At 42.8% G+C, this 288358-nt stretch overlaps 1 protein-coding gene across 9 annotated transcripts; it reads left to right on the top strand.

Annotated features, from left to right (window-relative positions):
• Positions 1-70120: 70120 nt before the first annotated feature.
• On the top strand, positions 70121-278836 carry MAP9 (microtubule associated protein 9). 9 transcript variants are annotated; one of them, XM_033941233.1, is made up of 15 exons: positions 70344-70625; positions 73289-73497; positions 83266-83380; positions 105500-105817; positions 128789-129003; positions 141817-141937; positions 153547-153818; positions 168864-168976; positions 210749-210911; positions 212081-212170; positions 221616-221777; positions 232315-232460; positions 254082-254214; positions 275754-275835; positions 276790-276926. In XM_033941233.1, the coding sequence occupies exons 2-14, from the start codon at positions 73423-73425 to the stop codon at positions 275820-275822; spliced, it is 1992 nt and encodes a 663-aa protein (XP_033797124.1). In that variant the 5' UTR covers positions 70344-70625; positions 73289-73422; the 3' UTR covers positions 275823-275835; positions 276790-276926. The 9 variants fall into 9 exon arrangements, with proteins under 9 accessions (XP_033797104.1, XP_033797094.1, XP_033797124.1 ...); XM_033941213.1 differs by lacking the exons at positions 70344-70625; positions 275754-275835 and adding an exon at positions 70121-70185 and having other exon boundaries at positions 276790-278836; XM_033941203.1 differs by lacking the exons at positions 70344-70625; positions 275754-275835 and adding an exon at positions 70179-70313 and having other exon boundaries at positions 276790-278836.
• Positions 278837-288358: the final 9522 nt, after the last annotated feature.

The raw sequence follows: 288358 nt of genomic DNA, 5'->3' as shown, positions 1-288358 counted from the left end.
TGGACCTCCGTCCAGCTTAACCATAGCTCTTCCAGCTGCTTGTGAGGACATACTGAGGATCGAGTCGGTTCAGCGAATGGCCACCAGGATGGTCTTGGGGCTCAAGGATCTTACGTATGAAGAAAGACTGGAAAAATTGCGGCTGTACTCACTGGAGGAACGAAGAGAGAGGGGAGACATGATTGAAACGTTTAAGTACATCACGGGACGTATCGAGTCGGAAGATGATATCTTCTGTCTCATGGGACCCTCGACCACCAGAGGGCATCCGCTGAAAATCAGGGGAGGGAAGTTTCATAGCGACTCCAGAAAGTACTTATTCACCGAAAGAATGGTGGATCATTGGAACAAACTCCCACTGCAGGTGATTGAGGCCAGCAGCGTGATAGATTTTAAGAGAAAATGGGATATTCACGTGGGATCGCTAAGGGAGTGAATTCAGGGGGACGGATACTTGAAATGGGCAGACTTGGTGGGCTATAGCCCTTTTCTGCCGTCATTTTCTATGTTTCTATGGGTTCTTCACCAGTTCCTCTGCCTGTCAGCCAGCCTGGACTCCAGACACTATCAGGCCCTCCAGCTACTTTGTCATCCAGACCCTTCTCTGCCGGTGTATAAGTCTCCATGGACCCTCTCACCACTGAGCTTCATTCCTACAGGGCCAGATCTCTCTGCTGCACCAGTCCCCCCTGTCAGGACTGGTCAGCCTGGCTACTCTACTCTGCTTCACCTGGTCCCCTGTCAGTGCCAGTGAGCAGTGGTCTTCAGGGCTTACCAGGAGTTAGGCTAGAAGCCAGCATTCCTCCTCCTGAGAGTTGCCCAGCTAAAAAAGCTTCTTGCTTCTGAGCTTTTTGTGCCAGGAGCTGTTCTTTTCAACACCATAATCTACTCACGGTGAGTGGACAGCTCCCAGCAGCATTTTCAGCTCTTATGGGAGTGGCCTAAGGGATATGGCCAATCGGAATCTTAGGCCACTCCCAGTGCATCCCAGTATGCACTGCAAATGGAACCTATGATTCTGGTTGGCCCTGGTGCCTATGGCCCCTCCTATGGGAGGGGCCTTTAGCACCTGGGCCAATTAGGGCCTAAGGCCCCTCCCTGGTGCATCCCATGATGCAATAGGGAGAGGTCAATTATTTGCAAGATCGCGGGCCAGCCAGCTGGAGGCAGGAAGGATGCCTCTGGCTGGCCAATGATTTCAGGTAGGGGTGTCCGTGGGACTGGAGGGGGGTCCAGCAGGGATGATGCCCGTGATATACAGGGGGTGGAGGGTTCTGGCAGGAGGGACTGGGCATCCCTTCTGCTGGTGAAGAACGGGGGGAGGGGGGTTTCTGGCAGGAGGGATTGGGCATCCCTCCTGCCTCACGAAGTTCAGGCGGTTCCAGCAGGAAGAACTGGGCATCCCTCCTGCCGTGCAATGTTCATGGGGGTGTGGCAGGAGGGACTGGGCAGGGGGTGTGGCAGGGGGTTCTGGCAGGAGGGACTGGGCATCTATCCTGCTGCGCGATGTTCAGGAAAGGGGGTTCTGGTAGGAAGGACTGGGCATTCCTCCTGCCAGCGATGTACAGGGGGAATTGGCAGCCATGGCCACTAAACTTATTGTAGCAGGGAGATCCCTTGCTGTAATATGCTCAGCGGCCGTGTCTGCATACATTGTACGCATCTACCGCAGGCCTAGGGCCTGCCCAAGGCTACTTCCAGGCCAAGGCATGCCCATGCCTAGCCTCAGATGAGCTTAGATGGACTTATGCATCTACCTAGGCTCCCGGAGGTACCTACAATGTTGGTGGCCTGCATTGGGAGGGGTTTTTAAAAAAAAATTTTAAACGTGCGTTCCGATTGACTCGTTAGGCAGCAGTTGGCTACCTACAAATGGGATGCCATTTATAGAATTTGGCCCGTGGGGTCCAATGGATAGAGTCTAGTAAGATACCAAGCACCTTGGAAATCTTTTCAACTTTTAGTGATGCACCAGAGGGTAAGGTCAGGCTTGCAGGGACAAATTATGTGACACAGTGGAACCAGACAAGTTTGTTTTTTGTGGTGTTTAATTTTAATTTATTAGAGAGTGCCCAAGAATAGATTATTTTCCAGTGTTTACGGAGACACTTTTGAAGAGATCATTATCATAGCGTATAGAGCGGAATCAAAAGAAAGATGTTATCTGCATAGGAAGGTAGACATTCATCATTGGGGAATATGAGGTTGCCCAGGAGCCCTTAAATATGTTGAAGAGAACAGGCAGGAGCGGGGACCATTGATACTCCACATACTACTTTCTAATTCCTTACGCAATATTCTCTGTTCATGAGGAACTTTTTAAACCAGTTAAAGACAGTTCCAGTCATACCTAATTCATTAACCCCCCTTTTTACTAAACTGTGATAGCAGTTATTAGTGCAGGGAGACGCAGTGAATGCTACGCACTGCTCCAGATGCTCATGGAGTTCCTATGAGCATCGGGAGCAGCGCGGAGCATTCAGTGTGGCTCCCTGCACTAATAACCGCAATCGCGGTTTAGTAAAAGAGGTGTAGGGGGGGGGGGGTAAGTTTATTCAGTAGGAGCTTGTGATCAACTGAGTCAAATGCAGTTGAAATATCAAACTGCAAGAGGATTGACTGCAGTCCTTTACTGAGCATCTGCTTAATTTTGGTGGCTAGAGTGAGTAACAACTCAGTGCTATGCTGGGTCTGAAACCATATTGAGAAGGGTGTATGCAGGAATATTTTTCCAGGTAGGCTATGAGTTTTTTTACATATTAGTGTTTCCAAGTTTGGTAAGTAAAGGTATTCCAGCTATGGGCCTATAATTGGTTGGTGAGGATGTGTCAGCCCCATGACTTTTAGGGACAGGCATAAGGGCAATACGACCCATTTGAGCAAGCAGCTGGCTTTCTTGTAGTAAGTTATTTAACAATGTAGTTAGTCACGGAATGAGGACATTTGGGATGTGGGCATAAAGATATGATGGGCTTTTGGTGGCCAGTTTGTTTAATAGGGGGGTGTAACTCATCTTGGGCGAAGGGTTCAAAAGTGCTCCAGATTTGATCAACAATGTAGGGTTCAGTGGCAATGAGGGTAAATCAGACGTTCGGATTTATAGAGGCTGACATATTACTAATTTTCTGCTTGCACATTCTTAATTTTGTCTTGAAAGTAATTTGCTAGTTCTTGGGCATTAGGTTGGGTGTTAATGGTCGCTAAGCCTGGTCTTAGGAGAGTAGTCATTGTGTGCATTATTTGGAACAACTTCTTGATATCAAAAGTTTGATTGTCTATTATTGAAACAAAGTGATTTTTTTTTTTTTGGCTTTAGCTACATGGTGTTTATAGGATTTCATTGCTGATTTCCACACCTGCTTACAATTGTCAGTTGGTTTTTAGCCATTGTCTTTCTAGGTGATGGCAGGTTTGCTTTTCAGCCTTTAGGGCAGTGGTTCTCAACCCTGTCCTGAGGACCCCCCAGCCAGTCGGGTTTTCAAGATATCCCTAATGAATATGCATGAGAAAGATTTGCTTATAATGGAAGTGAGAGGTATGCAAATCTCTCTCATGCATATTCATTAGGGATATCTTGAAAACCCGACTGGCTGGGGGGTCCCCAGGACAGGGTTGAGAACCACTGCTTTAGGGTGTCATTAAATTATGGGAACTACTTGGCAGTCCTAACATTGCGGGGGGCAAAGAGGTGCAAGTGAATCTAATTTGTGAAGAATAGCTTTGTTCCAGCTGCATAGCTTTATTGTGTTGATGGTCGCTGACTTAAATAGATGGTACGATACTTTGGACCAAAATTGACAGAGGTCTATTTTACCTCTGCTTAATAATTTCTCATTTGCAGGTTTGTTAGTAGTGCTGTCCATATAGAGCACAGGTGTCAAAGTCGGTCCTCGAGGGCCAGAATCCAGTCGGGTTTTCAGGATTTCCCCAATGAATCTGCATGAGATCTATTTGCATGCACTGCTTTCAATGCATATTCATTGGGGAAATCCAGAAAACCTGACTGGATTCCGGCCCTCGAGGAGGGACTTTGACACCCCTGATATAGAGCAAGGCTGCCCAAGTCCGGTCCTCGAGATCTAGTGGCAGGCCAGGTTTTCAGGATATCCACAATGAATATGCATGAGAGAGATTTGCATACCAAGAAGGCAGTACAGGCACATCTCTCTCATGCATATTCATTGTGGATATCCTGAAAACCTGGCCTGCCAGTAGATCTCGAGGACTGGACTTGGGCAGCCCTGATATAGAGGGACAATGTATAGGAAAGTAGTGAGTGATCAGACCAAGGAACAGCAGACCAGGCTAGGTCTCTGACTGGGAGAGTGGAACTAGTTGCTAAGAAGTCAATGGTATGACCTTTAATATACGTAGAGCCAGAGGGAATCAATTTTAGGAGGGTGTTTGATAAGAAAGTTTTGAAATCCTGGGCTGCTGAGTTATCTTGGGATTCTAAGGATATACTGATGTCTCCAAGAATGAGAGTTCTTGTGAATTGGCAAATGATGCTTGAGATGATTTCCTGCAGCTTGTGGTATGTTTGTCTGTCTTTTTTTTTTTAAGGTTCATTTTGTCAGTGTAAGGGATAGAGGTGGGTTACCATAAATGCACCTTGATAGTAAACCACTTGTATTGAAACCCACTTGTATCCCATGTACTGATAAAATATATCTTTACTGTAACCCACTTGTATCCCATGTACTGACAAAATGAATCTTTAATGTAAACCACTTGCATCCCATGTACTGACTAAACGTATCTTTATTGTAAACCGTTTCTATCCCATGTACTGTCAAATGTATCTTTATTGTAAACCGCTTCGAACTTCACGGTATAGCGGTATATAAGAAATAAATTATTATTATTTTTTTTTTTTCAATCATTACAAGTTACAATACTCGTTCTAGTAATACAGAGTAAATTCCAAAATAAAATTATAAGAATAAAAAAGAAAATTGTTAAACTAAGAAATAACAAATAAATCTCCTCCTTCGACCACTATCCCCATATGAGAGAGAAACAGATAACTTAGGGGAGAATTTTCACAATTTTAAATTTCAGGAAAAGGCTTAAACGGTCTGTCCCTTTACTATTTTATACATTTCTCATCCGGAACCACCGGTCAGCTTCTTAAAGTCCAAAAAAGATCTTAGACGTTTCGGGAGGAAAAACACATATCTTACACTCAAATATTTAACAACACATTTGCAGGGATATAAGCAAGCAAGAAGGTAGCATCCAATCCTCTTGTTTTGTCTAACATTACAAGAAATTCTCTCCGTCTCTCTTGCGTAGATTCATTACATCTGGATATATCCATATTCTTTGTCCACAAAAGGGGATTACTCGCTTCTTAAAGAAGATTCTCACCACAGATGCAAGATCTTGTTCAAATGCAAAGTTCACTAATAAAGTACCACGCTCTTTAACTTCAGATAAGGAGTCTTCCAAAATCCCTGTTAAATCTTGCAATAGACCTTCATTTCCTTGCATTGTTAGAGCATGTTAGGCTTTGCTGGAGGAGTCGGGTCTGACGACACCCCAATGAAGTTTTATTTACAGTGGTGCCTCACACAACGAACTTAATTCGTTCCAGGAGCAAGTTTGTTATGCGAAAAGTTCGTTATGTGAAACGCGTTTTCCCATAACAATACATGTTAAAAAAAATAATTCGTTCTGCAGCATAAAATATGCTAAGATGACATAAAAAAAGATAAATTTGTCAAAATGGTGAAAATGGTGGTCTTGCCGAGGCCAAACTCTTTGACGAGGTCACACTGTTTTACCCCACATTCACTCCTTCTAATTATTTCCCGTTTCATTTCAACAGAAATCACCTTCCTGCTTTTTTTAGAAGCCATGATATATAAAAAATATTGAGTTTATCTTAAAAGGACGACTGTATACAGTGAGAGAGGGCAGTTAAGCGCAGTGACTAACGACTGCCTGCAGTGCCTGCGCGGAAGGATGCAATACATCGGCAGCTCGGGCGACTTCGTTGTGTGAAACGAAGTTCGTTGTGTGAAACGAAGTTCGTTGTGTGAAGTTCGTTGTGTGAATCAAGACATGAAGTTCGTTGTGTGCAGCGTTCGTTGTGTGAGGCGTTCGTTATGTGAGGCACCACTGTATATGGTGCTGTTAACTGTTCGAAAAACTATTCTACAGCACTGGACGACTGATGAGGCCAAACCACAAGAGAGTTGGCTTCATCAAATGTCTGAGGTAGCCTGTTTTGAACTCTGTTACTACAAAAATACTACAAATCCTGAAGTCCTGACCAATGTTCCTTCTAAGCTGAGCGCATGAGCGATCGCGCACTATTTTTATTGGCGTCGCTCATAATTTTTCTCGTGTCGCTCACTAAAATACTGCAGTGGAAAACTGAGGACTGCATAGTAAGATCCCCGACGCACTTCCGACGCAGGTGGGGATTGTGAGAGAAGCCGCTGCCACGTCTTCAGGGGCGTACCAGGGAGGGGGGCGGACCGCCCTGGGTGCAGCCTTAGGGGGGTGCACAGCCGGCCAGGTCTGGATCTGGCCGGCTGTGCACCCCCCTAAGCTGCTGTCGGAGAGGAAGTTCGGGCCAGCCAATCGCTGCCTGGCTGGGCGGAACTTCCTCTCTGACGGCAGAATTGACGTCGGGGGGAATGCTGTTCGGCCCGACGGTGGGAAGCAGAGAGAGCTTGGGGCAGCTGCGGCGATGGCTTTGGAGCCTGTTTCCCCCAATGGTGGCAGCAGTGGTTTTGTGGAGGGTAGGGAGAAAGAAAGGGGGCAGGCAGGGAGACAGAAGGGAAACAGAAAAAAAGAAAGGGAGCATCAAGAGAGAAAAAAGAAAGAAAGGGCAGGGAGAGAGGAAGAAAAAGTTAGGGGAGGGAATAAGGTCTGGAGGAGAGGAAGCATACAGGCTGAAAGAAGGGAAGAAAGATTGGATGCACAGTCAGAAGATGAAAGTGCAACCAGAGACTGATGAAATCACCAGACAAGGTAGGAAAAATGATTTTATTTTCAATTAAGTGATCAAAATGTGTCTGAATTTATATATGCTGTCTATATTTTGCACTATGGCCCCCTTTTACTAAACCGCAATAGTGTTTTTTTAGCGCAGGGAGCCTATGAGCTTCGAGAGCAGCGCTGGGCATTTAGCGCAGTTCCCTGCGCTAAAAACTGCTATTGTGGTTTAATAAAAAGGAAGGGGGGTCTATTTTTGTATGGTTGTTACTGAGGTGACAATGCATAGAGTCATCTGCCTTGACCTCTTTGAAAGAAACCCAGAATAGGAATGATAATTAACATTTTCTCAGCGTATAGTGTGCTTTGTGTTTTTTTATTTTATTGTTGGTAGATCATTTTGACTTGGTCATTTTAAAGTAGCTCGCAAGCCCAAAAAGTTTGGGCACCCCTGAGCTAGAGCATTGAAGCTGTGTATTTCTATTTTATCCCCCCTTTTACAAAACTGTGGAGCATTTTTTAGCGCCAGCCGTGGTGATAGCAGTTCTGATACTCAGAATTCTATGAGCGTCAGAGCTGTTGCCACCATGGCTAAAATCCACACTACAGTTTTGTAAAAGGGGGAGGGGTTCGTTTGTGATGACATATTCCATACTAGGCGAAGGTGTTTTCTGTGTTCTGTGTGTTCGAAAGACATGGTTTTCTGTTAGGCTTGACGGTGTAGGATTGATCTGTGCTGGTCTGGCTTGTTTAGTTTTACAATGGGTGTATTGATGTACTGCGCACTGCAATATGTAAGATGCTGCCTTTTCCTAGGTACACATGTGTGACGTGTGGCTTGTTACTAAAAATCATGTTTTTCGTACAGATTGGGGGGGGGGGGCAAAAAATGATGGGCCCCGGGTGTTACATATGCTAGGTATGCCACTGTATGTAAAGATACCAGAAAGCTGGCGAAGCAAAAACTTTAAGTAAATTGTTATTCTTCTTAAGTTTTGAGTATTTAACCCTCCCACAATCTTACGGGCACTCGTCCTCCGCGCCCGCTCATAAATTTGTGGAGTATGTAAGTTGTCGCTCATGCATATTTTTTTTTGCACACACCTCATCAATCCTTAGAGGGAACATTGGTCCTGACCTACCTAGCTCTGTGGAAAGGGTATTTAGGTCTTCCTCTAGTCTCTCGCATGGGGGGGGGAGGGGACTGAGTGGGGAGGGTGCATGTGTCAGACTGGTAGTTGGGTGAATGTTGTGTTGAGTAGTTATTGTTCTCCTTGGTGGTGGGTTGCTAAGGGGAGTTCTGGGTCTGGGAGAGTGGGGCTTGTGTTTCCAGGGGCTCTGGTTTGTCTTATGGTACCATGACCATTTGGAGCTGTAGACCATTGGGCACTATCTAAAGTTAAAAGGGGATAGATTCTGTACAAACGTAAGGACGTTCTTCACCCAGAGAGTGGTGGAAAACTGGAACGCTCTTCCAGAGGCTGTTATAGGGGAAAACACCTTCCAGGGATTCAAGCCAAAGTTAGACAAGTTCATGCTGAACCAGAACGTACGCAGGTAAGGCTAGTCTCAGTTAGGGCCCTGATCTTTGACCAGAGGGCCGCCGTGTGAGCGGACTGCTGGGCACGATGGACCACTGGTCTGACCCAGCAGCAGCAATTCTTATGTTCTTATGTTCCCAGCCTGGTTGAAGTTCTTCCCTGCCAGTACTTCTCCTTCGGATGAGCCTCCAGCCAAATCGAGCTCCGGGGTTACCTCCACTTCACATCTGGGGCTCGACTCCACACTCCTCGTCTCAGCTGGGCAAGAAGGCGTGGCCAGAATTGGGGGCAAGAGTAACATCTGATCCTGTGAGTTGAGTGCTCCCATGATCGACTCCGCTGCAGATTCTGCCTGCTGATTTTCGAGCCGAGGTCCGACGGCTGACGCTCCAAAACTGAAGCAAAATAGGCTGAATTGGAGTGGATGAGAGCACCGGCGACATTTCAGCTCTCACCACTCCCTTTCTTTTAGAATGTGGCATTCCGAAATAGGGGAAAACAAGCTAGAAGAAACTTGCAGGTACAATCACGGAGCACTGAGAACACCATCAGTGTCTGTCCGCCATCTTGTTTCTCTGTCTTGATTAGATTGTAAGCTCTATCGAGCAGGGACTGCCTCTAGCATGTTTATATACAGCACTCCATACATCTAGTAGCACTATAGAAATAGTATGTAGTAGTAGTAGTAATGTGTTAAAGAAACAGTTTGTGAGCTCTACAATTGAATAGGGAAATACCGCGAATACCCGGCTCTGACCCACCCCTGCCTCCCTCCTGCCTTCCCCCTTCATCCCGGCCTTACCTGGTGGTCTAGTGGGCTTTTGGGGCAGGAGCGATCTTCCTATGCTCCTGCCCCGTGCAGATCGCCAATAGGAAATGACTGCCGTGAGTTCCCGTAGTCTCTCGAGACTATGGCGGGAGCTCACGGCAGCTATTTCCTACTGGCGATCTACACGGGGCAGGAGTGTAGGAAGATCGCTCCTGCCCCGAAAGTCCGCTAGACCACCAGGTAAGGCCGGAATGCAGGGGGGAAGGCAAAAATATGGGGTGTTTTTTTTCCTCCTCCCCCCCAAAAAAATCCCGATTATGTGAAATTGCGAGTGCGGAAACCACGAATGGGAAGAGGGAAGTGTACAAACTGTTTCATCAGGCCTAGCTTTAATTGTAGTAGTGGCAGTATGATTCTATCTCGTGCTACCAAAGGTCCATTGATTACATTTTGTCATCCAACCACCATATATTCCCTCGGAGGCCAATCTTTTTTTGCCCAATGTTTGTTTGGCTCTACTATTCCAAAGGCTTAAAGAGCATGAATACTTACTGCCTCTTTTACAATGCTGCGCTAGCGGCTGCCGCCCGGCAACAACCCCGAAGCCCTTTAAATCTCTATGGGCTTCGGGGCCATTAGCGCAGCTTTGTAAAAGAGGCCATTAGTGTAGTCACTTTGTTGACCAAGAAGAAAAATAACCATCTTCAAGTCTACACAAATCACCCATTGATGTTTTTGGTAATTTATCTTTTTCAAGACTATAGAAATGGCCTTGTACTTTTCTTTCATCCTGGTGGAGTGACCGACTGGAATACAACCATATTTGTTGGCAATATTTAAAAGAACACATTTCAAACCATATCTAAGAAACTAGAGCTGATGCGGTCTATCCAATGCAATTTTCTGAATCAGCGCCCCCAAATAACCCCAGAAACAGGTCGCTTTTTTGTTGGTTTTTGTTATAGTTTGCAGTATTATCAGACTGAGACAATGACAGAAACGAAAAACACAAAATAACCCTTCTCTTAGTTGCATTTGATAAATGTTCTCTGCTGAAAACATAAATATATGACTCTCACATGATTTAAAGTTGCTTGCAGCGATGAGAAGTATAATATTATAAGGTGCTAGTTTCATAAATCATTAAGTTAACTAATGGACTGGTTCCAAGTATCTGGATAATAGCAACCAGTGTTCCTAGAAAATACTATTTAGCGGCAGTTAGCTTCTATTGAAAATAGAATAGTAGTGTAAAATGGACACATTGCAAGATCTTTCAGGGTAGTATGAACCAAGCGTATGGTCTCCACTTAAAAATAAACTTTGCTTAAAGAGATGAAATTTGGCTTAAGTATGACTTCAAATAACATTAGAGAATTAAGTACCGGTATGCTTGGATCTTCTCAGCTGTTAAATGGCTTTGTAAAGCCACACCTTTGAAGCTGTGCCAAAAGGGAACTGGGATGTTTATTTAATCTTTAAATTTAGCATTGGGTCAAGGTCCCACGAGCCTCTTTCACATTTTCCCCCCTTATTTATTTATTTATGTAAGTATTTATATACCACTTATAGTCTAAGTGGTTTACATTCAGGTACTCAAGCATTTTCCCTGTCTGTCCCAGTGGGTTCACACCACTAATGTACCTGGGGCAATGGGGGGGGGGGGGGGGTGGATTAAGTGACTTGCCCAGGGTCACAGGGAGCAATGTGGGATTTAAACCCACAATGTCAGGGTGCTGAGGCTGTAGCTCTAACCACTGCACCACACACTCCTTAGCAGTGAAGTTAAAGGTTAGTGCAAATGGATACTTTTACAAACTATGCAACTGAGTCGATTCTCAAGGGCTTTTTTCCCTCTAATTTATCTCAGTCCTTAAACTACAGTCTTTCTAATGTACCTGGGGCAGTGGATTTATTTATTTATTTATTCAATTTTCCAAACTGTTCTCCAAGGGGAGCTCAGAATGGTTACATGAATTTATTCAGGTATTCAAACATTTTCCCCTCTCTGTCCCAGTGAGTTCACAATCTATCTAATATACCTGGGGCAATGGGGGGGATTAAGTGACTTGCCCAGGATCAGAAGGAGCAGCGAGGGTTTGAACCCACAACCTCAGGGTACTGAGGCTGTAGCTTTAACCACTGCACCACTCTGGAAATCAAAATGCAGTAGAAGTGAGCCAAATATAGGACAATAAAGCCATTGTGACATCACTGATGAGGTTGACTCTTAGGCATAGGTGGAATGAGGCATTATGATGTCACAATACCAGCTCTGGTTATCAGAGGCTGAAACTTTTCACACTATTTATTTATTCAATTTTCTATACTGTCCTTCCAGGGGAGCTCAGAACAATTTACATGAATTTACTGTATTCAAGTATTTATCCCTGTCTGACCCAGCAGGCTCACAATCTATCTAATGTACCTGGGGCAATGGGGGGGGGGGGGATTAAGTGACTTGTCCAGGGTCAGAAGGAGCAGCGTGGGTTTGAACCCACAATCCCAGGGTGCTGAGGCTGTTGCTTTAACCACTGCACCACACTTTCCCTGGAGGATTAAGTAACTTGCCCAGGGTCACAAGGCACAGCATGGGGGTTAAACTGTGGGGTTTGAATCCACAACCTCAGGGTGCTGAGGTTGTCGCTGTAACCACTACACCACACTCTCCTCTCTCTCCACCACTCACACACACACACTGCATGCACAGCCCCTTCTCTTCCCTGGCACGAGCAGCATCTCCAACGTACTGCCCATGCCAGCTCTCCTGACATCACTAGTTGCGGGATCCGGAAGTAACGTCAGAGGGTTGCGCTGAGGCTGGCCTGAGCAACAGGTTGGAGCTGCTGCTCTTGCCAGCGAAGATCTAGAGGTACGGTGGGGAGAGGGGGAGTGAAAGCGGTGGGGGAGGAGTGGGAATGAACGGGGGCTGGAGAGGAGGAGAGGTGCCGGTATCCCCACCATGACGGTGCCCGGGGCAGTCCACTCTTTTGCACCCTCCCCCCCCCTATCTTCGCCACTATCTACGCCACTGGCGCCTGGACGTTGACGGGTAGGTAAATTTCACTAGCCATCAGTACTTTTTCATTGTGGCAAGTCAGGTGGTGTCCATGAAAGGGACTTTTGGTTCTGTGATCGCTTGCGGTGTTTACATATATTTAATGATGTTAACTGCAAGCTAAGATGAAAGGAGACACTGTGGGTTTTTTAGATGCACCCAAGTGGGAGACCTCTGAATCTCAGGACAAAAACACGACCGTGGGGGGGGGGGGGGTACTATAATCAAATCTCTTTCACAGATGTCAAATAGCTATAAAAGCCTTTTCCAGTTGTTCATTTGAAATGCAACCCCTGAGACGAACTAAGTGGAAAAATATGTCTCCTGCCAAAGTCAAGATACAGTTGTGCTAATGTCAAGTGTAAGCCGTGACCTGCATTTTAACTGAATTATTAATAAAGTCAATCCATGTTTGGGCCTTATTCTAATGTCTCTGCACCTCACTTAGGTGCAGAAACATTAGGAGTTTTCTTTGCTACAAAGCAACTGACTGTAGTATGTGTATCGCTGTAAGAATGTAACACTCCCTATCTTTCAGAAGTCCATTTTGCCAATGGAATTAAGAGGGAGATGTGGGAGCTGAAGAGGACAGAAAACAGCAAGGCATCAAAAGCTGTAACCCGTAGCAACAGCATTGAAGATAGCCGTAAAATTAGCAGCAGCAACTTCCTTGGCCGAGAGAGAAACCATGTGTTTTTAAAGAGGGTCATATATTTTTGAATCAGTGATACTTTATTTATTTAGTTAAAAACATTTATAACCCGCCCATCCACAGATCTGGGTGAGGTACAGATGCAACATACATAACATCAACAGATAATACACACAGAAAACATACAACACATCTAAAAAAAACCATCATTAAAACATAGCACAAACCCACAACGCTAACCAACCCCTAAAACAACAACAACAAAAGAAAACAAATTATTTTCTTAATTTCGCATTGCTCTGTACAACATGTGATTTTCCCCTCAGGTTTTCATTGAACTCACACCAAAAAAGCGCTCAAAACAGCACAGTTTTCAACCCTTTTCTGAACTGCCCCGGCCGCCACTCACCCTCACGACACCACTGTATACTCCCAATCTACACGTGATAGTGCTCAGCGCAAGTTAGAGCACAACTAAGCACATTGGATCTGGATCTGCTCTGTTGTGGAGCTGTTCTTTGTTGGCAGCTATAAAATTTCCCCTTTACTCAATTGAAAAATAAATTAGAATATATTTTAGAGGAAAAAAAAGCTAATATAGTGATAGACTACAACATTTTTTAGCTCACAGTTGGGGTCAGAACAGAATTATTAGGGCCTGCTCAAGGCATGAGCCAGGTGAGGCACTTCCTCAGGTATCCAAAGCTGAAGGGTGCACAAAAGCTTGCCTCACCAGCTCAGCCACCACAGAGGTGAGAAGGTTTTTTACGCTCACTTCTATGCTGTAAGGCCACACCGTGCAGAGATTTCAAGGGTCCGTGGTTTATGTGGGAGCAAAATCCATATGTACTGTATTTTCCTGATTTTTAAAAGAGAATGCATGTGTATGAGACACAATTTCCATGTTGAGGCTTCACATCAAATCAGAGGTGTGTGTAGGTTTCTTAAAAAGTGCTTGTTTCAGCCAGGGCTCTTTACATAAGGGATTAATGGAGTCATTTTGCTTAAACCCTGTTGTTTATGCCCACTTCCAAAATGAATGCAAGTTAAAATTGCAGCCTCACTGATTAATTGGTGGCACTCACATGTGGGCATGTTACCACTTATACGTGGAAGTGATGAAAATACTACTTCCACGTGTGAATGGCCAACATCTCCAAGTGGAAGTGGCTATGGGCTCCTTTTACTAAGATGTGCTAGCGTTTTTAGCACGCGCAACATTGCCGCGTGTGCTGACCCCGCGCTACGCGCCAAGAACTAAAGCCAGCTCAATGCTGGTGTTAGCGTCTAGCATGCACGCTAAAACCGCTAGCGCAGCTTAGTAAAAGGAGTCCTATGTTTGTGGCATTCATTTTGCAACATTTATACAGTAGAATCTCAGTTATCCAGCATCCATGGGGGAATCTTTTTCTGGTTGATTGAGAGTATGTTACAAACCTTGTCTAACACAGATCTCAGTTCTCCCCTCCCCCCAAAACACCAGTGCGGCAACAGTCCTGAACGGCAAAGCCCCCCTCTCACCCTCAAGCCCCAAAGCAGCAGAAGCAGGCAGTAGTCCTGAGCCACGAACCCCTTGCTCCCTCCCTCCCCTGAAGCGGCATCCGGTCAGCACTCAAACCAGGCTGCTCATGGCCATCCCCGGCAGGGCCTTTCCTCTGACGCGACTCGGGACCACTGCCAAGATGGTGCTTCAGGGTGGGAAGGAAGGGGACTCACGTCTCAGCTGCTTCGAGGCTTGAGGGAGGGAGGGAGGGGGATTTGCGGCTCAGGACCACTGCCACGCTGGTGCTTCAGGTCAGGAGGGAGGTGGGGGTTCACAGCTCAGGACTGCTGCAACTTCGGGGCTTGAGGGAGTGAGGGGTGTTTGCGGCTCAGGACTGCTGCCACTGGTGCTTCAGGGGACTTTTTTCACCGGTGATTTTTTTGCCGGTTGGGTGGGTGACAAGACTAAATCGCGCGAGACAACGGCGCGCAGACAACTGAGCGCAAGGTTGATGGCGCGCCGAAGAAAAGCACTATTTTAAAGGGCTCCGACGGGGGGTGTGGGGGGGGAACTCCCCCACTTTACTTAACAGACATTGCGCTGGTGTTGTTGGGAGTTTGGGGGGTGTAACCCCCCACATTATACTTAAAACTGAACTTTTTCCCTAAAAAACAGGCAAAAAGTTCGGTTTCAAGTATAATGAGGGGGGTTACAACCCCCCAAACCCCCCCCAACGCCAGCGCAATGTCTGTTAAGTAAAATAGGGGGGTTCCCCACCAACATCCCCCGTCGGAACCCTTTAAAATAGTGCTTTCTTCGGCGCGCCGTCAACCTTGCGCTCAGTTGTCTGTGCTCAGTTGTCGGCACGCCGTTGTCTCATAAGAACATAAGAACATAAGCAATGCCTCCGCTGGGTCAGACCTGAGGTCCATCATGCCCAGCAGTCCGCTCACGCGGCGGCCCAACAGGTCCAGGACCTGTGCAGTAATCCTCTATTTATACCCCTCTATCCCCTTTTCCAGCAGGAAATTGTCCAATCCTTTCTTAAACCCCTGTACTGTACTCTACCCTATTACGCCCTTTGGAAGCACATTCTAGAGGGCGTAATAGGGATTTTGTCTATGAACCGGTTGGGTGAGAGTGCCGGTTAACCGAGTGCCAGTTAATTGAGATTCTACTGTATTTGTAAAATGGCTGCTTCTGTGACACATACACTCCTGCAGGTATTTTAGAAAATGATCTGTATCAATAGAATAGATCCTTTTCTAAAATAGTGTCATAAGTGAGAAAGACCCAACTGGGCTGTCTCAGCCCTAATTTCTATGTTCTGTGTAACGCAGAGCTCTTAATTTTGTCATGGTGAAAGCTAATTTATCCAATGGTCCTAAAAGAAATCATTTACAATAAGGTGCACAGAGTGGAAAAAGCACCAGATGTGCTCAAAGCACCCTTCAATTATTATTAATTTATACTGGAATCATTCCTTGCAATAATTACATGGACAGGCCGTGAGATGAAAGCGTGCCTCAGTTTCCCTACTGAGCTTTCTAAGTATGAACTGTTTCATGGAGATGTACTGAATATGCAGAAAAACCATTTTCTTGAAATTGCTTTTAGAAGCAAGACAAAAAGCTAGGCACTACATAAAGAATGAAAAATACCAACAGGTAAAAATCTTACCTTAATTCAAAGCTCTAACATTTTGGCCCGGATTCTGTATTGGACGCCCAGTCTCAGAAGCCACCTAAGTGGCTTTTGAGATTCGCACACGGGCGTTCTATAGAAAATCGTGCCTAAGCCCGCCTAAGAACCCGATTCTCTAACCGACGTCCATGTCACAGGTGCCGGTTAGAGAATTGGGTTGTCGCTGAGCTTATCACAGCAAGGGATCTCCCTGCTTAGATAAGGTTAGTGGCAACCCATCCCCAACCCCTGCGAAGACTACTGGCAGGAGGGATGCCCAGTCCCTCCTGCGGCCACCCCCACCGAACATAGCAGGCATACCCCCCCCGCCGGACCCCCTCTGGAGGCATGATTCACACCAAAGGTAGACCCTGGAAATGTAGACCTTGAAAATCTTGGCTTACATTTCTGGTGCCTACATTTATTGGAGGTGTGATTCTCTAAACAGCACCGTTGTGCGATTGACACATGATCGCTAGCCACTGATAATGAGCCATTTAGAGAATTAGAGCCTTAGTGAATGCCCCTGATGTGCCTATGCCCCTCCCATGGCCATGCCCCTTTTCAGTTGTGTGCTAAAAGATTTGCATGCTTATCCTTATAGAAAAGCATGAGGCAAGATGCAAGCACACATCCAAATTGTTGCCAATTAATGCTGATAATTGATTGGCAGCACCCAATTACTGGTGCTAATTGGCCCATTATTCAGTTAAATTGCATGCACAACTGTGGGTACCATATATAGAATCTGGAGGTTAATGTGCACTGTTACAGAGCAGTGCTTAGAACTGCTGGCACTTTTACAGATGCCTGTAAATGTACACTTACATAAATGCTAGTATTCTGTCCATTTACATATACAAGGGGCATGTAGCAAATGCAGGTGCCTAATTATGGAACTGCCCTTCACATGTCCATCCATAAGCCACAGCTGGAGTACAAGTATATAAAACTTTTGATTTGTTCTTACACTTACCAGCTTATTTATTTATTTTAAAATTTTCTTTCCCATCTTAACACCTAGGTGGGTTACAACCATTAAAACATAGAAACATGATGGCAGATAAAGGCTAAATGGCCCATCTAGTCCGCCCATCAACACAAACAAAAAAAATCCTAACAAGAGAAAAACAGTATCACATATCATCCTATTTATTTATTTTAATAAATTCCTATTTGTTGCTGGGTTGTTTTTTTTCATTTGCCAATAGGCAAAGGGGGATAGGATTTATACTGCACAAAAGGCCCAGCAATCTACTTCTGTATTCTGCCACGAAAACTTTGGCACTCAGTTAAAAATAAGGCATGAAATCTGTGAAGAGGTGCATGCTAGTTATTTTCAGTTACTCATGATCAGTAAACCTATAGCACATTTGACACATCTATTTTAAGTTCTTGTAAACCGTGTCGAGCTCCATTCTCATGGAGATGATGCGGTATATAAATTTAAGGTTTAGATTAGATTAGATTAGACCTAATCTAGTATTAGTGATACAGGCAACCATTACCAGTTGATTAGACTACTGTAATTCTTTATATTTAAGCATATCAAAGTCTGCTAGTAAGAGCCCTCGGCTGACCTAAAATACAGCTGTTTATTTACTCCTGTGCTTATGATTTGCATTGGTCGCTGATAAAAGCAAGATCTAAATTTAAAATTTTGAATATTTAAGTTACATAAATATATCCCAAGGTGCTCACTATGATCACATGTAAACTAATCTAATCTAATCTAATCCTTAGGTTTGTATACCGCATCATCTCCACGTTCGCAGAGCTCGACGCGGTTTACAGTAGGAGAAATAGGAAGGAACTACAACAGAGTGTTAGAGGTAGAAGTAGATAGCATTTCTGGGATGAAAAAGGCTGAACTGCTTCATTAGATTGATTCATCTAGGATTCTGGCACATAATTCCCTCTTTCTAAGTAAAGGATACCCATTGACAGAAAAGACTGAATGAAAAAAACTATGTGAAACATGATTTGCATCTGTGAAGAAAACTATTAATAGACATTTTGATTGGTAAATAAAAAATTATTTTAAAATCTGATTCTGTCCCTATGTACTTCCCCTCCCCCTTTTATAAAACCATAGCACAGTTTTTAGTGTCGGCCGTCGTGGTAACAGCTCCGAAACTCATAGGAATTCTATGAGCTTCGGAGCTGTTACCACTGCAACCGGCGCTAAAAACCACACTATGGTTTTGTATAACATTGGAAGAGACGATGAAAGTAAATGAAAAATCTTTATTGCTGAAGTTTACAGAAATGTGTGAGCAATGGATCCCTTTGCATCTGTCTTGGCGGGGGGAGAGTTCAAACAGTTAAAATGATGATTTTGCCTGTGGTTTGCTACCAAATGGGTATGTTGCCAGTGTTTTTTCAGGGGTCCTTTTACAAGAAATTAAATAGTATTCTTTCAAAATTTATTTGGCTGGGTAAAACTGTGAGAATTGCTTTAGTATCTTTACAAAAACCAATTGCAGCGGGGGGGAGGGGTAAATTTTCCCAATTTTTATAGTTACCATCAAGCCTATATGAGTAAATAAATTTATTGATTTTCAAATCAAAACAACCAAGAATAACTTGTACAGAAAGCAAAATTAGTGATCTACATAAAGCAAGAAAATAATTCAGTTAACATTGGAATAATTTATAACTAATATGCTCAAGTCCTCTAGATAGGATCCAAGATTTTCTTAGCGAGAATAAAAGAAATGGAATTAAACAAAATGTACATTCTTATACATAGAAATGGCTATAGGGCTGATTGCGGGGATTAATCTATAATCTTAGGGCTTATGATTTCCTGCCTCCAAACGGGAGAGCTCTAGAAAAGAAGTCAACTGACTAGGCTCAAAGAAAACATATTTAATTGAGCAGTGATGCACTATACACTTACAAGGATGTCGCAAGTAAAAAGTAGCATCTAAAGATATAACACCTGGTTTCAACATAAGAAATTCATGGTGACGCTTCTGAGTCTCCCGTGACAAATTAGGAAATATCTGTATTTTAAAGCCCATAAATTCTTTCTGTCTGTTTTTAAAGAATAATTTTAACAACCAAACTTTATCAATAAAAAGAGCTACTGTTATAATCAAGGTACTTGGTTCTACTGTCTCTTTATCTGATTTCTCCAATAACTCTGATACATTCAGTAAACCTTGGTCCGAAGACCTTTTTAACGATTGATTCTTATTAGGTAAGTAATAAACTTGTGATAAAGGAGGTATCGAATCTTCCGAGGCCCCCAAAACTTCAAGGAAATATCTCTTAAACATTTCTCTAGATGATACCAACGTTAACCTAGGAAAGTTAATTAACCTTAAGTTATTGTAGCTAGAGTTATTTTCCAGGTTTTCCATCTTTCTCCTAAGACTGATGTTATCTTTCATTAAAATTTCCTATAGTTGTCTAGATGATTTTATTTCCTGTTCAAGTTCCTGAACAGTGGAATTAGAGGCAGTCCATCAAGCTTATATAATGCGTCAGGGTATGTATTGGATCCTCCCCGAGCTCATGGAAAATCTCCCAGACTGGTTATGGTTGGAATGGCAACTCCTGTCTCCATTGAGATTGGGTCACATTTTGAGTATTAAGTTACCCAGGTTATATAAGGACAATAGAATTTTATTAGACACTTGGCAGACATTAAAATTTGCTAATAATTTAACACCTATTCCGATTCATAAATCTACGTGTCAGTCCCTTTGGCTGAACTCCAAGATTCAAATTGGTGGGTTTAAGGTCATCTGGAAGCATTGCATGAAGGTGGACATACGTACTCTGGATGAGGTAGTATCAGAGGGAAAGCTGCTTGACTTTTCACGACTGCAACAAACATTTGGTATTTCTAAGTCTCAATTCTATAAGTGGTTGCAGTTGAAGCAAGCCTGATTGGCAAAATCTTAAAAATCAGTATGTTTGCCGGTCCTATGCTTCCAGACAGATTTCCTAGGGCATCAGGCTGCCCAGTGGTACAAATTAATATCTGAATTTTTGAATAAGAAACCAAACACTGGTCTTTGTGACATTTGGAGCATTGAGATAAAGCAGCAGATTTCTGCATCTCAATGGCCACGAATTTGGACTTAGAGGATGAGATGTACAGCGTCTGCATCTATGAGACAAACATGTTTAGTTTTTTTTTTGTTACATAAATCTTTTTGGACCCCTGTTCGTTTACAGAAATTGGATAGTTCTAAGTCTAATAGATGCTGGCATTGTCATCTCGATGTAGGGACATTGGATCATCTACTGTTCTATTGCCCCTTGATACTTAAATTTTGGAGATCCATTTGGGATCAAGTGAATGAAGTATTGGAAAATCCTGTGGCATTGATGTATGATACTGTGATATTTGGCATGTTAATGAGGGCTAAAAGTCAAATATCTTCCCGTAATAATAAACTACTCTTTATTATGACAGGGGTTGCCAGCCCTAACGACAAAATCAAAGACTCTTCGATCTCCTTGAATGGTCAGAACTTCCCTATTGACCACTCCATTAAAATCCTGGGAGTCACCCTGGACTGCCCCCTCACTCTAAATACTCACACAGACATACTAGTTAAAAAATGCTTTTCGGTTCTATGGAAACTCAGAACCATCAGAAAATACTTTGATGCTCCATCCATCCGCTTACTGGTTCAATCTTCCATCCTGAGCTTGCTCGATTATTGCAACATTATTTACTTGGGTTCCTTCAATAAAAAACATTCTAAGACTAAGAGTCATTCAAAATTCGGCAGTTCGACTGATCTTTAGGCTGAAAAAATGGGAACACATAAGCCCCTACTATCAAAGACTCCATTGGCTGCCCCTAGAGGCGCAAATCCTTTTTAAGTTCGCTTGTCTTTGTTATAAATCAATATTTGGTCTGGCCCCCACCTTCTTGGTTTCCCTCTTCAATTTGGCAAGTTATCTTAGGCCCACATGAAGAATACATCTGTTCACCTATCCGACAATAAAAGCCTGCCACTACAAAAGATTCTTGGACAGAACTCTTGACTTCCAGGCAGGCAAATGGAACGACTGGCTTAGTAAGGTTTTCGCGCTCTCTTCATCCTACTTCAATTTCTGAAAACTATTAAAAACGAGTCTATTCAATCGATTTGTTAACTAAGAATCTACTCAGCACTGCTTATTCAATCCAGTAACCCTAAGAACTTTATAGCTTTCACATTCTTTATTATATAAGATTGTTTTGCTGTTTTTGATTGTAACCTCTTTGCTGATTGTCCAGCGCCTCTTGCTGTAAACCGCCTTGAACTTATATGGCTTTGGCGGTATATAAGAATAAAATTATTATTATTATTATTATACAACTTATTTTGAGGAACTGGAAAAACTGGGATCGGTTAAATTATACTTTTTGGTGGGAATCTCTATGCCATATTTTTAAAATGCAATGTATGATGGCCATACAACAGGGATATTATAGGAAATTTATGGATGTTTGGGAGCCAATGACAAAATTCTGTAAGGAGTGATTGTTGATTTTGTCCTTGGATCATCCACGTCCTGGGTGGGTGGGGAGATAATTTTATTGGAGTGCAATTGTTGGATATGTAGAAAGGGGGGATGATATATGTTTTTGTCATAAAATATAATTTGATAGAATTTAAGTGCTGTTAAAGTGTAAAATGTCTGTATAATATGTTGCACTTATTTTTGGCTTTAAAATGAATAAAGGTATTTTAAAAAATGAGGGGGAGAGGGAGGGTGTTACCTGAATTGTTCTGAAGTTTTACATTGTCTTTAGAAACCAGGTAATAACAAAAAACCTGTTTTATTCTATGCATCGTGGAGGCGACATGCTTGGGCTCCAGATGAAAGCGAAAGCAGTAGTGGTCATCCATGCTGCAGGATAAATGTTCTGAGGGGACAGTAATGAAGGGGAAAATATCCTCTCTAGTCTTTAGTTGTCAAGAAGAGATCAAAGTTGCTTCTGGGTAAATGTGGTTAAAAACGAGGATACAATATAGAGATTCTGGCGAAGGACATAAGAAGACTTGAAGCAGTCCTGGGGAGGGTGATGAAAATGGTAGGAGGTTTGCGCCAAAAGACATATGAGGAGAGACTGGAAGCCCTGAATATGTATAACCTAGAGGAAAAGAGGGACAGGGGAGATATGATTCAAACGTTCAAGTACTTGAAAGGTATCAACGTATAACAAAATCTTTTCAAGAGAAAGGAGAATGGCATAATTTGAGGCTGAGGGGTGGGAGACTCAAGAGCAATGCAAGGAAATTCTTCTTTGCGGAGAGGGTGGTGGATGCCTGGAATGCGCTCCCAAGAGAGGTGATGGAGAGGATCTAGAATCAGAAAATAATTGGAAATATTGGAAAACTAAGGCCAGTACTGGGCAGACTTGCACGGTCTGTGTCTGTGTCGTGTGTGTGTGTTTGGTTGAGATTGGGCCGAGGAGGGCTTCAATGGCTAGGATGGTATAGATGGGCTGGAGTGAGCTTCGACGGAGACTTCAGTAGTTGGAACCTAAGCACAGTACCAGGCAGAGCTTTGGATTCTTGCCCAGAAATAGCTAAGAAGATGGAAAAAAAATTTAAATTGAATCAGGTTGGGCAGACTGGATGGACCATTTGGGTCTTTATCTGCCGTCATCTACTATGTTACTATGTGCTTATTACAATAGTGGTTCATGGGTGCTATTTATTTCATAGTAGCAGCTTAATAGAAAATATTTATTAAAGTTGTTGATTACATTCAGGGCTATGGAAATTATGCATGTGGCTCCCTCAAAATGAGTCAGCTGGCAACAAAAGAGCCATTTAACATCAATACCGAGATAATTTGCTGTGGATAAGATTGTGGTGACATTTTTGACCCTTCTATTCAGCTGAACTATATAACGTAGGGCAGATCAGCCCCAGATACAAATTCATCACTGCAAAGCCATTTCTCGTGTAATAGCATTTTAATATGATTAACAATGAATAAAAGGAAAACCAATCCCCTTTTGTTATGACATTGACTAAGTACCATACAGAACAAATAAATATAGTTTAAACACATGCAAATGTTTTATCATTCATCAGAGAGCCAAGGACAATATATCAAATTAAAAGTTTACAAAATGTACCAGGACAACAGTACAGAAATGTCATGGCAGTCATTTCTTTTCTTTTTTTGTTCGATCTTTATTAAAATTTTTAACATCTTACAAATAGTGCAATTCACAAATAAATCATATCATATGGACACATACATTAGGAAGATCTTTGCAAAATCACAACAAACAATATCTTATCTACCCCTCCCTCCCTCACCCAAATCCCCCACCCTACCACCCTCCCATTTGTCTGGCAGGTCATTCATATAATTACACGCACTGCCTAACAAAACCCTCTAAAGCAGGGGTGTCAAAGTCCCTCCTCGAGGGCCGCAATCCAGTCGGGTTTTCAGGATTTCCCCAATGAATATGCATGAGATCTATTAGCATACAATGAAAGCAGTGCAAGCAAATAGATCTCATGCATATTCATTGGGGAAATCCTGAAAACCCGACTGGATTGCGGCCCTCGAGGAGGGACTGTGACACCCCTGCTCTAAAGGGCTCCACACCTCTACAAAGGAGGCCATATTCCCAGATCTTTCAGCTAGATTAGCTTCATATCAATAATAGAGGCATTCAGTTTCCCACTAAAAATGGAAGTTCAAAAGAGTGAAGTCTTTCCAGTTTTTGACTATTAACTGTAATGCCACTCCAGACAATATCAGGAACAACTTATTTTTGTGTATCGTCAATAAGGTTACTGAAGTAACGCGAGTTCCAAATATCACCGTAAAAACCCACAAAAAACAGGGAGGAATGGAGGAAAGTATAATACAAAAATCCGAAAATATCACTACAAGACAATAGCACCCACAAGCCAAGAAAGCTAGCTTATTACTTAAGCGAAAGAAAAGCCTCAAATGGAGAGGTGTACCCACGCTCTTCCACCCAAGCATCATAGGCAAAAAAACTTTCGCACAAGTTTAAAGTTAGCAGGTGGGAGCAAAAAAATAGCCGAGAATGATTAATGGTAAAAACCAGTGAACACAAACAGGCCAGGCCAACGATCGTTTCGTGGCCGGTAACCACTGCTTCAGGGCCTTAGTAAATTGAAAGCAGCAGTTAGGATCTGCGTACTGACAGCCTGGATTTGGAGCTAAATTATTATCAGTGAACATAAACCACAAAATGTTGGGTTTTCTTTCTGCTTGTTTTCATTGGTGTCAGGTCAAAAGTGCGCCGGGACAAAGGTGCGCCCAGACAATTGAGCGCAGCGCGGGGGTGCGCGCCGCAGAAAATTACTGTTTTTAGGGCTCCAACGGGGGGCGTGGGGGTGAACCCTCCCCCACTTTACTTAATAGAGATCGCGCCGCGTTGTGGGGTGTTGTGGGGGTTTGGGGGGTTGTAACCCCCCACATTTTACTGAAAACTTCATTTTTTCCCTGTTTTTAGGGAAAAAGTTAAGTTTACAGTAAAATGTAGATGGTTACAACCCCCCAAACCCCCCTAACGCTGGTGCGATATCTATTAAGTAAACTAGGGGGGCTCCCCAACAAAACCCCCCGTCGGATCCCCTAAAAACTGTAATTTTCTTCGGCGCGCGCCTCCGTCTTGCGCTCAGTTGTCAGCGCGCACCTTTGTCTTTCACGGGGTTGTCTATGAACCATTTTCATTTGTTAATCACATGGTGCATTTCCCATTTTGTTGCAAATGACAACCCGTTCATATTGCCACTCCAGGTATGAAGTGGCAAAAAAAATCGAGGGAACCATTACAATGGTCAGGAGAGGCTCCTGGCTGTTTAAATCACTTGTCCAGGTCTCCCCAAGAATATTCAGCAGCCTCTTACAGCAACAAAGATGATAAGGGGCATGGAAGGCCTCTCATATGCTGAGAGGCTGGAGAAACTGGGGCTCTTTTCTCTGGAAAAACGGAGACTTAGAGGGGACATGATAGAAACTTACAAGATCATAAAGGGTATAGAGAAGGTGGAGAGGGGCAGAGTCTTCAGACTGGCGGGGGAAACAAAAACAAGAGGGCACGCAAGAAAATTGAAGGGAGACAGATTCAGAACAAATGCTAGGAAGTTTTTCTTCAGCCAGCGGGTGGTGGATACCTGGAATGCGCTTCCAGAGGAGGTGGTAGAGCAGAGTACGATTTTGGGTTTAAAAAAGGGGTTGGACATGTTCCTAAAGGAAAAGGGGATTGAGGGGTATAGCTAGAGGGGTACTATAAAGGATAAAATGTCTTAAGTGAAAGAACACTACACCTGGGGGGCCGCCGCGAGTGCGGACTGCTGAGCACGATGGACCTATGGTCTGACTCGGCAGAGGCGATGCTTATGTTCTTATGTTCTTATGGCTAGGTTCTGGGAGGAGCGGAGGCAGAGTTAGTGCAGCGCAGAAAGCTAGCTGGGTAGCAGAGATTTTCAGCCTCTAACCAGCCGGGCAACCACGTAAGGCAACCTTTTACTAAGCTGCGCTAGCGGTTTTAGCTCGCGCTAGACGCTAACTCTTCCACAGAGCTGGTGCTAGTTTTTCCGCGTGGCACGGGGGTTAGCGCGCGCGCTAATCACGCTAACGCAGCTTAGTAAAAAGGAGCCCATAATGTTAGGATAGAAAAAAAAGGCTATCCTAACTATGCAGCAAAGTCAAACAGGTTCTGGTCTGAATATCGTTAGTGCCTGGTTAACTTTCAGGGCATGGCATTAGTTTCTGCCATCTTCCTCCAGAAGCAGGGCATGAACTCTAAATTATGGGAGAGACCCTCCCATCAAATGTCTCCTCCACCTTACCAGAACCAAGGTGCGACTCCATCACCAAGTACCAAAGGCTGCCACTCTAGGTCTTTTTAGGGTAGCCTTTTTAGGGTGCCTAGCGCAAAATGAGCAGGAGTGACTGGATATTGTTCCTGCCCATTTTTCCACTGGACCACCAGGAAAAAGGCAGGGGAGAGGGGGCTTGCTGTTTCAGGGATAGGGGTGAGGTGATTGACGGTTGGGAGAACTGAGGGACACAAATTGCTCTATAATGGTCCAGAATGAAGGGGCCCATCTGGGGAACGCACTTCCTTATGAGATCAGAAGTATAAGCACAGTCCTACAGTTTAGGAAGAAACAAGGGTTTATTATTTGCGCAATTTATGCTCTCGGATCATACATTTTATATTCAATTGTATTGTTTTATGTATATTGGACTTGTTTTGATTATGCTTTAAAACAGGACTAGACAAAACTCAAACACCAGGTTGCCATGGTGACTAAAAATTCAGACTTGGCACCTGAGGTTTGCAGGCCATGACGCTTGCTGATTTTTTTCCCATCATTCGAAGCATTCTCCCTTCCTCCACCCCGAGTGTGAGTCAGCAGCATTCCTTATTTCCCCCTGCAGGTCTGACCACCCCTCAGTCCAGCAGCTCTCCCTCTTTCCTCCCAGCCCCAAAGTACTTCAACTTCTCCTTAATTTGTCAGTGATCAACAAGCCCAAACAATTCTGCTTCCTCCCATGCCTTGGTGCTTCAGACCTGTCACCTTGCTGCAGCAGCGATCAACACATGCTGTCTGCCACCTGCGCTGGAGTCTTTCCTCTGCACATTCTGACTTCTACTGATGCAATTTCCTGGTTATGATCACTGCTACATTAAGGAGACAGGTTGAAGCTGAATTATTCCCTCATATTCAATGCCAGGCAATGTACAGCTTCCTGCACTGAATATCTGGTATGTGTGGCAATGTTCCCTCTAAGGACCGAGCTGATATAAGCAAAAACTTTTCTTTAGGAGCAAAGGACTGAAATGATGTGAGCAAAAATGTTCTATTACATTACACTGAGAGCACTTCTTACAGATAAAACATAGACGTGCACAATGGTTATTCCAACTCATAAGAAATTACGTTTATAGACTGAGATCTAGTACTTTCCAATGTGTGGGACATGCTGAGCGGAACAGGCGGCCAGAATAATAATAATTTATTCTTATACTAGTCTTTAAGCCCGTTACATTAACGGGTGCTAGAATATATGTCTGTCTGTCTTTCTTTCTTTCTGTCTCTCTCTCTCCCGCTGTCTCTCTCTCTCTATCCTTGGCCCCCTTTCTCTGTCTGTCTTTCTGTCCTTCTCCCTGCCCCTGTGTCTTTCTTCCTTTCTGTCTGTCTCCCTCCCTCCTGCTGTCTGTCTGTCATTCTTTCCCTCCATTTCCCTGTGCAGCAGCATTTCCACCCCACTTCCCTGTGGAGCAGCAGCGGTATTTGCCTTCCCTTCCAGGTCCATGTGCAGCAGTAGCAGCATTTCCCTTTCCTTACCATGATCTGGCCTGCTCTGTTCGGCCCCTCCCCCGCGTTCTGGCCTGCTGTGATCTGGCTGCTCCGTTTGGCTCCTCCCCCTTCCCTTCCCGCGGTCTAGCCTGCTCCATGCCCCCCCTTCCCTTATAGCGTTCTCTGCAGGCAGGCAGGCCCAGCTTCTTCCTTTCGGCTCGCGGCTGGGGTCCTCTTCGTCGACCCCCCCCTTCCCTTCCCTTCCTGCGGACTTGTCTGCTCGTACCAAATTTTTTTAAAATAAAGTTTACAGGTACCACAGCGGCTCCTCTCACGATCTCTGACAGCGTGGGACTCTTCTCCGACGCTGGTGCGGCTCATGAGAGGAGGCGACGCCGCAGCATTGGCACAGCAATTGGCAATTGGCACAGCACAGGTGCAGAAAACAGTCCTGGAGACTCGTGCATACGCACTCTGCCGACCACAAACCTACAAATGAGGGCTCATGGAACACGCCGGTAAGAGTGCGCATGCGCGCTTAGCATTTTATTATAGTAGATACCGCCAAACCATTAGTTCAAGGCGGTTTACAGCAAGAAAGAATTGCACAAACAGTGAATTACTTACATAAGCATATCAAAATTTCTCAAAAAATACAAAATGGCAATTAAGTCACATATTTATCAAACAGATAAGTTTTAAGAATTTTTCTAAATAAATAATAAGACTGAGCTTGGGGAATAAGCATACTCCAACATGAATTCATTGCACTGGCCTGAAATACAAAAGTTTTTCCTATGATGATGGAAACGTAAACTAGTAAGTTTTTTGTGCATTCTTATTTGAATTAAAAAATTCAAAGTGGCAAGAGAGGTAGGTTGGAGTCAATCCAAATAAAACTTTATAACGGATATAACCAAATTTAAACAAAACTCTAGCCTCAAATGGCAACCAATGGTGCTTTAAATAATAAGGGCTTACATGATCATGTTTTTTAAGATCAAAAATCAGGTGAACTGCTGTATTCTGTATTATTCTGAATCTATTAAGAATTTTTTTTATGAGATCCCAGATAAACAATATTACAGTAGTCCAATACGGACAAAATTGATGACTGAACCAGTTACCTAAAAGGCATTGAATCAAAATATTTTTAATAGTATAAAGTTTCCATAGTGCTGAAAAGCATTTTTAATCAGCAGATCAGTATGGTTGTTAAAAGATAACGACCGATTTAACGTAATGCCTAAAATTTTGATCGTAGTAGCTATTGAGTAGTTTTGACCGTAAAAATGAAGTACATTTTCATTGATTTTATCATTAGGACTAACAAAAATACATCAAGCATGACGTTTGTTTTATTTTATTAGTTAATTGTGTATGTTTAGCTGTAATCCACCTTGTGTGAAGGCGGAAAATGGAATATAAATAAAAAACTATAAACACATAAACAGAAAAGTTGAAAGGGGACAGATTCAAAACGAATGCTAGGAAGTTCTTCTTTACCCAATATAGAAACATAGAAACATAGAAGATGACGGCAGAAAAGGGCTACAGCCCATCAAGTCTGCCCACTCTGCTTACCCACCCCCTGTCTATGCCCTAATGACCCAATTTCCTTATCTTGACCCTCGTAGGGATCCCACATGGGTATCCCATTTATTGTGGTGGACACCTGGAATGCGCTTCCAGAGAGCGTAATAGGGCAGAGTACGGTACTGGGGTTCAAGAAATGATTGGACATTTTCCTGCTGGAAAAGGGGATAGAGGGGTATAGAGAGAGGATTACTGCACAGGTCCTGGACCTGCTGGGCCGCTGTGTGAGCGGACTGCTGAGCACGATGGACCTCAGGTCTGACCCAGCAGAGGCATTGCTTATGTTCTAACACAGGGTGGCTGGATAGAATTCCATTAGCCTTGCCCTTATGTTTTCCCTATTTATTCAAGGGAAATTTAATTACCCCCTCCCCCTCTTACAAAACGGTACAGTGTTTTTTTAGTGCCAGCCGCAGCGGTAACAGCTCCGATGCTGTAGGAATTCTGTGTCGGAGCTGTTATTGCCGCGGCTGGTGCTAAAAACCGTGCTATAGTTTTGTAAAAAGGAGGGGGAATACATTTACTCAGCTACTGGACACTTATTAAGGTGCGCTAACCAATTAGTGTGCGCTAAACGCTAACACATCCATAGACTAACATGCACGCGTTAGCATTTAGCGCGCACTAAGGGCTCCTTTTACTAAGGCGCACTAGCATTTTTAGCGTGGACTATATTGCCGCACGTGCTAACCCCGTGCTACGCGCCAAGAACTAACGCCAGCTCAATGCTGGCGTTAGCATCTAGCGCGCACTAAAACCACTAGCGCAGCTTAGTAAAAGGAGCCCTAAATCAATTAGCGCGCACTAATTGGTTATCGCACCGTAGTAAAAGAGGGCCTTAGAACAGCCTATCATTTATTATCATTTATTAAAACTTGATATACCATCTCAGTTGAGAGTTGAGTCGGTTCAACGAATGGCCACCAGGATGGTCTCGGGGCTCAGGGATCTCCCGTATGAGGAAAGGCTGAATAAATTGCAGCTGTACTCACTCGAAGAACGTAGAGAGAGAGGAGATATGATTGAGATGTTTAAATATATCGCGGGCCGTATCAAGGTGGAAGATGATATCTTCTTTCTTAAAGGAACCTCGGCCATAAAAGGGCATCCGCTAAAAATCAGGGGCGGGAAATTTCATGGCGACAGCAGGAAGTATTTCTTCACCGAAAGGGTGGTTGATCATTGGAATGAAGTTCCACTGCAGGTGATTGAGGCTAGCAGCGTGCCAGATTTTAAAAGTAAATGGGACACGCATATGGGATCTCTAGGGGTGTAAAGTTGAGGGGGGTGGGTCATTAGAGTGGGGAGACTTGATGGGCTGTGGCCCTTTTCTGCCGTCATTTTTCTATGTTTCTATGTTTCAGTTGCAACACAATTCAAAAATAGAAATAGAACGCAATTAGTTATAGGACAGGATCAGTCATTCATACCAAAGAGCAAAAAGATACAACAATGCAAAATAACATAACATAACATGTGCTCACCATTACTTTTGCTTCAAATCTACCCTTTTTTTTTTTGGGGGGGGGTGTTTCCTTTTCTTTTTTCTCTCTAACAAAAGGCTCTCTCAAAAAGGAATGTGTTCGAAAACATTTGAAATTTAGCATAGGATTGCTCTAAATGTAAATATGAAGGTAATGAATTTCATAACAATGGAGCAATCGAAAAAATGCCGTATTCCTAGTTCTTTCCCATTTTACCTTTGATGGGTTACAGAACGAAAAGTCCGGGTTGGCGAGTAAGGAATAATTACATTTGCCAAATAGTCTAGAACACCCGTATGCAATGCTTTATAAGTGAAGGTAAGAATTTTAAATTGTATGCGATAATAAACTGGTAGCCAATGTAGTTGTTTTAGCAATGGCATTACATGATCAAATTTACTTGCATTATTCAAAATCCTAATTGCAGTGCTTTGTAATGTTTGAAGACGTTTTAGTTGAGATTTAGTTAAGCCTTCATAAACTACATAACAAAAATCCAATTTCAAGTTTATAAAGGCATAGAAGAGTTGAAGTACCATATATACTCGAATATAAGTCGATCCAAATATAAGTTGAGACCCCCCATTTTCCCCCAAAAAGGAGGGGAAAAAAAAAAAAAAAAAAAAAATGGTTGACCCGAATATAAGTCGGGGGCTTAATATTCAACTGCCATGACCTGCCAGGATCTGCACCCAGTGTCCCCTCTGTCACGCCTTCCCCTGCAAATTTCTGCACTCAGCCCCCCTCCCTGCCAAGTTCTGCACCCAGCCCCCTTCCCTCCCTGCCCCGCACTCAGTCCCATTCCCTACCAGGCTATGAACCGAGCCCCCTTCCCTGCCAGGCTCTGAATATTGTCCCCTCTCCCTGCCAGGCTCTGAACACTGTCCCACTTTCCTTCCCTGTACCCTCTGCCCCCTAAAAAGAGCCAACCTTATCAGTAATGTCACAATGGCTTGATTGTCCCATACTCCCCTCTGCCTTCTAACCCAGGCAGTAGATTTACTGGTCTCCTTAACTTTAGGCGGGGATAGGAGGGATCCCTCCTGTCTCCTGCCACGGCTGACACTAACAATTACCACTCTCCCTCCTTCCCTCCCTCGCATACCTGTTGGTTTCCTGGTGGTCCAGCGTGTACCCCGCGCTAAAATCCTCATGAAGATTGTAAACATAAGTAGCCAGCGGTGCACCCAGGCCGGCATGCAGCAGTGAGCTTTTCGTGTTGCAGGCTGGCCCTGCACCGCTCTTTGATAGGCTGCCGCAAGTTCTCACGGGATTCGCTGTTTTCCAAAAAAAAAAAAAAAAAATTAGATGTATTTTTCAAGAATGGACATTTTCCCACTGCCAACTTTGGGCATCTAGCACCATACGAACAAATTTGACTTAGACATTTGTTTTGATTATGCCCCTCCATGTGTATAAACCAGTGCCCCAAATTCAATAAAATCTTTTAACCCACAGCAATCTCATGTAAAATCTTGTGAATGGAAAATCCTCTGTATTGGGTGTTAGTCATAGTCCCCCAAATCCAATGAATCTGATGAAGGGGTAAAAGGGGAGGATAGTGAACTCCAGAGAAATAATGATGCATGTCCTCCTATATACTGTGCAAAAAATGAAAATAAGATGATATTTTATTGAATGAGCTTAAAATATTTTTCAATTACGGTAGTTCTCTGAGGCCAACACATCTACCCTCAGGACAAAACATAATAGCCTTACTGGGTCAGACCAATGGTCCTTCTAGCCCAATATCCTGTATCCTGTATTTGTGGAGGCCAATCCAAGTCACAAGTACCTGGCAAAAACCCAAATAGTAGCAGCATTCCTTGATATCATCCCATGTCTGTCTCAACAGCAGACTATGGACTTTTCCTGCAGGAATTTGTCAAAACCTTTTAAAAAGAATATGGCTTGCCATTAGCTCAAACTTCCCTAGCTGTACTTAAATTCATCACACTCCTATGCATCACTCAGGATCTCCTAACAGAGAGAAAATAAGACTTCAAGTGCTCACAGGTGTTGGATGTTAGAACAATCTTATCCAGACATCCAATAATGAGCTATCATTAGTCTTTAAAAAAGCTCCCTAAGAGTCTTGAAAGTCAAATCTTTTTAAAAACCAGCTACATTAACTGCTCTTACCACATCCTCTGGCAACGTGTTCCAGAGCTTAACTATTTTCTGAGTGAAAAAATATTTCCTCCTATTGTTTTTAAAAAGTATTACTCTGTAACTTCATCAGGTGTCCCCCCTAGCCTTTGTAAATCATGATGCAGTAAAAGATTGATCCACTTATACCGGTTCTACTCCACTCAGGATTTTGTAGAGTTCAATCATATCTCCTCTTAGCCGTCTCTTTTCCAAGCTGAAAAGCCCTAACCTTTTTAGTCTTTCCTCATACGAGGAGTTCCATCCCCTTTATCATCTTGGTCGCTCTTCTTTGAACTTTTTCTTGTGCCGCTATATCTTTTTTGAGAAACTAAAGTGCTGCTACAATATCTTATCCTGACCTGAGAAAGGAGATTTTGGTCTTTGACAGTCAAGAATGTATTAAAATTAGTCCAATGAAAACATTATATCTTAATTCTACAATTTAATACGATTCTCATATTTTCTATTTATATTTATTAACCTTTATAAATACAGTACCATACTACTTTATACTGAATTAAAAATGAATTTTTTTTTTACCTTATGTTTTCTGGCCATTTACTTCTCTGGTTTCTGCTTTCCTCCATCTTAAGTTTCATGTCAGGATTTCATGTCCATTTGGCAGTTTCTATCCTTTTCTTTTTGGATTTCTTCCCTTCTTCCCAATCGTTCACTAACTGCCCTCTTTCTCTCCCCTTCTATAGTGTTTGCCCCCTGTATCTCCCTTTTCTTTCCTCTTCCATCATTATCTCCCTCCTTTCTATCTCTCCCTCCAAACATCTGCTTATTTCTCCCCCTCTTCCATCCAGCATCTGCCCCCTTCTAAGAAGCATCTGCCTTCTCTCTCCCCCTTTCCATCCAGGGTCTCCATTCTCTCCCCTTCCATTAGTATCGTCTTCCTCTGTCTCTTCCCCTACTTCTATATGGTCTGTCCCCTCTCTCGTCCTTTCTATTCATCTCCCTTTTCACTTCCCCCTTCCATCATCTCCCTCATGTCTCTCCAGTCTTCCATCCAGGCCTCTACCTCCCTCCTTCTATACAGCTTATTTCCCCTTCCATCAATATTTCTCTTCTCTTTGTATCTCTCCCCTACCATGTGTCTGCCCTCTCTCTGCCTCTCATCTTTCCATCCAACATCTCCCCTTTCCCTTCTCCACTTCCATCTTCTCTATCCTTTCTGTACCCTCTCATCTGCTCTCTTTCTGCCCTGGAAAGAGAGACTGATCTATCTATCTATCTTCCTACTGTTGTACCTTCCACACCTTTCATCAGTATTTTCCTCCTCTGTCTCCCCTTCCATCCAACGTTGGCAACCTGTCTTTCTCCCCCTTCCATACAGCATCCGCACTATCTCTCCTTTCCATCCAGTATCTCCCCTTTTGCTTCTTTCTCTCCCCTCTTCCATCAATATGTCCTTGTGTCTCCCCCTTTCCATTCAGCGTCTGCCCCCTCTCTCATTCCATTCAGTGTCTTCCTTTCTCTCTCCAACTCTTCCCCTTCCTCACCTCTTCCTCCTGTCTTTTCTGCTGCTACTGCACACCAAGAGCAGAGCTTCCCTACCTCCTTCCCACCACCACCCTGGCCACTGCTGCTACTTCTATAAACGAGCAGCAACAGAGGCAAAACATTGTCGTGTGGGGATGCTCTGCTGAGTTCCTCTTCCAATTCCAGGGCAGAGCTGGAAGCTAAGCAGAGGCTATAAGTGCAGCCCCACGTGAGAAGAAGGCAGGCAATTTTGCACTGGTGCTGCTCATTTGGAAAAGTAGCAGCAGTGCCTAGGGTGGCAGCAGGAGGGAGGTGGGAGAGTACTGATCTTGATGTGTAGCAGTCCAGAACTGCTGCACAGGGTTCTGATAAGAGGTGCGTAGTCACGCAACCATGCATCTTAGAGAAAACATTGATGTGTGTTTAGTTTACTCAGATGTTAACCAAGTGCTGACCAATATTAAGACTGATGCCTGGTTAGCTCGGGGGATAAAGTTAGGATAGCTTTTTTGCTGTTCTAACTTCATCTGCTTACTTAGTTGGATTGTGGTCTGAAGGCCTGATGCTCAAAGCAATCTAGGCTTGCAATGTTTCATTTAGACTGGTTTTAGACAGACTAGATGAATCTATTTTTGTGGCTAATGTATGGAGGCTTTTGGTCACTGCTTTAGTGTGCATGGAAGCAGTGTCCAAAAGTCCTATGCTAATGAGTTCATTTGTATTAAAGTGAGCTCATTAGTGACTCTGTGCAATGCTCAGAACAATGGCATACTTCCCCAACCACTAAAACCTACCAACAGCTCTGGAGATGTGAGTAGGTTTTAGTAGTTAGGGCAGAGCACAGGGCAGGAGGAAGCATGGCTGCATGGCATACCTCCCTACACAATTTCAGCAGCCAGAATGTGCTCCAAGGGTTCCTTCATCTTCTTTCCACCCCCCCCCCCCCCCCCCCCCAGTTCACTGGAGATGCATACAAGAGCTGCGCCTACTGCAAAGCTCTTGTTGACATACATCAGGAACATTCTGAGCCCTTTACTGACCAATGCTCAATACTAATAGTGTGCATGTAATTTACATGCTATTAATATTGAGCATTGGTTGCTAAAAAAAATAAATAAATTGGTGCTCGACCCAGTGTTTTCCAAACAGTGCCAGAATTCTGTGTATCTCCCTTTGAGTATCACTGCTAACTGGTTAAGTTCCAGCTCTGCCCAGGCTCTATGTCCGAACTGCCCCAGCACTAACTGGACAGTACTTGGGCAGTCAATTTTCAGCAGGTTTTAACTGGGTAGGAGCCTCTCTTACCTGTATAAACCCTTCTGAACATCAGATCCTACCTTCTTAACAACCTGTAAGGGCTGAACATCTAGGGCAACCACTTGTCACTAGGTGCTTCTTGCCTGAGGACAGTGATATTGAACACCATGCCACCATGCTTAAATGGTGAACAAATTGTTAACCTCTATTGCTCAAAACAAAATAAAGAGTCACTAGAGTGGGCAGACTTGATGGGCTTTGGCCCTTTTCTGCCGTCATTTTTCTATGTTTCTATGTTTCTAAGATAAACCATATATTCCATCAATTCGTTCAATTCCACCTGCTATTCAACTTTTGCAACTATTAGTTGAACTTCAGTTGGATCTTCAGAATGCCAGCAAAGTAGTGTGACTTCAGCTGGCTGAAATCGTCATTGATCCGACTGCTGGAGTGAGCAAGATATTTACCTTTTAAATTTTCTTTTTTGCATATCCTTGTGTTTAATATCACGACAAAATCATTACGCATAAACAATCTTAACTACCCCATCCAGCCAACAATGAAGGTACTGGGGGTAATACTAGACCAAGGTCTAACTATGAAAGACCATGTGGACTCCCTAGTCAAAAAAGGGTTCTTCACTCTCTGGAAACTTAGGTCCATAAGAGCCTACTTCGACGCTTCAGCATTCAGAATACTGGTACAATCCCTAATATTAAGCCACCTTGATTATTGTAACATCACCCACCTGGCAATTTCCCAGAAGCAAATGCAGAGACTACAACTGATACAAAATGCAGCAGTCAGGCTGATTTTCGGGCTGAAGAAGTCCGATCATATAACCCCTTCCTACCGACTCCTGCACTGGCTACCAATGGAGGCACGCACGAAGTTCAAGCTGGGATGTCTATGCTTCAAAGTACTATCAGGTCTAGCCCCTAAATACATAACAGACCTCTTCTCATACCCAACCAACAGACATGAGAGAAGATTACACCTGAAATTCGTCTCCCCACCAGCCAAAGGATGCAAATATAAGAGATACCATCAACAACTTCTATCCTATCAAGCAGCCTTATGGGGCAAAGACTTAGATAAACTAATTACACACACAAACAACTATGGAGAATTCAGGAAACACCTGAAAACATACCTGTTCACAAAATATCTAGGCAACGAACAAGGACAATAACCCCCCTCGTAATCACTCCCCAAATCTGTTCTTGTAAACTGTTAACCCCAATCACTAACTTCCAACCCTGTGCAAACCGCAAGGTACTTCACGACCCTGCAATACATAACTGTTGTTATTATCATTAATGCTGTTACTATCAGATGTACATTGCAATATTCTTTGCTGTAAACCGCCTAGAAGTCGCAAGATTGTTGGCGGTATATAAGAATAAAGTTATTATTAAAGTTATTATTATTTAAATTTTGCTTCACTTTATATATTATGAATCATGTCATAGTGAGTTATAGTGGTACTTAGCTTAACGATTGCAACGACACCTCATCTGAAGAACATTCGTTCCAGTCGTCTTCTTCAGGGATGAGGTGAGTCTTAGAACATAATGCACATGTGGCGCTGCTCCGTCCATCTGTCTGTTGCAAAATTGCTCTCATTTTGCAACAGACAGACGGACAGAGCAGCGCCAGAAACGCGCTATGTTCTAAGACTCACCTCAGCCCTGAAGAAGAAGATTGAAACAAATGTTCGTCAGATGAGGTGTTGTTGCAATCATTAAGCTAAGTACCACTATAAATCACTATGGCATGATTCATAATATATAATACGAAGCAAAATTTAAACACGAGGGTGTGCAAAAAAGAAAATTAAAAAAATATCTTGCTCACTCCAGCGTTCGGATCAATGACGATTCCAGGCAGCTGAAGTTACACTACTTTGCTGGCATTCTGAAGATCCAGCTGAAGTTGAACTAATAGTTGCAAAAGTTGAATAGCAGGTGGAATTGAATGAATTGATGGAATATATGGTTTATCTTTACTATGCTTAAATGGGCATCTGATCTCTTCACTGGGATTTCTTTCTAGGGTTTGTTTGTTTTTTAAAGCCTTTTTGCTGCTTCTATTTATAGGACAGGATGGAGTCACTAACCTTCTATCTGGACCCTCTCTTAAATATAGCTGATGAAGGCACTTCTGTATATGATAATAATAATAATAACACCTTTATTTATATCCCGTCATACCTTTTCAGTTCAAGGCGGTATACATTAAGAGATGCTGTAAGGACAGCGAGGTTACATCAGTTAGAGTCCAAAACGAAACTACTTTGGCTCGGCCCTAAACTAGACCAACTACCCACCTCCATCCCATTGTCCTCAGGCTCCTCATTACAGTTGGAGTTCTCTAGCAAAGTTCTGGGCATCACCATTGACTCCTCACTATCCTTCAATGACCACCTCAATTCCTTGATAAAAAAATGCTTTTGTAGCCTTCATATGCTGAGGAAAGTGAGGTCCTGCTTCCATCAAAAACACTTTGATGTCCTCGTACAATACATCATCCTCTCCAGATTGGATTATTGCAATTCTATTTACTTAAGCTTAACAAAGAAAAGCCTCCATAGACTCCAACTAGTCCAGAACACCGCAGCTAAGCTTATCTTCTCAAAAAGTAAATTTGACCATGTCTCACCACTCCTGTCCACTCACTGGCTTCCTGTTATCTCCAGGGTCCACTTTAAATGTGCATGCCTAACCTTCAAGATCCTTCACGGCATCCTTCCTCCTCTTATTCCTCTATCCTGGAATTCCTCAAATCCAGTTTCCACCAGATCCACGCAAAAACTAAAATTATCCTTCCCCTCCTTAAAAGGCATCTCCCATGTTGGTAAACTAGGGTCCTCCCTCCCCTTCAGAATCACTCAGCTCTGGAATAGTCTCACTTCCCCTCTTCGTAACTTGAGTTCCCTTCAACTATTCCGTAAGCATCTGAAAACTTGGCTCTTCTCCAAAATGTAACCTCTCCCCCTCTCTGGTACTCTAAGCCCTAACCTCTCTTCATACTTATTTCTATAATTCCATTGGAGTTCCGTTCTATCCCAACCCCTGTAAACCGTGCCGAGCTCCACATTGTGGAGATGATGCGGTATATAAACCCAAGATTTAGTTTAGTTTAGTTTAGATTTGGGAAGGTGTGGAAGACAGTTGAGTGAACGGGGTGTGAGGGAAGGAAGAAGGAGCGCATAAGAAGACCTAAGGATCAGATAAATGCAGAATGCTACTCTTTATAAGACAGTCTATTAGCTTTCTTCCAACAGTACATTCATGCTGAATAAAGCTGACCTACAAGCATTTTAAAATGCCTCGGCTCTACTGGACTTTCTTTCTGTTTTCTTGAAGGCTGCAGTTGCTGCCACTGAGGCTGAGGACGGACAGGATGGAAGGTAAAGGGCTTCCATTACACTCCACTAACTGCTCTAGCTCTTGGCTCTGCCAGTGTCACTTCCCACCTCCTCACCAGGACTTAACATGCTAACAATTAGATTTCTCAGCTCCTCCTTAATTTTAAAGCTTTCCATATTTGAGGCTTCTGGAAATTTCCCACTTGATGATTCATTATATTCTGTTTCTGCCAAAACCTGCTGTATACATTTATCAGCATGGAATAGGATATACCTCCTACTGTGCTCTGTTGGCAGTGGCTCTACCTGCTGCTGGCTTTCTATCCCTTCCCGCCCCATACTGCCTTTGCATTCTTTTACAGACAATTACTCTTTCACATTTTCACTTGGAACTGTAACTAAATCTTTCTTTAGCTTAGTTGGTAGATTACAAGGGATCTGAGAATGTTCATTCTGCTGCTCTCCACACATCTCTCAGAAACATTAATCTTTCCTCCTCTGCATTTACCATTTCTACACCCAGCTTGTCCAAGTATTGTTTTAACATAACATAAGAATTTATTTCTAGACCGCCATTACCGTGAAGTTCAATGCGGTTTACAAAAGACTAGCTACGCTACATAATTCAAAATGAAAAATATGTTAGTATTAAGAGCTAAGAAATTTAATAAACAAGAAAGTCTTGAGTTGTTTCCTGTAATGAAGGTAAGAAATGGATGATGATGAGTGCCGCTTCAAATCTTTGTCCCATAAAGCAATTTGAAAACAGAGGGTTTTATCTTTTGTACCGACAGCCCTTGGATGGTAGAAAAACAAAAAAAAAGGCTTTGGTAATACAGTACTCTCTTGAAATTTGCAGGGGTTCCGTTCTAGGAACCCCCACAAATTTTGAAAAACCGCAAATGTGGTTTTTCGCCTGTCAAAAGGCAGGGGAGGCAGGAGAGGGCAGCTGGAGCGCCGGCGGGTGAAGAAAATCACTCGCGGTCTGCTCCGACTGCCTCTTCCTGTAGTAAAGTTGGGCTACACCAATCAGGAGCTTCTTTGACATGCAGCTCTTGATTGGTGTAGCCCGACTTTACTACAGGAAGAGGTGGTCGGAGCAGACCACAAATGAGCGAGTCTGTGATTCACAAACCGCGAATTCATGGGGGAACACTGTATGTGAGTGATGCGTAGAAGAATAACAAAACAACTCTATTAGGTAGGTAGGAACCAAACCCATTAATACCTTATAATAAAGGCATCCCAATTTTAAAAGAATTTGTGCCTCCACGGGTAGCCAATGCAATTTACAATAGCAATATGCAATGTGATTATATTTCCTCAGTCCATAAATAAGCCTAACTGCAGTATTCTGGATTATTCGCATCTTAAGTAGATTTTTCTTAGTGATTGCCAAATAAATGATATTGCAATAATCCAAATGTCCGAGAAACAATGACTGTACCAGAATCTTAAAAGCAGAACTGTCTCTCTTATATGTGTTTGTACATTGATGTCTGATAGCATATCTGATAGCATGTTAGAAATAGGAAAAAAACTGTAGAAGATTACTTTCAACCTATTTGTCATGCCTCTACAGTTTGGCTTCCTTTTCTGTCTTACTTCAGAGCCACCATGGATCTCCATTGTATATTAAGGAATTAATTACTTTAAATGAACAGACTCTGTCGTTGTCTTCATTTGTCCCTCTTTTGAAGCCTTGGGGATGTTATGCCAGTGCTCTGTCGTACCCTCTTCTTGATGCCTTCTGATTCTTTGTTTCCATTACTGTGATAATTACTGGCTATTGTTGTTATCTGCTATTTGATCTTTGATGGAATATACTCCATTTTAGGTTGCGTTCCCATATAACGTAATTATGAGTCATGGGTCATAGCCTAACATCATTCAAAGTACAAGCTGCAGTCTGAAGGACCTGGGCCTAGGAGCAACATTGAAGATGCTGTCTTTTGTATGCCAAATTGCCTACACCTATCAGAGAAGACGGGGAATTCATAGGGAACCCGATTCCTTGGGCTATTACAACAGAGTCTAAAATTATTTATGGTTTTTTAAAAGACCAATCCAACACATGCTCCTTGGGCTTGCTTCCTGGGGCGAGCTTCGGTGGGTGCTTTACCAGCAAGTTAAGTTTGTGGTTCCCTATGCCTGGTTTTTCTTTTCTGGTCTATTTATTTTTGAGCCTGTCACTCTTAGAAATGTTTTTTCTATCAATGTCCGAATATCCCCTCGTCTTAGCTTGCCGTATCACTAGCCATCCAGGGGAAATCTACGTGTTTTAAGTTCCGTCCATCATCCTCCTTCACAGCAATTTACTACAGGCTATCCAGTGAATAATTCCAAAGTGATCAATCTGAATCTTTTGAACTGTTGCTCTGTTAAGAATAAGAAACCTATCTTAAGCGATTTATTTTCCCGTCATTGCTCGGATATTACTTGTTTGGTAAAAAACTGGTTAAAAGACAGCAACGAGTCTTTTTTAGTAGAAACTGTTCCAAATACGCATGGGGTGTTTCACTCAGCCGGACAAAGTAGAAGAGGAAGCATCGCGCTTATTCTTCCTAAAACATATATGGTCGTTGAAATCAACCGTTATAATTGTTGGTTTTGAGAGTTTTATCATCTTTCTCGCTGACTATAGTTTGCTGCTACTTTCCTCCATGTGCTGGTCAGTTGGCTTGGGATAATCTTTTACAAACTGTGGTTGATGTTACTACACGTTACTGAGATTTACTAATCTTGGGTGTTTTAAATACTCATGTTGATGATTTATCGAACAACCATACTTGTGGCTTATTATCTTTTTTGAATGATTTAGAACTGCAACAAATAGTTGCAGACCTCACTCATTCTGTTAGTCATACCCTTGATCTGATCATATTGTCTGTTGCCTCTACTTTTAAAGTCTCGCATGCTCAGTCCTCACCCTGCCATGGACTGATCATTTCTCGATTAGAGCATCTCTTGAGCTGATCAGCATTTCTAATTCTCCATCAAATCAGGTTACTAGCCAGGCTAAGAAAAAGCGGTTTACATATGTGGATCCCAATGCCCATGTACTTTTTTCTCCAAAGATTACCTGGAGAGACAGCATCAGCTTGGAACACAACTCTGTCTAACATTTTTACTAGTCCAACATATGAGCATTCTGTGGAGAGAACAAAGCGCAAAAACCCCTGGTATTATAATGGCTTATTTCTTGTAAGGACACAGATGCGAAGAGCTGGGCATCTCTGGCAGCCCTAACTGCGTATGTTCTAGTTCCACAGGAACTTGTCTAACTTTGTCTTGAATTCCTGGATGGTGTTTTCCCCTACGACAGCTTCCGGAAGAGCGTTCAGGTTTTCCACCACTGTTTGGGTGAAAAAGAACTTCCTTACGTTTGTACGGAATCTATCCCCTTTTAACTTTAGAGAGTGCCCTCTCATTCTTCCTACCTTGGAGAGGGTGAACAACCTGTCTTTATCTACTAAATCTATTCCCTTCATTATCTTGAAGGTTTTGATCATGTCCCCTCTCAGTCTCCTCTTTTCAAGGGAGAAGAGGCCCAGTTTCTCTAATCTCTCACTATACGACAACTCCTCCAGCCCCTTTACCAATTTAGTCGCTCTTCTCTGGAACCTTTCGAGTAGTACTGTGTCCTTCTTCAAGTACGGTGACCAGTGCTGGACGCAGTATTCCAAGTGGGGGCGTACGATGGCCCAATACAGCGGCATGATAACTTTCTCCGATCTGTTTGTGATCCCCTTCTTAATCATTCCAAGCATTCTATTTGCACTTTTCGCCGCTTCTGCGCATTGCACGGATGGCTTCATTGACTTGTCGAACAGTACTCCCAAGTCTCTTTCCTGAGTTGTCTCTCCGAGTACTGCACCAGACATCCTGTATTCGTGTACAAGATTTTTGTTACCAACATGCATCACCTTACACTTGTCCACATTAAACTTCATTTGCCATGTCTCCGCCCATTTCTCGAGCGTGTTTATGTCCTGTTGCAGGTCTTCGCAGTCCTCCTGCATCTTTACTACTCTGAATAACTTTGTATCATCTGCAAATTTAATCACCTCGCTCGTCATTCCAATTTCAAGGTTATTTATAAATATGTTGAAGAGCACAGGCCCAAGCACCGAACCCTGCGGCACTCCGCTGGTGATGCTTTTCCAGTCCGAGTATTGTCCATTTACCCCCATTATTTGCTTTCTATCTGCCAACCAGTTTTTGATCCACATGTGTATTTCACCTTCAATCCCATGGCTCGCAATATTTGAAGTAGTCGTTCATGCGGGACCTTGTCAAACGCCTTCTGAAAATCCAGATATACAATGTCGACCGGGTCACCTTTGTCTATCTGCCTGTTCTCCCTCAAAAAAACTGCAGCAAGTTCGTCAAGCAAGATCTTCCTTTGCTGAAGCCGTGCTGGCTGGTTCTCATCAGATTGTGTCCATCAAGGTGGTCAAAGTTGCGATCCTTTAACAGAGCCTCTATCATCTTTCCCGGTACCGAGGTCAGACTCACCGGCCTGTAGTTTCCCGGATCTCCCCTCAAACCTTTCTTGAAGATTGGCGTAACATTCGCCACTTTCCAGTCTTCCGGAATCCTGCCCGATTTGATCGACAGATTGGCTATTAGTTGAAGCAGTTCAGCTATAACCCCTTTCAGATCCTTGATTACCCCAGGATGGATGCCATCCAGTCCCGGGGATTTATCGCACTTGAGCCTATCAATCTGCCTGTATACCTCTTCTAGACTGATCATCAACCCAGTCAATTTCCCGTCTTCGTTTCCTAGGTATAGCCTGTCCGTCTCCGGTAAGTTGCATATATCCTTTTCTGTAAATACAGATGCAAAAAACGTGTTCAGTTTGTCAGCTATGGCTTTGTCCTCCTTTAGCACTCCCTTTATTCCATGGTCATCCAATGGCCCCACCGCTTCCTTCGCAGGTCGTTTCCCCTTAATTTAATGAAAGAACGGCTTGAAGTTTTTCGCATCATTGGCAATTTTTTCCTCGTAGTCCCTTTTGGCCCCTCTTACTGCCTTATGGCACTTGCATTGATGTTGTTTGCGCTTGATCCATTTTTCATCCGTTTTTGACCTTTTCCATTCCTTAAACAAAGTTTTCTTGTCTCTGATTGCTTCTTTCACTGGTACAGTGAGCCAAGCTGATTCCTTGTTCTTTTTCTTCTTGGATCCCTTGTTGATACGTGGTGTATAAAGATTTTGTGCCTCGGTGACTGTGTCCTTGAAAAGGGACCATGCTTGCTCTAGCGTTTTTACAGCCCCTATCCTTTTCTTAATCTTCTTCCCCACAATGAGTCTCATCCCTTCGTAATTCCCTTTTCGGAAGTTCAGCGCTGTGGCCGTCGTTCTGGATCATTGTTTCATCCCCGTGTCCAGGTTGAAGCAGATCATATTATGATCACTGCTTCCCAGCATCCCTTCTACTTCTACATCTTGTGCCGGTCCTCGTAGTCCATTTAGAAGTAAGTCCAGAATTGCACTTCTTCTCATGTTTTCCTTGACAAGTTGTTCCAGGAAGCAATCGCCCACTACATCCAGGAACTTGGTTTCCCTACTGCAGCTGGAGGTGCCTAGGTTCCAATCTATCCCATGATAACTGCATTTCCTCCCTTGCAGTTGTGTTTAATCTCAGCCATCATTTCTTCATCAATTTCTTCGGACTGCCCTGGGGGTCGATAGTAGATGCCGATCTTCATTTCCGTTCCATTTGTTCACGGAATTTTGACCCATAGAGATTCTAACTTATTCTTTGTTTCTGGCATGTTCTCTCCGGCAGACTCTATTCCCTCTTTGACGTACAGGGCAATGCCCCCACCTTTTCGACCCACTCTGTCTCTGTGGTATACCTTGTATCCCGGTAGCACAGTCTCTCAGATGTTTTCCTCATTCCACCATGTTTCCATGATGCCGATGATATCAAGATTCTCTTTTTGTGCCATAGTTTCTAATTCACCCAACTTGTTCTTTAGACTCCTTGCATTCGTGTATATACATTTGAATTTTCAGCATGTTACTTTCTTGCACTTTCTTCTCTCTTGCGTCCCATTTGATCCATCCGAATTTCTGTCCTGTCCATGATCCGCTGAGTTTTCCCCACTAACTTCTTGCACAGTATCCTCTGGGTATTTTGGTTCCCGAACCAGTGACTTTCGGTCGACTGTCGGCTTTCCCCTTCTTCCTAGTTTAAAAACTTCTCAATCTCTCTCCTGATGTTGCTTGCAAGAAGCCTCGTTCCGTATCCATTGAGGTGGAGTCCATCCTTCCTGAATAGCTTGTTCTTCCCCCAGAACGTCGTCCAGTTGCACACGAAGTGAAATCCTTCTTCCTCACATCAGTGTTGCATCCACATGTTGACTGCCTCTGCCTCTTCTCATCGGCCCTGGGTACTGGCAGGATCTCTGAGAATACTATCCTTTGCGTTCTGGTCTTCAGCTTCTTTCCTAGCATCCGGAACTGGTCCTTCAGTACTTCCCTGCTGTAATTCCTGTTGCTCACATTGTTAGTTCCCACATGGATCACCACCGCCATCTTCCTCTCCCACGCTATTGATTATCCTATCGATGCAGTTCACTATGTTCACTATTCAAACACTTGTGACATAGCAAAGCTTTTCCAAAGAATAAAGTCTGAATTGGGCATTTTAACTATGCATATTTCAGCAAAAGGAGTTATTTTATGAGCAAACTAGTTGTCTGAACCTTGACCAGCCACGAGTATATACTTTAGATATAGTGGCGCTAGAAAAGGTTCATAGAAGAGCGCCCAAGATGATAAAAGGGATGGAACTCCTCTCATATGAGGAAAGACTAAAAAGGTTAGGGCTCTTCAGCTTGGAAAAGAGAAGGCTGAGGGGAGATAAAGTCTACAAAATCCTGAGTGGTATTGAAAGGGTACAAGTGGATTGAATTTTTTACTCCATCAAAAATTGCAAAGATTAGGGGGACACTTGATGAAGTTACAGGGAAATACTTTTAAAACCAATAGGAGGAAATATGTTTTCACTCAGAGAATAGCTAAGACTGTGGTAAAAGTTTATAGTGTACCTGGTTTTAAGAAAGGTTTGGACATATTCCTGGAGGAAAAGTCCATAGTCTGTTATTAAGACATGAGGGAAGTCTCTGCTTGTCCTGGATCGGTAGCATAGAATGTTGCTACTCTTTGGGTTTTGGCCAGGTACTAGTGACCTGGATTGGCCGTCATGAGAACAGGCTACTGGGTTTGATTGACCATTGAACTAGTAAGGCTATTCTTATGTTCTTATAAATAACTAGAGCTTACAATTGAATCACAATACTTGGACAAGCTAGGTGCAGAAATGGTAGAAATGTCTTTCTATTTTGAAAGTTAAATCCCACAGGATGTTCTCATGTTCTGTGCTCTGTCTACCACAAATCTTGAACATCTCATGGCTGTCAGAGTAATGTTTACAAATCTATTTATAAAACTATCTCCTGAGGAAGCTGCCTTTTCCTCAAGTGTTGCTTTGTTAAAAGTGTTTTTCCAGCATTAAATATTATTAAACAATATAACTTGCCAACCAGAACATTTCAAATTAGACACAGATGCTATTTTTAGAATCCTTAAAAAGAATGACTGCCAAAATTTTCATATATGTTCTTTAACAACAGAACCCATTAAAATTATTGATGGCTAAGAGCGATCAGTGCTACAATGTGTATGCATAATCACTGGAACCCTGTGCCAACACAGACCAATTATACAACTTCTCTATTTAATATTTATACTTTTCATTCATTTTAATGTATGTAAAACCCAGAAGTCTCAACCATCCTCCTTTTTCTGGAGCTATATGGCATCCTTATTCGATATTTTTGGGAACTGTGATGTGTGTTACAAAACTACAGGTTCAGGGTTTATACTTTAAACTATTTCTGGATTTCTGACAATAATAATAATAATAACAGTTTATATACCGCAGTACCGTGAAGTTCAATGCGGTTTACAAAAGGTTCAACGAAGGATACAAATTGATTGAACTTAAAAGATGTGAAAGATGGTGGTTAATAGGTCAAGAGAACCGTTATTGAGGAGAAGGAGATGTACCCTGTAGTGATGCATTAATGGACCTGTAGCATGGTTTTCAGTGAATCAGGAACTATAACTCCTACACTGCTTTGGGGTATAAGTTCAAAACCAGGATTGGCCATCTCTTCCTCTGGGATCTAGGTAACTTGGCATGTCTGGATTCTGGTCTATCTTGTATGGAATCCAGGTTTCACTCCCATATAGTTAATTTGTGAAATAATGCTATCATTTTCAATGGGTAATTTTATGGGTGGCTGAAACTAGCAGGCGGGATTTGTTATGGGATCTTATAGGTGGCAATTCTATAAACTGGTGCCAAGATTCTATTATAGAATACTAGCATAAATTGGCATTAGTGCATCTACAGTTAGATGCCAACTTTTACACCAAGTCAATGGCAACTGTAACTGTTGGTGCATAATTGTGCCCTGAAGTGCGTGTAATGTATAGTATTCTATAAGTTGTGTGTGTAGCTTAGAAACAAGACCATGACCCATCCATATTCTGCACATTTACATGCTAAATGATTTTGATGTATAAAACATAATATAACAGAAAATTTTATTTCTATACTGCAATACACCGTGAAGATCAATGCGATTAACAGGAATTTAGAAGACTGTACAAGAGAGGTCAGGATACAAGTTCAAATAACAAAGAATCATGACAAGGTCAGAGTTAAATACAATTATGGTATGGTAATACGAGAAGAACTCAAGTAGTTGAACAGCTTTCGAATACTGGTACAGATAGATACAGAGACCCAAAAGAAGGTGGCGAGAGAGGTGAGGGGGTGGGGGCAGGTAGTACGAGTTGAATGAGTCTTTGCATAGAGCTTTTTCCATCGTCTTGAGGAGCGTGTAAGCCCCACAAAGATGACACAGGGTTTTAAGCATTAGAATTTGTTGAACAAGTATGTTTTCAATCCTCGCCTGGAAAGCATGTATGACGAAGAAGACCCTTTAATGGGGAGTAGTTCCCGACTGAGATGAGTTGCTTGATAGGATAGTGGTATATGTTACACTGTAGAATAGCACGCAGCAGTTCGGCGCCACTAATTGCCAATTATGCAAATGTCAAACATATAAATACTGTAATACTATTCTATAACTTAAGCATACAACTGACACCTGCCTTTAGGTCCCAAGTTATAGAATTGCCCATATTGTGTATTTTATAGCTTATTTAAAAGTGTAAGGAATAAATATGATATAAGTGAATGTCACTTTGGCTTGCCTCCATGGTGCTACCCCAAATATTTCTGTCTAGAGATGCCACTGCTTTTGGGAAATACAAACTTCCCCTCAAATCACAAGTCAGGAACTTGGAATACAGCTAGTTTTGACACTTATTCTGAACCCCAAATCCAAGCAACTTTAAGCTGCTTCTATTATTGCGACAACTATGCTGCCTCACTCCTTATACTGAGAAAGCAAGTCTTGTCTCAGTTGTACATGCCATGATAACTTCAAGACTAGATTACTGTAATGCACTCTTATACTGGACTGACTACAAAGAGTCTGCTGCAGCATGATTAATAGACGGTTGTAAGCAACATGACCACATCACATCATTTATTCAAAAACTTCATTAGTTACCAGCACAATACAGGGCTAAATTTAAAACTCTATATCTGATCTTCAAGGCCCTCAAAGAAAATGTCCCAGAGTACTTGAAGACAACAAACAAAGAATCTCAGTACGCCACTGAATAAAGGATAAACCAACAAAATACAGGTAAACCAAGAAACCAGCAGCAGTGGAGATGATGAACTGGAAACACATAGGCTTATTTATAACATAAAATGAAATATAAAAACAGCTAGTAGTATTGTCAAATAGTCCCAGGCTAATGCAAATAATACCTCTTTGGCATATATAATGGCAATTTGCCAAAAGTCTGGTGTTGCAAATCAGCTGGCAGACAGTGAACTCCATATAAATCAAAGGGACACAGCTGGCAGGTGGTGAAGCATATGAGGAACCAATTGGATGGAGAAGACCCTATATGGTCCGTGTTTGGCATATGGAAATGCCTTCATCAGGGGTCCCATGTATCACGCTCCTAGCCCTGCCTACCCTGGGGCGACATTCGAGGGGAGGAATGCTGGCATAGTGCCTAACCCTTGGTAAACCCACAACCTGTTTTGAGTGTCCAAGCTCAGACTAGATCGAGGTCGCTGAAAAGACATTTGGCCTACACCCTCAGTAGGCAGTGAAAGGACAGTCGACCTACATCCTCGGTAGGTGTTGAATGGACACTCAGCCTACAGCCTTGGGTAGGTGGTGAAAGGTCACTGGCCTGCAGCCTTGGGTAGGCGGTTGAGATAGATGACAGGAGCCTATGGGAGACTTTTACAGGTAATGAGACCTATTCCTACATTTTGCTGAAGTTGTTAGTCATGAGCTTGTGCAAACTGGTTTCAGTTCAGAGCTGAGATGCTAATGTGTGGCATGTGAGTGTGTAGATTTCTTGCTCAAGGACACCAACCAGTGCTGGAAAGAAAATGAACAGTGCTGAAGAAAAAATGCAAGTCAGCAGAACACTCCTGATAAAGTGATGCCAGGCTAATGCGCTCAGGAACTGATATTTATGTACCCATGTGAAGAATGGAAACTTAAAGAAGAAAGTTCTAGAAACTATGCCTGTCCAGGGCCCCCCAGGGAAGAATGGAGGCGTGGACTAGGAGAGGGTTTGATAGGGATTTGGTTTATCCAACAGGGTGGTACATAATAGCCAGGGGAAGGTCTTACTAGAAAAGGAAACTTTCTGTATAAAACCCCCATGCTCTGGCAGAGTTTCTTTAGAGAGACTGCGCCATGCTTACAGATGCCGGAACTGTTCGTATGAGGATTTTTTCTCTCCATTATATATGTCCAAACTGATTTATTTCTGATTTGACAAATGCTGCTATAATACTTATTTTTGGTTTTTTTTTTAATTATTATCACTTCGGGCCTCCGGGGAGATAAAGTAGCAGCCTTTCACTTCACAGTGAATGGTCATTGGCCTACAGCCTTTGGTAGGTGGGGCCAAAAGCATGACACACAGAGGATGTCAGAGGAGGGGCGGGACCATGGCAGAGGGACGACAACTCAGGAGGCTTAGGCAACCTGCAAGGATCGCTGAAGTACCCACAATCCTTTCTGCAGGTTGCTTTCTGCAGGAATCGGGTAAAGGGAGGCACGGGAGGCAAGAGGGGAACACACAGGCCTTCCCGGGGGGGACAGTCCTTCAGGGGGAGGGGGGAGGTACAGGCCTTCAGGGGGGTGCAGGTCTTCAGGGGTTCAGGGGGGAACAAGCCTTCAGGGGGGACAGGCCTTCAGGTGGGGGTGCAGGCCTTCGGGGGGACAGACCTTTGGGGGGGAGTACAGGCCTTCAGGGGGTGCAGGCCTTCAGGGGTTCAGGGGGACAGGCCTTCAGGGGGGACAGAACTTTGGGGGGATAGGCCCTTCAGCTGGAGGTGCAGGCCTTCAGGGATGGGGTATAGGCCTTCAGGGGGGTGCAGGCCTTCAGGGGGGTGCAGGCCTTTGGGGGAGGTACAGTCCTTCTGGGGGTGCAGACCTTCAGGGGTGGGGTGTAGGCCTTCAGGGGGGACAGACCTCCAGGGGAGGGGTTCCTGGTGTAGAAGTACACGGAGGGAGGGAGGGAAGGGGGGGTTCAAAGATACGTGCATATGTCAGACTTTGGGGGGAAGAAATAATGGGTCTAAAAACAGAGGAGTGGGAGAAAGATGGTGGATAATGGGATTTAGGGAGGGAAGGAACAGAAAGGGAGAGAAGTTGAACACAAGGGATGGTGTGGAGGGGGGATAGAGATACTGGAGAGGAGGATAGTTGGGAAGAGAAAGTGAGAGATGGTGGACCCTGGGGTGTGGTGGGGAAGGAGGGAGAGATGCTGGATGAAAGGGTAGTTGAGAAAAGGTAAATCTGTGGATAGAAACGAAAAAAAAGGAAAGATGCCAGACCTCTGGGGGAGGGAAGGGAAACGGAAGTGGAGGACAGAGATGGCAGATGGATTGTTAGCACGGAGAAAGAAGAAAGAAGGAGACCATGGCAAGCAAGACAACCAGAGCCTGGGACCAGGATTTGAATATTGACCAGACAACAAAAGGTAGAAAAAATAATTTTATTTTCTGTTTTGTGATAACAATATGTCAGATTTGAAAAGTATATCCTGCCAGAGCTGGTGTTAGACCGCAAACATGAGCTAGGAGGATTTAACAGAGAGAGGAAAAGTCCTTTTTGTTTCTTTATTTTGTTTACAGCACTGGTTCCCAGCCTTGTCCTGGAGGACCAACAGGCCAATCGGGTTTTCAGGCTAGCCCTAATGAATATGCATGAGAGAGATTTGCATATAATGGAAGTGAGAGGCATGCAAATCTGATCCATGCATATTCATTAGGGCTATCCTGAAAACCTGATTGGCCTCCCTGTCCTCCAGGACAGGGTTGGGAACCACCGGTTTACACCACAGCGCCACTGTGGTTAGGAGAAGCCAAAGGGGGTGAAAAAGCTATAAAATAAACCCTCCAGGATGTTTAAAAAAAAACACCCAATTGGGCAGGAAAATCGAATCGAATTGAAAAACCAATTCAATAGGCTGAATCGAATCAAATTTTTTTTCCTGAATCAGGGAGCACTAGTTTGCGCTACTGTCTTAGACTTTAGTATCTGGGAAAGGGGAGAGATGGCATCCTCAGTACTTTATAATGCAAGTGAAACGAGAATTTGGTCAGACTTTTGAAGGGTCTGCAGAAGAAAAATATTGTATAGGCCAGGGACATGAGACAGCAGGAAATGGGAACTTTTCTTCCTTCTGTTTTTGTGAATGGAAAGGCTGAGGATGTCAGAGAGTTCAGTTAAAATATGTGCTTAATAAGAAAATATAATAATGTGTTTTATAAAGTTTATAAGCATTTCTGGCCTACCCGGTGAGGTGTTCCTAGTGGTGGTGGTGGTGGCAGCGTGTCAATGTGTTGAGAGGAAGAGGTGGTCTGGGAAATTCTGCTGAGCAAACTCCCCAGTTAGTCCACTCCACTCAACTGGTTCACACAATGAGTGGGTCTTTGGGTGTTGTGCCTGGGTAGTTGTTTTGGGATCTTTTCCAGTGGTTTGTCAGTTATCTCCTTGTGGTCCAAGGAAGGAAACTTTGTTAACCTTAGCAGTGACCTTCAGAATATGTTTGTAACAGCGCTGCTTGTGTGGCATCAGGCTATGTAGTGATCGAAAGAAAAAACCAGACCTTTGCACATTTTTGCACTATATGGTGGGTGTATGAGGAGATTCACATTTCCTGCACAGCTAAGTCCTTGTGAAGTTACCTTGTTCTTTCTGTATTTGACATCTAGCAAGGTCTCTGTTTGGAAGGAAAGATTTAAGTTATGGTAAAAGCAGATAGCGTTGCTGGTTTTAAAAAGGTTTGGACAAATTCCTGGAGGAAAAGTCCATAATCTGTTATTAAGATATGAGGGAAGTGTCTGCTTGCCCTGGATCGGTAGCATGGAATGTTGCTACTCTTTGGGTTTTGACCAGGTACTAGTGTCCTGGATTGGCTACCATGAGAATGGGCTACTGGGCATGATGGACCATTGGTCTGACCCAGTTAGGCTATTCTTATGTTATGTTCTCATCTGTAGGGGCCTTTGTTTTCACTTCTTATTTTAATGTATTTTTTCTGGGAACTTATCAGTGTTTTTTTATAATGGGAAGAAAATTAATGTGTGTGGAATGGGGGGGGGGGGTAACTAATTTCTTCAGCTAAATAAGTTTACTTTGGTGTTCAGAAGCTAGGCCATTAAAAATGGATATACTAACTAGAATAGAGGTTCTCAAACTTTTTAATGTCTCCTTTTTTTTAACCTATCTTCCTCTTTCTTTCACCCCTCCCAGTATCCACTTTCCTCACATGTTCTTAAGATAAGCCATGCTATGTCAAGCCAAGTTCCTTGGGCAGTCTGCATCACAAGTAGCTGGCAAATACTCTCTCTCTTGTTTGTTCTCCTCTGCTTGGGCTATCGGTCCCAATCCTAACTCTTTAAACTCTTACCCCACTGGTTCAAATTGCCACCTTTCCAATCTTATTCCTATTCCTCCTCTCTTTCTTATGTACCTTGTGAAAAGTCTTTTGTCTCCAACAAGTTTGCCTACATTCATCTTTCTCTCTCATACTTACCAACTCCCAGAGCAATGAACTACTCCTGCTAAAAAGACAATGCACATTACTAGAAAGAAAATGGAGGAAAACTAGTCAAGATTCCACAACCGTGATAAAACAACTACAAACAATACAAAACATAGCCCTAAGACTGATCTACTCACTGAAGAAATTCGACTACATCACAGAGGCATACCACGACTCACATTGGCTCCCAATACAAGCGAGAATACACTTCAAATTTTCCTGCCTACTATTTAAAGCAATAAACGGAGACAGCCCAGCCTATTGGAATGATCGACTAGTTCAATCCACCTCAACCAGACATAGGAGGACCCACACACCATTCACACACCCTCCAACCAAAAACGTCAAAAGAAAAAAACTGTACGACAACCTCCTAGCCACTCGAGCTGCAACACTCGACCCCCCAACTCTACAACCTATTGACCTCGACCACAGACTACAAAATTTTCAAAAAAGAAATAAAAACCCTTCTATTCAAAAAACACAAAAAACTGAACTAACACAATCAGAAATGTCCTAAGCATCACTTGCAACTACACCATATGTACTTCTAATGTCATGACAATTCAGATACAGTATAATTTATGTTATATTATGTTTGGAATAATGGTTACATATATGAGGTTCAATAAAAGAAAATTTTAACTGCCTGTTTCTATTCTGACCATTTATTCAGTTTCATGGTTATTACAAAAAATAGTTTTTACATGGGGGGAGGGGTTCAAAAAATGATGGGCCCCGGGTGCCACATACCCTAGGCACACCACTGCCTCTTCTTTAGATTATCTAACTGTGAAGGTCAGTTCTTGCAAGGCCGACCAGATGGAATTCAAAGTAACCAATGGGTGTGCAGACACTGTTGCAGATCTCCAAACCCATTATCACAGCGGAACATTTCTGGAGCATCACCAGCAGAGGAAGCAGCTGGGCTCACTGGCATCCGGAAACAACGGTAGGCAGCTTCTCCATGGGGGAGGCTATGGGGGTGTGAGCGATCCTTCGGGTGGGGGTGCGAGCGGTCCTTCGGAAAGGAGAGTCGGGGCGGGCGAAAGGAGAGTCGGGGCAGCGAGAGGAGAGTCGGTGCGGCGAACGGAGAGTCGTAGCGGTGAGAGGAGAGTCGGGGCGGTGAGAGGAGAGTCGGGGCGGCATGCGCGGTATACGCGTGTGCGCGCTATAGTAAAATTTTTTTACATAAATTTCTGTTCCCCGCGCGCTATACCCATGTGCGCGTTTTACACGGGTGCGCGGTATATGGGTGAAAATACGGTAATCTCTCTAGAACATTGTGCTCTAGTCATCAAAATCTTTTTACTGTCCCTTATTTACGACACTACTCGTAAATCTATTTTCTCTGTAACAGCTCCTACTTTATGGAATGCCATGCCTTCGTATATTCATCAAGAATCCTCCATGGATAGGTTTAAATCAAACCTCAAAACTTTACTATTTAAGGATGCTTACAACGTATGAGAAAAAAGAGGCTTTTTTCACCACTCTAAAATTTATTTTTACTAAATAAGAACGTAATTATTTTTAACTCAAACTTAAACGAAGACCAGACAATTTTAAATATATTCCCTTTCTCTTTATGTTCTATCTTGGTATCCTTGTCTTTTAAACCATTGTATTTCGGCCCCTCTTTCCTTATGTATCTAGTCATTTGTTTGTTTGGGGTTCTTTAATTTATTTTTTGTATTCCCTATATTTGTATTTTAATTTCTTTCTATTTACTTTTATTGTAAACCGCTCAGACATCTGATGAGCGGTATATCAAGATTTGAATAAACCTGAAACTTGAACAGGCTTCGTGACCCCATTTTACTTTGAATTGTAAATTTGCATTGCATTGTATTTTCGCTGTATAAACACCTATGCTGAATATGTACAGTCCCCTGCATTGTAAACTGCTCTCAACTGCATAGTACATTCCCTTACATTGTATCTTCGCTGTATATGTACAGTCTCTTGCATTGTAAACCGCTCTGAACTGTTTGTGGTACTGCGGTATCTAATATAATAAAATGGTAAGCCGCGCATGCGCACTTCCTATGCGTGCGCCGGTTTTCCGTGAGCTGTAGCGACCCGCAGGTAGGACTGCGCATGAGCGGCTTACGGTTCAGTTTTTCAGTCTGCCCTGCTCCCTGCTGCTCCTTGCCGTATTGTATTTTTTAGTTGAAAGACGCAGCGGTGGCTCCTCTCACGATCCCCGTCATCAGAGACGCGCCAGAGGAAATTAGGCCAGTAGAAGACCCGAAGCAGCGTTTAGTGTGCCTGGGACGCTGCTGCTCCTGCCGGGTTTGTCAGCCCTGTAGCGGTGGGAGGGTCAACGGGGGTTTCAGTTGTGCCGGGTAGGGTCGGCGGGGGGGGGGGGGGGAGAGGAGTCGGGGGGGGAGTCAGGCAGGCATCGGAGGGGGGAGGTTCAGTGGAAGGGGAATGGGAAGAAGGCTGGCATCGGAGGAGGGGTGGGAGGGTTCAATGGAAGGCAGACAGGCAGGATGGCATGGGGGGGTTCCATGAAAACATGCTGCTCAGGGGGATGGGAGGCAAGCAATCAGGCAGGCATGGGGGGGGTTCAGTGGAAGGGGAATGGGAGGCAGGCAGGCTGGCATCGGAAGGGGGGTGGGGGGCTCAATGGAAGGTAGACAGCCAGGATGGCATCGGGGGTGGGTTCCAAGGAAACATGCTACTCAGGGGGATGGGAGGCAGGCAGGCAGACTGGCATGGGGGGTGTGGTGGGTTCAATGGAAGGCAGGCACGCAGAATGGCATCGGGGGGGGGAGGTTCCATGGAAATATGCTGCTCAGGGGGATGGGAGGCAGGCAGGCTGGCATGGGGGGTTTCAATGGAAGGGGGATGGGAGGCAACGGAGGGGGTGGAGGGGTTTTCAATGGAAGGCAGGCTGGCATCGGAGGGGGGGGGAGGAAGGAGGCACTGGGGGCACTAAGGACATAGAAAGGGGCACTATGGACAGAGGAAGGAGCACTAAGGACATAGGAAGGAGGCACAGGGACATTCACAGACAGAAAAAATGACAGACAGGCAGCATGCAAGGAGAGAGAGACAAATTAAAAAAAATACCCAGACAGACAGACATGAAGGGAAGGGGGCCGACAAAGAAGAGGACTCGAACCGCAAGGAAGAAGCTGGGCCTGCCTGCCTGTGGGGAAAGCTATAAGGGAAGGGGGGCCATGGAGCAGGCTAGACCACGGGAAGGGAAGGAGAGGAGCCGAACAGAGCAGCCAGATCGCAGCAGGCCACAACGCGGGGGAGGGGCCTAATGGAGCAGGCCAGATCGCGGTAAGAGAAGGGAAGGGGTGGGGAAATGCTGCAACTGCTACACAGGGACCTGGAAGGGAAGCCAAATACTGCTGCTGCTGCACCGGGAAGTCGGGGGGGGAGGGGGAGGGAAATGCTGTTGCTGCTCCACAGGGAAGTGGGATGGAAATGCTGCTGCACAGGGAAATGGAGGCAAAGAATGACTGACAGACAGCAGGAGGGAGGGACACAGACAGAAAGGAAGAAAGACACAGGGGCAGGGAGAGGGACAGAAAGACAGACAGAAAAAGGGAGCCAAGGAGAGAGAGAGAGAGAGAGAGAGAGACAGCGGGAGAGAGAGAGAGACAGAAAGAAAGAAAGACAGACAGACATATATTCTAGCACATGTTAATGTAACGGGCTTAAAAACTAGTACAAAAATAAAGTTATTATTTTTATTATTTTGCTTTGTGTGAGGCATAACTTTACAAGAGGAAAAAGGAATCAAAGCAACAAAGAGAAAGCCACCAGATCTCATAAGGTATGTGCCATCATCTTGGCTATTCCCCTCTACCCACTAAAATTCTTAAAATAACAAGGGAAGAGATATTGGATTTAGCTCTGCTTTGTTTCAGCTGTAGCCCAAGCAAAATTACATTGAGGTGTAGTACCAGAATCCAGGGAGGACTTATAGTCTAAGGCAGGGGTGGGCAACTCTGGTCCTCGAGGGCCAGAATCCAGTCGAGTTTTCAGGATTTCCCCAATGAATATGCATTGAAAGCAGTGCATGCAAATAGATCTCATGCATATTCATTGGGGAAATCCTGAAAACCCGACTGGAGCCCTTTAACATGTGTGACGGGGCAAATAGCACAGGGGGGGGGGCGCTATAAAAGGAAAAGCAAGTTATTTTTTTCCAGCATCTCATTGATTTTGTTCCTGTTCATTTGTACTTCCACCTCAGAATCCTACAAGCCTTTATTTGTAACTGTATATGGATTTTTTCCCATTTTATACCTCCCCTCCCCCTTAGCCTCAAGACTGGTACTCTGATCACTATGGCAACGGTCCCAGGTAGCAACCATTCACTAGAGCTCCCCAGAATCTTGCAATCATGCAATCTGAGACTGGCCACCAGACGCCACTCACATATGATGACTATGACCTTCCCTTCCACCTTTACCCCTCCAAGGGGCTGTGATTACTGTCTTTGCAGTATCCCTAATCCCAGCCAGTGTAGATAGCAGAAGACCCAACTTGGACATAGAACTGGGAACCCACTACATGGCAGCACAGCATCTGCCAGCTGAGCCAGTAGACCTATCCATAAAGATAACGCTGTTTTCAAAGTGCTCTCTAGAGCTTGACTGTCTCTAAGATGTAACATCATGATGCAAAATAAATAAACAAAACATTGCATTATCATATATAAATAATGGATATGCTGCTAAAAAAATAGATTGAATAAATCATAGCAAATAGGACCCTGAATTTAGCATGTAGTCCAGGAAGATAAACTGATTTGTCCAGAATTAAATGGAAAGCTGGAGCCTGAACTTATTAGGATTCTTTAATTGTAGACGACTTCTAACACAAATAAACTAAGGTCTCATAAACTGGTTATATTTAATTCCCAGTTCAGTTTTATTTGGAGTACAAAAATGAATGTAACCATTTCTTAATTCATAACATTGACCTTTCCTAGCTGATGTTCCAACTCCTAAGAAATAAGATTATTATATAATCAATAGTAGACTGTACAACACTATCATGTTAGAAGGAAATGTATATTTTAAACCTAGCAATTTCCTTCTGCTCCTCTGGGTTTCCAGCTCAGTTATAACCAGGGCTTTCATTTGCAATTATCAAGTGATTTTTTTCACCTATTTTACATTCTTTTCTTTAATTTAGTTCAGTTGTTGGCTAGAGACCATAGGTCAAGATATTTTTTGGGACCCTGCAATTATGGAACCTACATGTGGCCATGAGGTATGATGACTGACTCCAGTGATGCTAAGTCTCACTCATTAAATATATCAAAATCCAAATATACTAGAACATCCACAACAAATGGAGAAAAAAGTCCTAGGGTGTCAATGTAGAACAGAGTGTGAGGAGCAGCAACATGAATATAATAAATAAGAATGAAGAATTAATAACGATTATGTCTGAGGACCTCACTCATTAGGCATATGTCATACTCATTTAAAGCTTTTCTCAGACTCCTAGCCTTTGAACCCCTTCACGCAACCTCTATAGGAACCTCTATAGGAACCCCTTCATGCAGTCTATAGGAAAAACTGCGAGCATTTTATTTTACAAGAAAGGTGCTTTTCCTGAACCATTACTTATAGGCTTCTAGGGAACTGCCCTGCCATCAGGATTCACGCTTTAGAATGCAATTTGGCTTCTGCCAATTAATAAATTCCCCTAATATGTAGTCCATATTGCTATGTGAGCAGTCCTTTAATAATTTACCAGAAAGTGATCTGGGCCATCTTCCGGGGTCATTTTAGACAATACAGATTCAGGAATATTTGCATAGGATGCTAGGTTCTGTACTGTTACACTTCTCCTTCTGTATTCGTGGTTTTAGTACTCACGGTTTTGATTATTCATAGTATTTTGGCCCAGGACCACCCCTAGTGAATCGTTCCATCCCCAACCTCCCCAGACCTTACCAGGTGGGCGATCTTCCTCCATTCCTGCCCCATGCACAGCTGTCATCAAAAATGGCTGCTGTGAGTTCCCATGGTCTCATGAGACTACAATGGGAACTCACAGCAGCCATTTTTGATGACGGCTCTGCACGGGGCAGGAGTGTTTGAAGATCGCTCCTGTCCCGTGTCACCGCAAGACCACCAGGTAAGGTCCAGGATGCAGGAAGGAGGTGGGTCAGAGTCAGTCCAAAAAGATATTTGTGAATTTTCCATATTCGCCGGCCGGCCGGCTCTGCCCCTAACCCCCGCAAATATGGAGGGAGGAGTGTACATAGAAACATTATGGCAGATAAAAACCAAATGACCCATCTAGTCTGCCCATCCGCAGTAATCATTACCTCTTCCTCTCTCTAAGAAATCCATCATGCCTATCTCACACCTTCTTGAAGTCAGACACAGTCTCTGTTTCCACCACCTCTTCCAGGAGACTGTTCCATGCATCTACCACCCTTTCTGTAAAAAAGTATTTCCTTAGATTACTCCTGAGCCTATCATCTCTTAACTTCATCCTATGCCCTCTCATTCCAGAGCTTCCTTTCAAATGAAAGAGTCTTGACTCATGCGCATTTACGCCACATAGGTATTTAAACATCTCTATCATATCTCCCGCCTTTTATCCAAAGTATACAGATTGAGATTTTTAAGTCTGTTCCCATATGCCTTATGACGAAGACCACCAACCATTTTAGAAGGTGCGGCCTCCAGAATTGTACACAATATTCTAAATAAGGTCTCACTAGTCTTATATAGGGGCATCAATACCCCCTTTTTCCTACTGGCCATACCTCTCCCTATGCAACCTAGCATCCTTCTAGCTTTTGCCGTCATCTATTCAATCTGTTTGGCCACCTTAAGATCATCACATACAATTACACCCAAGTCCCGCTCTTCTGTCATGCACATAAGTTCTTCACCCCCTAAACTGTACCGTTCTCTCAGGTTTTTGCAGCCCAAATGCATGACCTTGCATTTCTTAGCATTAAATTTTAGCTGCCAAATTTCAGACCATTCTTCAAGCTTCACCAGATCTTTCTTCTTGCTATTCACCCCATTCTAGGTGAGGGGAGATATGATAGAAGTTTAAAATACCTATGTGATGTAAATGCGCATGAGTCGCGTCTCTTTCATTTGAAAGGAAGCTCTGGAATGAGAGAGCATAGGATGAAGTTAAGAGGTGATAGGCCAAAAACATTTGTGGAGCTGGTAGTATAGGTCAGGGAATAGGGAATCCATGGTGGCCAGTTGGACCACAGACATTTGTGGGGTATGGGGCGTAGAGTGAGGGGTTAGCATGTGGAAGGTTTCCTTCAGGGATATTTGGGGTGATCTGAAGTTAGGTGCGTCTTTAGGCCAGCTTGAGCAACTGTAAAGATTCAGCATTATAAAATGTTTTTTGTGAAGTTTTAAAACCAGGAGCAATTTGCTATGTAGTAGTGTGCATGTCTTTTGCATAGTCACTGCAATACTCTTTAGCACTCTTTAGTTGTTTTGCGCTGATTTTTCTAGGCTAATATTTCTTCCAGTATTCGGAGTAAGACTAGCACAAGAAAATCATGAGTAATCATTGTGCCCATGTTTTCTGCAACTTACTACATTGGCCTCATGTTAATAATTGATCCCTTCCCTTCGTCTTTTCCTGGTTTTGACTGGAATAGCTGTTCAATTGATCACAAAAAATTGGAAAAGCCATGATAGATTAAACTACACATTTTGGTGGACAAATGTATGTAATACATACAAATATGAGAGAATGAATGCAGAATGTTTGGGGTCAAGTGTTTCATTTAACAAAGTATGGAGTCTATTGGCTTTATTTGCTGCTTTACATTAATGGTTTATGTATTCTTCTTTAAGTTTTTCCTTACACATCCGGGGTGGGGGGGGTGGGGGAGGGAGAGGTAATTGAGAAATTGATATTAATTCTTCATATCAATGTAATAAATAAAGTTGTCTTGTATTATTAATAATTGATAGATGGGTGGGTGGGTAAAGTTATACTAATTGTATAAAATGGTATAATCTCTGTAATATTTTTCTGTATTCAGTCAAATGTACTACATTGTTGTAGTTTTTAAAATAATAAAATAAAATAAAAAATAATAATAATTGACCCCTTCCCCTCAAATATACTTCACACACTAAAACTATGCATTAAGTATTATAAAAACAGACATCAATTATCTAAGCCTTGTGTTATCAGATAAATAAATGTTATCCATGGCAATTCATTTTTTCTTTCTTAAGCTGAAATATCTCATGATTATTTTTTAAAGAGTAAAGTATACCCACTGGGCCTTCTATCCAACGGGCCTGGCTAGTGTTTAAAGTTAAGTGCTGAGATCAGTGCTTAACTTTATTCACGTATTCAGTAGCACTAAGGCCCAGATTCTATAAATGATGATTAAACTTAGGTGCCTAGATTGGCACGTCTTGGTGCCTAACTTAATTTTCTTGTCTTAATCCGCAATGAAAACTGAAAGCACCATTAAAAAACAATTTAAAAACATTAATTAGCTAGTAGGCGCCTAACTCAGTAGGCACCTACCACTTCAAGGTAGGCATCTATACCAAGGCATCTACCACAAGTAGGCATGGTTAGGGGTAGATTTGGGGCAGACGTTGGACATAGTTTAACTTAGGTGCACTCATTTAGGCCTAGAAATCCCTGGCCTAAATGGCAGTGCGCCTAAGACCACTTAGACATCGCAATGTGCAATTCTATAAACAGCACCTAGTAGATAATTGACAATTATGCTCAAGGTGCCATTTATAGAATCAGGGCCTAACTGTTTAGCAAGCACCTCTGAATATACGTCTAGTGGCCAAAAGCTTGGGCCCTTTTACAAAGCTGTTGTAAGTGCTACTGTAGGCTCACCAAAACTTAGAATGGTGTCCTGCAAGACATGCTCAGGCATCCTGCAGTAACTGAGAGAAGCAAAACCAGGAAGACCCAATGTTCCACAGAAAAAGGAGCAATCCAGCAACAAAACTGTGGATGAAACACAATGTTCTTGACTTTCCTTTATTTCTTCAATCAATGGTAAGAAAATATCCACATCAACCGTATTAAAAACTAACGTACCCGACATGGGCCGTGTTTCAGCTAACAAAGCCTTTCTCATGGGTCTGGTCATTAAATAATACGCTGGTATGGTGGAGTAGATATCCAAATAACCTCCAGGAGGTTTCTGTACACCAGGAATCAGCTCTGCTTCGTCTTCCACATCGGAATTTGTTATTTGGATATCTACTCCACCATACCAGCGTATTATCTAATTGTATAAGTGTAGGCTCCACCTGCCTCATTGCTGGTCCCTGTTTCTATAGATACAATGCAAATATTTAGCAAATTAAATGGCTTGATTTTAAAAGAAGTGTTGAAAATAGATGTATAGGTGAGCCACATAATTTGGAAAATCTATAATTTGCTTTGAATATCAGGCCTAATATGCTCTAGACCAGTGGTTCTCAACCCTGTCCTGGGGGACCTCCCAGCCAGTTGGGTTTTCAAGATATCCCTAATGAATATGCATGAGAGAGATTTGCATATCTGTCATTTCCATTATATGCAAATCTCTCTCATGCATATTCATTAGTGATATCTTGAAAACCCGACTGGCTGGGGGTCCCCCAGGACAGGGTTGAGAACCACTGCTCTAGACAACATACCCTTCTATGTCAATAAGATGGAAAAAAAATACCTCAAAAATAACATAATTCCTATTTCAGCAAAGCAGTACTCTTTTTCTATTAAAAACCTTTAGCACCATCTCCTGGTGCTTGGGAATATTACTGCATTGAGTATGAAGATTTTTATTTGTATCAAAAATATAAGCATGAGGATAGAAAAACAAACTAAGGGCACCTTTTACGAAGCCGCGTTAGCGGTTTAAAACTTGTAATAGTGTGCGCTAATTTTCCAGCCGTGCTAGCCGGCTTGAGCAGGCGGTAGTTTTTCGGCTAGCGTGGGGGTTAGCGCGCACTAAAAAGGTGCTAACGCGGCTTCGTAAAAGGAGCCCTAACAGTTGAAGTACAAAATAAACTATTATAGCCTTGTATAAACTTTTAAAATGTTATCATATTTATGTATGCAAAGATGGTATCATAATGGAGTTCTGCTCTCTCCACAAATATGGCTGAAATAGTGGAAAACTAATCATTTACCCCAATATTGGTGTATAAAAATTGTGTGCACTTAACTAAAAAACTTGTAAACCAAGTGCTGACATCAGCATTTCGGCATGCAAAATGCCTGTTTCAAGGGAACTTATGGCTGAAGTTATATTCAATATTTTCACATTTTTCATATTCTAACTAGAACACACACAAATTCCAATTCAGAAAACAAATAATTAAAAATGTTAGTAATCCCACAAGTATTACTTTCTGCTCACTTGCAAAAAAGGCTGCTTGCCTATTCGAAATGACATGCCCCAACACTACAGCATGCGTTCTGTAACCTTAAATTATATATCCATAGGCACTACTAAAATGAAATACTGCAACTATACAACATTAGCAAATATCCACTCTACTTCACCATTCAAACCAAAACAATAAAGCATTTAAATCTCCTCTTCACTGGCCAAAATCTTTTTTTCAATTTCAAGACCTTTTTCTTAATATCAGAGATTAAGGCAACAGCCATGGGGATCATCATGGCTCCCAATATAGCTAAAAAAAGAAAAAGGAATTGGCTCACAATAAGAATTCTCCCAAAAGGAAAAGATTGAAAGGAAAAAGTATGATTGAAAATAGATCTAATTTAATAATATTATTATTAAACAGGCCTTTTGGGAGAATTCTTTGGGAGAATTCTTATTGTGAGCCAATTCCTTTTTCTTTTCTGTCATTTAGGTTGGACTTTATTGGCTACTGAGTCCTTAGGGTTTTTGCGGTTAATCCCATAGCTAACATCTATGAGGAATTTTTTGAAAGGAGTTGTTTTCTTACTAAATTCTATTTATAAAGGCAGTATAATAGCTTTAAAGAAATGATATTTAGACAATGGGGCCAATATTCCGATTGCAGAAGACAGTTGGCTATCTCTCGGGGTTGGCAGCAAAGCCAAAAATTCAATGCCAGTGCCATTTCTGGTGACCGACAATGAATTTCTGGGTTACTTTTGGCCAGCTGAGACATAGCTGGCTAAGCGGATATTTACTGGCTGGCCAGCTAAGTCCTAGAAGCCACAGGCATACCTGCTTTTTAGGCAGGTCTATCTGGCTGCTGAACTTAACCAGCCAGCCACTGAATGAGTGCAATATAGAACCAAATCTAGAACCACACCTTTTCCAGAGAAGAAAAAAATGGTAAAACTAGAGGGCATAATTTGAGGTTACAGGGAGGAAGACTTAGGAGCAATGTTAGAAAATTCTTCTTCACAGAGAGGGTGGTAGTTGCCTGGAATGTCCTCTAAAGGAAAGTGGTGGAGAGGAAAATGGTGATAGAATTCAAAAAAACATGGGATAAACATAGAGGATCTCTAATTATAAGAACATAAGAATAGCCTTACTGGGTCAGACCAATGGTCCATCAAGCCCAGTAGCCTGTTTTCACAGTGGCAAATCCAGGTCACTAGTAACTGGCCAAAACCCAAGGAGTAGCAATATTCCATGCTACTGATCATGGGCAAGCAGTGGCTTGCCCCATGTCTTTCTCAATAACAGACTATGGACTTTTCCTCCAGGAACTTGTCCAAACCTTTCTTAGAACCAGCTACACTATCTGCTCTTACCACAACCTCTGGGAATGCGTTCCAGGGCTTAACTATTCTCCGAGTGAAAAAATATTTCCTCCTATTGGTTTTTAAAGTATTTCTTGTAACTTCATCGAGTGTCCTCTAGTCTTTGAAATTTTTGATGGAGTAAAAAGTCGATCCACTTGTACCCGTTCTACTCCACTCAGGATTTTGTAGACTTCAATCATATCTCCCCTCAGCTGTCTCTTTTCCAAGCTGAAGAGCCCTAACCTTTTTAGTCTTTCCTCATACAAGAAGAGTTCCATCCCCTTTATCATCTTGGTCACTCTTCTTTGAATCTTTTCTAGCGTCGCTATATCTTTCTTGAGATAAGGATACTGTCTTTTCTGCTTTGTATAGTGCCACTATATCTTTCTTGAGATAAGGAGACCAGAATTGAATGCAATAGTCCAGATGAGGTCACACCATGGAGCGATATAGGAGCATTATAGCATTCTTAGCCTTGTTAACCACCCCTTTTTAAAATAATTCCTAGCATCCTGTTTGCTTTTTTGGCTGCTTCCGCACATTGGGCGGAAGTTTCATTATATTGTCTACGATGACACCCAGATCCTTTTCTTGGGCGCTAACCCCAAGGTGGACCCTAACATCCGGTAACTGTGATTCAAGTTATTCTTCCCACTGTGTATCACTTTGCATTTGTCCACATTAAATTTCACCTGCCACTTGGATGCCCAGTCTTCCAATTTCCTAAGGTCCGCCTGCAATTTTTCACAATCCGCATGCGTTTTAACAACTTTAAACAGTTTAGTGTCAACTGCAAATTTAATCACCTCACTCATCGTTCCAATTTCCAGATAATTTATAAATAAGTTAAATAGCACCAGTCCTAATACAGACCCCTGTGGCACTTCACTGTTTACTCTCCTCCATTGAAAAAAAATGACCATTTAACCCTACCCTCTGTTTTCTATCTGATAACCAATTCTTAATCCACAACTGAACTTTGCCACCTATCCCATGACACTTAATTTTCTCAGGAGCCTCTCATGAGGAACTTTATCAAAAGGTTTTTTGAAAATCTAGATACACTATATCAACCGGCTCACCTTTATCCACGTTTATTCACACCTTCAAAGAAGTCAAGCAAATTTGTGTCTGTATACAAATGCTAGAAGCCTAAAAAATAAAATAGGAGAGTTAGAGTATATAGCACTGAATGATGAGATAGATATAATAGACATCTCGGAGACCTGGTGGAAGGAGGACAATCAATGGGAAACTTTGTTACCTGGGTACAAATTATATCGCAAGGATAGAGTAGATCAAATTGGAGGGGAGGGGGGTTGCGCTATATGTTAAAGAGGGAATTGAATCAAATAAAATAAACATTCTGCATGACATAGCTATCAGTGTGGAATCCTTATGGATAGAAATTCCATGTGTGAAGGGAAGGAATTTAAAGGTAGGGTTATACTACTGTTCCCTGGGATAAAATGAGCAGATAGATGAAGAAATGTTTTCAGAGATTAGGAAAGCTGGACAAATGGGCAACTGTATAATAATGGGTGATTTTAATTATTATATCAAGAATGAGAAGCATAGATTGTCAATCATATATAGAGCAAAAAATTATATGCTAGACACTCAATTCAGGCAAGCTCGATTATATAGAACCCTAATTGAACAAAATCAAGGAGCACCAATATAAAAATTGGAGAAAAAAGGAACCTCAGTTAAAGGGCTCCATGGGTCCTCAAAAAAACTCCAATTTGGTTTACAACCCCAAAATAGCTTTAATTTTGATCGATTACAGTCCAGTAATTAAAGTTTCAATAAGGGTCAAATCCTAGCAGACTGAAATACGGTAGTTCACAAAAATGTGCTGACAGTCCAAACACATCCAAGTACCAGCACTGCTCGTTTCAAGACAAAAAAGAGGTACTTAGCTTGGCACTTGGGCTCAAGCGATATTCCTGTTTAGCTGTTAATCTCTTCTAATTCCGTGCGGCTAGTCCCCAACATTGACTGGTTAAATGTTACATGGTGAGTACCAAGTTGATAAAATTCCTAGATGTCAAATTAGAAAACAAAGGATGTAATTTTTTTTATTTATTTAAAATGATTTATAACCTGCCTATCCACAAATCTAAGCGAGGAACAGAATAACATACAAAATATGCTAAAAACACACACAAAAACAGCATTACATACAAATATAAAACAAAAGAATCTAAACATTCTTAGAGATGGAACCAAAAAACACTCATACAATAAAGTCTTCAATCCTTTTCTAACATGCAAAAGCACAGTAGGTTTGCGCAGGGACAAAGGAAGGGCATTCGAAAGCATTGGGCCCTGGACTGAAAGCATTGACTTGTGATTACTCGAAAGTCGCACCACCGCTAATGATGGAACATCCAAACAAGTTTTGTCAGCGGACTGCAACTCACTTGAAAGACAATACCACTGCAACAGAGTGAACACTCATTGAACAGTTAAACTGAAGCAGTTTGAAGATCAAGCTTAGAACTTTAAACTCAATCCACATATCGATTGGCAACCAATGAAGTTCATGAAGTATCGGTGTGATATGATCATATTTGGAGGCATGAGCAACAAGACATGCTGCCGCATTTAGGTAAACCGAGATAAATGGAGTTACAATAATCAAGCAAAGGGGTTATCAACAAAGTGACAACTGTGTGGAGAGATAATCACGCAGCCTCCGTAAAGAACTAAGACTGGTATTGGAAGATCTGCATGGTCTGTGTCCCATATATGGTGATTCGGTGTAGGATGGGCTGAGGTTGGCATCAATGTGAACTCCACTAATATGGAACATGAGGATGTTACTGATCAGACTTTACGGTAGATATCCTGCAAACAATGGGATGGTTGGATAGGCTGGATTGATCTTTACATATTGTGCAAAAAGATAGCCCTTAACTGCCCTATTAAAAACATGATATTTAATATCTCAAATTTTACGTAACTTTCCATAAATCAGGACCACTTCCTATTAAAGATCTCCTTCTAGAAGCAGTTTTTTGACAAATTAATACAGAAGGTACATTTAATCTGATTTTCTGCATTAGACCTCAACTCCCTTGGAGCTAGATATAAAGAAATCATGTTCTGAAAGTATGTTGGAGCCCGACCATAGAGAATCTTAAAAACAACAATTTAAAACATATCCTCACCCTCACTGGCAGCCAATGCAACTTAACCAAAAAAAGGACTAGCAAAGTCAGTGGAACTATCTCCTAGTAATAGCTTTGCTGTTGCATTCTAAATTGCATAATTGTTATTTTGTTAGATATGTGTATGATGATTTTATTGGGTTATTGTATGTATATATTTTTATGTGTGTTACTTTGGAAACTGCCGAGATTCCTGGCGGTATATAATTTTTTTAAATAAATAAATGTCTAGACTCACCAAATTTGTGTATCTGGCAAGACTAATAAGGCAATATTGCAGTACTGTAATCAGTTTGATTTAAAACCATGAATTGTAGAATCATTCTAAACTCAGGAGGATCTAATAATGGCCTAAAGCAGTGAAGCAATTTCAGTTTAAAGAACGCCTTCTTCACAATCTCATTTATTTGCTTTTCCATATCCAATGCAGAATCTACAAACACCCCTAAGATTTTTATACATATTTGTAGTGGAACTTCAGATGTTGTTAATTAAGAACATAAGAATTGCCGCTGCTGGGTCAGACCAGTGGTCCATCGTGCCCAGCAGTCCGCTCACGCAGCGGCCCCCAGGTCAAAGACCAGTGCACTAAATGAGTCCAGCCTCAACCTGCGTATGTTCCAGTTTAGCAGGAACTTGTCTAGCTTAGTCTTGAAACCCTGGAGAGTATTTTCCCCTACAACAGACTCCAGAAGAGTGTTCCAGCTCTCCATCACTCTTGGGTGAAGAAGAACTTCCTTATGTTTGTACGGAATCTATCCCCTTTCAACTTTAGAGAGTGCCCTCTCGTTCTCCCTACCTTGGAGAGTATGAACAGTCTGTCTTTATCTACTAAGTCTATTCCCTTCAGTATTTTGAATGTTTCAATCATGTCTCCTCTCAGTCTCCTCTTTTCAAGGAAGAAGAGACTCAGTTTCTCCAATTTTTTTCATGTGGAACTGGTACATCTATACCTGCCATCCAAAGAATGTTTTACTAGGATTCAGTTTTTTAATCCTTTCAAAATCATCCATTGAAATAAAACCTCAATAATGAAATATCAGCATAGGAGAAGTAAATTATATCCAAGGATCTAAGAATGTTCTGCAATTCATTCAAATATACATTAAACCGAATAGGGGAACTGAGGAACCATGTGGTACACCATAAACCATTTTCCAAGGTTTTGACAGTGATGTATTCCATATAACTTTTGAATATTTCTCTGTTTTAAAAATTCAGAAATACCAATCTTTATTAATCACCCCAATTGCATGACCATTGTTGGAACACCCCTATCCAAGTTCAATCTCAAAGCTGTGATCAGTGCGAACAGAACAGTTTCTGTTCTATGGTTAGGTTAGAATCTTGATTTTGAGGTGTTCAATAGCTGATGCTGAGTAAGATAATCTTGCAATTGTAACCTTGTCACAGCCTCCAGCACCTTGGCCAGAATGGACTATTGGCCACCAGTCTATAATTAGAGCAGAGGCCAGGGTTCATGTCTGAACCCTTCAGAAAAGATGTTAGTAGAATATGCCCCAATTGCTCTGGCATGTTCCCTTCCAATAGCAATTAATTAATCAAATTGACAAAGTACTGTGTAAGCAAACAATTAGAAGGCATAGTTTTTAAGTTTAGCTGAACAAGGATCTAGCTGACATTACCCCTTGGCAAACTTCCTAAGTAGTCTGCTCACTAGATCCACATCTACCACAGAAAAGAAACCTAGTGGAATGGATGACAATTTGATTGCTAAACTTAAAAATGCAAATAAGTGTTGGGTCATACATTTGAGCTGCAACCAACCAACGAAGCAATATTGTATAGGGAGTGAAAGACTAGCAGGATCTAGGACTAATCATATCTGATGACCATAAGATAGCTAAATAGGTAGAAAAGGCAGCAACAAAAAAAAAACAGAAAGATGCTTGGGTGCCTAAGGAGAGGAATGGCTGAATGGCCAATACAAAAGAAAACCTGATTTTGAGTACTTTGTGCTGTTCTGGAGAGAGTATTTTCAAAAAGAAATAAACTGAATGGAATCTGTCCAGAACTTGTAAACCCCTTAAAGTAATCTAAAGTTAAGCACAATTTGTTTATTTAAATCTCTAGAATACAGCTGCGTGCAGAGAAGAAAAGAAAGCTGGATCTCTTGAATCCTATGCTTCTTTTAAAACCACTAGAGCTGCAATGCAGAGGATTCAGCTTCCTTTCTTTCTTCTTCTTTTTTTTGTCCATTCTCCATTTAACCTTGGTGACCTTTTTCCTGAGGCAGAGGTAGAAAAAGGGTTGTGGTACACACGTGAATAACCAAGACTGCAGAAAGGGTAAACGAACTGTAAAGAAAAGGAAGCCAGATCCTATGCTTTCAACTTTTTAAAAGCTGTCATAGCTGCAACCTGGAGGAATTGGCACAGCACTGGCTGCTTTTAAGGGGGAAAGCAAATAGTTGGAGGTATGCTTTTATCTTAGGGGGGGGGGGGTGCTTTTACTAAGCTGTGGTAAGCGCCCCACTGGCCTCTACTCAACCACTCTCCTCCCGCTCTCTAGTGACGGGACGGCGCTGTCTGTTGCGTCATTTCCGCCACAGGGCCGGTCGCCTGGTAACCGGCAATGGCGTCGCAAATGTGAGCTTGTGAGCAGCGCCGGCGGAAAAAAAGCGCTAACAACCGACTGCTGCGGGGCCTGGGGGAGCGGCGGGACCGGTTCCTCCTGCAGGCCGGCCTTTCCTGTTTGGAGCAAGAGAGAGCGGAGTGGCGTCCTGCAGGTTAGGGGGGTCGATAAGCTGATTCTGGGATCGAAGCAGCAGCTTCGGCGGGTTGCTTTAGCTTGAAAGAGGCAGAGCCCTAAGAATTTGAACGTGAGCTCTGGGCCGCTCTTTCTTTCTCGTTTCCAGATTCCTTGCAGCGAAAGGGCTTCGGGGGCCTAGTCAGTTTTGTTATTAGTATAACGCTACCAGATGCATGCGGAGGTGTGCACTTGTCAGACTTACAGTTGACAGTGTCTCGGGACACTGAAGGGCAATTGAGAGGCAATGGTTCCACTGGTTTATCTCATTCAGCTGCCTATCCTTGCTTATTGCAACTTAGCATCTAACAAAAACAGACAAGTAACGCAGGCAAAAAACATGAATAAGGGGGAGGGGGTTGCGTCGGCGAAGTACAATATATTTAAAACTGGCGGGTTGCAAGGAAGTTATTGAAAAGAATCGAATAAATGAACTTGTTGAAAAACCACTTTTACAAAGCCGCGGTAAAAGCATCAAAGCCCATTCAGTTCCTATGGGCTTCGGTGTGTTTACTGCCGCGGCTTAGTAAAAGATCCCCTAAACTAGGCGTAAAATCATGTCATAAAATACACATTTTATTGTTGGATAAACGTAGTTAGAAAATTGAGCACCCTCTGCTGAAATAATAAGAAAGTCCCAAATAGGCAACAATTACATTTCTGTTGTATACCATATCTTATAGCTCAGTCCTATTTAAAGTTAGACTGTTTTTATCATGTAGCTATGGTTCTATATTAAAAAAAAGGGGGGGGGTAAGGAATTGGGATTGCTTACCGCTTTTTGTAGTTAAACACACAAGAAGTACTATTTTAGAACAAAAATGTGAGAGAAAACCAGGGTAAGCTGAAAAATCTAGTCAATGCTGATATATTTATTATTTAGTTAAACAGATTTTGTAAGCAGCTGAAAGGTATTTCCAAGAGGTAACCTGTTTCTTCTGTATAATATGGCAGAAGTCTGATGGCAAAGAACTCAGCCATAAGGGAAAAGGTTAGATATGGTAGGTACACTGAGTACCTTAATTAGTTTTACACATATTAAAACGTGAAAATAGAACACCTGAAAACTTGGCTCTTTTCAAAAATCTAACACCTCCCGCTCTTTGGTACCCTGTCCCTCTTTATCTTCCTAACTCCTTTCCTATAACCCTTCATTGTAGCTCCTTTTCAACCTAACCCTGTAAACCGTGCCGAGCTCTACGCTTGTGGAGATGGCGTGGTATACAAACCTAAGATTTAGTTTAGTTTAGGTTGTAATCCTATGAACTATAGAGGGCAATAGCTGCATAACTATTAAACTAAACCCTCTTTCTGGTTTTCAAGATTTTGTTGCACTAGAAGACAATTTCCAAAGCTGTATTACATGGCATTTTGAAAGTTGATTCTCTTCTCAGTGCAGTGGGAGCACTGTGAAATAGATTGAGATATCAAGAGTAATAGCATAAACAAAAACTTTTAGCCATGGTAAAAAGAGAGTTAGGATATATTGAGGGGAAGAAACGTGTGCATTTCTAAAGTGTACTTTGCAAACTTCATAATAGAGTAACTCTGGAAATGGTCTCTTTAATGTATACATGACATGTTTGCAGTGTATACCAGCTCAATAAAATCCATTCCTGTATGTCCATGGTTAAAATAAGAGAAACACAAGCACAGTTGAAAATGAATTACTCTCTTTTCAGAGGCTAATGGTGAAATGAAACATCTGCCATTATAATCTGACTAATACTCTTCAACAAAATGGTTTTACGAGATCTCTGCAATCAGATTAAGTAAAGAAACTTAGAAGGGAAGTTATCAAGGTGGACTAATGTTAAGATGGGATAGTTACTAAGTAAGGTTATTAGTAACTAAGGTCCGGTTATATGGTTTTATTGCCAAATGCTGATCGCATGTCAATCATGCAATGGCGCTGTAGAGAGAATCACGCTGCCAGGACAGATAGGAGTCAAATGTAGGCTAGAGTTTTCTGGGCCTATATTTCTGGTGCCTATCTGTGCTGTGAATCACACCTATGTAGACGTTTTACAGTGTCTAATGCCACTTCCAGTGTTAGCCATGCCCATAGTGGCGTTAAGCACCGTAAAGTACCTATGTAGGCATGATTCCAGTGCCTTTTATTTAGACACTGGTAGATGCTTTATTTTTTTACAGTTTTTTTGCTGTTATAAACGGTGTTTCTCATTTAACTTGGGTGCCTAAGTTTCGACACTGTTTATAGAATATCCGCCTAAGTCTCATTGCATAAAATGGAACTTGCGCCAAAATAGCATGACTTGTAGTAAAATAACCCATCCTAATAGCAGCCCATTTTGATAATTTCCCTTCTTAAGTCTAAGCAGGTCTGTTTTTAAATGATCAAAATCATATGTTGCATACATTTCTTAAAGCATAGCTTAGTAAAAGGGCCCCATAATTATTTCCATGCCAATAGTGGCATTTTAACATTCATTTTTTTGTGTTAATATGATTTGTTGTGTTAATTTTAAATGAGCTGATTAGCATAATCTTGTATATTAATCAACTCATTTAAGTTTTAATGGAATAATTCACATACTTGAATCCATTTAAATTAGTCTTGAACTCTGGATTGCTGCTATCAGTAGGAAAACACTTAGGATACTACGTGTTCTGTTTTCACAGATAATCATAGATGATCCCAGGAATCCTAAATTGAACAGTGATAACAGGAAATCAGGAAATAATTCTGTGAGCTGTAAATCAGTGGGCTTGTGAGCTTCACTTTACCGGATTGATTCATTGCTGTCTTAAACATTATGTCTGATGATGATTTCAGCTCTATATTGGCCTACACCAAGAGCCCAAGGACCTCCAAAAGAACAACTTTTCAGGTAAATTACTTTACTTTTGTTACCATGGAAGGGAAAAGACTTGCTTAGCTAGCAAGCTAATATATATATATATATTTTACATCTGGCTGTGTGGATTGCCTCTGTCTGCTTGTTGATTTTAGCTGCAGTCGTTCCTCTTGTTCCTTTTCCTACCATTGGCATTCCTACTTACTTCACATTCTGATATTATGAGTAAGAGCATCTCACGGGCCGCATTGAGGTGGAAGAAGATATCTTCTTTTTCAAGGGTTCCGCGGCAACAAGGGGGCATCCGTGGAAAATCAGGGGCGGGAAACTGCACGGGGACACCAGGAAATTCTTTTTCACTGAAAAGGTGGTTGATCGCTGGAATAGTCTTCCACTTCAGGTTATTGAGGCCAGCAGTGTGCCTGATTTTAAGACCAAATGGGATAGACACGTGGGCTCTATTCACAGACAAAGGTAGGGGAGGGTCATTGGGGTGGGCAGACTAGATGGGCTGTGGCCCTTATCTGCCGTCTATTTCTATGTTTCTATGTTTCTATGAATGATAATAGAATTGTGAGGGCTGTGCTCCTATAAAGGGAAAAAGGGTCAATGTCTGGAAAGTAGTATATACTGATGCTCAAAATATGTGAAACAAGATCTAGAGGCTGATTTGGATTTAGTGGCGATCATGGAAACATGGTTCATGGAGAGCCATGACTGGGATATAATTATACCAGGCTATCTCCCCTCTTTTACAAAAGCACGGAAGAGGTTTTTTAGTGCTGGCCAGTGTGCTGAATGCTCTGTGCTGCTCTGATGGTCATAGAGTTCCTATGAGCATCGGAGCAGCGCAGAGTATTCAGCACACCGGCAGGTGCTAAAAACCTCTTCCACGCTTTTGTAAAAAGGGAGTATAAAATCTCTTCAGGAAAAACAGGGTAGGAAGAAAAGGAGGAGTGGCACTATATGTTAAAGATCATATTAAACCCACATAATTGTAGGATCTACAGGGTAAGGAAGAGGTAATGTGGGTCAATCTGGACAAAGGGAACAGAAAATGTATTTACATTGGTAGACAGATTTAATAGAAGACATTCAAAATATAGCGACAAAAGAGGATTTTAATATGCTAAATGTTAATATGTTCCAGCAGATGGTAACGAAACCCACGCGGGATGAGGCCATACTGGACTTGGTGCTTACAAATGGGGAAAGTGTTTCTGGTGTTATAGTGGGTGATCTGGCATCCAGTGATCACTGCATGGTGTGGTTTAATATTAAGACAGCTGTAGAGAGGGCTCATTCAAAAGTGTTTGAATTCAAGAAGGTGTGGGATAGTCACATTGCATTTCTTAGAGAGATAATGGTTACTGCGGATAGGCAGACTAGATGGGCCATTTGGCCTTTATCTACCATCATGCTTCTATGTTACTTAAAAAAAACTAACTGTTTAAATGGGGGATTACGTCAAGAAATTGTTCTCTGGATGGGAACATCTGGAAGAAGTAGGAAAGCATTGGGCAAAAATGAAAGGAGTTATTGTAAGAGCAATAAACCATTTTATAAGGAAAGTATATAAAAGTAAGAGGAAAAGAAGGCTGCTTTGATTCTCAAAAGTAGTAGCTGAAGAGGTAAGGAAAAAGAGGTTAACTTTCATAAACTACAAAAGATTTCAGAAAGAGGAAAACAAGCTGAAATATCTGTAAAAATTAAGAGAAGCTGGTCGACGAATCAGGAAAGCAAAGAACATAAGAATAGCCTTACTGGGTCAGACCAATGGTCTATCAAGCCCAGTAGCTCATTCTCACGGTGACCAATCCAGGTCACTAGTTCCTGGCCAATCCTAGTCTTTGTAATTTTTGACAGAGTGAAAAATCAATCCACTTGTACCCGTTCTAGTCCACTCAGGATTTTGTAGACTTCAATCATATCTCCCCTCAGCCGTCTCTTTTCCAAGCTGAAGAGCCCTAACCATTTTAGTCTTTCCTCATACAAGAGGAGTTCCATCCCCTTTACCATCTTGGTCACTCTTCTTTGAACATTTTCTAGTGCCACTATATCTTTCTTGAAATAAGCAGACCAGAATTGAACACAATACTCCAGATGAGGTCGAACTATGGAAATAGTGGAAATAGAAAAAAAAAATAGCCAACACGGTAAAATGGAGGGACTAGACATTTTTTACGTATATTAGTGACAGATAGGAAGCAGTGTAAAAGTGGCATTGTGAGACTCGAAGGTGAAGTTGATAAAGATAAGGCTGAATTGCTGGTGACGGGATAATCGCGCGCCAGACACCAGCGCGCCGACAATCCAGCGCTGACAATTCAGCGCAAGAAAGAAGCGTGCCGCAAAAAAACTTATTTTTAAAGAGCTCCACTTTATTGCATAGTGTTTGCGCTGCCATTGGGGAGGTGCAACCCCCCACATTATAGAGAAAACTGAACTTTCCTGAAAAAAATCAGAAAAAGTTCCGTTTTCTCTATAATGGAGGGTTCCAAACCCCACCCTCCCCATAGCAGCGCGAGCACTATGCAGTAAATCCCCCCACACACACACCCGTTGGAGCTTTTTAAAAATAAGGTTTTTTGCTGTGCGTTTTTCTTGCGCTGAATTGTCAGCGCTGGATTATCGGCACGCTGGTGTCTCGCACGCTACTGACTGTGAACCGAATTGCTTAACAAATATTTCTGTTCTGTATTCACAGCTGAAGCACAGGGAGCAGGGCCACAGAAGACAAACGCAAATAGTGATAGAGATGTGGTAGACCCTGATCAATTTCAGAGAATTGTGTTCGTCAGGAGCTAGTTAACTGTAGGTGGGCAAAGCAAAGGGGCCATGTGATGTATATCTGAGGGTACTGAAGGAACTTAGGAAAATTCTTGTGGCTCCACTGGCTGACTTTTTCAATGATTCTTTAGGCTTGGGAGTGGTACCAGAGGACTGGAGAAGGGTGGATGTGGTTCCTCTCCACAAAAGTGGAAGTAAGGAACTAAAGACCAGTGAGTCTGACTTCTGTTGTAAGTAAATTAATGGAAATGAAGAGAATAGTGTGTTTTTGGAATCCAGTAGATTACAGGACCTGAGTCAACATAGATTCACTAAAGGCAGATCTTGTCAGACAAATCTTTGACTGGGTGACCAGAGAGTTGGATAGAGGAAGTACGCTAGACGTGGTGTATTTAGATTTTAGCAAAACTTTTGACAGTGTTTCACACAGACGTCTAATAAATAAACTGGGTTCCCTTGGGATGGGCTCCAGAGTGACAGACTGGCTCAGAAACTGATTGAATGGAAGGCAACAGAGGACAATGGTCAATGGAGATCTCTCTGAGGAAAGGATAGTACCAGTGGTGCATCTCAATGTTCCGTTCTTGAGTCTGTTTTTTTTAACGTTTTTGTAAGCAATATTGCTGAAGGGCTGTCGGGTAAGATTTGCCTCTTTGCGGATGATTCTAAAATCTGCAATAGAGTAGACATTCCTGATGATATGAATCAATGGATTTATTTAATTAATTCATTTTCTATACTGTTCTCCCAGGGGAGCTCGGAATGGTTTATATTAATTTATTCATGTACTCAAAGCATCTTTCCCTGTCTGTCCCAGCAGGCTCACAATCTGTCTAAAGTGCTTGGGGCAATGGGTCATGAGGAGCAGCATGGGCTTGAACCCACAACCTCAGGGTGCCGAGGTTGCAGCTCTAAACACTGTGCCACACTTTCAGACATGGTATGATAAAAGATTGCATACTAAACATTGTCTGACAGATATGACAAAACATGGTATGTTGAGACATAGCACGGTAAACATAATATTACAAAACATGGCTAATATAGTATGACACGATTTGGCAAAAATGGTAAGGCAAGCGAGCATGATGAAACAAAGCATAGAAGTCTAGGCATGGCAAACACTGTGTGGCAAACATGACATGAGATCATATGGACATAGTATGGCAAACATAGTGTAAATAAGGCATACTAGTGATTTAGCCCGTTACATTAACGGGTGCTAGAATATATGTCTGTCTGTCTTTATTTCTGTCTCTCTCTTTCTCTCCCGCTGTCTTTCTTTCTGTCTGTCTCTCTCCCTGGCCCCCTTTGTCTGTCTGTCTTTCTGTGTCTCTCCCTGCCCCTGTGTCTTTCTTCTTTTCTTTCTGTCTCCCTTTCTCCCGCTGTCTGCCTTTCTTTCTATCTATCTTTCTCTCTCCCTGCCTTCTATGCAGCAGCATTTCTCTCCCCATTCTTCCCTGTGCAACAGCCACAGCAGTATTCCCTCCCCCTCCATTTCCCTGTGCAGCAGCCACAGCAGCAGCATTTCCCCTACCTCCTCTTTCTCTTTCCGCAGTCTGGCCGGCTCCCTTACTGCCCCACACCTTCCCTTCCCGTGGTCCCGACAAACCTGCCGATTCTAGCAGCGTGTGCAGCACTGTACACACGCTGCTTTGGGGCCTTCTACTGCCCTGATTTACTCTGGCACATCCCTGATGACATCATCAGAGACGCGACAGAGCAAATCAGGGCAGTAGAAGGCCCCGAAGCAGCGTGTGTAGAGTGCTGCACATGCTGCTCGAATCGGCAGGTTTGAAGTCGGGACCGCAGGAAGGGAAGAGGGGGGCAGTTGGGCAGTAAGGGAGCCGGTCAGACATAAGCTTGACTCTTACGACTGAATTTTGGCAACTTTGTTTTTAGACTACCCTTAGGCTAACGGCTCCCTTAAATTACTTTGAGAAGTTTATTTTTGTTTTAAAAGCCGCCTTCGCGGCTCCTCTCTAGATCCCCGCCTGCATCGGAAGCCTTCTCCGACGCTGGTGCGGCTCGAGAGAGGAGCCTCCACCGCGGCTTTGTCTGTTGAAAATCATCCGTTCTGCCAAAAAACAAAAATGTGCAGCCACCCCTAGCATGGCTTACCCCCTCCCCCATTGCCAAAGTCGCTGTTAATATTCAGATGCTATCTCTCTGTCTCGCAGTGAGCTTGCCGGTTCTGGCCAGACAAAGTTCGTTTTTTAGTTCAAAGCCGACGCTGCGTCCCCTCTCTCGATCCCCGCCAGAGTCGGAAGTCTTCTCCGACTCTGGTGAGGTTCGATAGAGGAGACGCGGCGGGGGCTTTGAACAAAAAAATGAACTTTGGCCGGAGCCGGCAAGCTCACTGCGAGACAGAGAGATGCGTGGTAAGCGCGCATGCGCACTCTGCCAGCCACGGAACTACAGATCAGGCAACACGGCGTTAAGAGTTCGCATGCGCGCTTAGCGTTTTATTATTATAGATAGTATAGTGTGGTAGGACAAGGATGACGAATAGTATGATGGAGTTTGGTAGAATATTGCATGGCAAAACATGGCATGGTCAGATATAGGAAGAAGCACATCAGCGTTTGTGATTTGAGACAATGGAAGGTCAGGGCCGTTTGTCAAGCGGTCCGAGGAATTTGGATCTGCACACTCTCAGAGGGTCATGGGAAGAGATGAGTTTTTATTGTGAAGTTTGAAGACTGGTCTGAAATTTGACAGCTAAGATTTAATGAAGTTTGAAGACTGCGAAGACTGGTCTATAAATATTACTAAGTTTGAAGACTGGTCTGATATTTGGCAGCTAAGATTTAATGCTAAGAAATGTAAGGTCCTGCAAAAACTCAAGGGAATAGTATGGTTTAGGGGGTGAAGATCTTTTGTGCACATAGAAGTGGGACTTGGGGGTAATAGTATGTGATGATCTAAAGGTGGCTGAACATGTTGGAAAGGTGACAGTAAAAGCTAGAAGGATGCTAGGGTGCATAGAGAGAGGAATGGCAAGTAAGAAAAAGAAGGTATTGATGCCCCTGTATAGTACTCTGGCGAGACTTCATCTAGAATATTGTGTACAGTTCTGGAGATCGCACATTCAAAAGATATAAACAAGATGGAGTCGGTCCAGAGGAAGGCTACTAAAATGGTCAGTGATCTTTAGGAACGGGAAAATATTTGCCCGGTTTACCGTAGGAATGGGAACAAAGCCTTTTACCTCCTCACAGGAGCGATAAAAAGCCTTGCTCCCGTGGTTTAAAAAAACTTGCGCCTGGGTCGGCATTTCTGTGCCTTCCTCTCCAACTCTCCTCTGCCCCTTGCTTATTTTACCTCAAGCAGCCTCAGCCATTTCACGTAAAAGTAGAATCTGATGCCTGCGCCGGTGCCTTCTTCTGAGCCATTCATCCCTCCCCTTTCCCACTGCATCCAAGACACACAGACTGAAAAAGTGGTGCCTTTTATGCACCCTTTTCACAGGAACTTTTATGCCTTGAGATTTTTTCACACCCAGTGGCTAATTCTCCTTTTGGTTAGAATGCTATTCCTAATGTTTGCAGAATCCTGGTCCCCAGCTGAAGACCCTCTTTTGGGTGTTGCCTTGTCTTGGTGAAATGTAACAACAAAATCGACTTTTCCCAATGTTCATGAGCAATTCTTCTCTACGTCCCTGTCTCTTCCATTGTCTAGCTTGTCTCCTCTCTCGTCCCTTTCTCTCATAACCCCCATTCCAAGGGCCAGCATCTCTCTCCAACTTCCTGCTGCCCCTGCCCTCCCTCTCCTCTCACAGTCCAGCAATGATTTTATGAACCTGTATCTTCTTTTAGTCATCTCTTCTTCAAGTTCTTCACTGCTGATCTGCTCCAGTCCCCTCAAACAGTTTGGTTGCCCTCCTTTTTTCTGTTTTTTTGTTGTTGGGGTGGGTTTTTTTTTGTGTATTTCCACTGTATCTCTGTTTTGAAATGGGAGAAAATATATGCAAACTATTTGAATTTGTTGTAAGGGACTTTGCAGAAGGAAGGCACTGGAGAAGGCCTCTGACTTTTCTTCTCCGTTGCATGGCTGAGGCTGCTCGAGGTAAAATAGGTGCAGGGGAGTTGGGAGGGAAGGTACAGAGATGCTGATCCATATGGGGAGGGGACTGCTGGACTCGTGGGTTGAGGTAGATTCTGCTACTGTTACTTCTATGACCCATGGAGGGATGCTGGCTGGCTGGCTGGCTGCAGAGCTGAAGGGGAGGTATTGGAGAGAGGTATTGGATCCGTGGTGGGGAGGAGCTTGAGCTGAAGGGAATGGAGAGAGATGCTGGACCCATGTGAGGGGAGGGGGAGCTTGAGGGAAGCGAGAAAGGTATTGGACCCATGTCAGGGGAAGGTGACTGGAGCTGGAGGAAAGGGAGGAGATGTTGTGGACCTGCAGAGAGGAGGAGTGAGAAGGGAAATGAAAGAGAGATGCTGAACCAAGGTGATGAAGGAAGTAGAAGTGAAATGCAGAACACAGCGAAGGGAGAGAGGAAAGAGTAGGGTGTGAGACACATTGGTGTAAGGGAGTAAGAGAGGGGAGAAGTTGGACACAGGGAGATATACAAAAGAAGGGGAGATGGTGGGCATGGATGGGAGCTTAGGGACAAGGACAAAAAGGGGAATGCTGAATGGAGGTGGTAAATGGACACAGGGACAATGCCAGACATGGGAGGGGACGGGGAGAAAAAGGTTTTGTTTATCCTTGTTCCAAGTTTATTACAATTTTGATATTCTGCCTATCAAAATATGTCTAGGCGGCTTACAATTAAAAATAAGATAAAATAAAAACTGTGGCAAGACTTAACATGACTGTGAGGGAAGTAGAGAAAGGAATTTGTTTTGTATTTGTGATTTTTAAAATGACAATTGTGCTAGAACCTGCAGCCATGGCTTTGCGGAAAGAAGTGCCACTAGGAGGAGAGAGCCATCCAAAAGAGGTAAACACCCGTGGGAGGCACGAAGGGGCTGCCAGGTTAGCCACAAGCCACGGCTTTGCAAAGAGAACTGTGATGGGAGGAGGGGGAGGTAAATACCCGCGGGAGGCACAATTTTGGGACGCAGAACGGAGGGAAAGATGACGAGGGACGCATTGGGACAGGGAAGGGAGGAGGAGGGTCATGTTTGGACATGAAGGGAGGAAGAAGAGATGCATTGACAGAGGAAGGGCGAGGCAGGACCCTAGTTTGTAAGTACAAGTTTGACATGGTGGTTGTTCTTAAACCAGGGACTGCCTGTAAATGTTATATACAGTCAAACCTCGGCTTGCGAGTGTTTTGCAAGACAAGCAAATCACTCGAGAAAATCGTGCCTCGCAAACTGAGCGTTGACTCGATTTGTGAGCCCTTCCCCCCCTCCCCCCCCGAGAACCGGCATCGCCCCCATCCACGCCTGTGAACGCCCCCTGAGAACCGGTATACCCCGATCTGGCACCGGCACGCAGCACCCACCTACAGGACGTGCTGATGCCTGAAGATCCTGCCTCTTGCTTGAGCAGGGCCTTGAGCATCTGCACATGCTCAAGGCCTTCTCCGCCCTCTCCGAGATTCTCCAAGATTCTTGGAGAGAGCGGGAACCAGAAGGCCTTGAGCATGTGTAGATGCTCAAGGCCCAGCCCAGTCAAAAGGCACGATCTTCGGGCACTGGCATGTCCTGTGGGCTGGTGCTGTGTGCCAGTGCCAGATCGGGGTAAGGGCTTGTGATTAGGCGGGCAGGGGATGCCGGTTCGCATGGGGGAGTGGGGCGTTCGCGAGCAGGGGGGGCGATTCCAGTTCTCTGAGAGGGGTGGTGGAAGTGCGCCAGTGGCCTCGGGGGTGGGGTATGAGGTGGAGCAGCGCTGGTGACCTCGGGGGGGGGGGGGGGAATGAATCAAGCGAGTTTCCCTTACTTCCTTTGGGGAAACTCGCTTTGATATACGATCAATTTGTTTTATGAGCATGCTTCTGGAACGAATTATGTTCGTAAACCAAGTTTCCACTGTATATGTACATCCATACAATAGACTCCCTTGGAGTAAAGGAGTAGCCTAACGATTAGTGGGTTCGATTTCTACTGCAGCAGCTTGTGATTCTGGGAGAGTCACTTAACCCTGTACTGCACCAGATAAAAAATAACAACAACCCAAAAACTTAGATTGTGAACCTACTAGGAACAGAAAAATGTACTGTATGTACTGAGGGTGGATTCATAAGTTAGGGTAACTATTTTTTTTCTATTGGAAAAGTGCCAACACTGGAAATCTAATATATGCATTTGAAAGTGTGTGACATGTACTTTTTAATGTTGCCACCAGATGAGAGATGAGTGCAGTGGTCTCTAGTAGGGGAGAAGCAAAAAAATTTACATTTGAAATCATTGTTTTATTATGGCATACAATGTACAACATGAGCATCAAAGTACAAGTACAAACTGTTTAAGTGGTCTCCCAAGTTGTCTTGTGTGTCATCCAGTTCATGAGGGACACACTGTGAATGCACAGTATTACAAGTCATTTCTGTAGTACCATCTGCATTGTGCAGTACAGGAGAAACAGCCAGAACTGTTGCACGATGCATAATCCTACATGACAACGCTACAGCTCACACAGTAAACAGTTACTTATAGTGCTGGGAATGGGAGACTACTTTGAAGGATGTTAAAAGTTTGTACTTGTACTTTGTTGTTGTTCATATTGTACACTGTATGCTATAATAAAATGATTATTTCAGAGGTCATGTTTTTTGCTTGTCCCCTATGAGAGTTTCTGTGCTCATCTCTCATCTGGTGGTAGCATTAAGAAGTACATGTCTCACACTTTCAAAACATATATATTAGATTTCCAGTGTTGACAGATTTTCAAGAGAAAAAAAATAGTTGCCATGACTTATGAATCAGTCCTTGTATAATACAGTATGTAAACTACTTTGATTGTACCATTTTATCTCTCTGCCCCCCTGTATAAAGACCACATTGTTCTGCTTCAGATGAAAACCTTATTGTTTCTGTATGTATGTTATATTAGGATGAACTAAAAAAAGTAATCACTGCCCGTGTAGCAAGACAGCAGGCTACTGAAGAACCAGAAATCCCTGAATATTTTGAGTATTCTGATGAATTTGAAGAGAGTGACGATGATGGTATGTATTATTGGCTTTGGTTTTACATTCACAAATATAGGAGAATATTAGAAAAATTAAAATGCCTAGCATATTTTTGGGAGAATATTACATGAATTTGAGTTAGACTTTCACTAAAAAGATTTCATAGATTGTTCCAGAATTAAGTTCTATTCTATTTTTCAAGATTTTATATTATTAAGGACCCTATCTACTAAGCTTCGTTTGGGGGTCCTTTTACTAAGCTACAGTAAGCAACAAAAATGCCTTACTGCAGGACACACTTGGGCATCTTGTAGTAATTTTTACATGTGTACACACTATCCATGTGATAAAAATAAAATTTATTTTTTGTGTTGGGGGCTGAGAATGGGTTTGTTTGTGCTAAATCAGCACATCTACATTGCCACGTGCTAACCAATTAGCACGTGAGACAGAGCATCAGCTCTTACCACCTACATAATGGGTACACGCTAATGCCACTTTTTACCAAAGGGCCCCTTGGTGTTTCACAGGTGTTTAAAATAATAAGATTTCTGTAGCATCAGAGAAGGAGGGACATGGCAGAGGAAAGGGTGCCTGTGCTGACTGAAGACGGCATGCCTTTGATGCTAGCGACTACACTGGGAAAGTTTGCAATCCGTGGGGGTGTTGACACATGCTTTACTAGCTCACATAAAGAATTAAAAGTAGTGATAGGCAGTGTGGGGTTGGAGAGCAGCCATCTGCCAATGCATGAGAATAAGAAATACGGTACAAAAAAAGGGGAATGAATCATGGAATGGAATTTATATTTGCTCTCTCATTGAGCATATCTGTCACTGTCCCCCAACCTAGTACCTTGATCATGCAGCAGTCAATCAGGAAGGTTGAAAATTCAGGAGGTGGAATGACAGAATTAAAATATTTGCTCTGTAAAATTAGTATACCCAGGTGAAAAACATGGCCAGAGACACTAACATTCCCCCTCCCCAGAAACCTGACAAAGTTGACAATCGGTGTTAGCCCAGCATGAAGCAGATAAGTAAAGACACATGCATTTGGCATATGACACAGCATTTGGGTCATTACTCCAGCTCACACGCATAACAGCCCCTTTTTATACTTGTTTTGACATTTTTCTAACCATTTAGATAACAAAATAATATGCAGTATGGGGGCAAATCTGTAAAATAGGTGCTAATGTTTACTTGCCCATTACACACATAGATAATTAGAATGCTAACATGTATCAATATTTCACCTAAGCTCTGTTCTGTAAATATGCACCTATCTTGTATTCCATGTACAGTGTTCTCCCCAGAAATTTTTTTCCAGCCGGGTGGCATGAAAAAGTAGCCGGGTGGGGCGGGATGGGGAAAATTAACCCCCTCTTTTACTAAGGTGCGCTAGCATTATTAGCACGCGCAAACCCCTGCGCTACGTGGGAAAACTAGCGCCAACTCAATGCTGGCGTTAGCATCTAGCGCGCATGGCAATTCCACCGCGCGCTAAGCGCATACTAAAACCACTATCGGAACTTAGTAAAAGGAGCCCTAAATGTATACTATTTTTATTAGTTAATTATTATTATTTTCCAATGCTCAATATGACTTCCTTTTTTAAGGTTTGACACTTGTGCCAAAATATTTTTACTAAATTTAAGAAGTATTTGCCCTCTTTCAAATGGTATAGAGGTCTAAAAAAGGGAAAGGCATTAATGAAGTCATTAGGTTCAATCTAGCCATTTATTTCTGCATGAATTTAAACAACTAAAAAAAAAGATAAATATAGCTCATCCAGTCATACAAGAAATGACTGTACAGCAGGGGTGCCCACACTTTTTGGGCTTGCAAGCTACTTTTAAAATGACCAAGTCAAAATGATCTACCAACAATAAAATAAAAAAAAAAAAACACAAAGCACACTGTACGCAGAGACAATGTTAATTATCATTTATATTCCGCGGGTTTTCAAAGAGGTCAAGGCAGACGATTCTATGCAATGTCACCTCAAGAACAACTATACAAAAATAGACAAATATACCCCCTCCCTTTTTACTAAATTGTAATACTGGTTTTTAGAGCAGGGAGATGCACTGAATGCCCTGCGCTGCTCTCGATGCTCATAGGCTCCCTGCGCAAAAAATTGCTATTGCGGTTTAGTAAAAGGGGGCCATAGTGCAAAATATAGACAGCAGATATAAATTCTTAAAACAGACATATTTTGATCACTAAACTGAAAATGAAATCATTTTTCCTACCTTTTTGTCTGGTGATTTCATGAGTCTCTGTTTGCACTTCCTTTTTCTGACTATAAATCCAATATTTTTTTCTTTCTGCCCCTCCTCTTTTATTTCTGTCTCTCTTTCTTTCTCTCACCCCCTGCCCCCCCCAAGCCATCGCACCAATTTCTCCACTTCCCCGATTCTTTCCCTACCCCCTAAGCCACCATGCCGATTTCTCCCTGCTTCCACGAGCCAGACTAGGAATGTACAAGCGCCGGACTCATAAGACTTCACCTCTGATGTCAATTCTTACGTCGGAGAGGAAGTTCCAGGCCAGCCAGGCAGCGATTGGCTGGCTCAGAACTTCCTCTCTGACGTCAGAGGTGAAGTCTTATGAGTCCGGCGCTTGTACGCGCCTGGCCTGGCTCGGCTCAGGGAGGCAGGAAGAAAAAGATTGCCAAGGCAACGCGATCGACTCACATTGCCTTTGTGATCTACTGGTCGATCGCGCTCGACCATTTGGGCACCCCTGCTGTTATGGTATGGTATCCTGTCCTGACCTGAGGAAAGGGGTTTAGTCCCCAAAAAACTGCCTTATTTCCATTTCCTATTTATAAACTTTAATCAATAGATACAATACTACTTGATTCTACCTAAAGCAACAAAAAAATTTTTTTTTACCTTTTGTCGTTTCTGCTTTAATCATCTCTTCACTCTTCTTTCTAGCCAGCATCTGTCCGCTTTGTCTTCCATGCAGCATCAGCCCCTTCCATCCACTGTCCGCCCTCTCCCCGTTCCATATGGCATCTTCCCTCTTTTTATGCTCCTTCAATAAACTGTCTATCCTGTGCCCCTTCTCTTCTCCTTTGTACATGATTGATTTCAGCTCTGCCACCTCTCCATTTTTCTCTCTCTGTCAACACCCCATCCCCTATGCTCTGGCAACTCTCTCTTCTCCTTTCTTTCCTTCGCACCCCACAGTCTGGTATCTTCCCTTCCCTGATTCTCTGGCATCTCACTTCTTTCCTTTTCTTCCATCTCTCCCTCTCCCTCCATGTTCTGACATCTTCTTCCTTTCCCCCTTCCTTTTCCCTTGGTTTGGCATACTTTCCTCCTTCCCTCCAATTCCTGGCATCTCGTTTCATTCCCTCCCTCATCTTCTTTCTCCCTCCAGTTGGGTGCAGCAAGTCTCTCCCCCTCTGCTCCCTTTCGTCCTTCTGTCACCCAAGGCCTGGCGTCATGAACTTCTTCAGGCAGCAGCATTCACAATTCGCTGCTGTTGCCAGCTTCGGGCCTTCTTCTCTGTCGGGTCCTGCCTTCATAGAAACAGAAGTAGGCAGGACCCGGCAGAGAGGAAGGCCTGAAGCTGGCAACAGCAGTGAATTGTAAATGCTGTTGCTAGCCGAAGAAGTTCATGATGCCAGGCTGAGTACCCGGGGAAGACTGCTACTCTCCCCCCCCACGACCTTCCTATCTCTTCCTCCCTCCCATCACGAAACTCTAAATAGCACTGCTCTACTCTAAGCAGGCTGCTTCAGGGTTTTCTCCTGCCGTGATTCCCTCTGGCACGTCACTGATGAGGGAAGGAGGGAGAGATAGGAGGGTCAGATCGGGTTGGGGGGGGGGTGCCCGGGATGATGATGAGGCTGCTGCTGCTGCCAGCGAATCCAGCAAGGGTGAGGCCCCAAAGCACAGCACTGGCGGGACCCCCCTGACCATTTCAGGCCCTAGGCCTGTGCCTACTGGGCCTATCCTTTAATCCGGCCCTGCTTCCCCTTCCCCCCCCATATGCCCTGACATCTCTCTCTTCCATTCCATGGTATGGTATCTCCTTTCCCTCCCTCCCATGGTCTTTGCATCTCTTTCCCCAGTAGAAGTAGAATCTTTTACTCAGCATTTCTCTCCAGTAGAAGCACATGACTCTCAGCCGCTTAGCCAACCAGGAACGCTGGGCACAAGACCCAGGGTCAAATCTCCGGGCCCCTGCGCTAATGTCCAACCCTTTTCCTGATCTTTCTTCTCCCTCCTTCCCTCTCTCCCCAATTGGGTGCAGCAGCATTTCTCTTCCCCTCCCCCATTAGGTACAGCAGTATCATCAGCATTTCTCTTTCCTCCCCCCAATTTGTTACAGCAGAAGCAGCATTTCTCTTCACCCTCCCCCCTAATTGTGTGCAACAGCATGACTCTTCCCCCTCCCCCTATTGGGTACAGCAGCAGCATCATCAGCATTTCTCTTAAACTCCCCCCTCCACAATTGGGTACAGCAGAAGCACCAGCATTTCTCTTCCCCCTCCCCCTCCAATTGGGTACAGCAGCATTTCTCCTCCCATTCACACACACACACACACACACACACACACACACACACACACACCCCGTCTCACACACCCAGCAGATTCGCTACAGACAAAGGCAAGTTGCAAGTTTCCCTTCGTCGCTGACCTATCTCCCAAAGGTCAGTGACAGAGGGAAGCTTAAAACTTGCTGCTCTAGCTTACTTCGGGCCTTTCTCGTTGCTGGGTCCTGCCTTCGCGGAAACAGAAAGTAGGCAGGACCCGGCAGCGAGAAAGGCCTGAAGTAAGCAAGAGCAAGTAAGCTTCCCTCCGTGGCAGGCCTATCTCCCGCATGCTCCGGTGCTCTAATGGTCCATGCCAGCTTCTCTTCTCTACCCCCCCCTCCCCCCGACGTAACTTCCGGTTTCGGAGGGAAGCCAGGTTCGAGTCGGCTTGCTGGCTTTTGTTTATTTTAAAGTCCGGCGGGAGTCTTTCGGCGGCTCTTCAGGCTGCGCGTTAAGCAGTGGTGGCAGCAGGATTCGGCAGATGACAGCCAGGCGGTAATCTAAATTTGCTGGGCGGAGCGCCCGGCTGAAAAGCGCTGGGGAGAACACTGCATGTATATGTAAGAGGATATATGAGTCATTCCAAACCAACTGTACAAATTTTCAGAATGATCCCCCATCTTACCATCTCCAGTTTCAATGAAGATGCTCTGGCTTGAAAAACTAAGCCCTATAAAACACATGAAACACATGAAATTCATGTAGCAAGAGGTGCCTAAGCAGAGGCCCTAAAATTTTTGTGCCTGTCGCATAAAACAAATGGACAACTTCAAGGACCTCCTATACACAGAGTATTGTTAACATCAGGCTGAAATGTAATCTGCAACTTATTCTACTTAAGAAGCTTTTAGTGTTTCAAAAGTCTAGGCTAAGTGCTCTTCTAATGCCTCAATGCCAAAGTTGGCCAAAATCTCAATTCGCTAATTTTTGCCTTCATCTTTGGGGTGCCATTGATTTGTAACAAATTTAAATGGTTTCTGCTCGCTTGGTACACCTGCTCAACTACTGATTGTGAAAAATTTCAAGGCCTGCTTTCATTTATTTGCAAAGATATTGCAAGTCAAGCAGAACAGCAAAAATATTAATAACAAATTTTACCCATTTTTGAAGCCTTGTATTTCAGTTTTGACATCAGCAATCACTTTGGTTCAAAAAAGCATTGGATAGAGCAACTTTTTCTCTACCAGATATCAAATTTTCAGTAGGGTGTTTTTTTGTTTGGAAAGAAATTTGTAATTGAATTCAGATAGTCTCAGCAGCGTAACTAACTATTTAAAAGTATTAATTGTATTTGTCATTGGAGGGTTCTTCAAATATTCAAGTTGAACTATGTAAGAACTTTACACCACACATAATTTACTGTTTATTGTTTGCTTTTAAAACTTAATTGTGGCACAGGGCTAAAAATTGCCAGGCACTAAGAATGTTGGCTAGTAGTAAAGGAATTGTGTTAAGCATACTATATATGTATTTAATAGTTATTAAAATATTTTCAAAATTTGTGTTGGTCCATGGTGTTTTAACCACTGCCAGTTTATTCAAACTGACAACTCCATCGCCAAGAGGTCACGCCCGATTGTCAGGCAAATCCAGTCACGGTTGGGTGGGTTTCTTAGCCAAGGTTCCCAAGCCTTAAGTGGGTTTCTTTATGGTACCCAAGCCATAATCACACTTTATTTATTGCATAATGTTATGAAATTTTTCCTTAGCAACAGCAGCAGATGAATCCATAGACCAATGGCATAGCACACATCTATCAGCAGGCGGAGATAGAGAAACTGATTAACAGGTAGTCCTATTGGCTGGCACTCAACCTGTATCTTCAGTATGCTCTATCTCCCAGCAGGTGATGATCGCTATTCAACTAGCTCCTGAATTCTGGCTGTGACTGGAAAATTATTTTCTCCTGTTGAGGTTTCTTTTCAGTGAGACAGGGGTGTCCGGCTGAACGGTGCCGGCTTTAGGGGTTACACCTGGGCTCCCCCAGGAACCTGCCTCACCCTCCTTCCATTGCTAGAGGGTCTGACTGGGACTCAATTTTTTCTTCTTTCCCTTCTCTGTTTAAAAAAAAAAAAAAAAAAAAGGAGACCACAGTTGCTACATTCTGCCCTGTTAGTGCTGCACAACCAGCTCTTATGGCGTCAACCGGCCCTAACAACAAGCTTGTAAGTATGTATGTGTTTTTTACTGTTTAAACTTCAGGTTCTGTTTGGGAGTCTTAGTACTGTGGGTTTGGTCAATGTACATTTAAGGAATGGATATTTTATTGAGGCTAAGTTTTATGACTAGAAATCCATTGAGGGAGCCATGACTTTCCTGCCCTTTGCATGCATGCGCTTGGTTTCCTTGTTGATTACAGCGTGGCAGTAGCGGTGCGATTTCATGCTCACACTTGTTCTCCTCGTTGGGTTTCAGTGCAGCAGTAGTAGTCCTGTTTATTCCGAGGCTCTCTTTTGTCTGTGTTTGTCAAGGCCATGTGCAGCTGATTGTGCAGGTTCCGGTTTATAGCAGCGCGCATGAGATGGGACATTTTTTCCGAGTCTGATTATCTTTCTATGCAGGCTGCGGCAGGGTAAATTTTGCGGGCTTGAATCCGACTATGTTTCTAGGAGCGTTGATGCAGCGGCCACCTGTCGGCGAGAATCAGGCTTGATTCGGACGTCTTCCAGTCGGGCCATTTAACTGACACGAAAAGGGTGATTTCTTTTCCTCAGTTCTTTGGACGTGAATCTTTGAATTTGCACAGCGCTCTTTTCTCCTGTACTATTTATAGGGGAGATGTTTTTATTCATATAGGAGAGAAATGTGTTACTTCCCAGAAACTAGGGCGATGGGTCACAGTCTCAGGTTTGCATTCGTCTTCGGTCACCATGACCAAGAGTATGGGATTCTGTACAGGTTCTAGGATCCATGTTGCTGACTCCACTGGGAACTTCGGCTTGCTTTCCCATTATAACGCTACAGCAGTCGCTTTTGTTCCGGTGGTTCCCGGTATCTCAGGGCTCCAATTATTTGGTAGGCTCCTCAAGCATCGCTTTGTATGATTTGGTGGCTCAGCGAGATTTTTCTTTTCAAAGGCATGCCTCGGTCTTTGCTGGACTAGCTCATGGTCACCAAACATCCCGGGCTGTCAGGTTGGAGGGCTCGATGCCTTCCATCCTCAGGTCCAGGAGTCTGGCCTTAAGAGGTGACTCAGTACTTGTTCATTCTTCTACTCTGGAGCATGGTCAGGCTACCTTTCTGGAGCTTCAGACCATTCTTCCGGAATAACGCTGAAGGTCTTTTCAGTCAGTATTATGATGGGGGTATTCTCTACAGCCTGGGCAGTAGGTGATGTACTCATTTGGTGGGTAAAGTTGTGGTTCTACTTCAATGGGTGGACCCTCATCTTCCTCTTTAGTTGGTAGATCATTTTATGGGTCAGGAAAAGAGTTTGGATAGACTTTCTCTCTGCAAAATCTGAGCATGGCCCATTTATTGTATGTTACAGTGTACAGCGCTGTGTACGCTCTAGAAAGTGTAAATGTTAGTAATAGTGAAATCTTCTACATCCTGGATATTGAAAATTTTGGCTCAGGCGTTCCAGCTCTTTTTATGGAAGTGAGATCTCCTGGAACTAGACCTCATGGCCCCGTGTCGAATTTCTAAGCTTCCTATCTTCTTCGACGGGCACAGGGAGTGAGAGTCAGAGGGGGTACCAGCGTAGCTTCTTTCTCGCCTCTGGTTTCTCTTTTTTCAGTGTTTTCCCCTGGCTGATGATGGCTTGGATTTGCCATCTCAAGCTCGCTTTCAGGGCACAGTATTTGTAGAATCTCTGGATTGGCTGCGCCATCCTTGCTATGCGGATCTGATGAGTCTTTCGACTTTTTTTTTTTTTAATGTAGTGACTCCTCATTCTCCCCTTATAGCCACACCCAAACCTCCGAGCCATTTAGAATGAAAACAAGATAGTGCAAAACGTTTTGTGGGGAAGTCTGGAGAGAGGAAAAAGGATTGTCCTAAAGACGAAAAGCTTGGAAAAAGGGAAATGCCTTTTTTCAAAGGCTAGAAATCAAGAAAGAGAGAGGGAAATTCTGTAATTAAAGGAAAGATATCTGGGAAAAGGAAAAATACTTGGAGAGAAGAAAAACGTCTAAACCAAAAGACAGAAATCTGGAGAGAAGGAAACAATCTGAAGCCAAAGTCTAGAAATCTAGACAGAAGAAAAAAGTCTGTCTTCACAGGGTAGAAATCTGGAGAAAAGGAAAATGTATCTAGCAAAAGAGAGAAGTATGAAGAGACAGAATAGATTTGTCTAAAGGCTTGAATTCTAAAGAGAGGGAACTAATCTGTCAATAAAGCTAGAATTATGAAAAAAAAAAGTTGGCACAAAAGGATATATATCTGTGGAGTTGAAAACAAGTCTCAGAAAGGTAGGACATCATGAGAGAAGAAATTATCCCGAAAGGCTTAAAGTCTAGAGAGAGGTAAAAAGCCTGTCTTTAAAGTTTAGAAGACTGAACACCCAAAAATCTAGAGATAGAGAAATAGTCTATCATAAGGGCAAAATGTCTGGAGAAAACTAAAATGTCTGTCCTAAAAGTGTATTCTGTATTATTGCCTTTTGAGATTTGTTATGTGAAAGAAGTTTTTTACATGCTATGCCTATTGATGGTTACGGATGCTTGGGCAAGGAGCTATACTGAAGATACAGGAGGAGTGCCAGCCAATAGGACCACTTGTTAATCAGTTTCTCTATCTCCGCCTGCTGGTAGATGTGTGCTATCCCATTGGTCTCTGGATTCATCTGCTACGTCTAAAGGAAAGAAAATTAACAGGTAAGAACATAATTTTTCCATCTTCAATGAGTTGAATTGTTGATTCTGTAAATGTGTATTGTTGAGAAGAAACCAAAAAGAACACTGTGGAGTGACGAAATTCCTGAAATGGACTTTATTATGTCAAAGTTCCAAAAGTACAATAAAGAAATCCACATAAAAATAAAATGATCCACATAAGAAAACCTAAAGGGCCTAGTCAGCTGAAAGTGTAGGACCCAACACAGTCCGCGTTTCGATAAGATAGTCTTCTTCAGGGGTCCTAAATATGATAAGGCATATTGGAATGATGTGTAATCAATGTGAAACAATGTCTGTGATATCAGATCGAAGAATGTGAGAGACATCATACACTAAAATAGTGTAGTGCAAAGAGTGGGCTTAGTGAAGTGAAAAAATAAGACTATAATGAGTTGGTGAAAGTAAGTGCCATATGTGAATAAATGTCACTGGTGAGAAGATGAAGGAAAGCTCCAAAGAGCTCTCAATACGTGTGAGCAGTAAAGATATAATCAATGCCAAAATGCAGAGTTAGGTGGAGAAAAGGGTGAGGTGAAAATGGTGACCATAATATAATATACTAGTCTTATAGCCCGTTACATTAATGGGTGCTAGAATATATGTGTGTGTGTCTGTCTTTATTTCTTTCTCTCTCTTCTTAGCCGCTTTCTGTATTTCTGTCTTTCTTTTTTTTCTATCTTTCTTTTTCCTTGGCTGTCTACCACCACCCCTTGCCTGCTCCCCCTGTCCGTTCTCCCTTCCTTTTACCTCCCCTGTGTCCACCACCACCCCTTCACTGCTCTCCTTATCCAGCAGCAGCTCTTCTCCCTTTGTTTTACCTCCCCCATCAGCACCTCTTTCCTTCTCCCCCTGTCCAGCAGCACCTCTTTCCTTCTCCCCCTGTCCAGCAGTATGCCTCCCTTCATTTTTCTTCCCCCCCTGTCTAGTAGCACCTCTTTCCTGCTCACCCTGTCCAGCAGTATGCCTCCCTTCCTTTTTCTTCCCCCCCTGTCCAGCAGCACCTCTTTCCTGCTCACCCTGTCCAGCAGTATGCCTCCCTTCCTTTTTCTTCCCCCCGTCCATCAGCACCTTTTCCCCTGTGCAGCAGCACCTCTTTCCTGCTCCCCCTGTCCAGCAGTACGCCTCCCTTCCTTTTTCTTTCCCCCTGTCCATCAGCACCTTTTTCCTGCTCCCCCTGTCCAGCAGTAGGCCTCCCTTCCTTTTTCTGCCTCCCCTGTCCATCAGCACCTCTTCCCCTGTCCAGCAGCTCCCCTTACCTCCGTTCATGTTTGCCCTCCGCCGACAGCCGCCGCGCGTGCCTGAAACTGACAGCCACATCGGTAATGTTTCTGCCATCCCTTCCACCACCGCTGCTTGAGAGGCCCGTGGAACCGAAGGCGTCCTAGTGTCGCGCATGCACACTCTTGCCAGCCACAGCCCGAGGGATCAGGGAACACGGCGGTAAGAGTGCGCATGCACGCTTAGCATTTTATTATATAGGATATACAATAACTATGGGCTCCTTTTACGAAGGCGCACTAGGGCCTTAACGCGCTATAATGCCGCACACGCTAGCCGCTACCGCCTCCTCTTGAGCAGGCGGTAGTTTTTTGGCTAGCGCATGCTAATCTGGTGCGTGCGCTAAAAATGCTAGTGCATCTTCGTAAAAGGAGCCCTATATTGTTAAATAAATTTAGTTTAAAAGAAACACAAAGAAAAATGCAGTTAGGTGAAAAAACTCTCTTAAGGTGCAAATAGTGACAATAATATAAAGAAATAAAATTGAAAGAACACAAGAATTAAAAAAAGGAAAAAGAAGAAAAGACATTAAGCGGGATAACATACATACCCTGAAAAGCAGGGCTGTGGAGTCGGTAGATAAATGTTCCGACTCCGACTCCTCAGTTTTTTGTACTTCAGACTCCGACTCCGACTCCAGGTACCCGAAATTTCCTCTGAATCCGACTCCGACTCTACAGTACTGGTTAATTTTCACATCGTTAAAATGGAATGTCAAGTTGAGAGAAATGAGCATTTTCGACACCACCTTCTTTTTGCTTTTAATCAAGGTTCTAAGGCCGCAGAAGCTGCTCGCAACATTTGTGCTGTGTATATAGTGGGTGCTATAGCTGAAAGAATCGCTCGTGATTGGTATGCCAAGTTAAAAAATGGAGTCGGTAGATAAATGTTCCGACTCCTCAGTTTTTTGTACTTCTGACTCCGACTCCAGGTACCCTAAATTTCCTCTGACTCCTTGACTCCGACTCCACAGCCCTGCTGAAAAGTCCTATGGTGGTAAACGCGTGGAAAAACTAATTGGTCCAAGGAAAATAAAGGTTAAAAGTTAAAATATAAATGATTAAAAATATATATAAAACATCCACATTTCAAAAGTGAATAGGTTTTGGTTAAAAGTTCATTTATTGTGATCTTATCTAAAAGAAAAGGGGTTAAAAACACAAATCTTTCCTGGATAGTCCAGAAATTGAGAGAGTAATACAGTAGATTTAAGTCCATATATCTAAGAATTATAACAAAACTATTTAAAGGAAGATAAGAAGTATGGTCACAAGAGCAGGAAAGGAGAGCATGAATAAAAAAGTAAAATATGAATTCATATTGAGGCTGACCGTACTATAGAACAATTGAGGCTAGTGAAAAGGGGTAGGGAAGGATTAAAAAGGCGAGTCGACACAAAACTATAGACAGGCAAAATAAAAAGTTAAAAAACGTGCTTAATAAGTAAAAAATAAAAATAATATGGCTATAGTAAGTGGCATGAATAAAACTCAAACAGGTGAATGCAGGAAGAGACTTCTGGCATGAAAAAATTAATTAAAACACAAGGGAAATAAAATGTATGTGGTCAGAAGAGCAGTAGAGGAGAGCATGAATAAAGATGTGAGACATAATTACATATTAAGGCTAACCGTGCTATGAAGTCAGCCAGCCAGCGATTGGCTGGCCCGGAAGTTCCTCTCCGACGTCAGAATTGATGTTGGGTGAGGAAGGCTGGTTGGCCCGGCGCTTCAGCGTCCTTTTTGCGGTGTTGGGAAGCAGGTAGAACGCAAAGGCAATGCGAGTCTATCATTGAGCTTGGGATGGGCTCCACGATCAACTCGCGTTGCCTTTGTGATCTGGTCGATCGTGATCGACTTTTGGGGCACTCTTGTTTTAGCAGTTCCACCAAAGAAATTCCACTCAGCATGAATACCAAAGACAGAATAATGATAGCAAAGATTAACAAAGTTTTTAAAGTTTTTGTATTGTGCAGCAGAGTCATCACTGAAATATCTTATGAACTTACATTGGCAGAAAGTAAGCTTTTTATGTGATCAATCAACTTAAAAAAAACAAAATCAAAACGTGCACTGCCACTGTATCATGCCTTAAGCTGTCACTAATGATACAAACACTCATGCATTGAATTTCACTATTAAGGTGGAAATAGACAACAAAAGGGTGTAAACTTGGCTATTTTCCCAATAAATCCGGAACAGCATCTTGAACAACAAAGGAATAATTTTCAGCAAAATCCATTAGAATAACAAGTTCATCAGAATTTAAATTTTCTTTGACTATTTTCAAGTAATGTGCTTGATGTTTCAAAATGTTATGATGTATTGAAAGATCTGTAATCTTGTCAGCAAGCACAGCTATAAAATGTTTGACTGCCATTTGTTTCACATCTAAAGTTGCACGATCTGTTTGGATCCACTGCTTGAATTCAATCATTTCTACAGGATTAATATCCTTGTATTCATTGAAAAGGTAGGCTTCAAGAGCATCGTTACCAGGACAGTCATGCACAAACTGAGTGCATTCCAGATAAACCAACAGTGACACACCATTTTGGTCTTAATTTACAGAATTTTGAGGAACTCAACTCTGGGCCAATCTCTTCCAGATTGCTTAAAAGCAACATCTTTTGCTTTTTAATTTTTTCCCCATCTTTGATTGAAATATAGTCCTTTTTTTCCAGGACACAGCCTATTATACTCATAAAAGTTGGACACCTTTTTTGACACATCATATGAAAGTGATTTTACTTGGCATTGCTAGTATGCCACGTTCTATTTTAAGCTGTCTTGCTTGTCTAACCATTCTTGTTGAAATGTTGAATTCAGAAGACGTTTTTTCAATAGATCAGCTCTTTGGAGCTAGTGTAAGGATTTGTAATTTTTCTGCACAACTTGAAGTCAATGTAACCCAGGCAATTTCCAGTTACTCAGGAAATAGCCAAAGCTGCACAAAAAATTTATTTCACTCAAATATTTCAAATAAAATAAATTTTATATGCATTTAAAATTAATAATATATTACAGTTACCACAACTGTAGCTCAGGAGAACTTTTTTTTCTTAATGTTCAATCACACACCGGTCCAGGACAGATGACTTCAGACAAACAGGTGTTTGTTTTTCTCTTCTTTGTTCAATTCAATTGTTGTAAGTTTTCATTCTTTCAATTATTTGTCTTTTTTAACTTCTTTTAAAATTTTTTATCAAATTCTTATGCATTAGTCCATTCAACTGAAAAAAGTGACTAGTCCATTACTTATCTTATCTTATTTTTTTCAGTTGAATGGAGTAGTGCATAAGAATTTGATAAAAAGTTATAAAAGAAGTTAAAAAAGACAAATAATTGAAAGAATAAGAACTTACAATAATTGAATTGATCTTAAAAATAGTTAGAAATAAGATAAAATTATCTATGGTAAAGTAAGACATGAGTAAATAGGTTTTTGGCCAATGACTGGAGCAAGAAGCATTAAAACTACGCTGATCAACCCAATCTATGACTTCATGACTGTGCGTAGGCTCCATTTCTGAGGCCTTTTTCTGTAGAAAAGTGATTATATTACTGCACAAATAATTGATATATGTTGAATGCACTTCTCTGATGAGTGGAATATAAATATATAGTTTGTGATTTTTACCCCAAAGATGAAGCCAAAAATTAGCGAATTGAGTTTTTGGTCAACTTTGGCATTGAGGCATCAGAAGAGCACTTAACCTAGACTTTAAAAACTCTAAAAGCTTAAGTACAAAAATTTAAGTCCGATGTTAGCAATACTCTTTGTACTGGAAGCCCTTGAAGTTGGCCATTTGTTTCGTACGGCACCCACAAAAATTTTAGGGCTTCTACTTAAGGCACGTCTTACTACATGAATTTCAGGTTTTAGTGGTTGAAACTTTGCATGGCTTAGTGCCATAAGTTAGGGTACCTACATGTCAAGTTTCATTAAAATTGAAGATGATAAGGTGGGGACCACTTGTACAGTTGACATGGACTGGTGGGGCATGAGTGGGATACACACTTAAGCATGCATTTTCAGCTTTAGGTGTCTGCAATTACACTAGCTCTAGAGCTGGTTTTAAATGCTCATGCCTAATTTCTAAATGCTTTTATGCCCAGTTAGGCTACTATTCTATAAAAAAAAGTGGGTGTCTATAGAATAGGCTCTTAGCAGGCACCCTATTACTCTTTCTATGAAATAACAGTCCAGGCTTTGATGGATTGCATGGTTTTCCAGACTTTGGCAACATGAGTATTCCTGTTGGATTTATTATACTTGGGCACTTTGGTTTGTTAAATCCCAATGGAATTTTTGCGCAGTAAAATAAAATATTTATGTACTGTTTTACTGTATGATAATAAACAGCGTTCCAAACCTTTTCCCCATGCACTAGAATAGTCATACGTAAGTATCTACCAGAGCAAGTCATGTGATTCTATGGAAAAGTTCAAATTGCTACTATGTGCTTTCTGCAGGTTAAAATGGCACACTGTAGGGCTTGCTTAAGCGTCCTGCAATAATTGCTAAATTGGCATGCTACCCATTTGCTAAAAAATGTTTTATTTTTTGATTGAGAGGGTGTTCCTGTGCTAATCAGTTAGTGCAGATACATTACTGCATACCAACTGGCTAGGTCAGGATTAGCACAAGAGCCTTTATCACCTACAAAATGGGTGCCAATAAGTGCAACTTGCAAATTTTTTTTTTTTTTAATGGCTATGTGCTAATGGCAAAATTAGTGCATAGCCATTAACACAGAAAATGAGAGAGGCCATTTGCAGTGCAATAGGTGACACATTCTAGACAGATGGGTAATATCCTGGAGAAGCATGCTGCAGAACGAATCCACTCCGGATTTTTCTTCTTGCCTCTGCAGTACTTCACTGGGCTTTTTAGTTCCACCTACAGTTCTTTCTTTGTGGCTCTGGGAGAGAACGTGAAGCAGTCAGGTGCACAGGTGGTATTCTCGTCCATCCTCCCTGTCAAGAGTAAAGGCCAGGGCAGAGAAGCTCACATCCTGGAGATGAATGCATGGCTACGTGGATGGTGTCATTGAGAGCATTTTGGCTTCCTGGACTATGGGATGATTTTCCAAGGGCTTTTGAGCAGGGATGGTGTGCATCTATCAAAGAAAGGTTGGCTAATCTACTGAAGAGGGCTTTAAGCTAGAAGTGATGGGGCAGGGTGATCAAAGTTCCTGGGTGAGTATAAATAAGCCTTCGGGTAAGTAAATCACTTAATACCTCTATACGAATGGGAAAGGGGGCAAAGTCTGGAAAGTGTGTGGTACAGTGGTTAAAGCTACAACCTCAGCACCCTGGGGTTGTAGGTTCAAACCCATACTGATCCTTGTGACCCTGGGCAAGTCACTTAATCCCCCCATTGCCCCAGGTACATTAGATAGATTGTGAGGCCACTAGGACAGACAGGGAAAATGCTTGAGTACCTGAATAAACTCATGTAAATTGTTCTGAGTTCTCCTGGGAGAACGGTATAGAAAATGGAATAAATAAATAAAATAAATAAATAATGCTCGAAGTATGGGAAACAAGATTTTGGATCTACAAGTTGTGGTGGAAGAAGAGGAGTTGGATATAGTGGTGATCACAGAGACATGGTTCACAGAGAACCATGAATGGGATGTAGTTATACTGGACTATAATCTGTTCAGGAAAGACAGGATAGGAAGAAAAGGAGGGGGGAGTAGTGTTGTATGTTAAAGATCATATTAAAGCCACACAATTTCAGGATCTGCAGGGCAAGGAAGAGGTACTGTGGATCAATTTGGAAAGAGGAAATGGTGAATATATTTACATTGGTGTGATATTCAGGCCTCCTTCACAGACGGAAGAAGTAGATAGAGATTTAATAGAAGACATTCAGAATATATCTAAAAAAGAGGAAGTTTTGGTGAGACCTCATTTAGAATATTGTGTACATTAGATCTCTAGATGACGTTATTTCAGAAGGTAAACTGCTGGATTTTTCACAATTGCAACATAGATTTGGTCTTAGTAAAACACAAAGTTTTAAATGGTTGCAATTGAAGCAGGCCATTCAGGTTGGGTTCCCTGAATGGAAAACATTGAATAATCAATATAGTTTAAAGTTCTTATGTTTTCAAGCAGACTTCCTAGGACATCAAGCCGCATTGTGGTATAAATTAATATCTGGATATTTGAATAAAAAACCAAAAAATGGTCTAAGAGATATTTGGAGCATTGAGATTAAGCATCAAATTAATGCATCTCAATGGCCACTAATTTGGTCTTGGAGAATGAGATGTACAGTGTCAGCATCTATGAGACAAACTTGGTTCTTTTTATTACATAGAGCTTTTTGGACCCCTACACGTTTGCAAAAATTAGACAGTTCTAAGTCCAATAAATGCTGGCACTGTAATCTGGAACCAGGGACATTAGATCACTTACTGTATCATTGTCCCTACATTAAAAGTTTTTGGAATTCAATTTGGCCACAAATTAATAAATTGATGGAAAATCATATAGCAATATCATATGATACAATATTATTTGGAATGATGATGAGAAAAAAAAGTCAAATTTCACCAGAAAATAACAAGCTTTTATTAATTATGACAGGGGTTGCCATTCAGCATATAACCAATAATTGGAAGAATTATAATAACCTAAATTATACATTTTGGTGGAATACAATATGTCATATATTTAAAATGGAAAGAACAATAGCAATACAAAGAGGGACATATACTAAATTTATAAAAATATGGGGGCCATTGACAAAATACTGCAATGAATAAATAGTAGGATTTTTCTTCTTCTTCTCTTCTTTTAAATATCTTCTTTGTGACACACATAGAGGGGGGGCAGTGAAAATAAATTTTACATAATAGGCTATAATATGATATACAATATGTAATGTATGATTAAAAAGTAATAGAAGGGTGGGGGGAGGGAGAGGGGGAAAAATATATTTAGAATATGATGTATTAGATATAAAAGTGATATTGTGTATTTATCAATTGTATTTTAATATTTTGTACACTTTATGTAAAACTTGAAAATAAAAAATAATAAGGAAAAAAAAAGAATATTGTGTACAATTCTGGAAGCTGCACTTTCAAAAAGAAAAAGGATGGAGTTGGGCCAGAGGAAGACTACTAAAATGATGTGTGGTCTTCGTGATAAGGCATATGGGGACAGACTCAATCTGTGTACTTTGGAGGAAAGGCGGGAGAGGGGAGGTGTGATAGTCATTTAAATACCTACATTATATAAATATGCATGAGTCAAGTCTCTTTCATTTGAAAGGAAACTGCAATGAGAGGGCGTAGAATGAAGTTAAGAGGTGATAGGCTCCGGAGTAATCTGAGGAAATAGTTTTTTTTACGGAAAGGGTGGTAGATGCGTGTAACAGTCTCCTTGAAGAGGTGGTGGAAACAGATTGTGTCTGAATTCAAGAGGGCCTGGGATAGGCACATGAGATCTCTCAGAGAGAGAAAGAGATAATGATTTACCATGGATGGGCAGACTAGATGGGCCATTTTGGCCTTTATCTGCCATCATGTTTCTATGTTCTTTCCTTCTGCATGTGTGCCTGTAGGAGTGTCTAATCTAATCAAATCTAATCCTTAGGTTTGTATACTGCATCATCTCCACGTTCGTAGAGTTCGGCGTGGTTTACAGTAGATGAAATAGAAAGGAACTACAACAAAGGGTTAGAGGTAGAAGAGTGAAGAATATTTAGAGGACTTGGGATGCCTGATATAAGAGTTTTTGATACCTAAGTTGGAGAGAGGCTTACATTTTTGAGAAAAGCCAGGTTTTCAGATGTTTGTGGAAAACTTGGAGAGAGCTCAAGTTCTGAAGAGGGGAGGTAATTTTGTTCCAGAGCTCAATGATTTTGAAGGGGAGGGAGGTCCCTAGCTTTCCTATGTGGGAGATGCCTTTTAGCGAGGGGAAGGATAGTTTTAATTTGTGGGAGGATCTGGTGGTATTAGGATTTGAGGAATTCCAAGAAAGAGAGATGAAGGGAGGGAGGATACCGTGTAGGATTTTGAAAGCTAAACAGGCGCATTTATAGTGGACCCTGGCGATTATCAGAAGCCAGTGAAGCTTGGCCAGGAGCGGGGAAACATGGTCAAATTTACTTTTAGCGAAGATGAGCTTGGCCGCGGCATTCTGAATCCGCTGAAGTCTGTGGAGGTTTTTCTTAGTTAGGCTTAAGTAGATAGAGTTGTAATAGTCCAATCTGGAAAGGATGATGGATTGGACAAGGAGGGAAAAATGTTTTTGATGGAAACAGGATCTAACTTTCCTCAGCATGTGAAGGCTGAAAAAGCATTTTTTTACCAAGGATTGGAGGTGGTCATTGAAGGACAATGTGGTATCAATGATGACGCCCAAGACATTGCTCGAGAACTCAAGCTGCAGAGAGGAGCCTGATGGTAATGGGATGGAGGTGAGTAGGTGGTCTAGTTTTGGGCCGAGCCAAAGAAGTCTTGTTTTGGACTCATTCAATTTCATTTGCACAGTGTGGGCCCAGGATTGTAGGTTCATTATACAAGAGGATATGTTCTTAGACAGGTTGGTGAGGTTCGAATCGGTCTCGAGGAGGACGAGGATGTCGTCGGCATAAGTGTAAATTGTTTCAAGGGGGGATAGGTGGAGGAGTTTTAGGGAGGACATATAGATGTTGAAAAGGATAGGAGATAGGGGAGAGCCTTGCGGGACTCCACAATTCGGTTTCCAGGGGGAGGATGAGGTGCCATTCATGTTGACAATGTAAGAGCGAGAGCGGAGGAATTTAGAGAACCAGTCTAGGACTATGGAGTTGATGCCTATCTCAGAGAGTTCGTAAACAAGAATATCATGGTGGACAACGTCGAAAGCAGCGGAAAGGTCAAATTGTAGGAGGACGGCAAACTTGTTTCGAGAGTGAAGTTGTTGAACCCTTGAGATCAGGGAGGACAGTAGGGATTTGGTGCTGAAGTTAGGACGAAAGCCATATTGATAGGGTAGAAGAATAGAGAATCTCTTTAAGTATGATGAGAGTTGGGTAGAAATGATGGACTCTAGCATCTTGGTTAGGAGAGGGATATTTGCAATTGGGCAATAACTGGATGGTATGGAAGGGTCAAGGTCAGATTTTTTCAGTAGTGGGGTCAAGGCAATATGACTCATTTCTGGGGAGAGAGTGTCTATTCTGCTCTCCCAGTTTTATTTTATTCAGTGTATATTTGTCCATTTTTCGGGAATTCTGGTGCTTGGAACAATTTTACAGCTCTACCTGCTTAATAACACACAGACTTCTGTCTGTAGCTGACAGGCCAATCCCGCTGGGTACCTGTTAGCTAGCCTGCATAGTTTTCTTTGGAGCTCAGGGATATGTAGGGCTGGAGATCTGATAAGTTCTGATCCAGGGCATCAGAACACAGGCAAGGTCAGTACACAGGCAGTTCTGAACCAGGCCAGGTCAACACACGGATCTAGGCCCTGTGTACGGATCTAGGCCCTTTGTAAGGATCTAGGCCTTGTGTTTGGATCCGAGGCCTTGTGAAGGAAGTATGAATCCTTTCTCATTCCCTGCCATGTTGACATTCTATTAGCAAGGAAAATGCTAGCACCTTGTGACAGAATGCTGAGGCAGTCCTCCCGCCCCTTTTGTCACAAGACCAAGACTCTCTTCACATGTTAACCTGACACATGTTTATCCTTATCTTATTCCTTTTCTTGTTTAGTATTCCTTATATGGGCAGCATGCCTACGTGCCAAAGCAGGCACCGAGTTTAAGGCTAATCAAGAGAGCTTAAGGAGCATGCATTATAACCTTTGGACTGTCACATGCTTATCCTATTTGAGCTTATGTATGATGTTATTATATTGTATGCTGTGTACCTATTGTATAAACCGCTATGAACTGCTTTCAACTACTAACTCCCACTCACTGCTGTACCCACTATAATTTCCCCAACCCTGAAATGTCCTGTCTAAATTAGATTGTAAGCTCTTCTGAGCAGGGACTGTCTATTGTGTGTTAGAATGTGCAGCGCTGCGTATTCCTTTCAGGGCTATAGAAAATAATAAGTAGTAGTAGATATGACAAAAGGTGTTAATGGTATTTTTTAAGTTTACAACCTTTAACAGGCAGAAAAACGAAATTCAAATACGAGCTTCTCCTGTGTTTATTAGTCGCAAAGATAAAAAGGTCAACTTGATATTTGGGAGTAAGACCAAATAGAACCTTAAAACAGAAACAACCAAATTTAAACTTCACACGGGTTTCCATCGGCAACCAATGCCGCTTCTGATAAGACAATATTATATGGTCATATTTCTTCAGCCCAAAAATCAATCTAACTGCCACATTTTGAACCATCCGCGGTTGCTGCATATTTCTCTGAGATATTCCTAAATAGGCAATATAACAGTAATCAAGCTGACTAAGCATGAGAGATTGTACCAAAATTCTAAATGACGATACATCAAAATATGTCCTAATGGATCACAGCTTCCATAGGGTGAAAAAACCCTTTCTAACCAAAGAATCCACCTGGTTTTTCATAGTCAAACCCTGATCCAGTATTACACCCAAGATCTTAATGGTTGTTTGAACAGGGTAGCTGTGATTATTTAAAATCAAAGATGTGTCAATATTATTTGGGCGTGGAGAAGCCACAAAAAACTTAGTTTTTCCTGAACTGAGCTTTAATTTAAATTCAATCATCCACTGTTCCATTTCTCCTAGTGCTTCTGTTGCCATGGGAACTATTTTCGAAAGAGATTTAGCAAATGGGATGATGATTGTAAAATCATCCACATAGCTAAACAGTTTTATCCCAAGTGAGATAGTCGGTCATCCAGAGAGGACATATAAACATTGAAAGGCTGTGGAGACAGCAGAACAGTTTGTTTTTTTAAGCCTTTTGCTACAGGTGCCTCTACTTTATGTGTATTGGGTAGCTCTTAGTGCTTGGTTCTAACCTCTGGAGCTAAAGAGCCCAGTGAAGTACAGCAGAGGCAAGAGGAAAAATCCAGAGTGGATGCCTTCTGCAGCATGCGATGTAGGGATATTACCCATCTGTCTAAAATGTCTCACCTTTGTACTGGAAAAGAGCTTACTAAACTAAACTAATTCTTAAGTTTATATACCGCATCATCTCCACGGAGTGGAGCTCGACACGGTTTACAAAGCTTAAAAATACAAGAAGAGAGGGGAGAAAGAATTTACAAGAGCATATGAAAAGAGGGGAAGTAAACAGGAGAAGAGATGTTATATATTAGAGAAAAGCCAGTACATAATATTTTTATTTAATGCTGTTGTAAAAATGACCATAGTGCACGGGAAAACCTACATAAGAGTGCATTAAGGCCACTTTTTACTGCAGCTTTATAAAAGTGCCCTTTAGTAAATTACTGTTTGAAACTGTAATGTCATTGTTGGAATATATTGATTTACTTTACTAAATGCATATACTCTGCTTTCAAATTTCCTAAAAGAGATTTTAAAGGATATAAGAACTGGAAGAGCAGTTTACAATAATTTTCATTTATCAGAGGATGAAGAAGAGAAGCCTCGTAAAGAATCTTTCATGAAAAGTAAAAGCTCAAGTGATAGCAAGGGTAACAGTGGGTTGGAATACTTAACAGAGAAAAAACATTCAGTAAACCATTGTCAAGCTGCAGATGGACGATTGAATTCACCATCCAGTCTTGAACAACAGAAAGAATGGAAAACAATAACACAGGAAGAAGTGATTGTCAGACCACAGCCATTACCAAGGCTCAGGGAATTTCGAGCTAGAAGCACGCCTCCAGGTACCATATATTTTTTTAAGTTCAAATGTTTTTAGTTTTTGCACAAAAAAACCAAAACATATAACAGTGGATCAGACACACCTACAAATGAAAAATCACCCCTAACTGTTACCAATGACTGTTTTATCATTCTCTCTGTGAGAAATTTCCTAACTCCTGTTTGTCCTATTTGCCTGTTTTGATTAGATTGTAAGCTGTATTGTTTAATGTACATCGCTGCATACATTTGGCAGCACTATAGCACTATAGCAATAAATAGTAGTAGTAGATCCTATGCACTCATCCAGTCTTCTATTCTCTTAGGGGCTCATAATAGAAAGAGAAAAACGTCCAAAAACCAGCCTAAGTTGGCACTTGGATGAACATTTCTCAAAAACGTCCAAGCACCAATAATAAAATCGGGTTTCGGACATATTTCTAAACTGCCTAGGCCTTCATAGAGCCGCTCAACGTCCAAAGCTAAATGGGGCATTTCGGGAGGCGTGTCTAGGACGGGACGTGGGCTGGCTTTAGACTTAGTCGTACAGCATGTAGAACCGAAAGTTTAACAATGGAGCCTAGACGGAACTTGGACGTTGTGACTTAGACCATGTAAAACATGGTCTAAGTCACAAAAATCCACCTAAACTCACCAGATAAGCACTGCAAACATATAACACAGACCCCCACACACTACCCCTGTGATCACCAACCCCCCCCCCCCATAAAAATTTTATTCACAACTTTAAATTTCAGCCTCCAGACCATCATCACCTGGCCTCCTGGCATAGGTATGCCTAGTCGTCCAGTTCAGAGGCAGCTTAAGTTGTCTTGGGGGTGGGTTAGGGACCCATAGAGAGGAGGACCCATGCCCATAAGCCCCTGTAATCACTGCATTGATACTGAAACATGTGCACTGCCCTATACACCCCCAAAACCCTTTTTTACTGGCATATAAGTGGCTCCTGCAGCCCTAAGGGCTATTGGGGTGGTAGATAAGTGGGTCTAGGGGATTCTGGAGGTAGTTTGGGGGGCTCACCGTCACCTATAAGGGAGCTGTAGTGAGGAGAAGCCATGGCACCCTTTTTGTGAAGTTCACAGCAGTGCCCTGAAAGGTATCCCACTATTTAGGTGGCATGTCTGGGTGTGCAGTCCATCACTTTGCAGACCCCTCCCACGTCCAATAGGGCTTGTTCTAGGCTTTTTGGACTTGGACGGAAGGTTGGATGGAAATGTGGTATAAAGATAGACGATTTAGTGGCTTGGACGATCAGATCTGCAGGACGTATAATTAGACGATTTTCGAAAGTAAAAAAAAGTTGGACGTATCTTCGAAAATGTGTCTTAAGCTCTTTTTAACTTTGGACGACTTGCGAGATGGACATAAACGAACTTAGACATCCCTTTCGATTATGCCCCTCCATGCCTTTTCTAAACTATCTACCTACCTATCTATGATGGCATGTTCCTTTTTCTCATTAAGCACACCTTGTTCCAACAGGAGTTATATCCAGAGATGAGCTTTCTTTCCATTTGGGTTTTTTTTTCAGTTTTAATGCCACTGACAAACAAGTCCAACAAGTAGGAGTCAACTGGGGATCAGGCACTCCTTGGTTATTAACAACCTTTATTTATTTATTTTTTAAAAAATTTCTATTCCGCTTAACAACCTAAGCGGATTACAATTTATATACAAAGCAGAAAAGACAGTATCCTTATCTCAAGAAAGATATAGCGGCGCTAGAAAAGATTCAAAGAAGAGTGACCAAGATGATAAAGGGGATGGAACTCCTCTCGTATGAGGAAAGACTAAAAAGGTTAGGGCTTTTCAGCTTGGAAAAGAGACGGCTAAGGGGGAGATATGATTGAAGTCTACAGAATCCTGAGTGGAATAGAACAGGTACATGTTGATCGATTTTTCACTTCATTAAAAATTACAAAGACTAGGGAAGTACTTTTAAAAGCAATAGGAGGAAATATTTTTTCACTCAGAGAATGGAATGGATTGTCAGAGGTTGTGGTAAGAGCGGATAGCATAGCTGGTTTTAAGAAAGGTTTGAACAATTTCCTGGAGTATAAGTCCATAGTCTTTTAGTGAGAAAGACATGGGGGAAGCCACTGCTTGCTCTGGATTGGTAGCATGGAATGTTGCTACTCCTTGGGTTTTGGCTCAGGAAAAATAGTTATTGTGATGTGGTACAAGAGAGTAATATGCATAGTCCCCTAGCTCAGAACAGTTTTGAAGATCTGATGAAAATCCCTCAGTGTCTTTCCCTACTTTTTCTGTACCAAAGAAAGTCACTGAAACTCTTGAATTGCCATTCTTTAAACCAATGACCTCAAAACACCAAGGGGGAATTTTATAATTTGGTGCCAACAAGTAGATGTCACTTAGTGCCAATTCTATAATGACACTTAAGTGCATCAAAAGTTAGGTGTTGCTACTATTTGGGATTTTACTATGATAGTAAAATTGCTAACTCTAACCATCAAAGTAGTACCTTATTTAGACTGGCGTACATTAACCAGTTATGACCATACTTGTTCTCAGTCTTCACTACCCACTTGCTTCTTTTTTTGAAGATAAAATTGTTACTATTAGGAATTCTTTTCTGCAGTGAACCTTAGCCTCTCTTTAAGGGATTCTAAGGGTTCCTTTTACGAAGCTGCGTTAGCAGTTTAACGTACGTAATAGCGTGCGCTAATTTGCCGGCCGCGCTAGCCGCTACCGCCTCCTCTTGAGCAGGTGGTAGTTTTTCGGCTAGCATAGGGGTTAGCGTGCGCTAAAAATGTGCATGCAATAAAGCCACTAACGCGGCTTCGTAAAAGGAGCCCTAAGTGTAGTCCAATGCTGACACCAGCTGATCGCTTTTGGTCTTCATTTGACTCAGTATCTGAGTCTCAAGTTTCAAAATGTTGTACAAAATTGATGAGATGTAAATGCATTCATAGTAACATAGTAGATGATGGCAGATAAAGACCCGAATGGTCCATCCAGTCTGCCCAACCTGATTCAATTAAAAAAAATTTTATTTTATTTTTCTTCTTAGCTATTTCTGGGCAAGAATCCAAAGCTTTACCCGGTACTGTGCTTGGGTTCCAACTGCCAAAATCTCTGTTAAGACTTACTCCAGCCCATCTACACCCTCCCAGCCATTGAAGCCCTCCCCTGCCCATCCTTCACCAAACGGCCATACACCGACACAGACCGTGCAAGTCTGCCCAGTAACTGGCCTAGTTCAATATTTAATATTATTTTCTGATTCTAAATCTTCTGTGTTCATCCCAAGCTTCTTTGAACTCAGTCACAGTTTTACTCTCCACCACCTCTCTCGGGAGCGCATTCCAGGCATCCACTACCCTCTCCGTAAAGTAGAATTTCCTAACATTGCCTCTGAATCTACCACCCCTCAACCTCAAATTATGTCCTCTGGTTTTACCATTTTCCTTTCTCTGGAAAAGATTTTGTTCTACGTTAATACCCTTCAAGTATTTGAACGTCTGAATCATATCTCCCCTGTCTCTCCTTTCCTCTAGGGTATACATATTCAGGGCTTCCAGTCTCTCCTCATACGTCTTCTGGCGCAAGCCTCCTATCATTTTCGTCACCCTCCTCTGGACCGCCTCATAGAAACATAGAAACATAGAAGATGATGGCAGAAAAGGGCTACAGCCCATCAAGTCTGCCCACTCTGCTTACCCACCCCCTGTCTATGCCCTAATGACCCAATTTCCTTATCTTGACCCTCGTAGGGATCCCACATGGGTATCCCATTTATTCTTAAAGTCTGGCACGCTGTCTGCCTCGATCACCTGCACTGGAAGCTTGTTCCAATGATCAACCACTCTCTCTGTGAAGAAATACTTTCTGGTGTCGCCATGAAATTTTCCGCCCCTGAGTTTGAGCGGGTGCCCTCTTGTGGCTGAGGGTCCCTTGAGAAAGAAAATATCATCTTCCACTTCGACACGTCCCGTGAGGTACTTAAATGTTTCAAACATGTCTCCCCTCTCCCTACGTTCCTCGAGAGTGTAGAGCTGCAATTTGTTCAGTCTCTCTTCATACGAGAGACCCTTGAGCCCCGAGATCATCCTGGTGGCCGTCCGCTGAACCGATTCAATTCTGCGCACATCTTTACTGTAATGTGGCCTCCAGAATTGCACACAGTACTCCAGATGAGGTCTCACTATGGCCCTGTACAATGGCATTATGACTTTAGGCTTTCGGCTGATGAAACTTCTATTGATACAACCCAATATCTGCCTTGCCTTAGATGAAGCCTTCTCCACTTGATTGGCAGTTTTCATGTCTGCACTGATGATTACTCCTAAATCTCGTTCTGCTGAAGTCCTAGTTAAAGTTTCTCCGTTCAAGAAGTACGTCCTGCATGGTTTTCCGCTTCCGAGGTGCATGACCTTACATTTCTTAGTATTGAAGCCTAGCTGCCAGGTTGAGGACCAACTTTCCAATGTAAGCAGGTCCTGCGCCATATAATTCTGTAAACTGCATTCACTTACTATATTACATAGTTTGGCGTCATCGGCGAATAGTGTTATTTTACCTTGAAGCCCTTGAGTCAGATCCCCTGTGAATATGTTGAAAAGGAGTGGACCCAGGACCGAGCCCTGCGGCACTCCACTGGTCACCTCCGATGTTTTAGAGAGGGTACCATTAACCACCACCCTCTGAAGTCTGCCACTCAGCCAATCATTGACCCATGCAGTTAGTGTCTCTCCTAACCCCATCGATTCCATCTTGCTTAGCAGCCTGCGGTGTGGGACACTGTCAAAAGCTTTACTGAAATCTAGGTACACGACGTCCAAAGACTCTCCCAAGTCCAACTTTCTTGTTACCCAGAAGCTGATGAGATTGGATTGGCAGGACCTACCCTTGGTGAATCCATGCTGACTGGGATCCCGAAGATTCCCTTCATTCAAGATCGTGTCCAATTTGCTTTTAATTAGTGTTTCCATGAGTTTGCACACTATTGATGTGAGACTCACCGGTCTATAATTCGCAGCCTCTGCAACCCTCAAGTCTTCTTACGTCTTTCGCCAGATACGGTCTCCAAAACTGAACACAATACTCTAAGTGGGGCCTCACCAATGACCTGTACAGGGGCATCAACACCTTCTTCCTTCTACTGACTACGCCTCTCTTTATACAGCCCAGCATCCTTCTGGCAGCAGCCACTGCCTTGTCACACTGTTTTTTCGCCTTTAGATCTTCGGACACTATCACCCCAAGGTCCCTCTCCCCGTCCGTGCATATCAGCTTCTCTCCTCCCAGCATATATGGTTCCTTCCTATTATTAATCCCCAAATGCATTACTCTGCATTTCTTTGCATTGAATTTTAGTTGCCAGGCATTAGACCATTCCTCTAACTTTTGCAGATCCTTTTTCATATTTTCCACTCCCTCTTCGGTGTCTACTCTGTTACAAATCTTGGTATCATCTGCAAAAAGGCACACTTTTCCTTCTAACCCTTCAGCAATGTCACTCACATACATATTGAACAGGATTGGCCCCAGCACCGAACCCTGAGGGACTCCACTAGTCACCTTTCCTTCCTTCGAGCGACTTCCATTAACCACCACCCTCTGGCATCTGTCCGACAGCCAGTTTCTGACCCAGTTCACCACTTTGGGTCCTAACTTCAGCCCTTCAAGTTTGTTCAACAGCCTCCTATGAGGAACTGTATCAAAGGCTTTGCTGAAATCCAAGTAAATTACATCTAGCATATGTCCTCGATCCAGCTCTCTGGTCACCCAATCAAAAAATTCAATCAGGTTCGTTTGGCACGATTTACCTTTTGTAAAGCCATGTTGCCTCGGATCTTGTAACCCATTAGATTCAAGGAAGTACACTATCCTTTCTTTCAGCAACACTTCCATTATTTTTCCAACAACTGAAGTGAGGCTCACCGGCTTGTAGTTTCCTGCTTCATCCCTGTGACCACTTTTATGAATAGGGACCACATCCGCTCTCCTCCAATCCCCAGGAATCACTCCCGTCTCCAGAGATTTGTTGAACAAGTCTTTAATAGGACTCGCCAGAACCTCTCTGAGCTCCCTTAGTATCCTGGGATGGATCCCGTCTGGTCCCATCGCTTTGTCCACCTTCAGTTTTTCAAGTTGCTCATAAACACCCTCCTCCGTGAACGGCGCAGAATCTACTCCATTTTCTCATGTAACTTTGCCAGACAATCTCGGTCCTTCTCCAGGATTTTCTTCTGTGAACACAGAACAGAAGTATTTGTTTAGCACATTTTCTTTCTCCTCATCACTCTCCACATATTTGTTCCCAGCATCTTTTAGCCTAGCAATTCCATTTTTTAATCTTCCTCCTTTCACTAATATATCTGAAAAAAATTTTATCTCCCTTTTTTACATTTTTAGCCATTTGTTCTTCCGCCTGTGCCTTCGCCAAACGTATCTCTCTCTTGGCTTCTTTCAGTTTCACCCTGTAGTCCTTTCTTGTTCATTTTCCCTCTTATCTTTTTGCCAATATTCTTCCTCAGGCGATCAATTGGTTGACTATATTATTAAATTACGCTTTGGAAACAGGATTTTTCTCGCATGATATGGGTATAAGTCTTACTCCTCTTCTGAAAAAATCAAGATCTTGATCCAACTGTCACCAATTTCTAACATACCTCTCTTATCTAAACTTATGGAATCAATTGTTGCTACCCAACTCTCAAGTTATCTGGAGAAATTTTCTGTTCTCCTCTTGCCTTTCCGGCATGGGTTTTGCCTGAACTTCAGTACAGAAACTCTTGTGGTTTCTCTCCTTTCTAAGATCCAACAGTTAAAGTCCAGTAAGAAACACGCTATCTTACTTCAGTTTGATCTCTCTAAAGCTTTTGATGTAGTTAATCATAATATTCTGCATTATCTGCTTTCAGAAATCAGCCTTGACCAAACTGTCTTGGACTGGTTCGATAAATTTTTATCTTCCCATTCTTATTCAGTTAATATGGAAGGTTCCAACTCAAAATCGTTGAGGGCCCTTTGTGGTATCCCCCCAGGGCTCTCCATTGTCTCCAATTTTATTTAACATTTACATGAGCACATTGAAATATTACGATTTGAATTCCTGAGAAACTTTACTAACATATGCTGATGATATTTTTATATTACTTGAGGTTGACCCAAAGCTCGATGATCTGATATCCAATATTAACCATTGTATCACCAAACTTTGGTCCTGGGCGACGATGGCTCAGATGGAATTAAATGCTGCCAAAACTAAGCTTTTTTGGCTTGGCCCAAAGTTAGACTCTCTCCCTTCTTCTGTGATCTTAGACACAGGAGAATCTTTGAAAATTGAGTTTTCCTTGCTAATGGGTATTGTCATCAATTCATCACTTACATTCAAGGAACAATTAAGTTTGCTTGTTAAAAAATGTTTTTATCCCAGGACAAGCAGGCAGCATATTATTAACGTATGGGTGACGTCACCGACGGAGCCCCGGTACGGACCTTTTTAACTAGAAAGTTCTAGTTGGCCGCACCGCGCATGCGCGAGTGCCTTCCCGCCCGACGGAGGAGTGCATGGTCCCCAGTTTCTTCGTTTCCGCGGAGCGAAGAAGACGCGTGTGCTTTCAATGGCTGTTGAAAACTATCTTTTTGCCTTCCCGCTCGCAAATTTTTTGATCTTTTTTCTCTTTTTCCCTTTCGGATTCTTTTTTCTGTTAAAAAAAAAGATTTTCTCTAATTTTTTCTTTGTTTTTTCAACCGGCCCCGGCGGGGCCTGTTGTAATCATACAGACCTCCGGGTTTGATTTCGCGGAGGCCGTGTTTCCCTTCATGCCCCCCCAACCGGGCTTCAAGAAGTGCCAGCGGTGTGCACGCCCGATCTCCCTAACGGACCCACACAATTGGTGCCTGCAGTGTTTGGGTCCAGAGCATCGGGCTGACACTTGCACCCGCTGTGCTACTCTCAAGACACGCACACTTAAAAACCGGCAAATCCAGCAGAATCTCCTCTTCGGCACCGGTTCTGCCATGGATCCGGCCCCGACGTCGACGGCACCGCCTAAATCGGCACCGACCACATCGACACCACCTGACCCTTCTTCGGGGTCGATAGCGCCAGGTAAGCCGGCTAAGAAGCCTTCCACTTCCCTTGAGCGCCCTCCAGCCACAGCGGCGACACCGGTCCTTCCGACGTCCCGCAGAACCCGTAAACGCTCCGCTCCGATCTCGGTGAGTGCCTCGTCATCGGCCTCCTCATCGCCGGAGCGTCGAGCAGCACCTGTGGTACCGAAGAAAACTAAAACGGTACCGGTGCCCCCATTGGAGGACCGCATCTCGGCCATCCTCCAGGACAAGTTGCAGGAGCAACTACAGCAGCAACTCCAACAACTACTTCCGACCCTGCTGGCACCGCTCCTTCCGGTGCCGGACCGGCCCGAGCTTCGCACCATCCCACCGGTGTCCACCCCCTCGGTACCGCTGAACACCTCCATGCCGGTCTTATCTGCCCAGCCTGAGCTCCAGACTTGTACTGCGGAGGACCCCTCCCGGTCCCAAAATCGACTCCGATCTTCCCGGGACCGTGTTCGGCACCATTCCTCTCGAGACAGGGATTGACACCGGTCTTCATCTCCCGGTACCGTCTCCATGCGCTCTGGCAAATCTCTTTCCAAAACACGCCATACTGAGCCTGCCGTTAGGGACCTGGACTTATGGGAACAATCCCACTCGGTACCGACGAGGATGCCTCTTCCACAGATGAGGAACCCTCTATGGCTGATACCACTTTAAAGCCTGAGCAATCCTCCTTTACGAAATTCCTTCGGGAGATGTCAGCGGCTCTTTCAATCCCATTAGAGTCCGACTCTAAAAAGTCCCAGGCTTTTTTAGATGCCTTGGACTTCGACCATCCTCCCAAGGAATTTCTTAAACTGCCCGTACATGATATCTTACGGGAAACATTTTATAAAAATTTGGAAAACCCCCTTACTGTCCCGGGTGCCCCCAGAAAACTGGACAGTTTATACCGAGTCATCCCTATCCCGGGATTTGATAAACCTCAATTGCCCCATGAGAGTCTCCTTGTAGAGTCCACATTGAAAAAATCCCAGGGCTCCAGTGTTTATGCCTCCACCCCTCCTGGCAGAGAGGGTAAGACAATGGACAAATTTGGAAAGCGCCTGTATCAAAATGCCATGCTGGCTAACAGGGCAAACAACTATACTTTCCACTTCTCCTTTTATATGAAACACCTGGTCCAGCAACTTTCCGCCCTGCAAAAATACGTTCCTGAGCGTAAGGTCCCGTTTTTCCAACAACAAATCTCCAGCCTCCTTCAGCTCAGAAAATTCATGGTGCGCTCGATTTATGATTCCTTCGAACTCACTTCCCGAGCCTCCGCACTGGCTGTAGCCATGAGACGCCTAGCCTGGCTGAGGGTGTCTGATCTTGACATAAACCACCAAGACCGCCTCGCCAACGCGCCCTGCCTTGGTGATGAACTCTTTGGAGAGTCTCTTGATTCCACCACACAAAAACTTTCGGCTCATGAGACCAGATGGGACACGCTGATTAAGCCTAAAAAGAAGACTCCGCCTGCACGACCTTACAGGCCTCAGTCCTCTTATCAACGCAGATTCTCTGCCAGACCGCTTAATCCTCCTCAGCAGCAATCTCGCCGTCCTCACCAGCAACAGCACGCTCAGGCACGCCCTCAATCCCACCAGCCGACCAAGCCTCCGCCTCAATCTAAACCTTCACAGCCCTTTTGACTCCTTTCTCCAGGGCATAGCCAGTCTCCAACCCTCGGCGCCTCTTCCTCAACCAATCGGAGGCCGCCTCACCATTTTTCTCCATCGCTGGGAGGTCATTACATCAGACCAGTGGGTACTCAACATCATTCGCCACGGATACTCACTTCATTTCCAGACTCTTCCATCCGACAATCCTCCCGTAGAGTCTGCTTCTCACTCCTCCCAAACTCCACTCCTCCTAAAGGAGGTCCAATCCCTCCTCCTTCTCAATGCCATCGAAGAAGTTCCCCCAGACCAACGGGGTCAGGGATTCTACTCCCGCTACTTCCTGGTACCCAAGAAGACAGGAGACCTTCATCCCATCCTCGATCTCAGGGACCTCAACAAGTGTTTGGTCAAGGAAAAGTTCAGAATGCTCTCCCTTGCCACCCTCTTCTCTCTCCACACGACTGGCTATGTTCCCTAGACCTCAAGGAGGCCTACACACACATTCCCATCCATCCGACTTCACGTTGCTACCTTCGATTCCAGATACAGCAGCACCACTATCAGTACAAAGTGCTGCCCTTTGGTCTCGCATCATCGCCCAGGGTGTTCACCAAATGCCTTATTGTGGTAGCGGCCTTTCTCAGGTCTCACAACCTACAAGTGTTCCCGCTTCTTGGACGATTGGCTAGTGAAAGCAACTACATCTCCACTTGTGCTTCAAGCCACTCATCAAACCATCTCTTTCCTCCATCTCTTGGGGTTCGAGATCAATTACCCCAAGTCACATCTGCTTCCAACGCAGCGCCTTCAGTTCATCGGAGCAGTTCTCGACACCAATCTGATGAGGGCGTTCCTTCCTTCCGACCGCCACCAAACCCTGCTCCACCTCTGTCGGCAGGTGCTCCTTCATCAATTCATACCTGCTCGACAGATGATGGTCCTCCTGGGCCACATGGCATCGACGGTCCACGTTCTTCCCCTGGCACGCCTCCACCTCGGAACTCCCCAGTGGACTCTAGCCAACCAATGGTCACAAACCACAGATCCTCTTTCACATCCCATCTCTGTGACATCGTCTCTTCAGCTCTCTCTTCAATGGTGGTTGAACTCCTCCAATCTTTCCAGGGGTCTCTTTTTTCATCCACCCCCTCACTCCATGATCATTACCACGGATGCCTCCCCTTATGCATGGGGAGCTCACCTGGGAGATCTTCGCACCCAGGGACTCTGGACCCCTCAGGAGCGTCGACATCACATCAATTTTCTGGAGCTCCGAGCCATGTTCAATGCGCTCAAGGCCTTCCAGCACCTTCTCTGCCCTCAGGTTCTTCTCCTGTGCACAGACAATCAAGTCGCCATGTACTACATAAACAAGCAAGGCGGCACGGGATCTCGCCTCCTTTGTCAGGAGGCTCTCCGCATCTGGACCTGGGCCACGGCTCGCAATCTCTTCCTCAAGGCTGTCTATATCCAGGGCGAACTCCCTGGCCGACAATCTCAGCTGCATCCTTCAACCTCACGAGTGGACTCTGCATCCCCCCACGCTCCACTCCATCTTTGTTCGCTGGGGCACTCCACAAGTGGACCTCTTTGCAACTCCTCACAACCATCAGCTGCCCCAGTTCTGCTCCAGACTCTACTCTCCTCATCGTCTGGCCCCAGATGCATTCCTGCTCGACTGGACGGATCGGTTCCTCTATGCCTTTCCTCCACTGCCTCTAATGTTGCGGACGTTATTCAAACTCCGCAGGGACAGAGCCACCATGATTCTCATCGCCCCTCGGTGGCCCCGCCAACACTGGTTCTCCCTCCTGCTCCAGCTCAGCTCCAGGGAGCCCATTCCTCTTCCTGTGTTTCCTACTCTACTTTCACAGCAGAATCGGTCTCTACTACATCCCAACCTGTCTTCACTCCACCTGACAGCTTGGTTTCTCTCGGGCTGACCTCTCCAGAGAATCTGTCTCAGCCTGTCCGTCGCATTTTGGATGCATCCAGGAAACCGGCCACCCTCCAATGTTACCATCAGAAGTGGACCAGGTTCTCCTCTTGGTGTCTACTGCATCATCACGATCCCACCTCATTAGCGGTGGAAACTGTTCTGGACTATTTGCTCTCTCTGTCCGACGCTGGCCTCAAGTCTACCTCTATCAGAGTCCATCTCAGTGCCATCACGGCGTTCCATGAGCCTATCCTCGGAAAACCTCTCACGGCTCATCCACTGATTTCCCGGTTCATGAGAGGCCTCTTCAATGTCAAACCACCTCTGCAGCCTCCTCCGGTGGTCTGGGACCTGAATGTGGTTTTATCCGCCCTCATGAAACCTCCATTTGAGCCTCTTGCAACAACTTCACTCAAATTCCTCACATGGAAGGTGCTTTTCCTCATTGCCATCACCTCTGCCAGTAGGGTTAGTGAGCTGCATGCACTGGTTGCAGACCCACTTTTCACGGTTTTTCAGCATGAAAAGGTGGTTCTGCATACCCATCCTAAATTCCTTCCCAAGGTGGTCTCGGCTTTTCACCTCAACCAGTCCATCGTGTTGCCTGTCTTTTTCCCTAAACCCCATTCTCATCCTGGGGAACAGGCTTTGCACACGCTGGACTGTAAGCGTGCCCTGGCTTACTACCTTGACCGTACCAGGGCTCACCGCTCGTCTCCTCAGCTCTTTCTGACCTTCGATCCTAACCGTCTTGGTCGTCCTGTCTCTAAACGGACGCTTTCCAATTGGCTCACTGCCTGCATTGCGTTCTGTTATGCTCGGGCCGGTCTCTCACTTGAAGGTGCTGTCACGGCCCACAGGGTCAGAGCTATGGCTGCTTCTGTAGCTTTCCTCCGTTCCACACCCATTGAGGAAATCTGCAGGGCTGCCACTTGGTCCTCAGTTCACACGTTCACTACTCACCACTGTCTGGATGCCTTCTCCAGATGGGATGGACACTTCGGCCAATCTGTGCTGCAAAATTTATTTTCCTAATGGCCAACCATCCCTCCTCACTCTCTGTTAGCTTGGAGGTCACCCATACGTTAAGAATATGATGCCTGCTTGTCCTGGGATAAAGCACAGTTACTTACCGTAACAGGTGTTATCCAGGGACAGCAGGCAGATATTCTTACGACCCACCCTCCTCCCCGGGTTGGCTTCTTAGCTGGCTTACTTTAACTGGGGACCACGCACTCCTCCGTCGGGCGGGAAGGCACTCGCGCATGCGCGGTGCGGCCAACTAGAACTTTCTAGTTAAAAAGGTCCGTACCGGGGCTCCGTCGGTGATGTCACCCATACGTTAAGAATATCTGCCTGCTGTCCCTGGATAACACCTGTTACGGTAAGTAACTGTGCTTTTCAGCCTCCCTGTTCTGAGAAGAGTGAGAGCACTCTTTCATTAGCAACATTTTTCAGTATGGGTTCAATCAATCATTTTGTCAAGGTTGGATTATTGTAATTCATGTATTTGGGGCTTTCAAAGATTAGTCTGCAGAGACTTCAATTAATACAGAATACTGCAGCTAAGCTTATTTTCGGTAAGACTAAGTTTGATCACTTAACCCCTCTGCTCAAGGAATTACACTGGCTCCCAGTGTATCTCAGAATTCAATTTAAGTGCATTTGTATTGCATTTAAAATCTTATTGGCATTTTCACCATTTTGATTCCTTTAGACTGGAATGTGCATAGGTCTCATCTTGCCAGAAGTTCTCAAAAATTGAAACTTACATTTCCCTTTCTCAGTGGTAAAAACAGAACCTTCAGGAGATTTTGTCATTCTTTTGCTTTTAAATTAACCAAATTTTGGAATGCTTTACCGCTTACATTAAGAAGTTTAGGTCCTTTTACTTTATTCCGGAAAACTCTGAAAACCTTTTTGTTTGCTAAATATTTTGGAAACTAACTACTTTAGTCTACTTTTCCTTGTCCAAGTTTATGCATTACATTAATGTTAATCAAGTCAAGCTCCTTTTAGTTGATGACCAAGTCTATAAAATTAAGTTTAGTTTAGTTTAGAACTGTTTTCTGCTCTGCTTATTTTTCTTATTTTCAACATAAGTTCGACCCTTTCTGTGGCTTTGGTGCCATGAGACCCCTTATTCAGGGGTTCTCTGCTTGGGAAAGGAAGGAGTTTCTGTGGAGCTGGGCTGCAACTTCACAGGGAAAGCTTTGCGTGGATCTTTGTAGCCAGCCTGCTGTGCGCTACCTCAGAGCTCAGGGTCTGTCCTGTTTGGGAGCATGCTTGCCTTCTGAACTTTTCAGAGGCTTAAGCGCAGGCTGGATGTGCCCTGAGTAAGAGCCCTTAGAGTATCAGGGTGTAGGCTGCATTTTTCCTGCCCCCATTCACACATCAAGGTTTCAAGGGATTGGAGAGTTTAATTAGGGGTCCGTCTGACTGGCAGCCCAAAGATTCTAAAGATTGGACTGTTTGGTGAAACTCTGAGTTAGAAATTCCTTTCCCTTCATTACATTACATTACATTACATTAGTGATTTCTATTCCGCTTGTACCTTGCGGTTCAAAGCGGATTACATAAGAAGAAGCTGGACATTTCCAGGGGGTACGTGACATTTAGGGTAAGACATAGTTACAGAATGAGTATAGATTTGGTAACATTGGATGAAGCAGTTATATTACATTACATATCAAATCTTTTTCCAGGCGTTGGTAGGTAATATGAATCGATAGGATGAATTAGGTTTTTTGTTTTTTTTTTGGTCGGTTGAGGATATGGTGTCAGGGAGTGGGTAACCTGGTCGGTGTATGTGGAAGAGGAGATTAGGTGTTTTGAATATGCTTTTTGAAAAGTAGCGTTTTGAGTTCTTTGCGGAATGCTTTGAAGTCAGATGTTGAGGTTAACAATCTGGTTATGGAGGGTTCGAGTTTTGCTGCATGCGTTGCTATGAGGTTATCGTAAAGCTTTTTACGATGAGTGCCATTGAGTGGTGGGTATGAGAATGGTGTCAGTGTTCTTCTTATTCTGGGTGGAAGGTTACGGTGTAGGCGATCGATTAGATAGGCAGGTGCTGTACCGTTGAGTACTTTGAAGATTAGACAGTATAGTTTGAATTGGATTCTGGCTCTAATCGGTAGCCAATGTGAGTCTAGGTAGGCGTTAGTTATGTGGTCATATTTTCCGAGGGAATAGATTAGTCTGAGAGCCGTGTTCTGAATGGTCTGTAGTTTTTTGATTATTTTTGTAGGACATGGTAGATATAGGATATTGCAGTAGTCCACAAGTCCTAGTACCAGGGATTGAACAATGATCCTGTTGTGTTCTTTGTCGAAGAATTTCCTTATTTTTCGTAAGTTGCGCATTGTGAAGAATGCTTTTTGGGTAGTTTTGTTGATTTGAGTCTGCATAGTGCAGCATCTATCTATCAGCACTCCCAGGATTTTGAGGGAGGTCTGGATTGGGTATTTGGTAGTTTTGATTTCCAGGTCTGTTATGGATGGGATTTTGTCCGTTTCAAGCATTAAGAATTTGGTTTTGTCCGAGTTTAGTTTTAATTTGTGGTTTGTCATCCATTTTTCTACTTCGTCCAGTATTGTTTCCAAGTGTCTAGTAGCGGTGTTGTCTTGGGTTTCGAAGGGGAGGAGGATAGTTATGTCGTCTGCGTAACTGAAGGATGTTACATTTATTTTGTCTAGAGTGGTACCAAGGGAAGAGATGTAGAGGTTGAATAGAATGGGTGAAAGTGGAGAACCCTGAGGGACTCCACATGGATTAGACCATGTGTTGGATTTCGTATCGTTTATCTTAATTCTGTAAGTTCTTGTTTTAAGGTATCCTTGGAACCAGTTGTACACCACCCCTGAGATCCCTATTGCATCAAGTATCTGGAGTAGTATGGTATGATCAACTAGATCAAAGGCTGCGGAAAGGTCTAGTTGGATAATTAGGATCCTGTGACCTTTACTGAGGTGTTGTCGGGCTATGTCCAGTAGTGTTGCTAGTAGAGTTTCCGTGCTGTGGTAAGATCTAAATCCTGATTGGGATGAGTGAAGTATATTGTGGTCTGCTAGGTAGTTAGAGAGGTATTGAGCCACAAGTCCTTCAATCAGCTTGACATAGAGTGGGATCGAAGCGATCGGTCTGTAGTTGGTAGGTGTGTCTACAGGACCTTTTTGGTCTTTCAGTATGGGTGTGATTATGATCTCTCCTAGATCTTGTGGGAATTGACCTTCTATGAGAGTGCTTTGTATCCACTGCATGAGGCTGGTTTTGAATTTAGGGGAGGCATTTGTGAGTAGATACGATGGGCAGTTGTTCAAGTCGCATGAGGTGTGGCTGTATTTTTTATATAGTCGGTTCAGTTCAGGCCATTGTAGAGTTGGGAAGGTGGTCCATGTTCTGTCTGCTGTTATGGCTTCTTCTGTTGTGGGGGTAGTTATTAACTCGTTGAGTATGGTAGTTGAGTTGTTGAAGGTGGTTCTGATTTTGATGATCTTGAGTTTGAAATGGTCAGCTAGTTGGGAAGCTGTTGGAGTTTTGTTGCCTTGAGTGGCAAGGTATGGGTTTGTGTCTGTAAGTTTTTTTACTAAGTTGAAGAGTGTTTTTGTGTCGGGGTTGTTTGTGCCAATTAGTTTAGTGTAGTATGTTTTGCGCTTTTCCTTAAGTTTGTTGTTATATAGTTTGATTTGGGTTCTCCAAGCGGATTTGGTTTGGTCATTTCTCTTTTTTCTCCAAGATCTTTCAAGTTGTCTGCAATGCCTTTTTAGTAGGTGGAGTTTTGAGTCGAACCACTTGTCTGATGGTCTGCAGGTTCTGTGTTTGGTTTTTTCTGGGGCTAGCTCATTCAAGGTTGTTTCGCTTAGGGAGCGCCAGTGTTTTGCGAAGTCTGAAGGGTCTATGGGGTCAAGTGCTGGGTCCACTTTGTCCCAGAATGTGGCTGGTTCAATTTTCTGTCTAGCTGCAGAGAGAGTGCTGACAGGTAGACACTGTAGAGACTTTGAGTACAGCCCCATTATTTCTTATGTAAAAATTGGTGAGGAGGGGGGGGTCTAAAAAAGTCATTTTTAAAGTTTCTGGGGGTAAGGTTCATGTCTCCCACCTCCAAAATCCTTATTTCAGCATTTTTTATTTTCCCAATTAGTTTCCATGGACCGTTTTTGGTGCGTTTTTCCTGGCCGCAGACATCTTTGATTTTACTTGATCTTATTTTCAACTTCTTTTTTATGCCTCAAAACCCCTCAATTTGTAAAAAATCGATGAGATCAGCATCTGATCTCCTGATTCTTGTGTTTGTACCAGATTTCCAGCGGAGGAGCATCTATGTGCCTTGTGGCACAGCACACATGAGGAGGGGATGGGAGCTTTGGGCTTTGCCCCCTCTAGGTCCTCTAGGGCTGAGGAACTGATGTGGATCCAGGAATTGGGCAGATAATCCCACCCGATACCTATTTTTGGCAATAGCTCAAAGCGCACATGCATAGAGTCCAGGGACCCTTCGAAAGCCTTGTCCGGGGTCCATCAGGGATCATCTTCGGCTCCTGTTTGTGGATTTTCCCCAGAATTTGTCCAGTTCATGTGGAGAACCTATCTTATGGACCTGTCTCACGTAGTGCAGCCAGTGGGCACGCCACAAGACTACAAGCCAGTGCCTTCTTTAGCGGAAGTCAAGTCCCCAGCACACCGATACCATGCTTCTCTTGCTGCCAGACACTTGCTTCCACCCTGGATGATATTGATTCCATTTGTGGAACAGATAAGCAGGATGTCTAAGGGAGCCCTGATCTGGGTGATGACCCCCCTCCATACATCAACTGTTTAAGTTGGTCTCGGTCCACCATTTCATTATGGACACCATGAAAAAACTGAAATCGGAAGGTCAGCCCTCCATTTTTCAGTGTACAGTCATGATCCACTCTTATGCTCTGACATTCTTTTTTCCTGTGCATCCAGATCTCACGGCTCTGGTCACAGAGCAGTGGGAGACTCCAGAGAGCTCTTTCAGAGTGACTAAAGCTATGTCTAAACTTTATCCTATAGCACCGGAATTTCAACAGCTGTTTGAGAAGCCAAATGTGGACTTGGCAGTGGCTCTGGCCACCAAGTTTCACAGCCCTCCCTAGGGAAGAAGGAGTGATGCTTCAAGATTCTCAGGATCGCAGGGTGGACAAGGTGTTAAGGAAGCTTTTTGAGGTGACTTCTTTGGGCATCAAAGCGGCAGCCTCATTTTCTGCACGTGCCTGTCACATGAGCCTAAATGCCTGGTGCCATATAATTTACCCCTTTGTGTATAATTTCTTCTATTACCACCTTTGGAAAGTAGTTTTTATGAGTATGCAAAATTTTTAGAACTATTCATGAAATTACACAAAGGAGGGATTTCTATAAAAGGTGCTCAAAATTTGGCAGCATAAAAATTGATCCTAAGACTGATTCTATATTGGACACGTGGCGGGGCATAATGCAAAAGAAACGTTTAAGTCCGTTTTGGGCTTAAGTCGCAAGTCGCCCAAAGTCAGACACGGGAAAAGGTCCATTTTCAAAAAATACATCCAACGTATTTTTTTTCCAAAAATCGTACAACTGTATGTCCATAGAAACATAGAAGATGACGGCAGATAAGGGCCATAGCCCATCAGGTCTGCCCACTCTACTGACCCCACCCCCAAGTCTACTATTGTAGGGGTCCCACTCCTGGTGACAGGTTCCCTTGGCTTAACCCTCTAAGTCCAGCTGTCTGATCACCCAGACTGCTAAGTCATCCATCTTTATACCCCATTTTTGTCCAAAAAAATTGTCCAAGCAACAGATGCCTAGAAAAAGACCTTTTGGGCATGGGAGGGACCAGAAAAGTGATGGACTGGACACCCAGATATGGCACCAGAGTAGTGGGGTACCTTACAGAGCACTGCTGTGAACTTCACAAAAAGGGTGCCACTTAAACATCTCACTATAGCTCCCTTATAGGTCATGGTGAGCCCCCCCCCAAAACAAAACACCCCCAGAATCTACTAGACCCACCTATCTACCACCCCAATAGCCCTTATGGCTGCAGGAGCCACTTATATGGCAGTATAAAAGGGTTAGGGTTTTTTTTTGGGAGGGGTGCACATTTTTCATCATGAATGTTGTGATTAGAGTGGCTTATGGGCCTGGGTCCTCCTCTCCGTGGGTCACTAACCCACCCCCAAGACCACTTAAGCCACCTCTGTGCAGCTCTACTAGGCTTTCCTATGCTAGGCTGCCTGATGTTCTGGAGACAAATATGTAAAGTTGTTATTATGATTTTTATGGGGGTGGGGTCATTGATCACTGGGGCAGTGTGTGGGGGGACTGTACTTTGTGTCTGCAGTGCTTATCTGGTCACTTTGGATACCTTCTTGTGACTTAGATTTGGTTTTAGATGGCCTAAGTCACAACATCCAGGTTCCGTCTAGGCAGTGTTGTAAAACTTTCGGTTATACAAGCAGTACGACAAAGTCTTTGATGTTCTGGTGGCCATTAGGTTGTCATATAGTTTTCTTCGTTTGACATTTTTGGTTGGCTGGTGTGTGAATAGTGAGTGGGTTCTCCTGTGTCTGGTTGAGGTGGATTGAGTTAGTCGGTCGTTCCAGTAGGTTGGGCTGTCTCAGTTTATAGCTTTGAAGTGTACTCTTGCTTGTATTGGGAGCCAGTGTGAGTCGTGGTATGCCTCTGTGATGTGGTCATATTTTTTCAGTGAATAGATGAGTCTTAGGGCTGTATTATGTATACGTAAGTTAATTGAACCGATTGTTGCAGCCTGGAACCATGTTATTATCCATGATAATATCAAGCTGGTTCACTCAAGTGTCAACACAGTGATCCACCAAATACTGAGCAATAACTAACATACAAAATGACCTTTTTCAAGACTGCCTACATGAATGTAAAGGATAGATGATGCTTGAAAGTACCGTATTTTCACGCATATAATGCACGCGTTATACGTGTTTTTACAAACCGTGCATAACCTTGCGCGGTATACGCGTGAGCACACTATATAAAAATTTTTTTACATAGTTCCCCCCCGACGTCCGATTCACCCCCCTCCGCAGGACCGCTCGCACGCCCTCCCACCCACACCCCCACCCTGAAGGAACGCTCACACCCCCACAGCCTCCCGACCCCCCCCCCCCCCCATCATGTAGAAGCTCCTACCGGTGTCCTGCTGCTTCCTCTTGGCGGTCCCGGCCCTTCTTTGAGCCCTGCGCCTGCTGCTTCCTCTTCCGGCGGTTCGCCCTTTCTCTAACGTCAAGCCCTCTTGCCCCGCCGACTCCCCGACACGATCGGGGCAAGAGGGAGCTCAAGCTCTCTTGCCCCAGCCAACCGCGGCACCCCCGACACGATCGGGGCAAGAGGGAGCTCAAGCCCTCTTGCCCCAGCCAACGACGGCACCCCCGACATGATCGGGGCAAGAGGGAGCTCAAGCCCTCTTGCCCCCCCGACACGATCGGGGCAAAAGGGAGCCCAAGCCCTCTTGCCCCGCCGACTCCCCAACTCCCCGACAATATCGGGCCAGGAAGGAGCCCAAACCCTCCTGGCCACGGCGACCCCCTACCCCCACCCCGCACTACATTACGGGCAGGAGGGATCCCAGGCCCTCCTGCCCTCGACGCAAACCCCCCTCCCCCCAACGACCGCCCCCCCCCCAAAGAACCTCCGACCGACCCCAGCCGACCCGCGACCCCCCCTGGCCGACCCCCACAACATCCCCACCCCCCTTCCCCGTACCTTTGTGTAGTTGGCCGGACAGACGGGAGCCAAACCCGCCTGTCCGGCAGGCAGCCAACGACGGAATGAGGCCGGATTGGCCCATCCGTTCCAAAGCTCCGCCTACTGGTGGGACCTAAGGCGCCTGGGCCAATCAGAATAGGCCCGGGAGCCTTTTGTCCCTCCTCGGGGCGGGGCCTGAGGCACATGGGCCCAACCCGACCATGTGCCCAAGGCCCCGCCCCCAGGAGGGACCTAAGGCTCCCGGGCCTATTCTGATTGGCCCAGGCGCCTTAGGCCCCACCAGTAGGCGGAGCTTTGGGACGGATGGGCCAATCCGGCCTCATTCCATCGTTGGCTGCCTGCCGGACAGGGGGGTTTGGCTCCCGTCTGTCCGGCCAACTACACAAAGGTACGGGGAAGGGGGGTGGGGGTGTCGTGAGGGTCGGCCAGGGGGGTCGCGGGTTGGCTGGGGGGGCGGTCGGAGGTTCTTGGGGGGGGCGGTTGTTGGCGGGAGGGGGGTTTGCGTCGGGGCAGGAGGGCCTGGGATCCCTCCTGCCCGTAATGTAGTGCGGCGTGGGGTAGGGGGTCGCCGTGGCCAGGAGGGTTTGGGCTCCCTCCTGGCCCGATATTGTCGGGGAGTTGGGGAGTCGGCGGGGCAAGAGGGCTTGGGCTCCCTTTTGCTCCGATCGTGTCGGGGGGGGGCAAGAGGGCTTGAGCTCCCTCTTGCCCCGATCGTGTCGGGGAGTCGGCGGGGCAAGAGGGATTGACGTTAGAGAAAGGGCGAACCGCTGGAAGAGGAAGCATCGCAGGCGCAGGGCTCACGGAAGGGCCGGGACCGCCAAGAGAAAGCAGCAGGATACCGGTAGGAGCTTCTACATGATGGGGGGGTCGGGAGGCTGTGGGGGTGCGAGCGGTCCTTCAGGGTGGGGGTGCGGGTTCGGGTGGGAGTGCGTGCGAGCGGTCCTTCGGGGTGGGGATCGAGCGGTCCTGCGGGGGGGGTGAATCGGACGTGGGGGGGGGGCATCAGGCTTTCAGGGTGGGGACAGGACTTCAAGGGGGAGAGGAAAGTCGGGGCGGGCGAAAGGAGAGTCGGGGTGGCCAGATGAGAGTCGGGCGGCGACGGGAGAGTCGGGCAGCATGCGCGGTAAACGGGTGTGCGCGGTATATAAAAATTTCTGAACATAAATTTGTGTTTTCCGCACGCTATACCCGTGTGTGCGTTTTACACGGGTGCGCGTTATCTAAGTGAAAATACGGTACTTTTTTTGGCCACTGAAATACATTACTTGATTTATGCAGAAAAATTATGACAAGGCAATTTTAACAAACAAACTCAGAAATCTAAGGCCAAGCTAGAATAAAAAGTTGATTCTAATAGCCAAATGTATCCCTTATAATGTGGTACACAGAGAAATCTATTGGGTCAACAAAAAAAATTAAAATAAAAAGTCAGAAAATTGAAAGAATGAAAAATTTACAAGTGGTTCTAGACTTTTGCACAGTACTGTATTACTAGTTAATTATCAACACCAATTGGTTTGTTAATTGAGTTGCATGTGCAATTTATCTGTACAGCCAAATTTGCACATGCAGCTTTAGCGGCCATATATAGAATCTGGAAGTAAAGTCAACAACCCCCCCCCCCAAAAAAAAAAAAGATTCAGCCATTCCTCTGCATTTCTCTAGATAAAACAAATAAATGCTTGCACAAATGGCAAATGTTACAGTTTATGTCTTGCTTTACAGGTAAGTGCAGCAGACTGGGGTAATGCTTGTATTTTCAGCAGCATTATCTGGATTCATATTTGGGTAATGCTGCTCAATATCACCATTATCCAAATAATTGTGACTCTGCCATACTGATATTTAGATAGTGGTTGATATGGAATATTCAGGTATAACTTCAAATACCATAGATAACATTTGAATGAGGAGTCAACTACAGAATTCAAATGGAGAATCCATTTCAAGGTTTTGTTGTTCATCTTTAAGACCATTAATAATAGTGCACCAGTAGTAGTGACTTATGTATGTATGCCTATCAGGCCATTAAGATTAGCAGCAAAATATCTTCTGGATGTCCTTTTCTTTTCCTTTCTGTAAAACTAGAGGAATATAGAAATATGCTACAGGACCAAAATTATGGGACAACACACCATCAGTCTAGAAGCAGTCAAAAGACAGTTTCATTTCAGCAAGCTTTTAATGATATCTAAAATTGAGCAGGCATGCAAACAATGAAAACAGCTATATTTTTGGGGTTATTTACACATCTGTTTATTAACCTCTTTATTTATTTGTATTCTATTATATATGCTTAATTGTACCCCACCTAGTATCATAGAGCAGGTTTTAATTTTTTTTTTAATAAAATTTAATACAAGAATTTATATACTCATCTACTCAAAATAGAAGAGAACCAAAGGGGAAGATAAAATTTGACTTTGAAAAGGAGCAACATCATATAAGAAGCAGTCAAGCATGTATGGCTTAGATATATAACAAGATATGCTTAATGTGCCAATTAGTCTTTATGTACCTTCATCATCATCTATTAAATCTTTCGGTATACTGCTTGTAACATATATACGCTTTGTTTTCAGTTGAAGGAACTGTTTTTTCCACTCTGGATGAACCGTATAAGCCAACACCTTACCAACGAACAATAATAGGAAAAACCAATCCTAAAGAAGAAAAAGATGTGATAAAAAAGGAAGATAAAGTTTACAATGTTTATTCCTCTTCTGTCTCAGCACCTTCATCCCTGACTAGGCTGAATGATAAAATCTCTGCATCTGAGAAGAGTTGCAGCACAGAGGTAATATCGATATTACAAATCAACTATAATATATTTGCCATCGATTTCCTTTGCTGGTTGTTTCTTCCTTTGATTTATTCAGAAAGATGCTATTAAATAAAATGTTCATGCTCACATGAAGGATGTGATGAGGACAGAGAGGAGAATAAACAGTGGTCTTCAATTAATAATGCTAGGTGCCCATAAATGAAAGTAGGTCAGTGGAAGTTGAACATAATAACATAGTAAATAATGGCAGATGTGGACCATAGAAATCTGCCTCAGGATACAAACTGTAAAAGTCTGTATGGCATGTTACAAATTACTGGAGTTTGTAAAACCTTCTCCATCCTTAACCAAATTGCCATAAATGGAACACGGACCATTAAAGTACTGGCCTTAGTTCTACTTGGCTGAAGTATTCAGCACCACTTAATGCACACCTGTAACTGTTAAGCTTTGTTTTTCTTTTATACCATTCATTTTCTAATTAGAGATCCTCTGTGTTTATCCCATGCATTTTTTTAATTCCGTCACTGTTTTCCTCTCCATCACCTCCCTCAGTAGGTCATTCCAGGCATCAGCCACCCTCTCCATGAAAAAGAATTTCCTGGTATTACTCTTAAGTCTACCACACAACCTCAATTCATATCCTCTAGTTTTACCATTTTACTTTCTCTGAAAAAGATTTGTTTCTATATTAATAACTTTCAAGTATTTAAACATCTGTATCATATTTCCCCTGACCCTCCTCTCCTCTATAACATTTATTTATTGGAATGTATTAACCACCTTTTTGAAGAGATTTCATCCAAGGCAATGTACAGCATACATATTCAGGTCTTCAAAACTCTTCTTGTAGGTCTTAGCACAAGCCCATACCATTTTCGTCACCTACCTCTGGACCGCTTCAAGACTTTTTACATCCTTAGCCAGATACAGCTTCTAAAACTAAACACAATACTCTAAATGAGTCTCACTAACAACTTATATAGGGGCATGCATCAACACCTCCTTTCTTCTGCTGGTTATACCTCTCTCTATAATGTGACTATATATAGTATATTATATATAAACTAGTCTTATAGCCCGTTACATTAACGGGTGCTAGAATATATGTGTGTGTCTCTCTTTATTTCTTTCTCTCTCTCTCTCTCTCCCCTTAGCTGCTTTCTTTCTTTCTGTCTTTCTTTTTCCTTGGCTGTCCATCACCACCCCTTGCCTGCTTCCCCTGTTCATTCTCCCTTCTTTTACCTCCCCTGTGTCCACCACCACCCCTTCACAGCTCTCCTTATGCAGCAGCAGCCCTTCTCCCTTTGTTTTACCTCCCCCCTGTCCAGCAGCACCTTCCTTCTCCCCCTGTCCAACATTAGGCCTCCATTCCTTTTTCTTCACCCCCCCCTGTCCATCAGCACCTCTTTCCTTCTCCCCCTGTCCAGCAGTAGGCGTCCCTTCCTTTTTCTCCCCCCTCCTCCTTCTTATCCCTATGATACACTTACCTTGCTCTGCCCCTGATCAGAGGCTCCCGACAGCCGCCCAGTTGCACCCATTGGAAAAGTTACCTCTGCGGCACCCCGCACCCCTCATGATGCGACTCCCGCTGTCTTTCTTTCTGTCTGTCTCTGTCCCTGGCCCCCTTTGTCTGTTTGTCTGTCTTTCTGTTTATCTCCCTGCCTCTGTGTCTGTCTTCTTTTCTTTCTGTCTCCCTTCCTCCCTCTGTCTGTCTGTCCGAAGCAGCATTCCCTCCCCCTCCATTTCCCTCCCCCCACACCAGTTCCCTGTGCACCTGCCTCTGTGTCTTTCTTCTTGTCTTTCTGTCTCCCTTCCTCCCTCTGTCTGTCTGTCCGAAGCAGCATCCCCTCCCCCTCCATTCCCCCCCCACACCAGTTCCCTGTGCACCTGCCCCTGTGTCTTTCTTCTTGTCTTTCTGTCTTCCTTCCTCCCTCTGTCTGTCGGTCCAAAGCAGCATTCTCTCCCCCTCCATTTCCCTCCCCTCACACCAGTTCCCTGTGCACCTGCCCCTGTGTCTTTCTTCTTGTCTTTCTGTCTCCCTTCCTCCCTCTCTCTGTCTGTGCAAAGCAGCATTCCCTCCCCCTTCCTTTTCCCTCCCCCCACACCAGTTCCCTGTGCAGCAGCATTAGCGTTTCCTCTACCCCCTTTCCCTTCCCACAGTCGTGACTACAAACGCGGGCCCGAGTCCTTTGCCGCCCCCCCCTTCCCTTCCCGCGAGTCTTCACACACTGCTTCGGGTCCTTCTACTGCCCTGATTTACTCTGGCACGTCCGGAGCAAATCAGGGCAGTAGAAGGGCCCGAAGCAGCGTCTGTAAACTGCTGCACATGCTGCTTAAATCGCCAGTCGGACCCGCGGTAAGGGAAGAGGGGGGGCAGCAAATGACTCGGGTCCCGGGCAGCGGAAAGTTGCTGGGCTCCTCGGTGGGGGCGCTGAGTGGCCGCGATCCCTCTCCTCCCAGACCCCCCCCCCCCCCCCGGAGGAACGGAGATCAAGTTTCCGCCATTTTGAAGATCGTTCTGCCCTGCTCCTTGCCTTAGTATATTTTTAAGTTGAAAGACACGGTGGCGGCGGCTCCTCTCAAGATCCCCGACTGCATTGGACTTCCGACGCAGGTGGGGATCCTGAGAGGAGCCGCTGCCTCATCTTTCAACTTAAAAATATAGTAAGGCAAGGAGCAGGGCAGACCGAAGAACAACACTGGCCGACAGCCGCCGTGTCCGACATCCGTCTTGGGGGAGCAGAGAGAGTGTTTCGGGCGCATGCGCACTCCTATCTGAGATGCTCTACATCTCACAGAAAACGGACGCACGCAATGGGAGTGCGCATGCGCGGCCTAGCGTTTTATTATATTAGATTGATTGCTGTTAATTTGGGAAATAGCTCTACTTGCAGTGTATAATATTTAAGGAAATATACTTAGAACATTAAGGAACATTTATTATCAGGTACAAAGGAAGTTTACAATATTGTACAAGTAATTCAGTAACTTTAGCGCTTGATTTAGGGATCTTACATAAGGGAAACGTGCCACAAGACAAATATTGTTAGAAAATCTGAATGAATAATTATGCTGGATTAGGAGATTAGAGGGAGAGTACTAGATGTAGTGTATTTAGATTTTAGCAAAGTCTTTGACGGTGTTCCAGATAAGCGTCTAATAAATAAACTGAGCGCCTTTGGTATGGGCCCCAAAGTGATGGACTGGGTAAAGAACTGGTTGATTGGAAGGCGATAGAGCAGTGTATCCCAAACTGTGTGTCGAGGCACACTAGTGTTCTTCCTGAGATTCCAAGTGTGCTGCTGCACACTTAGGAGGAAGAGAGGCGCCTGCCAGATGAGAGAGCGCTGCCCAATTCGCCAAAGGCCTGCATGTTTCCTCCTTCTCTCTAGTGTCCTCCAGCTTCCCCCCTGGCCTTCTGGTCTCACCTCTAAAGCTAATTACAGCAGCCTGCAGAGGATCGCCAGTAGGTAGAATGATTTTATTTTCAATATAGTGATTGAAATGTGTCAGGTTTGAGAATTTATATCTGCTATGTATATTGTGTGTATATAAAAAATGAATGGAAAAAATTGCATTACAATTAGTAAAGGGGATGGGATCTGAGGCAGAGCTTGGGTGGGCATAGGGAGGTCTGTGGTTGGGTTACTCTGTTGATATTTTTTAGACTTAGGCAGTACTTAGCTTGAAGTAGTTGAGAAAAACTGCTGTAGGCAATCAGCTGGAGCCAGTGCCTCTCCTTCTCTCCAGCCCTCTTCCCTGCTGGCACCCCCTACTGGTGTCTCAGAGCCCATCTGGAGGGCCTCTGCACATGCGCGGATGTCGGCGTGATGATGTCATGCATATGTGTGATGTCATCACAACAACGTCTAAGCACTTCTGGGTGCCTCAAGCCATAGCCACTACCTTTAGTGCGACCCACCTCGAGAAAGTTTGAGAGACAATGTAAGAGGGTAGTGGTCAGTGGAGATTGCTCTGAGGAAAGGGATGTTCTTGGGCCTGTTCTTTTTAACATTTTTGTAAGCAATATTGCTGAAGGGCTGTCAGATAGAATTTGCCTCTTTACAGATGATACTAAAACCTACAATGGTATGATAAATATGAGGAAGAACCTAGCGAAACTTGATGTATGGTCAGAAATTGGGCAGCTAAAATTTAATGCTAAGAAATGCAAGGTCATGCATTCAAGCCATTTGGTCTAGAAGGTCAGGTGGTCCAAGTCTTCTCAGACAATGCTACTGTGGTGGTCTATGTCAATTGCTACGGAGGCACCAAGAGTGCCCAGGTGGGTCTGGAAGCCTGCCTACTGTTCAAATGGTACGAGTGAGATGATTAAATTTGCAGACGATACGAAGTTATTCAGAGTAGTGAAGACGCAGGAGGCTTGTGAAGACCTGCAATGTGACATAAACATGCTTGAGAAATGGGCCGCGACATGGCAAATGAGGTTTAACGTGGATAAGTGTAAGGTGATGCATGTTGGTAACAAAAATCTTATACACTAATACAGGATGTCTGGTGCGGTACTCGGAGAGATCCCCCAGGAAAGAGACTTGGGAGAACTGGTTGACAAGTTAATGAAGCTATCCGCGCCATGTGCGGCGGGGGCAGAAAGGGCAAACAGAATGCTAGGAATGATTAAGAAGAGGATCACGAACAGATCAGAGAAGGTTATCATGCTGCTGTACGGGCCATGGTACGCCCCCACCTGGAATACTGCATCCAGCACTGGTAACCGTACATGAAGAAGGACACAGTACTACTTGAGAGGGTCCAGAGAAGAGCGACTAAAATGATTAAGGGGCTGGAGGAGTTGCCGTACAGTGAGAGATTAGAGAAACTGGGCCTCTTCCCCCTTGAAAAGAGGAGACTGAGAGGGGACATAATAGAAACATTCAAGATAATGAAGGGAATAGACTTAGTAGATAAAGAACAAGAGGGCACTCTCTAAAATTAAAAGGGGATAGATTCAGTACAAACAAAAGGAAGTTCTTCACTCAGAGAGTGGTAGAAAACTGGAACGCTCTTCCGGAGGCTGTTATAAAGGAAAACACCCTCCAGGGATTCAAGACAAAGTTAGACAAGTTCCTGCTGAACAAGAAGGTGTGCTGTTAGGGCTAGGCTCGGTTAGGGTGCTGGTCTTTGACCAGAGGGCCGCCACGTGAGCAGACTGCTGGGCATGATGGACCACTGGTCTGACCCAGCAGTGGCAATTCATATGTTCTTAAGTTGGAAGCTTCCCTCCCTGCCCTATCTCCCGCCTTATCCTGTAGTGAATCTATTTCTCAGACTGGTTTTAGAAAATATCACAGCACAGAATACTCATTGATCGGGCTTACAACAAATATAAACTATCACCTAGATCACCATAATTCTGTTATTCTTTTTTCCTTGGATCTATCGGCTGCATTCGATACGATAGACCATGCTGTGCTCTTAGATAGACTAAAATCTATTGGTGTTTGCGATCAGGTCTTACAATGGTTCGTTTCTTTTATGGCAAACAGACAATCTACAGTCCATTTCGACATTACAAGTTCAAAATCTTACTCCCTTAGCTATGGAATCCCTCAAGGATCTATACTATCTCCTTTACTGTTTAACATTTTTCTTTCACCATTACTAAGTTTATGCCAATCTATCGGCTTTTCTTCATACACTTATGCAGATGACATTCAGCTGTTTCACCCTTTAAATCCTGAACATAAAGAAGAAATCTCCCAGATCAGGGGTCTGCAACCTTTAAGACATATAGAGCCACTTGGACCCGTTTTCGAAAAGAAAAAAAAACTTGGAGCCGCAAAACCATTATAAAACAAATCTAACACTGCATATATTGTTTCTTATCTTAATGCTATATACAGGATCATGCAGTTAGCTGTCAATCTGAAGAAAAAAAGGACTTTTTCACTTAACAATGTAAAATATATTTTTGCACATTGTGCTAGGAGTCATAGTCCCCCCTATAATGTGCCAGAGTCCAGGCCCCCATACCAGAGTCCAGGCCCCCCATATAATTAGCCACAATAGTAGGTTTTAGCACAGGGAGTTACGCTGAATGCCTCGCGCTGCTCTCAATGCTCATAGGCTCCCTGCGCTAAAAAACGATATTGCGGTTTAGTAAAAGGGAGCCATAGTGCAAAATATAGACAGCAGATATAAATTCTCAAAACAGATACATTTTGATCACTAAATTGAAAATAAAATCATTTTTCCTACCTTTGCTGTTTGGTGATTTCATGAGTCTCTGGTTGCACTTTCTTCTTCTGACTGTGCATCCAATCTTTCTTTCTTCCTTTCTTTCAGCCTCCTGTATGTTTCCTCCTCCAGACCTCATTCTCTCCCCCAACTTTTTCTTTCTGTCTCCCTGTTCCCCCTTCTTTCTGTCTCTGTCTGCCCCCTTTCTTTCTTTCTCCGTGCCCTCCCCCAAGCCACTCGGTTTGCTGCCACCGCCATCGGGGAATAGCCCCCAAGCCACCACCGTCCCAAGCTTTCCCTGCAGAAGCGTCGCGCTGACCAGCATTCCGCTCCCTGATGTCAATTCTGACGTAGGAGAGGAAGTTCCGGGCCAACAAGGCATTTCTCCTCATTCCATCCAGCCTGAGCCCCATCTCTCCTTGATCCAGCATTTCCCTTCTGTGTTTGTCAGAATTACCATTCCACCTATTTTCCAGCATCACCCTTCTTTGTGTCCATCTCACTATATCTTCCTTTCTTTCAGCCTCCTGTATGTTTCCTCTCCTCCAGACCTCATTCTCTCCCCCAACTTTTTCTTTCTGTCTCCCTGTTCCCCCTGACCCACGGGACTCCCACGGGGACGCCCCCTGGCCCACAGGACTCCCACGGGGATGAAAACAGCCTACCTAAATTCTGGCGATGCAGGCATGCAGCTTACAAGTCCGGCGTCGCGGCGGGAAATAGCCATGCTGAGCAGTGAGCTCAGCACGTACACAGATGAAAGCCTTGCTTGCTGATTGGTCCGGCGGCCCCTATCACACGTCATCCTCCGCGCCTCCCATTCTTCAGGAGCGCGCCGCAGCCACTGAAAGACTCCGGCCCGCGTGACACACTACTGGAGCCGCGGCAAAGGTGAAAAAGAGCCGCATGCGGCTCTGGAGCCGCGGGTTGCCGACCCCCGTCCCAGATCAATAAAAAACTTGATACTATTAAAAATTGGCTTGCGGAAAATAGATTAGCATTAAATATCCTTAAAACAAAAGCAATACTTTTTACATGGAAACAAGGAACAAAGCTAGCTACTCCTTTTATCGTCAATAATATTCATATAGATTTAGTTTCTTCATTAAAAATACTTGGGGTTGTGATTGATGAAAATTTTTCCTATCATGAACATATTAGCAACACTGTCAAATCTTGCCTCTATAGATTGTGAATGATCCGTTCAATTTCTAAATTTCTTGAACCTAAATCTTTAAATATTCTATTATATTCACTGATTATAACAAAGCTTGATTATTGTAATGCATTATTAATTAATATTACATAAAAAGAAAAAAAATGTTTACAAATAATTCAAAATATTGCAGTTAAACTTTTATACAATGGTAAAAAGTATGACCATGTAACTCCTTATATGATCGAGTCGCATTGGCTCCCTATTACTCATCGCATTACATATAAAATTTTGTTGCTAACATTTAAAATTCTATCCACAAATGAACCATCATTTATAAATCGGATGCTTATCCCACACAATTTATCACGTTCTCTTCGTTCTTTAGCACAAGGATTACTGACAGTCCCTTCTTTAAAAGTGGTAGGTACCAGACATCATGATATGTTTTCAATTGTGGCCCCCCAGACTTGGAACTCTTTGCCACAATACATAAGAAATGAAAAGGAACTCAGTCTTTTTAAAAATAAATTAAAAGCTTTCCTTTTTAAAGATGCTTTTAATCTTTAAAATAAATACTTTTATTACATTAGTTAAGTCATCCCTCCTTTTTAAAGATGTTTTAATCTTTAAAATAAATACTTTTATTACATTAGTTAAGTCATCCCTCCTTATGTTTTTCCTTTTTTCTTCTCGAAACATCTATTATGTAACTTTTCCCCTTTTATCATTATGTGTCTTGGTGTTTTGTCTGTTTATGAGTCTGTTTTTTTACTTTTTATTTGATATTATTAATATGTTTTTTAAAATGCTTATGTATCTTACTGTAAATCGCTTAGTAAATTATGGATAAGCGATTCATCAAATGAATAAATAAACATAAACATAAACCTGCTTTATTCCTCTTAGGCACTGTCTCCCTCCTTTTCCGTATGCCAGCAGCAGTTACTGAAGCAAGCAGCTGCAAGCTTCCGCCTCTCCTCTTTTTGATTGGTTCTCCTGCACAAAGCGAAACCAATGTCCAGCCTGTCTTGCGGGATAAGCGGCAGAACAAAAGCAAATACAATAACACCCTGTTCGCTTTTGTTCTGCCGCTTATACTGCAAGACAGGCTGGACATTTTTCTCCTGCACAAAGCGAAACAAATCAGAAAGAGGTGCACTCGGTTATAATGAGCCTGCAGCTCCTGCATCAAACTGCGACCATAAAAACTGACCAGTAGTAGGAAATTTTTTTAAAAAAAAGTAAAGCTGAAAACCCGCTTGGTGGCACTTTAAAAAAAAAAAAAAAAAAAAGTCAGGCTGAGGCGAATTTGCGATTGAGATGACAGCCAGGCACTCACCTAAATTAGCAGGGTGGAGTGCTCGGCTAAAAGGCGCTAGGGAGAATACTGATAATAATATCATAAGTTGTAGATCTACAAAAAATTTATCAAATGAATAAATTTAAACCTAAAGGACTAACTCTATTCAATTCAAAGACATCCCTTTGTTCAGCCTGGAGGAGTAAGAGATTTAAATCACCTCCTCCGTGGTTTAAATGTTTTAAATACAAAAAAATTAAAATCTTTGATACTGTGCTCTAAATCAATCCAGTGGTTGACTAAGGGTGCTGACCTCGCATTTCTCAATATACAGCTTTGATGTTCAATATTACGTATCCATATCTTCCTTTTAGTTTTGCCAATATGGAGCAATTTGCAGGGGCAAACAATAATGTAGACCACAAAGTATGTGTTACAAGTGCTCGAGAAATTAAGTTTATAATTTTTGACTATCCTTGGATGTGTGAAAGAAGAAATTTACAAAGAATGATTGCAAACCAAACATGACCCACAGATGAGATATGGCTGGGCAGAGTTGTAAAGATAAACTTGTACCATAGGTGCTTCCAATTATCATGTAGATTTTTACCATGGGAAAATGCTACAGTGGGCTTACTATCTTTGGCAACTTTTTGGATCTACATAAGTGTGTTAAAGTTTTTGAATGATTTTGCGAATGTCCTGTGACAAATGTGAATGCTTTAAAGTACTTTCGACATGATATCACATTTTGCCATTGAACATTTATCATGTCGGGAGATCCTGTTTTAACCGACAAAAAAATAAGATGAGTACTTTGAGTAATTAATTAACCCTTTTTTTTACTAAGGCGCGCTAACCGATTTAGCACGCGCTAAACACTAACGTATTCTTAGAATATAATGGAAGCTTTAGCGTTTAGCGCATTCACTGATATTTAGTGCTCATTAAATCGACTAGTTCACCTTAGTAAAAAGACCCCTACATGACTAATCATGGAAACTATGACAATTTAATGATATGTTAAAATAAGTAAAACTTTTATAAAGACTGATGAAGAGTTTGGCTAAATGTTTCCTCATGGTTATGAATTATTTACCTGAGGTTAGCCACTGAAGTCCACTGGCTTAAAAACAATTGTTTTTTGGCGAGGCACTGTTTGGATTAGATTAATCAATATCTTGCATCATATTGATTGGAAAAATTATTGCCTGATTGTTTGTTTTTTGAACATTTTATAAAATGTTTTTTGGGGTTTTTTTTAAACATTTTATACAAAGGTGCCGGGGGGCTGGGCCAGAATTTAAAGGTGCCGGGGAGTATGTTGCTGTGATGATTGATTGGGGGTGGGGCTCGGACGGAATGTAAAGGTGCTGGGGAGTATGTTGCAGTGATGATTGATTGGGGGTGGGGCTGTGATGGAATTTAAAGGTGCCAGAGGGTATGTAAAAGTGATGATTGATTGGGGGGGGGCTGGGACGGAATTTAAAGATGCCAGGTATATATTAGTATACAATTTGGTTCAGAATGGGGTTTTTTTTCTTGTTTTCCTCTTCTAAATTTAGGGTGTGTCTTATGGTCAGGTGCGTCTTATAGTGTGAAAAATACGGTACCTGACGATTTGAAAATGTCTGTTATCACTCTAATAAAAAAAAAAAAAAGTAAAAAGGCAAAGGATGGCTACTTTAGCTTTTTCCCTGTTTCAAATTTGCCATTGATATCTAACATTTTGGAAAAAGAAATATTAGGAAAGCTGAGTGATTTTAATTGAGAGGAAACAGGTTCAGCATAAGTGTCAGTCTGGTTACAGACCTAATCACAGCACTGAAACTATTGGGAGCTATAATAAATGATGTGCTAGCAAAAGCTGACCAAGGTTTTGATGCATTATGGGTACAGTTTGATCTCAATGCTTAGGGTTATCAGATTTTCCCAGACATGTGTGGGGAGGACATGTGTGGGGAAATCCAGAGGTCTGGTAACCCTACCAATGCTGCTTTTTAATACAATTCCTCATTCAAAGTTGCTCAGTCAGCTTCCTAACATTGGACTTTGCTGCATTGTATTAAATTGGTTTGTTTCTTATCTGTCAAATTGCAAGAATATGGTAAATTCAAATAAATAAATCTCTTACCAAAAAATCTATCAAGAGGAGTCTCTCAGGGATCTTGTCACTCATCTCTCCCATCTGGTTTTTAATATATATCTGGCACCACTAACCAAATTGCTGGAGAGTATGAATGTGAAGTTCTACTTTACTGATGATATTAAGTTGATAATTTTTGTGAAAGAAAATCTATATGAGGTATTTTCTGAGCTTAATCATAAACTTGATAGGTTGTAAATGTGGCTTCAAGGTAATGAATTAACTCTTAGGGGTCCTTTTACTAAGGCACGCTAGTGCATCTTAGCGCGTGCTACATGCTAATGCATGCCAACACGTCCATAGGATATAATGGACGCGTTAGCATTTAGCGCATGATAAGACGCACTAACGCACGCCTTAGTAAAAGGACCCCTTAATGTAGAAAAATCTTTGGCAATGTGGTTGTCATGAAAATCAAATCCTCTTATTTGTGAAGCCTTGCATTCAAGGGCAAGAACTCCCCCTTGAAGATAATAGTTTCTCTGGGATTTCATTTGGATAATAAGTTAAAATTCAATGTGCATGTCAATAAGGTAGTCAAGTCTTGGTTATTTTTTCCATATATGCATGATTCAACAATTGAAACCACTTTAAATAAATCAAATTTGGTTAAAATTGTGCATGCCCTCATTACCAATAGACTTGATTATTGTAACATGTTTTTTTTAGGGTACAATGTTAATTAATATGAAAAAAAATTACAGCTAATTTAAAACACAGTAGAAAATTTGATCACTGGTAAAAAGAAAGCTCATCATATTACTCTAATATTGTTTGAATTCCATTGGACATCTGTTAGTGAAGATTGCTCTTAAAATGGTATGCCTTGTGTTCAAAACTGGTCACCACATCTCAAAAAAGATATAGCAGAATTAGAAAAGGTACAGAGAAGGGCAACGGAAATGATAGAGAGGATGGGATGACTTCTCTATGAGGAAAGGCTAAAGTGGCTAAGGCTTATCATCTTGGAGAAGAGACGGCTCAGGGGAACTATGACAGAGGTCTATAAAATACTGAGTGATTGGGTAGATATGAATACTAGGACTAGAGAGCATGCAGTGAAGCTGCTTGGTAGTAAATTTAAAACAAACTAGAAAAAAATATTTCTTCAGTTAATGTATATTTAAACTCTGGAATTCATTACCAGAGAATATGGTGAAAGCAGTCAGCTCAGCATGATTTAAAAAAAGGTTTGGATAATTTCCTAAAAAAAAAGTTCATAAGCCACTGTTAAGGTGGACTTGGGAAAATCTACTGCTTGTTTCCGGGATATGCAACATAAAATCTGTTTGTCTTTTGGGATTTTGCCAGGTACTTGTGACCTGGATTGGCTACTGTTAGAAACAGGATGCTGGGCTTCATAGATCTTCTGTCTGTCCCAATATGAAAGCTGTCATGTTCTAATGCTCTTATGTTGTTTTTTGGTCTATGAGCAGTTTAAAAATTATTTAGAAGTAGGCCTTTTTGGAAAAAATGTTACATTTTATTAAACTGCTACACATAAACACTTACCGGTATATACCTTCCCTGTCAAGATACCCTGTTATATAAAGTTCCCCATCCAGATGTGTAATATGTGTCATGTATTTTGGGAAATAACCACACGGAATGAGGGAACACACTTCAACCTAGCAATTATATAAAACAACTAGTGTGTATTTTATTTATTTATTCTTTTCCTTTCCTGCTGAGGGTGTAACATATATTTATAACAATATAGAAAAACTGCCTCAAAGACTCAACAAGCATAAAGAGCAGGAGAACCATGCTTTTCTGGAGCACAGAAAACTATCACTGGCTGGTGCTGCCAGAAAAAAAATACTCACTAGTTGTTTTATATAATTGTCATGTATTTTTGGTTCATGTATCACTTGTTTTTAGATTTCACTTAATCGGGAAAGAGTTAGTTCAAATCATTAGTGCTTTCTGAGATAATTAAATGTTTGGACGGTATTATTTTAATTCATAAACGCAGAAAACTAAATGATAATATATTTTAATTTTAATTTGTTTTTAAAGGGTCTTTGGCCACCAAGTCCTTCTTCAATAGTTCTAAATAGTAAAGAGATCATTGCATCGACTGATGACATGTCTGGAGACTCTGTTTTAACAGCATGTATTGAAGAGTCTTTTACAAAAGGTAAATGGATAAAGATAATCATATTCAATGAATTTCTCCACTATATAGATAATTTTTGACCCTGGCCCTGGAAAACTTGTAATCTTGGTCCTTTTTATTTGTATATTGCAATTTTTGAACATATATTGACTTAAACCACCATAAGTTATCTGATCAAAGTGTCAAGAACTTGAAATCAAAGGACTTAGAAATGTAACACCAAAAGCTACATAGATAAGTCTGCCTGATAGTTTTATATGAGGTGCTTGTAAGGAAATAATTTGGGCCTGACATTGAAACTGCAGTGGTTTACGGCGATCCCAGATATTTAATGCCAGGGCCATATCCAGCCATTGGCATTAAATATTCGGGTCAAAGTTTGGCGCCTCACATTTAACTGGCCAAGTAGATTTTTATTGTCTGACCAGCTGGTTAAGGATAACAGCCAAAGATAGACCTCCAGGTCTATCTGGCCGTGTGCCTTAACTGGACAGCTGATGAAAATTGGTGGTGACTAACTGTGTCGTGTGACATAGCTGGTCACAGCTGACAAATCCGGATATTCAGCGGGAAATAGCCAGCTCTCTCCTGCTGAATATTGGTGAATAGTTGGCAAAATGGGACTTAGTTGTGTGGCTAAGTCCTGCTGAATATTTGGGGGGAGGGGTGGGTTGTGTTTTTCTTCTTCATAACACTGCAATTAAAGTTTTGTCATGTTGATTAGTTGGGATGTACTGATTTAGCAGAGGCTAATTTAAAATTCACTACAGAATTAAATGAAACATGCAGGGCATTTTCAACTAAAAGCTAATTTGTCACTGGTGGAAGAGGTCAGAAGTGTTCTTGTGCTGGAAGGTGTTGAAAATATCAAGTCAGTGTTATATTCTAGTTTGAGATAGAAGTGACTTCTTAAAGAAACCCAAAGAAGTTGGAAATTTTACTATTTTGTTGCTATACTTGCCCATATTTTACCAAGCATATGCAGGATATGCTTGGCACAAATGGTTGACATCATCAAATGGAGCTGTAAAGAGAGAGAGAGAGAGAGAGAGAGATAAACTAAGCTCACAGACTTTATAGTACTTTCCAGAGTGACCCACTAGCTGACAATATGTTGGGCAATCTTGGCTTCTCTTTTTTCATAGAGCCTAGAAGGCACGTTTTCTTGCTGTTTTCCATTGAGAGCAACTTTTGAACAGATTTTTCTGATTTTTGTTAGGTTGTCACCTCAAAATCTTCCTCTTTTTTTCTTCTGGATAACCTCTAGTTAGATGTTTTATTTCATTTTTTATTTTGACCTACACTTATTTCAGCTCATTGAGTAGTGTTTAACCATCAAATGTTTTTTTCAATTGATATCCCAATGAAGGGCCACTCTCAGTGGCTTTAGAAAATGCAAATGGTGTCATACCCATAATTTGAAAGATCTAGGCCCTGACCACAAGATTATGCACAATCTATCCAAAAATGATTTCGAGGTCTCTAAATCTTGCTCAAGTGCATTGGCATTGTAAGTATCAATTCTGAAGAACCATGGAGCTGTACTAGATGCTGGGATGCAGTGATCTCAGAAATGCATGTCACCTTGGAAGTTGAGTATCAATAGAAGCCAATGGGAGTAATGAACTTTGAAATCCTGTCTGCATTCCAGTGTTGCAGTATCAGCATCCAAGAACGCAAATATCAATTGTCATTCAAAAAAAGTGAAATCTATTCTCATGAGAACATTATGCCAAAAATGGAGTAAAACAGTTATCATCTGTTCCTTTGAAACACTCTCAATGAAATGACCACTCATCCTCCTTGGCATCTGGGAGTTGTCTACAGCAGTTTCCCAATGCCTGGGATCCAACCATCAACCTACAGCTTCAGCACTCTGAGGGTGTGAGTTCAAATCCCACACTACTCCTTGTGACCCTGGTCAAGTTACTCAATCCTCTATTGCCCTAGCTACTTTAGATAGATTGTGAGCCCACTAGGACAGATAGGGGAAATGCCTGAGTATCTGATTATATACCGCCTATCAAAGTTATCTAAGCGGTTTACAAATATCTAATAAAATAAATAAATAAATAAACCTGAAGTGATGCATAAGGATATGACCCCCTCTACTTGCTGCCCAGTAACATTAACATCAGCAAATTTATTGGAGAACCTAGATGCATCAGTACTTTACATATATTCTGGCCATATTGACAAACATAAGTCAAACCAATCCTAAAGACTGTGCAGCTACTAAGAGGCACAGTACTAATGGATAGACAGAGTCCATGTAACACCATAGGCTTATTTCTATATAAGGAACCAAAAGATAAAAAATAAACGTCAGTCAAAGCCATGCTCCTGCTGCTTCTTGCTTCAGGAGTCTTTTTTTAAAAACTCACATACAAGTTAATAAAACCTACAGGGATAAAGGCAGTCATATCAGCACTATTCCCAAGGGGCACTCCTTCCATAAGTACATATATTTTGTGGGACAGGATCCCACTTATGCCTAGCTGCCAACGTGAATCCCTGTCCTGGGATAAGAGTGGTGTTGATGCCAAGGTAGGCGGAGTTGCAATAGTTCAGTTGAGGTAAGACCATCTGAACGATCAGAGCAAAGTGGAACAAACACTTTATTGGTGAACACAAACCATTGGTCAGAATGGCAAAAAGCAGTAAAGTAACCTATCACAGAATAGTCACTTCTTATTGCAAATAAAGTTTTCAGGTCTCTATCTCTATGGTTCTGGGTGTCACTTCCACCCTCAACTCCACTAAGGTCAGACTAAGCAGCCTGTAATTCCAACCTCCTCCTTACTTTCACTCTTCTGCAGAGGGATCACATCTGCCCTTCTCCAGTCCTGGGATCACACCAGACTTTAAGGAAGCATTGAAAAGATGAGACAAATGGAGCTGCCAGAACCTCTCTGAGTTCCTTGAGTACCCTTGGATGTTTCCCATCGGCCCCATCATTTTGTCTATTTTTAAGTTAGCTTGCTCCTCACAAACACTGTTTTCTGAGAATCTCTTCCAGTCTACCACAAATCCATTCCCATTTGCATTTATTTTCTGCGGTCCTTTGCCCAGTCTTTCATCTGTAAACACAACAGAAATAATTGCTAAACAGTTCAGCCTTATCCTTATCAGTTTCTGCATATTTTTCCCCTTCACCCTTGAGCCTCACTATGCCATTTTGACACTTCTTCCTTTCACTAACATGTGTGTAAAAAAAAAAAAAGTTTTGTCCCCCAATTTTACCATATGAACTATCTTCTCTTCTATTTGCATCTTTGCTTTTCTGACAGCTTTTCCCACTTCTTATAACGTTTACACATATTTTTGGCTATCTTGCTCTTTCTGCGACGTCTTGTAATTTATGAAGGCTAACCTTTTTTCTATCACCTTTTCAGCTATTACATTTGAGAACCAAAGCAGACTTCTTTTACTTTTACCTTTAATATACTTTCCTAACATAAAGGTTTGTTGCCTTTAGAATAGTTCCTTGCAGTTTCACCCACTACTGTTCTTCTTCGTTAAGCTCCTCCTTGATGTATTCCCTTATCTTAACAAAGTTAGCTATTTTGAAGTCTAGAACCTTCAAACTTGAGTATGTCCTCTTCTCTTGCATTTTAATATTGAACCTTACCATTTGGTGATCACAAGGTGCCAAATGATCACCCACTGCAACCTCAGAAACACTTTCCTTGTTTGTAAGCATCAAGTCCAGAATAGTTCTATCCCACTTGGGTTCTGTTACTACCGTAATTGCTGGAACAATTCTTTCTGTAGCTTCTAGATGACCCTGCAGCAGGAATGGTCCAATCAACTTCTGGCATATTAAAATCATCTATCAGTAGTACTTCCCTTTTCCTAGCTATCTTGTGAATGTTTTCAATTAGATCTTTGTCCGTTTCTTCCATCTGTGAAGGAAGCCTGTATATCACAATACATTTTCTGTTCTGTCTTTCCAGATTAACTCACAGTGCTTTTTTTTTTACTCCCTATGCCCCGTAATTCTGTCACTTTAATATTATTCTTAACATATAACACCACTCCTTTATCCCAGGACAAGCAGGCAGGTATTCTCACTAGTGGGTGATGTCATCCGACAGAGCCCCGATACGGACATCTTGCAAGCATGTCTTGCTTGAAGAAACTCAGAAGTTTCGAGATGCCCGCACCGTGCATGCGCCAGTGCCTTCCCGCCCGATGCTCCGGGCGTGTCTCCTCAGTTCTTTTTCTTCCGCGGAGCTGAGAAGTCTATCTTCAATTTGCGCCCATTGAAAATCTTTTTTGCCTTCTTTTTGCCGCGGGTTGAGTTCTTTTGGGCTCTCCTGTGCGTTTATTTCTTTCTTTGATTTCTTTTTTCAAAAAAAAAAATTTTTCCCTCCGACTCCGGGTCGGCTGCGTGGCTGAGGCCCCGCGCCTTCGACCTTGCGGCGGAGCTTTTCCGGCCTATGTCCCGGCCGATTACCGGTTTCAAAAAGTGTAGCAAGTGCCAGCGCGCGATTTCGCTCACGGACCCTCATCGACGCTGCTTACAGTGTCTGGGACCGGATCACTTTCCGAAATTGTGCCGGCCATGCTCCACTCTGACAGCGAGAGCGTTTAAGCGCCGCTGTCTGCTCTGGGAGTCCATATTCAAGATGGATGCTTCGTCAGCGCCTGCAGCTTCGACATCGACATCGACGGGGGCTTCGACTTCTTCAGCGAAGCCCGCTGCCTCCCCAGCTGCTTTGGGCCTCCTGAAACCGGCATCATTCACCCGGTTTCGGCCCAGGCTTCGGCGCCGGTGCCTTCCTCCGTTCCTTCGGAGCAGGTCTCGACCCCAAAAGTTCCACCAGTGGTGCTCAAGGTGCCGAAAGCTGGCAAGCAGAAGCACACTGCACCTAAAGAGCGCGGAGACCGTGCGGAAGGGCCCCCTTTTGGTGCGGATCCCTCCATATCGGCTTCGCTGCGGTCCATTCTGGAGGCTCAGTTCATTGAGCTCATGCAAACCATGGGGCCTCATCTGATTGCCACCATCCAGGATGACCTCCCAGCTTCGGCTTCGAGGGGCGGACCGCCCCCTCCTCCTCCTCCCCGCCGCATGACCTCGTTGCTCGGCGAGGAGGAGCGGCGAGTGGTGTCCGGGTCCTCGAGGAGGTCCTCCGAGAATGCTATGCCTCCTTTAGAACCGATTCCCTCGAGGAGGGCTTCTCTTAATGAGATGCCTCCTCTGGAGCCCATTCCCTCGAAGAAACCCTCGTTTAGTGACCTGCCTCCCTTGGAACCGATTACTCCGCCCCGTGATTCAGTGTGGCGTCCACCTTCGGGGCCATCTAGCCCGGGGCATAGCAGGAAGCAGGACGAGTTCTTCCGAACTCCCTATCAAGCCTGGGCGACGTCCAGAGAAGCACCGACTCTCCCACCTTTGCGATCGACCGCATCGAGTCCGATCTGCTCCTTGGAAGCGTCTGATAAAGTCTCGCACAGAAGGACTCGATCCCCTTCCAGGCATCGAGAGGGGCATCGGTCCAGGCACTCTTCGAAGCATTACTCTCGACACTCAACCGTCTCGCCTCAGAAGAAATTGCCTCGGTTGGGGTATGCTGCTTCGACTGGGTCTCCTCCTCCGGGCCCGGAGTTCGAGGACCCCGAAGTTTTCTACTCGTCCTGTTGCTCACAGGCCTCTTTGGAGCCTGAGGCTTCGTCTTCTTCTAGTCCGTCTCGAGGACTGGCGACGGCGGACCAGCTGTCCTTTTCGTCGTTCCTCAGACAGATGGCGGATGACTTGGACATTACTCTGGATGCGGGGTCTCGATATTCCAAAGAGTATCTCGATACCATGCACTTACCTCGGCCTCCGGCGGAGTCCTTGCGGCTCCCCCTGCATAAGCTCCTCGACCAGACCTTCATGCGCTGCTTCGAGTCTCCTTACTCTATCCCTGCGGTCCCTGGCAAATTGGACTCACGGTACCGCACGGTACATCATAAAGGCTTCGAGGGACCTCAGCTTTTGCACCAGTCCCTCCTGGTCGAATCCTCGCTCAAGCGGTCTCATCCTGGCCAGGTCTACGCTTCCGTACCTCCGGGCTGCGAAAGCAGAACCATGGATAAGTTTGGGCGACGCATCTATCAGAATTCGATGATGGCGTCTAGAGTCCTGAATTACAACTTCCACTTTGCAACCTACTTGGAATTTTTTCTACCTGTGCTTCGAAAGTTCACTCCATACATCGAATCCCAGGCCAGGTTTGAGTTTGAGGAAGTGGTTGCTTCGTTGTCCCAACTCCGACTTCAGTTGATGCAATCTGCCTATGATGCGTTTGAGCTCTCTGCCTGGGCAGCGGCTTGCTCGGTGGCGATGCGCCGGTTGGCCTGGTTGCGGACCATTGATATGGACCCGAATCTTCAGGACCGCCTGGCGAACGTCCCGTGTGCTGGGGCGGATCTTTTTGACGAATCCATCGAGACCGTCACGAAGAAGTTGTCTGACCACGAAAAGTCCTTCCAATCTATCCTTCGGCCAAAGCCTCGACCTTCTCGTCCACCATTGATTTATCAGCGGCGTTATCAGCCGAGACAAACTCCTCCTGCGAGGCAACCGGCGAAGCGACAGCCTCTTCAGAAGGGTCAGCCTAAGTCTCAGTCGCCTGCTGTCCCTAAGACCACGCAGCCTTTTTGACTGTCTCGTCGAGGGCATAACCAACCTCGTTCTGCCTCCCCCTGTTTTTCCCATCGGAGGGCGCCTCCATCATTTTTATCATCGATGGGAGGCCATAACATCCGACCTCTGGGTCCTTGCTATCATCAGGGAGGGATACTCTCTTCATTTCCATCAGGTCCCTCCGGACCACCCTCCAAGAGAGTATCCTTCCAACTTGACTCAGACCGCCCTTCTTCTTCAGGAGGCTCAGGCTTTGCTCCGGCTTCGTGCCGTGGAGCCGGTTCCTACGGACCAACTGAACCAGGGGTTTTATTCCCGGTACTTCCTTGTCCCGAAGAAGACGGGCGACCTGCGACCCATTTTGGACCTCAGGGTCCTCAACAAATTCCTGGTCAAAGAGAGGTTTCGCATGCTGACACTTGTTTCTCTCTACCCCCTCCTCGAGCAGAACGACTGGTTATGCTCTCTGGATCTCAAGGAGGCCTACACTCATATCCCCATTCATCCGGCCTCTCGCAAGTTCCTCAGATTCCGGGTGGGACATCTCCATCTGCAGTACCGAGTGCTTCCATTCGGCCTGTCTTCGTCTCCCAGAGTCTTCACGAAGTGTCTGGTGGTCGTGGCCGCAACACTCAGGAACCAGGGTCTTCAGGTATTCCCCTACCTCGACGACTGGCTGATCAAGGCTCCCTCGGCCTCGGGGGTTCTCTCGGCGACCCTGGCCACGATTCTGCTGCTGCAGAGTTTGGGATTCGAGATCAACTTTCCCAAGTCTCATCTACAGCCGACCCAGTCTCTGCCCTTCATCGGGGCTGTCCTGGATACCATTCGTCTCAGAGCATTCCTTCCTTCTCAGCGCATGGATGCTCTTCTTCATCTCTGCCAGTCTGTGTCTTCTCGCCAGACCATCTCGGCGAGACACATGATGGTCCTCCTGGGCCACATGGCCTCTACAGTTCATGTGACGCCGTTTGCCAGACTCCACCTCAGAATTCCTCAGTGGACCCTGGCATCTCAGTGGACTCAGGTGTCGGATCCGTTGTCTCGACACATCACGGTCACTCCTGCTCTTCGGCAATCTCTGCTCTGGTGGATGACCTCTTCGAATCTATCCAGAGGTTTGCTGTTTCATTCTCCTCCCCACCAGAAGGTTCTCACGACCGATTCCTCGACCTATGCCTGGGGAGCACATCTGGATGGGCTTCGCACTCAGGGATTCTGGACCTGTGCAGATCGACTCCATCAAATCAATCTTCTGGAGCTCAGAGCCATCTTCAATGCTCTTCAAACTTTTCAGCATCTGCTGCACGACATGGTGGTCCTCATTCGCACCGACAATCAGGTCGCCATGTATTATGTCAACAAGCAAGGGGGCACGGGCTTGGCCTCCCTCTGCCAGGAAGCTCTCAGGGTCTGGGATTGGGCGGTTCACCACAACTCCTTCCTCAAAGCTGTCTACATTCAGGGGAAGGACAATGTCTTGGCGGACAAGCTGAGTCGGCTTCTCCAGCCTCACGAATGGACCCTCCATTCCAGGCCCCTTCATCAGATCTTTGCTCAGTGGGGAACGCCTCAGATAGACCTCTTTGCGGCTCCCCACAACTTCAAACTGCCTCTGTTTTGCTCCAGGATCTACACTCCTCATCGTCTCGAGGCAGATGCCTTTCTACTAGATTGGGGGAATCGCTTCCTCTATGCGTTCCCCCCATTTCCTCTCATTCAGAAGACTCTGGTCAAGTTGAGATCGGACCATGCCACCATGATTCTGATTGCTCCTCGGTGGCCCAGACAACTTTGGTTCTCCCTTCTACTTCAACTCAGCAGCAGGGAGCCGGTCCTTCTTCCAGTGTTTCCTTCACTGCTTACTCAGCATCAAGGTTCACTGCTTCATCCCAACCTGCAGTCTCTCCACCTGACAACTTGGTTCCTCTCAACGTAACCCCTCACCAGTTTTCCCAGGCGGTGAGAGAGGTCTTGGAAGCTTCTAGGAAGCCTGCTACTCGTCAATGCTACTCCCAGAAGTGGTCTAGATTTTCTTCTTGGTGTGTTTCCAATTCTAAGGAGCCTCAACGAGCCTCTCTTTCCTCTGTATTGGACTATCTTCTACACCTGTCTCAGTCTGGTCTCAAGTCAACATCTATACGAGTCCACCTGAGTGCTATTGCGGCTTTCCATCAGCCTCTACAAGGGAAACCTCTTTCTTCTCATCCTGTGGTTTCCAGATTTATGAAAGGACTTTTTCATGTTAATCCTCCTCTCAAACCGCCTCCAGTGGTTTGGGATCTAAATGTTGTCCTTTCTCAGATTATGAAACCTCCTTTTGAGCCTCTGAGCAAGGCTCCCCGAAAGTTTCTCACTTGGAAGGTGGTTTTTTTGGTGGCCCTCACATCTGCTCGCAGGGTCAGTGAGTTTCAGGCCTTGGGGGCGGACCCACCTTTCACAGTTTTCCATCATGACAAGGTGGTCCTCCGCACTCATCCGAAATTCCTACCTAAGGTGGTCTCTGAATTTCATCTCAACCAATCCATCGTGCTTCCAGTGTTTTTTCCAAAGCCTCATTCTCATCCTGGAGAATCAGCTCTGCACACTCTGGACTGTAAACGTGCTTTGGCTTTCTACTTGGATCGCACCAAACCACACAGAACTGCTCCTCAACTTTTTGTCTCCTTTGATCCAAACAAGTTGGGACGACCTGTATCGAAGCGCACCATCTCCAATTGGATGGCGGCTTGTATCTCTTTCTGCTATGCCCAGGCTGGATTACCCCTTCCCTGTAAGGTCACAGCCCATAGGGTCAGAGCAATGGCGGCCTCTGTAGCCTTCCTCAGATCGACACCGATTGAGGAGATTTGTAAGGCTGCCACTTGGTCCTCGGTTCATACCTTCACCTCTCATTATTGTCTGGATACTTTCTCCAGACGGGATGGACAGTTTGGCCAAACTGTGTTACAAAATTTGTTCTCCTAAGTTGCCAACTCTCCCTCCATCCCATTGAGGTTAGCTTGGAGGTCACCCACTAGTGAGAATACCTGCCTGCTTGTCCTGGGATAAAGCAATGTTGCTTACCGTAACAGTTGTTATCCAGGGACAGCAGGCAGCTATTCTCACGTCCCACCCACCTCCCCTGGGTTGGCTTCTCTGCTAGCTACCTGAACTGAGGAGACACGCCCGGAGCATCGGGCGGGAAGGCACTGGCGCATGCGCGGTGCGGGCATCTCAAAACTTCTGAGTTTCTTCAAGCAAGACATGCTTGCAAGATGTCCGTATCGGGGCTCTGTCGGATGACATCACCCACTAGTGAGAATAGCTGCCTGCTGTCCCTGGATAACAACTGTTACGGTAAGTAACATTGCTTTTTTACCTATCCTATCTTCCTGAATAGATTATAGCCACTGAGTCCAATTCAGTTTCTACCATTAGAGCCTCTAGATCTAGAATTTTGTTTCCCATGCTACAGGTATTGAAATATTTATTTATTCAATTTTCTCTACCGTTCTTCCAGGGCTTATATGCATTTATTAGGTACTCAAGCAGTTTTACCTCTCTGTCCCGGTGAGCTCACAATCTATCTAACGTACCTGGGGCATTGGGGGGGATTAAGTAACTTGCCCAGGGTCAAAAGGAGCAGCATGGGTTTGAACCCACAACCTCAGGGTGCGGAGGTTGTAGCTTTAACCACTGCGCCACACTCTCCACTACAAAGTTTTTTAGCCCAGACATAGCCCACATTGAATATTCAGGGCATCAGCATTTAAAAACACGTTGGATTGTTGCTAGAAAATAAAAGTGAATCATAGATTACATTGCAGTAGTAGCAGATGGTCCAAGAAAGTGACTGATGTGGTAGTGATAGGAAGGTGAAAGACAAAAAGATTATGTCTGGTAGTGACCTAAAAAATCAGTCTCTTTTTTTAATCCTACTGGATGAAATTTCTAATGTCTTTAGGTAGTTAGATTTGTAGACATTTTCACCTGCAGACTTTGAAGAAATTCATAAAGAGAAAATATATACCTCTGAAAATTGCTTAAGGAGAGAAAAATTTGCATGCTTTATTATCTGTGGATACTGTTTCCCTGCAAAACAATTTGCATAGTTTTGAAATAGGAAAATTGCATTTGTTCTTACCTTCCTGATCTAATATTGCTTCTGAGTGTGCTTATTTTTCTTTTGGTTCAAAGCATGTGTAATTTTTTAGAAAACCAGTATATGCTGTTAAATCTTGGGCTTTAATAGGTAATGCCTTTTGAAAATTGCTCTTTTTATTTTAATATTGAAGTATTTGGCCATTTTAACTTCAAATTTCTTATACTCCTTGATTGTTCTAAATTTCCATTTTGCCATTGGTGCAGTGGTGTGATCGTGAAAAATGCTCCTAATAAAATAATTCTGTTCTCTTTCTTGTAATGTGTAATTTTGTATCTGTGTAAGTTTATTATTTATCGTCTGGCCTGATTGCCAGTGTAGCATAATTCTTCACACTTTCTGCACTGAACTATTTTGCAGCATTAGAGGAGGAGCACAAATAGCATCCCTTATACTGAATATTTTTCCATAGTGAATGAGTATGTTTTCAAGTGGACACACAGGGCAACCACAATACTTTTTTATGACTGTGAAGCCTTTTTCTTAAACAGATAGATGATTTACTTTTATTGAGCAAAATTAAAATTATTATCCCCCCTCTTTTACGAAATTGTGCTAGCAGTTTTTAGCGCAGTGAGCCATGCTGAATGGCCCACACTGCTCCCGGCGCTCATAGAGTTCCTATGAGCGTTTGGAGCGGTGCGGGCCATTTAGCGCGGCTCTCTGCGCTACACACTGCTAGCGCAGTTTAATAGAAGAGGGGATATATGTACAATTCTTGTAGTCTTAAGATTTTTCAGGATCTATCTTATCATTGGAGGGGTTTTTCATTTGGAATCTTTGTTAAAAGGTCCTTAGTAAGAAAGTGCATTTCTTAATAACAGATTGTATTCTATACTTTTGTTCTTTTAGACCTAGAATGGCAAGAAAATGAAGCTCACATTGATCAAACAAAAGCCAGCCGAAATAGATCCCCCTCTGTTTTAGAGCTAATGATGAGCACAGTGTATGAGAAATCAAAGTTGCAGGAAAAATGCCTTGATGACCTTGATGGTGGAAGCAGTGAATCTTTGGAATATGTGACATCCAAACTAAGGCAAAGTATGCAGCAATTTACTGATTTTCCTGTAGAGGAAGTCTCTCAAGATGCACAGAATTATGAGCTCAACTATGAGCAGAATAAGGTAGGAGTGCAGTTTTTGTTTGTTTGTTTACATTTGGTAATTTCATACCTTCTTGCATAATATATTTGACTGTAAATGGGAAAAATTAGATTCCAGCAGAATTTGATTTGTTGTGAGGGCTTGCCCCTCCTCCCGTGCTTTTTGGTGGGGAACTTGACTCATTGAGGGACATTCACCTTCTCAGCAGTTATCGGACAAAGAAACGAAATCCAACAAATCTGCAGTGAATCAAAGACAAAAAAGAAAACTGCAGACCACTGTACAAGAGGCAGGCAATGTTTATTTTAAATAAACAATTTGTTGCATACAGATAGACCACATTATTACCGACATGGTCCATATTTTGATCAACACGTCTGCATCAGGGGTCCTATAGAATGAAGAGGTTGGTATGTCAGTGAAACAGCCTACCAGCAGTTTTCCATCTATGTGCTCTCCTAAAAGATCTGAACCATAATACTAATAAGTGCTCTTTGATCTTATTCTTAATTTTTAAACTCCTGGATATAGGCTTTGCTGCCTGATATCTATTCTCTAAACTTTAATTATTTAAACTATGCTGACTCTATATCTGTATTGTGATGTATTGCTCTGTTTTCTAGCCTAGACCTCTCCCTCCTCAAAAAACAAGCTAAAAGCCAACAAAAAAGCTTTTATCTCCCTTTCTGGCTAGCTCTGATATTAGAGGGGGATAGCCTTTTCAAACTGACTCTAATCTTTCATGCTGCTGATTTTTCTAAACTTTCCTAACTTGGTTTTTTGAAGAGTAGACTAGCTCTTTAAGGTTTCTCTTCCATTTGCCGGTCCTAGGATAGATAAAAGCTTTAGTCTTGCATCTGGATTATTGTGCAGAATCTTGCTATATTTACATTTATTGGGGATATTTGGCTGTAAAGGAGAAAAATTAAATTCCAGTAGAATTTGATTGTGTTGTGAGGGCTTGCCCCTTCTCCAGTGCTGTTTAGTGGGGAACTTGGCCGACTCATTATAATTTATAACCCCACCCACCCTCCTCAAGGTTTGCTACACATATACTGTATAGACAACCCAATAATCAAGAATACTCCTCAATTAATATTCATTCCAAACAATTAAGATAACTTTTATTCATTGTTTCAAGGCATACCATCTGGAGGCTTAAAGCGTGCCCCATCTGCCTTCAGCTTGCTAATATTAAATTGAAGCTCAATAAACTTAAGCAGGAATTGAATGTTGTGTGACACAAAAACACCCACTCACAATTGTTGCCTCTGAAGAATTCCTTTGCTCTATTAGAGCATTATGATGCTCTAAAACACACATGTCAAACACAAGGCCCGTGAGCCGAATCTGGCCCGCCTGACAGTTTTATAGGTCTTGCGGTGACTGTGCACCTGACACTACACTGTAGTGAAACCCTCTCCAGGAACCTCCTTGAGTCCCGACTCCCCCACCTACCATCTCCCCGCTGCTGAAATTTAAGATCTTCGGGCAGCTGATGGCGCAAATAAGCCATCCTCCCGCCATCAGCCTGCCCAGAAGTGTTCTTACTCCAATGTCCTGTCTACGCGGGAAGGGGAAGTGCTACAGAAAGAACACTTCCAGGGCAGGCTGATAGCAGAGGCTGGCTTTATTATGCCATTGGCTGCACAAAGATTTTTAATTTCAATGGTGGGGAGGTGGTAAGTGGGGAAGTCAAGAATTGGGGACAGATTGTACTGTAGGATCCAGCTGAGAGGGAAGGTCTGGGGCTGGGAATGAGGAAAGGACATGCTGCACAGGTTGCATGGGGAGGGGAGTTGGGAAAGCAAGAAAGAAAGAGGCTGCATGGGCTGGGGGTTAGGAAGGGAGGGAAAGAGAGATGCTGCTGGTGGGTGAAGGAAGAAAAAAAGAAAATTCTTGGACACAGGTGTGTGGATTGGGAGGGAAAGAGATGGTATACATGGGGAAAGGCAGAAAGAGGGATAATTATTGGACGTGATAGTGTTGGAGAGGAAGGAGAGAGAAATATTACACTGGGAGGGAGGAGAGATGACTCAAAGAAGGGAGAGATGTCAGATTCCGAAGAAGGGTGATGGAAGAAGGGAAGAGAGAGATGTCAGACCACTGGAATGGGAAGGAGAGAGAGATAGAGATGGCAGACTACGGAATGAAAGGGAAGGAGGGGAGCGAGAGATGCCAGAGTGCAGGAAGGAAAGATGCCAGACTGCAGAAAGAAGAGGAGATAAGGAGAGAGATGTTAGACCTTGAGAAGAGGGAGGGAAGGAGAGAGAGATACCAGACCATGGGAAAGGAGAAAGATTCCAGGCTATGTGAAGGAGAGAAGAAAGATGCCAGACTATATGAGGTGGAAAAGGGGAAGAGAGAGATGTCTGACCATGGGAGAGGGATGAGATGATGCACAGGGATGGAAGGGAAGGGGAGACAGAGGGAGGAGATGATGCACAGCAATGGATGTGGCAGGGAAGTGATAAGAAGAAATGCTTCTTATGGATAGATGTGGAGAAGAAAGAGGGAGGAGATGGTACACATGGATAGATGGGAAGGGAAGACATGGAAAAATAGATAGATTTTGAGAAGAAAGCAGAAAAATAGAAGAAAATTAAAAATTAATGCTAAAGATGAATGTAGGGCAGAAAGTGAAGGAGAGAAAACCAGGAAATGTGTAGTTTTAATTTTCTGAACAATGCCATGACTGTCAAAAAAAAAACCTGTTAACATCACTTTGACATTCGACCGAACTTGCTGAGATTTTTTCAATCTTAGCAATGTTTTGGTTCTCCATTGAGACGATTGAGCTATGGTTTCCACGTCATAACAGTAGACCCATGTCTCATCACTAGTTATCACTTTATCAAGAAATGTTTTGTCTTCATTTGTCTGCTCAAGAAGATTCTGATTATCGGTCATCGACCGTGGAACAAACTGCCGCAAAGCGAGACATCCCCAACTTCTGTTAGAATGTTTTAGCATGAACTAATGGAGATGTTGCATTCCTCTGCCAATTCTCTAACAGTTAATCGTCGATTAGCGTGCACAAGAACCCTCATTGTTACTGTGGATAGGCAGACTAGATGGGCCATTTGGCCTTTATCTGCCTAATTGTTTCTGTGTTTCTAACATTATCATCATCAGTTGAAGTTGATGGTCTTCCAGTTCACGAATCGTCTTCCACTGATTCACAACCACTTTTGAAGTGTGAATACCATTTAAAACATCTTCCACGACTCAAGATATGTTCCCCAAAAGCCACTTTCAACATTTCATAAGTTTTTGTAGTAGTCTTACCCAATTTAAAAAACATAACATCACATTGTAGCGCTGCTCATTGAGGTTGCACATGATGAAAAATAACCGATCACGAAAACACACTTCCACAAAAACTGCTGTAGCTTAGAGATGAAAACAGATATCAACAAATGGAAAAAAGGAGATTACTCATGAGGTTTTAAGCTTCTCAACACCTTCTAGTGCATCTCAAAAGAACTTCTCGTTGATGTGCAAGTCAAACTGTCCTGAAACATTTTGAACAGGCCTCGTAGATTTGCTGCCACTGGAGTCCAGTCTCTGCATTTTGCAGCTATGCTCAGTAGAAGCCTTTCATCTGAAGGATGAGGATAATTCTATAACAGTGCTCTTATTTTTTGGCACCATCAATTATTGGCATATACTTAAGAAATAATGCATAGTTAGAAACTACTTATTTGTATACAGATGTGTTCATATAAACATACACTTATTGCCCAAATCTATGTGATTCCTTCTCTAGAGTCAGAAGTGGTATTAGTGGACTGGGGAAGGGTAGATGTGGTTCCTGTCCACAAAAGTGATTGCAAGGAAGAGATAGGGCCCATAAATCTGACTTCTGTGGTAAGTAAATTAATGGAAACGCTTTTAAAATATAGGCCATTGAAGTTTCTGGAATCCAGTGAATTTCGGGACCTGGGATAACATGTTTCACTAGAAGTCTTGTCAAAGAAATCTGATCAATTTCTTTAACTGGATGATCAGAGAGTTTGATAGAAGTGGTATATTTAGATTTTAGACAACAGCAGAGAAGCAGGAGGCAAACAGAGGGGGACAGCAGGAGGAACCCAGAGGAGGAGGGGAGAGCAGGAGAGAAGGAGAAGGAGGCAGGGGCAGCGATGAGTTAGCTCCGCCCACCCCAACGTCATTCATCAAACCTCCCCCTTAAAAGGGGAGGGGCCAATGTCACTCAGCCATTCGGCTCTGCAGGTAGCAGAGAAGCAGGAGGAGAGCAGAGGGGGACAGCAGGAGGAACCCAGAGGAGGAGGGGAGAGCAGGAGAGAAGGAGAAGGGAGGTAGGATCAGCATGAGCAGTGGCGAGGGTTAGCTCCGCCCACCCAACATCATACATCAAAGCTCCCCCTTAAAAGGGGAAGAGCCAACGGCGCTCAGCCGTTTGGTGCACGTCGAGACGAGCATCAAAGGCGCTCGCCTTAGCGAAAGACCTTGAGAAAAGACGAACCACAACTAAAGAAGAGCAGAGGGAGACCACAGTAGACTCGGAGGACATTCAGCCAGGCAGTCCTAACAGGTATAGGGACACGCAACCAGACAGACACAGCAGGTACAGAGACACGTAACCAGGCAGACACAGCAGGTACAGAGGACACAACATGTGCAGAGGACAGCCACAGCAGGTGCTGAGGACACACAGCCAGGCAGATACAGAAGACAAAGCAGGCACAAAGGACACACAACCAGGCGGACACTAAGGACATAACCAGTCGAACGCAACTCTTCCGCAAACATCTGAAAACCTGGCTGTTCTCAAAAATGTAATATTTACTCTTTCTCTGGCATCCTAAGCCCTCCAAATATTCTTCTCACTATATTCTTTAACCTTCATTGGAGTTCCTTTCTCTCCCAACTCTTGTAAACGGTGCCGAGCTCTACGATTGTGGAGAGGATGCGGTATACAAACCTAAGGTTTAGTTTATTTAGAAGACACAGCAGACAGCAAGCGGGCAGAAATGGAAGCAGCAGACAGAAGCAGGATGTTGAGCTACCCAGTTTTCTGCACCATCTGACATATGTATGACTACTTCCCTTCTGGGAGGCGGTCTTATGTATTCGATTGATGTGGAGAACTGGAAAGCCTGAAGAAGCAAGTCAGACTCCTGGAGGGCAGAATACTGGAACTAGAGGCACTTCAAGCAGTGGAGGAGGAAGACAGAGATGCAGAGATCATCAAGAAGGAGGACACCTTTGAGGAAGAAGTCCGGGAGCTGGAGAACTTCATAGAAGAGGCATACAGGGAGGCCATGGAAAAACACCAGCTAAAGTGAAACTGCCGAGATATGCCTACAGAGAGTGTGGACCACCAGACAGATAGCCACCAGGAGGAAATGGAAGACACAGCAGAAAGATATGGAAACAGCGAAGAACCCACAAGAAGACGAACGCCAGGATGAGAGGAAATGGATAGGAATGAAGGACACGGACCTACGGCTGGAGAGAAGGGCGTACACCAGGGACACAGACCTGCGGCTGGAGAATCAAGAGAAGATAGAGAGAACAGCAATAGTCGTGAGGGACACTCTATCATCAGACAAGTTGACAGCCACATAACGGGAGGAAGACTGGATCGACTGGTGACCTGCCTAGCGGGAGCCAAGGTAGAAGACATAGTGAGCCGCATCGACAGGATCATCGACAGTGTGGAAGAAGAAGATACGGCAGTGGTGATCCATGTGAGGACGAACAACGTGAGCAACAGGAACTGCAACAGAGAAGTGCTGAAGGACCAGTTCCGGATGCTAGGAAGGAAGCTGAAGACCAGAACACAGAGGATAGCATTCTCCGAGATCCTGCAGGTACCCAGGGCAGATGAGAAGAGACAGATGGAGCTGCAAGCAGTCAATGCGTGGATGCGGCGCTGGTGTGAAGAAGGATTCCACTTCGTGCGCAACTGAACGACGTTCTGGGAGAAGAGCAAGCTATTCAGGAAGGACGGACTCCACTTCAGCAGAGAAGGAACGAGGCTTCTTGCAAGCAACATCAAGAGGGAAGTTGATAAGTTTTTAAACTAGGAAGAAGGGGAAAGCTGACAGTCAACCATGAGAGAGAGTCAATAATTCGGGAACCAGTATACCCGGAAGATACCGTGCAGGAAGATGGAGGGGAAGATTCACCAGATCGCAAACAAGACAGACCGAAAGGGACACAAAAGGGAAGTACACGCAAGAAAGGAACAGGCTGAGAACGCAAGGAGCCTTGGAAATAAGATGGGTGAATTAGAAACTGTGGCACAAAAGGATAACATTGACATCACGGAAACATGGTGGATTGAGGAAAATGTCTGGGACACGGTGCTACTGGGATACAAACTATACCACAGAGACAGAGTAACTCAAAAAGGAGGAGGTATTGCCATATACATCAAAGAGGGAATTGAATCTACTGGAGAGAACATGGCACAACAGACGGATAAGTTAGAGTCTCTAAGGGTCAAAATTCCGGGAACAAATGGACCGGAAACGAGGATAGGCATCTACTACCGACCCCCAGGGCAGTCCGAAGAAATTGATGGAGAAATGATAGATGAGATTAAATGCAACTTCAAGGGAGGCAACGCAGTTATCATGGGCGACTTCAACTATCCGGGGATAGAATGGAACCTAGGTACCACCGGCTGTGCTAGAAAGACCAAGCTCCTGGAAATGGTAGGTGATTGCTTCCTGGAACAACTTGTCAAGGAAAACACGAGAGGAAACGCAATTCTGGACTTAATTCTAAATGGACTGCGAGGACCGGCACAGGATGTAGAAGTAGAAGAGATGCTGGGAAACAGCAATCACAATATGATCCGCTTCAACCTGGAAATAGGGGCGAAACATCAGTTCGGAGCGATTGCCACAGCGCTAACCTTCTGAAAAGGAATTACGAAGGGATGAGATGCATGGTGGGGAAGAAGATTAAGAAGAGGATAAACACTGTAAAGACGCTAGAGCAAGCTTGGTCTCTTTTTAAGGATACGGTCACCAAGGCGCAAAATGTATATATACTGCGTATCAACAAGGGATCAAAGAGGAAAAAGAATAAAGAACCGGCATGGCTCAATGTTCTTTGACAAGGTTCTACAGCTAATAAATAAACTGAGTGTCCAGTGACAGACTGGGTTAGGAACTGGTTGAGTGGAAGACAACAAAGGGTAGTGGTAAAAGGAGCTCATTCTGATAAAAGGGATATGACTAGTGGTGTGCCACAATGTTCAGTTCTTGGGCCTGCTCTCTTTAACATTTTTGTAAACGATATTACTGAAGGACTATCTGGCAAAGTTTGCCTCTTAGTAGATGAAACCAAAATCTACAGTAGGGTAGATATCCTTTACAATGTAGATAACAAGAGGAAGGACCTAGTGAAGCTTGAAAAATTTAGCAGGAAAGATTTAATGCTAAGAAATGAAGTGTCATTCATTTGGACTTCAATAACCCGAGGGAACAAAAATTTTTGTGCACAAAAGAGGAATGGGACTTGGGTGTGATTGTATATGATGATCTTAAGGTAGCCAAACAGATAGAAAAGGTGACAGCAAAAGCTAATAGGATGCTCTGGTGTATAGGGAGAAGAATGGCTAGTAGGAAAAAGGAGGTAATGATGCCACTGTATAAGACTCTGCTCTGGTGAGACCTCATTTAGTATAATGTATACAATTCTGGAGACTGCACCTTCAAAAAGATATAATAAACAGGATGGAGTTGGTCCAGAGAATGGCTACTAAAATGGTCAGTGTTCCTTGTCATAAAGCATGGAGACAGACTTCAAAATCTTAATATGTATATTTTGGAGGAAAAGAGGGAGATACCATAAAGATGTTTAAGTACCTATGTAGCATAAATGCACAAAAGATTTAATTAATTGAAAGGAAACTGGAATGATCCAAGATGGCTGCTCCCTGCATTACCTGAGTAACACGCCCTGGGAGTTAGTGAAGATTCTTAAAACTTTTTACGGTACAGAGGGAAGTTTCGCCCTCCTACTGGATATGCCTAAGCGATGCGGCCGAAGCGCTGCTGCTGCCTCACGCCGCTCCAGAGGTGTCCCGCTGGGTTCAATTGAGGATATCCTATGGCGTATGCAAAATGCTCCAGTCGCATCAATGAGCCGTCCGCAGGAGAAGCCGCGATTGAGCGAGACCGCTGCAATCCTCCAAGGACCCGATACCACTCTAAGCCCCGATGTTCGAGCTCCACCCCCGCAGCCCCGGACAATAAGCTCTTCAAGGGGTGAGGAAACCCCGGAGATAGGGCAGTTTCCTTTCCCTGAGGCAAGTTCACCAGCTTTGGAGGGCTTAGTAGAAGGGGTGCTCCATTTGGAAAGCCCAGCCAAGGAACCAGAGGCGATATTATCAGCTGCTGAGGGGAACTTCCAGCCAGAGGAGAGGAAAGAGATTTCTACATTGGGTGAGAACTTTTTCACTGGCCAGCAATTCATTGTTCCTATTAAACCCTCTGAAGTTACACTAGAGGCACTTAGGGATTTAGTGGCTAATTTTGGAAAAGCTATTAACCCCCATTTTCAGTATTTTGAAGGGAAACTGATTGAACATACAAAAGAATTGAAAGAAGTTAAAGAGGAATTGAGTGATTCTAAATCCAGTATTCAGAAAGTGGAACAGGATTTAATTTCCTCCAAAAAGATTCAAGAGACAATAATTAAAGATAACATTAGCCTTAGGAGGAAAATTGAAATGTTGGAGAACACTGTACGAAGTAATAATTTGAGATTGATTAATTTTCCCAAAGACAATTTGGTGACACCAAGGGAAATGATCAAAAGATATTTTCAGGAAATTCTTGGGAATTTCAGATAAGCTTTTACCTCCATTGTCTCAGGTATATTATTTGCCTGCAGGTGGTCAAAATCAACATCAGAGGTCTGCACCTCAAGAGGTAATGGATGTCTCAGTGTTACTGGAGACGTCAGATAAAGAAATTGCGACCCCAGCAACTTTAATAATATCTGTTGCTCTTCAACGAGATAAGACATGGATTTTGAGTTTATTCTTTAAGAATAAACAGAAAGAATTTCTTGGACATAAAATACAGATGTTTCCCGATGTATCACGTGGAACGCAGAAGCGTAGGTGTGAATTTCTTTTACTTAAGCCAGGAGTGTTAGCTTTAGGGGATACTTTCTACTTGCAACACTCAAATGAATTCATCACCAAATGAATAAATATGTTTATTCATCACCAAATGAATAAATATGTTTCCTTTGAACCTTGTCAATTAACTACTTTCTTGTCTATATCTCAGTTGGATAAAGGAAAATCTTAAGCTCATTAGAAAGTTATGCATTTTGTGCTCTGTTTAAGACAGTGATTCTTAAAGTTTAAGTTTACTTCTATTTCACTCACTATGTAAGTTTTGGATCCAATTTGAGGACTTGAATTAAGTTAAGCCATTGTAACTTTTATGTGTATTAGTAATCTACTTGTCTAACAATCTTATTTTTGGATTGTTGTAGATTGTATTTTGCTTAATTTCTTTTCTGTACAAGTTTAATGCTTGATATTATATTTCAAATTCATAAATAAATAAAAAGAAAGGAAACTGGAATGAGGGGGCATAGGATGAAGGTGAAAGAGGATAGACTCAGGAGTAACCTCAGAAAATACTTTTTCATGGAAAAGGTGGTGAATGCATGGAACGGCCTCCTGGTGGAGGTATTAGACAAAAATGGTATTTGAATTTAAGAAAGCTTGGGAGAAGTTAATTGGATCTCTAAGAGAGCAAAAGGGATAGTAGATGGCGTAGATAGGCAGACTAGAAAGACCTTTATCTGCTTTCATTTTTTTCTGTTTTCTATGTTTACCGAAACCTCTCATCGGGAAAACTCTACTCAAACTTCACCAAGATTGAGGCACCATAATACTCCTAGCACACTTTTGGCCACATCAGGTTTGGTTTAGGTAGGAATTTGGTTTTCGCTTCTCCTAGAGCTCTCCATCAAGAAACCGTGCAAGTTGCAGCCGTTCCCAACACTACTGGCACAGAACAAGAGCTCCTTCACCCCATCACCCGTTCCTTATCACTAACAGCATGTTTCTATCACTGAGCAAGTAAATGTTGCCTTCCTCTTGGCTACAGTATCTGTGATCATTGAAGCATCTAGAAAACTTTCTACTAAGTGCTGTTACCACTTCAAATGGATAAGATATTCTTTCTCGTGTACTATGCATTCTTTGGAACCTGTCACCTGTCCATTGCTATCCATATTGTACTTCACCTTTCTAACTCTGGTCTAAAAACCAAATTGGTTCACATACATCTCAGTGCTCTCGGTGCTTTTCATTCTCCCTTGGCCAAAATCATCTCTCTGTTCACTCCTTGGTTACCTTTTTCATGAAAGACCTATTCCACATTAAACTATCTATCAAGCCTCCACTTGTTGCTTGGGATCTTAATATTGTACTGTCTGCTTTCATGAAGTCTCCCTTTGAGCTACTTATATCTTGCTCTCTTAAACTTCTCACTTGGAAAGTCATTTTCCTCATTTCCCTTACCTCTGCATGCCATGTGAGTGAACTTCAAATTCTTGTATCGGATCCTCCCTACACAAGATTCTACCACCACAGAGTAGTGCTTTGAACTCATCCAAAATTCCTACCTAAAGTTGTCTCAGAATTTCACCTCAGCCAATCCCTAGTTCTGTCTGTTTTCTTTCCAAAACTGAATAAGCATCCTGGAGAGGCAGCTTTTCACACCTTGGACCGTAAATGTGCTCTAGCATACTACCGGACTAAACCTCATAGGGGATCCTCCTAGCTTTTTGTGGCTTTTGAACCCTAACAGACTTGGAGTTCCTGTTACCAAGAGAACCACCTCCACTTGGCAAGTGGACTGTCTCTCCTTCACATATATTCACACTGGGCTGACCCTTCAGGGCTGTGTTTACTTCCTGAGCGCCAACTCTCCCTTCAACCCTCTTCTGTTTTGCCAGGATTATGTTTATATATCCATTACCCTTCTCCAGAGTCATGATCCTGGCAGCTTGGCAGTCCCACATGTGAGAATATTGTACTCGGAGAAAGCAAAGATAAATACCTGTAGCAGGTGTTCTCCAAGGACTACAGGCATGTATTCTCACAACCCACCCACCTCCCCTGGTTGGCTGATGATCCCACGAGCCAACATCAGGCAGGAAGGCAGTGGCATGTGCTCTGTATGTGCACTGCCTAAAGATTTAGTCACAATGCACTTGGTAGTGTCCATACTGGGTTCCCCACATGTGAGAATATATACCTGCTGTTCTCGGAGAACACTGGCAAGTATCTTTGCTTTATATTTACCAGTACTTTAGATCAAAAACAACAAAAATGGTAAGCCTACTATCAGTAGGAGTCAGAATCAGAGTTGGTCAGTAGAAAAATAGAAGAGTCGGAGTTGGTGTACTGACTCCACAGCCCGGACTGAAACTATAAACTATAACACATCACCACCACCACATTAACAATTAAAAGTTGTACTGGTGGAAGTGGGTGGGTAGCAAAAAGTAGAATACTGGTGATATTGAAGAAATTTGGGAGCGGGAGGCACAAAAAAAGAGTAGAGGATTTGAGAGAGACTGGAGATTCAGAGTTGGCTGTGTTTTTGTTAAAGATAGAAACTGCCAACATGGGGCAAGGGGGGAAAGAGAAAGAGAGACTGGGGATATAATGCCATTGGCACAAACTTTGCATGAGAAGATATTTGTTGGCTCTCAGCTACTTTGGAGACAGCAATCAGCTGTTGACATTTTTTAAAATAACACCTGTAGGGAACAAGCAATTGAGGATTATTCTTTCTTTTTCCTGGTCAAAGTTTACTGGAACTTTGAGCAATATTTTAATGGGGAACAGAGGGGCCCACCCACAAGCTTAAGAAGGAGTATTTTTTTAAGGGTGTGGGGACTCAAAAGTACTTTAATACTTGGGTTGTTTTTTAAGCAGTTTAGGCCAGTGGAGCTTGGAGGGGCTCCCAGAGCTCACTAGCCCACATAGATTTCATACCATTTTGGTGAGTGCTGTGACCAGGTCAGTTTAAAAAAAAAGTATCAGGCATTCAAGGAGGACTTATTTGCACTATTGAAATAGGTGTTCTTTATCTGCTTTGAATTCTGCATGTTGTTTTTCTACCTTTTCTGTTTAGATAACTGTTCAGCTGCAAGTGTACATATCTAACTATAACACTCGCCCTCTGAAAACATTAATAACTCTTATTGTACCCTTCAAGAACTCCTAATTAGCTGGAAAATAAACATTAAAATTATTGATTTATTTAAATGATATTTCTTTTTCACAGTGCTCTAAGATTTTCTGATTCTTTTCCTCCCTAGTCAGGGTTGCCAGATGGCAAAAAAATTTGCAGCCCAACTCATGGCAAAAAGTAGCCCAACTTTTGTGTTGGAATAGCCCAAAAAGTAGCCCAAACAATTGCCACTGGAAAAACCTAATTTATTAAACAAATATGTCATACAAAAACAGACTGTTTATTTATACACTGTACATATTCCAAATGGTGTACAAAAGACCAAAACTCAAATACAAAATATTTAGGAAAAACACAATAAAAACAAGCACTTAACGTAAAAGTACTTCCCCAAATTAAAAACTCTTCAAACTTCTGGACACAACGGGCTGGATTCGCACACTGGCGTCCTGTATAGAATCGTGTCTGTCCTCACGGACAGATGCCTAAGTTTGCCTAACCACCATGATTCTCTAACCGGCGTCCATGTCACGGGCACCGGTTAGTGAATCGGGTTGCTGTTGAGCTGATCGGACCAAGGGAATCTCCCTGCCGCGATCAGTTTAGCAGCTGCGGCAAGGAACCCATCCTCTCCCCCCCATCCCCGGCAAAGACGATTAGCAGGAGGGAAGCCCAGTCCATCCTGCTGGAACCCCTAAAACCCCCACCCTCGAATGTCTGCTTCCATCGTCCCTCTGTCAAAATCACCCTTTTTCAAGCAATGTCCCTGTGTCTAGCTGTCCTTTTATGCCGTCTCAATTCTCTCCCCATCAAGTATTCTTCTCCATGTCTGTCCCAGCATTACTTCAGTGTCCCTCTATTTACACTCAGTCCCCATCTTGAATCTCTTCTGTGTTATGTTCTTCTTGGTGTGTTGGATCTTCCACTCCGGAGCCAAAATCTCTCCTTTACCTCATCATCTGCATCTCTCACTCATCCCTCTCTCTCATGCCTGTTCTCCCTCCCAGTCATCATCTCTCTCATCCCTGGACCTCCTCAGCCAGCATCTCTCTCATCCCTGGACCACCAGCCTTCTGTATACCCACAGTCAGCATCTCATCCCTGTACCCCACAGCCCCAGCCAGCATCTCTCCATCACTGTACCCCCCAGCCAACTGTAAACCCTCCATTAAGCATCTTATCCCTGTACCCCCACCCCCAGCCAGCATCTCTCTCTTCCCTGTCTCCTTCCAGCTAACATTTCTTACACTCTTTCCTATCCCCCCTGAGCCAGCATTTATCATCCCATGACTCCCCAGCCAGCTTCTCCTACCATCTCTCTATGAAGCAATGCCAGTTTCACTGGCAACCTGCTACCGGCTCTGCCGCTTTCCCTCCAGCCCATGCTGCAGCTAAATACATTACTCACTCAAAGAAGTGGGTGGCAATACCAGAGTGGGGCTTGGTTGTTCCCGCTGGACTAGTCTCGAGATTGACAAATTTTCATTGGTTCATCTGGAGCACAATGGACCAATCACAACCTCAGAGTTCCTAAGGTTATTTGTGATTGGCCCATTATGCTGCAGCAGAACCAATTAAAAAAAAAAACAACCTGTTACCCGCCCAAAATAGCCAGTTACGGAAAAAAATAGCCCAAAAACCCGCCTCCCGCCCAAGTCCTTTATTTCCTGCCGTCAGGCTTAAAAACTAGCCCAATTAGGCGGGAAAACCACCCAACTGGCAACACTGTCCCTAGTGTACAGTGATCCTTTCTAAAAAAAAAAAAAAAAAAAAAAAAATCCCTATGTTCTCACATTCTGACTCCTGTAGAAGTGATTTGATCAGCAACAACCATAATTTTTCTATCAGGTATTTTACTGATCATATGTGAAATATTGCATAAATTATACTTATTTATTTGTAGATTTCATGGTTTCAAGGTTGAAGTCAATTTTCATTATAAAATAAAGCATTTACAAGATTTTTTTTTATCTGACTAGTGTTTAAGCCCGTTACATTAACGGGTGCTAGAATATATGTCTGTCTGTCTTTCTTTCTGTGTCTCTCCCTCATGCTGTCTGTCTTTCTTTCTGTGTCTCTCCCTCATGCTGTCTGTCTTTCTTTCTGTCTGTCTCCCTGGCCCCTTTGTCTGTCTGTCTGTCTCTCTGTCTGTCTTTCTTTCTGTCTCTCTCCCTGCCCACTGTCTTTCTGTGTATCTGTCTTTCATTCTCGTGCGTTGTCTGCCTGTCTTTCTGTCTCTCTCCATGGCCCCCTTTCCCTCTCCCCCCCCCACTTCCCTGTGCAGCAGCAGCATTCCCCCCCCTTCCCTGTGCAGCAGCAGCATTCCCCCTTCCCTGTGCAGCAGCAGCAGTATTTCCCCCCTTCCCTGTGCAGCAGCAGCATTGGGCCCCCCTTCCCTATGCAGCAGCAGCATTCCCCCTTCCCTTTGCACCCACCCCTTGCCTGCTCCCCCTGTCCTGCAGTAGCCCTTTTCCCTTCCTTTTCCCTCCCCCCGTACAGCAGCACCCCTTCCCTGCTCCCCCTGTACTGTAGTAGGCCAGCCATCAGTAGCGTTTCTCATCCCCCCCTCCTCCCGGGTCTCACACATCCGTTGGCAAGAAGCGACGTCGGCAATGAGTAAAATCAGCGCTGCAGGCTCCTCTTACATGCCGCAAATCAAACCGCCACAGATTCCAGCGCCGCGCACGCGCCACACATAGAACACGGCAACGGAAGCAGAAATCACAGCGGAAGGGATCACGCTACTTAAACTACGCATGCGCGGGTAAGGGTTTTATTATTTTAGATACATTTTCTTTGGCTGTTTGATCTATAGTTACTTTTCTGATCTGTAGTTTCTTTTCTTTAGATTGACCAAAACACAATTAAAGATGAGAATGTCAGTAGCATGGAAACAGTAGAAATTAACAATATGAAAAACAAAGAAGATATTTCAGAAATGGAGATTTCTTCTTCAACCAGGTAGAACAATTCTTGTTTAGTGCAAAAAAGTTTATTGTAGGCAGTAAGATCTTGATAGACATATGTACCATGATAGGTAATTTGTGACATAATCAGGTTAATTGTATAAAGACTTGAATGTATAAGCCAACATTTTCTCTGAGGGACAAGCAGATCTGTATAATCTTTATCTATGGGTGACCCCCACCAAGGGATCCCAGTGCAGCATCTTTTTTTCCAAAAGCTTTTTAATAGACTCACCTTGCATTCACACGTGTTCCCACCTTCCACCATAATATGGCATCTCCATCACAGTTTTTTGGTTTTGCTGTTCAGTTTGTAAGTCCTGTTGCTATCCAAGTGAGTTTTCAAGAAGTACCCAAAAGTTTTTTAGTCTGTATTTTTGGTTTTCAAGTTTCTTTTTTCTTGTAAGCTTGGTCCGAGTCATTTTTAAGAACAAGAATAGTCATACTGGGTCAAACCAAAGGTCCGTCTAGCCCAGTTTCCTGTCTCCACAGTGGCCAATCTAGGTCACAAGTACCTAGCAGAAACCCAGATAGTAGCAACATTCTAAGCTACCAATCCAGGGCAAGCAGTGGCTTGCCCCATGTCTGTCACAATAATAGACTATGGACCTTTCCTTCAGGAACTTGTCCAAAACTTTTTAAACCCATCTACATTAATCACATCCTCTGGCAACAAGTTCAGAGATTATTCTTTAAGTGAAAAAAATATTTATTCCTATTAGGTGGCATAGTAAGGGGAGGTGGTCCACCCCAGGTGCTGTCTTGGTGAGTGCACAGGTACCCATCCTCCTCTCTGCCTCCCCCCTCACTCCTTCCCCCCCCCTTCACTGTCATGCACTTTCCTTCCCCTGTACCTCTGTAACGTTCCTGGCATGAGCAACAATCCCCAAGCTGCTGTTGCACCAGTGTCAGTTCTTTCTCTGATGTCACTTCCTGGACCTGCGCCTAGAAAATGACATCAGAGGAAGAGCAGGTGCGACAACAGCTTGGGGGTTGCTGCTCACGCCAGAAACATCACAGAGGTACAGGGAAAGGGAAGTAGCACGTGGCAGGAGAGGGCAGGGAGGGAGTGTGTGGAGGTGGGGGAGGGGCACCTCTCAACTTTGCTACACCACTGCTCCTATTGGTTTAAAAGTATTTCCCTGTAACTTCATTGAGTGTCCCCTAGTCTTTGTAACTTTTGATGTAACTTGTACCTGTTCTATACCACTCAGGATTTTATAGACTTCAAACTTATTTCCCCTCAGCGGTCTCTTTTCCAAGCTGAAGAGTTCCTCTTTAGTTCCATTCCCTTTATCATCATGGTCAGATTCGCTGGTCTTTAGTTTCTTGACCCCAGGCTCCCTGCTCAGGTATTTTTGGAGCCATTGGGTCATTTGATTTTGCTGTGACTATTTTCCTTGATGATATGTTTCAAAAGAAAACCCCCGATGGCTTCAATAGATATTCCTGGTGTAAAAAGATCATATTCATTAAAGTGATTGCTCTCATTGTATTCTTGGTTTACAGTTGTCAAAGGAGAGATTCATAGTAGGGAAAAGCAGAGAGAGAAAATTTTTGTTGTTAAGTTCATCAGCTTTTGCATCAGAAATGTTAGTGTCCTTGGGTCCAGAAGCTTCACTGGATACTGTAGATCTGTTGACATTCTGAGAATGTTGCAGTCACTCCCATTATCGATTCCCTTCTGAATAAGAGGAAGGGTTCAACCTCTTCTTTATCAGTACTTAGGGAGCATGATGCAAGATATTGGATGGAAAGACAGAAGTGAGAGAATCAAGATGGCGACAGGAGCGGACGCCTGAGAGGGAGGTTCCGTCATTCTAGGTTTGCCGGCGTCTTTTAACAGCACTCTTGTTACCTAGTTATGGGGAAGAGGAAGGGAGCTCTCCGCGGCAACCCTTCAGTGGTGATAGTGGCACCACAACAACTTGTGCAGACTACCATAGTGGGAGCCTTTTTCCAACCGGGTGAATCTGTAGTCTGTACTTTGGAAGAGAGCCCAAATTCATAAGGCAAACTCAGCTCACAGGCTCGGAGCAAAGGCAGGCTCCACCTCAACCCGGAAGCAAGCCAGTGGTGGGAGTGTCTTGAGGAGCCGATGCCCAGAGGGGAGATTTCGGACCTCAGCAATGGAGGGCCGTCTATCCCAACTTCGTTGGGAACTGGAGCAGCTGGAGAACAACATCAGTTACCCAACACCAGGGCAGAAGTGAGAGGTGCTTCTGGTGGGACTAAAATCAGATTTGGGGGTGTTGGAGAAGCCTGAAAATATAGGCATAGAGGCCTTATGGCAGGCGATATCAGTTATGGACGCAAACCTTAAACTGCCCTTTTCCACTTTAAGTTCTGATTATGGGACTATCTATTCCAAAGTGAAGCAACAGGGTTTGACCCTTAAAGATATAAATGAAAAGTTGGTGAAACAGGAGGAAAAAATTTGTGAAATGAAAGCTTTAAATTCTGAATTGGTCAAGGAAAGAATTTTATTTCAAGGAAAACGGAAAGCTTTGAAAATCAACTAAGGAAAAACAACTTGAGACTCCTCAATTTTCCTAAATGTCCCTTTATTTCACCTACGGAGAGGGCAAGGAAGTATTTTAAGGAAATTTTGGCTATTCCACCAGAAAATTTGCCTCCTATTTTAAGAGCTAACTATCTTCAAATAAAGAAACCTGTGGAGGTGTCAACTCCTAACAAGACTCAAGGGGAAAATGTACTTGGATATTAATCTAACAACTTTTCTGGATAATTCTTTAGAGGTTATAACAGAAAGGAAAACCTTGTTAATAACTCTGGCTTTGGAAAGTGATAGGGAATATATATTACATATGTACTTTTGTCATATAAATGATCAGTTATTAGGCTCTAATATTCGCATATTTCCAGATATGTCTCAAAGATCTCAGAGACGTAGAAAGAAATTTTTGGCATTAAGGCCAAGGATCCTTGTCCTGGGAGAGATATTTTTGTTAAAATTTCCTGTGAAATGTTTTGTTACATTTCAGAATAAGAATTATCTGTTTTTTGAACCTAAGCAACTGTTAGGATTTATAGAATCAAAAGAGCAAGTAGTGTCCATAGCTGAGAATGTATAGCTTGCCATAAACCAGCTATAGGATTTGCAGAGAATTGCCGCTTTTTAATTTGAATACAATTGTTTCCACTGATAATTTTCCTTTGATCTCCCTCAATATGGTGGACTAAATAATAGATAATCTTTTTCTTTTTGTATCTTTTCCTTCTTTTTCCTTGACTTTATGGATCTATTTCAAGTTATAGTTTACTTGAATGTAATATAAGAAAAATGATATTAAAAAAAAAATAAAAAAGATATTGGATGAAGGCTAAGCTATCTTGGTATCATTTCCCATTGAGAGCACCAAGGCACTGAGGTCAACAGTGTCCTCAAAGCACCCTTGACAAAAGACCACTCATCTGTGAGCAAAAAGAGAGGCAAGAATTACCAGAGAAGTCAAGAAGTAGGAACACACTGAAAAGAGTATAGCAAAGCAGCATTTATTAATCAAAAAAGACTTGACAGGGCCGGTTGCTTTTCACTAACCTCTGCACTGGCAACCTGAGTTGTTGATCATTTATTTTTAAGACAGAGAACTAGTTTATTCATCTAACATGTTAAGTCTTTTCTGTGGGCAAAGGTGAAATTATACCCCTGATGTAGGCAATTGCCAGAATGTGACTGCTTCAGGTCTTTTGTTGATTAATAAAACCTATTTTGCTATTCTGCTATTTTCAGTATGTTCCTACTTAGTGACTGCTCTGGTAATTTTTGCCCCTCCTTTTGCTCATAAGGAATGATAAAGCTGATATCCCTAAACCCTTTCAAGGCCTACTGGCCTCTTTTTCCAGGAGGTGCCAAAGCGGAGGGCTAAAATCGTTTGAAATACCCGAAGACTGAAGGGTAGCCAGTGTTTTGCAAATTTTTAAAAAGGGTTCCAGAAGAGATCTGGGAAATTACAGACAAGTAAGTTTGACTTCAGTGCCGGGCAAAACAGTGGAACACATAGACATGATTTAATGGGACAAAGTCAGCATGGGTTCAGCCAAGGACGATCTTGCCTCACCAAATTGCTTGACTTCTTTGAAGATATGAATAAATATTTGGATAAAGGAGAGCCGGTTGATGTAGTATATCTAGATTTTCAGAAGGCTTTTGACTAGGAATTGGTTATTGGATAGAAAACATAGGGTAAGGTTAAATGGCCATTTTTCTCAATGGAGGAGGGTAAATAGAGTGCTTCAGGGATCTGTACTGGGACCAGTGCTATTTAATTTATTTATAAATGATCTGAAAATTGGAACAACAAGTGAAGTGATTAAATTTTCAGATGATACTAATTGCAGGTAGTCCTTAGGAAATTGGAAGACTGGGCATCCAAATGACAGATGAAATTTAATGTGGACAAATGGAAAGTGATGCACATTGGGAAGAATAATCCAAATCATAGTTACCAGATGCTAGGGTCCACCTTGGGGGTCAGCGCCCAAGAAAAAGATTGGGGTGTCATTGTAGACAGTGTGCTGGAACCTTCCACCCAATATGTGGCAACATCCAAACAAGCAAATAAGATGATAGTAATTATTTAAGAAAGGGATGGTTAAGACTAAGAATGTTATAATACCACTGTATCACTCCATGGTGTGATCTCATTCTCACCTTGAGTATTGCATTCAATTCTGATCGCCTTATCTCAAAAAAGATATAGCGGAATTAGAAAAGGCTCAAAGAAGAGTGACCAAGATGAGAAAGGGGATGGGGCTCCTCTATATGAGGAAAGACTAAAGAGTTTAGAGCTATTCAGCTTGGAAAAGAGACATCTGAGGGGAAATATGATTGAAGTCTACGCAATCCTGAGTGGTGTAGAACAGGTACAAATGGATCAATTTTTTTACTCTGTCAAAAATTACAAAGACTAGGGAACACTCAAAATTACAGGGAAATACTTTTAAAACCAATAGGAGGAAATATTTTTTTCACTCAGAGAATGGTTGTTCTCTGGAATGCATTGTCACAGTTGTGGTAAGCATAGAAAGGTTTGGATAATTTCTTGGAGGAAAAGTCCATAGCCTATTATTGAGACAGACATTGGGGAAGCCACTGCTTGCCCTTGATCGGTAACATTGAAGGTTGCTACTATTTGGGTTTTTGCCAGGCACTTTTGACCTTTATTGAGTACCGTGAATATGGGCAGGTACATTCTCAAAATAGTCTGGATATGAAACCATCTTCATTTGGCAGGCCAGCCACCAAATTTCCCCTAAGAGTATCACCATTAAGCTCTCAGCATCAGAAAATACATACAAAGAAGCACTCTTCCTTCTTACATGCCAGTGTCTTTGAACCCGTTCTACCAAGGGAAAGAGGGCAGGGATTTTATTCCAAATATTTTCTGATTATATTGGGAAGATTCTGTCTAGTCCTAGACCTGAGCGATCTGAACAAGTATCTGACCAGGCAGAAGTTCAGAATAGTTTCCTTAGGCTCCCTTATACTGCTACTTCAAGGAGGGAGCTCGCTTTGTTCTCTGGATCTAAAGGACTTTTTATATTAACATTCAGATACATCCTGGCCACAGGATGTATCTGCAGTTCATAGAGGGAAAGACCACTACCAGTACTGCATTCTGCTGTTTGGCCTCATAGTGCTTTGAGTGTTTAAAAAAAAAAAATGATGTGGTAGACGATACAGATCGATCTGACCAACATGTCATCTAATATATCATTGAAGAATTTGTAGGTTTTTTCCTATGTGTTTTGATATTGTTTTTAAGAGAGATTTGTATTATTTGTTTTTGCTTTATGTATATCTACATGGAAACCACTGCGACTCCAGACGATATACAAGGTTTTTTTAAATAAATAAATAAATAAAGCGTTTTATTCCAAACTAGTCTTATAGCCCGTTACATTAACGGGTTCTAGAATATATGTGTGTGTGTCTCTCTTTATTTCTTACTCTCTCTCTCCTTAGCCGCTTTCTTTCTTTCTGTCTTTCTTTTTCCTTGGCTGTCCATCACCACCCCTTGCCTGCTCCCCCTGTCCATTCTCCCTTCCTTTTACCTCCCCTGTGTCCACCACTACCCCTTCACTGCTCTCCTTATTCAGCAGCAGCCCTTCTCCCTTTGTTTTACCTCCCCCCCTGTCCAGCAGCACCTCTTTCCTTCTCCCCCCTGTCCAACATTAGGCCTCTGTTCCTTTTTATTCACATACACCCTGTCCATCAGCACCTCTTTCCTTTTCCCCCTGTCCAGCAGTAGGCGTCCCTTCCTTTTTCTCCCTCCCTCTTTCTTCTTATCCCTATGATACACTTACCTTGCTCTGCCCCTGATCAGAGGTTCCCGACAGCCGGCCAGTTGCACCCATTGGAAAAATTCCCTCTGCCGCATCCCGCACCCCTCCTGACGCGACTTCCGCTGTCTTTTTTTCTGTCTGTCTCTGTCCCTGGCCCCCTTTGTCTGTCTGTCTTTCTGTGTATCTCCCTGCCCCTGTGTCTTTCTTCTTTTCTTTCTGTCTCCCTTCCTCCCTCTGTCTGTCTGTCTGAAGCAGCATTCCCTCCCCCTCCATTTCCCTCCCCCCCACACCAGTTCCCTGTGCACCTGCCCCTGTGTCTTCTTTGCTTTCTGTCTCCCTTCCTCCCGTTGTCTGTCTGTCCAAAGCAGCATTCCCTCCACCTCCATTTCCCTCCCCCCACACCAGTTCTCTGTGCACCTGCCCCTGTGTCTTTCTTCTTTTCTTTCTGTCTCCCTTCCTCCCTCTGTCTGTCTGTCCAAAGCAGCATTCCCTCCCCCTCCATTTCCCTCCCCCCCACCAGTTCCCTGTGCACCTGCCCCTGTGTCGTCTTTTCTTTCTGTCTCCCTTCCTCCCTCTGTCTGTCCAAAGCAGCATTCCCTCCCCCTTCCATTTCCCTCCCCCCACACCAGTTCCCTGTGCAGCAGCATTAGCGTTTCCTCTACACCCCCTTTCCCTTCCCACAGGCCCGACTACACATGGCGATTCAAGCAGCGTGTGCAGCAGTCTTCACACGCTGCTTCGGGTCCTTCTACTGCCCTGATTTCCTCTGGCACGTCCCTGATGACATCATAAGAGACGCGGCAGAGCAAATCAGGGCAGTAGAAGGGCCCGAAGCAACGTGTGAAGACTGCTGTACACGCTGCTTAAATCGCCAATCGGGCCCACGGAAGGGAAGGGGGACGGCGGCAAATGACTCGGGTCCCGGGCAGTGGAAAGTTGCTGGGCTCCTCGGTGGGGGCGCTGAGCGGCCGCGATCCCTCTCCTCCCAGACACCCCCCCACCCCCCCCCCACCCCCGCTGGAGGAACAGATATCGGCGGTTACAGCCGCTGGCTTCGGCGTCTTCTATCCACTGCGGCCAACCCTAGCGGGAACAGGAAGTAGTCAGAGAGGGCGGTCCGCAGTGGACAGAAGACTGCAAAGCCAGCGTTAGCGCGGTGCAGCGCTTTTCTCTCCATTTAAAGGCGGGTGATCCGGCGAGAAGGAGGAGGTGGTGGTTTTGGCTGTGAGTGAGGGTAGGTGGGGGGAGTCGCCGGCTGTTCTGTGCTTTCCCGATCTGGCTGCCGCATATGCACTGTGACCACAGACATACGGATCACAGATCAGGGATTACAGATCACGCAGGTCTGAGTGCGCATGCGCGGCTAGCGTTTTATTATATAGGATTCCTCCAAGTCAAGCAACTCTAATGGCAAATGTGTACAAGCTCAGCTGAAGTGCTCAGTTAGATGGGCTTTGTGCCCAGACTGTGTGGTTTAGTCAGGAAAAATGTCATCAAATGTGTTTCTTAGAGCCAAGAGCAATATGGTATGCTCTAAAGCAGGGGTGCCCAAAAGGTCGATTATGATCGACCAATAGATCACAAAGGCAACGCGAGTCTATCGCGGAGCCCATTCAGGGCTCCATGATAGACTCACGTTGCCTTCACGATCTACTGGGCCGATCAGGCTTCCTCTCCCCGACGTCAATTCGGACGTTGGAGAAGAAGTTTTGGGCCAGCCAGGCAGCGATTGGCAGGCCCAGAACTTCTTCTGCAACGTCCGAATTGACGTCGGGGAGAGGAATGTTGGTTGAACTGACGCTTCTGGGTTGGGAAGCAGGGAGAACTTGGGGCGGCGGTAACTTGGGAGCTTATTCCCCGATGGCGGCGGCAGTGGCTTGGGGGAGGGCAGGGAGACAGAAAGAAAGAAACAAAGGGGGAACAGGGAGATAGAAAGAAAGAAGGGGGCAAGGAGAAAGAAAGAAAGGGAAGGGGCAGGGAAACAGGAAGAAAAAGTTGGGGGAGGGAATGAGGTCTGGAGGAGAGGAAGCATAGAGTAGGCTGAAAGAAGGGAAGAAATATTGGATTCACAGTCAGAAGAAGAAAGTGCAACCAGAGACTCATGAAATCACCAGACAACAAAGGTAGAAAGATGATTTTATTTTCAATTTAGTGATCAAAATGTGTCTGTTTTGAGAATTTATATCTGCTGTCTATATTTTGCACTATGGCCCCCTTTTACTAAACCGCAATAGCGTTTTTTAGCGCAGAGAGCCTATGAGCGTCGAGAGCAGCACGGGGCATTCAGCGCAGCTCCCTGCGCTAAAAACTGCTATCGCGGTTTAGTAAAAAGGAAGGGGGGTATATTTGTCTATTTTTGTATAGTTGTTACTGAGGTGACATTGCATAGAGTCATTTGCCTTGACCTCTTTGAATAAACCCCGGAATATAAATGATAATTAACATTTTCTCTGCGTACAGTGTGCTTTGTGTTTGTTTTTTAAAATTTTATTGTTGGTAGATCATTTTAACTTGGTCATTTTAAAAGTAACTTGCAAGCCCCAAAAGTGTGGGCACCACTACTCTAAAGGGTTTCAGGGATTGTTTAGCCAAAAAGATCATTCTAGTTCACATAGATAATCAAGTGACTATATATTACATAAACAAGCAATGTTAGGAGTCTGTCAGAACATGGAACAGGGGCATTTCTAACAGAATATTTCTCATAGCCATAAAATCTAGCAGGCAAGGACAATGTCCTGGCAGATAAACTGAGCCAAAACTTGTGACACCAGGAGTGGACACTGTCTGATAAAGTTGTCTGCAAGATCTTTTGGGGTGGGCACCTCCGCGATAGATCTCTTTGCCGCATCACTTAATAAGAAAATATCTCAGTAGCACAGTACTCTAGACTTGGATGCCTACATACATCCTCCATATAGCGAAGACCATTCTCAAGCAAGATTGTGAAACCATGATTCTCGTACTACCTTTTTGGCAAGTTTAGTTCCCATTTCTAGTGCAATAGGTGTGTCATTCTAGACTATAGGGCATTCTCCTCATGCTCACGAGCTGTGCGGAAAGAATCCACTCTAGCTTTTCAGCTCTTCCTCTTCACCTTCAGTTTTTCCTTTTGCACACAAGCCAAAATGAGTCTTTCTGATCTGCTCTGTTTATTTCTTTTTTATTATTATCATTTTTTGTGTGTGGTTTTTGGTGGCTTTCAGTGCTTAGAGCTCACCTGATTGGGGGGAAAGCTCTGCCTACAAGGAAAAAAAGCAGACAGGTCTGCAGCTCACAGGCCAATCCCTCTGTGGTACCTGTTAGCCAGCCTGAAGAAACTTTTGTGGCACTTAGGGTTCATTCCCCTAAAAGCTTTGTTTCCCTACTAGGTTGCAGGTATTTGAATGCAGGCTGTTTGGTAAACGCAGGGGGTTCAGCGGTGATCTTAAGGGTGCCAGCTACATTTTACCTTTCACGTGCACGAGTCTGCGGAGGTTGAAGATCAGTCAGACTGGCAGCACGAAGATTTCAGCGTTGGAGGACAGTTCCATTGAGGCAGTGATTTCTTCCAGATCCAGCTACTTTTAGAGCTGAGGCAGGCTGCAGCACTTCCAAATCACAGGTCAGAGTGAATAAGGCTATTATAGCCTATGAGAAAAATCAGGGGAGTGGAGTCTGAAAAAGATGGTCTAAAAGATTTCTTCCCCTTCCTTTAGGGTTTCCTACTTCTAAAATCCCTTTTTTTGAGATTTTTGTTTTTAGTTAAGCTGTTTTTGAGCCTTTTTTGGCATCAAAACACTAGTGTGACGGCCATCTTGGGTGGGAGTTACAGCTGGACTCCCAGCATGCCCTGTCCGCTCCATGCTCCATTCTGAGCGGAGTAAGAGCCCAGTCCTCTTCTTTTCCCTGGCAACCTGATATGACTGTTTTAATAATAATAATAATAATATCTTTATTTATATCCCGTCATAACTTTTCAGTTCATTGGGATGCTCCTAAAGGATCATTTAAAGTAGCCAAGAGAGTGGCTCGGCACAGGAGTGTCAACAGATGTTCGCTCAGCCTAAGGTAGATTCCTTGGACAAATTCAGCATCACATTTATCAAAATGCCATGATGTCCTCTAAAGTCCTTAATTACCATTTCCATTTTATCACTTATTTGAGTTTCTCATTGCTCTTTTGCCTAAATTTCTCAGTTATTTAGATACTCAAAAACACTTTGAATTTCAAGAAGTCATAGCTTCTCTATCACTCAGATTACATCTACTTCAGTCTTTTTCCGATGCCTTTGAGTTGTCTGCCAGGGCGGCTGCTTGTTCTGTAGCAATGCGCCGCCTTGCCTGGCTTCGTACCATTGACATGGACCCTAATCTTCAGGACCACTTGGCTAATATTCTTTGTGCGGGCAATGACCTCTTTGATGAATCTATTGAGGCAGCCACCAAGAAATTGAGCATGAAAAATCCTTTGCTTCTATTGTCAGACCTAAGCCAAAGCCGGCTCCTACCAAGCCTACACACCCGTCTCCTATTTTCCAGAGGCGTTTTGCTCCGAGAGCAGCTCTTTACACTCGCCCTCCTCACAAGAAACAGCAGAATCAGAAGCAACAGAAATCTCAACCTTCTGCTGCACCTAAGGCTACGCAGCCCTTTTGATTGTTTAAAACAGAGCATAACCTCCACTGTTCTGTCTCTAAACTATCTTTCCCCTATTGGAGGTCGTCTCCATCATTTTTATCACCGATAGGAGACAATCACATCCAACCTCTGGGTGCTGTCAATCATCAGGGAAGGATACTCTCGTCATTTCATTCAGGTTCCACTAGAGCTTCTTCCAAGAGAGTATCCTTCCAGTCCATCCCAGACAGTCCTTCTTCTTCAGGAAGCTCAAGCTCTGCTTCATCTCCGTGCCATCAAGGAAGTTCCTTTGGAACAGCGGAGCAGGGGGGTTTTACTGTCGTTACTTCCTAGTTCCAAAGAAGACAGGTGATCTGCGACCCATTCTGGATCTCAGGGCTCTCAACAAATTTTTAGTCAAAGAAAATTTTGCATGCTGTTCCTGGCATTTCTTTACCCCCTTCTAGATCAGAACGATTGGTTATGTTCTCTAGATCTCAAGGAGGCTTATACTCACATTTTCATTCATCCGGGGTCCCGTCAATACCTCAGATTTCAGGTGGGCAATCTGTATTATCGTACAGGGTGCTACAGTTTCATCTCCCAGAGTATTCACCAAGTGCCTGGTAGTGGTAGCTGCAGCTCTCAGAAACCATGGTCTTCAGGTTTTTCCCTACCTGGATGACTTGCTCATCAAAGATTCAACATCTCAAGGGGTTATTGTAGCGACCTGTACTCATCCTAAATTCCTACCTAAAGTGGTTTCAGAATTTCAACTCAACCAATCCCTTGTTCTTCCAGTGTTTTTCCCATGGCCTTATTCTCACCCTGGAGAATCAGCCCTTCAGACTCTGGACTGTAAACATGCTTTGGCCTTCTATTTGGAACACACCAAGCCACACAGAACTGTTCCTCAACTTTTTGTCTCCTTCGATCCAAATAAGTTGGGACATCCTATCTCTAAGCATACCATCTCCAACTGGATGGCTGCTTGTATCTCCTTCTGCTATGCCCAAGCTGGATTACCCCTACAGAGTAGAGTCTCAGCCCATAAGGTCAGAGCAATGGTAGCTTCAGTAGCTTTCCTCAGATCTACGCCTATTGAGGAAATTTGCAAGGCTGCTACTCGGTTCATACTTTCACTTCTCACTATTGTCTGGATGTTTTCTCCAGACGGGATGGCCATTTTGGCCAGACAGTATTATAAAATTTATTCTCCTAAGTTGCCAACACCCACCATCCCATTCTGATCAGCTTGGAAGTCACTCATATGTGAGAATAGGCTGCCTGCTTGTCCTGGGATAAAGCACAGTTACTTACCATAACAGGTGTTATCCAGGGACAGCAGGCAGCTATTCTCACAATCCACCCACCTCCCCTGGTTGGCTTCTCTGCTAGCTATCGGAACTGAGGAAACGTGCCCTGTGCTGGGCGGGAAGGCACTCGCGCATACGTGGTGCGGCTGACTCGAAACTTCTAGTTTTTACAAGCAAGTCTGCTTGCGAGGCTTCTGCATCGGGGCTCCATCGGTAATGTCACCCATATGTGAGAATAGCTGCCTGCTGTCCCTGGATAACACCTGTTACGGTAAGTAACTGTGCTATATCAAAATGGTTTACAAAATAATAATAATATAATAACTTTATTTTTCTATACCGCCATAATCTTATGACTTCTAGGCGGTTCACAGTGAAGATTAGCTGTACAGTCAGCGAATTACAGTGTACAGATAAAGAAGAGATTACAGCGAATTACAGTGTACAAATAAAGAAGAGATCACTGGGCAGTCAGTGATTACATGTTGCAAATTGGCAAGGGGAAAGATATACATAGGCTACTATATTTATTTATTTATACATATATATATATTTTTTTTTGACAACTTACTTTGAAATGGTTGAAAAAAAAGCCAGTGAATAGCTGAATACAATTTGTGAAGAGAACATTAAACTGACAGTGAGTACAGGGTGTCATTAATGAGGAAAAGTGGATTCAGTAAAATAAGCGGTAGCTTTGAAAAGGGGTGAGGAAGTCTAGCTAGGAAATGAATTTATTGAATAGAGTGGTCTTTATTTCTTTCCGAAAGGCGCCTTATGTCAACTTGGCGCCATCAATGAGGTAGCCTAGCCAAATTTGCTGCCTACCAGCTTGAAACTTGAATGTTCTATCCAGAAAGGTTCGGTATCTGCAACCTGCGATTTTCGGGAAGGCAAAGAGGCTGTGGTTTCTGGTTGTCCTTGCGGGGGAGTAGAATTCAAAGTGAGACAGTAAATAGTTGGGGGCCAATCCCCACACCAGTTTATAGCAGAAGCAAGAGAATTTGAATAGGATACGTGCCTCTATTGGCAACCAGTGCAGCAGTCTGTAGGAGGGACTAATGTGGTCACTTTTCTTTAGTCCAAATATTAAGCAGACAGCAGTGTTTTAAACTATTCTTAATTTTCTCACGTTTTTTTTAGGTATACCCATATAAATGATGTTGAGAAGCACTTTTTAGTTACCGAATTTGTGTGTTTGATCAGAGTCAAGTGGGTATCTAAGGTGACTCCTATAATTTTTATCGATTTAGATAGTGGGAGGTCGTGACCGTTTAGATGTATTATTGTTCTAGTGATTTTGTCCTTTGGGCTTGCCAAGAATATTTTCGTCTTTTCTGAATTCAGTTTCAGTTTGAAATTGATAGTCCATTGTTCAGTTTCAGTCATAATATGGGAGATGTGATTTACGGTGGCATTGGTCACAGGAATTAGAATAGAGATGTCATCTGCATATATGTAGTATGTTAGGTTTAGCTTTTGTAGTAGGTGACCTAAAGAAGAGATATAGATGTTAAACAAGGTGGGAGATAGAGGGGAACCCTGAGGAACTCCCAAAGGGCTTTTCCAAGAGTTAGATTAGTTCCCGTCGTAGACCACTTGATAAGATCGTTTGGTTAAAAAGCCTTGAAACCAGTTTCAAACTCTTCCCGAGAGACCCATTGCTTCTAGGCAATTTAGCATTATTTGATGATCCACTAGGTCAAAAGCACTACTAAAGTCTAACTGCAGGATCAGGGCGCTGGTACCTTTACTGAAGAGATCGTATAGGTGGTTGAGGATAGAGCCTAGGACTGTCTCTGCTGTATCCTTTTCTGAAACCAGATTGATGTTTCTTTAGGAGATTGAATTTATCTAGGTGGTTTACTAATTCCAGATTGACCAGTCCTTCCAACAGAACAAGGGGATACTTGCTATGGGTCTGTAATTGGACGTCAGGGTGATAGAGTTTTTCTGGTCTTTGGGGATGGGTGTGATTAGTATATGTCCCATATACTCGTGGTATGTCCCATTTTTAAGAGAGGATGTTGCCCAGTTGAATAGATCCCTTTTAAATTCAGGTATTGCAACTTGCATGATCTTGGATGGGCATTCATCTAATAGGCAATTTGATTTGGCCTATTTATTGAATAGGGTGAGGAATTGGTTCCAATTGGGAGGGCTCGAATTGATTCCAGATCATATCAACACTGGGCTCCCTTTCCTGCAGGCTAAAGTGGAATTTGAGGTCAGGTGAGGGAGCAGGTATAGTGGCTCTTAGGTCTGTGACTTTTTTGCTGAAGTAGGTGGCGAGGGTGTTAACCGGAGGTATCTGTTAATTGTGATTTTTTAGGATCTGTGTAGTGTCTGTTAGTCTGTTCACTAGTTTGAACAATTCTCTGCTGTTTGTTTTGACTGCTCCTATTTTCTGAGCATAGTGTTTGTAACGCTTTTCTTTTATCAGATTTTTGTAATTTTTCATTTTTTGTTTCCAGTTTCTTTTATCTAATATAATAAAACGCTAGAAGCGCATGCGCACTCAGACCTGTGTTATCTGAAATTCCTGAGATGTATGTCCGTGGCTTTGCAGGAGTGCGCATGCGCGAGTCCCCAGCCTTACTGCTTCCTTGCCGCATTGCTTTCCAGCCGCCCTGCCTTGGACTCCCTGCTCTCCAGATCGCGGTGTACAGACCGGTAGGGCACTGGGAGCTAGGGAGAAAGCAAGGGCTCAGTTTGTCTTTGTCGTCGTCTTCACCCCTCCCCCCTAATCCCCGTTGAGCCTCCCACCCGATTTTCTCTTCTCGCGGTCTGGCCGGCTACCTTAGTCCCTTGGCGCCACCGCCACCCTCTTCCCTTCCCTTCCCGCGGTCGACAAACCTCTTGGCTCCAGCAGCGGCCGCAGCACTGTAAACACGCTGCTTCGCCACCTTTACTGCCTTGATTTGCTCTTCCGTGTCTCTGATGACGTCATCAGGGATACGGAAGAGCAAATCGGGGCAGTAGAGGCCGCGAAGCAGCGTGTTTACAGTGCTGCGGCCGCTGCTGGAGCCAAGAGGTTTGTCGACCGTGGGAAGGGAAGGGGGTGGCGGCGGCGGCAAGGGACTAGAGGAGCTGGCCAGACCGCGAGTAGAGAAAATCGGGTGGGCCACAAAGAGACAGGGAGGAACTGGAGCGGAAGAGGGAAAGGGGCCTGCTTTGGGGGAGGAGTGTGCTTGGAGGCACACAGCTTTGCTTGGGGGGGAGACAGAAGGGGGGCCACGGAGAGACAGGGAGGAACTGGAGCAGGAGAGGGAAAGGGGCCTGCTTTGGGGGAGGAGTGTGCTTGGAGGCAGACAGCTTTGCTTGGGGGGGAGACAGAAGGGGGGCCACGGAGACATAGTCAGGGAGGAACTGGAGGGGCAGAGGGAAAGGGGTCTGCTTTGGGGGGGAGGGATGTGCTGGGAGGCAGACAGCTTTGCTTGGGAGGGGAGACAGAAGGGGGGCCACGGAGACACTGTCAGGGAGGAATTGGAGGAGTAGAGGGAAAGGGGGCTGCTTCGGGGTGAGGGATGTGCTGGGAGGCAGATGGTTTTGCTTATTGGGGGAAGACAGAAGGGGGGCCACGGAGAGACAGTTAGGGAGGAACTGGAGGGGGAGAGGGAAAGGGGGCTGCTTTCTAGCACCCGTTAATGTAGGGCTTAAAGACTAGTCCTACATAAAATATTAAAACAAATCAGGACAAGTAGAAACAGAATTAATTCTTAAAACAATAAAAATCAATATTAAAAGAAATGCATCAACAAATAGTAGTGTTTTTGATAGTTTTCTGAATGAATTCCTATCGCTGCATTTCCAAATTTCACCAACAAGGGTATTCCACAATTTTACTCCTGCACCTGAAAAGGTTTCCACATATTTTGGATTGACATTTGTTTCAACAATGCAAAATTTTCCGAACACAGTGATCTTGTTGGTTGATAACCAGACATCTTGCTCTTAAAGAATTATGGGATTGTGCCATATAAAAACTGGTGACAGATCATAATTGCTTTGTATTGGATTCTAAATACAACTGGCAATAACCAAAACCAGGTGCAGGGCATTTGGTTTTGGTTATTCCCAGTGCAGGACATTGCAGTAGTCTAGCCGCGACAAGATTATTGCCTGTACAATGGCACAAAAATCAAAGATGAAAGCATTAGTTTCACACGATACAATAAATGTATCTGTGTGAAACATATTTGTATTGTCTTTGCCACTTGGCAATTCATTGTAAGCCCAGTATCCAATCTTACTCCCAGAATTATCATTGACTCCCTCACTTGCAATACCTTATCAATCACTTTTAATTTTTTTGGCCATCTAATCAGTTTTCCCCACAAACATTACCTCCGTCTTCTCTACATTCAGTCTATTCACCCAGTAATTTCACTCATATAATTACTCATCATTTTCTGTAAATAATCTCCCCATACACACACTGGGAAGAAAAAAATAATATCGTCCGCATATATTCGATATTCAACCCATAATGATTGAAACAACTGCCCTATTGTAGCCATATACTCCACAGAATTGCAAACTATATGAGGAAAGTCATTCTCATGGCATCAGATTGACCACGTAGGCCATGGTATATGGATCTAGTGCATCTGCAGAGGGGCAACAAGTCTCAGACTGCAGGTACAGTTGGACTTTCTTTCTCAGAGGCCAGTGATTATAGAAGATCCAGATCACTTTGCTTTTATGGCTTGGCTCTTGAGCACATATTAGCATGCAAAGGATACTCGGAGGTAGTTCTCGGTACTCTCCTCAGAGCCAAAACGCCTATGATGCTAAGGCATGGGAGACATAGTTATTTATTTATTTCGATTTCTATCCCGTTCTCCCAGAAGCTCAGAACGGGTTACAAGTAAACATTCATAATCGCTTGAAGACAGACTAGTCATGACAACAAATAGGTTACAGTAGACAATAACAGAGCTTATTCTAGAGACCAGATTGGTCATAGCGAAGAGTACTAGGAGAAGTATATTGAGGAGGCAGTTTTTAATGGCCCGATTGGCGGAAGAGGAAGGTCTTTACAGCTCTGCGGAAGGTCATTAGTGAGTCTAGCGACCTGATCTGTGTGGGTAGTCGGTTTTTCAGTGCTGGTTCATTAAGCAATACTCCAATCTCGGTGGTGTTAGCTTTCCTCCAAGCTGGCCTTAATGAGGTTCTTGCAGTGGCATTGCTCAGAGTCCAAGTGGCTTGACTCCCTTGTTTTAGGGCCCAAGAACATAAAGCTTCTTGGTGTCTCATCTGGACATAGCCAGATTTCTGAAAGGGGCGCTAAGTCTCAGACCACCGGTAAAACCTTTTCCATCATGGAATCTTAACATGGTATTGCTCAGCCTCAGTCAGGCTCCATATGAGCCTCTTAACCCTTTCAGGACCAAGGGACATATTTGTCCCATAACTTTAAAATCCTATAAATTTTGATTGGGATAGTCTACAGTTCTAAATTTGATATGTACGGATTCCATATGATACTGCCTTTATGTAAACAAACTGGTTCCGACATTCATTCATTAGCGTCGTTGCTAGATTGACGAGAAGATTCACTTGCCACACTGTCCATAAGCCAGAAGTGTGATTTTTTTAAATAAAAATAATGATATTTCACAAAAAAAATCAATTTTTTGGCATCTGCAAGCCCTTTTTACCATAAAAATGTCGTCAAAACCACAAAAATTGGCCTACGATCCTTATGGTCCTGAAAGGGTTAAGGAAGCATCCTTGATGGATCATACAGTCAAGATGGCATTTCTTATGGCCATTACATCAGCAAGAAGAGTTTGGGAACTGTAATGCGGTTAGCCCTTCCTCAAGATCATGGAGATGGGAGTTTCTATGTTCACAGTTCCATCCTTTTTGCCAAAGGTTGTTTCGGCCTCCCATGTCAATAAAGCAGTAAAATTGCCGGCATTCCAGCCCACAGGATCAAAGAAGGAGGACCGGATTCTGAAAATGTTGGATATGAGGAGAGTCCTTCTATGATACTTAGAGGTTACTAATAAGTTCTGACTGTCTGACCATCTCTTTGTGCTTACCAGTCAGGCTCAATGCAGCAGACTAGCATCCAAGGCCACCATTTCCAGATGGATCCACATAGCCATTTCATCAGCATATATTGCCTGTGGAAAGCAGTCACTAGTTTCTGAGAAGGTGCATTCTTAGAAGTGTGGCTTCTTCGTGGGTGAAAGCTTAGGCGATTTTGCCTGAGATTTGTAGGAGAGTGGCCTGGTCCACCCTACATACATTTTCAAAGTTTTACAGAGTGGATGGAGATGGTGGTAAGGGAGGACACTGTTTTTGGGTCCTTGGTGTTACAAGCAGGCACAGAGAACCCACCCTAGATTTCTGGGACTGCTTTTGTACATCACTATAGTCAAGAATGACACACCTATTGTACTAATAAAAGAGACTAGGTTCTTACCTTGCTAATAGATTTTCTAGTAGATAGGGCGGAGCTCCAGAATGGCACACCTATCAGTTATTTCTTATGCCTGCCCTAATGTCTCAAACAGAAAGTTCAAGTCCAAATTGAAATTTTGGATGTTAGTCAGACCTCTAGGGTATGAAGATTAGTCTGTTTTAAAATATTGGAGAATATTTGAGCTTCATAAAGGTTTCTGGTTAGGATATGTTTTTCCGATGTTTTGATTGTTAATGTTCCAGTGCAGAACAGAACTGTATTTTGTGGAGTCTGCCCGTACCCCTCCGTCTCATGTGTTTCCATATAGGGCTTTTGCCTGCTTTGGTACAAACTGAAAGGGGTGAGCAGAGCCCTCTGGTGAAGGAGGAGTTGAAAAGCCGAAGTGGATTTCTTCTGCATGGCTCGCGAGCATGGGGAGAATTCCCTACAGTCCAAAATGGCAAACCAAAGACCTCTACTCTCCTCATCCTTCTCAATCTGTCTGCCGCCTTTGATACTGTTGATCACTTCCAACTCCTTGATTAGGCTGTCCTTGTTGGGATTTCAGGGTTCTGCCCTCTCTTGGTTTTCTTCCTATCTCTCCTATCGCACCTTCATTGTATGCAATGGTTCCTCCTCCTCAGTCTTTCCGCTATCGATTGGTGTACCTCAAGGCTTTGTCCTGTAACCACTCTTTTTCTCACACTTGCTCACTTAGAGCGCTGATCTCCTCCCACGGCATCCAATATCACCTGTAAGGAGGGATGTCCCATTAGTCAGGACTCCTGTCCCTCCTGCATTGGTTTTTACCTCGGTAATCTTTCCTATAAGGAGGGACAGAAGCCCTGATATCTGCCCTGCCAGATGTTGCATTAGCCTGTTGCCTGTCTCAGACAGGGATGTGTGTCTCCAAATGCTTGCCTTAGGGCAGCCAAGTGAGTATCAATATGATTGTTTTCACCTGTCAAACAAGTACCATACATGATGTGATAGTTCACTATGGCAGAGTCTACATCAGCTGTATAAATGTTAATGCTAGTTACACTTAGGTAGGGTTCTGTCCTCTCCTGGTTTTCTTCCTATCTCTCCCATCGCACCTTCAGAGTCCGCAATGGAGGTTCCTCCTCCACAGCCTTCCCACTTTCAATTGGTGTACCTCAAAGCTTTGTCCTGGGACCACTCCTTTTCTCAATCTACACTGCTCACTTGGAGCGCTGATCTTCTCCCAAGGCTTCCAGTATCATCTCTATGCTGATGACTCCCAGATCTACTTCTCTGTGCCAAATATTTCTACTGAAACCCAGACCAGTATCTCAGCCTGCCTGTCCGACATTGCCGCCTGGATGTCTCGCCGCCATCTAAAATTGAATATGGCTTGAACAGAGCTGCTCATCTTCCAGCCTAAACCCACCTCTCCGTTTCCCTCATTCTTCACCCCTGTGGACAACACTCTCATCCTTCTTGTTTTGTCTACTCATAATCTCAGGGTCATCTTTGACTCCTCTCTTTCCATCACTGCACTGATATAACATATCGTTAAAACCTGTCACTTCTTCCTCTATAATATTACCAAAATCCGAACCTTCCTCTCTGAGCACACTACCAAAACACTTTTCCACACCCTCATCACCTCGCACTTAGATTACTGCAACTCGTTACTCTCAGGCCTTCCACTTAGCCGTCTCACTCCCCTCCAATCCATCCAGAATTTGGCTGCATGACTTCTATTCCGGGAGAGCCGCTTTACTCACATTACCCCTCTTCTAAAGTCACTTCATTGGCTTCCCTTCCATTTCCAAATACAATTCAAGCTCCTCTTGCTGATCTACAAATGCACACACTCAGCTGCCCATCACTATCTCTCTTCACTTATCTCCCCCTATGATCCTCCCTCCCCCTGAGAGCTTCGCTCAGCTAGTAAGTCCCTCCTATCTGTGCCCTTCTCTTCAACTGCCAACTCCAGACTCCGTCCCTTTTGCCTTGCTGTGCCATATGCTTGAAACAAGCTGCCCAAATCCCTACGGCGGGCTCAGTCTCTGACTGTGTTCAAGGCCCAGTTAAAAGTTCACCTCTTTGAAAGTGCTTTTGATTCCTAACTCCTCTTGCCTTGGGTTCTGCATCCCCAACCCTATATGTCATGTCTGTCTGTCCAAGTTAGATTGTAAGCTCTTCCGAGCAGGGACCATCTATAAATGTCAAAATGTACAGTGCTGTGTGCACCTTTCAGCGCTATATAAATGATAAGTAGTAGTAGTAGGTGTCATTATTGAATGTTAGGAATTATCAGGAAAGGAATGGAAAACACAGATGAAAATGTTAAATGTCCTTGTATCACTCTGTAGTATGGCTGTACCTCGAATAGTGTGTGTAGTTCTCAAAAAAGATATAGCGAAATTAGAAAAGGTACAAAGAAGGACAACAAAATAGACAAAAAGGATGGTACAACTTCTCATGAGGAAAGGGTAAAGTGGCTAAGGCTCTTCAGCTTGGAAAAAAGCGACTCAGGGGTGATATAAGTCTGCAGGCTTGCCCATTTCTACTCCCTTGAGTCCATGCTAATAAGCAAGCATGGAAGGAGCAAAGACTTCATCTTTCTGTAGCATGTGTTGGTTTCATTTATGTTAGAGGAGACAGAACCAGCACAAGAGACAGTTGTGGCGTGCACAGATTGCATGCTGTGGACACAAGCAGCTCAAGCCCCTGCGATGACACAACTGGTACCAGCCTATCCCAAACATTGACCTGTACGAGTCTTGAGGACCAGATCTCGCACTCCCCATCGACATCGGTTGAGATCGAAGAGGACAACATCTAGACTTCATAGCACTTCCTCTTCAACATCAGATCATTGCCGGAAAAAATTTAGAAGTACTTTTCGACACTGTCGGTACACATCCTTGACTCGACGTCATTCTTGACACCGTCCGTCTCAATTCTCTATATCCCCACAGGGCATCAAGGAATATGACTCAGACTTGTCTAACCACTCTTCAAATGCAATAGTTGAGACATTCTAGACTATAGAGGCTCTTCTACAGTCTAAGAATAAGTCTAGGGGGTCGGCGTAAGCTATGGCCTGGAAGGCCTTCCAATGTTGGTGCATCCAAGTCCAATTGGATCCATAGTCAGCTCCAATCTCGCTGATTCTTGCCTTTCTTCCCACTGGAAAGATACAGGTCTTACGGTGGCTTCTCTGCGAGTCCCAGTAGCTGGGCTCTCGTACTTAGAGCCCGAGATAGTTGGTCCTCTGTGGCGGCTCATCCTGATGTCGCTCCATTTTTGCAGGGGGTCCGTTGTGTCCTCAGACCTTGTCCTGGTGCTGTCTAGCTTTATCTAGGCTCCCTTTGGCCTTCTTTCAGATGCTTCTCTGTTGGTTTGATGCTCTAGGCCGTTTCAGCTTTTCATGTTCATTAGGCAGTGTGTTTGCCTACCTTTCTGCTGACAGGTTGCTCGACTCATGACCACCTGTTGGAGAACTGGTTGTATACATGGTTCGCCTGCCATTATTTGGAGGTCACTAATGAGTTTTGCCTCTCTGACCATCTGTTTTGTACTGTCTCATTCAATTAAGCAAGGTGCTCCTGCTTCTGAGGCCACAATTTCCAGATGGATCCATAGGGCCATTTTGTCAGCTTACATTCTTTCTGGGAAACAGTCCTCTGTTTCCGTCAAGGCACTTACTACCAGGAGTGTGTCTTTTTCATGGTCTTAAGCTAAATCTGTCTCTCCTGAAGAGGTTTGCGGGCTTGCCATGCGGTCTTCTCTTCCCACATTGGTCACGTTTTCCAGAGTGGATGTTGATGCAAGGCAGGACTCAGCCTTTGGGTCTTTGGTCTTAAGGGCCGGCACAGCAAGCCCACACTGGCTATTTGGGGGACTGCTTTTGATCGGTGCTGACTACAGACTCACTTGGACATGGACATATCAACTTTGGAAAGCCTTCCACGCCGTAGCATACGCCAACATCCTGGATGACTTCTTAGACTATAGAAGAGCCTCTATAGTCTAGAATGTCTCACCTATCTACTGGAAAAGGTAAGTACATAATCTTTTTCCTCTGGGTGCCATGAGCTCTCAGTTGACAAGTCATATGGGATCTCTTCAGACACATCTCCTCCACCACCTAGAAAGAGATCACAACTGGTCAGTCTCTTATTCACCAAATTTACATGGCATATGGGCCAATCAGACTTGCCAGAATCTGAACCCAGAGCTGAACTTTTAATGCCTTAGAGCAGTGGTTCCCAAACTCTGTCCTGGGGGACCCCCAGCCAGTTGGGTTTTCAAGATATCCCTAATGAATATGCATGAGAGAGATTTGCATATAATGGAAGCGACAGGTATGCAAATCTCTCTCATGCATATTCATTAGGGATATCTTGAAAACCCGACTGGCTGCGGGTCCCCCAGAACAGGGTTTGGGAACCACTGCCTTAGAGCAAATCCCAAGGGACAGTCTCAAGCTCCCATTTCATAACCTAGTGAAAGACACCATTTTGAGAAATTGGGAGACACTATTATTGATTCCGGTGGCTCTGAGGAAACTGGATTCTTTTTAAAGGGTTCAGTCATGCCCAGGATTTGACAAGCTACAGCTCCAACACCATTCTCTCCTCGTGGAGTCCTCATTACAGAAGTCTATTAGCTCAAGAATTTAAGCCAGCACCCCTCTAGGAAGGGAGGTTGCACATTTGACAAGTTTGGTTGCATGCTCTTTCAAAATTCCAAGCTCTCCAGTAGAATATTGAGCTATAATTTTATATGACTTTTATAATTTTATATGACTTTTTACATGAAGTCATTGGTGCAACAACTATCCCAGTTTGAGCAGTATATCATGGATGACCAACTCAACACTTTTTAACATCTCACCAATAATCTGGAAATGAGAAAATTATATGGCTGGGTCAGTTTTTTATGCCTTTGATGTCCCTTCTAGAGTGTTGGCACTGTCCATTTCTATGAGGAGCTAAGCATGGCTCCAAGTATCAGACCTAGATGTTAATGGGCAAGACTGTTTAGCAAACATACCATGCTTGGGAGATGAACTCTTTTGGGAGAAAATAGTGGAGACAACACAAAAGATTGTCAGACATGAGCAGTCGATGTTCACATTGTCTATTTCAAAATCTTCCAAACCTCCACCTGCCAAGCATTCCTAGACCCCTAAGTGCTCTTATTATTCTAGACGGAAGTATATTCAATCCATTTCTTCTTCCAGGGCTCCAACACAGAGTAGTCTAGGCAGCAAAAGCCCCAGAAGAGCCAACCTCAGTCTAAACAGAAAACCCAGCAGTCATTTTGACTTTCTCATAGGGAGCCTGGCCAACATTCAACAACCGTATCCTCAGACTCTTCCAGTTGGAGGTTATTTCTTCATTTCTATCATTGTTGGGCCTAAATCACGTTAAGACACCTGGGTCCTTCAGGTTGTGAGACAAAGTTACACTCTCCACCTCCAAAAACTGCATCCAAACCATCCTCCAAAAGAGTCTTTTTTTCAACTCCCAACAGATCATCCTCCTTCATCAAGAATCTCAGCCCTCCTCCAACTCAATGCCATCGAGAAAGTACCTCTGCAGGAAATATTTTCTGATACTGAAAAAATAAAATGGAGGTCTTCGTCCATTTCTCGACCTCCATGCTCTCAACAAATACTTAGTGAAGAAGAAATTAAGAATGGTCTCTTTTGGGAACTCTTCTACTCCTCCTGGAGAAGAATGACTGGCTTTGCTCTCTAGATCTCAAAGAAGTGTATACACATACAGTCAAACCTTGAATAGTGAGTAACGTGGTTTGCAAGTGTTTTGCAAGACGAGCAAAACATTTTATTAAATTTTTACTCGATAAATGAATGTTGTCTTGCAGTGTGAGCACATATCGTGCGTCGCGTCATCAGAACCCATGGTTGAAGCGCACACATCTTATGCTGAGCGTGGCTGAACATAATAAAAGTGTTACGCCCAATTTACCACAGTTCAAGCACGCACTACATACGTGTATCTTTATATTAAAGTTTTTGGGTTGGGAAACAAATCTTCTGAGTTTCCATTTAATTCGCTTTGATATACGAGTGCTTTGGTTTACGAGCATGCTTCCAGAACAAATTATGCTCGCAAACCAAGGTTTTACTGTATTCCTAGCCTCCCATCTCAAAGGAAATATCTACACTTTCGAGTGGGCACATGCCACTTCCAGTACAAGGTATTTCTCTTTGGCCTGGCATCAGTACCAAGGGTCTTCATGAAATGCTTAATAGTGGTGACTACAACCCTACGCTCAGCAGGTTTCCAGGTATTCCCTTGGATGACTGGTTAATCAAAGCTCCCACCCTCAACAAGCCCACTATGCCATAGATTCCACAGTACAACTCCTAGAACTTTTCGGCTTTAAAGCCAGTTTTGAGAAGTCTCCTCTAAAATCCACTCAAACTAGAGTTCATTGGAGCACTTTTAGACACGGCTCAAGCTCATGCTTTTCTACCACAACAGAGGCTCGATACGCTGATCCACATTTGTCAGAGGGTTCTATCTCTTCAGCATATCACTGCACGCCAAATAATGCATTTCTTGGGCCACATGGCATCTACAGTACATGTAACTCCATTTGCCTGTCTACTCATTGAACCTCAGTGGTCACTCTCGATCCAGTAATCTCAAGCCCACTGATCAACTAACTCAACATCTTCGAGTTACCCCACCACTTTGTCAATCCCTTCAGTGGTGGTTATCTCTAGCCAATATTTCCAGGGACCTTCTCTTTCACACCCAACCTCATCAAAATATGTTAACAACAGATGCTTCCATGCTCGATTGGGGAGTCTACCTTGAAGGCCTTCATACTCAGGGAACTTGGAATTCTTGAGAGATGAAACTTTACATCAATCTCCTAGAACTTCGGGCAATAAGCATGCGCATTCCAAGATCGCCTTCTAAATCAAATGGTTTTCATTTGTACAGACAACCAAGTAGCCATGTACTACATAAACAAGCAAGGGGGCACATATCTCACCCCCTTTGCCAGGAGGTGATCCCACGTAACATTTTCCTGAAAGCAGTTTACTTAGCAGGGAAGCAGAATATCTTTGCAGACAAGCTGAGCAGAATCCTACAACCTCATAGGTGGTCACTCAACTCAGCTATATTACAACAGATTTTCAGAGATTGGGGGATCCCAGAAATATATATCTTTGCATCCCCTCAGAACCACAAACTTCCAATCTTCTGTTCCAGAATTTACACTCCCAAGCTTCTAGAATCAGATGCCTTATTCCTGGACTGTCATCAGTAACACTTATCGGAAAGACTTTATTCAAACTCCATCAAGAACTAGCCACCATGATTTTTATAGCTCCTTGGTGGCCATGACAACCATGGTTCTCTCTCCTTCTCCAATTCAGTGTTTGAGAACCCATCAAACTTCAAACATTTCTAACACTGTTGACCTCTATAACTCTGGTCTCAAGACTATTACTATCAGAGTTCATCTCAGTACTATAATTGCATTTCATGCGTTACTGGATAAGAAACCTTTATCTGTACATCCTTTAGTGTCCAGATTCATGAAGGGCCTTTTTCATACTAAACCACCAATCAAGACCTCTCCAGGTGCTTGGAATCTTAATATTATATTCTCCTCTCTGATGAAACTTCCCTTTGAACGACTAGCGACTTCATCTCTCAAACACCTCACATGGAAAGTGGTATTCCTAATCTGCATTACATCAACTCGAAGAGTCAGTGAACTGCAAAACTGATGTCAGATTCACTTGCAAAATTTTACCATGACAGAGTGGTTCTCCTTACTCATCCAAAGTTCCTCCCTAAGGTAGTCTTGGAATTTCATTTCAATCAGTCTATAGTTCTTCCTATCTTCTTTCCAAAGCCACGCTCTTACCCTGGTGAAGCAGCACTCAACACATTGTAAACGTGCTCTGGCTTATTACTTGAATCGAACCAAGCATCGCAGAACTTCTACTCAATTGTTTCTGCCATTTTATCCAGACTTGGAGCTCCTGTTACCAAGAGACCAATCTCTTTATGGCTGGTGGACTGTATCTCTTTTTGCTAGGCTGATGTCACTTCACATAAATTTTGAACTGCTAGGCTGATGTCACTGCACATAAATTTTGAGCTATGGCCACTTCAGTAACCCATCTCCGTTTCACTTCCATTGAAGACATATGTAAAGCAACTACATGGTCCTCCATGCATACTTTCACATCCCACTACTGTTTGGAGAAGCATTCCAGATGGGATAGTCAGCCAAGCAGTTTTTACAAAATTTATTTTCTATTTAAATGCTAACTTTCCTCCACCCTTATCCCAGAAACTAGGGAGTCCCACATTTGAAAATATGCTGCCTGCTTGTCCTGGGATAAAACAGAGTTACTTACCTGTAACGGGTGTTATCTGAGGACAGCAGGTACATATTCTCACAACCCTCCCACCTCCCCTGTTGACTTTTTTTTTTTTTTTTTTACTGAACTGATGGTCCTGCGAGCTGACATTGGGCGGGAAGGCACGCGCGCATGCGCAGTACAGGTGGTCTTGAGACTTCTAAAGAAGTTAAAGTAACAGTACACTTTAACACTGTCTGTACCAGGCTCCATGAATAATGTCACACACATATGAGAATATCTGTCTGCTGTCTTCGGATAACAACTGTTACAGGTAACTGTCCACACTGTCTATTTAATCTTCTTCCCCTCTTTCCCCTTTGCAGGATAAATCCCCAGTTTTTATTGCCTTTTTTTAACACCCCTCTTTCTCCTCCCACCAAGATCTCTATCCATTCCCTACTCAAACCCCATCCTAGGTGATACACATCTCTCTAACCTCATCCCCAGTGAGGGCTGGCATTAGAGGGTTGCAAACAAGACAGTTGCTCTGGATCCCTGTGCCACAGAGAATCCAAGATTGACTGAAACTGAAGGAAGCATGGATCTCTTTCCCAGTTTCTGCCCTGGGCCCCTACTGGCCCCTAATACTGGCCTTGCCCCCCCCCCAGAGCATGTACATGCTTGCACTTTTTCCAAAATCTAACTTCCTTCCAGCAAACTCTCATTCAGAACCCCCAAACACCCCACCTCATAGATCTCTTTCTCAGCCACCAGCATGCACTCCACTCTAGCTGTCAATCCTCACTCTTCCTCCCAGCGCACACCCAACCAGAGTTCTCTCAACCTCTCCAAGTGATCACACCATCATAACTCTCTCTCACCCCTCCCCAAATCAAAGTGATTTATGTACAAAGAAAACATTGGAGACAATATAACTAGCAAAGAGCATCAATAAATACAGTAGGGAGGAAAATGCAATAGAACAGTTTTATAAGATCAAAGGTCTAAAAAAAAAAAAGACAGTAGGAGAGAGGGGGCTGCCTTCAGAAGTAATTAAAGAAGTGAGGTATGAATACCTCAATTAGTAGAGCCAACCTAGGATGCAGAGGGAAGAAAAAATCTGACCCTAAGAGTACATCATCACTCTCAATAGTAGAATTAAAAAGCTTGTTGAAAAAGCCACTCCTTGACGCCAATCTTGAATTTTTTATAGGAGGTCTCCAATCTAACTTCCAGGGGAGAGCATTCCAAAGGCTGGGTGCCACACAACTAAAAGCTGTGCATCGCAAATGAGTACATTTTAAATGATGTAAAGAGGGTATAGTAGGAAGATAAACCTGTGAGGAATGAAGACTCCAACTTAGAAACTATGGAATCAGAAGTGAGTGGAGGTAATTTGGAATGCCTATATAATAAACCCTGTGAGTAAGAATAAGTACCTTGTACTTAATCTGAACCAGTACTGGTAACCAATATTGTTCTTGAAGCAAAGGAATTACATAATCATATGATTTTGCATCATGACGTAATCTGATTGCATTTTTCCAAAATGCTTAAGCTGATAAAGAAAGCAACCTGTTAATAAATTATAGTAACTGATAAGTCATCAAAAAAGCAAACAAAATCTTTAAGTGCTCTAAATTTGAGAAATTCTTTGAATGGATCCACCTTAATGAAAAGAAAGAACTTTTAACAGTTTTAGATACTTAAAAAGAAAAAGAAAGTCTATTGTATATCCCATTGCAGCCTCAGAGAGAGAGAATGGTATCCTTGATGACAGTAGGATGCTGACCTATTTTTGGCTGGAACAGGAAAATTGGAATTATGTCCACTAAGTGTCACACTTTTGGGGTCAAAATAAGTATGTGCATTTCCAGCCAATCTGAAATATCACTCTTTCTGTTCCAAATGTTCCTTTAAACCAGGGAGAGACCATACCAAAACAAACAAAAAGAAACCTTGCCACACTCAGAGAGAATATCTATTGGTTCCCTATCAAGAAATTCACATTCGACAGCAGAAATCTCTAAGCACCACAGAAGGCAGATTGTGTAATAAAAGCACCTTATCCTGGAGGAATCTGGCAAAATGATAAAGAGTTAACTCTAAAGATAAATTGGGAGGTTGTAAACTTGGGTATAAATCGTGCACTATTTTGAAAAGTTGCTTGGGATAATTCTTGATGTATGAGATCAGAGAAGAAATATTTAGCTTTAGCACATCTAACATGCACTTTTTAGATGCATAATAGATTTGCAATCAGTCTGATGTTCGGAATGGAAGAATTCTTCTATGTTCACTCTGCTTGTTGGGTTTTTTCAAGGGAAGATTGGCAAAAAAAACCATTAAGTAGAAAGGCATTTATCCCTTCTCTGTATAAAAGGTACAGAAAGATCCAAATGCTAGACTAGGCATGCCTCTTATTAAGAGAAGTGAACCAAGAGTCCAGGTGTAAAAGCCATGGAAAAATTATTCACATTTCTAGCTCAAATATCATGGTGGCATTTAACGCTGTCTCTTAAAGGTCAAAGTTCCTATGGTATTCTCAGAGGACAAGCAAGTATTATATTCTCACATGTGGGTGATGTCATCCACAGAACCTGGTATGGACACTTACCAAGTGCACTGCCACTTAAAATTTTTTAAGGCAGTGTCCATATTGCATGCATGTTGAGTTCCTTCCTTCCCAACGTCAACTTGTGGGACCATCAGTTTACCATTTTCTGCAGAGCTGAGAAGCTGTGTCTTGAGTATTCTCCTCAGTTCCTCAAACATTTTTGGTTTTTACTGTGCTTTCCCATCATTCATCTCACTTTTTGTCATAATTCCTTATTTTCTTCAGATTCTTTTATTTCTACCTAGTTTTGTTCATTTTTGTCAACTTTTCTGTTTTTGGCCTTTGGGCCACTTTGAGCCCTTTTTTTCTTCCTGGGAACATCGATCATTTTCAGCTTCATTTTTACTCAAGTTCTTCAGGCCATTGAGTCCTTTGACTTTGCATCGGCCGTTTTTCCCTCCATGTCAAATTCGGTACTAGGCGGCTTCAAAAAATGCTCTCAATGCAATAGGACCATTTCAGGCTCTGATCCACAACTAGTGCATCCGGTGCCTCAGTCCTGAGCCTTGGAACATTTCCTGTGTCCTCTCTTGATGTATCGTATCAACATCAAGCATTACTGGGGACTCCAATTAGAGAATGACATGGGGACAAATTTGTCCCCATCTCCATCCCCGTTCCTGCTAGTTCTGTCCCTTTCCCATCCCTGCAAGCTCTGCCCTCATCTGCACAAGCCTCAAACACTTTAAAATCATGAGGCTTGTGCAGATGAGGACAGAGCTTGCAGGGATGGAACAGGGACAGAACTCGCAGGAACGGGGATGGAGATAGATCCCACATGTTATTCTCTGATCCTTATGCTCAAACACAGCTGCATCGACACAAAATCAGGAGCATTGAGAATTGGGCTCCACGCAGCACTGAGACTCTGCTTTCTCTTCATTGATGCTTTGAGCATTGGGGGGGGGACATAACATGTAAGAAAGCTAAGAAGCGCAAGATTTCTTCCTCTTCTGGGCACACCACTGGGTCCTTCCAAGCATTTTCATCAACACATAGTAAGCATCGATGCCAGAGGACCATTCTCTGTCTCTTCAGATGATATCTCCACAGAAGTATACCGTGACATCGGGATCTTCCACACCATGCCAACCAGTACAGCAGACTGCTCCCATGCGATTGTCTCTTTCAGTATCGGCACCGATTCTCCAGAAGGTGACCAATCTATGCTCCAATGGGAGCTCTCAGGGCTACTGCACACACATTTTCACAGGTTTTAAAGACTTCTATCCTTGCCTCAGCCCAGCCCGAGGATGCCTCAAAGCATTAATCTAGGACAAGATCATGAACTCCTTCCTTCCAACCAGTGTTTACATTATTGGAATCACATCCAATAGCTTAGAGTTTTGTCTGCTCCTCTCTCTCTCAGCCATATTATCAAATTATCAGCAATTGTTTCTGCATGAGTCTTCTCTTTAGTTGCTATTTGGAATGAACAAAATGTCTTAGATATCTGCCTCCTTGCTCCATACAAACTATGTAATGTTCCTCTTTAACCATACTTGGATACATTTTGCCATTCTGTTCTGTCTTTAACATGACTGGTATTATCATGATGGCTATCAAATAAAATGCAACTGATGTTATTCTACTGCAATTCCTTCTCAAACTGTGCATCCAATTTTTGCATGATTTTCACCTTAGCCCTCTTCACCTTGTTGTGATCAATCACCAAAGCAGTATCTGCATTAATCCAGGCAGCAGAAACAATCTCTGTTGTCTCTCTTAGTCCAGTATGTTATCTTAAACTGATGATTATATCCTCGGTATTATATTTTGACCTCTTTCTAGCTTTCTCTAGAGCAACAGGAGCTTCCTCCATTGGTTCTTCCGCCTCATCATCTGAATCTTCCTATTGCACTTCAAGCACAGATCTCTCCATCGTCTCTTGCTTTTCTGCTGTTCTTTTTTCATTCTCAGCTTTTCTTTATCATTATTTTTTCATGCTTTTTCTTCTGAGGTTCTTGTTTTCTGATCTCAGGGAGGTTGACTAGTCTAATCTGATGAGGTCCAACTCTCCCAACTTTCTCTCTTTGATCTTTTATAATGGCTAAACTCAATTACAAGAATCTTCTTCTCTATGCTGCAGTCACAACATATATGTGTATTCCACCAACAGAGGCAAAATTGCATCCCACATCAGTACAACTCTTTATTTCACACTTGCAGGTTATACCCATCAGTGTGTCAAGCTTCTCCATAAATCTGTCTTTCTTCTCCAATTTTGCTCTGCCCACAGAAACTTTGCTGGCTTGTTCCCACGTGGATTTCAACTTCGCTTTAATCCAAGCATAGCTATTTATAAAGGATCACTCAATTTTGGATTTGCTTTGTACCGCTGAGCTAGTAATCATCATTAGGTCATTGACCAGTTCATCAGTGCTGTAATGTCGTCTGTCTTGATCACTGATGTCTCTCAAATAGAACCCATATCTAATGAGATCTTAATTGATACTTTGTATCTGGATTTTCAAAAGGCATTAAAGGCATATGAAAGGAGATCATTTCCTATTAAGGATTAAGAACTGATTAAACATAGTAACATAGTAGATGCTGGCAGATAAAGACTCTAATGGTCCATCTAGTCTGCCCAACCTGATTCAATCTAAAAATTTGTTGGTGTTTTTCTTCTTAGCTATTTCTGGGCAAGAATCCAAAGCTCTGCCTGATATTGTTCTTAGGTTCCAACTACTGAAGTCTCTGTTAAAGCTCACTCCAGTCCATCTATACCCTTCCAGCCATTGAAGCCCTCCCCAGCCCATCCTCCACCAAACAGCCATATACAGACACAGACCATAGAAACATAGAAATAGACGGCAGATAAGGGCCACGGCCCATCAAGTCTACCCACCCTACTGTCCCTCCCCTACCTTTGCCCTGTGAATAGATCTCATGTGTCGATCCCATTTGGCCTTAAAATTAGGCACGCTACTGGCCTCAATCACCTGCAGTGGAAGACTATTCCAGCGATCAACCACCCTTTCAGTGAAAAAGAATTTCCTGGTGTCACCTCGTAGTTTCCCATGGATGCCCTCTTGTTTCGTGGGACCCCTGAAAAAGAAGATATCTTCCTCAGCCTCGATGCGGCCCGTGAGATACTTGAACGTCTCGATCATGTCCCCCCTCTCTCTGCGCTCCTCGAGCGAGTACAGCCGCAATTTGTCTAGCCGTTCCTCATACGGGAGATCCTTGAGTCCCGAGACCATCCGGGTGGCCATTCTCTAAACCGACTCCAGTCTCAGCACATCCTTGCGATAATGCGGCCTCCAGAATTGCACACAGTATTCCAGGAAGGGTCTCACCATGGATCTATACAATGGCATAATGACTTACGGCTTACGGCTGACGAAACCCCTGCGTATGCAACCTATGATTTGTCTTGCCTTGGATGAAGTTTGCTCCACTTGATTGGCAGCCTTCATGTCCTCACCAACGATCACCCTTAAGTCTCATTCCGCTACCGTTCTTGCTAGGATCTCGCCATTAAGAGTATAGATCTTGCATGGATTTTGGCTGCCCAGGTGCATAACTTTGCATTTTTTGGCATTGAAGCTGAGTTGCCAGGTCCTAGACCAGCGCTCCAGTAGGAGTAGGTCGTGTATCATGTTGTCAGGCGTTGAATCTTCGTCCATTGTTCATCCCAGAGGATCTAGAATCAGAAAATAATAGTAAATATTAAAGAACTAAGGCCAGTACTGGGAAGACTTGCACGGTTAAAAGAGAACAGAGTGTAGGGTTAGATAGAAACATAGAAACATGAAGGCAGATAAAGACCAAATGGACCATTTAGTCTGTCCATCCACAGTAACCATTATCTCTTCCTCTCGCTAAGAGATCCCACATGCCTATCCTGCGCCTTCTTGAATTCAGACACAGACTCTGTCTCCACCGCTTCATCCGGGAGACTGTTCCACACATCTACCACCCTTTCTGTAAAAAGTATTTCCTTAAATTACTCCTGAGCCTATCGCCTCTTAACTTCATTCTATGCCCTCTCATTCCAGAGCTTCCTTTCAAATGAAAGAGACTGAACTCATGCGCATTTATGTCACGTAGGTACTTAAACATCTCTATCATATCTCCTCTACCGCCTGTCCTCTAAAGTATACATTTATTTATTTATTTATTCAATTTTCTATACCGTTCTCCCAAGGGGAGCTCAGAAAGGTTTAATGCATTTATTCAGGTACTCAAGCAGTTTTCCCTCTCTGTCCCGGCGGGCTCACAATCTATCTAATGTACCTGGGGCAATGGGAGGATTAAGTGACTTGCCCAGTGTCACAAGGAGCAGCGTGGGTTTGAACCCACAACCTCAGGGTGCTGAGGCTGTAGCTTTAACCACTGCACCACACTTTCCCCACATATTGAGATCTTTAAGTTTGTCCCCATACGCCTTGCATGCATCATTTTAGTAGCCTTACTCTGGACAGACTCCATCCTTTTTATATCTTTTGAAGGTTTAGTCTCCAGAATTGTTCACAATATTCTAAATGAGGTCTCACAAGAGTCTTATACAGGGGTATCAATACATCCTTTTTCCTACTAGCCATACCTCTTCCTTTGTACCCTAGCATCCTTATAGCTTTTGCCATCACTTTTTCAACCTGTTTAGCCACCTTAAGATCATCACATACAATCACACCAAAGTCCCGCTCTTCTGTCGTGCACATAAGTTCTTCACCCCCTAAACTGTATCTACCATTCCTTCGGGTTTTTGCAGCCCAAATGCATGACCTTGCATTGCTTAGCATTAAATTTTGGCTGCCACATTTCTACTCTACTGCAGATTTTGTTATCAAAGCCAGAATCATCTTCAAATTCGCCACCTCGCCCACCTACCGCATGAAACACTTCGTATTACAGGACTATCCCCGCTCCTCCCGCAGAACACTTCTGTTTGCATTCCTCACTCCCAAGAGATGTCGTTACAAAAAATTTCTTAATAGGACACTATCCTTTCAGGCAGGTATCTGGGTCAACACCCTAAGCGCACTCCTCCTTAAATCCCCATCATACCAATCGTTCAGAAAATCTCTGAAAACCCACTTATTCGACAAGTTTATCTGATACTACGGATCCAACCAACCTACAATCCCAACACACACATCCTCCCATCTGCACAACTCCTCTCCCCCCTCTCTATATCTAAACCTATGCTGTAATCTGCCTGTTCTCTTCACTTGTATTGATACCTGCAGTATCCACACTGTATTTCCACTTTACTGTATACCGTCTTGAACTGAAAAGGTATGATGGGATATAAATAAAGCTATTATTATTATTATTATTATTATTATCATCCACAAAGAGGCAAATACCTGACAGCCCTTTAGCAATATCACTTATAAAAATGTTTTTTTTAAAAAAAGAACAGGCCCAAGAACAGAATCTTGAGGCACACCATTGGTAACATCCCTTTCCTTTGAGCGATCTCCATTGACAACTACCCTCTGTCATCTTCAACTCAACCAGTTCTTGACCTAGCCCGTCACTTTGGGGCCCATCCTGAGGACACTCAGTTTATTTATTAGACGTCTGTGTAGAACACTGTAAAAGGCTTTGCTAAAATCTAAATATACCACATCTAACACACTCCCTCTTCCCAATTTTCTGATTACCCAGTCTTAAGAAATTGATCAGATTTCTCTGACAAGTGAATCCAAGTTGCCTCTGGTCTTGTAATCCATCGGATTCCAGAAACGTCACCATTCTCTGTTAAAAGTGTTTCCATTAATTTGCTTACCACAGAAATATAAATGGTCAATATTCTCAATGGAGAAGTTAGGACCACTGCTTTTTAAACATATTTATCAATGATCTAGAGATGAGAATAATTAGTAAGATAATTAAATTTGCTGAATACACAAAGTTGTGCAAAGTTGTTCAATCTTAGAGGATTATGAAATACTAGTGTTTAAGTCTGTTACATTAACAGGTGCAAGAGTAGATGTCCGTCTTTTTTTTTTTCTTTTTCTCTCTCTCTTCTTGGACACTGTCTGGCTGTCATTCTTTCTGTCTGTGTTTCTCCCTGGCTTCTTGTCTGTCTGTCATTCTTTCTGTCTCCCTGGCTCCCTGCCTGCCTGTATTTCTCTGTTGCGCCATGCCTGCCTGTCTCTCTGTGGCCCCCTTCTGTTTCCTCCCCCCCTCGCAGAGCAAAGCATGATTGCTGTCTGACCTTTTATATGTGCTGAGAACAGCCCACCTTTCTTTCGCTGCCTGACTGTGTCTGTTATAGGTAAATAAATAAAACAGCATAAGTGCCATTGAGCAAATTATATTGGTGCTAAAATGATGAAGGATCTCCCTGCCCTGATAAGCTCACCAGCACCTATAATTTAATTTGTAAACTATTATGTGGTGGTCATATGGTAACATTTCAATGTTGTTATTCACATGTTTAATTGTGTTCATTAATACTTACATTGGATTTAACTTTGTCCAGGGGGACCTGTTTTGTCCATTCTATATGTTCACTGATTATGTATTTCCCTGTATACCAGGTGGTAAACTTAGAATAATGTAAATAACGGAACTTACTGAATATTACACACCTCTAGTAGGTGGCCTGGTTAGATTAGCATTTGACTATGAACCAGGAGAGAGGAGGGTTGAATCAGGTTAGCTTGGATCAGAGGAATAAACACTGCAGGCATAGGAAGAAGGCACTAGGGGCATCAGACCACAATACTGAAAACACAATATGGAAAGCACAATATGTCTTGCACGCATTTGACTATGAACCTTCTGAAAACACAATAAGGACCTACGCCCATTTACCTTACACTATAAGATCCTGCGCGCTATTGTCTTACTAACACAATCACGCACAAGACGTTGATGTAAGGATGTAATGTACATCATTGTCATATGTGACTGAGTTTTGCAAATGTATTTTTAATCACTATGATTACCTAGCCTCTTGTCTTGCGCTTGTCTTGTGATATAAAGTCCTGCGCACTATTGTCTTGCGCTCAGATGTCTTGCGCTCACTTGTCTTGCTCACGCATTTGACTATGAACCCTTTGCGCTGAGTTGTCTTGTGTTAAGTTGTCGTGCGCTCAGTTGTCTTGCTCGCGCATTTGACTATGAACCCTTTGCGCTGAGTTGTCTTGCGCTCAGTTGTCTTGCGCTCAGGTGTCTTGCGCTGAGTTGTCTTGCGCTCAGGTGTCTTGCGCTCAGGTGTCTTGCGCTCAGGTGTCTTGCGCTCAGGTGTCTTGCGCTCAGATGTCTTGCACTCACTTGTCTTGCACTCACTTGTCTTGCGCTCACTTGTCTTGCACTCAGATGTCTTGCACTCACTTGTCTTGCACTCAGATGTCTTGCACTCACTTATTTTGCGCTCAGATGTCTTGCGCTCACTTGTCTTGCACTCAGATGTCTTGCACTCACTTATTTTGCGCTCAGATGTCTTGCGCTCACTTGTCTTGCTCTCAGATGTCTTGCGCTCACTTGTCTTCACGCATTTGACTATGAACCACTCAAGGGAGATATGATAGAGGTGTATATAGTGCTGCGTGGAGTGGAATGGGTAGATGTAAATTGCTTGTATATGCTTTCCAAAATACTAGGACTAGTGGGCATACAATGATGCTACTAGATTTAAAACAAACAGGAGAAAATATTTCTTCACTGAACATGTAATTAAACTCTGGATTTCACTGCCAGAGAATGTGGTGAAAGCAGTTGCTAAACAGTATCCTGTTCCCAACAGTGTCCAACCCAGGTCACAAGTACCTGGCAAGATCTCAAGGAGAAAAATAGATTTTGTACTGCTTATCCTAGAAATAAGCAGTGGATTTCTCCAAGCCACCTTAATAATGGCTTGGACTTCTCTTTCAGGAAATTATCTAAATCTTTTTTAAACCCTGTTAAGCTAATCGCTTTCACTACATTTTCTGGCAATGAATTCCATAATCTAATTAAAGCTCTTATGGTTTATATTTTATGTTGACCTTTTATCTATGTTTTTATACTGCTTTGGGCTAAATTGTAACAACAGATAAAATAGCCAATAAATGAAATAAATATACACTTTTGCGAGGGTGTGCTGAAAAGTTCTCAGCCCAATCAACTAGCTTCCTAAATTCTGAACCTTATTTTGCCACTGTAATTGAGAAGTGTGTTATCTTATTTTGTTAAGTGCTAATTTACAGAAATAAAATTCCATGTTTTCACATTGTTTCAGATCATTGATTGAACCATAGCCATGTCATTCTCTTCTTGGTTGGATTGAATTTTCAGTACCCCCTCGTTAGTAGAAGCAAATATGTAGTGATTCTGATAGATATATTTGTATGTTCCACCACAGTATATGTTGTACAGTATATGTTGGTAAATTTTGTAAATCCATATGTGCAAAAGCTAATTAAGATACAATCCTCTAAGGGGCTCATAATTGAAACGGAAATATGTCTAAAATCCCACCTAAATCAGTACTTGGCGATCAAAAAGACAGGTCGTCCAAGTGCCTATAATCAAAATGGGTTTTAGATGTATCTAAAAACAGTTTAGACCTTTTCAGTGCCTCTGTACGTCCAGAGCTGAAAGGGATGTTTTAGGAGGAGTGGTGAGAGCGGGATATGGCGGAACGTGGGCTGACCTAGACTTAGGGCTCCTTTTACGAAGGTGCGCTAGCGTTTTTAGCGCATGTACTGGATTAGTGCACGCTAGCTGAAAATCCACCGCCTGCTCAAAAGGAGGCGGTAGCGGCTAGCGCGCGTTAAGGCCTTAGCGCACCTTTGTAAAAGGAGCCCTTAGTTGTACTGCAAGTATTACCAAAAGTTTAATGAGACTGCCTAGACAGAACTTGTACGTTGTGACTTAGGCGATCTAAAAACAGGTCTAAGTGCCCAGAAGTATCCAAAGGAGCCAGATAACCACTGTAGACACAAAGTACAGACCACAACACACTGCCCCACATACACATACACATAATAAAAATCAGAACAAAAACGTAAACAAGCTACTTTGCCCACACGTTTTGATCTTTTACTTAAAGTAGATCAAATTTATTTGATGTCTAAATTGACTGCTTTAAAAAATGACATGTGGTTCTTTTTTGTCGTATTTGGCATCTTTATGGTTATTGGAGAGGCTTTTTATAATTGCTGTTTAATTGCTTACCCTTCTCTTGGACTATTGACATTGTTTCCTTGTGCTGTGTATCACTCGGTTGGGGGGGGGGTTCTGCTCTGTTGTGGATTGTGCTTTTGCTGTTGGCATTCTGCCTGTGGATTGTTTTTGCTTTGATGAATAAAAACAAATATATATATTAAAAAATCGGAACAAAAACGTACATAACTGCCTCCAGAACATCAGCACCTGGCATAGGAAAGCCTAGTAGAGCTGCACAGAAATGGCTTAAGTAGTCTGGGGGGTGGGCTAGTAAACCATAGAGAGGAGGACCCAGGCCCATAAGTCATTCTAACCACTGCATTCATGGTGAAACATGTGCACCCCCAAAACCCTATTTTACTGCCATATAGGTGATACCTGCAGCCATAAGGGCTATTGGAGTGGTAGACATGTGGGTCTAGTAGGTTTTGGGGGTGCTCACCATGACCTATAAGGGAGTTGTGGTGAGATGTTTATGTGGCACCCTTTTTGTGAAGCTCGCAGTAGTGCCCTGTAAGGTCTCCAACTACTCTATTGCAATGTCTGGGTGTCCAGTCCATTACTTTGCTGACCCCACCCCCATCCAAAAGGTCTTATTCTTGGCGTTTTTGACTTGAACAAATTTTTGGACGAGAAAGGGGTATAAAGATAGATGACTTAGCGGTCTGGATGATCAAATGGCTGGGCGTAGAAGTAGATGATTCTCAAAAAAAGAAATATTTTAGACATATTTTTCGAGAATGGACTTTTGACATATCAGACTTTGGGCGACTAGTAACTTAGGCCCAAAATGGACTTAGATGTATTTTTTTTATTATGCCTCTCTAAGCATCAAACTTTGCCCCAAGGGAAATTATTTTGAACATCAAAGCGATTGATATATTTCCTCCCTGAAGAACTCTGCCTTGCCCCAGGTTAAAATGAGAAGTTTACCAGGGTTATCCTTGACTTTTAGTGGGATCAAACACAGATAAATAAAACTTCTGAGTAAAAGAAAGTGTGTACTGCATTTTGGGCATATTGGTGTTCTAAAATATGTTGTATATGTATAGGTGGAAGACCTTCCCAGAACCTGCCACCTATGTGCTGCCTAAGATGTCTAAAATTAATTCTAAAATGTTAGTAAATCTAATCTAATCCTTAGGTTTGTATACCGCATCATCTCCACGTTCGTAGAGCTCGACGCGGTTTACAGTAGGAGAAATAGGAAGGAACTACAACAGAGGGTTAGAGGTAGAAGTGTGAAGAAAATTTAGAGGACTTGGGATGCCAAGATATAAGAGTTTCCTTGATTCCTAAGTTGGAGGGAGACTTACAAAGCCTTTGTAAATCAAGCCCTTAATTCTGCACAGGTTGATTAGTTTTCAGCCTACCTTCATGACTGGTAGTTTCACAATGGCCCTAGTATGTAGATCAATAGAAGAGAATTTTCAATCTGACTTTGGACATTTCCTGCAAGACATTCAAAGTTGGAGACAGAGAAACGACAAAACCGTTAGATATCCACATTTTCTTTTTTTTGAAAATCACCTACGTAGATGTCTTGGCTGCCAGGACGTCCAGCCTTAGAACGTCCATCTTTGTTCGCCATTTTCTGCCACGAAAACATCCAAGTTCAAAATCCAGGCCATTTGATTGTGGAAGGGACCAGCCACACAGACATACCAACAGAGGAGTGGGTCACCTTAAAGTGCATTGCTGTGACCTTCACATATAGGGTGCCAAATGTGCATCTGACCATGTACCCCTTATCATTTATGCTGAGCCCTCCAAAACTTTCGCAAAAGCTCTTATAGCTACCTGTCTACCATGTAACCCTTATGACTGCTAGTGGCACCTATATAGCAATATAGTAGAGTTTTGATTGCCTCGCACTTTTCCACCATAAATCTATTTAGCATGGCTCATGGGCCTGGGTCCTCCTCTCTATGGTTCACTAGCCTACCCATCAGGCTACTTAAGACACCTGTGTGCAACTCTACAAGGCTTTCCCATACCAGGTGCTGTTCTAGAGACAAGTATATACTGTTTCATTCAGATCTGTATGGGGAAGGAGGGTGATAGTGACCACTGGGAGAGTGTGGGAAGTTCATAACTTAATCACTCTAGGGTCTTCTGTCAGTTTGGGTACTTTTTTGATATTTAGACGCTTTTAAAACAGGCCTAGCTCAAAACATTTAGGTTCCAACCAGGTCGTCTTGGGAAAGATTTGAATATTACCATAAGATGTCCAAATCTAAGCATGCCCAAAGCCTGCCCAGAACATGCCTCCAACATGCTCCCCTTTAGTTTTGGACACACATCAGCTAGGATGCCTTGCAAGACGTCCAGAAAAATGGTTTTAAAAACCAGCACGTGGATATCCTGGCGATTAGGACATCTAAATGCCGATTTATGCCATATTTTGGACATCCTGGTGTTTTGAAAGTGCCTCTAATAGGGTTCTAAACCTGTTCTAGGTGATCCCTCAGCCATGAATGTTTCAGAATTTTTATGCAAGTGAGGTAGTGCATTTGGATTGGTTTCATGGATAGTCATTGGTAGTTCATGATATGGGTCTGAGAACCAGTGATATGGCAGCCATAAGGGCTATTGGGGTGGTAGATAGGTGTCTATAGTAGGTTTGGGAGATGTTTTAGAGGGCTCAGCATAAATTATAAGGTGTAATATGGTCTTTCCAGTCTGGTATGCAAGCAAGAATTGTCATATTGCAGCAGATAGTGAAACGTGTGGCCTAAATGAATCTAAATGTCTTTATCTTGTATCACTTTCACTTTTTGTAATGCCTTATTGTTATAATCTAGAAAACACTATGGGCTCCTTTTACTAAGCTACGGTACCGTTTTTAGCATGCGCTGCAGATTAGCGCGCGCTAACACCCCCTCCTGCTACACGTAAAAACTAATGCCAGCTCAATGGAGGCATTAGCGTCTAGCGCGCGCTAAAACCGCTAGCACAGTTTAGTTAAAGGAGCCCTATGTAGAACTGTGTATTTTAATGCAACTATTTTTTCACAAGACACTCATTGAATTTTTTATTTTTTTTATACTTTGTAGGATTATAAAATCTATACAAGCTTCCAAGAAAACTGGTGTCTCCAAGAGCAACTCGGTGAAGTCTCGCTATTTGGGAACTTTAATGGTTCTTGACAATAAGCAGTTAGAGAAAAGTGCTTCTGATCTTGAAGAAGCAGATGCTTTACGAGCAACTGTTTATCAGGTTAACCTAAGCTTTTTGGTTTGTTTTTTTTTGTAACAAATTTAAACATCTGCCATAAAATTAAAAACATCTAAAATGTATTAGGAAGGACAATTTTCAGAGCAGTTTATTTAGGTAAACAGTGATATACCTAGATAGGGTAGTTTATAGAAAGCTATTTTTTCTCTGAATATCCCTGTCAGAGAGCAAGTGTTATATGGATAATTGCTTTTGAAATTTAATCCCTGAAATTTTAATGTATCCACACCTACATTTTTTTAAATTACATTTTATCCAATTAACCTTATTTGGACTTTCAGTCTGATAGCATTTGGACTGAATAGCCCATCTAAAGGTAGCCCAAGTTTTCTGGTTAACTTTAGAACAACTCTTTCACTAAGCAATTCATCACAGAACTATAGTTTGGGTTTCTCTTTTCTGCATGCATCAGTTTTCACTTGCCCGCATTAATTGTCATTCACACTCCCTGCCCCCCCCCCTCCCAATGACAACTGCAGGTCCATAAACCCTCTGATGATGATGGACACCCCCTTGACATCTCAGCAACCCAGTTGTGCATCCAGGCCACCTTGACACCCCCCCCCCCCCCACAACTTCCCCCCTGGCACTCTCCCCACGCCTCCACCCTACACAAAGATCACCACCACCACCCCACCAACAAGACCCCAAAAAGCTCTGGTGAGCTGGGGGGGTGAGCTCAGACTCCCCCCCAGTCCATCCCCTGTAACTTGTAGAAGCTGGCAAAAGGAATGTGTACTCCTTCTTTCCAGCAGGCCCACCTCTTCAAAATGGTGGGCCTTCCCCTTCCCGGTGCATCCTGGGGTGCACCGGGAAGGGGTCTAAGGCCATGTTTGACCTGGATACCTTAGGTTTCTCCCATAGAGCTCACATACACCATGCCCCTTTGCTATCTGCAAAGGGTGAACTCAATGGAAAATGTCCTAGTTCTGCCTTTTCAGCAGGTGGATACTCTTTTTGGCCATTTTGAGATGTCCATTTGCTTCAAAAATGAGTTCCATACTTGTAATGCATTTATTATTATCAGGGACTCTTTGGTTTATAGGCATGATTCACCTCTGTTCTAAAAGTTAAAACTATGGGTGGCAAAATTCAATCTGAAATCAATCTTAGAAATTTTTTTCACAGATCTTTCTTTCCACCTATTACAGGACTGGCTGGAAAAGAAAAGAATCTTTTTACAGGAACTACAAAAAATCAAAAGAAAGGAAGAAGAAAGGGAAAAGGAAAAAAAAATCAAGGTTTGTTGCCTGTGATTATTTTCTTTTTAAAATTGTGGCTTACTTTTGTGATAGTCTACTTTCTGCAGACACTGCAGTATTTTAAAGGGCAATTCTAGAAAACATTTATGCATCTTTTATATACAAAAAAGTTTAGAATACATATGTCTGTATACATAGGTGCATATATTTTATGTGTGTTTTATTGCAACCCATTTAGACTGTGAATTGTGTGGAATATAAATGTTTGTAATATTTTGTAAATGTACTTCTATCTTATATAGCATATATTTGCAAGGGGGTGTTCATATGTTTGGGACAGAAGTACTTAAGAGTAATCATACTAGTACAGACCGACAGTCCCTCAAGCCCAGTATCCTGTTTCTAACAGTATCCAAACCAGGTCACAAGTACCTGGCAAGATCCCAAAGAGATATTTTATGCTGCTTATTCTAGGAATAATTAGTGGATTTCCCTATGTCCATCTTAATAATGGCTTGTGGAAATAAAAAAACAACAACCCAGGAAGTAGATAAAAGCCAAATGGCCCATCCAGTCTGCCCATCCACAGCATCCACTCTCATTTCCACTCCGGCTTTTGAATCCCTCCTACTTGACCAGAGGGCTCTGCTGCCGCCTTCAGTTTATTTGCAAAGCAGCTGTTACCCCTTCACCGGTAATTCTGGAAGGGGCTATGGGGAATCTCCCCAAAGAACAAGTCTGTTCTGCTCTGAAATTATAACAAATATGTTAGACATTGAATAATCAAAACAGCAAAACAATCATGCCAAACAAAAACATTAATGGAGTGCAATTAATACCCCATAGTGACCTAGCAATAGATTATTCTGGCATCCAATCTGACAGGTTTGAATACAAACATTTTGTGTGAGACAGTAGGCAGGCTCAAGAAATAAATGGCAGGGCAGGAATCAAGAATGACACATCTATCTACTAGAAAAGAGATTAGCAAGATCCTAATCTCTTTTTCTAGTGCAATAGGTGTGTCATTCTGGATGGACCAGACATACAAAAGAAGTCCCAGAAATCAAGGACGGGACCACTGCACTGGCTTGTAACACTGAGGACCCAAAGGCGGAGTCCTCTCTTGATGCTACATCCATTATGTAAAACTTGGAAAATGTATATAGAGTGGACCAAGTGGCTGCTTACAGATCTCCTGAGGGGAGACCGCCCTAGCTTCTGCCCTTGATTTAGCCACGTTTCTAGTCAAATGCACCTTTATGGACATGGGGGACTGTTTCCCACAAACAATATATGCTGATGAAATGGCCCCATGGATCCATCTAGAAATTGTGGCCTTGGAAGCAGGCACACTGTGCCTAACTGGATTTGTAAGCACAAAAAGATGGTCAGATAACCTGAATTTGGTGACCTCAAGATATTGGAGAAGCACTCTTTTAATGCCCAGCTTCTTCAGGATCTGGTCCTTTTTCTTGGAACATGTGGACTGGAATGCTGGCAATCTGACTTCCTGATTGACATGGATCACCAAAACAACTTTCAGCCAAAAGGATGGAACGGTGCACAGACTCCAGCTTCAGTAAAGTTGAGGAAAGGCACTCTGCAAGAAAGGACCTGTAACTTCAAGCACCCCTTTCACTAAGGTACTAGCCACCAGAAAAATTGTTTTGAGCATCAGATCCATCAAGGATGCTTCAGCAACACATATGGAGTCTTGCTGAGACCCTGCAAAATTATGTTAAGATCCCAAGAAGGAAATGGAAGTCTCATTGGGGGCCTAATATGCACTGCTCCCTTTAGGAATCTGGCTATTTCTGGATGAGACACCAGCTTAGTTCTTCGGTCTCAAGCCCTAAAACAAGAGAGTCCTGCTACTTGAACTCTAAGGGATGCCAATGTGAAGCCCCTGTCAAGGCCAGCCTGGAGAAAGGCTAAAACTACAGAGACTGGAGCCGAGAAAGGCTCCTCCTTTTCTTTGTGCACCAGTCCTGGAAAGGTTTCCAAGCCTTAGCATATGCAGAGACTATTAGCTTTTTAGACATGAGCAGAGTAGCAATGACTATCTCTGAATATCCCTTGCATGCTAATACCTCACAATCAGCCATGCTGTAAGAGCAAAGAGATCCAGATCTTCTATGACCATGAGTCCCTGAGATAGGAAGTCCAGTTGCACTCACAGCCTGAGACTGAAGACAAACTAGATCTGCATACCATGGTCTGCAAAGCCAATCTGGAGCCACGAGAATGCTGTTTCCCTGATGGCATGCAATCCTGTGGATGATCCTTCCTATCGTGGGCTATGGAGGGAACATGTATAATAGTTTGCTCTGCAGTCGCAATTGGACCAGAGCATCTAGAGCCGCACTTCCGGGTTCAGACCTGTGACTGAAGAATCTGTCTGCTTTCTTGTTTTGTGCTGTTGCCATGAGATTGAAGGTTGGGTGACCCTAGCGACAAACAATGGTTTGAAAGGCTGGATCCAGTGTCTGTCTGCTGAGGAAATCAGCTTGGAAATTGTCCATTCTCGCCTCATGCGCCGCTGATAGTGTCTGAACAGTAAGCGGGCTTCCAGACTCAGCTGTGCACTTTTGGTGCCCCTCTAGTGATTAACATAAACTACTGCAGTACTGCATTGTCTGAAAAAACTCGAACCACTTATCCTTCTAGAGTCTTCTGCAATTTCTGCAAAGCTAACCGAATGGCTTAAAGTTCCAGGCTGTTGACTGACTACTTTCTCTGGGTAGGTGGCCAACGTCACTGAATCAGATGATGGTTGCAGTGCACCTCCCCTCCCCCCTCAGCCAAGTACGCTGGCATCTGTTCTCATAATTACTCTGGAAGCTATATGGAGAGGTACATTCTTGGCCAATGAATGAGGACGGAGTCACCAGTCCATACTGGCTCGGGCTTCTGGAGTCAAGGGCAAGAGAACCTGCAGGAAGTTCGATTGAGGGGGGACAAGAGTGATAATGTATTCTGGATAACTTTCGCCCAGGGAACCTAACACTTGGAGATAGTGCCACACGGATGGAGCTGACTTGGCTAGCAAGCTCACTATCTTAGCGCAAATCTTCTGGCTGAATACCTCTGGAAGATAGACACGGTTGAGTGCCGTGTTGAAGAAGACACCCAGGTATTCCAGGGACTGTGATGGAGTCAGCTGGCTCTTTTGGAAATTCACTATCCAACCCAGGTTTTGCAGAACTGGGACCACATGAGCTACCAATTGCTCTCCTTTGGTGAATGACAGAGACGTGATCAGCCAGTTGTCCAGGTATAGATGAACCTAGAGGCCCATCTTGTGCAGGTGAGCAGCCACCACCATCATCACTGCGGTGAATATGCAAGGCGCTGTCGCCAGTCCAAAGGGAAGAGCTGAGAACTGATAATGGTTTTCCAGAACATGAAACCTCAGGTACTTTCTGTGGTCCTGAAATAGGATATGCAAATAGGCCTCTATCAGATCCAGAGAGGCTAGGAACTCCCCCGGTACAATTGCTGCTATGACAGATCGAACTGTCTCCATGCGAAAGTGCAGAACTTTGAGGGCTACATTGACGTGAGTAAAATCCAGAATGGGTCTCCAATCATCTGAGCCTTTCTTTGGCACAATGAAGTATATGAAGTATCTGCCTGAGCCTGAATCTTTGGGTGGCAGGAGCTCTATTGCCTGAAAATCAATCAACCTCCGTACTGTGATCTCCACCCTGCCTGCTTTTTTTCTGGTCACCCTTCTGGGGAGTCCACAAACCAGTCCATTAAGGGCCGGGTGAATTCCAGCTTGTAACTGCTCTGAATGCTCTTTAGTACACAATAGTCTGACATCTGTGCCCAGGCCTGCACAAAGTCTGAGAGCCATCCTCCTATCTTGAGGGGAACTGCTCCGGACTTGGAATCATTGTGTCTTTTTAGAAGTTGAAGCAGAGCAGGAACTAGAGGCTTGATTTTGGCTGGGCTATGAGAACCTCTTGTCTGGATGCCTGGAAGAGCCTCTGAGAGGCGGCTGCTCTTGAATACTGCTGAGAACGCCCACAGCCATGAAAATTAGAGCACCCTGAGCCTCTAGAGGTTTTGGGTCTGCTGTTGGGCAGAGATTTTGATTAACGATATGTTACACTGGTCATGAGATTGCCCAGGCCTTTACCGAACAGCATTTGTCCCTTGAAAGGGAGACTGCTAAGAGTTGTCTTGGAGGTAGAGTCACCAGCCCATTGCCTGATCCAGAATATTCTGCGAGCTGAGATAAATAAAGCCCAAACTTTGCTTATGACTCTGATGTTATACTAGGCATCCGCCAAGTAATTCGCTCCTGCTAACAATAGCTGGGATAAAGGCTCATTGCTTACCCACTCAAGACTCTGCAATCTAGTATGACAGGCACTGGCCACAAAAGAAGCCACTGTGGCTGCTTTGATTCCTAAGGCTAAAGCCTCAAACTGTCTTTTGAGAATCACATCCATTCTTCAATCCTGCATATCTAATCTAATCTTGCCTTTTGTATATTGCATCATACCCCTTTATCTTGGAGATCAATGCAGTTTACAATAAGATTTAGATTAGCTGATCAACTAATCAAAGTGAACTTTAAACAAATATGTTTTTAACTGTTTATGAAATACTGAATGAGTCGCATTTTCTTAACTGTAGTGGTAGGCCATTCTAAAGAGCAGTTAATATAAAAGGAAAAGAATGAGCAACTTGACCCTTAGATTGAACGCCCTTAAGTGATGGAAATATTAATGAACATAGTGAAGCAGATCTTCGGTCTCTTTGTCCTGATAGATAAAATATCAGAGGTACAATCTAGTGATCTAATTGACCATACACAAGTTTGTAAACTATACAAGCACACTTAAATGTCACCCTAGATTCTACTGGCAACCAATGTAATATCTTTAACAGATGGGTAACTTGCTCAAATTTATTTTTATTAAATATCAATCTTATTGCAGTGTTTTGTAGCAATTGTAATGTTTTTTAATTAGTCTTGCTAACTTACATTACATTACATTACATTAGGGATTTCTATTCCGCCATTACCTTGCGGTTCAAGGCGGATTTCATAGTAAACAAAATTACAGTAATCCAATTGAGCTAATATAATTGAATGGACAAGAGAAGCAAAGTGACTTTGATAAAACAAAGAACAGATTTTAGTCTCCACAGACTGATAAAGGCCTTCCTAATCAGGTTGCTAATCTGTAGTTTAAAAGATAAACTTGAATCTAATATGACTCCAAGTATTTGAGATGATTTTTGAAGAATCAGCTGTTCACCTGTCTCAAGGAAGGTTTTATCTGGAAGTTTAGGAGAATCAGGTCCAAACCATAACAATTTTGTTTTAGTAGGATTTAATTTAATCAGAAATTGAGTAGACCAATTTAATAATCTGGAAATACATGAAGCAATTTTCACTGTAAAATTATGAAACTCTGGATTAACTTCTTGTAAAATAAAAATATCATCTCCATAAGTAAAATCTGAACCTAGGGGTAAAGTACATAAAGAGGTTATATAAACATCAAACAATGTGGGAGACAAAGGAGATCCCTGAGGTACACCACAGCCTGGAGACTAAGAATTAGATATTTTTCCTCCAGACTGCAAAACATAGGCTCTTGAGACTTAAAATCCATGGAACCATTTCAAAACATTTCCACCTATACCTAATTGAGAAAGAAGAGATAACAAAACCATATGGTCGACCACATCAAAAGCAGCTGATAAATCAAATTGCAATAGGACAGCATAACGATTCATACTCAATATACTTTGGACCTTAGAAATAAGTGATAAAAGCAGAGTTTCTATACTATAATGAGGCCTAAAACCATGTTGAAACAAAAGTAGAATAGAAGATTTCTCTAAAAACTCGGACAGTTGAATTGAGACTATTGATTCTAAAAGTTTTGTCAGTATAGGAATATTGGCTATTGGTCAATAACTTTCTGGTAATTGAGGATCCAAAGAAACAAATTTTATTAATGGTGTAAGCATTATTTCGCCTGTTGATAAGGAGAAAAAATCCTTGATCTAAAGAGAAATTCATTAAAGAATTGAACCAACAAACAGCTTCAGTAGGTACATTTGAAAAAAATTGTTGATGGGTAAAGATCCAGTGAACAGAAGGACTGGCTTAACTTCTTTAACAATCTGATCATTTGAAACATTATAAAATGATGTCCAAATTCTATCCAACTGGATCAAATCATTATTATCCAAATTTGGGACTAGAAACCTCATCATTAATAAAAAAAAAAAAAAAAATGATGAATGAATAGTCTTGGTTATATTCAGAAAAAAAAATCAGCTCCCTTACTGTGTTACAACAATGAAAAAAAAGCACAGTAGGCCTTAAGAATTGAAATACAGGACACTTTAATTTATATGACCCAACACTACCCATGTTTTGGTTGGAAGCCTGCGTTAGGGATATAGAAACAAACATCAAAATAAGTGCTCAATTGGCAGTTTTGTGGAACTACACAATGTTTTTTTTCAATCTCTGGATCTGGGCCAATTTCAAAATAAGAAAGTGCAGTGACTGAAAGATAGAGGTGTGGAGGGACATTTTCGATCTGACGTCTAAGTCTGAGTTTGAATGTTTTGGGAAGACATCCTGAAATCCAGTAGAGAAAATGTCCATTTCAAAACAGCAAGATGTCTATCTTTTTTTTTTTTTTTTTAATTACCTATCTAGATGTTTTGGCACTTAGTACATCTCGTTTTGGGCCATTCTCAAATATAAAGACGTCCACATGAAAAACGCACAAAAGAAAGTTTTTGAGGCCTCAAAGCAGCCAGCATTCTTAGCAAACTGTTCGCAGAGAGCTGAGCACAGCAGAGGGGCAAGCTAGGAGGTACTGCAGTGATTGTCACATTTCAAAGTCCCAGATCCAAAACTTACTGTACCCAACTACACCACAACAGTAGTCCTTATGCCTGCAGGTACAGAAGGTTTTGGGTGGGTTTTGGAGGGCTCACCATACAATGTAAGCAGTTTATAGTGACATATGTACCTGGGACTTTTGAAACGTGACAGTCACTACAGTACTCCCTAGAGTGCCTCTCTGCTTTGCTATTCTAGGCTCAGAAGTCTCTCTGAAAATCTGAAGCTGTACAAGAGGGTACTGAAAAGTTCTCATCCCAACCAAGAATGTCATGGATATGGTTCAATCAATTTTCTGAAATGATGTCAAAACAAAGAATTTTGTTTCTGCAAATTGGCACTTAATGAAATAAGATAACACTCTTTGCAGCTACAGTGGCAAAATAATGTTCAGAATTTAGGAAGTTGGTTGCTTGGGCTGAGAACATTTCAACACCCCAGCATAATACAGGCTAGAATGTATTTTGTTCCACATATTTGGTGGTGAGAGGGGGTTGGTGACCACTGGGGGAGTAAGGGGGAGGGGTCATACCTTAGTCCCTCTATTGGTCATCTGGTCAGTTTATTCATTTTTAAAACAGGTCTAGCCCCAAATGTCTAAATTCTGCCTCAGACATTTTGTTAAAGATTTGATTATCCTGCAGGACCTCTAAGTCCTAAGCCTGCCCAAAACACACCTCTAACACACCCGCTTAAGATGTAGACCAGGACTGCCCAAGTCCAGTCCTCGAGATCTACTGGCAGGCCAGGTTTTTAGGATATCCACAATGAATATGCATGAGAGAGATTTGCCTGCACTGTCTTCTTAGTATGCAAATCTCTCTCATGCATATTCATTGTGGATATCCTGAAAACCTGGCCTGCCAGTAGATCTTGAGGACCGGACTTGGGCAGCCCTGATTTAGACGCACTGGAGACAAAACAACCAGAAAGACATTTTTATTTATTTATTTATTTAAAAAATTTATCAGCCGCCTATATCTAGGCGGCATTACAACAATAGCATGCACAGAATATGACAGACAAGACTTTTACAAACGTGTCCATACTATCTATATAAAACGTCTATTGTGATGGGCATCTACCTAAGGGTTTCTTGTACCTAATGACATCATCAGGGACGCGGCAGAGGAAATTAGGCCAGTAGAAGACCCGAAGCAGCGTTTAGTGTGCCTGGGACGCTGCTGCTCCTGCCGGGTTTGTCAGCCTTGTAGCAGTGGGAGGGTCAACGGGGGTTTCAGTTGTGTCGGGTAGGGTCGTCGGGGAAGGGGGGGTAGTCGCGGCTTTGAAAGACGTTCATTTGAAAGACGGTGTTGAAAGACGGTTCAGTTTTTCGGTCTGGCCTGCTCCCTGCTGCTCCTTGCCGTATTGTATTTTTTAGTTGAAAGACGCGGCGTTGGCTCCTCTCATGATCCCCAACTGCATCGGAAGTCTGACGCAGGCAGGGATCGTGAGAGGAGCCACCGCTGCGTCTTTCAACTAAAAAATACAATACGGCAAGGAGCAGCAGAGAGCAGGGCAGACCGAAAAACTGAACCGTAAGCCGCGCATGCGCAGTCCTACCTGCGGGTCGCTACAGCTCACGGAAAACCGGCGCACGCATAGGAAGTGCTCATGCGCGGCTTACCATTTTATTATATTAGATGAAATGTTATGGTGCTCTGGGGTTTTTAGAGCACAAGGGGCACTGGTGTTACAAGTAGGCAACTTTTATACTAATCATTTAGAAGTCCTGTTATATAATTACCATCTTAACGTGCAGAAAATAGTGTGGCTGATTGTTAGAGAACGCTGTTTGAATTTGGCACAGCTATAGCAAGAGGGACATATTCTCCTTCTTGCCCACCTGTGGAAAAAGATCAGTGAAGATCAAGTCTGGATTTGAGGAAGTGGGTTCATTCTGAAAGGCCTAAAGGAGTCCTTAGTGTAAGCAGAGGTGGAGGCACAAATTCACCAGCAAAGTACATCAAGGCGTTAGGGAGGGGAACTTGCAGCACAACTTTATTGGAAGCTGGGACATATTTTTCAATTGATGACATTTGGTGGTGGGGAAATTATAGAACCATAGTAAAGTAATTTTTTTAATCGGTTTAAGGATAGGTGAAGGATCTAGGCACACAAATCTTCAAAGCTACTTTCAACCACTATTTTATGTATTGCTAAGATGTCTAAACAAATTTTCAGCCACAATCTGTCTAGGTATATAGTAGTTGAAAATTTTCCTAAAATACCGGTATACAGCAAAAAAATACCTAAATATTTTTTCACTTCATAGCCTTTTGATTATAGCCCTATACAAATTTTTCTAACAATAGTTTTTATAAGATTTGAGAGAGACAGATGAGTAAGAAAGAGCACAAATGAAACTGGCTTAAAAGTAGAGATTTGCTTGAAATTGCTCATCTGGTAATTTTGCATGATTTCTAATTGCTGGGCAACTCCTTTGATCTGCTTTTTAAGGTCCTCATTTGTTAAATCTTCTTCCTGTGGACTTTTGATGGGGAAAGAGCTACCTTAAACTAGTCTCTAAATGTGAGATGACCTAACAAAAAACAAACCCTAATAAAATTTCAATTAACATTTCTTATGCAGGATGGTGGCACTAAGAAAGAAGAAGCAATAGCTTCATTCAAAGTCTGGAAATCTATAAAAATGAAGGAACTTCAGAAAAGTATTTTGAAAATAAAGGAAGAAGAAGAAAGGAAAAGAAAAGAAATAGAAGAAGTAGCAGAAAAAAGGGAACTGTCAAAAAAGGCAATGAGAAGTATCTTTGCTACATCAGTTTTTAGCATGCAATTAAATTATAAGAAATATTCAAAGAGAAATTTCTAGATACTTACCATTAGTCATGGCAATCCAAGAATATTCAGCAGTTCTTCCAGATGGTACTACTAAATATCCTTTCATACTGCCTTGACTTTATCCAAATAGTGGTGGGTGTAGCTAAGGTTGAACTGTAGGTTATACTGATAGTGGTGATATTCAGCTAGCTAATTGGATAGCTATCCCCATAAAGTTAAGACAGCAAAAATACTGTTTTGACTATAACTAGATAGCAGTCTGGATATCATGGCTATTAAGATAGCAGTAGTACTTGCTGCTCTGTCTGGTCACAATCCAGATACTGGCCCAGATACCAAGGCCCAGATTCTCTAACCGGCGCCATTGTCAACGACCACCTTAAAATTGGCCGCCAATCGTGTGTCAATCATGCAACAGCGACGGTCAAAAGTAGGCACTGGAAATGTAAGCCAGAATTTTCCTAGCCTACATTTTTGGCACCTACCTGTGATGTGAATTACCTCCATAGGTGCTTTAGGCCTCCTAACGCCACTTAAATAAGAATTGCCATACTGGGGCAGATCAAAGGTCCATCAAGCCCAGTATCCTGTTTCCAACAGTGGCCAACTCAGGTCCCAAGTAACTGGCAGAAACTCAAATAGCAGCAACATTCCAGAGTTGAGATTGTGATGTCATAATGCCTCGTTCCACTAATGTCTAAGAGCCAAACTCACCAGCATTAGCCAAGCCTACAGTAGCGTTGGGCGGCCTAACGTGCCTACAGAGACATGATTCCACTGCTGATTTTTTAGGTGCTAGTAGCTACCATGAAACAGAGTTTTTAACTGAGCCGTTTAGAGAATCCGGGCCTAAATATTTAACATAGTAAATGATGGCAAATAAAGGCCTGAACAGTCCATGTTGTCTGCCCAATGGTCACATTCATTATAAATTCATGATTAGACCAACAATGAATTTGATATAAAATACTTGATCATATCTGTCTTTGGCATTTCCGGGACATTGATCATAGAAGTCCATCTGGCCTTGTCCTTAGGTTCCAATTACTAGATTTGCCATCGAAGCCCATTCCAACCCAACTGAATTTGTTTTATAATTTGTGGGACATAGACTGTAAAAGTCTTCCCAGCACTGTTCTCACATTCCAGCTATTGAAGTTGCTGTCGACACTGTCCAGCCCAGCCTTTCTTAAACAGGATTGCCAAATATGGGGCACAGACCATACAAGTCTGCCCAATACCAGCCTTAGATCTTCACAGCTAGAGCCACCATTGAAATTCCTTGACTTCCTTTCAACTCGACAGATTCTCGATCCTCTACTATCTGACTTTTGCTACCAATACTCTACAGAGACTTCCCTCACTAAAGTCTGCAGTGACTTGTTCATGGCCAGATCTAAGAACCTTTACTCAGTCCTCATCCTTCTTGACCTGTCTGCTGCCTTTGATACTGTTAATCAAGCTTACTCCTTGATACGCTGTCCTCGCTTGGATTCTGTGAATCTGTCCTCTTCTGGTTTGCCTTGTGCCTTTCCCAATGCACCTTTAGTGTATGTGTTGGTGGGTCCTCTTCTGCTACCCCACAAGCAGTTGATGTACCCCAGAGTTCTGTCTTAGGACCTCTTCTCTTCTCTCTCTACACCTCTTCCCTTGGTGCCCTGATCTCCTCCCATGGCTTCCAGTATCGCCTATTTGCTGATGACTCCCAGATCTACCTCTCTACACCTGAAATTTCACCTAAAGTCCAAGAAAAAGTCTCTGTCTGTTTGGCTGACATTACTGCCTGGATGTCCTGCTGCCATCTGAAACTAAATATGTCCAAGACTGAGCTGCTCCTCTTCCTCCTTTCTCCATCTTGGTAAATAATACTGTCATTGTTCCAGTCTCCTCTGCTCTCAACCTTGGAGTCTTCTTCGATTCTGACCTCTCATTTTCTACACGCATCCAACAAACTGCTAAGACCTGTCACTTCTATCTCTTCAATATTACCAAAATTTGCCCTTTCCTCTCTGAGCACACTACCCAGACCCTCGTAACCTCACGCTTAGATTACTGTAATCTACATCTAACTGGTTTCCCGCAATGTCACCTCTCCCCCTTGCAATCTGTGCAAAACTCTGCTGCACGACTCATCTTTGACCAACCTCGCTATGCTCATGTCACCCCTTTCCTTAAGTCACTTCACTGGCTCCCTATGCACCATTGCATACAGTTCAAGCTCCTATTGCTGACCTACAAGTGTGTGTGTTCATTCTGCTGCCCCTCAATATCTCTGCTCTTTTCTTTCTCCTTATACATCTCCCAGAGAACTCTGTTCCTCAGATAAGCTGCTCTTAGCTTTACCCTTCTCCTCCACTTCCAATTCCAGACTTCATTCCTTACATCTAGCTGCCCCCTATACCTAGAATAAATTACCTGAGTTTGTCCGCCAAGCCCCTTTCCTTCCCTTGTTTAAAAGCATACTGAAAAACCACTTTTTGATATAGTCTTCAATCCATAACCCTATTCCTCTGTCCTCCAACCCATCTAGCTGATTAACCATTCCCCTTAACTATATCCATGCCATCCTATTTGTCTGTCTTGGCTATTTAGATTGTAAGCTCTTTCAAGCAGGGACTGTTTTCTTCTTCTTTGTGACTCTGTACAGCGCTGCGTACGTCTGGTAGTACTATAGAAATAATTAATAGCAATAGTAGTAAGTGCCACTCGACACATCCACACATGCAGCCATTTAAGTTTTATTGGAGTCTTTTTTGCAATCCATTTCCTAATTAGAGATCCTCTGTGTTCATCTTGTGCCTTTTTGAATTCTGGCTTTATTTTGTTCAACTGGTGGCCAGTGTTTAAACTAAATGGTAGTTGGCTGAATATTGGGCAGGATGACTTGAATGTGTATAAGTATGTGAAATTATTTTTCAGCACATCAGGGATGCAATGGAATCAATAGTCAAAGAGAGCACTATAGAAATGATTACTAGTAGTAGTTGAACACCACTGAGCAGGCCGGCCACCACATTGCTATGTGCTTGTCTTCTGTGTCTCGTTACTCTGTCTGTCTAAACTAAACTAAACTAAGCCTTAGGTTTATATACCGCATCTTCTCCACTGAAGTGGAGCTCGACACGGTTTACAGAGTTTAAAAAATGTGAGAAGAGAAAGAGTTTACAAAGCATAAAAAGAGGGGATATAATCAGGAGAAGAGATTATTATATGCTAAAGAAAAGCCAGGTTTTCAGTTGTTTTCGGAATAGTTGGAGGGAGTCCGGGTTCCGCAGCGGGACAGTGAGGTCGTTCCAGAGGCCGGTGATTTTGGAGAGGAGGGATCTACCCAGTTTACCTGCGTGGAGGATGCCGTGTAGAGAGGAGAAGGATAGTTTATGTCTGTGGGCAGATCTGGTGGTAGTTGGTGTCGGAGCGAGGAAGGATAGAGGGATTAGGGGCGGAAGGATGCCGTGAATGATCTTGAAAGCCAGGCAGGAGCATTTGAAATGAATTCTGGAAAGTACTGGGAGCCAGTGAAGATTGGTAAGTAGAGGGGAGACGTGGTCATATTTGCGTTTAGCAAAAATCAGCTTAGCCGCAGTATTCTGGATAAGCTGGAGTCTGCGAAGACTTTTTTTCGTTAGGCCTAAGTAGATGGCGTTACAATAATCGAGTTTGGATAGGATGATGGATTGTACAAGGACGGTGAAATGCTTTTGGTGAAAATAGGATCTAACTTTCCTCAGCATGTGGAGGCTGAAAAAACAAGATTTTGCCAGGGAATTCAGGTGATCGTTGAGGGAAAGGGAGGAGTCGATAGTGATGCCAAGGACCTTGCTTGAGAAATCAAGGTGTAGAGCAGGGCCTGTGGGTAGGGTGAAGAAGGTGGGCAGGTGAGCTAATTTTGGGCCGAGCCAGAGTAATTTTGTTTTTGATTCATTTAATTTCATCTGTACTGAGAGGGACCAGGCGTGAAGTCTCATTATGCATGATGTGATGTTCTCTTGGAGGTTTGTAAGGTTTGGATCTGTTTCGAGGAGGATGAGGATATCGTCTGCATATGTGTAAATTGTTTCAAGGGGGGATAGTTTAAGGAGCTTCAGGGAGGTCATATATATGTTGAAGAGAATAGGGGATAGGGGAGAGCCCTGTGGAACACCACAGGATGGTGTCCATGAAGCGGATTTGGAGCCGTTTGTGTTGACAATGTAGGAACGATCGCGAAGGAAGTTTGAGAACCACTTTAGGACAGAAGAGTCTATCCCAATCTCGGAAAGTTGGTAGATTAGTATGTCGTGATGCACAATGTCGAAAGCTGCGGAGAGATCAAACTGTAGGAGAACAGCAAATTTGTTTTGGGCGTGTAGTTGTTGCACCTTTGAGATTAGGGAAACTAGGAGGGACTCGGTGCTGAAATTGGGCCTAAATCCATATTGGTAGTGTTGGAGAATGGAGAATCTGTCTAGGTAAGAGGAGAGCTGAGTGGCGACTATGGTCTCTAGAAGTTTTGTTAAAAGAGGGATGTTTGCTATGGGGCGATAGTTCGATGGTGAGGAAGGGTCAAGATCGGGTTTTTTCAGAAGAGGGGATAAGGCAATGTGTCCCATTTCAGTGGAGAACAGGCCCGATAGTAAGACTTTGTTTATGAGGTTAGTAAGGGAAGAGATGGCCTGTGTAGGGATTTTTTCGTAAAGGTAGGATGGGAAGGAATCTAGGATGCACTTGCAGGATTTAAGTTTGAGGCAAAGTTTAGAGATCTGGGTCTCGGATACAAGTTCGAATGTAGTCCATGATCTGTCGGCAGGGATAGCGTCGGAGTCTTTCGGGGGGAGAGAGTTGTAGGAGATAGCTAAGGGAAACAAGCTCTTTATGGTAGTGATCTTCTCGTTGAAAAATTTGGCTAGGTCATTTGGAGATGGGAGGGGGGGAGGGGGCGGAGTCATTTTTAGAAGTTAGGTTCCGCCAGATGTGGAACAGTGTACTGTTTTGGTTTTTTGACCTGGAGATTTTGTCTCCATAGTAATTCTTCCTAGCTTTTTTTAGTACGGAGTTGTAGGATTTGATGTTTTCTCTCCAGGATTGCTTATCTAGGGGGATTTTGATTTTTTCCATCTCCATTCCAGGGCCCGACATTTCTGTTTTAATTCTCTGTGGTAAGGGAGGTACCAGGGAGCCTTGTGAGAATAGGAGATGGATTTAGTGGTTAGAGGGACAAGGGCACGGTACGTGGATTCGGAAAGAGTCACCCAGTTGTGCCAGATTGAGTCAGGGTTTGTGTGAGTGGGAAGGGGAGGGAATTTGTTGAGAAACTGTGACCAGAATAGTTCATTTGAGATCTTTTTGCGGTAGGTGATGGAGTTTGTGGCACGGGTTGGGGTATCAAGGGCTGACATGAAGACAGGGAGGCAGAAAGAGCCTAGGAGGTGATCCGACCAGGGGACATGTTCCCAACGGGTCGTATCTGTGGAAGTTTTATGCTCAGTCAGGTCAAGAAAGCTAATGATGTCAATGGAGTGCCCCTTTTCATGGGTAGAGGTGGGCGGGGAAGCAGTGAAGCCTAAGGAGGTGAGGAAGTCTTTGAACTCAGTTGAGTCATTGTTGGTGTTGTCGTCTAGATGAAGGTTTATGTCACCTATGATCAGTAGTCTTTGGAATTTTAGATAGGCCTTTGTTATGGTCTCAAGAACAAAGTCAGAGGATTTATTCCATGGGTTGGGTGGGCGGTAAAATAGCAGGATGCCTAATGGGTGGGGGCGAAGTTCGTCATTTATTGAGGCTAGCATGAATTACAGGGAGGGGTGACTACCCTTTTCTAAGAGCTCAACATTAAAGAATGATTTGTAGAGAAGGGCTGGACCTCCTTCTTTTCGATTTAATCTAGGAGAGAAAAGACCGTGGTAGCCTGGGGGACAGAGTTCATTTTGTGTGAGTAAGTCATCTTTTTCGATCCATGATTCAGTGATGCACACAAAACCCGGATCAAAATCCTCAAGTAAATCTTTTACTATTTGGGTCTTATTTCTGACGGACCTGGCATTACAATAGAGAGTAGGGACTGGGGTGAGAGAGTCAGAGGTAAGGATGGGCAGGTTTGCTGGGGGAACAGGTTTTAGGGAGGAGAGGTTTACACCTCGGTGCTTTTTGAAATGATGGGGTCTGGAGGATACTAGCATGGGAATTCTGAGCCCAGGACAGATGTTGTTGGGGAATGTAGCATCGGGAGAGTTTGGGAAGAGGTTTTTGGGAGTGGGAAGTGTTTGTGAGGGAGCAGAGAAGGAGGATAAGAGGCCAGAGTGAAGGAATTCGGGGGCGGAGCAGGGCTCCCACGCTGCCCGAAGTCACCGGGCCGAAGAGAGGAGCAGCCCCGAAGCAGGGAGCTGCTTCTAAGGAGAGCGATGAGAGTCTCTGGACTTCGGGGGCGGAGCAACGGCTCCCACACGGCCCGAAGTGGCGGTTGGAGTGAGGAGCAGCACCCGATGGCAGAGGTGCTGCTCTCGAAGAAAACTCGGTCCAGCAGGGGAATTCGGGGGCGGAGCAGGGCTCCCACGCTGCCCGAAGTCACCGGGCCGAAGAGATTAAATCGAAAAGGAGGAGGTCTAGCCCTTCTCTACAAATCATTCTTTAATGTTGAGCTCTTAGAAAAGGGTAGTCACCCCTCCCTGGAATTCATGCTAGCCTCAATAAATGACGAACTTCGCCTCCACCCATTAGGCATCCTGCTACTTTACCACCCACCCAACCCCTGGAATAAATCCTCTGACTTTGTTCTTGAGACCATAACAAAGGCCTATCTAAAATTCCAAAGACTACTGATCATAGGTGACATAAACCTTCACCTAGATGACAACACCAACAATGACTCAACTGAGTTCAAAGACTTCCTCACCTCCTTAGGCTTCACTGCTTCCCCGCCCACCTCTACCCATGAAAAGGGGCACTCCATTGACATCATTAGCTTTCTGTCCACTCTCGAGTTTGTCACTTTGCTGTGTGCTGCTGTTGTGTGTGTGAAGACTGTATGTTTGTGCTAGGAGATCTGTGCATTGCATTGCTGCTCTGTTTGAGGGACTGTCTGTTGGTTTTGGGAGAGGAATGCTTGGTTCTGGTGCTAGTTCTGGTTCTCATTCAGTGCAGTAGGTGGAGGAGTGCACAGTATGGTTCCAGGGTTTAGTGGGTTGCACCTGTGATGGTGGGATACTTGCACCTCTAATCGTGGATGAGCTGAATATTATAGTGGCTGATGCTTTGCTTGAGGTGGAGGAGAGTGTGCAGGGCAGGCCCATACCCCTATCTCCAGTCTTTAAGGCCAGGGCCCAATTCATTGGCCTCACTGTCTAGCAATGCCTAACAATGCTTTGACAGGGCTATCATATAGCACCTCTCTGAATAGTTACAACCCTTCCTCCATGCCAGGACCCACAGGAACAATCCAGTGCCGGTCCATGTGAAGATCACTGCCTCCCTCACCTTTTTGGGCACTGGCAGCTTCACCCTCACCCAGCCCACCATCTGCAATTGTCTAGCCCAGTTCCTCACTGCCTTCCTCACCCACACCTCAGATTATATTACATTCCCCACCACTGCCCATGTCCTCCAGAACGGCATGGCTCACTTCTAAGCTTCCCCAATCACAGATGTCATTGACTACACACGTCACACTCAGATTCCCCTCCCCTGGACACACAAGGACATCTACAGGAATAGAAAGTCATACCACTCAATGAATATGCAGGTAATGTGTGATGTCCAGGAGGAGATTATGGATGTGTGTGCTTGCTACCTGGGTCCATCTATGATGCATATATACTGCAGCATTCTGTAATCTACTAAAGTTTTGATTGAGGGGATATCACCAGCATCTGGATACTAGGTACACAGCACAGGGTTTCCCAAACCCCATACTCATTTTCCCTTCCCAACCTTTATCACACTCCTATCCCTCCCTCTACATGCTCACAGAACCCACAACCAGTATCCCACCTCAGCAGGCTCACCATACCAGCCAACACATACCCATGTCAGTCATTCTGCTTTCCCCTACAGGTGGCAGAGGCTACCTCCAGCGAAATTGGCTCATGACACCCATAGTCCACCCTCAAAATGAGTCAGAGAAGGTGTATAACAAGAGGCATCACAGAACACACTACGTATAATGCACCCTTTAGCCACATCTATTATTATGTATGTAACCTATTATTATGCATGTAACGCTGTAATCCGCCTAGAAACTTACTGATAGAGTGGAATATAAATTTTCCTAATAAATAATGAATAAACACACCTTTGGTCAGCTCAAGGATCACTTCTCATGTCTAGACCATTCCAGGGAAGAGTTCCTCTACAGCTCTGAAAAGGTGACAAAAATATTCATGGCATGCTGCACAACCTGGCCCTGCAAAAAAAGCAAGCCCTGCCAGATGAGCCACAGCAGCCACCGCCAAACATGGATAATGAGGAGCCCCCTCCCCCCCTTACTTCATTGCCACTGAGCTAACCAGGGAACACATCAGATAGGGGTCCATGCCAAACAAAGACTCATTTCCAGTAAAGATAAGTAATCTATTTAATTGTCCACACCACTCCCACACCACCTTCTCTCTCCCAGCTGCCCCTTACATTCCCTCCTCACACATCCACCCTCACCACCTCACACACACACACTCTATGTGAATTACTTGGCTCAAAGTCCTAGCTTTTCTTCCCCTTACCTCCCCTGCCCCCTCATGGTGCCACTCTCCCACTCTGACCCCACACTCCAAACGATGGGCCAGGCCATGCAGAAGCAGACTGTGACTCAGTCTTCTCCTGTGGGGCCCTCACTGTCATCAGTACTAGACCCTGGAAGTTGGGCCATGTCAGTAGGATGCTACCTGCCACAGGACCCAGCAAGGCAGTTTGTCATGGCCCCGAGGGACATGGCTCTACGTTGTGCCTCATGACACCTCAGCTCTGTGGGCCTATCTGTGCATATTTTCTGAGCAGTTGTACCTTGGCAGCTGAGATGGGTGCTGTTGCTTCTGGTGTTGACAGTGTGGCTGCAGGATCAATGACCTTATTTTCCATCTGGAGGCTCAGACACATCCTGGGTTGGTAGGATGCTTCTTAAGGCTACTGTGTAAGCCTGCAGGTCCTGACCGATCCCCACAAGTTGGCACCATTTGTTATGGGCTGCCTCCTGCTGCATGGTCCTCTGCAGTTGGATTCCCTCTCTTATCAGTTGGAATTTTTGCTGCTGGTAGTCCCCCACCTACAGATTCTACCCCAGCAATGTGGTGGCCAGTCTCTCACCACCTGCTGTCTGTGGGGACATTGGTGGTTCAATCTGGTAGGATAAAACTTACCACAATACACAAAACTTTATCCTCTTCTATTGAGGAAGAGGCAATCAATGTAAACAACATACATGGTGGAGAAAAAAGACCTCACTTAATATTGAGGAGCTTAACATAACAGCATGAGCTTGAAAGCAAGTAAGCTCTCTTGTCATCATTGGTCAGAAAAAGCCTCACCAGTGTGGGCAATAAATGTATTCCTCTTTCAACATGACCTTTCAAACAACACTCAGTAGGGGTTAAAGTGAAAATCAGCAATTGTGGAAATTAGAGCAAGTAGGCAGATTGAAGCTTTATATAGCAGCATCAAAGCAAGTCACAGCAACAGTCCCAGAACTCCAGTAAATCAATCAAAATAAAATAGAACTAAATCATAAGCATTTTTAAAATAATTGCTCTGTTCTTTCTGTAACAATATGCTAGATACAGTATATATCCCCCATATTGTAGATGCACTTTCACTAATACCACAAACCTCAGATCTTTTATTAAATGACTTTTCTCTGCCCAGTGACTTGTTAATCGAGCTTCCATTTTTCCAGTTCTTATTGTACTTAGATGCTCTGCTATTTAATGGATCTCTTCGTCTGACCAATATAGTAAAGTCCACAAGGGCAGACTATGCATTAGATTCCTCCTCTTTATCATGCCTCCCCCAACATGTATCCAAATCTAGGAATAGAAATCTGTTGCTTAATTAAATTGGGAATGCTTAAGCTCTTCAGCTGTTTCTGACTTGCTGTTGGCATAGTGATACCTATTGACACCTAAGAATTTCATAATCTGGTTTATGTGCAGTAAAATTATATATTTTGCAATTTTTAAACACTTGTTTTGCATTGTTTTCCTTTCCAAATATGTGACTTTGATTAAAAGCTAGGCTTTCTGTTCCTTATCAAGCTCAGTGGTCATTTGTGAGGGGATTTTCCTTTAGTGATGAGAAGAAATAGCTGAATGAGACATGATAAAATAAAGAGATTCAGGTGGAATTTGTCTTGAAGGATCTTCAATATGTCCTTCACTTTTAGTGTTAAAATTTTTAAATATTTTTAGCAATTCATAGTTTTCCTAATGTTAGCCAGAGGAGAACTGGAGTATGAAGGAATCAGAGGAAAACATAAAAGGCAAATATTTTCATGAATATCTTACTGGTCAGTTTTATGATGCTTTTTTTAGGCATTTCAAAAATGGAGAGAAGATAAAGAAGAGATTATAAGAGAGAAAACGAAAAAGGAAAAGCAAGCTGAAATGAAAAAGAAAAGAAAAGAGCAGGAAAGTGTCGCTGAAAAGAAGAAAGCAAATGTGACAGCAATTAAAAAATGGTATTACCATATAGAATTATTTTAAAACCGAAATAAGCCCAGGTCACAATGTTTTTCTCATCTTTTTGCTTGCTATGTTTGTAGGTTAACATGAAAGCCTCTTTATTTTCCCTTGACAAACAGGATGAATCAACCCCACAAGAAGGTAATGTCATCTGTTGGTACTGGGACAGTAGCTTTCTAACGACTCAGAAATAGCTAGAAAATAGTTTCCGAGCATGTGTGCACCTTCCCTGTGAGACAGCAGAGTTACCTTTTTGTCCCACTCTACTGAAAAAAATGTTCAGATAGCTCTCTCACCCCTTTGGCATTAATGGCTAACATTTTTATTGTTTCTTGCTATTTTTCTTGGCCTTAATTACTTTCACATTTTTCCTAAAAATAAAGCAAAAAAGGGAATCTTTATTTTTCTTTATTCTTTTTGTTTCCCATGGAGGTATTCAGTTCAACATGGCTAAATTCCTCTTTGATATGTCCAAGGACAAACCAGGGTTTTAAAAGGTGTCATACCTGTAACAAGAAAATTGCTATAAAAGACATTTGTACAGGGGTTCAAGGAAGGTTTAGATAGGTTCCTAAAGGATAAGGGGATTGAGGTAGAAGCAGAGGTAGGTTATAGAAATGGTCAGGAACCACTTCACAGGTCATAGACCTGATGGGCCGCCGCGGGAGCGGACCACTGGGCGCGATGGATCTCTGGTCTGACCCAGTGGAGGCAACTTCTTATGTTCTTATGCCTACTGTACTTTTGACTAACCTTAACTAAGATAATCATCATAGCCCCTCCTGAGTTTCTCCAAGAAATGGTATCACCCTATCACTTCAATCCTTAACCCCCTTCCATATCCAGGTGAAAAAGCTCTTCATGTTCAGGATTGCAAGGAAGTCCTAGTATATTATCTGAAGCATACAGAGACAATCGAACATCTGCACAGCATTTTATAGCACCTGATCTAAATGGATTGGGATTAGTTGTATCCAAAGCATATGTAACTGGTTAGTGGACTGCATACAGTTCTGCTTCCAGTAAGTTGGACTCTCATTACAAGAAAAGGTAAAGAAATACCAGATCGGAGCTATGTCAGCATCTATGCTCTTTAAGACAAGCTTCTGAATTCAAGAAGGCATGGGATAGGCACATGGGATCTCTTAGAGACAGGAAGAGATAATGGCTACTGCGGATGGGCAGACTAAATGGGCCATTTGGCCTTTATCTACCATCATGTTTCTATGTTTCTCTACAAGACATCTACAGAGCTGCCACATGCTCCTCATTTCATACCTTTTACATCACATGGATCAATCTCAAGAACAGACAGTGCAATAGAACAAGCAGTATTATAAAAGTTTCTCTCAGATCTGCAAACATGCTGGGATAATATAAGAATTCCCATACTGGGACAAACTAAAGGTCCATCAAGCCTAGTATCCAGTTTCCAATAGTGGACCACCGAGGTCCCAAGTACCTAGCTAGATCCCAAGTAGTAGAACAGATTTTATGCTGCTTATCCTAGGAATAAGTAGTGGATTTCCCCAGGTTGTCTCAATAATGAAACATAGAAACTGACGGCAGAAAAGGGCCACAGCCCATCTAGTCTGCCCATACCAATGTCCCACCCCCTAACTCCCTCCGTGAAGAGATCCCACGTGCCAATCCCATTTTTTCTTAAAATCTGGCACGCTGCTAGCCTCAATTACCTCTAGTGGAAGACTATTCCAGCGATCAACCACTCTTTCGGTGAAGAAATATTTTCTGGTATCACCATGAAATTTCCCACCCCTGAGTTTCAACGGATGCCCTCTTGTTGCCGTGGGACCTTTAAGAAAAAAGATATCTTCCTCCACCTCGATACGGCCTGTGACGTATTTGAACGTCTCGATCATATCTCCCCTCTCTCTGTGTTCCTCGAGTGAGTATAGCTGCAACTTATATAGCCGTTCCTCATACGGGAGATCCTTGAGTCCTGAGACCATCCGGGTGGCCATTCTCTGAACCAACTCAACTCTCCGCACATCTTTGTGGTAATGTGGCCTCCAGAATTGTACACAGTATTCCAGATGGGTTCTCACCATGGATCTGTACAATGGCATTATGACCTCGGGCTTACGGCTGACGAAGCTCCTATGATTTGTCTAGCTTTGGATAAAGCTTTCTCCACTTGATTGGCAGACTTCATGTCTTCACTAATGATCACCCCCAAGTCTCATCCTGCTACAGTCCTTGCTAGGGTCTCACCATTTAGGGTGTAAGACGTGCATGGATTTTTGCTGCCAAGGTGCATGACCTTGCATTTTTTGGCATTGAAACTTAGTTGCCAGGTCCTGGACCAATGCTCCAGTAGGAGTAGGTCATGTGTCATACTGTCGGGTATTGAGCCTATGGACTTCTCTTTTAGGAAATTATCCAAATCCTTTTTTAAACCCCCTAAGCTAACTGATTTCATCACATGCTCTGGCAACAAATTCCAGAGCTTACTTAAATGTTGTGTGAAGAAATATTCTCTCCAGTTTGTTTTAAATCTACCACTTGGTAGCTTCATCGCATGCTCCCTAGTCCTAGTATTTTTGGAAAGAGTGAACAAGCGATTCACATCTACCTTTTCCATTTCACTCATTATTTTATAGACCTCTATCATATCCCCCCTGAGCTGTCTCTTCTCCAAGCTGAAGAGCCCTAGCCTCTTTAGGCTTTCCTCATAGGGATGCTTTAAATTTTCCTGATATAGCTTTCTCTACTTCAAATTTCCTCTTTTTACAAAAAGATTTTTATTATTCTCCAAGAGTAGACAAATGCTCAGCTAGGAAGAACCTACTTGTGTGGCTGATACATCCTGCTTGTCAACAGAGAAACTAAGGTTCCGAGGACAAGCAAGATAGCAAGTCATCACAACATGGGTGATATCACTAATAGACCGTCATGTTCACAGGTGTCAAAGAGATGTCTCCATCATTGAAAAAAGCAGGTAAGTCCAGTTCATAGACCTCAGCATTGAGACATCAGTCTACATGGCTCCTGGAACTGCATCAGCATTTGAAAGTGCACCATTCACCCTCGACATCAAGCATTGGTAGAGACCATTAAATATAGTTTTCATCCAAGTCCCACCCCAAAGAAAGGGAAAGATTTTTTTCTTGACTTTGATGCTGAGGGCTTGTGATGCCAAATGCCAGGTGGAGATGGGGGTGTATTTCATCACACCTTATTGAACCATGGCACTGACAGCACCAATGCACCAGGTTGTTGATATCCTTAAAGTCTCTGTATGTGAGGACCATGTATCACCCCTGAGATGGGGTGCAGCACTGTCAGAGGGACTAAGAACTGACTTCCAACACTCCCTACCTTTGCTGATTGCAGCCTTTGAAGATCAGGTAATGTGGAGCACTTCCTTGCTTCTTGTGATGCTGTGGTATTGACACCATCAATGTTGATAAAGTTATTAAGCTGGTCCTCAAGCCTCACTCTGCCTGTAGGGAAGGCATCAACTTTGAGCTCTTGAAGGACTTTGGGGTCGGTATGTACCAGTGTACCAGGGAAGGGGAAGAAGCTTCACTGAGGTTTTGGAGACTCTTGGTGTTTGTGCCCATACCCAGGCTCTGACACTGATGTCAGTAGATCAAGACAAGCAGAAACCCAGACTGGAAGAACTCTTTCATTGTCTTTGTGAGAGAAATAGTTGACGTTCCATTTTAAAAAGATGGAGCAAGAACTCAAAAAGAGAATCACTGGCCATCCTCCACTTTCTTGGTTTCCCAAGGAGGCTGTGTCAGAGGCTGACAGAATCTTAAAGGATGTACAAATGAGAATATGAAAGTCCTGCCCCCTCATAGGATCTATTAACAAAAAGGATATCTCTAGTATGTACAGAGTCCAGAAGGCTCATGGATTCAAGAAAGAGCATCTTCATCACTATTCTGTGGTGGTCAAATCTGCAAGACTCATTTCTTGATGCCACCAGGAAAAGGTCAGACATTGGAGTCTTATGGGAGAATATTTTTTCAAAATACCATGCTTGCTTTTTGCATAGCTTCTTAGCAATTAAAATTCTTCATGGGTTTGTAAATGTGAAACACTGTGCAGTGTTGGAGAGTTTACAGATGTTTTTCCTTGGAAGAAAGCCTAGCAAATGTTTGCAAAGAAGTGACCTATGATATGGCATTGAGAGCTTTAGCAATAGGTATTGGCATATGGAGACTCACCTAGCTCAAGGCTTCAGACCCAAGATAAGATATGTAAGAAAAGCTTGCTGATATGCTACATTACCCTTAAGCAACACAATGACTTGCTTAAGACCTTTTTAAGGGCCATTTCTAACCCAGCCTCCTCTAGGAAGTACCAAAGTGGAGAACAAACTTCAGGAAATTACTAAAAGCTAACCTATTTAACCGATGTATAACCTAAGACCTCAGGAAATTACTGAACTTCAGGGACCTAAACTTCAGGAAATTACTAAAAGCTAACCTATTTAACTGATTTATAACCTAGGACCTCTATGCCCGACTTATGGCCCCCTTATATTGTACCTGTATCCTGCTTACCCATATAAATTGTATCTTCATTTGCTGATTGTACTTATATTCGCTGACTGTCCAGCCCTTCTTTGTTGTACCTATATTCGCTGACTGTCCAGCCCTTCCTTGTTGTACCTATATTCGCTGAATATCCAGCCCTTCTCTGTTGTAAACTGCCTCGAACTACATCTTGGTTGCTCTTCTTTTAACCTTTTCTAGTGCCGCTATATCTTTTTTGAGATAAGGAGACCAGAATTGAACTTTTTATTCCTTATCAGATCCAAATATAGTTAATCCCAGTCTACCACAGGAAAAGGACAAGGATTTTACTCCAGTTATTTTCTGTTTACAGAAAAGATTGGGTGGATTCTGTTCTTCCCTAGACCTAAGGATCCTAAACAAGCTTCTTATAAGAGAAAAGTTCAGGGTGGTTTCCCTGGAGGCCCTAATTCCCATTTTCCAAAAGGGAGTCTTATTATGTTCCCGGGACTTAGAGGACATTTACATAGAGATACATTCCAGTCACAGAATATATCTTAGATTTGTCACAGGAAAACACCATTACCAGTATCACGTCCTGCTTTAATAGCCTAATACCAGCATCTTGGATATTCACAATATGCCTTGTGGTTATAGCAGGCTATCTATGCATACTGGAAGTGCATTTTGTTCCCCTATTTGGACAAATGATTGGTTGAGTATATATTGAAAAGAAGCAGAAGGATCAGTGCACACAATCATGTACTGTCATTGTAACCCTATGAGTGCTAAATGTAAGATTTTGCAACTGTGAATGTTAAATTATAGCCTGTTCTAAGCTCTTTGGGGAGGATGGGATATAAAACCAAATAAATAATGGTGCTAGAGTACCTCAAGTCCAAATGAGCCAGTTACTGCAATTAGAATTAATTTCAGCTTTGCTAGATCCAACTGAGGTGAAAGCCTTATTATGGCAACAAAGCATCACCAAACTAATATCCATAGTGGTAGAAATCATAAAAAAGTTAGCAGATATCAGGATGTAACATTGAGAATGTTGGGCCACATGGCTTTAACAATATATGTAACACCCAAGCATGTATCAAAATGAGATAAGTTCAATGATCCTTAAACACACAGTTGATGCAAACCACTCACAGTGTGTGGGACATATCTTTCACAAAACATCTTCAGGATTCTGTCCTGTTGAGTGGTACAATCCAAAATGGTAAAAGGCAACCTCTTCCAAATTCCATTTGAAAGGTACCAAATAGTGCTCAAGACAGATGTGTCCAAATTGGGCTGGGGTGTCCATGTAACTTGTTTCCACATTTGGGAATTGTGGTTCCCCTTGGAAAGACTTCATCAGATAAAGTTCCTTTAATTGAGAGCAGTATAAAAAGATTTTCATAGATTTATAGCAATACAATTTTGTGGGTTAATGAATGAACAGTCAAGTTGCATGGAAGAACAGGATCATATTTCCTTTTTTTTTTTGGGAAACTGCAGAGGAAAACCAGCAGAAGATGACACAGCGGATAAGAAACATTGCTCACTGACTCTTCCTGTTACCTAGACAACAATGTAAGAGGGTAGAAAAAATATGATGACCTCCGTGGCCAGTAGTGGCACTGGCCTCCCCCACCCAACCATTCTTCCATTCTTTCTGCCAGCAGCTTTCTTACTAAGGCAAAAAAATCTGTTGCTAGCAATTGAAAGGGGCCTCTCCCAAACATCTGGATGCTAGGCACATTCCTGGTTTGCCTCGCATTAATCCTGCACTGGATCATCCTTCATGGTGGAAATATGCAGAGTTGCAACATGTACATCTGATCATAGGGTCACAGCTCATTGCTGTGTGGAAAAGAACACCTGATGCGACAGTATATTTGGCCAGTCAATTTTGTTCTCATTTATTCTGTTGAAGGCTCACTCTAGGGAATCCTATGCTTTGAGAACTTTCTGTCCTGCTTGTCCTTGGGAAAAATAGCAGATATTCTTCTTGGACAGCAGAATACATATCATTGCATATGGTTTATGGTTTATTACATTTGATATACCATCTTTCATAGAGAACAGCAAGACAAATGTGTGAGAAGATACAAGCTTTGAAATGTTTTCTAGTTTTTTCTGACCAAGCTACTCTATCTTGGTACCATCGGGTGACATCATCTACTTTATCATGCTGTCTGCAGAGAACTTCTATTTCAGGTAAACATCATTGTTTTCCTTGAAATAATTAGATAACTATCTTGCCACCCAGGACTAGTTCTATACATTGCTATGTTTTTAAAGGTTGCATATTTTTTTGCTCCATCTTCATCATCAGAAATTACCTATTTTGCTTTGATAATTTTGTTTCAAAATGTCAATATTACTTCTGCTTCTAGAAGCAGTTTTTCTCAGGCCTTTTTATTAAACATTGTGTCATCATAATGGTGGTTTAGATTTGAATTTTATCGAGTAGACACTAAACAAAGTATGATCAAAAGGTTGGATGCCCCCTAATTCTATAATACCACCTAAATGTAAGTACCATTTAATATAGTAGCATAATAACATAGTAAATAATGGCATATAAAGACCTGTGTGGTCCATCCAGTCTGCCCAACTGTCACATTCATTTTCAAGGCAATGTTAAACCAACAATCCAGTAATTATTCATTTTACCTGCTAAGTTCCACTATAAGATGTTCTTCCCCTCCTGAGAGAGGCAAGACCTGTACTCTAACTATTGGAATATGGTAAAAATGTGCATTCTTGCTCCTGATCCATATTGCTGTACACAGGACACAGGCCGTAGAAGCCCACCCAGCATCGGCCACATTGAATATTAGCACTGACACAAGTGAATTTAACATTTATACCCAAAAATGCTGGTTTGGTGCTGAGCAATATTCTACAAGTCTGTGTTGAGGGGGGACATTTTTAAAATGACAGCTAAGTCAGAATAGAGACGTCCAGCTTATAATATCCAAAAGAGATGTTCATCTCACATGCATTTTCCAACGTAAAATATGTGAGGAGATGGAAATCTGTGTGCTGAGGAGGTCCAGCATGAACAGCCATTTTACAAACTGGAACATCCAACATATGAACAGCAAAAAAAGGACAAGGACGTCTGTCTGGCAGCATTCTTAGAAGAATAGACATCCCTGCAGAGCAGAGGGGCAGTCTAGTGGTTAGTGCAGTGGACTTTAAACCAAGAGGCCAAGTTCAAATCCCACTTTAACTCTTATTTTGGAATTGTGAGACTTCTAGAAACAGAAATACCTACTGTACCTGAATATACACCACTTCAATAGCCTTCAGGCCTGCAGGTGGATTATATATTTAGGTTCAGTAGGTATTTTTGTTTCCTCACTCTTCTGATGTAACTTCCTATTTTTAGAAGAGCAATCCGAGTCAGAGGGAAAGGCCTTGCCATGCCACAGGCAGCCTTTCTGAAGGGCTGCTACTGAATGCAGAGCTGAAGCATGATTTGGGAAAGTAGGGGAGTGGGGGACTGTGAATGGGAAAAACGCTGGACCATGCAGAGGGGAGAAGGGGGGGAGGAAGGAAATTGAGAGTTGGACCTGGGGCAGGGATCGGGGGGAAGATTGAGTTGGACCTGGTAGGGGAAGGGAGGGAGTTTGAGTTGATCCTGGGGCCAGGAGAAAGGAATATATTGAGTTGCCTCCTCCTTTGGCTTCAGACTCCCTCAAAAGCTGCAATGTGTATTTAGTGGCTGGTGGGGAAGCTGAAGCCCTATTAGCCAAAGAAATCAGCTGCTTGAATTCCTCCTCATACTCCCTCAGGAGTGGAGAATTCAGCAGCATGCTTCCAGCCACCGATATTTGTACTCCTCAAGCATGCTCAGTTCATCTGTGAACTGAGCATGCTTGGGGATGCCGGTATCACTGGCTGGAGAGTAGGTATCACTGGCTGGAGAGTTTCTGTGCCAGTAAGACTGCTTTAATAAGTCTTACTGGCACAGAAAACCTTTTGTGCATCTGGGCCTGAGTGTTTTATTTTTGTGAACAAAAGATGGTGTTACTCTCTATTTCCTTTTCTATTTGAAACTCAATCATAAGTCTCTGTATTTCAGAGCTGCCAAAAAGAAGCAATTTTAAAGGTATTTTTCAAACTATGGTATCAAATAATGGCACAATCTTTCTCCCCTCTCCCCCCTCCCCATCTCAAATATTAACTAGATTTTCTTAAGATGGAATCAAACAGATTACTATTTTGTACTGTTTGTCACAATCAGTCCACCATGTTAGGATGCATTCCTGTTTCACAGGGAAGTCTATAACCCTTAGCAATTATTTCGAATGGTGGCACAGAGAGTATCATTTCACGTTCTACTTGAACAAGAAATAATTTACGCTATTCTAAACTGGGATAAAGTTTACTGTCATATTTCTCAGAAGCCACATTTCCTGCTTCATGGGGTGGTGGCTGCACACATTCACTTCACTTATTTCTGTTTTCAAAATACTCCGGGTGTGAAGCCAGTTTAGCCTACATTTCGCTATAGTATTCAGTAGATTCAAAAATATATAGTCTGCAAGTGAGGCCATCTTATGCCAGTCAAGAAATGGGTCTTTCTGTGACCATTTGTACCATCTTTTATTATAATCTCGAATACCCTTCTCTAATAAATAAAACTTGATCAAGCTATTTGATCAAGTGGGGTAGACATTTCAACACAAATAATTATCGTTAAAATATACAAAAAGCAAAGAAAATGTACTTACCTCGCTAGATGTCTTCTCCAGAGATATACCTTTTCTCTCAGCTATCTGGAGCAAGCCAAGGAATGCACAGTTCTGTCCTAAGTCCAAAGGTGGCCCCTTGTTTCAAAGATCTGGCTTGAACCCATCTTCAATTCCACAGGTGACCCCTCATTATTGATATCTGGAGTGAACTAATGTGCGCAACTGTCATAAGAACATAAGAATAGCCTTACTGGGTCAGAACAAAGGTCCATCAAGCCCAGTAGCCCATTCTCACAGTGACCAATCCAGGTCACTAGTACCTGGCCAAAACCCAAAGAGTGGCAACATTCAACTCTGAAGAGGAGACAGGTTACATGGGATCCCTAATGTCTTCCCCTCAAGAATGTCGGGGTCACTAATGACTTAGGGGATGTTCAGTCTGGTCAGTGGGACAGGAGGGAAATTTCCAGGGTGAGTCTTTTCTCCTTAGGGAACAGACTCTCAGCCTGCAACTATAAATTTAATTGACACAAAGACTAATATAATGATCAAATATCCAATTTATTAATCAGAGATGGTAAATAAAAAGGCACTTTGTCTGGGAATATAGTTTCCCTTCTTCCAATATACTCTATATACTCCAAGGTCAAATTTCCAGACTATTACATTTTTAGCTTATTTTACATCACATCCACTGTTTAACAATGTTAAATCAGTGGCGTGAGGCTCGTCTTCTGTTCCTACCTGCCCTGCCGCTCACATATAGCCGATTGGAAGTCTTCCCCGATGTCAGCGCTGACGTCGGAGGGAGGGCTTAAGCAAAGCCTGCCCTCCGACGTCAGCGTTGACGTCGGAGAATACTTCCGGTCGGCTATTTGTGCGCGGCAGGGCAGGCAGGAAACAGAAGACAAGCCTCACGGCTCGAGCTCCGTTTTGCTGAGAAAGTTGCAAAGATGGGCTGGGAGGCAAACGCGGAACACAAAAGGGGGGAGGAAGTGCGTTTTGGACACATGGCATGAACTTGGGAGAGAGAAAGGGAGGGAAAGAGATGCTGAGGTGGGGGATGGAATGAGTTTTTGGACACAGAAGGCATGGACTTGGGAGAGAAGAAGGGAGGGAAAGAGATGCTGAGGTGGGGGAGGGAATGGGTTTTTGGACACAGAAGGCATGGACTTGGGAGAGAGGAAGGGAGGGAAAGAGATGCTGTGGTGGGGAAGGGAATGGGTTTTTGGACACAGAAGGCATGGACTTGGGAGAGAGGAAGGGAGGGAAAGAGATGCTGTGGTGGGGGAGGGAATGGGTTTTTGGACACAGAAGGCATGGACTTGGGAGAGAGGAAGGGAGGGAAAGAGATGCTGAGGTGGGGGAGGGAATGTGTTTTTGGACACAAGGCATGAACTTGGGAGAGAGGAAGGGAGGGAAAGAGATGGTTGTGTACACGGGGAATAGAAGAAAGGAGAATTTTTGGTCATAGGGAGGGAGTGAGGTACAGATAGTGGCATACCAAGGTGGGGGGGAGGTCCGCCCTGGGTTTACGTCTCAAGGGGGTGCACAGCTGGCCACCCTCCAGTGTTCTCCCTAGGCCAGCAAACTGCGGCTCTTTAGCCACTTGAGTGCCACCGCCGCAATCAGGAACAGGCCGGCGCCGAGTTCTCCCTGCTTTTCCCTGTGGGGCCGACCAACTCTCGCCACCCGCGTCAATTCTGACGTCGGAAAGGACATTTTGGGCCAGCCAATCGCTGCCTGGCTGGCCTAGAACGTCCTCTCCGACATTAGAATTGACGTCGGATGGCGAGAGTTGGTCGGCCCCGCGGGGAAGAGAAGCAGGGCAAACTCGGCGCCGGCCTGTTCCCGATGGCAGCAGTGGCAGCCTATTCCCAAGTGGCACTGGCAGCATTTTCACAATGGTGGTGGCATAGGGGAGGGCAGGGAGAAAGAAAGAAAGGGGGGACAGGGAGCCAGAAAGAAAGAAAGGGGGCAGGGTGAAACAAAGAAAAATGGGGCACGGAGAGAGAGAGAAAAACAGACATACAGAACGAAAGAGGGTATGGAGAGAGAAAAAGAAGGGGGCAGGGTGAAACAAAGAAAGAAATGGGGCTCGGAGAGAGAGAAAAACAGACATACAGAAAGAAAGGGGGTATGGAGAGAGAGAAAAAGAAAGAAGGGGCAGGGTGAAACAGAAAAAGTTTGGGGAGGGAATGAGGTCTGGAGGAGAGGAAGCATACAGGAGGCTGAAAGAAGGGAAGAAATATTGGATGCACAATCAGAAGAATAAAGTGCAAAATTACCAAAGGTAGGAAAAATGATTTTATTTTCAATTTAGTGATCAAAATGTGTCTGCTTTGAGAATTTATATATGCTGTCTATATTTTGCACTATGGCCCCCTTTTACTAAACCGCAATAGCGTTTTTTAGCGCAGGGAGCCTATGAGCGTTGAGAGCAGCGTGGGGCATTCAGCGCAGCTCCCAGTGCTAAAAACCGCTATCGCGTTTTAGTAAAAAGGGAGGGGGAATATTTGTCTATTTTTGTATAGTTGTTACTGAGGTGACATTGCATAAAGTCATCTGCCTTGACCTCTTTGAAAACCCGCAGAATATAAATGATAATTAACATTTTCTTCGTACAGCGTGCTTTGTGTTTTTAAAATTTTATTGTTGGTAGATCATTTTGACTTGGCCACAAAGGTAAGGAGGAGGGAGGGAGGGGAGCTGCTGAAAGACATGTTTCAAGTTTATTGGCTTTTAATATACCGACCATCAGCAAGTATCTGGCCGGTTTACAATAAAAAATTTGAAGGAAAAATAAATAGATAGTTTATAAATAATCGAGGTGTACACTGAGGACATTAACTAGACAAACTTGAAGGTGAGGGAAAATGGGAAGGATGGGGGGAAAGTTACATGTTAAAAGAAGAAAGGAGAAAGAGGGAAGAGGATAAAACAAATAGGGTGGGATCGCTTTATAAAAGCGGTTGGTTAAATATAGAAAGGAAGAAAAAAGATGAAGAATGGAGATAAGGAGAGAAGGAAAAAAAGAAACTATGTATTTAAAGGAAAATCTAAATACAGGAAAAAGCATCGCTAAATAAAAAGGTCTTCAAACTTATCTTAAATTTGTCGAGTTGATTTTCGGATCGGAGTAGCTGTGGCAGAGCATTCCACAAGGTGGGAGCTACAACTGCAAAGTTTATTTTCCTAGTGTAGAAAAAATCTTTTATAGTAGAAATTGACAAGAGTTTCTGATCTGCTGACCTTAGGAGACGTATTGAGCGGTGTGGGATGAGGAGCTTGTCTAGGTATGAGGGCAGGTGAGAAAGTCTGATTTTAAAAGTAAGCAGAATGGTTTTATAAGTGATACGGTGTGTAATGGGGAGCCAGGCTTGACTGTGCAGGGAATTATTTTTGTAAAATCATGTTTTGTTATATGACTGGCATTATATAGACTTTAATTTCTATGAATGAATAGAATGAAAATGATATAAATTACTTGCTTGTTTTTATGTGCGTGCGATGAAAGAAAGTGGAGAGAGAGTGGGCTGAGGACGCTGAAGGGAAATGGGGAAGAGAGAGTGGGGAGAAGACGCTGATTTATAAATTGACAATTGTACAGAATATTGTTTCTTTTTATACTTTAATATAAACAATTCAAGGCTTGTGTGGATGGAATCAGGCGGTTTGCAAGGATGGGGACCGAGCTTACAGGGATTAGTCCAATAAAATGGTATTTTTTTTTTCTCATTATTTGTTTTATTTTTATTTGTTAATTTGTAAAGTGGTGATTGTTATGTATCAGTTTTTTCAAATTTACATCTACTGTCTATATTTTGCACTGTATTAGAGGACATGTGTTACTGTTTTTGTGGTGTTGCATTGTTTCCAGGGTCTGGTTTCTTGGCGGTTCAGTTTAACTTTTGTCTACATATTTCTATTTTTAGTTTGTGATTATTCCATATTGGGCGAGGGTGTATCTCTGTTCTGTGTGTATGAAAAGAACATTGTTTTCAGTTTGCATTGACTACAGGATCAATTGACTGTACGGGATCTGGCTTGTTTAGTTTTACAATGTATGTGTTGGTGTTCTAGTGCTCAGTGCAGTGTTTAAGATGCTGCCTTTTCCTAGGTACACTCTTGTGCGATATGTGGATTGTTACTAAAAATCATATTTTTCATATAGATGGGGGGGTGTCAAAAAATGATGGGCCTCGGTTGCCACATACCCTAGGTACGCCACTGTGTTAGATAACATAATAGCAAGACAGATTACATGATATTAGCTAAGAATCGACTGTTGGAAAACAGCTAAAACAACACCTACAATACTTCCTCTTCAAATTACAAGCATATATTTGCTAACATAACCTTTTAATTATCCTATCCCTTATTTCATCTTAACTTGACTATTACTATATCTTAATACTTCCATGGCATTGCAGAACTTTTACGTCACCACATCTCTTTGTTAGAATGTTCTGTGTACACACATAATCTTATAATTCCTATACTTAATTCATTAACAAGCAATGTGTCTTTAATCAGCACTTTGTGTCTTCCTTTCTGAAGCACTACATAGTGAGTTAACTTCCTACCTTAACTCGTAATCTGTTGCTTATTGGCAGTATCTCTTTACTGAATATAAATCTTGTTTCCTTTTAATTTGATTCTCCCTGCCCTTATGAACTTATGTGATGTAATCCATTGTTTACTACAGTTGTTTCCCTTAGATATTTCCTTAAAAATAACCATCTGGGCTTTACTTCCGTCTTCGATGTACTACCCTTACCAACTATTGTGGAATTCTTCCTGTGAACAATTCAGTCTAGTTCCTTAAAATTTGTTTTTTTCCAAACTGCAACTCCATTTCAGCCTTCTTCCATATGACAACTACATAGCAGCCCATTATTATAATTCTAGGGCTTTTGTCAAAATTATCATTTAATTCAATTACCTTTTACAGCTTATTTAACTTTTCAAAACCATAGCCAAAGGGTGGATTCAATTCTTCCCTCTCTACTCATGCTCCATCTATAATCTTATTTACCCCATATAATTTGAAGAGTGTTACCTTGTCCATGCCTTACAGGTTTTCACTTTATACTTAACATTTTAGTTCACTTACCCCGCCCTGATTTCAGTCTGTAGCATGTTTATCTGCTCTATTACCTGTAGCCACATCTGTAAAACTCGCAAAACTTCATCAGAACTTTAGGGGTAAACTGACTTTAGGTTAATTTTTATCCATGACCTAGTTAGCTTGTAGCTGAATATTAATCATCAAAGAAGTGGCTAAAATTAATCAGATACATTTATTGCTTGGCTCATTGAAATTATACTCCATTGTTAGGGGCATTTTCAAAACACTAAGATGTCCAGAAAACAGCATAAATCAGCACTTGGACATTTTTCTCGCTAAAGCGCCCAAGTGCCAATTTTCAAAACTGTTTTTTCTGAACATCTTGAAAGGCATCCTAGCCACTGTGCATTCAAAACTAAAGGGGGCATGTTGGAGGTGTGTTCTGGGCAGGCTTAGACTTGGCTGTCTTGCGGTAATTGAACCTTTCCCAAGACGTCCTGAATGGAATTTAGATATTCTGATCTAGACCTGTTTTAAAAGTGTATAAGTGCCAAAAAGGTACCCAAACTGACCAGATAACAACTGGAGAGATTAAGTTACTACACCCCCACCCCCACCACACTCCCTCAGTGGTCACTAACCCCTTCCCACCCCCCAAAAAACCTGATTGAAGCAATACATGCCTGTGTTTAGAATAGCAGTATCTGGTATGGGAAATCCTAGTAGAGCATCATACAGGTGTCTTAAGTAGCCTGATGAATGGGCTAGTGAGCCATAGAGAGGAGAAACCAGGCCCATAAGACACTCTAACCACTACATTTGTGGTGGAAAGTGTGAGGCCACAAAAACCCTGCCAAACTACTATATAGGTGTCACCTGCAGCCATAAGAGCTATTGGGGTGGTAGACAGGTTGGGATAGTATAAGAATAACCTTACTAGATTAGACCACTGGTCCATCAAGCCCATTTATCTGTTCTCACGGTAGCTAATCCAGGTCACTAGTACCTGGCCAAAAACCAAAGAGCTTTGGGATGGGTTTGGAAGGCTCACCATACATTAGAAGGGATATATGGTGAGATGTACATCTAGCACCCTGTATGTGAAATTCACAGCAGTGCCCTCTAAGGTGCCCCATTGCTCTATTGGTATGTTTATGTGTCCAGTCCATTACAATGCTGGACCCTCCTACATCTAAATGGTCTGGATTTAGACATTTTGAATTTGGACAATTTTGTGATTGAAAATGGTGAATAAAGTTGGACGTCCTGGAGGCAATGATGTCTAAGTAGGCAATTTTCAACAAAAAAAATGTGGACATCTTGCGGTGTTGCTGGTTTTTAAAATGGCTGTTTCTCCACCTCAGACTTTGGGTGTCTTGCAGGAAACATCCAAAGTCAGACTTAGACATCCTATCAAAAATACCCCTCAGTGTCTTTTACAGTAGCGTCTGTTTAGATATACTGCTTTTTATCATTTCTATAGCACTGCTAAATGTATATAAGAGTCAACCCCTGCTCAATAGAGCTTAAATCTAATTAAAACAGACAAACAGGGCAAATAGGGGCTAAGGAATTTCTTACAGAGGGAATGATAAAACAGTCGTGGGTAATTCAAAAGTAAATTTGGAGTTAGGAGTTAAAAGCAGCCTCGAAAAAGTAGGCTTTAACTTAGATTTGCATACTGCCAGAGACGGAGCTTGAAGTACTGACTCAGGCAGTCTGTTCCAGGCATACGATGAGGTAAGATAGAAGGGATGAAGTCTGGAGTGGCAGTAGAGGAGAAGGGTACAGATAAGAGAGACTTACCCAATGAATAGAGTTTCTGGGGAGGAGTTTAAGGAGCGATAAGAGGAGAGATATTGAGGAGCTGCAGAGTAAATCACTTGTAAGTCAATATGAGGAGTTTGAACTGTATGCGGAAATAGATAGGGAGTCAATGAAGTGACTTGAGAGGGGTAACATGAGCATAACAACAATGGCAAAATATAAGTTGTGCAGCAGAATTTTGAATGGATTGAAGGGGAGAGAGATGGTTTAGTGGAAGACCTGTGAAAGGTGCTTTGAAAATTTATTGAGTGCCTAAATTTATACTCAGAATTTCACTAAACTCTTCAATTTAGGAGCATTTAGAGGCAGATTTAAGGTGGAGAAAAAGTAGGATCTTGGAAATGATTTTTAGCACTAGCCTCATAAATTAAGCTGATAAATGTAGGCAAATAAATCACATGTATAAATTTATAAAGATATTAAAGCTTTTAAAGATGAATTTTCAACTGAAAACTGCATTAAATTTTTCAGTTACCATGACTTATTGCCGAAACTTAAAGCATGCTTGGCGGACAACTTGAGTTGTCTTCTGCAACCTCATGAATGGACACTCCATTCCTCGCCTCTTCATCACATTTTTTCACAGTGGGGAACACCTCAGATAGATTTCTTTGCAGCTCCCCAAAACCACAAACTGCCTCAGTTCTGCTCCAGGATATATTCTCATCGCCTCGAGGCAGATGCTTTTCTTCTGGAATGGACAAATCTCTTCCTGTATGCATTCCCTCCATTCCCTCTCATTCTCAAGACTTGTAAAGCTGAAGAATGACCATGGCACCATGATTCTGATTGCTCCTCGGAGGCCGAGACAACCTTGGTACTCCCTTCTACTTCAACTCAGCAGCAGGGAACCATACCTTCTACCAATTTTTCCGTCTCTGCTTACACAGAGTCAAGGATCTCTACTTCATCCCAACCTGCAGTCTTTACACCTGACAGCTTAGTACCTCTCAACATAATTCCTCTTCAGTTTTCTCAACTTGTAAGAGACATTGTAGAGGCTTCTTGAAAGCTTGCCACTAGACAATGCTACTACCAAAAATGGACTTGATTTTCTACATGGTGCATCTCTCACGATAAGGAGCCTCAAGTTTCCTCTTTATCTTCTGTTTTGGATTATCTTTTGCACTTATCCACCTCTGGCCTCAAGTCTACATCGATCCGAGTCCATCTCAGTGCAATTGCTGCTTTCCATCAGCCTATTGAAGGGAAACCCCTCTCTACTCATCCAGTGGTTTCCAGATTCATGAAAGGACTTTTCAATATCAAACCTCCTCTCAAACCGCCTCCAGTGGTTTGGGACCTCAATGTTTTTCTTGCTCAATTGATGAAGCTTCCATTTGAACCAATGTCTACAGCTCATCTGAAGTATCTCACTTGGAAAGTGGTATTTCTCATTGCCCTCACTTCTGCTCGAAGAGTCAGTGAGCTGCAAGCTTTAGTTGCTGATCCACCTTTCACTATGTTCCATCATGACAAGGTGGTCCTCCGTACCCATCCTAAATTCCTCCCTAACTGGTTTCGGAATTTCATCTCAACCAATCCATTGTTCTTCCAGTGTTCTTTCCAAAGCCTCATTCTCATTCTGGAAAATCAGCTCTTCATACTCTGGACTGTAAACGTGCTTTGGCCTTCTATTTGGAACGCACCAAACCACACAGAACTGCTCCAACTTTTTGTCTCCTTCGATCCAAACAAGTTGGGACATCCAATCTCTAAGCGTACCATCTTCAACTGGATGGCTGCTTGTATCTCCTTCTGCTATGCCCAGGCTGGATTACCCCTATAGAATAGAGTCACAGCACATAAGATCAGAGCAATGGCAGCTTCTGTAGCTTTCCTCAGATCTACACCTATTGAGGAAATTTGTAAAGCTGCCACTTGGTCCTCGGTTCATACTTTCACTTCTCACTATTGTCTGGATGTTTTCTTCAGACAGGATGGCCATTTTGGCCAGACAGTATTACAAAATGTATTCCCCTAAATTGCCCACACTCCCATCATCCCATTCTTGTTAGCTTGGAGGTCACCCATATGTGAGAATAGGCTGCCTGCTTGTCCTGGGATAAAGCACAGTTACTTACTGTAACAGGTGTTATCCAGGGACAGCAGGCAGCTATTCTCACAACCCATCCACCTCCCCTGGTTGGCTTCTCTGCTAGCTATCTGAACTGAGGAGACGCACCCTGTGCTGGGCGGGAAAGCATTTGCACATGCGTGGTGCAGCTGACTCGAAACTTCTAGTTTCTACAAGCAAGTCTGCTTGTAAGGCTTCCGCATCGGGGTTCCATCGATGACATCACCCATATGTGAGAATAGCTGCCTGCTGTCCCTGGATAACACCTGTTACGGTAAGTAACTGTGCTTTTTCCTTTGCAGATCATGCATTAAGAGTTACATTAGCAGTTAGCATAGCGGCATTTACTGCCTCATAAGAAAGTGGTAAGTGGTCCCAAGCTAACTGCTTATACTCTTTATGCGTCTACACCACAATTCATTGATGTGTGTTGTATGTATTGATTTTGCATTATCTGTACCATTTGAATCATTGCATAAACACTTGACTTCAAGTATCTCAAATCTTGTTATACTCTATATGCCCATTCTGTACCCATGCCCCAATTATTTCTGTTCCCTAAAAAAGAATTCTCTTAACTCGTGTCTTAGTATATTATAGCCTTATAAATACCACAAAAGCATATTAGTAACATTTAAATACTTAAGAGGTATTAATATAGAAAACAGTCTTTTTCAAAGATGGGGAAGTGGTAAAACTTCATGGGTTGAGGAAAGTAAAAGTAAGAGGAAAAGAAGGTCGCTTTGGTTCTCAAAAGTAGTAGCTGAGAAGGTAAGACATAAGAGGTTAGCTTTCATAAACAACAAAAGATCACAGAAAGAGGAAGACAGGCAAAAATATCTGGAAAAGTTAAGAGAGGCTGGTCATATAGTCAGGAAAGCAAAGATGCAAACGGAAGAAAATAATAACTAATGCTGTAAAACTGGGAGACAAAATATTTTTTAGATATATCAGTGATAGGAAGAAGTGCAAAAGTGGCATTGTGAGACTCAAAAGTGAAGAAGAGAAATATGTAGAAGCTGATAAAGGAAAGGCTGAATTGCTTAACAAATATTTCTGTTCTGTGTTCACGGCTGAAACACCGGGAGCGGGACCACAGAAAGCAAACACAAATAGGGATGGCGTAGTGGTAGGCCCTGATCGATTTTCAGAGGGTTGTGTTCATGAGGAGCTAGCTAAATTAAAGGTAGACAAAGCGATGGGGTCGGATAGTGTACATCCAAGGATGCTGAAGGAACGTAGGGAAGTTCTGGTGGCTCCGCTGACTGACCTTTTCAATGCTTCTCTAGAGTTGGGAATTGTACCGGAGGACTGGAGAAGGGCGGATGTGGTCTATCTACACAAAAGCGGAAGTAAGGAAGAAGTAGGGAATTACAGGCCAGTAAGTCTGACTTCTGTGGTAAGCAAATTAATGGAAACGCTTTTAAAACAGAGAATGATAAAGTTTCTGGAATCCGGTGGATTACAGGACCGGAGGCAACAAGATTCACTACAGGTAGGTATTGTCAGACAAATCTGATCAATTTCTTTGACTGGATGACCAGAGAATTGAATAGAGGGAGTGCGCTAGATGTGGTGTATTTAGATTTTAGCAAAGCCTTTGACAGTGTTCCACACAGATGTCTAATAAATAAACTGAGTGCCCTCAGGATGGGCCCCAAAGTGATGGGCTGGGTCAGATACTGGTTGAGTGGAAGACGACAGAGGGTAGTAATCAATGGAGATCACTCTGAGGAAAGGGATGTTTCCAGTGGTGTGCCTCAAGGTTCCATTCTTGGACCTGTTCTTTTTAACATTTTTATAAGCGATATTGCTGAAGGATTGTCAGGTAAGATTTACCTCTTTGTGGATGAAATACTAAAATCTGCAATACAGTAGACACCCGGATAGTGTGAATTACATGAGGAAATACCTAGTGAAGCTTGAAGAATGGTCTGAAATTCGGCAGCTAAAATTTAATGCTAAGAAATGTAAGGTCATGCATTTGGGCTGTTTAGGGGGTGAAGAACTTATGTACACAGCAGAAGAGTGGGACTTGAGTGTGATTGAATGTGATGATCTTAAGTTGGCCAAACAGGTTGAAAAGGTGATGGTGAAAGATAGAAAGATGGTGCATATGAAGAGATATGGCCATTAGGAAAAAGGAGGTATTGATGCCCCTCTATAAGATTCTGGTGAGACCTCATTTAGAATATTGTGTACAATTCTGGAGGCCGCACCTTCAAAAAGATATAAAAAGGATGTAGTCAGCCCAGAGGAAGGCTACTAAAATGGTGCGTAGTCTTCATTATAAGGCATATACTTTGGAGGATAGGCGGGAAAGGGGAGATATGATAGAGACATTTAAATATCTACGTGGCGTAAATGCGAATGAGTCGAGTTTCAAGAAAGCGTGGGACAGGCACTTGGGATCTCTTAGAGAGAGAGGAAGAGATAATAGTTACTGCGGATGGGCAGACTGGATGGGGTATTGGCCTTTTTCTGCCATCGTGTTTCTATGTTTCTATGAAGGTGCAGGGTGGGAAACTTAGGATCAATGTCAGGAAATACTTTTTCACAGAAAGGGTGGCGGATGCTCAGAATGCCCTCCTGAGGGAGGTTATGAAAATAAAAATAAGTAGGTAAAGACAAGGATCTCTGTAGAAAAAGGATGGAATCCAATTAAAGCAAATCTTAAATGACCTCATTGCTGAAATTAACTATGATGGCAAAGTTTAGGAAGTGAGACAAGTACCGTACAGACTTCTATGGTCTGCACCCCATAAATGACAAAGGCAGATTAGGATCCAGTTTGGGGTTAATAGACTTTGTCAGCTATTCCAGTAGTTGGGAAGTAGGACTGAAGCCAGGCAGACCTCTACGGTTTGTGCCCCAGAATTGGTAGGGAGAGAAAATAATTAAGTATGTCAGAGTTTGATCATGAAGAAACCTATGCAGAGTGCCAGCTACAACTCTGGCCACCTGGTTGGGCAGACTGGATGGGCCATGCAGTTCTTTATCTGCCAACATTTGTTACATATAAATTTGGTCATATAAGTCAACGTATGACTAAAATTTATTTGGAAATCAGGAGGATGGACTAGGAGCATTAGGGGAGTGGGGCTTAAATAATGCAGATTGTGATGATATTTAGTTGCTATTTATATAAATTATCCATATCAATTAGACCACAGAAGTTACAGACTATTGTATAAAATTGGATTAGAATTTTTGGTAGGCTAACCAATAAGGATTAGACCATTGAAGACTGTAAATCTTTATATAGTTCCTGCTTCACTGAGTATTATGTTTCATATGAGCAGTAATCCATACAAGGTTCGGTAGAACTGATTTGTAAAAAAGAACATTTAAAATTGACAAAATGTTTAAAAGTAACTTAGATATCAAAATAGGAATATCCAGTTTCTTACTTTGTGCAGAAAAATTATCATCATTTTATTTTTTCCAAACTCAAGGAATGAAAAAAAGGAAGATGCTCTGAAGCAAAGAAAAAGAGAAAAGCTACAAGAGAAGCTACGACAAGAACGAGAAAAAACAGAGAAAGAAGAGAAAGAAAAAAAAGCACTGGAGGTGTACGAAAGATGGCTGGTTAGTATTGTTTCCTATCCTATTTGAATGAATCTGTAAACATTACTAACTAATCTACAATTATATGCAATGTAAAGTTACAGGTACAGCAAGGCATTGAATACAGTAGAGTCTCAATTATCTGACACAAACGGGACTGGCAGGTGGTCAGATAACAAAAACTGTGAAATAATACAGACTTCACAGTATATTAAAACAGTGCATGCAATTTCCTCCCCTACCCACCACAGTCGGAGCATCCCTCCTTCCCTTTTCTTTGAACAGGAGCAGCAGCAGCCGCCGCCGCCCCCCCCTACTCCCCTTCTCAGACTCCATCCATCCACCGGACCCACCTGTCCCTGAGTCCCTCTCAGGCCTACCTTATAAGTCCTAGTGGTCGAGAGTGTAATCAGGGCAAAAGTGATCTCCAATCACTCCTGCCCATGCCAACTGTACTTTCAAAATGGCTGCCTTGAGCTCTATCTGTGGTCGTGCAAGACTGCTTCTAGAAGTCATTGCAGTCATACTGAAGCCAGTATGAACAGGAACAATGAGTGGGAGGAGGTCCGGGAGGGTTGCTGCTGCTTCTGTTGCTGTTTGGAGCGAGAAAGGGATGTGTTGAGTGTGGTGTCAGGGGGAGGTATGGAGGAGGTTCTAATCCTGTACTGGAGAGAGGGAGAGGGTAGAGCCTAGATTATCTGATTGTCAGATAATCCGGAATATCAGATAATTTAGGACTGAATAATCAAAACTCTATTGTGAAGCCTAACTGGAAAATCCAGTGAATTATATTCATGTTATCCAAATTTTTGTTTTCCTCTCTTTCCCTGTAACACTGAGCTATATTGTGCTCCATGAGTATATTTCACCACAGCAAAACCTTAGACAAATCATACACATTTCTGTGACAGGTCATGGGCAAAGCCCGTGTATGGTAAATCACATTGACATACCTTGTGAATTAATGCTCCTAAAGTGCAGTTCAGGAAATTGGTTTGAATAAACCAGATAAAGGCATCTAATTCTTAGTCACCTAGATATTTAGAATATCAGGCTATAAGTTTTTACCAAAGCTTGTATCAGCTTTAAACATCAATCAATCCATAGTTCTCCTTACTTTTTTTTCTCAAGGCCCTGATGCTCACAAAGGAGAACAGGAGTTTTCCTTTGAAAATCAGCTTGCAGGTCCACTAGTATGGCTTGCAAGTACCACAGAGAATTATTTGGAAAAAAAAAAAAAAAAATGACCTGAACAATTAAGACAAACAAAAAGCAACTCCACTTTTTTTAAAACTCAGTTCAATTAATCAGTGCTGGACATTGAGCTCAAAAATTCAAATCTTTTATAAAATAACAGAACTTCAATAATTTAATAAATAATTTACTAAACAAGGCCAAGGAGACAAAAGGAAGTAAGAATATAAGATATACCCGACTAGGGTCACACCAAAGGATCATCAAGCCCAGCAGCATCTTGTCTCAGACAGTGTCAATCCATGTGACCCGTATAGACCTGAATATAAACCGAGGTGACATTTTTCTCCAAAAAAGGTTGATTCAAATATAAATCGAGGGGGGTTAATATTCAAGTACAGTGCCTTGCCAGGCTCTGCACCCTGTTCCCTCTTTGCTGCTCAGCCAGCCTCTGCATCCAGCCCTTCACTCACTCACTTCCCTATCCTACCAGTCTCTGCACCCTTCCTCCCTTCCAGGTTCTGTACCCTATCCTCCCTCTAGAATGAGGGGGCATAGATGAAAATGAAAAGGGATAGATTCAGAAGTAACCTCAGAAAATATTTTTTCACAGAAAGGGTGGTGAATGCTTGGAATTGCCTCCTGGTGGAGGTGGTGTAGACAAAGAGGGCATCTAAATTCAAGAAAACTTGGGACAAGTACATTGGATTTTTAAAAGAGAGGAGGGGATAGTAGTTCGCATGGTTAGGCAGACTAGATAGAACTAATCCAAACACAGTGCTGATTCACAATGGTGATGCGTTATACACAGAGGAAAAAAGACCCCAGTGTCTAGCCATTGAAAGACATCAATCTTCAGGGTTTAAGGGTATTATCAAGAGTCAAAAAACTTCTGTAACAAAAATAAAGTGGTTAAATCTTTTTTTTAATTTGTTTTTCTTTCTTTTTTACCACTAAAAATGTTTTACACCATTATTTAATTTGCTTGTAGAAACACTAACATTACGATAGTCCATTTTAAATCAAACTAATACTTTTTTTCTCTTTCTTTTCATAAGAGATGCAGCAGAGCATTAAACTTTCTCACAAGGATGCAGCAATGCATTTAACCTTCTCCTGATGGTGACCGATCTGTTTCACTCTTAACAGCTTCTTTATGGAAAGTGGTTTATTACATCATGAAGCCAATATGGTGCAATACCCTTTGTTCAAACTATTATAATAATGCTAAAGGCAATTATGTTAAAAAACATTACTCATGTCTCTTCTCATCTTATCGTTCTTACTGTGAATGACTGCTGAAAAATGACATTCCCTTAAAGAATAGTTGAAAATAAGTTAGTTTATTTAACAGGGAGTGCAATGGAGGTTTTCTGCCAATGAAGATTACCACCCAACCACCTTTTTCCACCATTGTGGTGGTGGGAGGGTATTTACCTGAGGCTTTTTCCTCCGTTTTGTGAAACATACACCCCCTTGAACTAAAGCAGCACTGCCTACACTTATTTATGACATTAATACATTTTTTGTGAAAGTGTGGCACATTACATTATTGATATTTCACATATCCGAGTTTCTTTTGCTATATATTCCCTTAAAGAATGCCATTTCAAGAATGCAGTTGGCTCTTTCTCTAATCAGAGAGCTTCAGTGCTTCCACTCATCTCCTAGGCCTATACTCACGATGACATCACTAGATTTTCAGAGGATTTTTTTACAATGCGTGAATTTAAATTTTTGATTGTGCCACATCCTACTATTCTCATTTTTTTTCTAAAGGTTAGCCAAGGTAAATAAAAACTTAAAACTTCATGGCCATCTGATAATTTATTCATGAGGATCTCTTCTAAAACCTTTATCAACCTATGTGGATGTCTTTTTAAGAGATTCAGTTGAAAAGCATCCATCATACATCAAAGACACTATTTATGTTTTTTTAAACATCCTACAAAATATTATTTCTTTGGAGGAACTGTTTTTAATGGTCACATTGGATATTACATTGTTGTATATCTCAAGATGAGATTCTGGCTGTCATCAGAGAGACATTGGAAGCATATTTGAGACCACATTTGGTGCCCACTGATTTTGATGCATTTAACTCGAATTGTTATGAAAGGGATTTTTTTTTATTTTTTAGATAATTTATATATATGGCTTTCTGGAGGAGCTATGGATGCTATATTTGCACCGTCCATAGCTTGCCTTTTTATGAACAAATTTATAAATGATTGGATTTTTATTTTGTTCTCCATTCGTTGACAGAATTCTTTCCTGATTCAGCAATGATGAGTTTTTGTTTTTGTTTTAAAATGGAGTGCCTGTGTAGATGAATTTATTTTATTTTTTGGATGGTTAAATACTTGTAATAACAACATTCAGTTTACATGTTGTTATTCCTTTAAAAACTCTTTTTTTTTTTTTTAGATGTAAACACTGAATAATTGAAGGAATATTTTAAAACCAAAGTTTATAAGAAAACCACAGATAGACACAGTTTTACATTCATCTATTGCCATCCAAGACAATGCAAATAAAGTCTTCCATATTTTCAATTGTGGTTTCGTCACATTTGTAGCAATAGTCGAGATTTCAAACAGCAATCAAAAATGTTGTGGAGTGGGCTCTCAACTAGAGGATATAGCTCAAAGATCTAAAACGAGTATGCATCAGAGCCAAATGTAACGACTGAGAGCATTTATTGACTCCACATGTTAAAACATCATCGAATGATAACACATTTACATTTATTACTCAGTATACCAATGCTAGTCCAATTGTGGACAGAATAGTTAAAAAAAAAGATTGGAATAGTGTTCAGACACGTGAGGTTTATAAACACGAGGTTGAGGACAGCTTATTCATGTGGAAAAATGTAAAAGAAATTCTAAGCCCTTCTGTTTTAAGAATGAATCATGTACAACAATCACATGGAATTATGGGACATTTCAAGTGTGGCAGTTGTAAAACTGTGCTTTCACTATACAAGCAATCACATTCATAAATCCAGTTGATGGTAAAAAATATGATTTAAACATTTTAGTAATTGCAACAGTAAATTTTGTATGTTTGATTATACATGCAACAAGGTTTATGGATGGAGACTATTAGATGCTTCAAGATCAGATTAAATGAATATTGGTCTAATTTAAAAAGAGAAAGAATTGAGGCACCATTTTGGTCAATTGAGATGCTTAATCATTGACATCATTATTAATAACAAAAGAGGAAATCATTCCAAGATGTTCCTGCAAAGAGAACAACGCTGGATTTATAAATTAAAATCTTGGGAGCCTATTGGTTTAAATAATTACATAGAATGGAGCGCTTTTATGTGAGTATCTGTTTAAATGGAATGTTTTCCCTGAAAAGCCTGTGATGTCATTGTGAGTATAGCCCTATGAGGAAAGAATGGAAGCATTGAAGCTCTCTGATTGGAGAAACTGCTGACGGCATTTTTATTAAAAGGGAATGCTATTTTTCAGCAATCATTCACAGTACAAATGATAAGATGGGAAAAGAAGTGAGTAATGTTTAACATTTATTTATTTAATTTGTTTTCTATCCAGCTTTCCCCAAAGAGCTCAGAATGGGTTACAGATTAATCTACATAATATACAGTTAACAGGTTGCAATTTGTCATAATTACAGTGCAAGTTTTTTTGATACAACATAATGTGTATCAAATGGTGTTTAAAAATTATTATTTTTATTTTTTTTGCTTGAAGGTCACATTTTGAACAAGAGATTTTGCAGCATATTGGCAGCATGATGTAAAGCACTTCCCCTTAAGAAACTGTTAGAGTGAAATGGATCAGCCACCATCAGAAGAAAGTTAAGTGCTTTGCTGCATCCTTGTGAGAAAGTATAATGCTTTGCTGCATCTCTTTTGAAAAGAAAGAGAAAGAAAGTGTTAGTTTGATTTAAAATGGACTAATGTTAGTGTTTCTACAAGCAAATTAAATAATGGTGTAGAAACATTTTTGGTGCTAAAAAAGAGAAAAAAAAGACTTAACCACTTTATTTTTGTCACAGAGGTTTTTTGGCCCATGATAATATCCTTAAACTCCAAATATTGGTGTCTTTCAACAGTTAGATGCTGGGGTGGGGGGACTGAGGTCTTTTTCTTCTAAGTATAAAGTGTCACCATTGTGAATCAACATTGTGTTTGAATTAGTTGTATCTTTTTGAAATTATTTAGTTAAACATAGCTTTCTGTCTGGCAGATATAGGCAAACTAGATAGGCCATATGGTTTTTATTTGCCTTCATTTTTCTCTGTTTCTAAGGATGCCATCTGCATCTATTGAAAACACAACCAAATTACCCTTCAAGTGTCCAAGGGCAAGTTCTCAGCTCTTTTTTCTCTTAGATGCAAACGTGTTTGAATCTGATCCACTATGGGAAAGAAGGCAGGAATTTTACTCCAGGTATTAACTGTTAACAAAATGGATGAGGGATTCCAGCCCCTCTTAGATCTAAAGGCCCTGAACAAGGTTTTAGTAAGATAAAAGTTCAGGATAGAGTCCCTGGACATCCTAATATTTTTTGTCCAATGGGTCGACTGGATATGTTCTCTGAACTTAAAGGATCCTTGCCTCCTGTAACTGGGATGTCTCTCTATATGTGTGTATCTCAGATTTATCATAGGAAAATGCCACTACCAATGCTATATACTGCCTTGGTCTCATTTAAGTTCCTTGAACGTAACTGAAGCAAAAGCCTTTCTGCATAAGCAAGGATCACCAGTTTTGTTTCCATAGTGTTAGACATCCAGAAGAGTCACCAGACGTCGGCATGGAACATGAGGAGAATGTTGGGCTACATGGTAAACATCGATGACCGATATTGCTCCAGCCTTACAGTTTGCACAGATGGAACATCCAACTTAGCCTGATTAGCAGATCTCAGAGTCCTTGAGGGCTGATATAATCTCAGACCAGCAGCAATCACAACAGAGGTAGAATCATTTAGCGCCTTAAAGATTAGTAGTAATACCCTCTAGAAGTGGTTCCCTACCCTGTCCTGGATGACCACCTGCTTTAGTATAGGAACTAGTTTTGGTTGGAGGGACAATGGTCCTCTAAATGCTTATCCTCCGATTTCACTGATGGCAAAAACTGTACTGAAACTCAGAAACACACCACATTGGTACAGGCAAATATAATCCCCTCGTCTTCTGGAAATTTCCATAACACCCATAAAATTGGAGAACATGCAAGCTCAAGAGATTCTGTTGCATCCCAACATTGAGTCTCTTGCTCTCATAGTTTGGTTGTTGAAAATTTAAAAGTAGCTTTTTTGAACTTCCTGATAGCATTTCACAAGTATTGCTAGCTTTCAGGAGAGATTGCACTAGGTCTTATAAATTTAAATGAAAGAAATTTGCCCTCTAGTATAATGGAATGGCCATAGTCTCATTATTCTATCCCACACACAAACTGCTTGAATGCCTTCTAAATCTGTCTGAGTCCATTTTAAAAACCTTACTGCAGTTGGTACTTATTGCAAACATGTAGAAGAGAAACTGATATCTGTGCAACCATTAGTTGATTGTTTTAATGTAGGACTTGTTTCTCTTGAAGTTTCCAATTATTCCTCCCTTAGTGTCATGGAATCTCAATGTAATATTAATAAAGTAGATGAAATCTCCTTTTGATTCCTGTAAATTGAACTACTTAAGTTGGAAAATCTCACTTTTGGGTAACGCTGAGTAGCACATAGAGTCAGTGAACTCCATGCTCTAGTAACTAATCTACCTTACACTAAGTTCTGGAACAAAGTGGTTCTGCACATTCATTTCAAGTTATTTTTTTATAAGGCAGTATTAGATTTCTATTTTAACCAGTCTATCATTTGCCAACATTTTTTTCCTCATCCTCACATTGCCTGCTGTTTAGAACAGACTGAATCCCTTAGAAAATCTACCCAACCTTTTGTTTCTTTTGATCCAAATAGGGTAGGGACTGCAATTACAAGCCCGTGCTATTTAATTGGCTAGCAGATAGCATTTGCTCTTCTTATGCTCAAACAGGTTTCACTCTTGAGGGTCATGTTATAGCTTCTACTGTCATATCTATCACAGTAGCCAACTTGAGTTCAGCCTCCATAGAGAAAAGCTGCAAAATGGATATCTGCTTATACATACACAGTCTACTACTGTTTTGAGAGGATTCCCAATACAATAGTGCATTTGTCCAGTGAATCCTCTAGCATCTCTTTGAGGATTTTAATCCAATTCTATTCCTCAAGGCTCATTTTCTGCCAGGCTGCCTTAAAAAAAGAAATAAAACTGAAAATTACTAGTTGCCATGAAAAATATGTTTATATTTGCCTGTAGCAGGGCCTTATTATTTTCCCATTTTCTGTCTAAAAGACAGCCTGTAGCTAGGGAATCCCATGCTGTGAAGACTTGCTATCCTGCTTGTCCTCAAATAAAACCAAGATACTTCTAGCAGGTGTTTTCCATGTACAGCAGAGATATGTCCTCACATACCAGTCTACCTCCCAAGGACATCTTCTCAAGCTGAGCCTATAGATTGAGGTGGTCCTGCATTACTGTGACAGGCAGGAAGTGAGCATATGCAGTGGAGCAACTCAAAAGTTTCAAGTATATTCTAAGCAGGAGAAGCTTTCCACATATGATCTGTCAGTGAGGTCACCTATGCTGTGAAGACTTGTATCTAACTGTCCACAGAGAATACCTGCTTCAGGTAAGTAACCTGGTTTATGGGACATATGCGGGAATTCCCACACCTGATAGAAAAATACTTAATAAAGTGATAATCATAAACATGTCAAAAATCCACCCTCTTCAGTGGAGAAAAAGACCTCAGTCATTATCAAAGCACTGCTGATACAAGCCAAGATTTGCCTATTGGAAAATAAGAAACTACTTCTCCAAACCTGATTTTACCGAACTTCTCTATGCCGCCTTCCTCTCCCACATGGACTACCGCAACACACTATTCATCGGACTAACAGCAAAAATTCAGCAGTGTCTTCAATGTGTACAAAACACAGCAATTAGACTACTAAAGAACCTCTCAAGCCCTATCGTCAACCCACTGGTTGCCCATAGCCAAACAGTGCATCTTTAAGGGCTTGATACTAACATTCAAGTCTTTACACAACATGGAGCTCGGTTGCTCCACTCCAGAGCGCCAGATGCCGGTCCTACTCTCATTTCTTACCAAGCAGCTGGAATCATCTGCCTCACAGATCAGATCCTCGAAGGTAATCTGAACTTTAGGAAAACAATAAAATCTTACCTCTTTACCTAACTCCCTTCACCAACTACCTGTATGATAAAATGTCTTGCTCCTCAGCATTGAAAAACAGAATCTCAGGGATCTGAATCACTCTGCATATGTTAATTTAGGCTGAGCAATCTGTATTATATGTACGTCAACTATATATTAAATTAGGATGAAGAAACTGTATTATGTGTACATCAACTTGTAACCCACTTTTACTATTTTATGTATGTGAACCTGTAACCCTTTCTGAGCTTGTTGGGGAGGACGGGATATAAAACAAATTAAATAAATAAATTACAAAAATACATTCACAATAAAATCAACATACACTACTTATCACTCAAATAGCTGTTATCCTAGGTATATTCTCTGCAATTATATCTCAGTATATTAAGTACCATACATTTGCTGATACAACAGTGTCTTCAAACCTCTTTTAAACTCTGAAATTTCAAACTATGTGTCAGTCTTAATTCATTAGGTAATGCATTTCAGGTTTTAGGGCCCATTATAAAAAATTGATGTCTGATATTGCTCCAGCCTTACAGTTTGCAAAAACAGTATATCCAACTTAGCTGATTAACAGATCTCAGAGTCCTTGAGGGCTGATATAATCTTAGGCCAACAGCATTCCCAACAGAGGTAGAATCATTTAGCACCTTAAACACAGTAGTATTAACCTCTAGAACAGCGGCTCCCAACCCTATTCTGGGGGATTACCTGCCAGTTGGGTTTCCAGTATATCCCTAATGAATATTATGGCAGGAACACCTAGCTGGACCCTTATGAACCAGTGTAGGCCCCTGTCCGACTGAGCAATTATACGTGTGACCTTAATCCTTGTATGATTCAGTGCCTCCTATGCACACTGCTTGGCATTTCTTAAGGTACCAATGGTCAAAAGGGTGAACAAAGGAAAAAAAAACACAATCTTTATGGAAAATAATTGCTTTTCTTTTATTAAGGCTGCACTCTAGCCAGTTCTCAATTATGTCAGGAATCTCCTGGTTTGTGCAGCTCAAACTTAAAGTCCACAGCGCACACAATTTGCAAATCCAGTGAACTCGATTGATTCACAAATCCCCCCTCCCCATCTGGGATTTTGACCCCAAAAGAAAACAAAGTCCAGAAAAATAAATTCTTTTCACAGTAACAGTCCTTAGCCCTATCCCCACAGTTGTCTCCCTTACAATATGGAACAGGAAAGAAAAAAAAACCAAACTTTTCCCTTTTATTTCCACAAACAATTCTCTTGCCTTGTGCTAGGTTCAGAGCCTAAATACCACCAGCCTGGACTGGGTGAGCTGTCCCAAATGATAACAAACCCGCCCACCCAAAACTGTAGTGCTTTACTCTGACACACAGTACAGCCACTTCCTTGTTGTTCCCCAGGCTGTGGAATAATGTTAGCGCTCTTAAGCAAAGTCTCTTTTCTGTTCAAACATCACAGTAGTAGCAAGCAAAACAAAACTTGTTCATAATCTCCAAAAAAGCAAGGCAACAACTTTTCATTCAGTCTTTAGATCCCCTCCCAAACAGACAGACAAACTGCTCCCTGGGCTATAGCAAAAATGTTCAGATTAGAAAGGTCTGACCTTCTTTAGATTTCAGCTCAAGTCCATAGCAGCTCTGGGACAGGTGCATTATCCCATTCCATTCCAGGGTCAAACTCAAAGCTTTTCACAGGGCTTTCTTCCTCCATGGGATAATCTTCTAACGGCTCCTCTGCTCTGGTGCTGTCCTCACTGCCATTCAAAACTAGCTGTGTTCTCACCCGGCTCCTCCCTCCTCTCTCTGGGAGATCTCAGGCCCATATTCTCAGAACTTTAACACCATCGCTAAACTGTTTTCCGACAGTTTAGTCTGTACGCATTTTAGTGACAGATTATCAAAATGGCTTATTTCTGTTTTTAGTGAGGTTTCTAGCAGTCTCTGTCACTGACATGCAAATGAGCTCTTCAACATTAAAATGAGCACTCCAGTGGATTCTTAAAAATCGCCGAGCCATTCTCCAAGAGCGGTGTCGGATTTTGGTGTCACAAGTTAGCGACTGTTCCAGGGGTGCCAGTACAGTGACAGCACTGTTTAAAACTCTGGCATGGCAGTGTTGGAAACAGCTAGAAAAGCCGTTTTGAGAAGTGATTCTCCCCCCCAGCATTGGGAGAGATGCCCACTCTCTCCCGCTGCCACACAACGCACACACCCCTGCAGCGAGAGAGATGCCCACTCCCACTGCCAAGGGAATCCCCCCAGCAGCGAGAGAGATGCCCATTCTCTCCTGCTGCATCACAACACCCCCTCCTGCCTCTGACCCCTCTCTCCTGTACTGTTAATTAGATGGCTGACCGGAGGGATGCCAACTCCCTCTGGCCAGTTGGTCTGTCTCTTCCAAAATGGGCCTTCCCATCCAGGGGCCTGAGGCTCTGATTGGCCCAGTATAATTCAGAGACTATTTTATGTCTATAATAAGAAGCTACTCAGGGGGTCAGTTTGGTTTTTGATATCTCATTCCAGAATATGGTTTTTGATATCTCTTTCTAGAATTAGAGTAGGTGATCTGATCAAGATACAATGGTACCTTGGTTTGCAAGCATAATTCGTTCCAGAAACATGCTCATTTATCAAAGCAAGTTTCCCCATAGGGAGTAATAGAAACTCGGATGATTCGTTCCACATCCCAAAAACAGGCCTATGTGTTCTTGTGGTCCAACACTTCTCCTACTCCCTGTTTTGGCATTTCTCCTTCTCCCCTCTCCAACCCAACATATGTACTCCCTTCTTTCCATCCCCACAGACCATCTTTCCCTTTTCTCATCCTAGCCCTGGTGGGATTGTTAACAGGTCCCGCTCTCACCTCAAGGCCTGCTCCTCTGTACAGGCTGCCTCTCAGCCCCTAGCCGCTCCACGAGTGTTAAAATTCCAGCATCACCTCAAGGTTCCGGTCCCACTTCACGGGCCCGTCTCGTTCCGGTTTCCCGCTACCACTAATACTATTGCTGGTCTCTCACCTCATGGCCCAGTTCTGCTCTGATCACCTTTCACCGGCATTGGCAACTCTGCACAGAAGAGATAGTAGCGGGGTGTCAGTGAGAGGACAGGGCTGAAGAAAGCGAGGCGGTATAGCGTGGGGGGGGAGGGGGCTGGCGTTCCAGAGCCAGAACGCAGCATTCCCTTGGCCAAGTTCCACCCCCTTTTGCTTCCACTTCCTGCATAAGCTCCTCCCTGCCTCTACAAAGTTGCAGAAGGAACCGAGATGCCTTCTGTCCTGCCCACCCTCCGCCAATCGGGACTAGAGGGCAGACCTTTGCACAACTCTCCCCGCCCAAGGACATCCAGGCAGCACCGCCTCTATGAAGTAGCAGAAGGAACCGAGATGCCTTCTGTCCTGCCCGCCCTCCGCCAACCAGGGCTAGAGGGCGGAACCTTTGCACAACTCCCCACCCAAGGACATCCAGGCAGCAATGTCAGGAGTAGATTGCAAGGCGCTGGTGCCAGCGTGGGTTGGTGCATGCTGTTTGCTGGTGCCGGTGTCTGCTGGAGGTAAGGGTTTGGGGGTGGGCCGCGGGGGGTGAAAAGTCAGTTCCCAGGGTGGACGCACTCGTTGATCGAGTCAACGCTTGTTTTGTGAGTTAAAGTTTGCTCGAGTGTTTTGCTCGTCTTGCAAAACACTCGCAAACCACGTTACTCACAAACCGAGGTTTGACTGTACTTTGAATAGGGAATTAAATTCTAGGTAGTAACATAGTAAATAACAGCAGATAAAGACTTGAATGATCCATCCGGTCTGCTCAATTGTACATGCTCTATAAATTATTTAATTCAAATTGTCCTTTTTCTTAGATATTTCTGGACCAGAAACCCAGAGCTCTACCCAGTACTGTGCTTAAGTTCCATCTACTGGAGTCTCCGTCAAAGCTCACTCCAGCTCATCTAAACTATCCCAGCTGTCGAGGCCCTCCCCAGCCCATCCTCAACTGAATGGCCATATAGGGGACACAGACCGTGCAAGTCTGCCCATTACTGGCCTTAGTTCTTCAATATACTGTTTACCATTATTTTCTGATTAGAGATTCTTTGTGTTCATCCTATGCCTTTTTGAACTCTGGCACCATTTTCCTCTTCCTCCGTGGTTATGATAAGGTGTGCTGAAATTTGTGCTGTTGCCTTTTCAGTGGCTGGTCCACTTTTATGGAATGCACTGCCAGGAATATTGTGAATATTTTGGAGTACCTGCACAATTTAATTAAGAAGCTCTTAAAATTCCATTCTTTTGTACCAGCATTTTTTTGATTGATTTTTTTTATATATTCACTTAGGAAGTAGTACAGGAGAGGTGTGGTTGTGGTTATTTTGTTATTCGGTAGTGTGGTCTTTTGAGGTTTTATTGTATATTTCTTCTTGTACTCCACTTAGGAAGTAGATGGATTATAAATGTTTAATAATAATAATAATAATAATAATTTATTTTGTATACCACCATACCCAGGGAGTTCAAGGCGGTTCACAACAGATAGATGAATTATATACAGTGTGATTGAAAAAAAAAAAGAAGAACATAATAAGGCAATCGTAGGGTCAAACTCGTTTACATTAACAATTTAGGTGAGGGAAGGGCTAAATACGGAGTACATACAGTGTGTGCTGTAATAGAATACAATTGAGTTTAAGAGAAGGGGGGAACAAAGCATATTAGATGGAAAGGGGGGGGAGCAACAATCTTAGAAGGGGGCAGGCGGAAAAGTAAAGGAAGAGGTGAGGAGCGTTGAGGAGGGGGGAAGGGGAGCGTTAAGGGTTTGGTCTTTTGCAAAGAAGGGTTTTGATCTGTTTTCTAATGTGGAGAAGGGGAAAGGTTAAGGTGGAAGAGGGGAGCGTTAAGGATTTGGTCCGTTGAAAAGTAGAGTTTTGAGCTTTTTTCTAAAGTGGAGGTATGAAGAGGTGTCAAGTATAATTTGGGCGAGCCATGAATTTAGTTTGGCCGCTTGAAAAACTGCAGCGCGGTTCCCAGCAAAGGGTGTGCTTTTTGCTGACATGGAGTTGGTGAGTAGATCTAACTGATAGCCCTTTTCACGTGTAGGTTGTTGAACGACCCTCTGGAATGTGATCAGAAGAAAATGCTTTCCACAGGATTTCAAAAGTTGGTTTTCACAAACTTTAGTTTTCTTGGTAAACATGCTGAAATAGTTTCTTGAAACAAGATAAAATAGTTTCTAAATTCCAGCATCTAATATCTTCTAAGGCACTTCTGTTTACTGGAGATTAAATTAAATGACTATGTTCACTCCTGTGAAATTATTTGAAAGTTTTAATGCAGAGTGAGCTTCAGCAGAATAGCAGAAATTTATAGATAATTTATGTTAAATACAGGAACTTCAACTCACAGATTATAGTTATGGTTTCCTCGTTTTATAGTTTCTTATCCCAATGTCCGTTGATGATCTGGTTGATGCAGATCACTGGAGACTTTCTGTTGTAGATGCAGCTCAGAACAAAAATAGAGATAAAAGGTTTTTGTTTGAAAAGTGCAGGGTGGAAAAGGTTGCTTTTATCTAAACAGATGAAAAATAACTGAGTAAAGGAAAGAAAACTCAAAATAAAATTCAGGACTGGTATCCCAATATAGATTGAGCAGAAGTATGTAAATGTTTTACAAGTATAAAACCAAATATTGTATTTTTTTAACCTGAATTGTAGGTGCCTGATGTGAACACAGCCTCTGCCATCCTCAGTTCAGTATGCATTTCTGGTGTACACATCCCTCACCAGAAAATAAGTCTAAGTTGCGCCAGAAAATCATAGGATATAAATCACTACTGATGCAAAAGAAGAAAGAGTACTACTCTAAACAGTTCAGCACAGAAGATAATCTTAAAATCAGCAAATTGTTCTTAATATTAGATAACCTAACCAACACAAACAAGATCAGAAAAGGCCGACAATCCCTCTATTTCAACAGCCTCAGAACTAACTATTTTAAGATTCAATCCACACAAGACCAGCTACCCACAACCAGGCCAGCTAGACCCACCACAACAAAACAACCTATGGAAATATCAGAAGACAGATCTTGTAACGATTTTGAAGAGATTAAATTCAAAAATACAAAATGGCTTCTCCTAAAATACTCCAAAGCATAGTGAAGCCTCAACACCTGCCTACCTTACCTGAACAAAGCAGTTGCCCCAACAACCATAGGCAAAATAACCCAATGACTTAACTATCACCTAAAAGCCGGCCTTTTCCCCAAATCAGGAGGAGGAATTATCTTAATGTCCATTCCCAAGAACCCAAAACTCAGCCCTTCTGATGTGAACAGTTATATTCTAGTAACTTCCATCCCCCTATTTGTCAAAATGATGAAAGGATATGTCACAGAACAACTTGAATGCTACTTACAACACTTAAATACCCATATGTTTCACAATCAGGATTCAGGAAAAATCACAGCATCAAGACGGTGGTCATAGCACTAGTAACATAACAGCAAAGAACTACTAAGCAAGGGTCACAGTGTAATCATAATCCAATTCGACCTAAGCAACACATTTGACCTAATAGAATTTGATCAAATGTCTAAGATCTTCAGTGATTTTGGATTTAGTTGCCCAATCCTCTCCTGGTTCTAAGGCTTCCTAACCACTCAGCACTATGCTGTACGTAAGGATGGTGAACTTTGACAGCTGGCAGCCTCCCAGCGGGGACACCCAAGGATCCCCATTTTCATCATCAGTGTTCAACCTTCTAATGCAATCCTTGGAAGCCAACCTAGACCTTGCATGAATAAAACAGTTCACCTATGCAAATAACATAACAAATATGCTACCTGTAATGACTGCATTAACCAACATCCTCACCACTATCAAAAAATGTGTCCAAATAATATAAAACTGGACCTCAGCCCACTGTCTCAAATTAAATAAGCCAAACTAGAACAAAAGGACTTTCAAACACAGCTGTCACAGACAAATGTGTAATTTGCAAAGAGGTGGAAAGATCTCAGATGCCTGCACTGATGAATAACAATGGTTAAATCAGCTACTAGCAGGTCAAGGTATATTTTATTGATCTTACACACCTCACTGTTTATTCCCCCCTTTTTTGTAATTAATTTCTATGCACTTATGTCTTATAGTATGAATATAGACCCCCGAAGAAGCCAAAAAATTGGTGAAACGGGTCCCGTCAGGCCATCGGCCAACACCATAAGATAAGTGCCGATTTTGTAGTTACAAGTTGCTTATAATGAGTACTTTGAAATTAATTGACAAGTAAAAAGTAGTGAGGTGTGTAAGATCAATGAAAGTAGCTGATTTAACCATTGTTATTCATCAGTGCAGGCATATGAGATCTTTCCACCTCTTTGTAAATTATACATTTATCTGTGACAGTTGTGTTTTAAAGTCCTTTTGTTCCAGTTTGGTTTGCAACTTTTGAGGACTTTTCCATTGGTTTTGTACTAGTGTCAAACTAAATAAGAACAATGCCAAATTCCTTTGGCTTAAGACCCTCAATTGACCCATGCTACTCTCCAAAGATTATAGTAGATGACACAGAGTTTCCATTAGAACTATAATCCTGAATCTTAGGAGTAGAAATTGATAACCACCTATCCATGAAGAGCCATGTAAAGTCGATAAAATCTTTCCTTGTGATGAGAAAGCTAAGATTCATCAGAAAATACTTTGGAACAGAGGCTTTCTGAATCTTAGTACAATCTTTAATCCTATCTCAATTAAACTACTGTAATATAACACTAGTTCTTTGCTCTAAAATGTTGCTATCATATCAAAATGCAGGAGTAAGATTCACATATGGACTATGGAAATCAGAATACCTTTCCTTTTCTTTTTTTTCCTTGCACTCTTTATGATAATCTATCTGTTTGATTCATTGCTTTGTTCACATTGTTACTTATGAATGTTTAATTTGTATGCGAATGGAAGTTCACTGTACATCTTATTCATCTTTTGAACTGGAAATCGGAACACCTAGAGCAGGGGTGCCCACACTTTTTGGGCTTGCGAGCTACTTTTAAAATGACCAATTCAAAATGATCTACCAACAATAAAATTTAAAAAAAACACAACGCACACTGTACGCATAGAAAATGTTAATTATCATTCCTATTCCAGGGTTTTTCAAAGATGTCAAAGCAGATGACTCTATGCACTATCACCTCAGTAACAACCATACAAAAATAGACAAATATACCCCCCTCCCTTTTTACTAAACCACGATAGCAGTTTTTAGAGCGCAGGGAGCTGCGCTGAATGCCCAGCGCTGCTCTCGATGCTCATAGGCTCCCTGCGCTAAAAAACTCTATTGCAGTTTAGTAAAAGGGGACCTTAGTGTAAAATATAGACAGCAGATATAAATTCAGACACATTTTGATCACTAAATTTAAAATAAAATCATTTTTCCTACCTTGTCTGGTGATTTCATGAGTCTCTGGTTGCACTTTCTTCTTCTGACTGTGCATTCAATCTTTCTTCCCTTCTTTTAGCCTGTATGCTTCCTCTTCTCCAGACCTCATTCCCTCCCCCAACTTTTCCTTCCTCTCTCCCTGCCCTTTCTTTCTCTCTGCCTCCCTTTCTTTTTTTTCTGTTTCTCTTCTTTCCTTCTGTCTCCCTGCCTGCCATTTTTCTTTCTTTCTCCCTGCCCTCCCCCAAGCCACTGCCATCGGGGACCAGGACCCAAACCGCCACCAATAACAGGTCCCAAACCGCCACCAATAACAGGGCCGAAAGCCGACGACGCCCCAAGCTCTCCCTGCTTCGGCCGACCAGCATTCCTCTCACCGACGTCAATTCTGCCGTCGGGGAGAGGAAGGCTGATTGGCCCAAGATCGCGATCAACCTATTGGGGGAAATGCTGCCGTGTCCTGCCTTCGCGGAAACAGAAAGTAGGCAGGACCCGGCAGCAAGAAGAGCAAATGCTTCACTAACCTTTCTCCCGCCTTAGCCCATAGCGAACGCTTGCTTCAGGGCTCTCAGCATGTGCATGCCGCCCCCCCGCCCCCACCCGGACATAACTTCCGGTTTCGGAGGGAAGAGAAGGGAAGCCGGCACGCACACGTTTGAGCCACGGAGCATAAGTTTGCTACGGGCTGAAATCTCCAAGCCGGTTTTTTTTTGTTTTTTTTTCATGTTCAGCAGCGGCGGCAACAGCAGATGACAGCTGGGCGGACCGCCCAGCTAAAAGGCCCTAGAGAAAACACTGGAGAGGAAGGCTGATCGGCCCAGTAGATCAGGACGGCAACACGAGTCTATCACGGAGCCCGGAATGGGCTCCGCGATCGACTCGCGTTGCCTTCCTGAGCTACTGGTCGATCGCGATCGACGTGTTGGGCATCCCTGACCTAGAGTCTTACCATATGAAACTACATTGGCTACCCATAACAACAAGAATCAAGTTTAAATTAGGCATCACTGCCTTTGAAAATCCTGACAGGCAATGCCCCCCCAACTACTTAAAAGAGTTGGCCATCCTACTCCAGGGTGCCTCCAACAGATATTCCACCTGAAATCTTTTCCACTTAAAATTCCCAGCATACAACAATGTAAAGTCTAACAGACAAATTACAGTATCCATCCAATATCAATTAGCAAAATGCTGGAAACAGCTACCACTTATACTACCATCTTGTGACCACTATCTCAGGGTCAGAAAATCTTTAAAAGCATTTCTATACCAAGACAGGGAGCAAACACTGAAATAACTGAAATGGCAATTCTAAAAGCCTATTTGTAAACTGACTAATGCATCTCCAAGGACATAACGATGAGCCAATGATGACCTACTTGAACTTGTAACTATGATTGCACTGTATTAATAATTGTACTGATCTACCTGTACTAGCAACACTATTGAATGTCAGTTACAAACTATCCATTGTAACTGACCAAACCTCTTCTAATGTAGTTTGACCTTGAACCGAACAGGTAAAGGCAGAATAGAGAACCTGATTAGTATAACAAAACATAACATATATACAATTGGGACACTGGAAAAGTATAATACATTATATTCATTCAAAGTATGTGTATCTTGGCCTTATTCTCACCTAATTATGGGTCCCTGTTTTCAAAACCGTGGTAATGAGTCCCAGCATGACAAACGTAGCACAGCCCATAGGAACTGAATGGACTGCATCATATTTGCTGCACAGGAATCGCTACTGTAGCTTTGCAAAAGGGGCCCTATCTGAGAGCTTTTTGTGCTTTTCTTATTTCAGTATTCTAATGCAGTCCATTAGATGAAAGTCATACATTACAGCAAGATCAATTTGTAATGTTAAAACATAAATTAAATAAACAAAGCAAATAGCTGACTATTTGCTTGTAAGTGTAGCAGTTAGAACTTTTTCTAGTAAAATCTTCAGGTGATATTAATTTGATGCTTCAACAAATTCTGTGTATGCTGCTAAAATTAAACTCACTAGATTACATATAGGAACACTAAGAGGGGCATAATCAAAAGAAATGTCTAAGTCCCCTTTTGGCCTAAGTTCCTAGATGCAGAAAGTAGGCAACAAGGAAATGTCCATTCTCAAAAAAAACCGTCCAAAATGAGAGTTTGTTTGTTGTTTTTTTTTTTTAGAATGGCCTGCCTTTACATTTAGCAGTGTAATCGTCCAAACTGCCACTACATCTATCCTTACCACACATTCTCAACCAAAATATCGCCCAAGTCCCAAACGCCCAAAACAAGACTTTTTAGGCAAATGAGGGCCAGTCCTTTGCCTAAAAGCAGGATTCTGTAACCAGTGTCTGTCAAAAACAACACCGGGTACAGAATCCTGGAACTCTCGTGGTTCCCCCCCCCCCCTCCGCAACGATCGAGGCAGGAGAGATGCCTAATCTCTCCTGTCAAAGAACACCCCCCCCGAACCCTGTGATTACTGGCAAGAGGGTGCCAAAGCCCTCCTGCCGGACAACCTCCCCACCGAACCCCCTTTCCCCTGTCCGAGCCCGCCCCCAGACTCCCCACTAACCTTAATCGCTGTCCGTACAGATGGGTCCTCCCTCTATCCATCCAGCAGGCCTGCCTTCCTTCGAAAGGTGGGCCTGCCCCTTCCTGGTGCATTGTGTGATGAACCAGGGAGGGGCCTAGGGCCTGATTGGCCCCGCCCATAGGAGGGGCCTTAGGCACCTAAGCCAACTGGAATTGGGCCAGTTGCCTAATGCCCTTCCTATGGACGGGGCCTTAGGCACATGGGCCAACCAAATCTTAGGTGGTATAGCACTAACTGAAACCTGGATCTGCCCTGAAGACTCTGCTTCAGCTGCCACCCTTTATCATGGAGGGTAACTTTTCTCATGCCTCATACAGATGGTCATGGAGGCGGTGTTGAGCTCACTATCTTGTAAATATCAATCCCTTCTTGTGCCTCAGTCTCACTGTTCTCCTTCTTTTGAAGTTCACTCCATCCATCTATTCGCTCCTCTGTCTCTCAGAGTAGAAAATGACATAGTAACAAAATTTATCACCATTCCTGTGGATAATGGCAGGAAACCATCCTTTGTCATTATTTAGTGTCTATCTGAACTTCAGTCCTTCTACACCAGCATTCTTTAATGCAAGGCTTGAGAGTCAGTGGTTGTGCCATTCATACTCTGATTCATCCCTCTCTCCTTAAAGAATGGCATGGGGATGGTTTCCCGCAGTGATCCGCGGGGATGGGAATAGTGATGAATTCTGTCACCGTGTCATTCTCTATCTCAGAGTAGCAGTCATTGACCGACCCCTTGATAAGTCCTTCTCCTCCTTCCTCAGTTTGTCGCCTGGCTCTCCTTTCTTGAACCCTCATCTCCCTCCCTAATCCTCGGCGACTTCAACATCCATGCTGATGACCCCTCTGACTCCTATATGTCCAGGTTTCTTGCTCTAATGTCCTCATACAATCTCCAGCTGTGCTGCACCACCTGCCACTACCTTGACCTTGTCCTCTCCTCCAACTGTTTTATCAGCAAATTCTGCACCTTGAATCTCACCATCTCTGACCATCAGCTGTTAACATTACATTACATTACATTACATTACAGATTTCTATTCCGCCATTACCTTTCGGTTCAAAGCAGATTACAAAAAGAGTTATGGAAGAAGGGTTACAACGTCACCCCCGCCCCACAAACCCGACCAATTACTACCTATTCATTTAGGAACATTCAGGCTATTGACCTTGACACACTCTCTACTAAGGTCTCATCCCTCCTTTCTACTACTATGTCAAACAAGTCTGTCAGTGAAGCTGTCATCTATAACTCTATTCTCTCTTCTATTGATACTCTTGTCCCTCCTATTTCACATCCTGTAAGACATGCCAAACACCAGCCCTAGTTCACCCCCAAAATCTCTTACCGGTGCGCCTGTGCCCAAGCTTCTGAACATCTTTGGCTTAAATTCCGCACACATGCCAACTTCTTACATTTCAAATTCATGCTGACATCCTTCCAATCTACCTTTTGCTTGCCAAACAATAATACTACAACCATTTAACTAACTCAGTGCCAACCCTCGCTGTATCTTTGCCACACTCAACTCTACTCAAAGTGCCCCACCTCCTATCCCCTCACTTTTCCCCCAGATGATGGCAGAGTTCTTTCATGACAAAATTCACAAGATCCACCTTGATTTCTCAACCATGTCACCTCCCCACCAAACCTTCCAGCTGTCCACTCTGCCAGCCTCCCTTCAACAACCCCTACCACCTTGTCCTCCTTTCCTGAAGTCACAGATGAGGAAACTGCTTTTATCCATTGAGCCACAGCTGCTTCTTTTCAGTCATGGGGGTTCCTACCATGAGAGCTTAGTGATCCTAGCCATGTGAAGGTGAAAATACCTGAGATCATAGCTTAGCAGAAACACAGAAGCATGTTGGCAGATAAAGGCCAAATGGCCCATCTAGTCTGCCCAGCTGCAATAATCATTATCTCTTTCTCTCTGCAAGAGATCCCACGTGCCTATCCCTAAGCTATCATATCAGATGTGAGGAAGAAAGACATTTGTGGAAGCTGCTGTGGCTCAATGGGTAAAAGCCCTGTTCCCATCTTCCAGAGGTCATAGGTTCAAATCCCAGCACATATTTTAATTGTGGCATTCTACCTTGCAGGTGCACCTTGATAATCTCATAATGAGGTCAGCATTGTGCAGCTGCACACCTCCATTTGCAATGAACTAGAAGCCATGCTAAGGTCTGTATCTGTTTTTTTTCAGTTTTTAAGCTTTTGAAAATGAAGTTATGTATGCAGTCTTTTTTTTTTCATGTGCTTTCCTTGTTTTCAGTAATGAGCTGATTGGAGCATTGTTTAGTCAGAAAAAAGGGTAGATTTTTAGCAAGAAACCTAAAGCTGTGTTTTTTTCTTATGCTCTGCTTCAGTTAATGGATGTTTTCCTCAAATTAGCAAATAACATTGCTGTTTGTCCACAAAAATAGAAGGTTTTGCATGCAGTATATCTGTTTTGATGTGCCCTGTTTATGTGGTGCCTTATTAAATGTTTTTTGAGCTTAATAAAGCAAAAATAAAAACTCAGAGAGCTATTTAGCAGATCGCATTAAGGACATCTAAACTGTGCGTAAGTTCTGTCCAAACTATGCTTAAAAGTAGACCTAGTTTTCATTCATCTACAATGTAGGCATGAGATGGACACCCTAGGTCACTCAGCATTATGCAAATGAATTGAAGGATACCCATATTGAAGCCTCGCCCAGAGCACATCCATTCCACGTCCACACCTATTCCGTAGGCATGAGTTTTCCCAATGGGCGTCCATGAAATTGTGGACGCACCTACAAAGTAGCATCCACATCCTTTTAACGTCCATGTACCAATTATTACTCATTAAGAACCTTAAATGGCTCTTTAACTACTTAGTTTGGACACCTAAGTCCTGCTCAGTATTAGGCGGAATTTAGACACCGTTTATAGAATCGGGGCCTATGTGTCTAGAATGATCACATCAATGCCATTGTAGTGGTATTAAAAAAAGAAAGAAAATTTAGATTGTAAAATAGAAAAAGACCTCAATAAAACCATCTGTTACTAATTAACATTTCAGATGCAGAGAGTTATTGTCTATATATTTAATTTTATTTACATAGTTATCAAAATTACAGTTTCATAAACATCTCTAAATGTTGTTTACAGGAAAAGAAAGAAAAGCGAGAAATCATATCAAAAAAGCAGAAGAAACTTCAAGTTATTTTGGAAGATGAGCCAACTCCTCCATGGAGCCCACCAAGCAGAACTGTATCAGTTGGGAAATGATCTGAACCAAATGTTGCCTTGCATAACTTGTCTGTAGATCACAACAATGGATTGTGTGAGACTTCATGTCACATCTTTTGATTTTGGAATCATTACCAGATCAAACAAGTCAAATTCCAGCTACTAATGATCTAAAATAACATGCTATATAAAATTTATTCAGGGTGGGATATGTTTTCAGTTCACTATTCTTGAGTACTGATGCCTTCTCAAATAATGAAAAAAACCTTTTCTCTCTGTGTTGTATTGCATTGTACAGGAAGAAAAAGTTTGAAAGGAAAGAAAAGTGTAAAATGGCTTCACAGAATCTGTTGGCAAGCATTGTTTTTCATTTTGATATTCAGTTTGGGAAAAGGACTGTGTTTTATATTTTGCATTTTTTTAAATGAAATCACCATCATGTGAATTTACTTTTTATTTGGGTACATTGAATATATTACTTTAATGAATTACACACATTTTCAAGTTGGCAGAAATGTGAGTCGCCCTATTGAATTATTTAGAGAAAATGTAATGATAATGATATTCATTTGTAGCTTCAGGGATTTTGTCAATTTAGAATAACTTTTTAAAAATTTGAGGTATTTAATTTTATAATTTCCTGCCTTTTCTTACGCTTTTTCCTCCTCCCTTGGAATTGTTTAAAACTCATTTTATTATGCTTTTTTTAAAACCATGTTTCAGTTGAGACAATAATTCAGGAAACTAAGAAGCCCCTCTGTGGATTTGGATGGAGAGCTACTATCCACAAAACAAATCAATTCTGCAAAAAAAACTGTTCTTAGTAAAGCACAACAATTTCCCTGCAGTCTTTATATGAGTGTTTCTATACAAAGGATATTTATTTTAAACAAAATACGGGATATTAGAAAATTATGATGCAGTATCTCTGGTCCAGCAAATTACCAATATCCAGGAGTTTTATAATACCTGAACGCTTGGACTTGATGGTTAATTCATTTAGGGGTCCTTTTATCAAGCCGCGCTAGCAAGGGTTAGCGCGTCGGACATTTCATCACTCGCGAACCCCCGTGGCCGGCTCAATGCAGGCGTTAGCGGCTAGCGCAGCAGGCGGTTTAACGCGCATTAAACCCCTACCGCAGCTTGATGAAAGGACCCCTTGGTAAAATTAGAAGCTATCCCCCTCTTTTATAAAAATGCGCTAGCTGTTTTAGCACGCGCCATCCCATCCATAGGATATAATGGACGCATTAGCGTTTAGTGTGCACTAATTTTTAGCACGCGCTAAATCGGCTACCACACCTTAATAAAATGACCCCTATATAATCCCCCCAAAAAATCTGTCTTCTTTTGGACTATTTTGAAATCCACTCATTGTTCTGTGACATCTTTCTTTATATTAAAAATGTCTACACTGCTTATATTGACACAAGTCAGTTCAAGGTGATTTCAAAATGCATTCACAGCTTCAAAGCAATGTCATATACAAATATCACATATACATATATTAAAATAACCATAATTTTCAGCCACCCCAAATTTCTCTTAATGAAGACTGCTAGAAATGTACCAATATTAATAAAAATATGCCCTAAAAAGCAGTGTCTTCAGCTTTCTTTTAAATTGACATACATCTGATTCCACTCTTAACTCTTTAGGTAAGGCATTCCACCAAGAGAGTGCCATCAGCAAAAACAACCTTGTCCTAATGCACTCATATTTAATTTCTTTAGGAGAAGGTATTTCCAAGAAAGAGTCCTGACTGGAACGTAATGGCCATTTTGGCACAAATATTTTTATTCTTGCCAATAAATATTGTGGTTCAGAAGACTGTAGAACTTTTAAAGTCAGTAAGAGGATATTAAATTTCACCCTATTTGCGATCAGATAGGATGATATATACACTGGAGAAAAAAGGTATGTAAATATGAGCCTGAATAAAATATGTACGTCTCAGCCCCCTGAAGTATGTGCATACTTTATCTGTGTATAATATGTACATACAGATGAGCTGGCCAGTGGTTATGTGATGTGCATCCTGATGTCGCAAGCAAATGGACTTAAGCTAAATGATTCCAAGAGCAAGAAATCCCAATTTTTAGGATGCTGACACTCTCCAACCTTGAAAACTTTGAAAAGCTCTTTTCTACGCCAGAGGGTGGTAGTTAATGGAAGTCGCTCGAAGGAAGGAAAGGTGAGTAGTGGAGTCCCTCAGGGATCAGTGCTGGGGCCAATCCTGTTCAATATGTTTGTGAGTGACATTGCTGAAGGGTTAGAAGGAAAAGTGTGCCTTTTTGCAGATGATACCAAGATTTGTAACAGAGTAGACACCGAAGAGGGAGTGGAAAATATGAAAAAGGATCTGCAAAAGTTAGAGGAATGGTCTAATGCCTGGCAACTAAAATTCAATGCAAAGAAATGCAGAGTAATGCATTTGGGAATTAATAATAGGAAGGAACCGTGTATGCTGGGAGGAGAGAAGCTGATATGCACGGACGGGGAGAGGGACCTTGGGGTGATAGTGTCCGAAGATCTAAAGGTGAAAAAAACAGTGTGACAAGGCAGTGGCTGCTGCCAGAAGGATGCTGGGATGTATAAAGAGAGGTGTAGTCAGTAGAAGGAAGAAGGTGTTGATGCCCCTGTACAGGTCATTGGTAAGGCCCCACTTGGAGTATTGTGTTCAATTTTGGAGACCGTATCTGGTGAAGGACTTGAGGCGATCCAGAGGAGGGCGACGAAAATGATAGGAGGCTTGCGCCAGAAGACGTATGAGGAGAGATTGGAAGCCCTGAATATGTATACCCTAGAGGAAAGGAGAGACAGGGGAGATATGATTCAGATGTTCAAATACTTGAAGGGTATTAACATAGAACAAAATCTTTTTCAGAGAAAGGAAAATGGTAAAACCAGAGGACATAATTTGAGGTTGAGGGGTGGTAGATTCAAAAGCAATGTTAGGAAATTCTACTTTACGGAGAGGGTGGTGGATGCCTGGAATGCGCTCCCGAGAGAGGTGGTGGAGAGTAAAACTGTGACTGAGTTCAAAGAAGCGTGGGATGAACACAAAGGATCTAAAATCAGAAAATAAGATTAAATATTGAACTAAGGCCAGTACGGGGCAGACTTGCACGGTCTGTGTCTGTATATGGCCGTTTAGTGGAGGATGGGCTGGGGAGGGCTTCAATGGCTGGGAGGATGTAGATGGGCTAGAGTAAGTCTTAACAGAGATTTCGGCAGTTGGAACCCAAGCACAGTACAGGATAAAGCTTTGGATTCTTGCCCAGAAATAGCTAAGAAGAAAAAATTAAAAAATTTAAATTGAATCAGGTTGGGCAGACTGGATGGACCATTCGGGTCTTTATCTGCCGTCATCTACTATGTTACCCAGGGCTAGAAATAGGACTGAGGCTAGCATGAACAGCGCCTGCATATTTTATTTATTTATTTATTAGATTTCTATCCTGTCCTCCCATGATCTCAGAATGGGTTACAAAAGGACATTCACAGTAAATTGCATTAGACATTCATGGTAGCTTATGGACATTATTGGTTGCAAAGAGATATCTCTGCTGATGGCCATTTAGTTGAAGAGGAAGGTACACCAGGTCCATTGTTTTAATAAATGCACATCCCAAAGAGATAAGAGCACAATACATGTACTCCAGTGAGAAATAGCAATAAATTTGAGAGACTAAGGCCAGGATTCTAAAAAAAACGCGTTAAAAAGTGATGGTCCACTAACACAGCCATTTTGCTAGTGAATTGAAAAAAGCAAGACATTCTCAAAACATCGTGCATGCAAATGAGGTCAGCGGACAGCAGCGTAGATTCGCTAAATTTGCATGTGCCTATCACTGGTGATAGCGATGGGCACATGCACAGAAAAAAGTTTATAAAACCCCTAAAAATAGCAACAACAAGAGAGATGTTAAATCTCTCAACCTGCCAACCAACAACCCTCCCCCCCAGCAGCAGGAGAGATGCCAATTCTCTCCTGCTGCCAAGAAATGCCTGTCGTCATCCAGCCGTTCGCACCCCCTGCAGTAGGAGAGATTCCCATACCCGCTGCCAAGAAATGCCTGTTGCCTGGCCGCGTGCACTCCCTGCAACAGGAAAGAAGCCAATTCTCTCCCTCTGCCAAGATACGCCTGCCCACTGCCCTCCTGCAGTGGGCAAGATGCCCACTCCCACTGCCAAGTGCTCCCCTGCCATACAACACCTCCCCCCACCTCAAATGCCCCCTCCCCCTTACCTCTAAGTAGATGACCTGAGGGACACAGATTCCCTCCTCCCATCTGCCCTGCATCGTCCAAAAGTTGTTTAAGGCCCCTCCCTGGGCCAATTGGAGCCTCAGGCCCCTCCCCGGATGCACCAGGAAGGGGCCTGAGGCTCTGATTGGCTGGATGACCCATAGGAGGGGCATTAGGCATCTGGGCCAGTCAGAGCCTTAGGCCCCTTCCTGGTGCATCTGGGGAGGGGCCTGAGGCTCTGATTTGCCCAGGTCGATTTGTGTGCTGTTAGAGGCATTGGAACAGCACATGGCTTGAGTTGGAGATTTCACTTTCAAGATTTCATACTATGGTACCATCTCAGCCAACACCACCAGATTTGGACTTGCCTTGTCTCGCCATGTTACGTTATAGTCAGTTGTATTAGGTCAAGCTTTAGAGGGTTGTCAATATGATTCTTCCTTACAAGGTATGGCTCTTGCTTCTCAGTAAGTGCAGGAAGAAGATGCACTCAGTACAGTGACTGATGTTGCAGTAGTGATAGCTACAACTATGTCTAGGAATAGAATGAAGGGAATGGGATTTGTATTCTGCCTTTTTGTGGTTACACATTCAAAGCAGTTTACATACTCATATTTATAGATACTTATTTCGTACCCGAGGCAATGGAGAATAAAGTGATTTGTCCAGGGTCACAAGGAGTAGGGGTAGGATTCAATCCCACAACCACAGGGTGCAGAGGCAGCAATTCTATCACTAGGTCATTCCTTATCTGCTGAAGAGCCAAATGTTATGTTATGTTCTATCTTATATCCCACCAAATCCACACAAACCAGAGTTCTAGGCATGTTACAAGCAGCATATCACTACACAGAATTATACATAGAATCATACATGCTACATTGAGTAATACATCCTATCTATCTATCTAAAATCGGATATATCTGTATGTGTATGTATGTTCCAGCATAACTCTGAAACGCATGGACAGATTTCAACCAAACTTGGTATACATATCACTTACTATCTGGGGTAGGGGTGAGAAGGGGATGGCATGTGTTATATAGATTTATATAGATGGAGCTGCTTTGACCAACTGTGAAGCTTGGGGAATTATGTCACAAGGAGCTTGGCTGTCATTGCTGTAACAATGCCTCCAAGGAAACGTAAGGCAATTGGCCAAGTACAATCAAAGGCTAAAAAAATGAAACAGCGTACACAAGAAAATCCTGAGGAAAGGAATACAAGACTTGCGACGCTGCGTGACAGATCTGCTATATCTAGAGCTTCAGAAACAGTCCAGCAGCATGAGGCCAGACTACAGGATATGAAAGAGAGAGCTGCTACAGCTAGAGCTACAGAGACAGTACAGCAGCGTGAATCCTTTTCCTGTAACGCCCTAAAATTATACTTGTAATATAAGATATCTAAAACAGTAACCACTAACATTGTAATAAATGTTTATTTGATAGAATGACAAAGTCTGATTCTTCTTAGGCCCCTAACAGGGAATTTTTGAAAAGTCATGTTTTCAGACTTTTGTGGAATAGTGCATATACAGTGATTGTACGAATTTCAGTGTGAAGTGAGATCCATACTTTTGATAGTTAAATGATTTGCTATGAGTTATCTTGCATTTATCTTTCAGAGTTGGGAATGACAGGACTAAGCAGTCAGAATTACAGTGATTAATAGGTCTACCTAATAGTTCAGTAAATCTGGGGAAATCCATAGTCTGCAATTGAGACAGACATAGGGGAAGCAACTGCTTGCCCTGGATTGGTAGCATGGGATGTTGCTACTACAGTAGGTCGCCAATTATCCAAACTCTGGATTATCTGGATGTCCAATTATCTGGATTGATTTTTTTTTTCTTTATTGTTTAAATTTTTGTATTATAATCACAAATAGTTTGGCCGTACCTAAAAGGCAAAGCCGGCCCAAGGTCCCAGGAGGCGCCTCCCGCTAAGACACAACAGTGCTGGTAAGCAAGCATGTTGCACAAAAAGAATCTAAAAAATGCCAGAACAAAGCTCTGTCACAGGAAAACTGCAAACCCAAGCAGCCCAAAAAAATACCTTCCCACACCAGAGCAGTCTCACTGACCTCACACCCCGACACAAGTACCAAATTTTACAACCCCAAATCCGAGCTACTTTTTTCCTGAACAATATAACTGGCTTTCAACCACCCCAACCATCTCCCTCCCTCCTCCCTTCACACTACCTAAATGCCCCAAGCCTGCCAAAACTCCTCACAACAGCCTTCACCCTAATGCTCAACATGTAATGTTCAGAATGTCCAATCATACAGATTTTCCATTATCCAGACTCTTCTCTGCTGAGGTTAGTCCAGATAATCGGCACCCTACTGTATTTTGATTTTTGCCAGGTGCTTGTAACCTAGATTGGCCACTGTGAAGATGGGATACTAGGCTAGATGGACCATTGGTCTGAACCAGCAAGGCTATTCTTATGTTTATTTATTTGATTTTCTAGCCCTTCCTCCCAAAAGCACAGAACAGGTTACAAGTTTACATACATAATAAAGGTTAGCGATAAGATAATTGGAGTAACATCTTCAAATAAGGATAAGACAAACATATTTTGAGATAACATAGAAACATAGAAAATGACGGCAGAAAAGGGCCATAGCCCATCAAGACTGCCCACTCCAACAACCATCCCCTAATCTACACTCTATCACTCGTCCCCAAGCTGCCCTCCTCTATGCTACCCTCATAGGGATCCGACGTGGGCATCCCATTTATTCTTAAAATCTTGTATGCTGCTGGCTACGATCACCTGCTCCGGGAGCTCGTTCCAATGGTCCACCACTCTTTCAGTGAAGAAGTACTTCCTGGTATCCCCATGAAATTTCCCCCCCCCCCCCCCTGATTTTCAGCAGATGTCCCCTTGTGGACGAGGGTCCTTTTAGAAGGAAAACTTCGTCTTCCACCTCAATGCGACCAGTGATGTACTTAAATGTCTCTATCATATCTCCCCTCTCCCTTCGTTCCTCGAGAGAGTATAGCCGCAACTTGTGCAGCCTGTCTTCACAGGAGAGATCCTTGAACCCCAGGATCATCCTGGTGGCCATTCGCTGAACCGACTCAACTCTCAGCACATCCTTACGGTAGTGCGGCCTCCAAAATTGCACACAGAGCTTTAAATGAAGACAATTTTAACGATGGACACATTCTTCATACAGTAATAAGACAATTTTAATAACTATGGAAAATCAAATTTTTACATTGGGACTTATTATAGCAAAAAGACAATTGGTAAGGCACTTTTAACAATATAGGCAAAGACACAATAGTAATAGGACAAATTCTGTTCACAGAATGAAATCTAGTCATAGAGGGGCATAATTTATAAAAAAACATCTAAGTCCCCTTGTGGCCTAAGGCCCTAAATAGAAGCAGGGAAAATGTCCATTATCAAAAAAAACGTCCAAAAGGAGGGTTTTTTATTTATTTATTTTAATAATGGCCTGCCTCTATCTTCAGCTGTTTAAACGCCCAGACCACCACTACATCTACACTTAAGACATATAATAAAACCCCAAAAAAGCCTAAGTACCAAACACCCAAAGCCAGGCCTTTTAGGTGAAGGAGGAGCCAGTCCTTCACCTAAAAACTGGATTCTGTAACTGGTGCCTGTCAAAAACAATACCGGTTACAGAATACACACACACCCCAGCAATGATCGTGGCAGGAGAGATGGCTCATCTCCCCTGCTGCAATAGCATTATCACCAAGTGCCACCAAACGCGGCACTTGGAATCGCTGTCACAGCAGGAGAGATGAGCCATCTCTCCTGCCACGAACTACCCCCCCCATCGGATCAAGAAGGGGGGAGTCCAAGCCCTCCTGCCCCGCTGAAACCCCACCCGCTCAACACAATTGGGGCAGGAGGGAGCCCAAGCCCTCCTGCTCCGGAGACTACCTCACCCGCCTGACATACTCGGGGCAGAAGGGAGCCCAAGCTCTCCTGCCCTGGAGACGACCCAAACCCCCCGACTCGATCGGGGCAGGAGGGATCCCAGGCTCTCCTGCACTCAGCGCACCCCCCTCCCATGATCGCCCCCGAACCCTGATTGGCCCCCCACCCGCTGACCCCTTGACACCACCCCCACCCTCGACACCCCCATACCCGAAAAACAGTTGGCCGGACGGGTCCCAAGCCCTTTCAGCAGGCCCGCCATTTGTCGAATGGCGGGCCTTGGGGCCTGATTGGACCAGGCGCCTCAAACCCCGCCCACAGGTGAGGCCTGAGGCACCTGGGCCAACCGGAATCGGCCCAGTAGCCTTAGGCCCCTCCTGTGGGTGGGGTCTTAGGCACATGGGCTAGGTTGGTCCCAGGTTGCTGGGGCCGCTGAGCTCATTGTGGGAGCGCGATCACTCAGTGGCCCCTTTTTTGACACATACCTGTTTTGACTTGGTCTAAGTCAAAACGTATAAGTGCCAACTAGACAGCCTGCCTAAATCTTTGGTTATACCTGCTGTACGACTAAGTGTAGGTCGGCCCACCTCCCGCCCTTTCCCCTCCTCTAAAAACGCCTCTTTTCGCTCTATGCGTTTAGAGGCAGGGGAAAGGCCTAAACTGGTTTTAGATACGTCTAAAACCAGCTTTGGTTATGGGTACTTGGACGATCAGGCTTTTTGATCGTCCAAGTACCCATTTAGGCCACTTTTTAGATGTTTTGATTATGAGTCTCATTGTGTTTTTCCCCCAGTTTTAGATTTGTAATACGCTTTGAAATATTTGCAATGCGTGCACATCAAATTTTAATAAAAACTTGAAGATTTGAACCAGTCTTTGCTGTATCTTTTATTCCTATCTTGGTTAGTCGGCAGAGCTTAAGATTGTGATCAATGGTATTGAAGACTACAGTGAGATCGAGTGAAATAAGAATGGTTTTGAGGTGGTCAAGGTGGGTAAGAATGAATATAACAAGACCAGTAAAGAAAAGTTCAGTGGAATCCTGTCCGATGCAGACTACTAGCTAAAGGTGGTGGGTTCAGCACAGGTGTGGGGTGGGTTAAGTGGATGTGAGCAGACAGTGTAGATCTGATATTAGTGATTGTGCCTAGGAAAGATCTTGCCAGCCTGGGCAGAGGGAAGAGGAGCTGTAGTGTCGAGGTTGTGCATGGTGGTAATGGAATGAAGGATCATATATAATGCAGATGAATTTTGTGCCCAAGTTCTCACAGCCCTAATGGCACTTTTAATGTAAGTTAAACACCCACGTTAGCTGAAATATTTATGTGCCTTAGTACATACATGCCTGGGCTTAATTCCAGTGTTATAAGAGTGATTATAAAGAGTGAGATTTCAATTTTCTTTAGAGGGTCTCATTTTGCAAATGAATGAAAGCAGAAGCACAACAAGAAATACAAATGTGTTTGTCCAGTTTAATTGATGACTACAAGAATTTAATCATCCTTAATCTGTGCTAATTTAAAATTGATCTTTCATGCTTACTTGATTATAGAGCCTCTCTTAGGGCCCCTTTTACAAAGTCGCAGTAGCTAATTCCACGTGGCAAATGCAACATAGACCATTCAATTCCTGTGGGCTGTATCGCATTTGCCGAGCTGGGACTCGCTACCACGGTTTTGTAAAACCAAGCCTTTACTCTCTTGCTGCTGCAGTACAAAAAAAAACCAACCTTCTGCTTTACTTAGAAAAGAAAGTTGAAACCCTCAAGTCACATTTTATCAGCATTTAGGGCTCCTTTTACTAAGCTGCGCTAGCGGTTTTAGTGCACGCTACATTGCCACGTGCACTACAAGCTAACACCTCCATAGAGCTGGTGTTAATATTTTCTGTGTAGAGCGGGAGTTAGCGCGTGCTAATCTTTTTTTATTTATTTTTTTTTAAATCTTTATTCATTTTGAAACCAAAAATAAGTGCAACATATTATACAATCATATTACACTATAAAAGCACCTAAATTCAATCAAATTGTAATCTATGACAAATATATATATCACTCCCCCCCCCCCCATCTTCATATTCAAGAAATTGTACTCAAAGATTAAAAATATTTCCAACCCCCCACCCTGGACGGGCATGATCAAGGGGCAAAATCAACAACAGTCACTCTTTGCAATATTTTGTCAATGGCTCCCAAATATCCAGAAACTTCTTATAATGTCCCTGCTGTATAGCCATAATATGTTCCATTTTAAAAACGTGACACAGAGACTCCCACCAAAAGGTATAGTTTAATCGATCCCAGTTTTTCCAATTCCTTAAAATAAGCTGTATGGCAACCCCTGTCATAATAAAGAGAAGTTTGTTATTATGAGATGATATTTGACTTTTAGCTCTCATTAAAGTGCCAAATAGCACAGTGTCATATGTTAGTGCCACTGGATTTTCCAGTACTTTGTTCACCTGATCCCAAATTGATCTCCAAAATTGAAGTATCAAGGAACAATAATATAACAGATGACCTAGCGTCCCAGGTTCAAGATGGCAGTGCCAGCATCTATTAGCACACCTTAGTTAAAGGAGCCCTTAGTGTCGGTCTCAAAATTTGATCATATGTTCAGACTGCTCTGCTCCACTGTAATAAATCATTCTTTCTTACACAGTCATAAGACAAAGTCATAACCCTTTCCACAAAGTACCACATGCATTCTCACAGTGATAGATTTTTGTGTCAGTATTTTGACATAAAGCAAAAACAAAGAAAGCCAATGAATCTGCAGTAAAAGGTGAACACCAAAGACAGGAAAAAAAAACTGCAGAATGGAATGTACAAGGTATTTAAAAAGCATACAAAATTGTAATCCTTAAAAATGGCTCTCATATACATGGAATACGGATCCATCTCAGTCCGTGTTTTGGAGAAACACTCCTTCCTCAGGGGTCCGGAATGTCTAATGTATCACATGTAGAGAGTGAATGTGGAAAACAACGTTGTGTTAAAATCGGTGATAGGTCAAATGCGCGCAAAACAATAGCGCGTAGACAAAATCACGAAGATAACTCAGTGCAAAAACAATAGTGCGCAAAGACAATAGCGCACGAGACAATTGAGTTTCAAGTTTATTAGATTTTAATATACCGACCATCAAGCAAATATCTGGACGGTTTACATTAGATTTAAAAATGACAGATATGAGTAGGAACAATTGAAGAAATATTAAGTAATTTAATTAATATATAGTGAACATTAAAGGCATTAACAAGACGGACTTGACAGTGAGGAGAGAGGGAATGGATGGGTACAGTTACATTGTA

Source organism: Geotrypetes seraphini, chromosome 1 (assembly GCF_902459505.1).
Source record: "Geotrypetes seraphini chromosome 1, aGeoSer1.1, whole genome shotgun sequence".
NCBI classification, from domain to species: Eukaryota; Metazoa; Chordata; class Amphibia; order Gymnophiona; family Dermophiidae; genus Geotrypetes; species Geotrypetes seraphini.
The sequence above is the reverse complement of the archived record's forward strand: the minus strand, read 5'-3'. Positions and strand labels throughout refer to the sequence as shown.

What these genes read in the sequence shown, in the direction of transcription:
- MAP9 (XM_033941213.1), top strand. Translation starts at nt 73,423, where the DNA reads ATGTCTGATGATGATTTCAGCTCTATATTGGCCTACACCAAGAGCCCA. An exon ending in CCAAAAGAACAACTTTTCAG is followed by an intron (nt 73,498 to 83,265) that starts GTAAATTACTTT and finishes ATGTTATATTAG; the next exon opens with GATGAACTAAAAAAAGTAAT. An exon ending in TGAAGAGTCTTTTACAAAAG is followed by an intron (nt 141,938 to 153,546) that starts GTAAATGGATAA and finishes TTGTTCTTTTAG; the next exon opens with ACCTAGAATGGCAAGAAAAT.